The sequence below is a fragment of the Podarcis pityusensis genome, assembly GCF_964106645.2.
Source record: "Podarcis pityusensis genome assembly, chromosome: 5".
Classification (NCBI taxonomy): Eukaryota; Metazoa; Chordata; class Lepidosauria; order Squamata; family Lacertidae; genus Podarcis; species Podarcis pityusensis.
The window spans coordinates 32,212,487-32,500,844 of record NC_138032.1 but is presented as its reverse complement, the minus strand read 5'-3'; the positions used below and the strand labels follow the sequence as shown (position 1 = coordinate 32,500,844).

General features: G+C 42.0%; 1 protein-coding gene across 3 annotated transcripts; it reads right to left on the bottom strand.

The window, feature by feature from the left end:
- Nucleotides 1-97,979: 97,979 nt before the first annotated feature.
- SPSB4 (splA/ryanodine receptor domain and SOCS box containing 4) lies at nt 97,980-264,998 on the bottom strand. Of its 3 annotated transcripts, none has more exons than XM_081007001.1 (3): nt 264,683-264,998; nt 143,952-144,812; nt 97,980-99,491 (listed from the first exon to the last, which is right to left on the bottom strand). In XM_081007001.1, exons 2-3 carry the CDS (start codon nt 144,643-144,645, stop codon nt 99,364-99,366), a joined length of 822 nt encoding a protein of 273 aa, XP_080863127.1. In that variant the 5' UTR covers nt 144,646-144,812; nt 264,683-264,998; the 3' UTR covers nt 97,980-99,363. The 3 variants fall into 3 exon arrangements, with proteins under 3 accessions (XP_080863127.1, XP_080863126.1, XP_080863128.1); XM_081007000.1 differs by lacking the exon at nt 264,683-264,998 and adding an exon at nt 165,333-166,213; XM_081007002.1 differs by lacking the exon at nt 264,683-264,998 and adding an exon at nt 150,511-150,568.
- Between the last annotated feature and the right edge of the window lie 23,360 nt (nt 264,999-288,358).

Genomic DNA, 288,358 nt, shown 5'->3' with positions numbered 1-288,358 from the left:
CTAATAAAAATTAAAGGGTTCAATGGAGAGCAAAAATAAAAGAGCACAAGTCAAAGAAAAGGACATTCATTAATGTAACAGAAAAGGGAGTGGAGAAAGCACTGATGATAAATGGCAAGGAGAATTGTGAGAAACTCATCGGGGAAATTGCTAAAGGCAGCAAGCTGTTCAAATATGAGAAAGAAAAAAGCCAGAATTGTACAGAAAGTTTGATCAAAACTCAGAAGAAGAATGCTGGGGGCTATTTTTCTGTTCTGAAAAGCTTCCCTTGCCTTCTTCCTTGCTAATATCCTTGCAGGAGTTCATGCCAGGACTTTGGATTCCTGGAAAATGACAAGCAATAAAGGCTCAGGTGCCTTTGAACTTGTGCCAAGCAGAGTGCCTTTTCATTACCACTGAGGTAGCCCTCTTTGAGCTGAGGTTAAGGCTGGAAGACATTATTTGCCTTGAGACACACCACCTCTCCTTTTTACATCAACAAAATACACTTCAAAAAGCAATTCACGCAGTGTCAATATGGTTATCATTTACCATCCACGATATGGGAGGAACATTGACATATTTGCAAGGAAAAAAAGAGGAAATAAAGGAAATGGTTTCAAAGTCTCTGATAGCAGTAAAAAAAAATGATTCCAGGAAGCAGGTGATTCTGCTTCTAGCCAGATGACCTTTGAGCTACTGTCATCCTGGCTATGAAAGTTGATCAGTTAGTCTCAGAAAAATAGTGTGTCTTAGCAGCATTTTGTATTCAGCTTTACAGCTGGCTGCACATGACAAGACTTCGTATGTCTACATGTACATCTTTTCTGAAAGTAGATAAATTGAGTTGCTAAGCAAAAACTAAATGCATATGACAAACACCTGCAAACTTGTTCATGGGCTCTTCTGAAGCGATGGACCAGGGTCATTCTTCTGTAAATGCACATGATCCAGTCAGTTTGTCACATACTGGAAGCGTAATGCTACATAATACACCCAGTTGTCTAGTAGAATTTTCTAGATAGCATTCTTTTATATTTATCCCTACACAAATAGTAATTTTAAAAAGCTTAGGTTATGATGCATAAAATATTGTTTATATAGCCAGTACATACCAATATACCGTATATGGTAATAACACATGAAAAGGGTACAGAGGCCATGGACACTGACCCCCTATTCTCCCATGTGTGCTGTCCCCACCTATTCCATCCCAACTTTCTCAAATTTAGCAGGAAGGTCTGAAGGTGGCTTCTGAGAACATTAACCTTAACATACTTAGAAATCTCCCTACTGTTGAAAATATTGACTATACCAGGTTCCCGATCATGGAGAAGCTACTAAGACCTTTTCACTAGGACAGGAAGGTTGGACTGGAGCATGTGGAACTGGTGTGCAGGGGGACAGTGAGGTGTAGGGAGCATGCACAGGAATAACAACTGGATAAGGTTTTGAATAGCACCTGGATAAGAATGCAGATACTATCACCCAATGGTTGCATTCACATGGCAGTTTATTCCATTTCCCTAATGTTTCCCTAACTTTTAATTTCCACATTATATGTGAGCTTTCACGCTATGTAAAAGACACTTCCAAAAATCTAGCAGAATATTGTGGAAGTCTGACACTCATTTCTGTGTTGCTTCCAGAAAAAAATCAGTTTACAACCTAACTAAGCCAGGAAAATGTGGCAGTTTAAAGTGATGAAATTTGGGGTGGTATACAGTTCTGTCCTGCTGCTTTGATGGGTGAGTCATGGACATTGTCCAATGACATTTGTTGTTGTGTCTCATTATGCCCACTAGTGTGAATGAAATTTATTGCGACAAGCAATTTAGTGCAATATTCCCCACATCTGAATGCAGCCCTAGATTGCATTTCATTGTGAACAGAACTGCAGCTTTACAGCACAATCTTATACATACTTATCTACTCGAGTTCAATGGGATTTACAGGACTGCAGCCTCAGTTGAGATTGATTGTTCCTCTTGTTGCTGAGACTCAATGACTTGGTTTACATCAATGAGCCCCTAGTCTGTAAAACCAGTATTATGCATTTTGGACACCTTGTGTAAAAAAAAATGGCCTTGGAGAGATGGCCACCCTAATTTTTTTACATTTAAAGATATTTAATCTGACACATGATGAGTGAGTTTTTCATAACAAGGAAGAGAGAGATATGAAGAAAAATGATCAAGATAAATTAATTTTGTCTATGATTCATTAGGAGGACATCTGTGTGCAAGTCTTGTCGGGGAATAGCTAAAAGAGCAGATGCTTCAGTTATCTGCCAGTGATGAGTATTCCCCTCAAGGTGGAAGTCACTGCTATTCGAGGCCTGCTATCCATATGTTATTGCATCACATCTTCTCAATCATTTTCCTATTCCCTATGATGCAGTTGCTTCTTCTCTGGGAATCACGAGCCTCCTGTTTGTTTTGTTTTTCCATTCACTGTGGAAGATGAGGCATTTGGAAATGAAAAACAGAAGTGTCAGCAGAAGGAACATAGTTGTTATTATTATTATCATTAAGAGTAGTAGTGGTAGAAGTGGTAGCATTAGTACTATTGCATTTAGATTGTGGAAATAACCAGACTACAACTTTGCGGTCTTACTCTGTTGTACATTTGTGTGCAGAACTGGAGGAATGGCAATCACACAATGTATGTGGTTTATGGAAATGAGGGACTGGGAACCTGTGGTCTGTCTGATGCTTTTGGACTCCAGCTCCCATCAGCCCTAGCAACCATGCCCTCCAAAATGATCTCCTTCCAAAATGATCTCAGCAGCATCCTTAAGGCTCCGTTCTTTGAATGTCCAAAATGTGAGAAAATGTCAGAGATGCCACTGCTTTTCGTGTTCAGACCCAGAAAACTCCCCCCCCCCAAATAAATTCACACATGACTCAAATTTTGGTTTGGTTTTTGGCAGAATTTAGGCCACAACTTTATTGATTACAGAAAGTGACTGGTTGCATAGGCTCTGGTTTGACTAGCTCTCTGCCATGCAGGTAGCGCTGACCCAGGGTTCCAGCATAGGTCAGCCAAGGTAAAACCTGGATAAGCGGAAAGCCAGGAATGGGCTAACTCCGCCACCCAAGTGTCCCCTTGGACTCAGGCACGGGCACAACCCCCTCTCAGGGGTTGACCAAACCATTGAGTCCCTGGATTCCTTTAACGGAATGACCTTCACATAGGGATGGCGAGAGCATTCTCCCATCTCTGTCACCTGAACCAGAGCCTATCCACAACCTTACAAATTGTGACGATTTGCTACGCGGCAGGCAAAACCCAAATGGCAACAGCCTATCAGCCAAGTGGGGAGAATTCCTGCCGTGACCCTGTCCCAATGACAGACAACATACGAAGGCATAGCAAGGTCAAGCACAAGCCCTAAAAGTAGGGAGAGGTGGGCGGGTGTTCCGAATGCACGAGCCGAAAGAGGAAGCTCTGGGTCATGTGCATGGGCATAAATAGGTCCCTCGAACTGTTTGGACTGCATCCCATTGGCCAGATTGCACCCAGCTTTGAGGGACCTACCAATCGGGTGTTGTGGCTGACCAATCGTACCCACCCACAACACAGGGTGTTGGTTTTCTGGGTCTCACTGCAACATGTGCCCTCTTTAAGGGAGGACCCGATTTTTAAATGTTTAGCAGATATTTTTCATGTTTTGTTTTTTTAATGTTCTCAATTGTTTTAATAATGGATTGAATGTGTTTTTATTGTAATGTTTATTGTGTTGTGTTATTACTTTGCTTACAGAGCTGCCATGTCCTCCCATGTCCTCTCCTAAGACCCTTCCTAGTAGTCCTTAACATGGAGAATTAGGCTATACAGGGCCAGTGCTTCCCATTTTGCCACTTGAGGCAAATTGAGAAGTGCTCCCCTACCATGGCTGCCACTGCCTGCATCACCAACACTGATTTTGTGAAACCTCGTGTACTCTGCAAGATCTCTCATGATTCTGGTGAGATCTCACCCATAATTGGCTTGATCTTTGCTGAAATTGGCACCAATGCTGGCGCTGCTTCTCTGCCAATGGCAAAGGCAGCAGGGCAGGTGGCTGTACCAGTCCTGAAACTATCAATGGCTACTAACCCGGAAGGCTTAGTACTACATGCATTGCGGGAGGCAGTATGCTGGAAACCATAGGAGGAGAGTGTGATGTCTGATGTCGCACTCAGGTCATGCTTCTGGGTTTCACAGAGGCATCTGATTGGCCACTATGAGAACAGGATGCTGGACTAGATTTGCCCCTGGCATGACTGTCATGGTATTTATGGAGAATGAAGGGGAGGAGGAGAGACAGGCAGAGGAAGGGGGGCAGGAAGTGGCGGTGGAGGAAAGAACCGCACTGCAAGTCTCAACACCGCACAGGAAGTTCTGGCACAGACAGTGAAGCAATGCCTGTTCCGTCTGCCAAGGAAAGGAGAGTGTTAAAGGGGAGGGGACAGAGACATCACATGAAAATTCCACGTCTTTTCTGTTGGAGAAGGGGCGGGCGTAAGGCACTCCAAGAATCTGAGCTGGAGGATTTGGATGCATGACTGTAACATGCTGCTTGTACATATGCAAAATAAAGACTGTATATATGTATGTCTGAGTGAGCAGAGGCATTTTTTGCGGAGAGCGTTCACAAGCCATCACAATGACCCAGTAGGCTTTCCTCATATTAAAAAGCCCAGTAAGCTTTCCTCATATTAAAAGCCTGTTTGGTGCATCCCTCCCCATGTGACTCTTAACCTAAGCCCAAAGGAAGGAGATTATAGCATGTAATGTAAAGTAACATCAGCTAAGTTTTATTAAAGTCTTGGGAAAGTCTGGACATTTTTTGTGAGCATAATGTGAATTTTCAGGAGAATGATGAAACTATATCAAGCAATTACAAATAATAATCACTTTCTGCTATACAGCTATATTATTAATTTTAAAAAAGCTTTTGGGCCCATCTAGAAATAAAGTTGCCCTTATCCTAGTGTAACTAATATTATTTTAACCTGAACTTAGTTTGATGCCTTGAGGTTGTGAATGGGAAGCTTGTAAAAAATAGTAAAAAAGAGGTTTCATTACAGAGCTCAACATAGGAACCTAAAAGCGGATGCCAGGTGCCAAATATGAATGTGAAGAAGTGCCCGAAAAATGAGACTGAGGAAATAGGCTGGCAAGGAAAATCATGCAAATAGAAAATGTTTGAAGATCCTGCAGGGCCCTTTATTGTAAGTCAAGTGAAAAATCTTCAGATCAATATAAGCGTGAACCAGAAGTCAATGTATGACTTGAGAACAGCAAGAACACATTGTGAGCGGGGGGGGGGGGGGAGCAATAAATGTAGCAATAGCATTTTGCATTAATTGAAATCTCTGGACTCAGGTCTCTGGCAGAAGAGAACATGAATGCATTATTCAGGTTTAGAAGTAATAGAGAGATAAATGTCAATATATCTTAAAGGCACAGAGTTCAATCTAAGTAAGTGACGGAAAGTGAATATGAAAGTTTTCGGCTTGGTTTTACATAAAATGAGTCAGTGGCTAAACTCTAAAGGAGCACAATGCTTCTTAATGCAGAATAGCTCGTTTTTCTTTGCATGGCATGTAGAAGATACGCACAGCCTGCACACTTAATCAAAAGCCACTGTTGAATCCTGGGAAGTTCTCTAATGAATATCAGTCACACAACTGGTGGAGGGTGTATTCATATAGATGCACTGAGCCAAAAAGCACTAGGGCAGCACACAGGTGTTATTTTGTATTAAGACTCCAGAGTCTGATTAGAAGTTCTTTGATCTGAGCCAATTTTGTCCCACTGACTTAAATTGAAGTGCTCTGAGAGGTGGAGTATCTGTTTGTCGGACACCCTCCCCCCCCACACATAAATTAAATACAGTACAGCAAATTCACTTGGATTTTCTGCAGAGCAACAGTGGAATCAAATTTAGATTCTCATTCTCATTAATACATAAATTTCCACAGGAGCCCAATAAACTTGTGAAGCTCTTAGCAAGATCAATATTGAAACATCGTCATAAAAATGGACAAAAATGTTTTATTGGGTAAAGGAGAATTTATTTCCCCAAAAATATTGCACCAGACACAGAAACACACTATGTAACAAGAGCTATCACTAGTTTTTCTCTCTCTCTAATGCATTCAGGTCTTAACACTGCATTTCTGCCTTTTATGTCTGTCATATGTATGACATAAAAAATGCCCCATTATTGTTAGGTGAGGCAGCTGCCTCCCATTGTGAATATTGGTTGCTTGATAGAAAGTGTTCTGTGCTTTTCACTCAAATTCAGTAAAGAATTGTAATTTTAATGCTGCTTGTTCATCAGGGATGCAGTAGTGTAGGAGATGATGATGTGACCATCAAAGTTGATGGAACACAACAAACGTCCCTCTAGTCCAGGAATCTCTCTCAATTAGGAGAGAAATGAACCCATCCAAATTTAGGGCCTCAGATTGCCTCTTTACACTCTTCAGGTGATATTCAGGGCCTTACTGTTTCCAGTTTCTAGTGGCAGATCTGCCTTGGCAGCTAAGCCTACTGTGAAGAAAAAACAAAACCACATAACTTTAGAATTGATTCCTAATCAGAATATAACCAGAGAAGTGAAAATAGAACATTTAGAAAATTATTTCATCTTATTCAAAAGCCTGTTGCTCAATGGTAGGGTATATGGGTTGCATGCAGAAGTCACAGGGTCAAATCCTGGCATCTCCAGTTAGAAATATCTGGGAGCAGGTGACAAGAAATACCCCTGCCTGAGATCCTGTGCTATACAGTATAAACAAAAAGTTTGAGATGGTATATGGCAGTTTCTTACGTTCCTAACATCACAATAAGTTGTCATACCTATCTATAACCAGTGGTGCAATTATGGCAGGACTTTGTGGCAGAAGTCCAAGACCCCACTCTACAGAATGAACAGAAGCTTTCTCAACAGCAGCAGACTACGTTTTGAAGTAACACACATTCTAATCTACAGAGAGTGTAGAAGGTAAGATCAGGAATTCAGAGTCAAAAATTCTCTATACAGTGGTACCTCGGGTTAAGTACTTAATTCGTTCTGGAGGTCTGTACTTAACTTGAAATTGTTCTTAACCTGAAGCACCACTTTAGCTAATGGGGCCTCCTGCTGCTGCTGGAGCACGATTTCTGTTCTTATCCTGAAGCAAAGTTATTAACCTGAGGTAATATTTCTGGGTTAGCGGAATCTGTAACCTGAAGCGTATGTAACCTGAAGCATATGTAATCCGAGGTACCACTGTATAGAATCATAGAATCAATTGTAGAGTTAGAAAGGACTCTGAGGGTCATCTAGACCAATTCCCCGCAATGCAGGAATCTCAGCTAAACCATACATGACAGATGGCCCTCCAACCTGTCCTTAAAAACCTCCAGGGAAGGAGAGTCCACCACCTCTCATGGAAGCCTGTTCTACTGTTATATGCCATTATGCCCTATTGGAATCTGTATAACAGACTACAACATTGCCTGTAACAAGCTTTCCCCTAGGTTCAGCTGGAACATTTGAAGAGCATCCTATTCACCACACACCATCACATGATGCCCTCCCACATGGAAGAACTTTCCAGCTGTTTCTGCATGGTAGTTGTACTACAAAGCATCCTGGAAAGCCCAAGAAAAGAAGATATATATTGTTGGTGAATATATATAAATATTAGAATTGTAAATCATAGTTAATTAGACACAGCAGTTTTCCAGAAAGCAAACGAACTTTCTTCAACTCCATAGTTGGGCATAATTTAAAAACACACACCCAAAACCCCTATTTATGGAGTTTCCGTCGCTGTAAAACAGTCCTGGGAACTTGATGACAACCAGGTAAGTGTTTAGTTAGAATATTTTTCACTTGTAATCTGAGCATCTTGGTCTAGAAATCACTGCAGGACAATAAACGCCGAGCCCAGCTCCAACACACCATCTCCACAGATACATTTAGAAGTAGAAGAGCATTTTAAAGGCACAGTGAGCAAATATTGATTTCCTTTAAGTTCTTTTATGTCCCTTTCTTTTAATCACAAAAGCAGTTACCTCCTGCGCATCTTTAGTGCACTTCCTCATGTTATTCAAAGTAGACTCCAAAGCGGGACTCATCTGCGGTAATATTTTTGCCAGCTGCTTCTTGAATGTAGGAAACGTTTAACTAGCACTGGCCCCCGTCTTCAAATGGTGCTAATGTTTCTGGAACAGCTGTGTCACATTCCACCTACAACTGGTATATAAATTAGATGTCGAATGCTTGTCCCCCAGGTGATCATAAGCAGTCAATGCCCTGACAGTACATCAAGGTTCTGTAACTTTTTTTTTTTTTACAGCCATGCTTGCCATGCTTACTGAAAGTCTATTATTCTTATCAGGGCTGGAAATGCTATTCAGGGGGAAAGATGAAATTTAATGATATTTTTTCCCAAGCTGAAATAAGAAGTTGGGCTGTTTTCTGCTTCTGAGATCAAAATGGCAGAGCCAGTTGTTCAATTGTTAGTAAAACAACAGTTTTCAAAACTGGAAGAATGAATGTGAAATCGCAGTTGATGCAAGCAGTGTGTAAGCTCTGGCCTTAAGGATGCAGTCTTCAGATTTTATTCAGGTCCATCATCAGTCTTCAAGCTCATATATGAACCAAGAGAAAAACTATCTATCTATCTATCTATCTATCTATCTATCTATCTATCTATCTATCTATTTATTTCATCCATAGCCCAGCTTTCTTTCATCAGGGATTATCCATAAGAAACTCAGGTCTCCCATCGAGATAGCACCCAGACTCCAACCTTCTTAGTTTCAGCCAGGTGGTTACTTTCTGTGCAATTAGACCTAATATACAACTAGAACGGATTCAGAGAAACCTGCCCAGCCATGTGGGAAGTGTGGATATTCATCTGGTTTTCTGGAACTTGCCCTTTGGGTAAGCAGGATGTACAGTCCATACTGGACACCATAAAATAGAAGTTTTGCTTACCAGAAGAAGTCAAGCATCCAAACCACAGCCACTACAATGAATTTCCAAGAGAAGAACATTTCCTATTATGCAAACCAAGCTTTCTCCAAATCTCTTCATCCTTCTGCTGAAGAAAAAAAAAGAATGTTCATGAATGTTCACAGGGAGACTAATGCACCAGCAAGTTAATTTCCTTTTCCCTCAATTATTGTGTGATCTTGGACACTTATGATTTCCCATCTACCAATGCCTTGGCTCAGAACAGTTTGCTTTGAATGGACTTTAGAGAAATGTGCCTACGTGGGCTTATTTAGGCTAAGTTGTATGGGGTATGATGTATTTGTGCTGGTGTCAGACTTGAAGGCAGCTTGGTCTCTTCCAGTTGTAATATCCTAATTCTAAACACTGTTTAGATTCTGGAGCCAAATCTTGGCTGAAGTTCAGTCTTTCTGAAAGATCCAAGTTAAAAGATGCTACATAGTCAGAACTCACTACAAGCTCAACAACTCCCCTTCCAAAATGTATCTTTGCCTTCACTGTGATAAATAAATCAAATTACTGTTATTAAATTATTTTCTTCATTAGCTATTTGTTATCTTCTTCATTTAACTCTCTCTTTTGCCTCAATTATTTGATTACACAGCAAAATAACTTCCTTGGTTTTTTTATGTTCTGTGGGTGTGGGAAGAAATAGCCTCTCCACTTCTTTCTCGGGAGAAGCTTTTGAGAGCAGATGAACTTTCTTGCTGTGTGGCACATATGATTATTTCATATGCAAATGTTTGCCTGGACAATATGCTCAAAATCTTTCAGTTTCTATATTCCAGGCATTTTGAAAAAAGATCTTCTCCAGTTTTCATACATTTTCCCAGTCCTGGACTTTCTGGCAGAACATTGATTGTGCCTTAGCAGCGGGAGAGTGGCTGGCCTTCTAGGCCTCACACATGACTGCAAATTGCACTGTCTAGTCTGCTCCTGAGGCTTGAAAAGTGGGCTCTGCCTGCTCGCCTCACCTCAGTCTTGGCAGACTGGCAGCATATCAGCCAGCAAGTAGGCTGGTTGATTAATGGATCTATGATCAATACCTATGCCAAGCCTATTGTTCTCTAATCAATAAAACTGTGTGAGGAGGAATTAAAGAACCTTTTAATAAGGGTGAAAGAGGAGAGCGCAAAATATGGTCTGAAGCTCAACATCAAAAAAACGAAGATCATGGCTACTGGGCCCATCACCTCCTGGCAAATAGAAGGGGAAGAAATGGAGGCAGTGAGAGATTTTACTTTCTTGGCCTCCATGATCACTGCAGATGGTGACAGCAGTCACGAAATTAAAAGATGCCTGCTTCTTGGGAGAAAGGCGATGGCAAACCTAGACAGCATCTTAAAAAGCATAGGCATCATCTTGCCAACAAAGGTCTGTATAGTTAAAGCTATGGTTTTCCCAGTAGTGATGTATGGAAGTGAGAGCTGGACCATAAAGAAGGCTGATCGCCGAAGAATTGATGCTTTTGAATTATGGTGCTGGAGGAGACTCTTGAGAGTCTCATGGACTGCAAGAAGATAAAACCTCTTCATTCTTAAGGAAATCAGCCCTGAGTGCTCACTGGAAAGACAGATTGTGAAGCTGAGGCTCCAGTACTTTGGCCACCTCATGAGAAGAGAAAACTCCCTGGTAAAGACCCTGATGTTGGGAAAGATTGAGGGCACAAGGAGAAGGGGACGACCGAGGACAATATGGTTGGACAGTGTTCTCGAAGATACAAACATGAGTTTGACCAAACTGCGGGGGGCAGTGAAAGACAGGAGGCCTGGCGTGCTCTGGTCCATGGGGTCACGAAGAGTCGGACACGACTAAACAACTAAACAACAATTTAATCCAACACATGCCTTGTTGTCACTATGCACCCAGGGCTCCAGCACCCAGACCCATAATTGAAGGATAAAATGGCTTGCTCTCTGTACTGAAAATCTCACTTTAGGAGAGTTTTGGTGAAAGCGTGGGAGAGCTTTCTGAAATCATATATTGGGCGTGGGACGGGGGGGGGTACCATTCTATAAGGTGTCTGAAGTCCCTGCCCCGATGCCTTTTCTTTTATTTCACAATAAAAACACCATAGCTGCTTTGAGAGGTGGCAGAGTAGCCTGGGAACATTCAATTTTTAATAGAACGTCCCACTGGGGTGCTACATCACGATGTATTCTCTTTTCCAGGGTCATTCCTTGGGAGAAAGGTTGGCTCCCCCCTCCCCTCATTCCCATTACTTAATTAACATTACACACATGAACATAGTTATTGACTTTAAATTTCATGATGGGAGCTTGTCTGAAGACTGAGTTCCCATCATGAAATTTTAAGTCAATAATTATTTGAAAACATTTCTGATTAAAAGAACAAGTGCATTTTCACATCCATTCTTTAGCACATGCAAAGAAATAGATTTGCTGGTATTTGTAGAACAGCAGGGTGCCTATCACTAGATAATCTGCAACCTATCAAATGTTTCACATTATCATTATTCATGAACTCGCTAATCAAACTCCATCGCTGATATGAAATATTTAATTGGCTGAAAATTTATTAATACCTCATCATGAAATCTTAATAGTGACCTTTTGCTGATGCAATAGCTACTGTAAGTTCTTCACGCATCCAACCACTTTCCTTTTCCCCTTGACAGATTTTGATGTCACTGTCTTAGTTGCAGTAATGGAATATCAGTACCATAAAGGTGACAGAGACTGAAAATTATGGTACGCACTTCCACTTACCCGTTTCAGAGGAACAAAGTACAGCTGACAACCTGAAAAACATGTCAAGAAGGATTTTTATTTTTTTATTTTTTTCGCACTGTGGTCTTTCCCACTGGAAAAGAGGAGGTCAGCGTGATTAACTCTCAACAACAAGTCTCCAGCATTTACTCCAGCTTAATGACCTGCCAAATGCAAGATTCAGGAGGCACACAGGGCTGAACTGTGAAATGGCTAAAAGTGCAATTAACTAAAGCAATGGTAACAACATGTGCGGGAGTCTGGTGAATTGCAACAGGAGTACAATAAAATGAGGGTAGTTTGTCAAAAGAAAAGCATGAAGGCTGAGCATCGTAAAGTTTGTCACCGCATGGCAAACATTCTGCTCATTGCAATTGTTGCTATTCCTTTTAACGTTATATAAACCTAAGCACATCTATCTACCTCTTTTCCCCTCCCGCCTGCCCTCGTTTCTCATGCATGCCCACATACATATGCCCACAATTCCTTTCCTGTTTTCATATTTTAAACATGACTTCTTTTCATCACATCCAGTGATGAACAGTGGATTTCTCTGGAAACCCACAATATGATACCAATGTGATACCAAATAAGGAGGCATGACTAACTTCCCAACCTCTCTCACACAGAGATTTTTGTGACTGGAAAAAATATTACATATTTTATATCTCATGAGATGTACTGTGAGAAAGACTTTTTGACATGTGATAAACATTTAATTATATTTTAAAATACTTTTTGAAAATAAATGTTCAGGGGGAGAGCACATTATTAGTATCAACATAAGAGCCCTGCCGGATCAGGCCCATGGTCCATCTAGTCTAGCATCTTGTTCCCACATTGGTCAGTCAACCAGATGTCTATAGGAAGCCCGCAAGTAAGACATCAACGTAACAACACTCTCCCCTCTCCTGAATTCTCCCCAAATTTAGCTTTGCCCCTTCCTTCCTTCCTTCCCTTTCTTTTCCCCTCCCTCTATGACTTCAACATTTTCATTTAGGACTCTAGCAGAATCCATTCACTGAGCAGCATAACAAACATCAGCACTTTTATCAAAATCTAACAAAAAGACAGACAGAATTTCACAGGCATCCTTTACTCTTCAGCCTCAAGTTTGCTCCTCGTTTTTCATTTTACAAAAATCCCAAAGCAGTTCACAACAGTGGACTAAAACACTTCGATAAAGCAAAACAATCAGTACAGAAGGCTATTGACTCAACACAGAGAAACTCCTGAGTGAAAACATACATTTTTGATAGGTGATGGAAATAAATCAGCATTACTACCTGCTGTATTACAGGGGACAGTTAAGCACCACTGTGGAGAATGCCTTCCTCCGTGTTACCACAAAGTGAAACTACACATGACACAATGTGGCCAACAAGACATTCTTCAAAGATTGTAGTGATCTAACAAGTCTACCTTCATTCTTATATATATCCCATAATATTCCTGTCTTGTCTTTGTTGCTCTGCTGTTCTCAGAGAGTCACCCTTTGCCCCACCTCAGAAGTTTTCTTTTCTTGGTCTCTGGTTCCATCTCCAGCCTTTGCTTTCATGACTTCTCCCTGGAAAAGGCAGGAAACTTGTCACCAACTCCACCATCCCCTTCTGAATCGAGGAGACAATGAGGTGGAATGCCAAACATTGACAATACCCCACTCCCCACTGTTGTTGGGGTGGGACAGGCCATAATGAGCGCTCACACCTTACACTGTGGGCGCCCTTTGCGGGATCATGCATGGCGCCTGGGGACCTACTGGATGATTGGGCTGGCCTGCTTCTCAGTGCTATTCTTTGGAGGGTCCTGCCAAACCTCAGTCATTAAGCACTGCTGGAGGTGGGGCCAGTCGCATAAATAGGAGGCAGAGCCGGCAGCGGTCAGGCAGTCGACTCAGGAGCTTCGCCCACCCAACCCTCCCTTAGTTTAATGTTCTTTCTGCAGGTTAACCTTTTTATTCATGTTTAGCGGTCACTTCTACGGTCTTTTGACTTGTTGTTGTTGAAGAGGTGGAAAGAAATTTTCCTGCATTGGCAGGTTCAATTCATCACAACTTGGGCAGTTTAAGGCCTTGGGCGGAATCCTTTAGTCTTTTCTTTCCTAAAATGGGGGGGGGGCATGAAGTGGTAACTCACCCCCCCCACCTGCAGCAGTGAATCCAGGGTCCCCTCTTAAAGGGGTTGTAAATGGGTGTCTCTGGCCATACACTGAAAGGTTGTCAGTGAACTACCCTGTGTGTGGGGATATAGGGTGGGATGCCTGCGTACAGATGCATCTTGCAGTGCACCTCCCATATCCCATTCACCCTGAGGAGCCCCAGTTCCCCCAGCTGGGGGGCTGGGAGGGATACACGCCCAGTGCCTAAGCCAAGCTCTTCCTACATTTGAAATTTTAATAAAGTTGTGGCCAAAATTTTAATTCCATAACATGTGTCATGGGTCATTATTCATTCTGGTGGTCCCTGGGGGCCAGGGGGTGGGGCTCTGCCTGGTCACGCAAAGGATTCTGCCAACGACAAGGTATCATAATGCATAGCAGATACTTACATTTCTGCAACGAAATTTCTAATGAGAGTCAGAGATGTAATATCGCTGACAAATTGAAAGTGGTGTAGGTAAAAGAACAAAAACAGCTCTTTCAAATTTCTTGGACATTCCATTTTTCTTCTTCTTGGTAGCACATCTTTAATTTTTCTTCTTTGCTTCTTCCAATACATAGCATGGCATTTCTGAGTACTGTGTAAGAACATTTCTTAAACTCTAAATTATGTTACACTTCGCTTCCTTTTGTCACCAGTGCCTTCCTTAATTGCTAGGCTAAATATGTGCTAAAATTGTGCATTGTGAATGAAGCCACTATCTAATTGAAGCAATTAGCACTCTCTTCCAAAAGCACAATCATACAGAAGAGTGGGGTGAAGTGTGTTGCACCACAGATGTCACACCAGTAGAACATTCTGACCTGTACTGGTCTGGGGTGTCATTGCAGCATAGCAACACTTATAGCAGCCATCAACAGCAAATGAGTTGTTGGTCCATGCTGCAAAACCAAGATATGACACATAAAAGGCTGCAACAGGGAAAACTGGTTTTCTTTGATAGATGTCTTACATGCATTTTTGAGCAACTACAAAGCAATCTACATCAATGAAAAATATTGCATACATACTCAGATACTGTTGCAGCTTCCCTTATTTATATTGGATTTGGCACATAGTGGGAAAGCTATTGCAATGGCACATATCTTTATGACTGGTGTTCCCAAATATTTGCATACTGGAAAATAGCTGGTTTCTTATTTTTCCTGTTTCATTTTGTGTAAGTCAAAAGCTTATATACACCATCACCTCCAGAAGTTGAGCCTATCAAAGTTAAGCCCTGGAACCAATTTTGAATTGGTTTTACAAGGAAGCTACACCTGTGTGTACCATTAAAGAAGTACTCAGAAATGTTTTGTCACATTAGATTCAGCACCCTTCTTTATATGAACTAAGCCATGAAATACATCCTGAAAGATGTATTGGGTGACTTGTCTATTTTATACGTCAGAGGAAGTATTTATGTTGCACTTTATGTTGTAGCTCCAACATCCACATGTCTTTGCAGAATCCACATGTGGATTCCTGTACTGCATATGGTCAATGCATGAACATGCAGGGGCATGGCATGTTGCACAGCTATTTGTGAATATGAAGAGAACAGTGGACATTTGCCTATAAGGACTAAGGACAAATACAAGAAAAGTCCATGAATGGTACAGCAAGGAAGATGTGACCTCTAGGAGAGGTGAAACGGCAGCAATGGAAACATTACCCAGAGTGGACATTTATGTGGCATCAGTTAAAGCTAAAAGACAGCAATGCCGGACTACATAATGAGAGAATCTGCTTTCTTGTCACATTGAACTATTGTTATTAGAATGAATTTAGACCAACAGGCTTGTTTCATGCAAGACTTGAACCAGAACATGACAGAAAGAGTGCTCTATCTCCTACAAGGCATGGGATTCCCCTTAGAATCACTGCATCTATAATTTAAGGAAGACTTTCCTATGGTTTAAGAACATTAAGACTACCTTCCAAATTCATTTGCAGCACTGCAGTCATAAAGGCAGAACACATTTCTCAAAAACTTTAAAGGCTCAATAAGCACTATTCTTGGGCCATCAATATTCACTCTCTCTTCTTGAAGGCTTTCCTACAAATCTCAGTGCTCTCTGGTTGCTTGAATTATGGAATACCTGCTCAATGAAATTGATACATTTGAAGCAGTCATCCTATTTGCATGAAAAAATACATAGCACATGTTTTATTGTATTCAAAAGGCAGAGGACTGGTGAAGGGAACAGCATCCATTAATTACTGTGGTTTCTGTTCTGCACAAACCATCTTTTCCTCTTTCAACACATTAAAATAATATTATTGAACTGGTAAATAAAATTATTATGCTTGCAAACGTTAAGTAGTTACAAATAGTGATTGATTTATTTTTACATCCATTGCTTTAGGAATTGTTTATTCCCATATATAACTTGGGTAGGGTTCTATTCCCACAGCTACAGCCACAGACAGTATGCTGACTAGTTTCTCTAATTTGGGGATCCAATAAATGTTAGTGTTTACCTGGCAATTCCTGACAAATGCACCAATGTTAATTGGGTTCTTCAATCAAGGTTCAGATTTTCTCATTAGCAACCCTGTGAGACAGAGTGGAAACCACAACTATTAATAAAGACCACAGACTCAAGATTGTAACTGAAACAAATCAGTTGGTTAATTGGTGTACAATGCTTCACTCAAGGCTTATTATTATCTTCATTTAGAATAACACGATGTTATGAAATCTGGGTGAATCATAGGGAAACAGAAGCATGCATGCACATAAAGAGTGGAAATATATCTAAATAACACCCACTGTTGTGTTACACCATGTCCATTGGTGTGAATGAAATTTAGCAACATGATGGTTCACAACTCCATAATGCAACAGGTAATGTAAAGGGAACATTTGAAACTGGGACAGAGGCACTAGGAAAACTAATGCTATAATCCCCACATTTGAATACACCTGTCTTGATTGTGTGAGTTCATTTAATCAGCCCATGGCCTGAGTGGGTTGATGGACAAACAACCTAGTTTCATCTTAGTTACTTATTCTAATGTGAACATGGTTGTTCTTATATAGCATTCTAACTCTGTGGAGTTGTGCAAGGTGGAAAGAAAGGGTAAGAAAATGTTCAGAAGTTTTCTCTGATTCTTCTGCACATTGAGTATGCCAACAACACCATGAACATCAAAAACTTCATTACCTTGGAATGATTACACAGTGAACATTACAGTACCAGTAATTGGTGTTGATAGATACTTGGGATCATCTCCAGATTCAATCCAATCTCTTCTGTTTACCATTCATTCCATAAAGGGGGCTGGATTTGTGCACAATTAATGAAATTGAACTGTATTTGTTTAATCAACATAAACACTTGTGACAGGAGCCCTTAACTCCATTGATATCCCTGACAGATTCTGTAGAGCTTCCCATAATCCTAATCACATAGTCTATCAGTCACAAGTATCTGTTCCACGGTGTTGTCAGCAAAAATGCCAGGGAAGGTGATATACCAGACACAATAAATTGCATGGATGACAAGGTACGTTTCAGCATATAGTTTTTTATTAATTTCATAAAGTCCTTGGAGTAACCCATTCAACTGGCCATATTTGAGAGCATTTGTCCTGTTGGACACTACACTGAGGAATTTTGTGCAATTCAGCTCTGTATAAGTTTTTCCTCTTTGCTGAACTCTTTTTAGAAAGAGACAAAACGTCAGAGCTGCAGGATTTTGCTATTGTTTAGAACTGTGCACTTATTTTTTTCTATGCCACAGCATGGTTTAAAATACATTGGATATACAATGGGTTGGGCAGATGAACTTCATGGTGATGATGTTTCTAATTGATAATAGAATTTTCATTCAATAATGTAAAGATGAGAAAGGAGAACCAAACAGACACCTAACAGCAGAATGAATAACAGAATCTTGGTCAACCCAAGAGTCCATTGACTCATTTGGAATCTTTGTTGTATGCACTGGATCCATTCATTGCCCATATGCTCATAGTTCTACATAGCCACCTTTGGTCTGCTTCATTTTTTCCTAATTAACCTGCCACTATGGTCTAAGAACAGTATTGGTAGGTTTATTAGGGGTATAACTGGTTTTTGCACATTTGGTCAGTTAAGAATGCAATAAATTTAATCTCTACTACTGCTAACAAACCCCATCAGGACTATGCCCTGTGTATCCCATCTTCTACACTGTATTTGAGAAAAATGATTGCTTTCTACCCACAGATAAGATTCCCATTGTTACAACTGCAAAAGCTCATTTCTAGTACAGTATTGGCCGGTTTAGGTAAAAGATGAGTGCAATTTACCAATGACACAACAATAAATTATGTTTTAATAAAGCTTTATAGACCTGCGGCTGTTCTTTGCACTGAATCCTTTAGACAATAACATACAATTGAGGCAATGTGAAAAACAGACCAGGTAATGCTTATTTAGAGGTTATCAAATATACAGCATCCTCTTGGCAGACTGATGGGATAGGCTTCTCTGATTTATTTTGTGTGAGGCACTAACCTTGCTGGAGTGTGAAACCCAATTAGTCTTCAAATCTTGGAATATAATATATGCTTAATGACTTTTGAGCATCTCCATGGCATCTTAGTGATAAGCTCAGATAGTTAGAATACTGGCACTTCTTCAACCCAATGCTCTGTTTTGCTAGCAAACCTCACCATGATCTGTAAAATTGAGAAATCTAAGCACAAACCATGATACCTGCATATTGACAAAAATGACTGATATATTGAAGCTAGTAACAACTGGGAAATAAAGAACTCTGTGGAGCACTTGAATAGATTTGTCCTAATTCTGCATGATGAAAAGGAAGCACATTCCTTGGGAGGTGATGGAGATGTTGGAAGAATAGGAAGCCCGACCCCTACGCTTCGTTTTTCTATGTTTGAAATGCTCCTGGTGTGCAAGATGGGGGCAAAAAAGTAAAGCCTGTTGTTGTTGTTGTTAAAATTAAAATTTATAACCTGCCCTCTCTCCCAAAAGGAGTCGAGTAACGTACAAATGAGAAAACAAATTAAAAATATCTAAAAACATCTAAAACCTGTTCTCTTTGCATACATACATTTGGTGCCATAGGAAAGAAAAGTTTCGCTGCGATGTAACTTTTTTTGCTGGCATGTGTGTTTGTTTGTGTGTTAATATTGCAACAATATTGAAAAGACTGATTGCATGGTTCTCTCCACTTCTCAAGGCTTTCCTCCCTTCCTCCTTTCTTGTTGCCAGTTGTGTAGAATAATCCCAAGCAGCTGGTCCTACCCACAGGATTGCTGAATTCATTCATCATCACATGAGATGGCCCCCATACCAAAAGCATAAGTGGCACTCCACAAAGAGCAAATGTATTGATTGAATGGGATTAGGAAACACCCATGGCACCAGCATGGGATTGCACCATGAAGCATTTCCCACACTGTTGACTTCATGTGAAGGCGGAGATAGAAACTCCCATATAAAGAACAGTCATGCTGTGACAGTGTCAAAAGCTGCTGGGGCAACCCCAGCAACCCACAGATGTACACTGATGACCACGTGGTAAGCCACCAAGGCCATTGGTTGCCCCTGACCTAGAAGGCTTCATTCAAGGTTAAGCTGGGACCCTGTTTGAGTGGCAACAGCAGTGAGGGTTTCAGTCATTCCAGTGGTGCCTGTCTTCTGATTCCTGGTTTCTGGCTGTTGACTCGTTCAACCTCCTGGCTTTCATATCACAGCTGCCTACAGCCCAACACTGGTAAGTTGCCACTTTAGGACTTATACATTTAAGATGTCCCTCAAGTAGGAAATGCATTTATTCAAACTGGAGTGCCAAACTCTAAATTTCTAGGGATAAGCAGAACCCATCTAGACTTCTTTTCTCATTGCTTCAACTTTCTACAAAGTTCTAGTAGAAAGCAGAATTTACCAACTGCTCTGTCAAAACTTGGGTAGGTTCTATAATTACTTCCAGGATCCATTCCAAGCATTCCAATTCAGTTAAGTCCTATTCAGAATAGACCCAGTGAACTAAGTTAGTAATGTCTATTAACTTCAATAGGTCTACTATGATTAGGGCTAGTGTTGAATACCATCCATAGACATTGAATGGTCTACGGATATTTCAAGCTTCTAAATAAGAAGGCAGAGGGCCTTCTCAGTGGCAGTGCCCTCCCTGTGGAACGCCCTCAGATGTCAAGGAGCTAACGAACTACACAACTTTTAGAAGACACCTGAAGGCAGCCCTGTATCAGGAAGTTCTTAATGTGTGAAGTTTTATTATGCTTTTATATTCCACCGGAAGCCACCCAGAGTGGCTGGGGCAAGCCAGCCAGATGGGTGGGGTATAAATAATAAAATTATTTTTAATAACTATTATTGATGTGACATGCTGGCTCTGGATGCAATTAGGACACATGAGGTGGGATTTACCATTCCCTGGAAAAGGCATTCCCTGGACTACTTCTATGGGTCAGATTCAACGAAACAGTTGTGCCAGCAGAAGTCAACACAAGTCCCACTTGCATAATAGGGCTTCCCCTCCTCTCAGTGCCCCCATGCAATTGCAAATCAGCTCAGGGGACCAGAAGAACCCCCAGAACTATGATCAAGGGGAGCTGAGATTATTCCACCAGGCAAGCAGATTCACACAGTTTTAGAACGTGGAGCTGCTTTTGCCCCAGTGTTTATTCTTCTGCATGACTGCAGAGTATCCTACTTCAGTGAAAGGCTGAGTCAAGACTGGGTAACTCTATTAAAAAAAAATTATCACACAAAACCTGACATGGTCACTCACTAGTACATTGCAGGTGATGATTTATTATCCCAGTCATATGAACATGAAAGGGATTTTCCCCTCCCCTCCACTGTCTGCAATTGCTTTGGAAACACTTGCAGTCAGAAAACATTGGGGAATTGCCGAAACTGTGACAGAATGAGAGGAACATAAGGTGGTTTTCCATGACAAATGATATCCTCTTAGTGCTAACTAAAACAGAGGAATGCACATCTCACTTGATGGAGCAAAATTACATTAATACATTATGACAGTCTGGGTATGTGCACGTCCCTGGGTTCCAGTTCTGGTTTAATAGGGTACTAAATAAAAGAAATTTCCAATGGCTAACAAAATAGCAAATAATCAGGTGACAAGTTTAATAAAAGTCTATGAATATATGGCATGAAGGTCAGGCAAAATCAGCCTAGCACTTCAAAGATGTGAGCCTCTTCATGAATCGGAAGCACATTCTGCAATTCTCATAATGGGTATGAAGATTAGACAATCAAAATGGCACTAAATATGAAACTAAATTATTTATTTAACAAAGAGTACTGCTTAAAGTCCCTTGAAATTAATTTTAAGAGTTCATTCAAATATTAAATGGGATGAGGAAAAAGGTACTTAAAAGAGCATTCTTGGAGATGTGTAAAGCTAATATTGGCTTGGAGCTTTCAAAAGCAGAATTATCTGGCTTTTTTTTAAAAAAAATAGCCATTGTAATGGGATTAGTTTCTTAAATCTACTACCTGCTTGCTTTGAAAAACAACAGTTAACCAAAGTTTTTCCCTCAGATATTCTTTGCATCAGTTCTACTGTCTAGTCTAAAATCTCTGTATAGATCCCCTGTAGTTTCTTCTTATTCCCACTGTGCTGATTTCCGTCAAAATAGTACTCTCTGTATCAGGATTTAAAAATGTTCTCTTTTTTTAACAGTGAAAACCAATTTCCTACTATCCTTTGAAACTCATACAAATGGTGTCTATTGCCATGGGCATCTAGGAATTTCAGTGGCTCTGTGGAGTCAGATTAACTATGCAAATCTATCCATGTCTGCTAAGAAATAAGTACATAAGAGTCCGCTGGCTCAGGCCAATGCCACATTTAGCCCAGTTTTCTATTCTCACAGTAGCCAACCAGATTCCCATGAAAAACCTGCAAGCAGGTCCTGAGAATAATAGCACCCTCCCCTTCTGTGGTTTTTAGAAACTGGTATTCAGAAGAAAATACAGTAACCTCCATCATGGCTAGTAGACACTGATGGACTTCATGAATTTGTCTAATTCTTTTTTAAAGCTATCCAAGTTGATGGCCATTATTGCCACCTTTGGGAGTGAGTTTCCAAAAAAGTACTTTGTCTGTACCAATATTCAGCTTCATGTTTACAAGCTCTAGTGTTATGAGAAAGGGAGGAAATCATTTCTCTCCCTGCTTTCCCCATGCCATGCATAATTTTATAAATTTCTATCATGTCAGCTCCTGCTCACCTTCGTGCTAAATTTAAAAAAAGTCCCAAATGCTGATCATTTTGGTTTTTTAAAAAATAATTTTTATTCATTTTCCAAACAAGTTTTACAATCAACAAATTGTTTTACACTCATGCTTCAATTTTTGACTTCCCTCAGTTTCTCTGTCAATCTTTCGAAAAATTTCTATTTATTGACGCATTTCTAAACATGATATTGCCTTTTCCCACTCCTTTTCCTCTTACTCTCTTTTTTGCAGTATTTCTTACTATTTCACAGAGTCTCTTCAAAACCAACAAGCGTTGTCTGTACATCACATATATTTTTCAGATATTCTGTAAATTTCCCCCAGTCCTCGATAAACTTTTGGTCTTTCTGGTATCGAATCTTCCCAGTCAATTTGTCCAATTCTGCATATTCGGTCAATTTCCTTCTCCATTCTTCTACTGTTGGAATTTCTTCCTGTTTCCATCTTTGGGCCAGAAGTATCCTTGCGGCAGTCACTGCATATTGAAACAGTTTACAGTCTCTCTTATTAATTTCGTTTCCTACCATTCCTAATAGAAAGGCTTCTGGTTTTTTAACGAACGTATATTTCAACATCTTTTTCAATTCATTGTATATCATTTCCCAGAAGTCTTTCGCCTTTTTACACTCCCACCACATATGATAGAAAGTACCTTCTTTTTCTTTACATTTCCAACACTTATTGCATGTTTTATACATTTTGGCCAGTTTAACTGGCGTTATATACCATCTGTAAAACATTTTCATTACATTTTCTTTCAACGCAGTACATGCCGTAAATTTTAACCTTTCATTCCATAATTTCATCCAATCATCATACTGTATATTGTAACTAAAGTCTCTTGCCCAGTGTATCATTACTACTTTTACCTCTTCATCTTTTGTATGCCACTCCAGCAACACTTTATACATTTTAGACAGGTTTTTATACTCATTATTCAATACCTCCACTTGGAATTTTGATTCTTTACCTTCATACCCACACATTTTACAATCTTTTTAAAACATTTCATTAATCTGAAAGTCGTGTAACCAGTCGTAAACAAATTCTTTCACCTCTTCATAAGTTTTCATTTTCCATTTCTCCCCCTCTCTTGTTACCAATTCTCCATATGTTATCCACCTCCCCCTCATATTAATTTTTTTCACACTCATCACTTCTAATGGTGAAATCCAATGGGGGAGTCTAGGTTCCAACAAGTTTTTATACCTCTCCCACACCTCTATCAGTGATCTTCGGAAGATGTGGTTTTCAAAACCTTTGTGAATTTTTTTCTTCTCATACCATAGGTAAGCATGCCAACCAAATCTGTTGTCAAATCCTTCTAAACCTAGCAGCTCTCCATTCTCTAATTTAATCCATTCCTTTATCCAACAGAGGCATGATGATTCATAATATAATTTCAAATCTGGCAGGGCGAAGCCACCTCTCTCTTTTGCATCTGTTAATAACTTAAACTGAATGCTGATCATTTTGATTGCCCTTTTCTGAACCTTTTCCAATCCTGCACAATATTCCAGATGTGGCCTCACCACAGACTTAAATAATGGCATCATGATATCAGCAGTTTTATTTTCAGTTCCTTTCCTTAGGATCACTAGCATGGAACTTGTCTTTTCCACTCCTGCCAACTCCAGATGGGTTCACATTTTCATCAAGTTATCAATTACAACACCAAGGTCTCACTTCTGGTCAGTCACTGCCAATTATGAGAGTATAATCTAAAATCAAGACTTTGCATCAACATGCATCATTTTACACTTGTTGCATCCCATCCACAATGCCACATATCGTAGGTGACTATACAGACAGTTGAATGCTATCCCATTGGCAATGGGATAGTGTCTTCCATGGCATCTGAAGGCAGAAGGTTAGTTTAGGGCAGGCAGGCAGTTTGTGATCTACTGGTAGATCGCTACATGTCTGTGGTAGATCACTGGTAGATCACTGGCTCCCCCCAAAGAAGCTCAACAACTTGGGCTCCCCTAAAAAAAGCTCAACAACATTGCACTGAACTCTAAAAAGGGGGTAGATCACTGCCAGTTTTTAACTCTATGAGTAGATCACAGTCTCTTGGGAGTTGGACACCCCGGTCTAGGGGAATGCTGCCCCCCCCCCCAGCATCTGCCACCTGGGGAATTTTCTCACTTTGCCTAATGGCTCTGTAACAGAATTCTCAGCATCCTAAGCACTAGGATACTTTGGTGGCAGCCTTAACAGTTATACTAGTCTAAAAGTATTAAAGTCCCTTTACAGCTCTCCATTGCTCTCTTCATCAGTACCAATGAACACCATACAAAGTGTTCTCAACTTCTTACCCTACACCTCATGCAAGTTTGAAAGAAACCATACTTCTGAAAAACTTGGTGCTATATGATAACTTCACCCCCCCACCCACCCACTTACTTGAAGTGTATGCAGAGATTTTTCAGGGGTGGGGGTGGCATTATATCATCCTGCATGATATAGTATGCTATAAAACTATTCAGACACTCATGAGGGCTGTAATTGAACATACGCTAGTTGTCTATGTGCTTACTAAAACATTTATAGACAAGCATTAAAAATGTTATAGACATATTATGGCCTTATAAATTAGAAGCTCTGCTGGAATGAAGTAGTTTAACAATGGTGCTTTGCAACAGACATGCAAAAAACAGCAGTTTTACTGGCATGACATGTTAGGAACAGCCTATTTGTTCAATGAGTCATCCATTCACTCATGTAAAACCCTCCTGTTCCAATGAAACCATCTATCCAGTACAATGCCTCTGACTTGTCTGGACTGAGCTTCAGCTTCTTGGCCCTGTTCCAGTCCATTATAGATTCCAGACACTGACTGAGCATGTTCACAGACTCACCTAAGTTAGATGAAAAAGGGAAAGAGGTGGCTGTCACCAGCATACTGATGTCATTGTACTCCAAATGCCTAGATGACCTCACTTAGCAGCTTCAAACAGATGTCACACAACAGAACTCAGAAGTATGGCACAGAGCAATTGTTTCCCAGCATTCCTGTATGTCAAGATAGGACAGAATCATTGAGGCAATCCTTGTAATGCTCCCATCCCAGATATCTAGTCTAGAAAGGGACCATGGTCAATGCTATCAAAAGCCAGTGTGAGGTCTAAGGGAAACTTCCTTGCTCTTCATCCCAGTAGAGGCTATCCATCAAGGGCAACCAAGTCCCTTTTTGGTGCTGAAGCCAGTCCTTACACTAGATTGAAGTGCATCCAGCTAATTGGTACAATGCAGAGAGTTGGGAATAACACAGCCCAGCCTGCTCGAGCAATTTGGCTCAAAAGTAATATGTGCCACCAACTGTTAGAACTATCTTCCAGGTGCACAGTGGACTCGTAAGCTTTCTGTTAACTCCTCAGCAGATAGGGTGCAAACAGGAGAGATTCAGCGAAGAAGAATTCTATTCTAGCCTGCATGCATCTTAAAACTAGTTGAAAGCAAACAGCTTTATCCCATGTTCTGTTTTGCAGTGTTGGCAGTGGCACAAAGGAAAATGTGGAGATTTAGAAGTGGTGTTAATGTGTAGGTTACAAGAATCCCAACTGCCCTACTCTTCATGTCTCTTGTCATCCCTGAAGCTGCTCTAAATCTCTTTGCACTAGAGCTGTTTCCAGCCCTACTCCCAGCTCCATCTGCTTCATCCAGATTGCCCTCCCCAATTGGTGCCAGTACAATATTGATCTGTTGAAATGCTTTGTTATTAACTGTAGCTGTTAATGTGTTTTTAAAGTCAAGTGTCATGGAGCTGTAATGATTCTGACCCACCCGTCAGGGACAGGCTGCTGATATTGCACCGCCAACATACCTGTTTTCTCCAGAGCTGATAATGGCAGCATAAGAATAGGCTGCCAGCTTTGAAGAAGAAAAAATTAGAGCATTAGCTGCCTAGAGGAAAGCATAAATTGGCTGGTACAAGGCAACTTGAGCAATGGCCAAACAGCTTTACAATATGAGCAAGAAGGAAAAACATCCTAACTGAGATTTTGCATGCCTTCACTTTAGTTCAAAGGAGAATTTTTATGGCTGAGTTGTAAACCTTTTAAAGGATGGGATTTCTAATGAAATTGTGAAAAGCTTAACTATAGCAGCAAAAAATGCATAGCTATAATACAATTTAATGGCATATTCAAAATCCTATAATGGGCTTGCCAGTGAGACTCATTTAGCTTTTTCACAGTCTGTAAACCTTTTGCTTGAGAGAAATGAGCCTATTTTCATAAATGTATGTCTGGAGAAATACATAAGAATGTATTTCATCTCTCCCCACCATGATTGACTAGGCCACCTCTGATATATTTGTTCCAATGTTTTGCGGCTATTGAAATGCTACGCAAGCAAGCATAATGGGATTGCTTCCATGCCTAGAACCTCAGAATGTCCTATAGCCTCATCTATATTTTTCTAGAAAGGCTTGTGGGGCAATAAAATCTTGATGACGGAGGAGGAGGAGGAGGAGGAGGAGGAAGAAGAAGAAGAAGAAGAAGAAGAAGAAGAAGCAGCAGCAGCAGCAGCAGCAGCTACATTAGGGCTCATCCACACTGCTTGTCCCATGTCTAGAAAGCACAGGTCCAAAAGGTTTTCTGCTTGTTCTGTGCTTTCTGGGCACAGGTTTGAGTGCTCTTCCATTTGTCAATCTGCAGAAAATCCAACTGATGTTTTCTCCAATTCAGTAGTAAAGAGGTTTTCCCAGGACAAAGTGGTGAGGCAAGCAGAAATATGGACAAGCCTTTACATTGAACTATAGACTTCAAGGCAGCCAATACAGCAACCTTACTTAAGTGAGCAGGTCAATGTCTTCAGGTCAGTGCTTTGATGTGGAGAAGAGAAGACTCCCTGGAAAAGACCCTGGTGTTGGGAAAGATTGAGGGCACAAGGAGAAGGGGATGACAGAGGATGAGATGGTTGGACAGTGTTTTTGAAGCTACCAGCATGAGTTTGACCAAACTGCAGGAGGCAGTGGAAGACAGGAGTGTCTGGCGGGCTCTGGTCCATGGGGTCACAAAGAGTCGGACACGACTAAATGACTAAAAAACAACAACACTGAGGATTGTACATGTGCCACATTGAGTTCCGTGGAAGAATAGTAGGATAGAGATATCACAAATAAATAGGTGATAGGGTTTATTTACTTAGACTCCTTATATCCTGCTTTATAGTCCTGAGACACTCTCAAAGTAGCCAATAAAAGATCATCACAATAAAAATCACTTGTCTGGATGGAGGATAGAGAGGGATGTATGTGTGTAGAAACTATTCTACTGTACAAGGGTAAAATTTATGGTTGTTGCTCTGCTCACTTTTGTCTCTAGCCCTGCCTAGCCCTGACATGTGGCCCTCAGCAGGTTGCCCAGATGAGAATGAGGCCCCTGGGCTAAAAAATAAATAAAAAGAAATGCCCAGCCCTTTCAAGTTCAAAGCAGGAGCAGCCAGAGCAATACAAAAGACTGTTACTGTAAAACCTTGTAGCAGTGATAGTGGTATAACCAGACTTTATTTGGGAGAAGAAAGATCTGACCTACACAAGTAGCTCAGTCAGTAAGAGAATGAGACTCTTAATCTCATGGTCATTAGTTCAAGCCCTGCATTGGGCAAAAGATACCTGCATTGCAGGGAGTTGGACTAGATGACCCTCTGATCCCTTCCAAATCTGCAATTCTATGATTTTAGACAAGCCCAGCTTCTGCAACCTTTATGTAATACCTAGTGAACCTCTGGTGACTGAAATTCTGCCACAACTTATGGGTAAAGCAACTTACCAACTATATAGGTAGAAATGAAGCCTTGCAAAAAAAGGGGGGGGTTGAAATCTTTGCCTCTGAGCTCCAACCTAGAAGAATTATGCCATCAAGTAGAGCTTTTGGTGCTTAAGTTCTGCTCTGGTAAGCTCTTCTAAGCAGGGTGTGAAATAGAAACTTGAAATTAATGGTCCATAATGAGAGAGAAAGAGAGAGCTGCCAGCCTACTGCAAAGCAATCCTGACACACACACTTGGGTAGTTACAGTCCCCTATGGCACATGACAGCTAGAGTCAGTGAGGGTGACAAATATGACAGTACTACACATTATAAATATGGCATTTATTTTTTAAAAATGCACCGCCTATCAAACTATTTGATTTAATAGTGATCTATCCTGCTACTGGCAACTTTGATCCATTATCATTAACCAAAGGTTTGACAGAAAAGTGCCTTGATTTAGTAGAGAATTATCTGATAAGGGAATATGTTAGATCACACAGACTTGGCACTGATCTACTGCAGGTCCACAGTGCACTGACTCAGCAAGTGACTTTTTTTTATCAAGAGTAACTCCAACTTTTAAAAATGAGCTTCCTTCAATGTCACGTCACATATGCCAGCTTTGCTTCATTTCACTTTTTAAAGGGTAATTGCTTGGGAAAGGTGCCATAATGAAAGCACTATGATCTAAATATATCTGCAGAACAGATCAATGAGAGTTGAGGGGGGGAGGGGTTCCTTCCCAGGACTGACTCTTTGGGAAGGCGGCAGGTGGCAGGTGGCAGAATTTGAACAGGGCTAGCAGGCAGCAGTGTCTCGGCTTAACTATATTTACTTATTACAATTATATATAAAATGCGATCTTGAGTATGCAACAAAGTATTTAAAAATGAAATCTGTGAGATCCAACATAGCGTTTGTGCAGGAAATTTAGGAACCGGTATTGCACAACAGTAGCACATGTTATTTGCTGTCGCAGTTATAATAATCACAGTTGCACAAGGGGGTTGCACAAAAACATACATTGGAATCAGCTATTGCAAATGCTCAGAAGAAAGTACTAGAGGACTATGCATCACTCAATAGCACAGTATAATGTACACAAATGACTTAAATATGTGGCTTGTGGGTACTACCTATTGTTGCTCTGTGACAAAGTTCTCTGTTTTGAAGAAGGCCAAGGTGCATACATTGGGTAGAATTGCCATTTGGGTTTTGCACAAAATGTTTTGGACCCACCTTCACCCTTGTCGTGTTGTGTCATTTGCAAGACTTACTTCCTGCCAAGCGGTCGAAAAGCAAAATGCCTTCTTGCCATTCACACCATTAATTATATTTTAAATGAGCTTGCTATTCACTTGTCTGTTTACTTGTTTGCTTTAAAAATATTGATATTCTTCTCTGTCCTTTTATAGTTTAAGAGTAACTAACAAGAGCAATTATAAAATACAAGGAACAACAAAGAAAAATCAACCAGAATCACAAGCCAGAAAGGAAAAAGGGAAAGAAGAGCAACTACAAAGAGCATCTGTATAAAAACTGTGTAAGAAATGCAGAAGGATTATACATCAGTTGTGGCAAGGGCACACAGTAGAGACCGGCCTCTAAAGGTCACACGATTTCTTAAACAGGGAAAGTCTCAATGGTGTGGCAAAAGGCCAATGAGGGGACAGAACAAATCTCCCTAGACAGAGAGCTCCAACATCTGAATGCAGCAACAGAAAAAGCAATTTCTCTTGTTTCAACCAAACTCGTTTAGAACCAACAGCATGGCCTCTACAGATGATCTTAATGAAACAATGATATCTGGCCTGAAGGGTTCAACACTGATCTTAAGCAGTGCAGGATCATATGTGAGGCGATGGTCCTTCAGGTATCCGAGTTAAAAACAAAATAGGGTTTCAAAGGTCAGGACCAGCCTTTTGATCGGGGCATTGAAACTACTAGCCTCTAATCTGCCAGTAGTGTTGCAAGGTGTGGAGCATCCCAGACTCTGAGATTTCAGGTCCAAACCTAGAAGTCTCAGCCTTTGTATTATAAAAAATACATTGCCTAGTAAATTAATACAGCAGGGTGGATCAGAAAGGAAGGAAGGATGGATAAAAGTCTGCAGTGCATAGAAATATAATTCATTCATTCATTTCCCTTCTCTTCAGAGGCATACCTAGGGTCCCTTGCATCTTTGGCAAGTAGCTGTATCAAAGCCCCTGCCCCCCCCAAAGATCCCACATTTGATCTTGCCACATGGTGCCACTCACAGATATGTCTTACCAGTGCTATTTTTTCTAGAACTCAAGCACGCTAACAAGAGCAGAGAAGCTTTGGTAGCTTTTCAGCACAGGCTCCAAGGTAAGAACAGTCCCTCAAAAACATCTCCTTAGAAATCAAAAAGTTTGTGCAGTTCCCAAAAGTTGCTTTGCTGGTCAGTGGGTACACAATGGCTTCTCTCTGGTCCTCTCTGGAGACTTTGGACCAGGTGCCATCTGGGCCACTTCCTGAGGGTCATTTGTCACAGGCCAGTGCTGTTGTTTCAACAGTAATATGTTCCTGATGACCAGCTCAAGGCAACAGTCCAGCCACTGCATTGACACATCAGTGATGGTTTCATTAGGAAAGTATAATAAAGATGGTGGTCTCATTGGAGTCCCTTGTCCAAATGCCACTACCAAGAAACATGCAGTAGGAGTCTTCTCCACTATCCCATCCAAAAGGCTTGCTTGTAACCTGCTTTTTATTCTTTAGGACTTAAAGATTTTATTATTATTGTTATTCTCCCAGATGTGAAGCCAGTGGCTTTTTAAAAGTTTTTTAAGGACTCTGTTTATATTTAATTTTACTGCTTCATTTCTGCTGTGCTGTGCTTTGCATTATAATTGCTGTTCGCTGCTTTTATCGCATTTCACACTGCAATTTTTTTATTGTTCTATTGTATTTTAACCATTTTTATTTACACTGCCCACAGAACTCTGCTTATGGGGTGGCATAAAAACATAGTAAGTAAATAAAAAGAGAAAAGAAATGTGTAACAATAAGGATTTTTAATGACACAATCTTTTGTACTTTTGGCTGGAAATGCCACCATCAGCACAATTACTATTTGTTTTTTTTATGGCAGGTTTTTCCTGATATTTAAATCAAACTCTGCCCCTGCCCCAGTCTTTGATTCAGTTCAGTTTTATAGTTTTAGTTATAAGCCATAACAACACCCAGCACAGTACAAAATGCAAGGTATATTAGAATTGAATGTGTGTGGCTGCCCTTCCCACAATTTATACACCTTCCAGTTTTGCAGAGTAGGGATTGTGCATAGAGTTCCGACATGCACTTGGTTATGCATAGCTGAGTTTCCTATGTATAAATGGATACAGAAACATGTAAAGGTCAGATAGCAGCTACAATCCTAATTCCCCTCTCCATTCATTTACACATTGGATTATCATCCACAAAGAGCGGTAGAAAAACTTGCCTTCTCGTTTAAAATAATGAGAATTTCCATTGAAGATTTGTAAGGGCACCTGAAACAGGGTGAATTTTTGCAGTATCCCTTCTGTTGGTAAATTCGCAACACAAATACACACTACATTCTCTGAGTTACTTAACTAAAGGATGACAGACATCCCTAAGATAAGGGAAGTGGCTTAGAGAACAACCATATGGCAAGATCAGCCAAGGTGAGCCGCGTAAGGATACAGCAGATCTTATGCTGGAGATTTCCAGTCCTACACTGGCATAATATGTTCATTTACTCAGACTGAATGTTCTGGCTATAAAATTGGAGTTTGGCTCCAGGAAACATAACAGATAGATACAAACGGGCAGTGTTCTGGTTGTAGGAAAGTCTTGGAGAGATGCATGAACTTCCCAAATGCTAAAGCAGGAGATGCAGTTTTGGTATTCTATTTCTGACAGCATACGTCTCAGGATGGGTCCTGGGCTGCAGCTTTAAGAGGTGTGACTAGGTGCTGTCCTTTAGGGCTAATGAGGTAAGGAAGGTCAGATTTAACATTATAAAAATAAATGTGGGATATTCCTTACAGTGAGGGACACTTGGACAGCCTGCGTTCTATCAATAACCAAATTGCCACGGTAAATCAGTCCCTAGGCCGTATAACTGTCATTTTAATGGAAGGGAAATGCACAAACACAATATTGTTTCGGTTGATTCATTGGAAGTCGGCAAGCTGCAGCCTCTCCTTGAGAGAAATAGGACAAAAATGTTTAGTGCATTGAGGTGGGTCAGCCACCACAGTATACTAAAACTCTCTAGTTCTTGCTCAGATGAAAACTAGATTGTGAAGTGTTTTGTTTTTTAAAAAAGATGCCTCCTTGACACTAATATTGTGACTTTTGGTCTCTTGTGCAGCAACTTCTTGGGATGGAGGAATCCACAACCGAGGGCTGCCATTACTATTACTACTACTACTACTACCACTTTTACTATTATTAAAGGTAAAGGGACCCCTGACCATTAGGTCCAGTCGTGACCGACTCTGGGGTTGCAGTGCTCATCTCGCTTTACTGGCCGAGGGAGCCGGCATACAGCTTCCGGGTCATGTGGCCAGCATGACTAAGCTGCTTCTGACGAACCAAAGCAGCGCATGGAAACGCCATTTACCTTCCCGCCGGAGCGGTACCTATTTATCTACTTGCACTTCATGCTTTTGAACTGCTAGGTGGGCAGGAGCAGGGACCGAGGAACAGGAGCTCACCCCGCTGCGGGGATTCGAACCACCGGCCTTCTGATCGGCAAGCCCTAGGCTCTGTGGTTTTATTAGCAGTGCTTTTTTTCTGGGGGGGACGCAGGGGTACGCATACACCTAAACATTTTGTGAATCTCAGTTTGGCCTCATTAAGGGGCAGTATTTCAATATGAGTAGGAAAATGAGAGTGCTGTACCCCTAAAAGCACTGATTATTACCCACTCATGGCACCTACCATGGGTTTCTTGGCATGTCCCAAAATGACATAATATATGGATTATTTGTGGGGGGGGGGCACAAAATGGTGTTGCAGTGGCTGCTGTCACCACCAAAAAAAGGATAAGCCCCCCCCCCAAAAAAAATGAATGGGCACAAACAGGTTCTAAATGGGACTCCCATTTGTACTATGAGTTCCTATTCCTCATTAATTTCTGGTATAACCCTTATGTTTTAGAAAATTGCCTTCAGACCTTTGGTCTATCTAGCTCAGGGATAGCGAACATGGTCACTTCCAGATGCCATTGGACTACAATTCCCATAAGTATTGAGTGGGAGTGCATTGAACATGTTTACAGTCATCCCCACGATCAAGAGCCCTGTGAGTTCCCAATCACCAGGGACTCAGCAACATTCATCACAATATGTTTTGAATGTGTTATAAACATCCAACACAAGATGGTGCCAGAGAGCAAAAAAAATATGTGTTTATATGGATTTTTACAAAGGCTCCCCCTCCCTTTTGTCGTAACAATTTAATTTCTGACTTATTTATAGAGTTTTTAACCTGCCCTGGAGGACTGCAATTGTGCTGAGCTGGATGTGATTAAAATACTCTTGCAGATCTTCTCAATGAGTGGGAAGAAACAGGCAGAGTACAGGACCCTGCATACTTTCCATGGATGCAGTTCAAGCAGCTCTGAATAGAGCTATAAAATGTACAGGATTAGGTGAATGAGGGATTTCATATTATTAGCTGTATGTCTATCACAGTCATGGGCAAATATGATTTGTCCTATTTGTTCTTCTTCAGAAGTTTCCATGCCTAGCAGTTAGGTATAGACTCAGAATCTTTCCTGCATGCTAGAATGGTCATAAATCGAATATTTAAAAAACCAAACATAAAGTTTACGCTGAGGGTTTTCAGGAAATGCTTGCTTGATCTCCAGAGATAAAAGAACACTTAGTCTTCCAGAGCTTTGAAATATCCTTTTCTACTTCTATTGTAGATCACAGCTGGTGATACAGACCCACACATCGTCACAGCGCTTCGTCAGAGGTCACTGCTGTTTTCTCACTAACTAGAAAACTAGCCTCAGGCTGCAGTGATTTTAATAAGCCTATCAACAATTTGATGTGTACCATTAATAGTAAGTCTACTAATTATCACACCCTGTTCCACATGTAAAAAATGATTAAACATATCCAAAAGGGCCAAAAACTTGTGGGTATGAGGAACAGAACAGAATCGAGTAAATAAATAGCCTTTGAAATTTAATCAGTCTTCCAGATTGCAATAGAAATAACTTTGGGAAACATAGTCCAGAAATAGTCTGTGGTAACCCCCACATTTTGCTTTCTTTTGGGGCCATCTGATAAGATGAGGGAGGTCTGGTATAAAGGGAGGATGTCTTCTGCTAGAATCTTATTTTGCTGTTGCTGTGAACTTCTTTCCTCTCTATACAGTGGTACCTCGGGTTGCACACGCTTCAGGTTACAGACTCCGCTAACCCAGAAATAGTACCTCGGGTTAAGAACTTTGCTTCAGGATGAGAACAGAAATCGCACGGCGGCGGAGCAGGGGGAGCGGGAGGCCCCATTAGCTAAAATGGTACCTCAGGTTAAGAACAGTTTCAGGTTAAGAACGGACCTCCAGAACGGACCTCCAGGCATATGTCCAAACGTCCACTGAAACATCTACAACAGATCCATATCAGCCTATCACACCCTACACTGGCTCCCGGCACATTACCAAGCCAAGCTATTAGCATACAAAGTCATAAAGAGTCTGGAACCAGGTGACCTGAAATATCATCTTGACCTTCATCCACCAGCCAGACCACGTGATCATGTGGAAGAGCCCTCCTGACTGCCTCACAGATAATCTCATATTCATTTATTTTCCATGCAGACCAGGGCTTTTAAGATAGTGGCACAATGAATTTGGAAGGCTGTCCCTATGGAAATCAGTCAGGTGCCTACAATCCTGCTATTTTGTCACCTGCTCAAAATGAATTTGTTTTGCCAAGCTTTTGTAGAGAATTAATCCAATTCACGGTTGGTCATTTGTTCTGCATTTTATGATTCTATGGTTTTATGTTGTTATTGCACACACCGCTTTGATAGTGTTTCTTTTTTTAATGAGTTGGCAGTTTATAAATAGTCTCATTGAATAAGTAAGTATTGAAAATGATACTCACCTAACCCCATTCCTCTACACACATATATGGAGCTGTGTACATTTTCATCTGTTTATCACACGCTGATCAGTAGAAACGTGTTAAAAACGTAAAGTTTGCAGCAGCTTGAAGTTGCTACAAGCTCTATGAAGTGCACATCATTTTTTAAGACCAAAGTGTTCCTGTGAACACAATTTAACAATTTTTAATGCTGAGCTTATAACACAGTTTGCCATTTAACGTAAAAACCTACTAAGGAAAACACAGGTGCTTGAATGCCTTTATTTGCATGTGACTGTTTCACTTCATTGTATTGTGTTTTTAATTCCCAGTGAGACCCTGTAATTCAGGGGTCAGCAAACTTTTTCAGCAGGGGGCCAGTCCACTGTCCCTCAGACCTTGTGGGGGGCCGGACTATATTTTTTTGGGGGGTGGAATGAACAAATTCCTGTGCCCCACAAATAACCCAGAGATGCATTTTAAATAAAAGGACACATTCTACTCATGTAAAAACACGCTGATTCCCAGACCCTCCGTGGGCTGGATTTAGTAGGCGATTGGGCCGGATCTGGCCCCCAGGCCTTAGTTTGCCTACCCATGCTGTAATTCCTTGATTGGTGTGCATTTCCTTTACATATAAATAAACCTGTACAATCCTTTTGATTATAAGTCCATGAGGACATGTTTCCACCAGAGTCTCTCTGCTGCAATTTGCCACATCTTATTTTGGATTGTCACTAATAGGCCTTGAGAGGCTTTCTCTTTAGTACATTCTGTGCGCTCCCTGTTTATACATCAGTTTAATTTCTTTCTTTCTTTCTTTCTTTCTTTCTTTCTTTCTTTCTTTCTTTCTATTGTGCTAATGTGATTTGGAATGGGATCCATCTGGTGAGTTTGTCCCTGGCTCAGTGAAATGCTTGTCCAGAGAGAGAGTGTGCAATTTTTATGTCATTCAAACAAGAGATTTCAATGTGATGAAGTAGTCTTGGAAATGCATGCATATTTCTTGCAAACTTGACTGTGTGCATCTCAACAAAGCCTGATTTTGTATAATCATGATGGAATCTCCAAGCCCAGTAAAATCCAAAGTCCACTCCTCCCATGTTTATTTACTACAACTGCTGCTAGACTAAATGTGGTAGCTCTTCCCACATTCATCCTCACAATATGATATAAATAATTATTTCAATCCTATTTCTAAACCTCCCAGGTTGGGATTGCTTGTGGGCTGGCGTTAACACATTTGGTATAGGATTTAAATGAAGCTCTCAGCCAGTGGCGGAGGAAGCCTCTCTGATACCCGGGGTGGGGCGTCGAGGGGTGGGGCGAACCGCCCAGTGGCGCATGCACAGTGCACGTATGGACTGTGCACGCACGGCAGCCCATATGGACGCCGCTCAAGCAGCACCCATACTGACGGCGCATGCGCCCTCGGCCGCTCGACAGCTTGAATATTTAAATTTTAATAAACATTTAATCATACGTACATTCTTTCTTTCTGCTTTCCCCTTCAAACACTGACACATAATATAAAGCCCGTACAACAAGCAACCTGCCAAACTAATTACAGCTCACCAACCAAACAAATGGGCTACTTATAGGAATGACTGCAAACTTTTTAAAATTTAATGTGTCAAAAGTTGTGTAGGTTTGGCATAATAGGATTTTAAACATGTTGTTCACTGTCTAGAAGACCCCCAGTAGTTAGAGCTGCAGAAGAGTTTACAGTTGTACCTTGGATCCCGAATGCCTTGGCTCCTGAACAAATCTGCTCCCGAATGATCGAAACCCAGAAGTGAGTGTTCCGGTTTTTTAATGATTTTTGGAAGCCAAATGTCCAGTGTGGCTTCCACGGTTTCTGATTGGCTGCAGGATGCTTCTGCAGCCAATTGGAAGCCATGTTTTGGTTTCCGAATGTTTTGGAAAGTTGAACAGACTTCCAGAACAGATTCCTTTCAACTTCCAAGGTACAACTCTACAGCTGGGGGGAAGGCAGCAGGCCATATTGTCACACACAGCCCGGGTAGCACCTGTGGTGGACTGCCCCCCACCCCTCACGCCCCTGCTCTCAGGATAGTCAGCATAACAAAATTCAACCCCATTTTGAAAGTGGGCTAGTATCGACTGTTGTAAACACAAGTTCTCTTTCCTACTGGCACATGGTTTAAAAAGGTGCCTGGGTCATATGGTGGAGCCCAGTGGTGTTTGGTTGATTTGGCAGTAGAGCCACCTATTTACCTAAGATGTATAACTAAAGCATGATAAGGAGGCCTTTCTCTGCCTTACTGACCCAAAGCAAAGGCAAACAATATTTTGAGACAGCAGACTTGTTGTGCAAGCCCCCCACATTCAGCTATAACTGTGCAACTTGAATTGACAGTCTGAAAGCTCCCCTGGATGTTTATATCTCTTGGTGCAAGCCCATTTAGATGTAGACTGCATTTAGTATCTCACTGAGAGAAGCATAGGATTTAGTGAAACCAAAACTATTTGTTTTGATTAAATTTCCTAATGTACATGCCTCACGCACTAAATATATTATGTGCCTTACCGCCACCCACATTCTCTACTAGGTGTCCAGGCCTGTTTTATTAAAAATGCAATTTAATATGATGAATTGGTCATTGACCTATTCAAATGATGAAAGAGGGACAACTTGTCCCTGAGCTTTTAATTATGCTTGGAGTAATACATCATGTATCATCTTATGTAATACCGCCATCTGTTGTTCACGAAAGGAAAAGGTTAGCGTTTGTGAGGCCCTTAAACAGATATTAAGGAACACATGAAACATTAATTCGTAGAACCAATGTAACTTCAGATAGAATTGCTTGCCTCCTCCCTGTGCATTCTTAATAATTAATAATAATAGTAATAGTAATAGCTCTAGAATCTTTTAAAAAAGCAAAACTCAAGAAACTCAAGTGCTAGGCTACAACCAACCAATGAAAATAAAATCCTGCTAAAATTAAGATTTGCAAATTAAGATTTGCAAACCAAACATAGGTCATTATCAGAAGGCAAGAGTAGTACAACATATAAAACACTGTTGTCTCTGTAGTAGTGGCATGAGAGAAGGCCATGAGTCCAACAGAGTATTGCCTGGTTGTGGTCAGGGGGGAGACAAAACAGACATCTTATTCAGCTTCATATTCATTTAATCAAAGACCCCATCTGCACTATAAATTTTTAACAGTCATAGCTTCCCACAAATAAGCTTGGGAGCTGCAGTTTAAGACTGCTGAGAGTTGTTAGGAGACCTCTATTCCTTCTCACAAAGCTGCTGTTCCCAGAGTGGTTTAAGAGCCATTCCCTCTCCCCTGGGAACTCCGGTGCCCTTTTTCAAGACTATTGGGACCACTGCTTCCCACAAGGATGCACTAACCACACCCTGGATTCACTCAGTCATACTCCCTCAGCAAGCTTTAATAATTCAAGAGAAACAACAGTGGAGTAAACATGTGGTTGGCTAACATCACCACAAGCACATTGTCTGTTCTCCAGTGGGTTCTGAAGGGTCTAATACTCCTTTGCCTGGAGTAATGTCTGCAGGCCTTGGAGAAAATGTTGGGGTAGACCAGGCATAGGCAAACTTGGCCCTCCAGATGTTTTGGGACTACAATTCCCATCATCCCTGACCACTGGTCCTGTTAGCTAGGGATGATGGGAGTTGTGGTCCCAAAATATCTGGAGGGCTGAGTTTGCCTATGCCTGGCGTAGACTGGTGTACCACCCCTGGTGTACCACCCCTGCAGACAGGCAGGCTTTAAGCCCAAACTTCTCCAGGACATTGTCTGATTATGACAGAGGGATGGTACACACACATACATACATACATACATACACACACAATTTCCAGACCACACCTTCCTCAATCTGGAGCAAATACCAAATGAAGAATATATGCTGCCCTATGTGTCAGACCAATGGTGTGGATAGGACAGCATGGATGTTGAAATCACCCAAAAATATCATTCTACACGTTCCTTCAGCACATCACTCGAAACCACTACCAGTTCCACTGGGCAGCAGGGTGGACAGTACAGCAGTAGTAAACCCCATAGTCTACTGCTATGAACAGTGGAAAGCACACAGGACCCATCCAGACATGCACTCACACCCAGGGAAGTTCAGCTTTCTGCCAACTTCAAGCTCTCATTCTGAGGACATCTGGCCAAACACTTCACTGCACAGGCTCTCACCCTCTGCTGGATACATTCGTGCATTGTTCTCTCCCTACCACCCAGCCTTTTCTCAACTGAAATAAAAAATGGAAGGAAGGAGCCCCCTCACCATCGGGACCCCTCAAGGGCATTGATAGCTGGCTGGAATCCTAAATAGCAGCATTTTCTGCACTACATTTTGTTAAAGGTCTCACTTATCATAATAATAATCAGATTGTGTCGGTTAATACTGCTTGTTACAATAAATGTCTCTGGTTTTAGCAAAGCTAACTGTTTAATCACAAATTCCTCTGTTGTCAGGAGCAGCAGATGCTGCTCTGAATACTCGCTTTTTCACCGATCTGCCAATCCTTTTAGGGGATGTAGGATCTATCCAAGATACTGCTAAGAGGCTAAATATTAATAGGATTTCTTGATGTAACACAAGGAGACCAATGAGGCAGAAAGCAACTTTCTGAAGATAATACAGTGGTGCCTCGCAAGACGAAATTAATTCGTTCCACGAGTTTTTTCGTCTAGCGAATTTTTCGTCTTGCGAAGCATGAAATCCCATAGGAATGCATTGAAATTCAATTAATGCGTTCCTATGGTCAAAAAAAGTCCAAACAAAGCCAAATTTGGTACAACAAGAGTTTATTAAGTGCTCTTTAAAGTCACACATACTGTAAAGAGCATTTCAAAAATTGAAGGAACAATAAATTAAGTTTCTAAACGTGACAGAAAAACATTTAAAAATCAACAAAGTGTACAGTACATTTTCTAAGACTCTGGGGGACAACTCGAAGAAGGTTCCTCTTCCACTCTTTGCTTCTTGCTGAAGAACCCCCTCCCCAGCCACCCACCACACAGAAATTCAAATCCAGATTTTTTAAAAAAAAACAGCAGAGTGGCCCAATGGTCACAGAAAATCATAAAAATGCAGGGGGAAAAACACACAAGCTTCCAGATTCTTGCAAACCCCTCCCCAACACCAAGTCCTTGAATTCCAAACATCTCAACCCAAAATCCAAACCCCCCCCAAAAAAGTTTTAAAAGTTTAACTTACCAAATGGCTGCAAAAGAAATTTTGGAAAAGCTTCAAAAATCACCAAAGTCTTCAAAAACCTCAAAAAAGGCTACCACACCTCGTTCTATGAGTTGCTCCTCGAAGTCAAGTCGCAACTGTATTAACGGTGTTAAGAAAAAGGAAACAAACTTGCAAGACGTTTTCGTTTTTTGTCTTGCGAAGCAAGCCCATAGGGAAATTCGTCTTGCGAAGCAGCTCAAAAAACGCAAAACCCTTTCGTCTAGCAAGTTTTTCGTCTTGCGAGGCATTCGTCTTGCGGGGCACCACTGTACAAATGTTTGTGCATGAAACAAAACCCTACATATGGACTATATGGAATTGGCGGAAATGACTGGCAGAATCCGTGACCAGGGAGAAGAGTCGGTGGAGGAAGACTGGAAGAAATTCAAAGACTATCTTCAGAAACACTGCAAAATTAAGGAATGTTAGAGTGATGTTGGATTGAAAATAAGTGGTTTCCAGCTGTACAGGTTAAAGTTAAGGATAGATTAAGATTAAAGATTAAGATTAAAGATGTTTAAAGAAATGGAAATTTGATAATAAAAGGGAAAATTTAAAGCTATATGACATTAAGAGCAAGGATTAGGTTTAAAAAAAATTGAAGTTATATATTTTAACATTTGATTAAATTAAAGATTGGGATTAAAAAAGTGGAAAAGAAACTGCTGGACAAATAATGTGAATTGGAATACAAAAGAGGGAGGTATGAGGAAGTCCAGAAAATAAGTAATTTAAAATTGGAAATGGAAAAGAGAGTTTGTTTTTAATTGTTATGTTTTGTGTTTTTATTGTTAAGTTTTGTATTGTTTTTTGTGTGTGTTGTTTTTCTTTTTTCTTTGTTTAAAACCTTAATAAAAAATTATTTTAAAAAAAACAAAATAAAACCCTACAGATGTAATTACTTCTTTAGCAGATTCTAATTTCTACTAAAAAAAAATTTTTTTTTTTAAGTGAGGTGGATTATGAACCAGTAAATCAAGCAACATATAAAGATGAGAGACTGAAGGCATTTCCAGACCAGTGGGTGGGTAGTATTTAGGGCTGGGCAATATCAGCTTTTCAAGATTGCAGTGTATCGCGAACCAAACATCGCGGTTTGGCGATATACCGCAATGTTGAAGAAACAAGATGCGAGACACCAGGTGAAACTGCCCCAGCTCTCACCTCGAGAGCAGAGGTGGTTTCACTCAGGCTCACAGGCTGGGGCAATGCAGCTCGTTTGCGCCACTCAGCTGGGGGGAGGGAAGGTTCCCCCCCCCAGCTAAGATAGCCCTGGTGCATAGATCCTACAAGAAACCCCCATCTGGAAACACCCTGCGGAAAAATATGTACAAGACCTATTATCCCGGCTCGTCATCATACCTTTGAATTGCCCTTGCATGTCATAGTTTCTCTTTAAGATGGAGGATAGTTTAATAGGCTAGCAGCAAAATATTAAAAAGTTGGTGACCTTAAACACCGTTAGGATAAGGGTAGATAGACAGAGCTCGCCTCTTATTGAAAAGCTCTGCTTTTCCTTAAAAAAACCCACACACTTTGGAATGCTGTTAGAAATAGAAGAATCCTGCATCAGTCCTCTAGAGGGGTCGTCCACAGGGAGCTATTCTGCCACGAATGCTTCTGCGTGCTGCCCTTGATGCATCATTAATGCTAAAAGATGAGTTACATGCCCACATAAAATGCACAGCTTATGGTTTTACTGTCTGAAAGGTAAGTTGATTTTGTTCAGTTGACGATACATCCAGAAAACAAGTTCACCAGCTACAATCCATAAATCATTAAAGATTTTCTGTGCTTCGAGACCCCCCCCCCCGAAAAGTAGGTCACCTCTGGTTCCCTACCATATTGTAAAATAGCAGAGAATGTGTGCATGTGTATGTGTCCGCTAAGTTTCTCTCCTCTTACCATTTGCAACGTTCTTCGACACATAATCAGCTTAGTACAAAATAAGAAGGTTCCTGGTAATTTTTACCCCTCAAAAATTGCCTTCCCAGGGAGAGAGCTAATAATTGGCACGTAAAATACATGTATAGCACAAAAAAGTTCATAATCCTTATTTTACACCTCAACAATATGATGTTTCACAAATATTGTTATTATAAATGCAAACCTATACAATGTTTCAATTGTATCCATCAAATCACATTGTTATATCTATTTGATTGGTGGTCTACAGTCATGCAGCTTTTGAGGGATGGTTCTGTTTACTTCTTCCATCAACCTTTCATTTCATTTCATTTCATTTCACTTATTGTTTATATTCAGCTTTTTCCTCCCTGGAGAAGCCCAAAGGAACTCAAAGTACCTCATGGTGAATCCATGTTAACGAGCCTGTGGAGTGAACTTTTTGTGTTGTTGAGTTTTTTTAGTTAACTTAAAGGCAAATGAACTTTCAATCAAAATTTCATACACACACACAAACACACCTGAAGGCTACTGCCTATTAGCATTTTGAGAAATCTAGGTTGTGTAGTCGTGTTACTGAAATGTTCCTAATTTTCCCTGTAAGACTCATTCAGCACACCAATTTGATGCTTGTGGTCTAAATCTTATGCCTTCAGTAGGCATATGTGAGGGAAAATGTTTTGAAGATGTCTTCCACATTGATTTGAACAAGAGAACCATTAAAGCAATTATTGCTTGCTGAATGAAAGTGAAGATTTAATGTACTTATTTATCACCCCAGGATGATCGATCAATCAATATACAATAAACACTGCAGTTAGGTGAAATTGTGTGTTTTGTTGTCTGGCCACAGTGCATTGCAAGGTAATAGGTAAAGGTAAAGAATCCCTAGACTGTTAAGTCCAGTCAAAGGTGACTATGGGGTGTGGCACTTATCTCGCTTCAAGCTGAGGGAGCCGGTGTTTGTCCACAGATAGCTTTCCAAGTCATGTGACCAGCATGACTAAACCACTTCTGACACAATGGGACTCTGTGACGATCAACTTTGCCTCCAATAACTTCAACAACCTCCATATTAAACAATAAGTCTTTCCCTCTTTGTCCACAGAAGGCTTTCTCCACTGCAATCGTATACTGAGATAATATTCCATAGTTCTTTTCTTGTTATGCATTCATTAATTTGCATCCAGTTCTGTGTCTTCCATTCCCATTTCCAGATGTATTTGCCATGGTTTTCCATCTTGATTTTTTTTTGGGGGGGGAACACCCCTTCCCTTTACGCATCTTCCATTCTTTTTCCATGAAAAGCGCCAGAGTTTTGATAGCTTTTTCTTCTGAGATGAACAATAATTTAAAATTTAAAGAAGCTAAAATCCCTGGTTAAGGAGCTGCTTTGCATGCCGAAGGTCCCAGTAGGGCTGGGAGAAAATTCTGTCTGAAATAATGGACAGCTTCTACTAGTAGAAGGAGCCTTGAAGCTGCCCATCAACATCTAGCAGCACATGGTTAGCACACTGAGCAGACCAGTCATCTTGTTAGTTGTCCTCACTGTGGTGAGATGCATATTTCTACTTAAATTATAATCCTTATTTATAAATGTGCATCTATACATGTACATCACAATATGCAAATTTAATGCAACATTGTGTTCTCTTTTGTACTTTTTTCTGGTGATGAGAATCCTCTTTTTTGGTCACCCTAGTGGTTACCAAGTTCTGGAAGGAAAGCAGGGACTCCAGGCTGGGTAAAAAATATAGTTACATCTGGAATTTATTCATACTGACCCACACTGACGTTTGTTTAAACACTTCCAGGAGCCAGACAAGTCTGGAATAAGCTTGAGAAGAGCTGCATAAACTCAAAATAGAAAACATTTTCATCTCATTGGCTGGTTTGTGTGGAGAGAAATCAGTTATTTTCCATGACCTAAATGATGTGTTTTTAAATAGTTTTCATTCCTCACTCTAGGGTTCTTTTTGACACTTTAACACCTTTAGAATGTGCCATTTTAGATCTTGTGGGAGGCGGAAAGCAGTTACTGGGATTAGGGTTTATGGTGAATGGAAACACAGCTAAGGCTTTGAATAATGAAATGTTTTACAATCTAAAAGTAATACAAAAAAAGTTGGGAGTCAAGTGAAGTGTCACTTTCTTTTGATTAAACTTCTCAAAGCTAAATCTATTCAGCTTCTCAAAAGTATGGAAAATTAAGATATCCATGGAGAAATGCAAGCTTTCAAACAGGAAATAGGATAGAAACATCAGTGCAGTCTTATTTCTATTTTAAATGTGTGCGAGTCTGTCTTGCAGTGTATATTTTTCTTGTATTTTTATTTTCAATGCAAAAAGGTCACTCACCATAAACTTGCTGTAAGCAAAGAAGCACATTTCATTATCTAAGTACAGCCAATATTATTTCAGATTACATCAGTTCACAAAAACCTTTGCAAATATATATGAAGCAATGATTTATTGCTTCAGAAACAAACTGTGAAGCACATAATAAATCCTGGTCTATGGATTAATGAACATCAGGGTCTAATACTGAAAAATATTCCTCACCTACCTACCTCAATTGCTTTTAGCTCTTCTGGTGGTGATCAGGTGAGGAGGGAGAGAAGGAATGAGACCACCCTCAAGATTGTTGATGCCATGCCTGGCTTCACAGCCCTTTGCAGACCAAACTTCTGCAACAGGGAACCTGCTGTATAGACTCCCTACATAATTTAGAACCCAAATTATACAGGGCCGACCCTGTTCATACACAATCCGGTGCATCAATAGGGGTAAGCTCCTGGTTGCACCCATCAAACAGGATGGTGAGATGGGGTTGGGCCCTTTTATCTCCTCCTCTTTCCCCCCAGTACTGGATTGGATGGGTATTGGATGAATTCAGCACACAAATGCATCATGTTTTCTGGAAAGCAGTACATAGTGTTGCATCCAATGATACCTTTGCCACAGCATAAAGCACTTCTGCTTGCTCAAGTCACGCCACCATGTGTGCATGCACATTCAGGTGGGGGGGGGCTTTAGTCCATCCAGGCCTTGCCCCCACCAACCATCAAGGTTTGGGTTGATGTCTTGGTGGGGCTGCTCAGATGTGCATCCATGACCTTTGATGGCTCCCGATCCAGAGCCTCACAACTGTACCCAACCAGACAGGCAATGGCAAGCCTCTGTGTACACTCTCTATACAGATAGTAATTTGTGCAGCATGAAGCACAAAACTGACTCCTTTTGGAGACAAAACATTGTCCAGACCCATAAGTTTGATTCAAACTTTACTTGCAGAACTTTATTCAAAACAGAACAAAAAGCAGTAAATGATATATCCGAACAGTTCCATAAGATCATGTGCATGTCCAGCACAGGCTTATCTTCTTGGATATAAAATAACATTTAATCAGAGCAGACTGACATCTCTCTCACACACAGGCTTCATTAGCCTGCATTCCAGCACCAAGGCTGTTGAGCTCCTGGAAAGCATCTTATCACATCTTTCTCCCATGGAACAAAAGATCAAACACCAACTCCCCAATATGGTGATTTGCAATTCAATAGCCTCCCATGTGATCTAAGGTTAAACACCACATGACAGTGTGGTAGTTACAGCAACAGTTAATTATCAACCCTTCTAGGAGCTCAGAGAGCTTAATATAACCCCATGGAAAATGTGAAAGCCTTCAGTAATACACATTCAGGCATACTCCATTTCAGTCTGAATTAAACAATGATGCAATGATACTCTCTGCATGTCCCATGCTCACATCTGTGGCTGGACATGACTCCTACCTAAAGATGCCACTTATTGAACCTAGGACTTTCTGCATATAAAGCAGAGCTTTTCTACTGAACTACAGCAGACTAATCTCAATGGGGCTACAGCTGTGGGTTTTCTTGGGGCCTCTGGTGTAAAAGTTAAAAGTTTTGTTATATAGCTCACTGAAAGGTTGATGTGAGATCACAGATTATTATTTTCTCTCTTTTTTAAAAAAAAAGTGGAGAAAATTAATTCCCATTTCAGTGGTCATTGCTCTCATCTTGGTAGCATTTGTTAAGAAAGGATGTTTCACTTTTAATTTGACTCAAGCTATATCTCTATTGTTTTATAATTACATTTCTAGCTGAGGTTTCATCCTGCTATTTGGATGGCCTAAATTACCCACATTTCATTTTTTATGGTACCCAAGTTACAAAATTGGAATGTTCCTTCACATGTGATTAGTTTGAGTAATTGTCAAGAGTTTGCCAAACAGCCTTGTCCACTGAGACATGGGTTGTTAAAACGAGCCAGACTGTGAATCTTAAAGGAGAGTTTGTGTAAGAGATAAAGACCTGGAATTAACTGGTAGTGTTTTCATGTGTAATTAGAAAATGCATTGCTCTCCAATTAAGAAAATTAATTAAAACCAACCAGATGGTAATCAAGGCATATTGTATTATAATTGTATCTGGCACCTGTATTGCTTTTATGTCCTATACGTGTATTGATGCACTGTTGTGTTTGACTCAGAAAATATAGCTGCAGGAGAATTTATCTACAATGTACTCAGCCCAATATATTCACAGCACAATCCACTCACAGTCAAAAGCCCACTTCAGAATGTGCTTGTGTAGGTAGAAACGGCTTCAAATCGCTCAGAGCACTCTTGACGAGCATCACATGGCAATGAGAGGGCCAGTGTTATGGAAACAGTACACAATAGTGCCCCCAACATTGTGCTAAAGGTAGGTGATGCAGTAAACTGAAGTGTGTCATGTGCATGTCAGATTTCCCACAATACAGCAACCAGATTACTGCCCGGGGTTCCATCTAGAACTCATAATTCCTGTTTTTAAACAGCTACATTAGTTGCCAGTTTGTTTCCAGGCTTAATTCAAGATGCTCGTGTTAGTTTTTAAACAACGTAGGCTCCAAATATCTGAAACACTGCCTCCTTCCCTTCAAACCCTCTCAAGAACTGCAGGTGGAGCCAGGGCCAGATTTAGGTTTGATGAGGCCCTCAGCTACTGAAGGTAACAGGGCCCTTTATATGTCCAGCTGTCCTTTGTCAACAACAAATTGTCACTGTTTTTTGTGTTGAATATATGCTATATGGTAATTTATGGACCTAACAGGTATCTAAAGCTGTTTGAACATAACAAAATAAGTATTTTATCAAAGCAATTGTTGAACTGAAATACAATTAAGAAAAAGTATAGTGAAATAATTATTAACCTCTAACTGTACAGTGGTACCTCGCAAGACGAATGCCTCTCAAGACGAAAAACTCTCAAGACGAAAGAGTTTTTCGTTTTTTGAGTTGCTTCGCGAGATGAATTTCCCTATGGGCTTGCTTCGCAAGATGGAAACGTCTTGCAAGTTTGTTTCCTTTTTCTTAAAACCATTACAGTAATACAGGGTGCATTGCTTGAAGAGGCGCAGTTGCGACTTGACTTCGGGGAGCAACTCATAGCACGCGGTGTGGTAGCCTTTTTTGAGGTTTTTGAAGATTTTTTTGAAAAAATTGAAACCGTGCTTCGCAAGACGAAAAAACTCGCAAGACGAAAAAACTCACAGAACGAATTAACGAATTAACTACTGTATGTAGTTTTATTTTGTTTGTTTTTTATCTTATATTTTGGGAATGTTCATCCAGGTTGTTTTTTCCTTTAAAAATTTTTGGGAGGCCCAAGAGAGTGGGGCCCTAAGCTATAGCTTGTTTAGCTTATACGTAAATCCAGCACTGAATGGAGCCCTCTATCACCCTCAAAAGTTTGGATACAGGGGTTGTGGCAGCCTGGGAGAGGGAATTATCTGTGACAGCCCTTAAGCCGTTGAACTCCCCACAAAGATGCATCTGGCAATTTCTTTATGTACATAGCTTTTTTATGAATGCTGAAGATGAACTTGAGGGAGATATTTTTAGGACCCAGCCTACTTTTATAATTACAGGTTGTTTAAAATTATTTGTAATGTTGCACTTTAAATTGTTGCAGCCTGCCCTGGGGGTTCTTGTTGTTGTGTAAGGAGCCAGGAATGCAAGGTACCTTCAACTGAGAATTAAGGATGAGGGAGAAATTCTGTTCATTCTGGATTTAATGTGAACCTATCTAATCCACACTTCCTGAAAAGAATGAACTGAAACACTTCTCCAAATGTTACAATGCAGTTGTCCAACGGAATAATGTGTAATGTCTCTAAATTATGCAATCCAGGTCTCCAGCTAAGACATGTGTACAAAGATATGTGGACGATGGGAAAGTTTTGCATAAACATGCTTATATTATTGAATGTAACACCCCAAAATTGAGTATATTAAGAAAACTGCATGTAAAAATGTGTGTATTATGCGAAATTGCTTACAAATTGTGTGCATCAGGAGAAATAAATACTATAATGCTGATTAAAATTCACACACACACACACACACACACACACACATATATATATATAAAACAACTGATTCTGAAATATGGAGAACCAAATAGAAAAGTGGAAGAATGGGGAACTGAGAAAAACAAAACTGACACACCTCTCCACCCCTATAGACACTCAAAATGTTGCTTATTTCAAAAATGATTTCAAAATGTTACTTATTTCCTAGAACATAAAACAAATTTGATGGCCAAACGCATAAGATCAACTTACTGCCTAGAATATTACAGAAACTGTTTCCTGGGAAATGTGTGAATTGACCCCAGGTTATCCAAATGTGCCCAGATAATACGTTATGATCTTCACAGCAGCCATTCATTGGACATAGCAGATGTCTGCTGCTTGCAAATGAGCAGTGCTCTGTATGAACTCAATTATTATTTAATCCATTGACAGTGGCATAATGAAGACACAAACTGGTTTAAAAAGACTGATGACCGTATGTCAGATACAACACACCCACACACCACTCTAGTCTTCATCAGCCAAGTGTCAGTGCAGTTCAAGAACACGTTCTGGCCATGCAAAAGGACCTGGTGAAAGCTCAGAGCAAGGTGAGTGAGGTATAGGGTCTGGGGAGAGTGGTGAGTCCTAGACAAGAGTTCTGAAGGATGAATAAGGTATGCCCCCCCCCGATCCAGAGGGAAAGGCAAAGGTATATGAAAATTCATTTCCTTGCTCTTGTCACTGCTTGCTCACTCAGAGGTGGCAGATGAACATATCGTGATGGCAAGGAAGAGGAGCCACATCCTACGGGACCGCCTCTTCTGGTATATCCCACGGAGAACCTTACGGTCTGCTAACAACAACATCTTGAAGATCCTGGGCCCCAGGGAAATTAGACTGGCCTCAACTTGAGCCAGAGCCTTTTTGGCCACGACCCCAGCCTGATGGAATGCTCTCCCACAAGAGACCAGGGCCCTGCGGGATTTGACTTCTTTCCGCAGGGCCTGCAAGACGGAGCTGTTCCACCAGGCCTTTGGGCAGGATGCAGTTTGACTCACTTTCCTTTGTATAAAACAAGCCTGAAGAAGGCCCCCAACCCGCTCACAGGTCCTTGTATGATCAGTGGAAACAGTTGGTCCTGGCAAGTATTAACCACACTCAATTCCACCCTAATAATTGCCACCTGCCCGGATTTATGATGTTAGCCATGCTAAGCCCGGCCTCGGCTGGGGAGGGGGGGATACAAATAATGTATTATTATTATTATTATTATTATTATTATTATTACTACTACTACTACTACTACTATTTATTATCCCAGGGCCTCCAGGGCTGACAATGGGAGCCTCACTGGGTGGGTGGTCCTCAGCAATTGTGTAACAATATGCCCGTTGAGATGCCAGCCCTGAACATAGGAACAATTGGTTGTATCCAATGCAATGCCAAGTTAAAGTGGTATATTTGAGCTGGTGGGATGTTGTTGCTTGAGGGGAAACACATGTACAGTGGTACCTCGAGTTACGTACGCTTCAAGTTACAGACTCCGCTAACCCAGAAATCGTACCTCGGGTTAAAAACTTTGCTTCAGGATGAGAACAGAAATTGCGTGGCGGCGGCGTGGCAGCAGCGGGAGGCCCCATTAGCTAAAGTGGTGCTTCAGGTTAAGAACAGTTTCAGGTTAAGAAAGGACCTCCAGAACAAACTAAGTATGTAACCAGAGGTACCACTGTACATCATTGAACAAGATTTCTCAAGAAGACTCGGCTGTTTTGCAAGGGAAAATGCAAGCACATTAACAAAGATTGCAACAGACTGCACAACAAGAACCCAATATTCCACTGGAGAACTGGAAGGGTAACCTTTAAACTCACATCTGCTAGTGCAAGGGCTAGCACAGGATGCTGGATCTGTCCAGTTGGATTGGATCCAGACTAAGACAGTCCCACTGAAATCTCTGGGATTTTAATTACCCGTGAGCAACTTGGCCATTTGGACTAAAGCAGGGTGGCCCAACTTTCCATACCTAGTAGGCCACAAGAGTACTTCCCACCCTGCCTTGTCACGTGGGGCTGGAGGAACAAGGCCAAAATTTGATGCCCCCTTCCCGGCCCTCATGCTGCCTTCCCAAAGCTAGCATAACAAGGCACCAGGTTTTGGGAAGGTGGTGGGAGACTCTGGCAGGGTCTTAGAGCCATCCCACTTCCTTCCCAAAGCTGGAAAAGCTCTAACTGGGCTTTTGGAAAGAGGTGGGAGGACTCTAGGGTCCTATCAGAGCCTGCATGCCTCCTTCCCAAAGCCCAACGCCCGCTGGAAAGGCAGCCCAAGGGCTAGGGGGCAGCATCAACTGTTCCCGAAAGCCTTGAGGGCGACATGCATGTTAGACCACCCTGGTCTAAAGTATGACTAACTTAGTCTGGATCTAGTCCAATGTTTCTACTACAAATTATGGAGCAGAATAGGACAGGGAATTGTGAAAGGGCTTTTACGGGGTTTTTCTCTTTTTTTTTTTTTTTTAAAAAAAAATCATTTAAAGGTTAAGTCAAAGTTCCTGAACATCAGCACAACTTTGGAAACATTGAAGGATTGAAGTTGGCCCTGGAATGATTTTATAATAATAAGGTGCCCATCTTTTCTTTAAATGGCTGGCAGTTTATCACATTTAGTAAAGATTACAAAAAATTTTATAACACATATTTTGCAGGATGCCACAGGGATAATGGATGCTTTCAATATGAAGCAGGGTCAGAAAATAATAAGCCTTTTGACAATAATAAATCTATAGTCCCAGCATTGCCATCTTCGATACTAACAAATAAAATGAACAGGGCTTTTAAATAAAAATGGAAATGGCAAATAGACTACAAGGTTTGCACCTGCCTGCTCCTTCAATCTCACCACCTTGGCTAACCCCCCACCTCCCAGCAGAATCTCTACTGTCTGGCAAAACAGTTTGCCTGATCGGATTTTAAATGGCCTGTATTTTAATGTTTTCTCCATTCTGCTTGGCAACATTCCTGTTTCTCACTAACTATGTAGTTTGGAAACTTTTGATAGAAAATAAATTATTCTGCACAATAATCCCATTATAAGGGCATTGCAAGTTGATAGATGCATACACATTCTAGCACAGGGCTATACTGGTTTGTGATTATTTGCAAAGATAGTGAGATACTTCAAATCTTTGATGGGGCTTTTCATTATTAAGACATCTGCAGTTTCCAGGGTCATTTTTTTATTATTTGCATTCCTTTCTCTTTTTTTCTGCAATAGTTATTTTCTATCAAAGCCTAGCCTGCAAAAATTAACCACACAGAGCAAGCTGTGGTATTCAACTAACCTATACTCAGAGTAGACCCAATATAATCAAGGGGCCTAATTGTGGCCCTCATTTGATCCAATGCAATGTGTCCTGACGGATTTTTGGGCAGAGAGATTGTGATGCTTTGGCACACGTGAACTTGGCTACCCACACTCATTTCTGAACCTAGCTACCTCCTTCCCCACTTTTATTGCTGCTGAGGCATAGAGTTAGGATTACAGAGATATAGATCATTTATATGAGGGATAGTGTAGAATGGGTTCATAATTGTTGCTTGATTGTACTGCAAATTTTAAAGGGAATAACATTTTTTAAAACAAAAAACAAACACTTCGTTTGTTTTATTATTTTTGTACCAAACTTGGTTTGAGGTTATTTTCTCTTCTCTGCACTTGGAATATTACACATATAAATCCAAGTGTGTGACAGTGATAAGGATATATTCCAGTGTTTATAACCCTTATTTTGGTTTTCCGATCTCAGTTCTTCACATCCTTAGTGGAATGTTATTGCTGTTTTTGGCAGTGTGATATACTAGAATGGGTTAATCTTTTCCCCTTTCCTATGATTTAAGCTTTTACGACCAATATACCTTGATATACAGCAAACTCCCAAACTTCTTCAATTTCACTGTGCTATCTCTGTGACAAAAAAGCCAGTGCAGAGATAAATTAAATGAGGCTGTCAGCACTTTGGAGTTTCTTTAAATAAAATCCTAAAGGAAGCATCTCTTGAAGGGTGTGGGGGAAAGTGAGAGGGGGTGGAAAACTAGCCCTGAATGAGAAACTAATTTTCAGATGCATGGTTAAAATCATTTACAGGCAAACTGATGATCCAAATGTTCCTGTGGTACAATCCTTACTGAACAGGAAAAAAGCCAGAAATGCCAGTGAATCGCTTCTCTGAGGACTGCAGCCAAGTGCTATTATACATTTCTTTGCCCCCCCCCCCCCTTTCCTCACAGTATGAAAACAGTCTGCTGACTGAAGAGAATTCTCCTAATTGCTTTAGGAAGCTGATGAAAGATACAAGCCTGCTCTGTTAAAAATGCAAAACAGTAACTTAACCATGTCAAGCAGAAGTGAGAGTCGGTTCACAAAGTTGAAGCTGCTACTTTATCTGTCACCCCAGTGGACGCCTCACAGAAATATAAAATTGAGTGGACGGGGTAACATCCAGTGAAGGCATGCATGATGGAAATTAGCACTATGCTGAACTCTGTGCTCCAGTTTCACAAAATATTTCTTTTCCTGTGAAAAATGGCTCTGTTTTTCCACCTCTATTTCTTTATAATTTCAGTGGCTGCAGGATTGAGCCCCTTCCTTCCTTCCTTCCTTCCTTCCTTCCTTCCTTCCTTTCATTTTTTCCAACACTTTGCAGCCTCCCCAGCTGCCTGGGCTTCCTGATCGCAAACATCCCTATGCAAACAATTGCCTTTGTTTAAACTGAAGTGTGGGAAACTAGTGTTTCCACTAGTTTTTCACTGATTCGTTTAAAAGTAAAAATATTTCACTTAAAAATAAAACCAACAATGAACAGTAGTTAGGAACACCTTTGTGCTGACCACAGTGGAGGGGTAACTGAGGCCTGGGCAGCCAACACACTCTTCCAGGCCTTACTGTCTGGCCACTGGGATATCCAAGGCCACACCTACTTCCCAGGCCACTCCTCTTGCCACTCCTGCTTCACATCCTTGAGTACTTTTGCCTGGCTGGTAGGCATTCAGAGTAGTTTTGTTTTCAGAAAGTGAACCCAGATTGAAACCATTGGAAGACTTAAGGAGCCAAGTTACGGACTGGTTACAGTATTGTCAGGGAACTGCCATCAGTGCCAGAGAGAGAGACCAAAATCCAGAGGGATTCCGGAGAGCGTCCCGGGAGTGGGAGAGGCAGCCCATCTTCTGGGGAAGAGAATCAGTGTAGCACCAGTGGAGAAGGGGGGCAGATGGGGGAAGCGGCGAGGCGGTCCCATGACTCCTTGCCGGGGACCAGCGGGGAGAGTAGAGGTCCTCCGCTGCCTACGCCCTCCTTGCGCAGAAGGCTTTCGCGCAGAGAGAGTAGGAGGAGACTAGGCGTCAAAGAGCTTCTTTGCTGGAAGAAGTTTAAGAAACGCCCACTGACGGATTCTGCCAGCGATTGAGACAGCCACGGGTGAGTGGCTGTCCGGACAGGAAAGGTTCACTCAGGCAACCCAGCCAGGTGTTTGCACCGGCTTACGCACGAGCAACCCCTAGAACCACTACAAGTATCACCAATTACATGATATGTTAAAACCAGACAAGAAAAATGGGCTTTTAGACCAAAGCTCACAATTAGAGATTTATTACAGAAGAAAGATAATTTTTTTGTCAAAAATGTATGTGTGGAGTGGTGGGCTGGCCCCATTCCAGTTGTGGTACCACCATGGTCATTCATTCATTCATTCATTGCATTAACATTTCCTGCTCCGTCATTCATCATCAAGGCTACCAATTCAAAACACAACAGGAATGGTTATCTGCTGGATCTCAATCTCATATTTTAATCAGTGGCCAGGAACTCCAAAATCCACGGTTGAGTAGTGTTTTTTACTAGTACCAATCACAAGGTCACAAAATTGTAGCAAGCTTTCAAGTTCTCTGAATCTTTCCATGAGACAAGCTATTACACAAGATATGCAACATCTTGCCTGACAGAGTTCTGGAGAATTCAAAAGTGTGGCATGTTTTTTTGACATTTTGGTTGCTCCAAATGAAGTCATTGTCCATAAAGTCTTATAGACCAACATGGCTACCATTGCTATTTATGCTTTAAGAAATCACACTTTATCTTGCTGCATAAATAAGATGTTCAGATATTCACATGCATAAGTCAACTTTCAAAATAAAAGGCCCGGAAGTACTCACTAAACCCCTACTCCACTTGCTTGAGTTCTCTACCCTGAGCACCATCTTCTGCATTCAACACATTCCTTCACTCATTTCTGACGGTATGGTTCCCAATCCAAGGGTCTTCTCTGCATTGCAGTGTCTGTGCTTCTGGCACAATACAGAAACAAAGATGCACAAAGAACACAACATTCCAGTTCTGAAACATCTTGGCCGGCTGCTAGTCAGTTTCCAAGTACTCTGCTGTCATTTTTTAAAACTGATAATATATAAAAATAATAAATACAGGCATAATGTTGTAGCACCTTTTGCAAATAAAAAAATCGGCAATGATGCTAACAAGAATGCTGGAAAGCAGCATATAGAATGCTTTCCATGAACCCATTTTCATCTGTCACTGAAATTGCTTGGGAACAAATTTATTATTTTTTTTATAAGATATTTATTAAAGTTTCAGAAATAAAAAAAGAAGTTACAATAGTAATAATAAGAAAAAGAAGAAGAGAAAAAAAAGAAAGAAGAGAATACAAAATACAAAAAAGTAAAAACAATTAAAAACAAATCAATCTTTCCATATCTTGTCTTTCATTCACTTGTTTCCCTGACCTCCTCACACCTCCCCTTTTTGTTTTCCAGTTCAGTAAGTTAATTCAGCAAATCCTTTCCCTCTTTGTTTTTATCTTAGTCCTTTGTCTTAATATATAATAACTGTATATTCTCATCTGTTAGCAATCCATTTTTACATACTCCTTGTAACATTGCTACTAAAAACCCCTTAGCTTCATTCCAACATCATTCTAACATTCATTAATTTTACAATATTTCTGTAGATAGTCTTTAAATTTCTTCCAATCTTCTTCCACCGACTCTTCTCCCTGGTCTCGGATTCTGCCAGTCATTTCCGCCAGTTCCATATAGTCCATCACCTTCATCTGCCATTCTTCCAGGGTGGGTAGATCTTGTGTCTTCCGGGAACAAATTTATTCTTCTTTCTTTTTTACATGTTGCGCTTTTAATAGTTTGGCATTTTACAAATTATTATTATGCACATGTGCATATGCACTTGCCAACGTGAGCTCAGTGCTTGCCCATAAAAAAGTAAAAGGTAAAGGGACCCCTGACAATTAAGTCCAGTTGCAAACGATTTTGGGGTTGCAGCGCTCATCTCGCTTTACAGGCCGAGGGAGATGGCGTTTGTCTGCTTCCGCAGACAGTTTTTCCAGGTCATGTGGCCAGCATGACTAAGCCGCTTCTGGTGAAACCAGAGCAATGCACAGAAATGCAGTTTACCTTCCTGCCGGAGTGGTACCTATTTATCTATTTGCACTGTGTGCTTTCAAACTGCTAGGTTGGCAGGAGCTGGGACCGAGCAACAAGAGCTCACCCCATCGCGGGGATCTGAACCACCGACCTTTCGATCGGCAAACCCAAGCGGCACAGTAGTTTAACCCACAGTGCCACCCGTGTCCCTCATAAAAAGGTACACTGCAGTAAAATCATTGTTGGCATCTGCTTTAATGCTAAGTTAGGACAAATATATAATATTGAAGCATCATAAGTAACAATTCAGTCAATCAAAGCACAATTCTGTGCTGGTGATTAGTTTAAAGCTTTGGTCCTGGGTACTTTAAGGACTGCATTCCCCCACTGTTAATACTGTGCATTAACAGTGCAATTCTATACATGTCTGCTCAATATTAAGTCCTATTGAGTTCCATAGAACTAACTCCTAGGTAAATATGAATAGGATTGCAGCTGAAAGTAAGTCACTTGGAACTCAAGGGAATGTACTTGTTATTGCAGATATTAATATTGTGCAGCATGAAGCAGCTGGATGCATGAAAACTTGCTACTTTTGGAATAAAACATTGTCCAGACCCGAAAGTATTATTTCAAACTTTACTAACCAGGACTTCTTAAAAAAAAAAAAAACAGATGCAAAACATTCATCCAAATAATTCCCTAAGACATATGCCTGCCCAACCATCTTCTTAGAAATAAGATACAGTGGTACCTCAGGTTACATACGCTTCAGGTTACACACTCTGCTAACCCAGAAATAGTGCTTCAGGTTAAGAACTTTGCTTCAGGTTAAGAACAGAAATCGGGCTCTGGCAGCGTGGCGGCAGCAGAAGGCCCCATTAGCTAAAGTAGTGCTTCAGGTTAAGAACAGTTTCAGGTTAAGAACGGACCTCCGGAATGAATTAAGTACTTAACCTGAGGTACCACTGTAGCTTACAATCAGAGCTGACAAACATAGCTCTCTCTCACACAGGCTCCATTAACCTGCATTCCAGCCCAAGGCAGTTGAGCTCCTGGAGTGGGAGTAATTTGCACAACCTTCTCCCATGGAACCTAGAAACAAAGAAAACAGCCACCATTCTTCTAAGGTGGAGAATGATCACATGATCTAAGGTTAAACATTCATGTGAGGACTACCAGAGAACAACAACAGTTAATTAGAGCTCAGAGAGAGCTGTTTCTGGCTTAGTATACTCCAATGGAATTTTCCAGTGTTAAACTCTTAGCAGCGTACATGCATTCTCCATTTCAGTGTGAATTAAACAATTATACTTAAGACGTGCGATTTCAGGATTGTTTTCTAAGACTGGAAGACCTTCTCCAGAAGAGTTCACTGTCAAAACTTAGGAGACAATTGGGGAGAGGCCCATTCTGACTACAGTGCTCCTTAGCGGATATGCAGGAGTTGCTTGTTAAACAAGGCAATAGGGAAAGGCCTCTCTGAAGATACAGATTTCAAAAATCAGTGCTCCAGGGCCGTAATGCCTGCTAAATTGCTGAGCTGATATTATCTAATTGTTTGAATTAATTCAATACAAAAGCTGCAGAGGCATTCACAGTGACTTAGCACACTGGAGTCTCTTCCGCTGACTGATTCCATCAGCGATACAAATATAGATAGCAATGGTTAGATACAGCTGTCATTTCAACTTGCCTTGCCTGCAGATTGTAGCAGATATGAGTGAGCAAGATTCTGATTCAGTCCCTAACTATTCTTGCCTCCCTGCTGTAAATGAAGCAGTGGGTCCCCATCAGCACGGCTGCATGCTTCATTTGGCACAAAAAAAAATCTATTCCTCCTTGGCAATATGTTGAAATGGCAAGGAAAGGTCAAGCTTCCCTTATGCTTTATTATATTTGTTTGTCTAACAAGCAGCTAGGAGCAGCATCTGTTGTTCTTACATTGCCATCTGGTGAGCAAATCTTGCAAAGCAGGCAGGTGCAATCACAGGCTGAAGTTTAAATGCAGCCAAGAGACTGAAATGTAAATGCAATGGCAAAACAGAAAGGAATCTCCATTGGAGCAGAAGGAAAAGTCACAGGTTCTGCAGAATATCATAAGAAGTGTGAAACAGCTGCAAAGGCCTAGCCAAGGAGCTACTGTAATGGGGCTAACAAAGTTTGTGGTGTACTGCAGCCACAAGATTTGTCCTGCCAGTGTGGTGTAGTGGTTAAGAGTGGTAGACTCATAATCTGGTGAACTGGGTTTGATTCCCCACGCCTCCACATGCAGCTGCTGGGTGACCTTGGGCTAGTCACACTTCTCTGAAGTCTCTTCGTCTCACTCACCTCACAGAGTGTTTGTTGTGGGGGAGGAAGGGAAAGGAGAATGTTAGCCGCTTTGAGACTCCTTCAAGTAGTGATAAAGCGGGATATCAAATCCAAACTCTTCTTAGTAGCTGTAGTGTTTGAATCATAGAATCATATAATCATAGAGTTGGAAGAGACCACAAGGGCCATCGAGTCCAACCCCCTGCCAAGCAGGAAACACCATCAGAGCACTCCTGACATATGGTTGTCAAGCCTCTGCTTAAAGACCTCCAAAGAAGGAGACTCCACCACACTCCTTGGCAGCAAATTCCACTGTCGAACAGCTCTTACTGTCAGGAAGTTCTTCCTAATGTTTAGGTGGAATCTTCTTTCTTGTAGCTTGGATCCATTGCTCCATGTCCGCTTCTCTGGAGCAGCAGAAAACAACCTTTCTCCCTCCTCTATGTGACATCCTTTTATATATTTGAACATGGCTATCATATCACCCCTTAACCTCCTCTTCTCCAGGCTAAACATGCCCAGCTCCCTTAGCCGTTCCTCATAAGGCATCGTTTCCAGGCCTTTGACCATTTTGGTTGCCCTCCTCTGGACACGTTCCAGTTTGTCAGTGTCCTTCTTGAACTGTGGTGCCCAGAACTGGACACAGTACTCAGGTGAGGTCTGACCAGAGCAGAATACAGTGGCACTATTATTTCCCTTGATCTAGATACTATACTCCTATTGATGCAGCCCAGAATTGCATTGGCTTTTTTAGCTGCCGCGTCACACTGTTGGCTCATGTCAAGTTTGTGGTCAACCAAGACTCCTAGATCCTTTTCACATGTACTGCTCTCAAGCCAGGTGTCCCCCATCTTGTATTTGTGCCTCTCATTTTTTTTGCCCAAGTGCAATACTTTACATTTCTCCCTGTTAAAATTCATCTTGTTTGTTTTGGCCCAGTTCTCTAATCTGTCAAGGTCGTTTTGAAGTGTGATCCTGTCCTCTGGGGTGTTAGCCACCCCTCCCAGTTTGGCGTCATCTGCAAATTTGATCAGGATGCCCTTGAGTCCATCATCCAAGTCATTGATAAAGATGTTGAATAAGACCGGGCCCAAGACAGAACCCTGTGGCACCCCATTAGTCACTCTTCTCCAGGATGAAGAGGAACCATTGATGAGCACCCTTTGGGTTTGGTCAGTCAGCCAGTTACAAATCCACTGAGTGGTAGCATAGTCAAGACCGCATTTTACCAGCTTCTTTACAAGAATATCATGGGGCACCTTGTCAAATGCCTTGCTGAAATCAAGGTAGGCTACATCCACTGCGTTCCCTTCATCTACCAGGCTTGTAATTCTGTCAAAAACCGAGATCAGGTTAGTCTGACATGACTTATTTTACAGAAATCCATGCTGACTATTGGTGATCACAGCATTCCTTTCTAGGTGCTCACAGACTGTTTGCTTAATGATCTGCTCCAGAATCTTCCCTGGTATTGATGTCAGACTGACTGGGCGGTAATTATTTGGGTCCTCTCTTTTCCCCTTTTTGAAAATAGGGACAACATTTGCCCTCCTCCAGTCTGCCGGGACTTTGCCTGTTCTCCAGGAATTCTCAAAGATGACTGCCAGTGGTTCTGAGATCACATCTGCCAGTTCTTTTAATACTCTGGGATGCAGTTCATCTGGCCCTGGAGACTTGAATACATCTAAACTAGCCAAGTATTCTTGTACTATCTCCTTAGTTATTCTGGGCTGTGTTTCCTTTGCTGAATCATTTGCTCCAAATTCTTCAGGTCGGGCATTGTTTTCTTTATCGGAGAAGACTGAGGCAAAGAAGGCATTGAGGAGTTCAGCCCTTTCTGTGTCCCCTGTTTGCATTTCACCATCTTCTTCTCTGAGTGACCCCACTGTTTCTTTGTTCTTCCTTTTGCTACGAACATACCCATAAAAGCCTTTTTTGTTGCTTTTAACCTCTCTCGCAAGCCTGAGTTCATTCTGTGCTTTAGCTTTTCTGACTTTGTGTCTACACGTGCTGGCTATTTGTTTGAATTCCTCTTTGGTGATTTCCCCCCTTTTCCCTCTCCCTCTTAACAAACTCCCAGCCATCATGAGCTCCCTTTCCTTTTAGTGTTACTGTCCATGGGATCTCACCCAGCACTTCCCTAAGTTTTATGAAGTCGGCTTTCTTAAAGTCAAGAAATTGAGTCCTAGTATGCTTGGCTGCTCCTTTCCGCTGTATAGTAAACTTCAGAAGAGCATGATCACTCGCGCCTAATGATCCTTCTACTTCTACCCCACTAACCAGGTCATCAACATTGGTTAGGACCAGATCTAAAATGGCTGTTCCTCTTGTTGCTTCTCCCACTTTCTGGACAATGAAGTTGTCTGCAAGGCCAGTGAGGAATCTGTTTGACCTTATGCTCTTGGCTGAGTTTGACATCCAACAAATATCCGGGTAATTGAAGTCCCCCATTCCTACTATCTCCCTTCCTTTTGCATGCTTGGCCATCTGTTCCAGGAAGGCATCATCTATGTCCTCCGTTTGGCTTGGGGATCTATAGTAAACTCCCACAATGAGGTCACTGTTATTCTTCTCTCCCTTAATTTTGACCCAAATGCTCTCACTTTGGCTTTGAGGTTCTAAATCTTGGATCTCTTCACAGGTATACACATCCCTGACATATAACGCCACTCCTCCTCCTTTCTTGTCTGGTCTGTTTCTCTGAAATAGATTGTATCCCCCATTACATTCCAATCGTGGGACTTATCCCACCAGGTTTCAGTGATGCCTATTATGTCATATTTAGTTTGCTGTACCAAGAGCTCAAGCTCATCTTGTTTATTTCCCATGCTTTGCGCATTAGTGTACAGACATTGAAGTCCATTAATCATTCCCCCGTGTCTCTTATTTAAGGATTTTTTCCTCCCACCACTAGGTCTGCATGCTGTTTGCTCCATTTGGTCTATGACATTTGGATGATCATCTTCATCAATTGATAGACTCCTACCTTCAGGAGCACTGTCTCCCTGTTTGGAAGCATCCCAACAAATCTCTCATCCCATTGTGGCTCCTCCAAAGAGCCAAGATGAAATCTGTTCCTTTGAGGACAAGCTCATTCTTTCATTCCTCACGGAGTGTTCTTCAACTTCCAGCACTTGGCCTGAGCACCCCTTAACCAGAGGCTCATCTTGGCACAATCCAAACACTACATCTGGAACATTATAGCTAAAGGGTCACCTTTGTCTTCAAACCCAAACAGCACACTTTCCCACAATATATAACTGCGCAGTATATAAATTTAATAAACAATAATAATAATTTTGGATCCACTCTGTGTCATTCCAATTCAATTTGTCATCCATGTCTGAATCAAAACTGTTAAATCAGAAGCCAGTGACTATTGAGAATCTAAAACCCTTGCTTCTAAATATATATATGGATGGCTTTTTTCAGATAAAACTCAGTAGAACTTAGTTCCAGCATTTCTCAGATGGGTGCCATTGCCATTATGAGAGAACAAGGGAGGCATTGATTGTGGGTTCTAGCACCTCTTTTTCTAGAAAAGCAACACTCTGTGTGTGACACACACACACACACACACACACACACACACACACACACCTTTTCACACAAGTGGATGAAATTTAGAAATAAAGTTGCTCCTCAGTGGTTGATGAAGCCTGTCAAATTTCAGGCAGATCCAGCAGGCAGCATGGGAGTGAGAGGGGTTTTTCAGAGAACATTTAAACTTTTTTTCTGCAAGAATTGGATTCAAACTGCAGGAGCAATTTCCCCTTCTGAGAGAACGAAACTGGTCACATTTCAGGAAGATAGGTGCAGCAGTTCTCTCCTGCAAGGGCAGACTTTAATGCTTTGAGGTTGGAAAACAGAAATCACGTCACCGTCTCTAGTGTTTGTGGGGGGGGGGGGCGATTCATTCGAAAACTGGGCTCCTCAACTTGCATGAGCAAGTAGCATTTTCTGCTGAGACAAAGACCACCACTGAACGCCCTAGCTGTGACTGGATGAGTTACTGAGATGTCATGGAATGCCTAATTCTCAGAGGCACCAGCTTGTGTAGGAGATTGGGGTGGCCGATAAATGTGTGTGTTGCGTCACAGGAGCCAATTTCCTTTTAAAGCTGCATCAGAAGCAGAAAAAATTGAAAGGTTTACTGCCTTAACTAGGGTTGCCATATTTCAAAAAGTTATTGAGCTTACATCCCAAGAGGGCGTTGTTCCCCCCCCCCATAGCCACAGCAGCTGTGCATTCAAAAAGAAAATCAAACATTGCATACCCTCCATCATTTTTGTCTCCAGAATTGGGATATCAGGAAGGGCTCTGGCACTTGTCAGCTGGGTTGCACCTGAGACCAAATCAATAACAGTATTTATTTTTAAAGTGCTTAGTTTCGCTGTGTACATTATATTTGTTGTTTCTTTACTGAGTATGCAACCCTAGTTATCAATTTCCCAATATAACTCTGTGTTTCTGAAATGAACACTAGATGGTGCTTTAAGCCATGCTTTCATTTTTTAAAAGTGACCATTCAGTTTTGAAGCTCCTGCTGGCTTCAGCGATTCAGAGAGAAACTTGGGGTATATAAAGGAACTTGTTGACCACACACAATTTCCTTCTGCACACTGTGCATGGTCTCTTCCCATAACTAGTGAGCAGTTTTATCACTGTCCCATGTCAAGCAAAGTCTTTCTGTGAACCATCACCCCCCTGCTTCTCTTACAAAGTCTGAATTACATCTATAGGGTTTAGAATTCATTGCCTAGCTGAAAAAGATACCTAGCTTCCAAAATTTGAAGGCGCAAGATAGGCAGATAGTTTTTATAGGAAGTGATCAAGGGTTCGTCCAAGAATAGTGAGAAATGTACATTTTCCTTCTAAAATTACATATTTATGATTGCTGTGAAAATTGCAATTAAATGCCCTCATGCAAATTCATCAGCATTTTAGTGTGAATTTCTCCTATTGCACACATTTTTGAACACATTTTGCTCAATATACACATTTCTGCAACCAATTTCCTCTAACATTTATTAATTATTTAACATATATTTTGTAGGGTGTTTTCACTAATATATGCATGTCTGTGCACACCCTAATAGTCACATATGTGCACACAATTCTTGGCTAGAGATCTGCATGAAAAATTTGAAGAAGTGCAAATCTTGAAGGATTGCCAATGCAAATTGAACCAAAATTCTCCCCCTTCCCAAGGCCACCTGTTGATCTGACCTTGCTCTGCCCTGTGTAGCAGCCATCAATCAGCACAACCCAGGAACAGCGCTGTGTAACAAACAGGTATGGTGAAAAGTCTACTAGTTCCACCAGCAGCCCACTAATGTTGAAGTAATACTTGACTCCTTACTACTTTATCCATTCCACAAAACAAAACTAGAAAGTTCAGACCCTGAAACAGCACTGTAGTGGCTAGCCGTGAGGCCTCCTATGGGTTAGTAAGACTGACCAGGCATGTAGAACAAGTTCATGCTTGGTCATCGCTAACCAAACTGGGCAAGGCCTTGTAGCTACTGATGAACTTCTTGTGGCAAGATCCTGACTAAAACAAGCAAAGAAGGAACTGCCAGGTTACATTCCTCTGAAACATTTTTATGTTGTACGAATGCCTAGAAGAATCAGCTGATCCAAATCACAGCTTAGGCTTAGCTATATTGGTTCCATTTTTATGTTTTGCATTGTTCCGAATCTATGCACCTGCTATACTCTGAATCTTAATCATCATTTCCCTAAATTTTATCAAGATGAAACCAAAATCATCTTAGTAGCCTGTTAAAATGACCACAAACTGACTCAGATCATAGTTACACCTTTTATAGCTCTTCAGGAATCATACGTACTGGATTCTCTGCCACCTTTGATGCCCCCACTTGCTAATCACTTGGTCACCCAACAGGTAATTGTTATGTATTCAGTGGTCTGTGTTTGCCTGAGCTTGAGTCTGGACTAAAGATTCTGAGCCCCTGTGGTTTGATTGGATATATGATATTCAATCACCGAACATTTCAAGATTTGGGCCACTGCCACTGGCCCTTAAACTCTGAGTTATGATACACAGCTTGGGAGTTTAGACAGCCAATCATGTTGAGAGTAGGAGGGGCTCAGAAATGTATGTAAGCAGTTGCTTTGCCCCTGTTGTCCAGTTCTGTTAGTTCAATAACGGTTCTTGCTGTTATCACTGTGTCTTGCTTTGTGGGAACCTACCTACACTCCAGTAACACTTCACGGCACCATGCATCACACTATCCAAATATGTAACACACCCCTCATACTGAGAAAGCCAATGACTTATAGGACTATGCCTCCCTATGAAGCTGCTTGCTATTACATTGATTTTGTTTTTCCTGACAAGGTGTAAACATCTCTATATATCCAACCCAATGCTTTGATTTTTAAGCATGATGGGGCAGATTAATGACTTTGAAGAAAAAAAAAAATTGGCATGAGGAATAAAGTAGCTTTTATGCATCAATATATTATGAGTGCAAAGGAGCCAGAAACCTGCCTTCACCGGGGGATATATAGGGACATAAGAATTACTGTTGCGTCAGATCATATCAGCATCTACCTAATCTTAGCCATTGATTTGTACTAGGCACTTCAAAAGAAGATGCAGTTATGGATCAGACCTCCCATTTGGCAAGGCCTCCTAAGCCCAGCAGCCAGTGAGTGTGCTATAACTTGATTTGAGGAGGTAGGGTTTCTCTTTGTACTTCCTTTATTCTTTCAGATATCTTTGTGAATAGCTGTGATTTCAAAGCTTCCATGCAGGCATATTGGGGCTTTCTGTTTTTCTTAAAGCAAAAGAACTCTCTCTCTCTCTCTCTCTCCATGTTGGGAAATCACCATGTATCAACAGAACATAAAGCCTCTGTTCCAGCCTAAGTTTTGGTGCCAGAATATATGGGTTTTGCAACTATTCAAGTGACTCCTTAACCAAAAAACATGTTCCTTGTAACTTTACATTAACTGCATGGATTTAATAGAGCTAAATATGCATGCATTAATTTTTTACATTTCTTTCTTTTTCACAGTTCTTGGGGAGGATTCCTTTATATTTTATAAGAGCCTAGCCTGATTTTATTACCTCTTGTTGCATGGAGTTAAGGCTGCATGCTGCCTAATTGTAGACAAGAGAATTGCTCGAATTTACATTTCTTTTCTTTTGACTTTTAAATTATCCTCACCTTACACTTTAGCTATGTGCTGTTAGACAAACCCAAGTTAAAGTTAGACTAGTCCTTCAATAATTTGAGGAATAAAGAACTATGACCTCTTAGTTTCCCCCCCCCCCCTTTAGCAGATTTATTTTTTCTCCCTATAGCAGATAAAGCAAGTTTTTTCTATCTTTTAAACTTACAGAAACATTGCAAAGTAAACATTGTATTCCTTGGGGTAAGGAATTCTCCCACTTGTCCCTCTGTAGTCCTTTGTTACTGTTACCTATGTACACTATAAAGAACTCTGAAGAGCTCTTGACTGTTTGCACTTAGCATGATTTGAAACATTTCTTGACACAAGGGGAAAGCCTCCCTGCAGGCATTAGAGGGGCCATCGTGCTAAATTCATTCAGAGTTTACGCAAGAAAACAGTTCAAAAATAGGTCTGCCACGTCTCATTCAGATACACAAAACCTTTCCAGTGCTCGACAGCTTAGGTAAGCCATACCCCTTTCCCTCTTGCCATCTCAGAAGTACATCTCACAGTGAACAGCCAGATGCCTGTGGGAAGCCTATGATCAGGACATGAGCACAACAGAACTCTCCTCACTTTTGATCCCCAGCAGCTGATATACAGAGGAATGCTGGCTCCAACCATGGAGGTAGAGCATGGCCATCATAGCTCATAGCCAATTATGCATTTGCTTTATTGGGCTTTGCTTCATCCATTGACAGATAGGCAATATTGCTAATGGAAAACACAGATTTTGGACATGTAGAAATGGTTGATGATAAAGGGTTGTGTACATTCTTAAGGCTGTATTAGGTTTACAAGGCAACGCTATACATTTCTGCCCAAAAGTAAGTTCAGCTACATTCAGTGGGGCTTACAGGTTTGCCTCCTTATTTTACTACTTGTCTATGATCTTATTTTCAGCTGGATATGTCCATATTTATTCAGTTACACATTACCAGAGGTTGCTCCAGAATCTGGCAGAGCCACTAGCAGGAAGATCTCCCACCTTCCATGATGGAATCCTGGCAAAGCAGTACATATCTATTCCATTCTTGACACACACAAAACCCCTTTTTGACGCAGAACTGAGTGCTTCCACTTATCCCTAGTCATTATTAATTCACTTTGTCTTTTCATTCTTTTATCAAGGAAGCTGCCAGCTCTTGTTGCTTTGAACATCTTGATCTCTCTAAGCTCCCTTCTTTCCATCCATCTCCTGCTATGAAAATTCCTATAATGACTACTGTAACAACCCTCTTTCTGCTTTTGCAAGTTTTCATTTCATCTCCTCCCTCTGCTGTCTGCCTCACTCTGCTGCTCAGCGTGTTCATTCTGCTTCTTGTGTAATTATATCACTCTTCCTTTCTTCTTTCTTCCTCTCCACTCTTCTGTTTTCTCAGTAAATGTTTACATTCTGTTGCTCCAGGGGATCTTTTCTCTTTTTACAAAGCACATGTTTCTCTTGTACTGAATCCCAAATCCAACTTCTCCAGTTTCTCCAGCTTCTCTCATTTGGTCTGGTTCCTTTCTTTAGAACTGTCTTCCTTCAACATTTGGACAACTCCATATCTTTCTCTTTAACAAAGTTCTACAACTTTGTAGGACATGTACCATCCTAGCTAGTTTCATCTCGAGCCCCTTCCCCATTGTTATTTTCATATCTTAAGTTAATTCTGAGCAAGGATTTGCCTTTAGGAGAATATTTTTTAACTGGCTAATTACTAATATTAAGAAGAGAGCTCAAGAGTTTTGTTTTGCAAATCCTTATGATCTCTTGAAGCAGTATTGCAGCTGTAGCTAACATGATGCCCTCCAGATTTGACTATTAAGGCCCATCATCCCTGACAATTGGTCAGAATGGATGGGGCTGATGGGAGTTGCAGTTCAATAACATAAGGAATGGACCATGTTGTCTACTCCTGCAGTATTGTAATTTTAAACAGGAAGCAATTTCCTATTCTAGGGAAAGAGGATAACTAGAGAAATCAACAGACAGAAGAAATTGATATGATTTATACATACACACAAATGAATACACCAGACAGGAGCCAACTCCTAGGGGCTGAGGGGCCTTTGCCCCCCAATAAAATATTTATAGGGGACGGGCCCCCCAAAAGTTGATAAGCATTGCTATTAAAATAATGTGTGTGCACCACGTCAGGTGATCAGTAATGTGGCGTGGGGCTTACCTGCCCCCAATATTTTATTCAAGTTGACACCCCTGCCACCAGAATATGATATGGTGGCTAACAGCATAATGAAAGCCCTGTTCATGAGACATATTCATATATAAGAACGTATGGACAGGGAGAAGTGTGGTTATGCCTGTTAGTTTACCCTTCCACATGTCCATCCACAGGTCTGAACAGAGCTTACTCATGAACAACTGCACATGCGACTGGGCTCCCTACCTTTTGCTGGGTCGCTGCTCACACAGATATGTGCGTATAACTTTTAGTTATGTAGGCTGTTAGGTTCTTTGGCTGAATGTAGAGATGCTGGAGATGGGGGCCAGCAACCGTGACCCACAGAAGTCTAGTGATAAATGAATTCATGGAGGCTAAAATATATAATGTTTGTACAGCATGTATACTCAGGAGTACCAAGTCCAGTGAGATTTACGTAATTACATAGACTGGCTAAATTAGTGTTCCAGACATGACAAAGAGTTAAGATTTCTAGATACCAAAGTGACTGTGCCCTAGAACAGTTGGTTCTGAAACTGAATGTCAAAGAGCCCAAGTGGGGAGAATGCTGTTGTGCTCATGTCATGTTGTTGTTTAGTCGTTTAGTCATGTCCGGCTCTTCATGACCCCATGGACCAGAGCACGCCAGGCACTCCTGTCTTCCACTGCCTCCCGCAGTTTGGTCAAACTCATGCTGGTAGCTTCGAGAACACTATCCAACCATCTCATCCTCTGTCGTCCCCTTCTCCTTGTGCCCTCCATCTTTCCCAGCATCAGGGTCTTTTCCAGGGAGTCTTCTCTTCTCATGAGGTGGCCAAAGTATTGGAGCCTCAGCTTCACGATCTGTCCTTCCAGTGAGCACTCAGGGCTGATTTCCTTAAGAATGGATAGGTTTGTTCTTCTTGCAGTCCATGGGACTCTCAAGAGTCTCCTCCAGCACCATAATTCAAAAGCATCAATTCTTCAGCAATCAGCCTTCTTTATGGTCCAGCTCTCACTTCCATACAACACTACTATGCTCATGTCATACTTGTGGGCTTCTCATAGGCATCTGGTTAGCCACTGTGAGAACAGGATGCTGGACTAGATGGGCCATTGGCCTGACCCAGCAGGATTCTTCTTATGTTCTGAAGTTCTCACTCTCTAGCAAGGGTGCTCAGGATTGCAGCCTTTGTCAAAATAGTGTGCTAACCCCCATGCCAAATTAACACATGAAGCTTTTTGCAGACACAGTGTGCTACAGAGCCCTACTGATCCCTAACAGTAAATTGTAAACACATTTCTATCAGGAATGCAGTATCTCAGCGAACACAAGTCTTTACTAATGAATAAAGAGGCATTGTTCCACTAATTCATTTGTAAAAAGTTAAGCATGTTAATATGCTAGTCTAAATCGTAGCACTATTTCTTTCCATGCACTGGTACGTTCTTATTTATTATACTGTACATCCAGTGCACGTACTATGGAAACTAGAACTCACATATTATTAGCATTTAAATAGCTTAATATCTAGTTAAATGCTTGTATAAAAGTATGTTCTACCTGGCCTATATTTTGTTTTTGTTTGTTTTTCCAGTATGCAGCTGCCAATGAACAATGCACTAAATTATTTAAAGGGGTATCGCAGAGAGTCTGTTAACTTATTAAAATGGTTCAGAAATATATATTAGCATATAAAAGATTAATTGGAAGCTTGCATTTCTAGAGCCCAACTCTACTGATGTTTAAATAAATGTTGGCATTTGTGATTCTGTGCCTGGTAGTTCCTTGGATAAAACTGACAGTAGTCATGAACTTGAAGGTATTAGCTCTGGAAACACTCTTGCTGGGTCTGTTAACTGTATTTATTTAGCTTTAGTTTCTTTCATTCTGGATGGATATAGTCACAGATGCAGCCACATGCAGTCTTGTTTTGCTGCATGCGACTGTATCAGACACAGCCACCAGTCTTACTATATAATAAAAATGTAAGAGAGTCATCATTTGAAAATGCAAGCAGTGATGGGTGGGGAGAAAGAAACGTATTCCTCTCCTTACCCCTGCCTCCCTGTCTCCACTGCTATTAGAGGCACAAGAAAGAAACTTACATTTTAAATTCCAGGCTTATTTCTCAGGCTTCCCTGAGTGCAGTGGGCATTTGGGAACCCTGCAAGAGGAAAAATGTGGGGAGAGGGTTTGGTGAGTGGAGCAAGGGTACAGCCCAAGTATAATAAAAACAAAGGAGTGTTGTCATGCTGCAGTTTGTTTGGCCACAGATGGGTTCAGTGTAATCAAGTTGCAGAGGGACAGCTAGAACAGTCTGCAATAATTTGTGTAGCCTGTTCTCAAAGACAGTCACTGAACTAGCACTGGCCTATGGCAGTGTGACAAACTATACTCTATTGAGTTTTGCTATGCAGTGGTACCTTGGTTCTCAAACACCTTGGTACTCAAACAACTTGGAACCCAAACACTGCAAACCCGGATGTAAGTGTTTTGGTTTGCGAACTTTTTTCGGAAGCTGGATGTGCTCCATTTTGAACGTTACACTTCCAATTTGAGTGCCACACTTCCATTTTGAGTGTTACACTGAGGTCTGTCTGTTTTTGCTATTTATTTTGCATTTTTGTTTTTGTGGCTCTTTTTTGTTTTGTTTTTGTGACTGTGTGGAACCCAGTTCAGCTACTGATTGATTGGTTGTGTGACTGCAGTACATTGCTTTATTGCTTTCATTTTATGGATCAATGGTCTCGTTAGATAGTAAAATTCATGTTAAATTGCTGTTCTGGGGTTGTTTTTTAAAGTCTGGCACGGATTAAGCCATTTTGCATTACTTTCTATGGGAAAGCGCACCTTGGTTTTGGAATGGATTTCTGGAATGGATTAAGTTTGGGAACTAAGGTACCACTGTACTTCATGACTTGTAGTTTAATCCAACTCGTAACTTTGCACCAGGAAAGGGCTTTTGATGCAGTGCACACCTCCATTAATGGAATAGGTGGAGACCATTTTTGCCAACTTAACCTTCCATCCTGCAGAGCCGTCCCCCATCCATGCCACCTCTCATCCTGTTTTGGAGGGTCTTCCAACCTCTGGAGCCTATTCACTTCTCCGACTCTCTGGATGTTGGAGACTGCAAAGGAGAGAGGAAATTGGCAGAAGTCACCTGCCCTCTTCCATTTGTAGAGGCATCTGCAGGATCAGAAGTCCTTCAGCGAGCACAAGGGCACAACTGGATTCCACCCAAGCCTATATATAGACAAGACTTTGGGGATGCATGAATAATGGAATATTACTAAGCACACGTCTCATAATTATGTCTTAACTTTCCTAGGTTACAGAGATGTGCCTGTATTTCCTATTTCTCCTTTCATCCACATATTTTTCAAAATGTGAGCAAGGAAATGTGTCATTGCAAGAGATGATGCGCAGTGACCAGGAGCAGGGCAAGAGTCTTCCCTCAAGGCAAAATCAATTTTGGTACAAATTCTGCCCTCAAAACTTCTAAGGCTCAAAGTACTTTCTACACCCTTACAGCACAAAGGGATAACGAAGACAAATAAAAAGTGGAGAGTGTCTTCTTTTGAGGCATGTTTAACTTGGGTGTAAATTCTGGAGAACAAAGTGTGCACAACTTGCATTAGGTGTGAATACCAAGCATGTGTGCCATTGAACATGTTCCCTTTGAAGATACATGTTAGCGCAACATATTTTAAGGCAAAGAGCATAACTGACTCAATGCATTTGTATCTTGTGTACATCTGGTTCAGGCTAAGTTCCTTTTCAATTGTCCTACTGCATCTGCCAAAGTCTCTGAAAGGAGAGAATTTAGCCCATCTGTAAAGCAAGCCCATCTTTACATTCTCTTACTTCTCTCTCCGACAGCTGGAGAAACATTATTCAAGTACAGCGTCTGTATGGAGTGTGTTATGTTGTGGTTACAGCGGATAGGCTATAGTGTGGGAAATGTAATACTTCATATATTCTCACCCCATCGGGCTTGACAGTGTTTTGACTGATCTTGGAGTTCAGTCTGGAAAAGATTTCCATACTTGCTGCAAATATTTCAACACATGACTTTCTTACTAGAACACGGACTGTTCAATGTGTCTTCATTATGGCCTAGAAGGTAACATGTTGCTTTTAGTAACGAAGGCTTCAAACCAAATATGCAATGGGAATTTTCACAACGGCACTCAAATATACTATTGTCCATTGGGCTATAAAGGCAAATGTGTAAATCTCAACATAGATCCTATGCCATATCTGCAGAAAGGAAGAGGGATACCCCACAGTGTGAAAAAAAATGAAAAGCATCTGGTGTACAAGAAGGTAATACCAACCTTGTGTTTTTTTAATATGAAATCATTATTGAAGCCTTAAGGTAGCATCCTTTAATAATATTTTCATCTGAGAATAGTGTAGTTTGACTTATTAGGAAGCACACACATTCTACCTTTAAAACATATTCAAAACACATTCATTCCCACAAAGAATTCTGGGCACTGTACAGTGGTACCTCGGGTTAAGTACTTAATTTGTTCTGTAGGTCCGTTCTTAACCTGAAACTGTTCTTAACCTGAAGCACCACTTTAGCTAATGGGGCCTCCTGCTGCCGCCGCGCTGCCAAAACACGATTTCTGTTCTCATCCTGAAGCAAAGTTCTTAACCTGAAGCACTATTTCTGGGTTAGCGGAGTCTGTGACCTGAAGCGTATGTAATCCGAGGTACCACTGTAGTTTATTACAATCCCCAGCAACAAACCACAGTGCCCAGAATTATTTGAGGGAAAGAATGTGCTTTGAATGTCCTCTTAAGGCACAGTATAGACAGAACCTCAGTTCTGTAGTCAAACTTCAGAAACAACTTTTGAGTAAGAACAAAACTACATTGTAATCTACACTCCTCAGGTATCGGCTTGGCATTGCGTCATTTTTGCACCCAGCAGCTCTAGCCTTTTGCATCTTTCCTATCTAAGTATCTGACAAAGTGGAGACTGTAGAAGAAGAAACAATTGTTTTAGTATAGGGTTTATGTAAGTAAGGAGAACACTTCCCACAGTGAGAGCAATAAGCCATCTAAACTCAAGAGTGTGGGATGGGTGAATGTAGGCAGACATCTCTACTTAGTGAAGCAGTCAGATGTCACCTTCACCATATGCCCAGTTTTAATTAAGCCCGTATTTACTGCATGGGGTTGACAACTTTGTGGTAGCTGACTTAAACATGAATTGAATTACAAACTAGGAGTTGACTTGTATCCTGATCAGTCGGTGGGGCAGGATATTTGGGAACTGGGGAGTGAGGAGGAATAAGACAAGTGTGAATGTGGAGAGGGAAAAAGAGGCAGATATTGTATAATCACTACAGAAAAGAAGCCTGATGGATCTGAGGCAAGGAAAAGAAATATCAGAAGTAGCAGAACTGAGTTTACTAGCAAGAACTTTAGATATGGTAAGGTGGAATCATAGAATCAAAGAAATGTAGAATTGTAGAATGGAAAGGGATGCTGAGGGTCATCTAGTTCAACTCCCTGCAATGCAGGAAACTGAACTAATGAATCTGAAGGCAGCCCTGTTTAGGGAAGCTTTTAATGTTTAATAGACTATTGTATTTGACTATTCTGTTGAAAGCCACCCAGAGTGGCTGGGGAAACCCAGCCAGATGGCCATTCAACCTCTGTTTTAAAACCTTCAAGGAAGGAGAGTCCACACCTTCTGAGGGAGTCCATTCCACTGTTGAACAGCTCTTACTGTCAGAAAGTTCTTCTTGATGTTTAGTCAGAATCACCTTTCTTGTAACTTGAATCCATTGGTTCAAGTCCTACGCTCCAGAGCAAAGAAAATAAGCTTGCTCTGTCTTCCATATGACAGCCATTTAGATATCTGAAGATGGCTATCATATCTTCTCTCAGCCTCCTTTACCAGGCCAAACATACCCAACTCCCTCAACCCTTCCTCATAAGGCTTGGTTTCCAGATCCTTGAACATATTGGGCCCTCTCCTCTGTACACATTTCAGCTTGTCAATATCCTTCTTAAATTGTGGTGCCCCAAACTGGACACAGTATTCTACTTATGTTCTGACCAATACAGAACAGAGTGGTACTATTACTTCCCTTGAACTGAACACTGTACTTCTGTTTGGTATATACTTCTTTATACTTCCCAACTCCTGCTTGAGCACCATTCCTGTTTGTGAATGTGCATGTCCATCTTAAAATCTTTACAAGAAAATTTGTGTAACTAACTTCAGTGCTTGAAGGTTATACTAATCAATACCATGCCATTTCAGTTAGTAGAAACAGCATACTGCAATGTATATAGCCTTAATTTAGAAACCTTGACATATTTCCAAAGTGAGATGCTTCAACGAGATAAGTTTTAAATTTATTCTAGCACACAAAGTTCATTCAGTGAATGTGATAAACCTTAGATGTGCAACTCACAGTCTCCTTCTTCAGTTGAATGAATCATGGACTTACCAAGCGGGGGGGGGGGAGAAATATCCTTTATTTACTTAGTATTCACAGAAGTAGGGTGTCCTGAGCATTTCAGTCCCTCGCAATCCTTCCAGTGTGGTGTAGCCAGTGTGGTGTAGTGGTTAAGAGCGGTAGTCTCGTAATCTGGGGAACCGGGTTCACGTCTCCGCTCCTCCACATGCAGCTGCTGCGTGACCTTGGGCCAGTCACACTTCTTTGAAGTCTCTCAGCCCCACTCACCTCACAGAGTGTTTGTTGTGGGGGAGGAAGGGAAAGGAGAATGTTAGCCGCTTTGAGACTCCTTAAAGGGAGTGAAAGGCGGGATATCAAATCCAAACTCTTCTTCTTCTTCTTCTTCTTCTTCTTCTTCTTCTTCTTCTTCTTCCAGAATTTGACATTGACAAAGATTAGAGAACTGGGCCAAAACAAACAAGATGAATTTTAACAGGGAGAAATGTAAAGTATTGCACTTGGGCAAAAAAAATGAGAGGCACAAATACAAGATGGGGGACACCTGGCTTGAGAGCAGTACATGTGAAAAGGATCTAGGAGTCTTGGTTGACCACAAACTTGACATGAGCCAACAGTGTGACGCGGCAGCTAAAAAAGCCAATGCAATTCTGGGCTGCATCAATAGGAGTATAGCATCTAGATCAAGGGAAGTAATAGTGCCACTGTATTCTGCTCTGGTCAGACCTCACCTGGAGTACTGTGTCCAGTTCTGGGCACCACAGTTCAAGAAGGACATTGACAAACTGGAACGTGTCCAGAGGAGGGCAACCAAAATGGTCAAAGGCCAGGAAACGATGCCTTATGAGGAACGGCTAAGGGAGCTGGGCATGTTTAGCCTGGAGAAGAGGAGGTTAAGGGGTGATATGATAGCCATGTTCAAATATATAAAAGGATGTCACATAGAGGAGGGAGAAAGGTTGTTTTCTGCTGCTCCAGAGAAGCGGACACGGAGCAATGGATCCAAACTACAAGAAAGAAGATTCCACCTAAACATTAGGAAGAACTTCCTGACAGTAAGAGCTGTTTGACAGTGGAATTTGCTGCCAAGGAGTGTGGTGGAGTCTCCTTCTTTGCAGGTCTTTAAGCAGAGGCTTGACAACCATATGTCAGGAGTGCTCTGATGGTGTTTCCTGCTTGGCAGGGGGTTGGACTCGATGGCCCTTGTGGTCTCTTCCAACTCTATGATTCTATGATTCTAAGAGAATGGCAGGAATTCTAAACAGTGTATATAGATCATTTCTTTAATGCTGCCTGGCATTATTCTAATATGAACTAAGAAGTAGCACCATTTTCCCAATTAACCTTGTATCTTTGTTGTTGTTGCCATCCATCTGTCTCGAGAGGCCATGGAGTGCACCTCCAGGGGGAAGTCAAACTGTTGCATTAGCAGCACTGAAGTGACCTCCCCGGGGCATAAGCCTAGGCAGTGTGTCTGAAGGTCCTCAGCTGCCCAGACAACCAGACCCCCCTCTTGGCCTTGCTGATGTGGCCCAAAGGAAAGCAGAGCAATACAGTTGGCACCAACTTAGCTGCAGGAGTTGCTGGAAGGAGACATACAAGGTATCATCCAACTGTCTTAGGGACCCCACTCCAGATTTGTGTAGGGTTTATGGCCTTTTCTTCTTCCAAAGATGTCCCACAAGACATCTTTATGATGAGAGTTTTCCTTTCCCAGATTGACAAGTTCCATCTACCCCTCACTTGCAGAAACAGCCTTCTTGACAGTTGGCCCCACTACTGGTCTCATCTGCTCAATCTGCCAGAGCCTAGCTTTGCATGCAGGGGAAGTCCCTAACTCATTGAGGGTTTGAGACCATTGGCTACCCTTACCTGGTTAGCTGGCCAGTTGAAGCTGTTCCCAGGGTGCGACTGTCACATGCTAACAGCTTCTAGGAGCCACAGGTGAGAACTGACTGCAGGGTGGGGACCAAAGGTGGATAAACTACTGCAGAAGGATCATGATGTGTTCCTCTCCAGGGGTACTACCACTCTGATAACACTCAATACACCCCAACCCTGCATCACTACAAAACTAAAACACAGCAGTTCTGGTATTCACAGATGAAGCAGAAAGGGGAAAGTGCAAGAAACTGCTGTTGGTCACACTGTGGAACAGCTCTGATAAGGCATTAAGAACGTTGGGGCCAAGATGTTCCCTACTAGAAAACATTGCTACATTTGTGGGAAGCACTTTACAGCAACTTCTCAGAACCGTAGGAAGGAGCAGGAGACAAAAGTTTTGTGAGAAGGCCACGCACCAGCACGAATCCAAATAAATACATATTTATAAACCACCAGAAATAATCAGTTCAAGCACAATCTGCAATTAGTGTGAAAAGGCAAACCCCACACTCACTCTCTAATAATAGTGCCATTTGAGGAAACGTGCAATCAGCTGCAAATTCATTCTTACAAATGTCAAATCAAACAGCGACTCTTCCACTATAAATTCTAAGTGCGGAAAGGCCCTCAGTGCCACTTTTTGTCACTTTTCCTTGTCCCATTGTTTTGTAAATGTATCTTCATGGAACGTCTTGCTTCTGGTCTGATATTAACGCACTGAACCAAGAACAGGAAGAGTCCCTGCTGCAGACATACTGCTAGTGATTGAGAAGTACATGTGTTCCAATAATTGCATTGTTAAAATTTGATAAAACAGCTGTCCACTTCTTTCACATTTTTTTAGTTCAATAGTTTATTGGAAATAAGGTCATAATTTGAAAGGGATGGTATATGTGAAGAGAGCTGGAAATCACAATTTCTTCCTTAAGACAGGCTAATCCTTTGCACCTGTTTTCCTGGATCATTTTCAAATTTGTTTCAGTTGTTCATTAAGCCTGGAAGATTTGTTAGAATGAGGACAGAGAGATGGTTTCCCTAACTGAGTTCCTGTTCCAGTACTATCAAAGGCTTAAATTCCACAAAGTTCTCCGAGTGATTGATGAAAAGCCAAAAACTAGACTGGACATTTATTTCAGATCAGGTTTTCGTTTTACCCATATTTCTTAAGGCCATGACCAACACAACTCTTATTTGTTCTTTTCCATTAGTTATTCCTCTGTCAAAGGTATCTGTGCTTCAGACATAGCTTATATATTATCTCAATGATCTGTACAAATCCCATACATTTTTTTTCTGAAAGTGGCTGCCATCCGCCTTGTAAAAATAAAGAGAACAATCTGTGATATTACAAGTTAAAAAGTTATTATGTATTATCGCAAATAAGAAGCTTCTTTTCTCTCTCAAGAGGCGCCACATGTGATCATTCCATTACACCAGGTTTCAGCTTTTGGGAATGTTAGCAAAAGCATTCTTCTTAGTAACAAGAGAAACCAAGATGTGAAGAACACCATTTAATACATTGGATGATTGGAAAAATGATGCGTTCCAGACTGGAAGAATACATTTTAAAATTTGCATTACGATATGTATCATAGAACGGGGTGGAAAAAGCATAGGCTGGGGCCCAGTGATAGATCTCTGAATGATGTGAAAGAAATCAGCAAGGATTTCTGAAACCCACTTGTTCAACCACAAAGTGCTCCACCAGATGACTTGTTTATTAGGCATTTATCCTTATTTGCTTGCACAAAAGTTCCATGGAGGTTAGACTACAGCCACACCATTGAGCGTTCATTCCGATTTGTTTGCGGTGAAGTTATATGACAATAAGCATTCATGGTGCTTGCATGATGTTTGTACATTCATCCCACACTTCACAGTGCATTTCCCCACTATTTTCTAACTGTGAAAAGTTTCTATTTGTGTTTTTAAAAAATAAATTTGTTGCACTAGAACAACAGAGCATTTTTATCCACCTTAATTGTACAACCTTACATTTCTGGTATGTGTGTGTCCCAGCCACTCTGGGCGGCTTCCAACATATATAAAAACATAACAAAACATCAAGCATTAAAAACTTCCTGATACAGGGCTGCTTTCAGATGTCTTCTAAAAGTTGCATAGTTTGTTTTTTATCTGCTTGACATCTGATGGGAGGGCATTCCACAGGGAGGGCCAAGAAGGCCCTTTGCCTGGTTCCCTATAACTTTACTTCTAGCAGTCAGGGAATCACAAGAAGGTCCTCAGAGTTGGACCTCAGTGTCCGGGCTGAAAGATGGGGGTGGAGATGCTCCTTTAGGTATACTTTCTGGGATGTGGGTTGTTTATTACTTACCGGTATTTTATTTTATTGTTTTCACTAAATAAATACAGAATCATAGAATCATAGAATCATAGAATCATAGAATAGAATCATAGAATCATAGAATCTTAGAATCATAACACATATTTTAAATACAAACATTTTCAGGTTGCTGAAACATTAGCTCAAAGTCCACAATCTTAAAAGTCATTGGGATCAGTGACCTTCATGCCTTTGGGGTGAGGGCATAATGTGGATGGAAGAACACTGAGGTTTGATCCAGGCATGTGAGAGCTCTCAACATGCACCTATTTCATGCTGAGATGTTTGAAGGAAAGCAAAGCAAAAGAAGCATCTAATCTTGCAGGCTCTGACATTATAGCACAGAAGGGCCCCAGCAGCTTTCATCTGCTTCATTTCACAGTACCCCTTGGAGTTCTCAAACTTTAAAATGGTAGCATAGCACAACCATGGAAAGCCATGGAAAAGAGTTCCAATTTTTAATGACGTCTTTGTCCCCAATCCTACCAAAATCAAAATAGATTCTGCTTTCTGAAATTATTCAGAAAAATGGGGTCATCCCAAAGTTGATCACTTGTTGGATCAATATACGATCAGTCCTTCTGCTTCTCTAAATGATCTTGAGCTTTCTCATTATTGCACATTGTACTCCCACTCAGCCACCATTAAATGCTGGAATGAGTAACCAGCATACAGCAAGGGAGCACTTCAAACACTGAAGTATTGTACCTTTCATGTGGTACTCTTCTATTCTAGCTTATGGTGTCATTTTCTCCCAATACTGCCAGGTATAAGTCCTAATGGTTTCAATGATTTTTCTATAATAGCCTCCACCATATTTTTAGTGTGTGTGGTGGCTGCTGCCTTTAGCACATTTATCACCTTTATTATCCTGCCCTCGTAGTTATTGGCTGCAATCCTGCTGCATGCAGTTAGGGTGTTTAAATCCCAAGGAGATTTCAGCAGCCAAATCACAGGCAAAACTGTAGCCTTTGTCTCTTTCTTAAATAAAGTTTGCTTTATTGTGCTGTTGTCCAGCTAATGTCCAGCATGCAAGCTTCCCATAAGCATGATCTGACAGGCCAATTTGAGAGCAGGATGCTAGACTAGAAGGGCCATTGGCCTGATCCAGCATGCTCACTTTACGTCCATATGTTTTATATGCAGGCATGTCCAACAGGTAGATCATGATCTACTGGTAGATCGCGGTGTGTTCCTGGTAGATCCTGGTTGATCTCTGGCCCCTCAGCAATCCGCTTCCCCCCAACAACTTTGGTCCATCCAACGACAATGGGTAGATCGCTGCCAGGTTTTTTTATATTGTTGCAAATTAAAGACTTTAGAAATTCCTTATCATCCTATCTTGAAATATAGAATACAATGCCCTCTGTTCTTTGGTTTACCTTATCTCAGCTTTCACCAATCAGCCAGCACTACCCTACCCTACCAGAGCTGGACCATAAAGAAGGCTGATTGCTGAAGAATTGATGCTTTTGAATTATGGTGCTAGAGGAGACTCTTGAGAGTCCCATGGACTGCAAGAAGATCAAACCTATCCATTCTGAAGGAAATCAGCCCTGAGTGCTCACTGGAAGGACAGATCCTGAAGCTGAGACTCCAATACTTTGGCCACCTCATGAGAAGAGAAGACTCCCTGGAAAAGACCCTGGTGTTGGGAAAGATGGAGGGCACAAGGAGAAGGGGACGACAGAGGACGAGATGGTTGGACAGTGTTCTCGAAGCTACTAACATGAGTTTGTCCAAACTGTGGGAGGCAGTGGAAAACAGGAGTGCCTGGCGTGCTCTGGTCCATGGGGTCACGAAGAGTTGGACACGACTAAACGACTAAACAACCACAACCACCCTACTGACTGGGACTGATGGGAATTGTAGTCCAAAACAGCCAGAGAGCAATAGGTTGGGGAAGAGTGTCTTATCTCTTCAGTAGCATACCATACAAATTGCTGATATATACAGTACATAGTTGAATATCTATATAATCACAACAGGCATAAATTAATACCCTTTCTTTATTAATTCAGAGTGTTGTTGAACAAAAGGCCAAAGGCAGGATGTTGATAGCAGGGCCAAATAAAACAGTTCACACTTACAACGAACCTTTATGGGGGTGAGGTGGGCTATGTTACAGACACAAATGACAGAAGCAGGTGACGAGTCTTTCAGATTTCATCCATTCGCCTATGGAATGGCGTTGTTGCCAGAATGTCCCAGGCTGTAATCACAATAAGCTAAGTGGGATCAATTCAGATGCACCTCAAATTATTTAAGACTAACTCATCTTACGTATGAAGTGCAGCTGGGAAAGCCACTATGCAATGCAGTCAGAATTATGAAGGATGACTATATTATAAATTGAACAGAGGTAGTATCTCGGATAGGATGTCAAGGCTTTAGAAGATCAATACTTTTACTTTAGAAAAGTCTGCACCATATGCATTTTTTATGCAGCTGCTTCTAACGTATTACAGTTGACATTTATCATGGGGGGGCGGAGGGGATTCAAGCATATTCTCTAAACTCAATATTACTTGCAAAGGTGTTAATTGGTATCTGTCTAATTTGATTTTTTTTTCCTCGGTGCTCCCAGTTATGTATATTCTTTTTTCTTCTTCTTTTTTAAAGAGAACTGACTTAGTTCCATAGGTTTTCACACAGATATTGCTACCAGAATAAAAGTCTCTACCAGGAAAAAGGTCACAAACACAAATGGATGCCAAGTTTCTCATTTCTACCAGCCAGGCCTCCTGATGGGACTATCAATATTCCAGGAATAAGTTTATTGAAGAACTGTTCATACTGAATGTTTTCTGTATTTTTAATTGCTAATTTTTTTATATAAAAAAAATACTGCCCGTGCATGATGTACATTAAACTGCAACTCATCTCACAGTTTGGGTTTCTAATGTTTCATCAAGAGCCGTTGGTAATTGGGGTGCAAAAATGTTTTGGGGATTACATTCCATACATATTTCATGATAGAACAGGCTGCATTTTTGAAAGCTACAGACTTTCTCTGATTGCACATAAATATTTTTTATATTCTCCAGACTGGATTCAGATAGTGGCAATACCAGCCAGACAAAAGTATTTAATTACAATGGAGTTTCTTTTGGGATTCACATTTAGGGAGTCTGAATGTCTGTGGCATTTCTCTGTTTTGGCAGGATACGGAGGTTTTTCATACCTACCATCACCTGATCACCAGCAACCCAAAATAATACTCAGTGACCTCTTCAAATCAGCGGAACTGGCTGTCTGCCCTGCTGTCTGCCCTACTCCTGTTGCTCTAATGGAAGCAGGGTAAGCACATTGGGTCAAGAGACACAAATCCACTCAGTCAAAACAAACATCTGGGCATTGCTCCAGGCTGGCTTTTGCCTATCTAGAAGCAACACTGTTCTGAAGGAGGTGTTGAAGGGACAAAAAATGGTGATGTGGGATGCACTGTTGTCAGTTCTTCCTGCACACATACAAAAAGTCACATTGAAGAACATTCAGAACCTCAAAATAATGTGTTCAGCGAACCCAGGAGGAGTAGACCACAAAACCTCAGAAACTGCCTGACTAAAAAATTGCTGGATGCAGTATGCTCTGACATATTTATTTATTTTATTAAATTTATATACTACCCTTCATCTGTAGATCTCAGGGCTCTTCACAACATACAGAATACACAAAATACATAATAAAAACAAGAACTCCCCCACAAACCAATAACCCCCCCTCCCAATAAATTGTGTTCTCCCCACAGTATGCTCTTGAATAATAGCAACTACTACTATTACATAAAATAAGTTGGATTCTGACAAAGTTCCTCAGTCCAAAGGAGGTTCCCTCATCAACTCACCTCCCCTTCTGCAGCTCCTGTGTCAACTTCATGCTCTCCTGAAGGGCTCCACAGCCCTCCAGAGCAGATTTTCAAGCAACATGGGAGTCTGAACACAAAGGTTAAAAGGCTATATATATATATATATATATATCCCACCCTCCTTCTGTTAGTGATCAAAGCAGAACTATGGATTATGGATCAAACATGACAGCAGCAGCAGCAGCAGCAACATTGTCCTTTGATGTCCCCAAAGCTCAGGATACATTACAGAATAAATTGAGGATAAAAGTTAATGCTACAAAATTGAAAGGCTATGTAGCACATATCCAACTGAATAGAAAATTTAAACCCACAGGTGCCAGCCTGTTCTGCACACATTTTCCTGCATTCTTATCAGATTCCCACATTGCCTCACATATCATGAACCATTAGCAGACTTCAGCTTACAGAACAGGATTTCCTTCTCTATGGTTTCTTGTGCACCTTGAAAACCCAGCCCTGAGTAGTGGAGAACCATTAGCAATAATGTTTGATACAGAAGGGATGGAGCGTAGGAAGCTTCCTTATACGAAGTCAAGAACAACGATCCATCTAGTGGAGTACTGACTAAACTGCCTTACAGCAACTCTCCAGGGTTTCAGACATAGGATATTCCCACTTTATTTGGAGATGTTGAGGACAGGGGTTGTGGGTGGGTAAAGGAATCTATAGAAATCTAGGGCTTTCCATGTCTCAGTGGAAGTCCTTTTCTGCAGAATACAGGTGGGATCTAAGCCATTATATCACTCCCTACAGACTAAGACTAAAAGCTCCACAATCAATAGTCACAAACATCCTAAGCTAAACAATCAACACGTAACTTGGAATCTGCCCCACAGAGTTCCTACAAAGTATGAGAAGCAGCTTGATAGTAGAGTCGGGTTTTCTTTTCCTCCTGTAGTTTCCTTGTCTGGTAAATAATAGCTTGGGGTTATGATAGCTTACAGTTTCTACAAGGAAATTAAAGTTGCTAGGTCATTTGCTTCTAGTTTCCAAGGACTGTACAACACTGAGAAGTATCTTATTATGAAATCATCTGAATGCCAGTTACTTTACTGGTGTCTGTAAACAAGACTTTTCTCAGACTTTAAAATGTATGTTGAAAATGTGGAAGGATGTGAGTCACAATCTATTATTTTTATGTCTGTGTGCAAACAACAGAACAACCTGTTCCTGTACCACACAGAGGGGGAAATCCTAACAGAAGAGAAAAGCTCTTAGTTTTCCCAGAAACAGCTCCAGAACTTGGAAGTGAGTTTATTTGGTATACTAGGATGAGCATTCTACTTCCAATAAATTTGTTTTTATAATAATTTTTTATTAAAGTTTAAAACAACAAAAAACAAAAAAACAAAAAAACACACACACAAAACAATACAAAACTTAACAATAGAAACACAAAACACAACAATTAAAAGCAAACTCTCTTTTCCATTTCCAATTTTACATTACTTATTTTCTAGACTTCCTCAAACCTCCCTCCTTTGTATTCCAGTCCACATTATTTGTCCAGCAGTTTCTTTTCCACTTTTTTAATCCCAATCTTTAATTTAATAAAATGTTAAAATATATAACTTCAACTTTTTTAAACCTAATCCTTGATCTTAATATCATATAACTTTAAAGTTTCCCCTTTTAAAATCAAATTTCCCTTTCTTTAAACTTCTTTAATCTTAATCGTTAATCTTAATCTATCCTTAACTTTAACCTGTGCAGCTGGAAACCACTTATTTTCAGTCCAACATCACTCTAACATTCCTTAATTTTGCAGTGTTTCTGAAGATAGTCTTTGAATTTCTTCCAATCTTCCTCCATCGACTCTTCTCCCTGGTCACGGATTCTACCAGTCATTTCCGCCAATTCCATATAGTCCATAAGTTTCATCTGCCATTCCTCCAGCGTGGGAAGTTCTTGTGTCTTCCAATACTTTGCGATGAGTATTCTTGCTGCTGTTGTTGCATACATAAAGAAAGTTCTATCCTTTTTTAACACCATTTGGCCGACTATGCCCAGGAGAAAGGCCTCTGGTTTCTTAGGAAAGGTATACTTAAACACCTTCTGACAAATTCTTAGTATTGGGTTCTAACAATTCTGTTTCTAATTTGGATCTTTCCACCTGGAAGCCAATTTTCCTGTCCGTACTTCCAATAAATTTGAGACCATAATTATTATTATGGCATTTATTCTCAGAGAGCTTCAGCATTTGTTCTATCTAGCTTCATCAGGCTCTAAAGCTTGATACATCCTGAGTCGTTTGGTCTGGTATTGCATTGACCAGAGGTCAATGTAGTTCTCCTGAGGAGGGGCAAATATTTACATCAAAGGGTAAGAATACAATAACACTCCTACTTGTTCAGGCCAAGGAACCATCTAGTCCAACACTGTGTTCTCACAGTGGCCAGGCAGAGGTCCACAAGCAGGGAAACCCACAAGCAGGCTTATGTTCAACAGCATTCACCCCACCTATTTGCAACAACTGGAAAAAAGAGGCATACTGCCTCTGACAGTAGCTGGTAATAATAATAAATAATAAAATTTTATTTATATCCCGCCCTCCCCAGCTGAAGCCAGGCTCAGAGCGGCTAACAACAATAAAAGTAACACAGCATTCTAAAATCAATTCAAAATCAAATTAATGGCAACCACTGGGCTAGAGTTCTGTGAGGATTACCAAAGGAGGGGGTCAGGCTGTGCCTTGGCCAAAGGCCTGGTAGAACAGCTCTGTCTTGCAAGCCCTGCGGAAAGATGTCTAGTCCCTCAGGGCCCTAGTCTCTTGTGACAGAGTGTTCCACCAGATGGTAGCCATAGATAGTCTCTGCCTTTGCCTAATCCTCGTTTAAAGCCAACCATGTTGGTTGTCATTGTTACATTTTGTGGGAGCAAATTTCACACTTCATCAACCAATGCACTGCTTTGAATCTTTTGCTTCATTGGATCTCCCCAAGTTCTAGCATCATGAGGAACAAAAACTTCCGTATCCACAATCTCCACAACCTTATATACCTCTAGCATGTCACTTCTCACAATCAGTAGTGCTAGTAAAGGGACGCAGGTGGCGCTGTGGTCTAAACCACTGAGCCTCTTGGACTTGCTGATCAGGAGGTTGGCTGTTCAAATCCACACAACAGGGTGAGCTCCTGTTGCTCTGTGCTAGCATCTGCCAACTGAGCAGTTCTAAAGCACACCAGTGCAAGTAGATAAATGGGTACCACCGTGGCAGGAAGGTAAATGGTGTTTCCGTGTGCTCTGGCACTCATCACGGTGTCCCATTGCACCAGAAGTGGTTCAGTCATGCTGGTCACATGACCCGGAAAGCTGTCTGTGGACAAATGCCAGCTCCCTTGGCCTGAAAGCGAGATGAGCACTGCATGCCATAGTCACTTTTGACTGGACTTAACTGTCCAGGGGTCCTTTCCATTTTAGTGATAGTCATTGGAAGAAACCTTAACTTGAACTACCCTCAAAAACCAGCACTTTATGGTACTTCTGGTAGGTAAGTGGACTTGCCAAAGTGCTGTGATAAGTATAGGAATAGAAGCCAAACACCTCTTTCTGTCTCATCCTTAGGTTTAAGAATCTCTGAGAGCTTCCTTTCTCCTACCTTTCAGCATAATGAGAAAGCTATTGCAACAACAGAAATATCAATAGTGCACAAAGAGCTAAGAAACCTACCATTCCCTTCCTATAGTTCTGATGTTAAGAATGAAGCAAATCCCTGTCACAGCCACTTGTTTTTTAAGTGCTTGTTTTTAAGTGGTTGCCGATATACCAAAGAAAAATTGCCCATAAAGTCCCCCTAGTGCAGCTGCATAAAGCAAGAGGTGGATGAGGCTCTCTTAAGTTGCAAAAGAAAACCCCATGGCCAGAATGAATCAATGCAAATAAGCATTGTTAGCAAGGGCTGATCCAACAGGTAGTGAAAACAGAAAAATGTATAATGCTTTGTGGAGTTCAAAGTTTACAAAATCTGACTGAGGCGCGTGTAGCACAGTGCTTTGAGGCTGTTAAGTGCCAGAGAGGCTCCATTATTGAATATTTTGAGAGAGCCACTGTGCTTACACATTAATCATCTCATTGAGTCAATACATAACGCTGCACCTTCTTTTGCTGAGTGATAAAGTGGTTCCTATACCTCTTGCCTGCCTTTGTGGCTAGAAAGGGTCGCTTCTATTCCTGGCTGCTAATTTTGCTGTTTATGTATCTCTTCCCATTGCCTCTCCACCTATGAGGGGAATACTGTGGCCGTAATCATAATTGAATAGTGACTTATGCATGCAGCCCAAAAAGATCCTGGGCTTGCATTTCTGAAAGAGCCATTTCCAGGTGGGACTAGGAATATCCCCTGAAGAGTGGCTGCCAGTCAGTGCGGACAATATTGTGCTAGATGGACGATTGATCTGATCTGGTATATGGCAGTTTCCTATGTGCTGTTCTAAAATCATCTTCAAGACTTCCAAAACATTTTTCTCTCTGGTATCAATCAATAGCTAGCTGAGAACAAAACAAAATGGTTTCCCTCAACTTGTGGGTGAAAACTGGGGAGTCTGAATTGCCAAGTGACATACAGCAGTATTTTGCTTTCCCTAGGATATTTAGAGACAAAGAGGTCATGCAAGCTCATATTTCAGGCACTGAGAAGCGAGCACAGTGAGGAGATTTCTTTGCTTGTTTTGTCAGAATGAGAGCAAAGGGCTGGAATCAGTCAGTCAAGAGCATATTTAGTAGAAAGTGGCAAGATGACAAAAAGTGTTTTGACATCAGGGTTCAATTTGAGGCAGGGTTCATCAGAACTAAGCCCTCTACTCTGGTTTCAGTGCCATGCTAATTGCACAGAATGCTTTTCTGTGACCACTGAGGGACCACAACTGCTCCTTCACATCTGGAACTAGGAGAAAGGCTCTTCAGGGGGGAAAGGCCCATCTTGCACACAGGCTTCAGCCCCAGCATCTGTTTCACAAATTAAGTTTTATGTGGCACTTAAGACTCACAGTTTGTCAGTTGCGATGCAATGCCAAGCCACAGCATGCCCATACTGTGGTTTGTAAATTAGCTTCAATCCACGGTTTCTGATTCTAATCAGCAGCCAATCAGAAACCATGATTATAGACATATATTATTGTAGCAAAACAGAGCTCACCCACGTTGGGGGCCTATGGGCACATTTGCACACTGGAGAAACTGTCATGGGCATCACACGTACTGTGACAAAGCACATACCACAACCTATTTTACCGGTTACGACAGAATGATTCTTTAAACCTAATTTCAGCTGAGGGATGGGACCCTGTGGGTGCCATGGAAGACCTCTAGGTGTGCATGTACACCTGTGGGTGCTGTGCTGGTGACCTTTACAGTAGAACTCGCTGAAGCAAAAGCATGTCTTGGCGTGATGGCAAAGGAGCTGAAAAGTTCACAAGGGCAAGGAAGAGCAGGAAGACAGAGACATAATTCCTCTGATTCAACAAGCACTTTTCATTACTGAACTTCCCTTGGAAATGACAGTTACATCATGTTAATGGTTGCATTTGAAAACCTAATGTTTTATTTGTATTTGAACTTAACATGAATCTGAAGCATTGAGATATTAACTGGACCGCATTATAAGGCACACAGTAGAAAATAAAATAGAAACTGACTGAACCCAGATGGTGGTTAACTGATGGTGATTTGATCCCCTTTCATTCCCTCTTCCTGGGTGGACATGTGTGTGGAGGGGGGCGGTTGTGTGCAGCTTTAGGAGGGAAAGACAGGGTGTGGCAACAGTGGATTCCTTACTTCTGCTGCTGAGCCAATTGAAAGTTAAATCAGAGAATATTTAGGCAGTCACCTCCTTGCCCTCTTGTCACAGTGCTTGGCAACAGAATGCATCAGTACCAATTCAAGGCTCGTTGTAATGTCAGATGCAGGCCAACAGGAAAGGATGGTGGGAAATTAGCTGTGGGCCTTACCTCAGTGGCTCTGTGGCATCTGTTTTTCAAGTGTTTGTTATTTTGGTTATAGGCCTTGGTGTGAGAGAAATGCACTCATTTATCATTAGGGCACTTTTCAGGGTGTCTACAATCCCCACTCAAAGGTCCATATAGTTAAAGCTATGGTTTTCCCAGTAGTGCTGTATGGAAGTGAGAGCTGGACCATAAAGAAGGCTGATCACCGAAGAATTGATGCTTTTGAAGTATGGTGCTGGAGGAGACTCTTGAGAGTCCCATGGACTGCAAGAAGACCAAAGCTATCCATTCTGAAGGAAATCAGCCCTGAGTGCTCACTGGAGGACAGATCCTGAAGCTGAGGCTCCAATACTTTGGCCACCTCATGAGAAGAGAAGACTCCCTGGAAAAGACCCTGATGTTGGGAAAGATGGAGGGCACAAGGAGAAGGGGGCGACAGAGGACAAGATGGTTGGACAGTGTTCTTGAAGCTACCAGCATGAGTTTGACCAAAATATGGGGGGGTAGTGGAAGACAGGAGTGCCTGGTGTGCTCTGGTCCATGGGGTCACGAAGAGTCGGACATGACTAAATGACTAAACAACAACACAATCCCCACTACATGCCCTACATTTAAAGCACCAATAATCCTGGGAACAGTAGTTTGTTAAGAGTGCTAGGAAGTTGTTTGTGAAGGGTAAACTACACTTCCCAAGGTTAAAGGGGCAGGTGAGTGCTTTAAATGTATTGTGTGTATGTGGCCACAGAGAGAACTTGAGTAGTCTGTCCCTTTCCCTCAGATATAGCATAGATGGCAATTCTGAAGAAAAGGCCAATACAGAGGAAAGCTAAGATTCCGAATTCTTCACCTTATCCTACCTTTTACACTTGTGTGACATAATCATAAAATGCACTCAACAAGCGCCCCTTACACCCTGCCGCAACATCCTTGTGTCTTTGACATATCTCTGTGGGATTTATAATGAAACCCAGGCCATGTGCCTTTAAGCAATTCATAATTTATCTCAGTAGTGTTTTCACTTGCCAGCTGGATTTCCCGGGGAAGATTAAAGCCCTTTCCTATTAAAACACACATTCATTTCTGCCAGGTGTTTGAATGGCAATGCGTGTGTTTTCCAAGTGTGTGTGTCATAGAGCAGATTTCATTTACTCTGGAAGAATGTGAATTTCAGATGAAACCTGACATGGGAGTAATATTTCTACCTTTATGTATTTCCATTTCATTCCCCTCAAGCCCCCATGCCACCCTTTTGATGAAGAAAGCATTTGATCCAGGCAGATCATGGAACAGATGTTAACCCCAGTGACGGCTTCTATGACAAAGGCTCACAACAGCTATTTGAAACAGACAGTAGAATTCATTGTACTTAATAAAAACATCAAACACATTAGATCACTCTTCCCTTTTCTTTTTAGCAGCGTAGACATAGTAACACAATAGGCTTGTCAGTCTTTTTTGTCTAGAGAAAAGTTCCCGCTTCAGGCAGATACTTCTTGTAAATGTGATACACTTTTAACGTCGGTAAAAAAGGAACAACCCAACAGATACTGCTGATCAAATTGAGCCTACATAGGAAAACCCTTATCTCTAAATGCATGGGGAGTAGGTATATAATGCCATGAAATTTACTTCAGCATGTATCAGTCTCCACAGCTGAAACACAGCAATTAATACAATTGCTTCACTGCCTATACCCAGATAAAGTAAAAAAAAAGCGTCAGTTTCCTGTCATATGTCTTCCTAGTTCTCCTTTAAAGGGGCTTTTACTCTTCTTCGTACATGCTACTATGTGTCCCCCCTCTACATATGTACTGTATATTACACCCAAACAACATGTGTTGGAATCTTTAACCCATGGCATAAAACGTTTTTAATGGTTGATGTTTTTAATATTTTGTTGTGAGTCACCCAGAGTGGCTGGGGCAACCCAGTCAGATGGATGGCATATCAAACAACAATAATTACTTCTGAGAAACCATTACAAATCTAGCACATTTCAAAGCTCTGTCATTCAGAGGCCTATATTTTAATGTTCCAGATGCTGAGTTCTTAACTGTGACACAGGTGTAGGCATCAACAAACATGAATAATGTTGCTCCATACATGTACATTTCCTACGAATAAGATAAAAATGTAGGCCTTGGAATGATGGGGCTTTGAAATGTATTCCTATTGGCTGAGGAAGGCAGACAGTCATATATGATCGGTTATACTGGTAGGCAAAGGTGGTCCATCATTGACATGTGATCAAAATGGTTCTCTTAGCACCATGATAGGGCCTGCCTCTATAGGGAGAGGACTGTGCACCATGCATGTCCCATATTCCTACTGGTTGGGGTAATGCAAGGGCTACTCCCAGGATAGCTCAAAACACTGGGGAAATTTTAATGTGAGACTATAGTTTCTGGGGACTGTTCCCTAAGGACCATATGCATGGCATAGACTCAAAAGCCTATTCCTTAGGATCAGGGATAAAAGGAAAGGAATATAGAGGGTTTACACTCCAAAACAATATTTTCTGTCATTGGGGCCCAACAACTCTTAGGGAAATAGAAAGTCAGGACCACTTGAAACCAGTTCCTTCTGTTTGGGAACAATGATGTGGTCACATACAGACGTTGCACAGTGTCATGAACTAGTAGGACAACAGGAGAAAGAGGATCCTGGCTAGGGGTGAAGCTGGGACTGGAACACACCAGGGCAAGCAGGGAATAGGGAATGAGAGGTCAATGAAGGAAATACTCACAGGGTGATGGAGGATAGCGACGGGATGGGGTCAGGGCACAGGAACCAGAGCAGCAGGACCCACAACCAGAGCCAGAGAAGCCCCTGTCTCCACAAACACAGTGGGCTCTGAGATGTAGGGAGGCTGAGGCAGGCAAGAGCCCATAGCCCAGATCACGAGCTGGCCAAGTGAGGCTCGTTAGCTCTGGGAGAAGGGTGTGATTCCTCAACTGGAGTAGGCTTGGGGCAGGTGAAGGTCACTTGCCTCATCAAGCCCAGATGCTGCAATCAGCATGCAAAGTATAAAAGGGCAGCAGAGCTGAGGTGCTGTGTCTGCTCAATTGCCCATGTTGATGGACCATCAGCACCCCAAAATAGTCTTTCTGGGGAGGGGAGAAGCCTAAAAGCAGGTAGTGAAAAGGGGGGTGGGGCTGGTAGTCCCTGACCCAGATTGGATCAGCAATTATTTGGTTAAATCTATAGAGGGCATAGGGCAATGTTGGAGAATTTGTAGCCCTCCGCATGTTGTTGGACTCCAACTCCTATCAGCCTCAGCCAGCATGGCCAATTGTCAGGACTGATGGGAGCTGTCATCCATCAACATCTGGATGGCTACAGTTTTCCACCCTTGACATAGAAGATGAGATAACTGAGTAAGATGAAGCAGAGTGTGAGTAAAATTGAGAAGCTTAGGAGGGGAAAACTAACACCAAACATTAGGGGAACCAAATCAGGTAAGAGGAGCCAAAATGTAAAAAAATCAAGCTGGCATGGTTGATAGCTGTTTTGAGAGTGAGGAGTGAGAGAGGAAAGAGAGATCAAAATAAATATATTTTATATGTTAAAGTGAAGGTTGATCTTCCTCAGGGGATTGCCGTGCCCTTGCATGAATAGGTACAAAAATAAAGTAAATGGTGTTGGGAATGGGAAGCAAAGGACCACAAACAGAAGGCTGAACATCAATTCTAGCTGCCAATTCCTTTTAAAGGATCAGTTTTTAAAGCTTTTATTAATATTATACAATTTTGCAGTGCAGTCAATCTGGAGTCCCAAGTAAATTTATTAATCTGACATTAAAATTTCCTTACAACTTGGTATATCTGCACAGCCATTAATATTTTTCTCAACTGCATTTATAGCACTGTATGCATAAAAGCTTATGACCATCTAATTCCATATCTAAAATTCACTGGAACTGTTCACATCACATTATAATTAGCAACTTCTACGATCGCTGTTGCTGGTTTTACATCAGCAATAGTTTTTGTGTGTTGAGAAATCCAGGCAAATGAGCTGAAAGCTCATATCTGTGGTTTGCTTCTGCATCATAACCAGCAAAATGTCAATGCTAATGTTTACAAGAATGTACAATCAGGAAAAAAAATGTGTTTAAACAATATTGTCAGTGATAGAGTAGGTTAGGAAATTTAGGCTTAGTAAAAAGCAATTTCAAAATATAAAGGTCATCTGCACACTTTTCTAAAAGTACCACTTCATATATTAACCTTACAGCTTTGGGGCTCCATTTTGAAGCTGCATCCATCTACAGCAGGGATGGCCAATGTGGTGCCCTCCAGATACAGTGGTACCTCAGGTTAAGAACTTAATTCGTTCCGGAGGTCCGTTCTTAACATGAAACTGTTCTTAACCTGAAGCACCACTTTAGCTAATGGGGCTTCCCGCTGCCGCGCGATTTCTGTTCTCATCCTGAAGCAAAGTTCTTAACCCAAGGTAATATTTCTGAGTTAGCAGAGTCTGTAACCTGAAGCGTCTGTAACCTGAGGTACCACTGTACTGTGGAACTACAAGAGCCATTGTTCCTGGCTGTGGCTGATGGGAATTATAGTCAAACAAGCCCAACATCTGATGGGCTCTCTATTGGCTACCAATAACCTGCATATTACATTTAAACAGAAACAGGATGCAGCTTATGTGAGGCACACTACTGCTGCAGTTTCTTCTCATGAACGACAACACATGGTATTGTTGCTTGGATTATATGAATTAGCTGAACTAACTACACTGAGCAGACTCTCTTCTGATGGGGGGGACTCTCCTTCCTTGGAGGTTTTTAGGCAAAGGTTGGGTGGCTATCTGTCATGGATGCTTTATTTGAGATTCCTGCATTGCAGGGACTGGACTAAATGGCTCTCAAGGTCCTTTCCAACTATACAATTCTAAGTTAAGATCTTGCATGGACTTCTTCTCCCTTTCCATACTCAGAACAAACGTGTAAAGCTGTTCTGGGCTTTGCCACAGTCTCTTGTTTCTGCAGCTCTAGCCTTAGCTATCTGGTGCCTTTGGAAACTGCCTTCCAGAATTTGCACATGGCACTACTTCTCTCTTTCATCAAATCCCTCCATCAAGCCTACCTTTTTTGTTGTAATGATGTAGCTTGACCCACAGATGGGGAATCTTGGGCCAAATGTGGTCCTCCAGGCCTCTCTATGCTCTTGGGGCTCCCCTAAGGCCACACATCCTTCTGAGCCACACCCCTCACCAGCCCTGCTTTGTACCTTCCTCACTACTGGCATTTGGCCCCTGGAAGGTTGAGTGGCCCTCAGGTTCTTCACTACTGGCTTCACTTCTTCAACTTCATCTCAAACTGAAACAAATCTTGGCTGCATTTGCTCATACTTCTTACTTTGGCTCTGCCTTTCCTTGCAAACGGCAAGATGGCAGCTGAACCCCATGGAAATGTCAAATCTCAGCAGTGCACTTATTAAATTAATGGACAGTATTTAAGGAGAGCTTGCTATTGATTTGGCTTGTTTCTGCCAATGATAATGTACATTAATTTATACCACAAAAATGCCATTAACTTGCCCATTAAGCATAAAGCAGTACATCTGTGGAGGAAAAGGTACAAAACAGAATACCTAAACAAAAATGGATAGATAGGAAACACAGTAAACAAAAGAAAATAATGACAAAGCATAAATCTTAAGTCCAAAAATAGTATTAGGTAGTTTTCCTTCAAAGCAGGAAAGAACATTTTATTGCTGCTTGCCCCACAAACAAACCACTTACCTTCTTTTTTAAAAGAAGTTGACTGGCGACTTCATTTTTATGCTCTCCGAATCATTCATGGCAAGTAAATATTAACACAAGTTTAAAGTACCGTATTTTTCGTTCTATAGGGTGCACCGGCCCATAGGACGCACCTCGTTTTTTTGGGGGGGAAATGAATAAAAAAAATTATTCCCCCCCCCCGCGGCTGCCGCCCCAAGCCTCGCGTGCTTCGGACTGCAGGCTACCGCCCCAAGCCTCGCGCGCTCGGCGGGACCTCCTGCCGGGCGAGCAAGGCTTGCAGACACTCCCCCGAAGCACGGGGAGCCCTCCGGAGGGCTCCCCGTGCTTCGGGCGACAGGCTGCCGCCCCAAGCCTCGCGCGCTCGGTGGGACCTCCTGCCGGGTGCGCAAGGCTTGCAGACAGTTGCCCGAAGCACAGGGAGCCCTCCGGAGGGCTCCCCGTGCTTCGGGCGACAGGCTGCCGCCCCAAGCCTCGCACGCTCAGTGGGACCTCCTGCCGGGCGCGCAAGGCTTGCAGACAGTTGCCCGAAGCACAGGGAGCCCTCCGGACGGCTCCCCGTGCTTCGGGCGACAGGCTGCCGCCCCAAGCCTCGCGCGCTCAGTGGGACCTCCTGCCGGGCGCGCAAGGCTTGCAGACACTCCCCCGAAGCACGGGGAGCCCTCCGGAGGGCTCCCCGTGCTTCGGGCGACAGGCTGCCGCTCCAAGCCTCGCGGGCTCGGCGGGACCTCCTGCCGGGCGAGCAAGGCTTGCAGACACTCCCCCGAAGCACGGGGAGCCCTCCGGAGGGCTCCCCGTGCTTCGGGCGACAGGCTGCCGCCCCAAGCCTCGCGCGCTCGGCGGGACCTCCTGCCGGGCGCGCAAGGCTTGCAGACACTCGTCCGAAGCACAGGGAGCCCTCCGGAGGGCTCCCCGTGCTTCGGGCGACAGGCTGCCGCCCCAAGCCTCGCGCGCTCGGTGGGACCTCCTGCCGGGCGCGCAAGGCTTGCAGACACTCGCCCGAAGCACGGGGAGCCCTCCAGAGGGCTCCCCGTGCTTCGGGCGACAGGCTGCCGCCCCAAGCCTCGCGCGCTCGGCGGGACCTCCTGCCGGGCGCGCAAGGCTTGCAGACACTCCCCCGAAGCACGGGGAGCCCTCCGGAGGGCTCCCCGTGCTTCGGGCGACAGGCTGCTGCCCCAAGCCTTGCGCGCTCGGCGGGACCTCCTGCCGGGCGCGCAAGGCTTGCGGACACTCGCCGGGGCTGCAGGCTGCTGCCTGCAAGCCTTGTGAGCCCGCGGGAACTCCCACCGGGCTTGCAAGGCTTGCGGATAGTTTCCTGAAGCCTGGAGAGCGAGAGGGGTCGGTGCGCACCGATGCCTCTCGCTCTCCAGGCTTCAGCGAAAGCCTGCATTCGCTCCATAGGACGCACACACATTTCCCCTTCATTTTTGGAGGGGAAAAAGTGCGTCCTATGGAGCGAAAAATACGGTAATGACTATACAGTACCTTTGATACTCTAAGGCAGTGTTTTTCAACCAGTGTGCCGTGAGATGTTGCCTGGTGTGCCGTGGGAAAAATTGAAAAATTCGAAAGATTAAAATAAAAAATTCAAATTTCCGCCCACTAGGTGGGCGCTGGACTGTGTCCTGGGTATGGGGGGGTGGGGTTTTTGACCCCACCCTCGGCCAGCAGCGGCGCCGATTGGCGTTCCTCAGGGGGACACCCTCCACTTTTCTGATGTCCGGGCTGTGATTGGTCCAGACTCCAGCCTGGACCTATCACAGTAGGACATCATCTTCCGACTTCCTTCCCGCCCGAGCACAGTGTGCGCAGCAGCGGAGAGAAGAAGACGTCGCGACTCGAGTCACCAGGAGGACCGGAGAAGTTGTCATTTTATTTCTCTTCAGTCTCCACTGAATGCCTTGACTGGGTTAGGGACCCTTATAGCTCAGCATCAGTTGGTGGAAAGGACATGACATTACAGGAGCAGGAGGAACTAACTGAACTGAGACAAAATCGTGGTTTCAAGCTAAGATTTGCTGATCTACCTTTGGACAGTTTTTGGTTGGATACTGCCAAGGAGTTCCCCCTTCTGGCAAACAAAGCTATTTTGACATTGCTCCCATTTTCCACTACATATCTGTGTGAGATGAGCTTTTCAAGCATGATTGCTATAAAACTAAATACAGAGAGAGACTGAGAGCTGTTGACGAAGAGCTACGTGTGTGTCTTTCTTCGATTCCAGACAGAATATCAGCTTTGTGTTCAGCCAAACAGGCCCAGGTTGCGCACTGAATAAAGTATTTTATAATTTTTCATATTTCTGTTTACTTACTATTTCATAATAAAGTAATTATATATATATATATTTTAAAATAATATTTATTATTTTTCCAAAAACACTAAAAGAAAAAAGAAGAAAAAAAGAAAAAGAAAAACAATACAATACAACACATCAAATTAACAAAACAAGATTAAGACAATAAAATAAATCAAATAATTTCATTATCCCATCTTTCATTCACTTATTTCCACGACCTCCTCACACCTCCCTTTTTGTATTCCACTTCTGTTAATTATTTCAGCAATTCCTTTCCATCCTCCTCTGTTTTCAATCCTATAATTATCTAAACTCATTCTAACCTTATTTTTTCCCTTTAATACTCTATTAACCTATCTGTACTTAATTCCTCATATTATTTCTACTAAAGCCATATAACTTCAACATTTTTCTAACATTCATTAATTTTGCAATATTTCTGTAGATAATCTTTAAACTTTTTCCAGTCTTCTTCCACCAACTCCTCTCCCTGGTCTCGGATTCTGCCAGTCATTTCCGCCAGTTCCATGTAGTCCATCAACTTCATCTGCCATTCTTCCCGGGTGGGCAAATCTTGTGTCTTCCAATACTTCGCGATGAGTATTCTTGCTGCTGTTGTTGCGTACATAAAAAAGGTTCTATCCTTCTTTGGAAGCATAATAAAGTAATTATAAAATACTTTCTTTGTGTTTATTTGATTCCTATTCAAGAGAATTACTTTATATATAGTCAATATAGGCACAGAGTTAAATTTTTTAACATTTTCTAATGGTGGTGTGCCTCGTGATTTTTTTCATGAAACAAGTGTGCCTTTGCCCCAAAAAGGTTGAAAAACACTGCTCTAAGGTGGCTAACATACACAGGTAAGTGTTTGATGATTCATTATATATTCATTTTGCTAATTGCCTTATGCAGGGCAGTGTCTAGGCGTCTTACAATCAAGTTGGGGGGAAACCACATAACAGCCACCCATAATTAAACATTGTAACTATAGAAAAACAGGAGCATTCTTAAATAAAATAAAAAAACCCACTCAGAAATGTTGTGAGCATCTGATGACATACTCTCAGGAAGTAAATATTAATGTAATGTCTACTGGTAGAATTATGTGTGAAGTTCAGCAAGCAAATTGCCCAAAGAGCAATGTGAAGAGCAGATAACTTTTCTGAACTTACCAAGATGAGGTCTCCAAACTGGAACTGGAATCAAAGGATGGCCTTCCTGTGGGAAAAGGCTGGCAGAAGGTCTCATTATGGGGAAAGTGATTAGCTTAATATAGTGTTCCGAGGAAATGCTACAGAAAAGGTGCTTCCTGTCTCAGTGACAAGACCAGTTTGGCATGATGAGCAGACTGATCCTGTCTCCTGGCCTGATGGTGGTACTATATAAATTGGAAACAATGCTATCTGGACACCTGGGAGACAACCAGCATCCTTTGTTGAATGTCACCTGCCATCCTACCTTATGGAGTGGGAGCTGCATTGTGAAGAGTGTCCCGGATGTGAACGGCTGACATGGAGAAACAGGCTAAAGGGTGAAATAAGGTATTGAACTGAGAAGGACAGAAGTGATGAGAGGCATGACTGTAGGTATCGTAGAAACAGTACAGCCCCAGCATACTAGGACAAATTTGATGTGGCTCAGTTTCTATAAAACAAGGTACTCCATAATACAGACCATTCTGTTTCTGACTTTTCCATTGGTTTGAAAAATATTGTTGCAGAAATAACAAACGGTAGGGAAGGTAAAATACTGCCTTGGTGGTTTGTGAGTACAACTCAGTTGTATTGCTTCTACTTTGTACAAGTTACTTGAGAGTGAGGAAGGAAAAGAGACACGCACCAGCAGCAATTTGGACAGTAGACTTTATTAGAAACTTTTTTCTTCATTCTTCGGTAAATTCACATTAAAATATGCTGAAGGCAGCTCAGTCTGAACATTCGCCAACCTGCCTTTACAACAACTTCCAGTTATAAACTAGATAACTGATCAGGCAGAGAACTTTGAACAAAGTAGGAAATGCAAAAAAGAAAGCAGTGTCTTTAAAAAAATAAGTTGTCCTGACAAATGAATACATATTGCAAGCAGTGGAGAAGATGACAAAAAAGCCATCCTCTGGGGAGACAACTTAAAATTGGATACTCTGTACAGAGCGTTGAACAGATATGCAAAATACTGTGTCAAATACATATTAAAAGAAAACCCAGTATTTGGAATTCATGAAGTACAAATGATTTTTAAAAATCCAACTTAAAAAGTGACATATTTTGAAAGCCGAGGGAGGGGGTTGCTGTTGAAAACACTGAATTGTCAGCCCAATCGGCAACCAAGTTACGCTAGAAAACACCGATTTGAGGAAATTCCGCCCTACTGAAGCAACAGAACGAAAACCAGCTGAAATGTGCTAGCTTAACTGATTTTCAGATTGAGCAGATTTTCTTCAGAAAAGATCAACTACCTTTAAAACCAAGACACAGCTGTTTTATGACATAATTTAAAATATGGTGGGTTGGGTACCAAGAGCATGTTTTTCTGAAAAGGCAGAGCACCTAAAAGTAAAGGCCACAATCTAGCAGTTCCAATGCAGCTCATATGCTCCGTGCGCACAAAGATTCCTAACTCCCTTCTACAGAGTTTGTGGGAATCTAGTGTGTAGTCCAGAGCACTTTCCTTCACAAATGAGAAGAGGCAACCTCTATGTGTAAGGAACTTACTTTGGATCAAAACAGATGTCTACAGAAAATGTGATTCCTTGGCATATCTTACGAGTTAAATCTCTGTGATGTTGTTATTCTGGTTTTCAGAAACCTCCAAACAGGTTATTGGGGGTTTTTTTTGGTAGCACACGTTTAATCTGTACAAAGGGAGTTTCTAGCCCCCTTTGCTCTAGGGCTGCTTTTGGGGATTAGATCTTCATCTGCTGCATAGCCAGCGCCAGACCTAAGTCAACATACAGAGCATCTCTTTGGATGTGACCTGTGAAGACAAGCAAGCTTTGGATTCTGCGTAACAAGGCTGCTAACAGTGTAGGCAACAATAATTTCACTGAAAGATCTAAACCAACTCAAAGAGTTTTCACATTCCTTAGTAGTCTCCAAAATGTTCTGCCACGGTTGATTAAAAAAAAAAAGAAACGTTTAAAAATAATAATTAAATAACACTCAAAATATCCACCACGAAGATTTATATTCTGATGTAAACAATTTCTACCATTTAGAGGTCTAGAATTCGTATTACTGATATTGTAAATAATTTTTCAAAGACTGAGGCAAAGGTAGAGTTTCTATATCATGCAGGCGTTCTCTGCCCAGAGCAAAGCGGATTGATCTTCGGCACAGGTCCATGAGAGGCAGGGGTTCCGCTGAAAAATGAAACAGAAGATACAGTATCAATGTATTTTCCCCCTTCTCTTTTGTCATTAATTGCACTCATCTTTTTTATAATAGCTTTCCCGACTCAAAATGAAGAAGTTAATCAACTAACATTTCAGTGGAATATTCAGTGCAGACCTTCAAAACATGCATGGAACACTTGAATTTAATGCAAAGCTATACTTTAGCACAGCCTTCATGAAGTGTGGTGTAGTGGTTAGGGGTGGTAGTCTCGTAATCTGGTGAAATGGGTTCGATTCCCTGCTCCTCTGTCACACTTCTCTGAAGTCTCTCAGCCTCCCTCACCTCACAGAGTGTTTGTTGTGGGGGAGGAAGGGAAAGGAGAATGTTAGCCGCTTTGAGACTCCTTAGGGTAGTGATAAAGCGGGATATCAAATCCAAACTCTTCTTCTTCCTTCATTTGTTGGGGTCTACAACTCCCAACAGTCTCAGCCAGCACAGTAAAAGCTGCCTTAGCAGTAGAACAGCAATATATACCTCAGTCAACATGATACAAAGCAGCACTGGTGGTACATTTGCTATTTGTTTCACCATACATATAACTGCACATATTTGGAAGTTCAGATTCTAAAATAATGACTCAACAGGTCCACTATCAGAAGGGTTTTCACAGAAACTCAAGATCCTTTAATTAGATTTAGAACACGATACTCTTCACAGCTGGGTTAAAGGCACACCATTATTTCATTTAATTGTTAAGGAAGAGAAAAGAATGTTGGCTATCCTTGTTCTAAGGCAGTGCTTCTAAAACTAGGGTCTCTAACTGTTGTTGGACTACAACTCCCATCAGCCCTGACCAATTGTTCTGCTTGCTAGGGATGATGGGAGTTGTAGTCCAAAACTGCTGGAGACCCAAGCTAGAGAAACGCTATTCGAAAGGAAACCTTTGAGAACATGTCTTTTCTTTCTAGGAGTTGGGAGTAAACAGAACTAGGGGATTCCCTTTCTTCTTCCATGGTAATAAACAAGCTTTGTTAATTTCACTAGAAAGCCAGTTTGCATTTAACAGCTTTATGCAAATACATACAATATAATATTCACACCCACCCATGGTCATTTAATGGGCATGCAATGGGACATTAAAGAAAACAGATTCAACTACACTTAAAAGGGGAGATAACATGTAGGAAAGCTTTAGTATAATTTCACTATCTTGGGTGACGGGGGGAACTATGACCATAGCTCTGTCAGACACTCTACAAGTCCAAGCACACTGGGACAACTATACACTTAAAATGTCCACACAAAGGTCTTTCCCTTTCACTGGAGCTACTAAATCAGAACTTACATCTGTAACAACCCTTTGCTGATTGCTGCCCCAGAAATCTTGGACTCAGTGGCAACGCTGAAACCATGATTAAAGATGCAGAGTGGTCAAAATTCCTGGTGGTCTCAGAATGCTAGGAAACCACCATTTCTCAAAGACTAGCAAACACATGTAAGCAAAAGCAATTTGATGTTCAACGAAGGCCTTCCAGAAACAAAAATATAAGCAAATGCTAAAAATGGGAGGGTGAGGGAATCAGTGAATTATTGCAGCAGCTGCTAGCTTTCAACCTTCAAACACTGTTTTCTAAGTAGATATTTTAAAATGTTTTCTTCCTCACCCCACCCCCGCTTCATTCTTAAGAAAAACACACACACACACACACACACACACACACACAAAAGTTACTGTATTGGCAATAATTAGGTTCACAGTTTTAATGGGATGATTGATATTGTTGGCAGTTAAACACATGGGGGGGCTGGGGGGTTGGGGGAATGGACAAGATGAAAGCATTTCTATAGCCATGTAATGGCTGTGAGTTATTTAATTGTTTTGAGCAGATGTACACAGAATTGTACATTTCTCACAGAGATACCCTCTTTCATGTTGTTGTTTTTTTTCCGGAGGGGGGACGACTGAATATAGTGGATAGCTGCTTTTCAACATATTGTTTCATGAATATTTTATTCCGTAATTTTGAATTTTACTTTACTTGCAAATCGCTTTGGGTCTCCTTTTGGCTGTGAGAAGCAATAAATAAAGGCAAAAGCTAATAATAAAACTGAAAAGAAAACAGCCTAAACTCCACTGAATGCAACCTGTGCATCTGGGATCAGACAGCTCAGCTAGGGCACAGGATTTTCAAATATTTCACTAAAACCTGTGGCAGAGTTATGTCTTTTAAGACTACCTGTCAATACTAACCCCCTAAACAGGAAATAAAACTTTTTTAAAATTCTGAACTTTTTCTATACACTAGCTGTTTCTCCATTTTAAAAAAGGGAAAGACCTTTCGTTCATGCATTTGCTATGTTTACTTTTCCTATCCACCCCCCTTCTGAATCAACCTGAAATGCTACTAGCTCGCTAGCCACATTTCTTTGTAATCCCTCCATCAGCTTTCAGTTTTCAGCCATATCAAATTAATTCCTGGTCATGACCCGAACTCATGAATGATCATCCTCCATCTAGATTGCTCTCCCATTTTAATCCCCCCTTTTTTTAACCACCACCACCCGGCACTGGTCTCTTCCTTAGTTAGACTTTAGTTACTAAAAGAGCTGAATATCTGGTAATCTCAAAGCTCAAAGTTGGTCTTCCATTTCTATCACTTGTGTTAGCATGCGTCAAACAGGAATCTTCAAAAAATGCTTGCTGTACAGTTGCATACCACTGTCATTTTAACAGCAGGCGGTGCCTTCCAGGTGTTTTAGACTACAACTACAATCTCTCACACACACGTTGTAGTCCAAAACATGGTACCTTGGAGGGTACCAAGTTGGTCAAGGCTATTACAACCCAAAAAACTAGAGGAGAAGGAGACTCATGACTTGATCCAAATCTCTGGTGTACCAAAAATTCTAACATAAATTCTGTACCAATTGCTCTTATGGAAATGATAAAAAGCATTGTCAGTGTGTTTGCCATTTAATAAGGTAAGGATACTCCAAAGATACTCTCTGTTTACTGTTAGGAAAACACAACCAGATAATACCTAAAATGATGGGGCAGATTTTGTGTGTGGTGAAAAATAAAGAATATGCACAATATAAATGCAAACTCATGCCATTCTTGGTTTCAAAGTATGTGTTGTTGTTTTTTAAAGAAGACTGAAAACATAATTTGTGCAATTGTACTAATTACACACATTGCACAATTTAAAAAAGGAAAATGCGGGATTGAAAATATTTTAAGTTCTTTTAAAGTTTTTTTAATGTTGAGTGTTTTCATACAGAATCATGAGTCCTTGCATTCTGCTTTTTGAATAACAAGAGCCCAGATGTAACCCATCAAACACTGAAATATGAGCTTCTGCGCGCGCTCTCTCTCTCTCTCTCTCTCTCTCGCACACACACACCTCTCTTCACCAGGTACATACTTTCCCCTCCAATTTATCCACATATGAGCAGCTGGAAGCCATTATGTCGTCGTCTTTTTTAAAAAACAAACAAAATCCCCAAACCTATGGGCAACAGATGGCACAATTATCTGTTATCAGCTAAGAATGATTAAAAATAAAAAAAAAAATTTAGTGACTTCAGAAGTTGTTTTTTTAGGAGAAATGATTTTTTACTTTTTCTCACCTTCCTTTATTCAATTTAATTAAAGTAAAGAAAAATGGCTGGCATTTCAACAATGCATCTGAAGAAATAGGATTCTGCCTATGAAACTTCATGTCGCAAGAAAGCCAGAAAGTATAGGATGGTACCATGGTATTCCTTCAGCCAAATCTTGACATCCAGATTCACCCCTGATTCACACCCTGTGCTCTCAAATAGGACAAAAGAGAGAGTGCCCAAGTGACATACTTTGACCAAGAAGATGTCTCATGATTACATTCATCAGAGAACTCCTGCACAAGCTAATAGGAGTCTGTCTAGGTCAGGAAGCACAATTTCACACACAAATATCATCTGGATCAGTAGTGTCATCCAGGGAACAAATTTATCCTATGGTAAAATAAGCCTGCAAGTGAAACCATTCAGTAGAGGTCGCACTTTGCCATTTACTTTTAGGACATATCTGGATGTCTGGCAAATATATCTAAATAAACATGGGCTCTCATGAAGGAGCCCCTGGGTCAAGGAGGCTAAGCAGATTTGGGGGCCCCAAATCCACATGATGATTTATTTCAGTTTAATATTTACTGCATGTTTGCCATAAATTGTCATGGAAATAAGTACAAGAACCATTGCATGGAGATCTTCCTTTAAGATTTTTGCTTGACATGTTGCCCTTGGGACTTTTCCTGCAGTCAATATCCTGACCAAATCACACCCCTCACTGACTCTGCTTTGCACTCTAACTTGCTGGAATATACCCTAAACTCTGATAATAGTATAGTCAGTCAGAAAATTCTTGCCACCACAGGAAAGGGTTCATTCCCTTTCATGTACAATGCATATGAGTGGCTAGAAAAGAAAAGATGATATAGATTCTGCAAGTCCAGTGCATTAGAATACCTCATTTATTTTAGAAGCAGAATTGGCCCACGGCCCATCTAATTAGTTTCATTAACGTTCCTGCCAAAAATACCATCTTAATTCTGTATAATATGGTCTTTACCCAACTGTAAAGAAAGATGATACATCAATGTGAGAATTAATTCAAGAGATCAGTCTAGGAGATTAATACTTGGATGAAGTGAGACTGATATTGTACAGTATGGGCACGTGTCAACAGGAGATTTAAAACAGGCATACAGTAAAGGATGGAACTCAAGAAGGGTTTGAAACCATCCAGTAACGTAACGGGAATCAGCGACAGAACTGTTTTCAAGCTGGTTTCACATTTCCCCCTCCCAGTTAAATTACAAGTTTCCCTTATGGGGAGCTTCCAGACAACTTGCGTACTGAGCATTCATGCTGATTTGGGGGTGGGCGGGCAGCAGGGATAGATGAATTTGCACCAAAGCAAGTGTTATCTCATACTTCCCACTGCATTTTCCTGTCAATTTCCTTATCGCATGAAGTCCGGTCATTTGGTGAAGTGAGTTTGTGCGAGATCTCCAAATCAGTTTTAAGTGTGCAGCCTGAATTTGCCAATACAGTGGTAACTCGGTTTACGAACTTAATCCGTTCCTGAAGTCTGTTCTTAAACCAAATTCATTCTTAAACCGAGGCGCGCGTTCCCTAATGAGGCCTCCCACCACTGGTGCCCTTCCACTGTTCGGTTTCCATTTGTAGACTGAGGTGAAGTTCGCAAACTGGAATGCTACTTCCGGTTTTATGGAGTTCGTAAACCAAATCATTCATAAACAGGATTGTTCTTAAACCGAGGTACTACTGTATGTGACTGAATCCCACCTCCAAGATATGGGCAGTCTAGAAGTGGCTTTTTTCTCTGCCAACTTCCCATCTCCATCCATAGCTTTGGAAGTCTGTGTAAGTGTAACTTTGAATGCATGGAACAAAGAATGAAATATAGAACTTTATTGATTAGCCCTCCAGTCAAATCAAATTCTATGCACAGAACAAATGCATGTATTTCTGGAGATTTTCTTTTTTTCAGAAGTGCAATGATAAAAAGCAGCACTGGAATAACAATTATGCTAAGTGTGTTACAGAGCAGAGCAAGTTCTTCCTGCAGTGTCAGATTGATTCTCCATTTCACAGAAGAGTGTTGCTCCTTTCTGGTATCTGAGCAAAGCAGAGTCCACTTGAAGGAGGCTTACGGATAATGAGTCCAGCCGGAGAAGCAAAATTAATTGTTCTATTTATTCTTCAGTGCAATGCTGAAAGTAGCCCAAAGTAGCACATTTGATTTCCAAACAGAGTTTCTAAAAAAGATGGATGGGAATAGTACAAAAAAACAAGTTTAAAGGGAAAGTCAGAAGAGGCAAATCTCTATGGAAAGACTGAGGGTTATTTAAAACCACAATAGAAACTCAGCTAAAATATATACCACAGATCAGAAAAGGTAGCACCTAGCCAAAGCCAATGCCAGTGTGGTTATAAAGCACAAAGAAGCTATTGGAGGCAAGAAAGTTTCGTTCAGCAGAATGAAGTTTTGCTCAAATGTAAACCCACCCTCCCTCTCTCTCTCTCAGTGCGCACGAGCACACACACACACAACACACACACACACAGAGTAGAGTATGGGGAACATCATTAGAAACAGACACAACAGCAATAAAATTATAAACCAGAAGCAGAAAACCAGCTAGGGAGATGAACAGACCATTGGACAACAAAGGCTGAGCAATAAGGTGGTCAAGTCTGTGGGTGACACCCCAAACAAAATGGACATTATGAAGTGCTCCCAAAGAACCCCTCCAAACTGTGTTAAAGGACAATCAACTGTAGCGCCAGGCAGGTATTTTCCGTCTCACTGAATTATAGTATTTGTGAGCGGTGACAAAAAGACAGTATCTCCAAAGGGTTAGGAGGCATGCGAGAAATCAGAGAATTTTGGGATACAGCTGGGTTTACAGATGAGAACACTAAGGGTAATTCTCTCCCCCCCCCTTAGAATAAAGTCTCAATAGTTGTGATCAGTGGCTGGCAAGTCTCTCCATCACTGCAGCCCTCTGACTTTCTTCCAGTCGCATTGCCCTTCCTGTGCCAGATCAGCACTAGTGTTGTTTCCAGGGTGACCTGGCACAGAAGGAGGAATGAGTCCAGAAGGAGCTGAGTACAGAAAGATGTGGAGAGGTTCACTGGCAACTGATTGTGGTTGCATTTAAAAAAAAACCTGGGTAAAAGTCCTACCTTTGAACACCTTGGCTGTAAAGAAAAACAAGCCAACTCCCTCCCACCCCAAAGATTTCTTCAAAATATGCACAGCCATGCAGAAAATAACAAGAAATTTCCTCTCCATTTCATGCATGGGGGGTGTTTACTGAAAATAAGCACACCCTTAATAAAATGGCGGTAGAACATGAAACTATTAATCTCAGGGTTGAGAGTTTGAGCCCCACATTGGGCAAAAGATTCCTGCACTGCAGGGGTTTGGACTAGATGACCCTTGTGGTCTCTTCCAAGTCTATGATTTCATGAAATCTATAAAGTGATCAAGTGTTCAATGACACACCCTGGGGTTCGAACAAATAAACAAAATCCTTGACTTTGGAGCAAAACGGATATTTACAGAAAATTTGATTCCTTGGCATATCTGCTAGTTAAATCCCTTCACTATACATTGAAGGGTCTGAGCTGGTGGTGACAAACCAGGATCCATGCTTTGGATCATTGGGGAAGGGATCAGAAATAAATTTGCCAATAACATGGTGCACTGTTTTGTATAATCTACGGTGGAACTACACTTGAAACAATATATAGTTCTGGAAATAGTCCACCTGGAAAAAGGATTGAACAACCCTACCATGGAGAAAAGGTCACATTTGGGACTTTTCCATGTTTAGTAACATGGCAAGGGCTGACACAACAGAGATTTATAAACTTACGCATAGTGCACTAGAACCAAGGGCAGACCCACAAAGAGTCGTCCACATTTTTCACATGACAAGATCCTTTTTCTTCAAAAGGGATGTTCACACTAACTCGTGTGTTGAAAACCCCTTAAGCAGCATTGATAAGATGGACTTGAGAAAATAAATCATCTCTTGTCTGAAGCATATCCTCTTAGACAGCCTTCACTAAGGCTTCATCTGGAACCTCTAGATGTTGTAGGACTACAGGAATGATGGAAGTGCCAGAATGGTGAAGGCTGCTCTTAAAGATAGCATCCTAGTAGCAATTCCGAACAAAAATCCAATGCAGGAATGTCCCAAGTTCAGAATCTTAAAACTGCCTCTCATATCACTGTAGCAGAAACTCTCTTCGAAACCAAAATTAAAGTTTTATTATTGTGACCAAATCATTCCTTGTCACGGCGATGAAATGTGCAAGGTTATAGCTGCTTTTAAAACTTACAAGTTCTATGCTTGCTTACTGAAGAGTCAGTCCCATGGTGTTCACGTATTTTGTTCCCAAGGGTAGATATGCACAGGATTGCGGTTTTAGCATCCAATAAAACTTTCCATTACACTGTAGAAAAACTGCCCTACTAGGTAAAGGTAAAGGTAAAGGTAAAGGGACCCCTGACCATTAGGTCCAGTCGTGACCAACTCTGGGGTTGCGGCGCTCATCCCACTTTACTGGCCGAGGGAGCTTCCGGGTACAGCTTCTGGGTCATGTGGCCAGCATGACTAAGTTGCTTCTGGCGAACCAGAGCAGTGCACGGAAATGCCGTTTACCTTCCTGCCGGAGCAGTACCTATTTATCTACTTGCACTTTGACGTGTTTTCGAACTGCTAGGGGGGCAGGAGCAGGGACTGAGCAACGGGAGCTCACCCCGTCGCAGGGATTCAAACCGCCGGCCTTCTGATCATCAAGTCCTAGGCTCTGTGGTTTAACCCACAGCGCCACCTGCGTCCCTGCCCTACTGGGTAGGATAATAGAAAGATCTGCTTTGAGTGCTACAAAGGTTTACATGTGATCCCTCCTGCACACCCACCAAAGCAGATTCTCATGATGCATTGAACATCACATGTGACATTTGACTTAAGAGCAAGCTTCCTCAACCTCAGCCCTCCAGATGTTTTGGAGCTAAGGATCATGGGAGTTGTAGGCCAAAAACATCTGGAGGGCCGAGGTTGAGAAATCCAGCTTAAGAGAATCCCTGCCTCCTGGTATGTGCACATATATCCATGTCATAACCATGGAGAGCGGGGTTCATTAAATTCTCAGATAGGATTAACAAATAAAAGAAACATGCTGCTGTTTTTAAAAGTATTTGATTGTTGAGCATTGCACTGCATAACCTTTCCTTAACCCTTTCAGTTAAAGACTATCACTGCACACATGTTCACATATGGGTGGCTGGAGTGATGAAACCAGCAATGGCCCTTGTGTTCCAAAAACACTTTAAAAGTTTCACATATTGTTGAAGGCTTACAAAGCAACACAAGGATTTTAAATAATCAAGTTAGTCAAGTTACAGTGGCAAAAAGTAACAATGAAGGCTGCTTAGGTGTTGCATAATGACTTACATTTTTGTTTAAGGGTTTTATTGCTCCTTTGTGAAAGGGCTGTTTGACACAGCTGTCAGTCTGTCAGCCGTTAATATCAACACATGGTCACAAACATGTTCAGGTTAAATGCTACAATCACTTCATGTGGTGTTAACAACAGCCAGCATGACTGCATTCTGTGAACTTCCAAATAAATTTCTACTTTCACATAATCACAGAATTGTAGAGGGTCATCTATTGCAACCCCGTGCAGTGCATGAATCTCAACTAAAGCATCCATGACAGATGTCCTCTCTACATTCACCAAACATTTTTTGAAACTTTACTCCTCCCTCTTTCTCATCCTGTCTCTTCCATTCTCTTCCTGACCTTACCAGATTAAGCACGCTTTTCTTTCTTGATGAGACATTTTTTCTCTCTGTGGGAAGCAGGTCTGCAGACTGACTGGCTGGTTGGCTGAGTGCCTGCTCAGTGCAGCAGAGAAGAGAGAAAGATTCTCTATTACAACCGCTGATTTTTCAGGAGAGTCCTGCAACCTAAAAAAACCCCACCAAAGTGGCCCAGTTGACACAGAGCACTAAACCATGGCTTAGTGTTGTGTGCATGAACTGGGAAAAGCTACAGAAAAACTTGAGTCTGTGCCCTCTTCCCTTTCCCTCCTAGCAGTTTTTAGTGTTGCTTTCACCAAATCATGGCTTGTTTCCTACAAACCAGATTTTGTGGCTTATAACCAACTCTGGTTAATTTCAAATCTTCAAGACAAAGATGATAAAGATGGCTTGTGCTAAACCCTGTTCTTTGGTTTGCATGGAACAACTCTGGATTGTGTGCCTAAGTCCTCCTCTCGTACTACTGCAGAAGGAAGAGGGAGAGGGGTGTTTGCAAGCCCACGTCTCAGGATACAGTGGTACCTCAGGTTACAGATGCTACAGGTTAAAGACTCCGCTAACCCAGAAATAGTACTTCGGGTGAAGAACTTTGCTTCAAGATGAGAACAGAAATCACATGGCAGTGGCACGGCAACAGCGCGAGGCCCTATTAGCTAAAGTGGTACCTCAGGTTAAGAACAGTTTCAGGTTAAGAACGGACCTCCAGAACGAATTAAGTTCTTAACCCGAGGTACCACTGTACTCTAACTTATACAGGCAGTGCTAAACCAATTTACAGAATCTGGTGCCCTCTAGATGCTTTTGGCTGCAACTCCCATCATCCCTGACTATTGGTAGTGGTGGCTGGGGTTGATTGGAGTTATATTCTAAAACATTTGGAGGGCGCCAGATTTTTGACCTGGGTCAGCTCCTACAATATGTGCAAGAAAGTTAGAGGTGAACTTCTGCCACTTGCCCTGTCACCCTTTCCATTCACCTCTGTGACTTACATAGTGACTTTCCCCCATTACATCTGCAGTATAGATTTTTTTACTAGCTATGCCAGTACAAAATGCACCGGACGCTTTAATGTACACATTGATCACCCCTAAATTATAAAAGGTAATGAGATTCCAGGCTTAAAAAAAAAACGACGGGCCGGTTGGCTAAATACATTTATAAAAAGCCAACATAGTTTCTTTTCAGACTTATTTAACGTCAACTTGATTTTCCATAATGTTCCAATTATCTCTTGGTTTCGAGAACAGCCTGACAACAGCGGTTAAGTGCAAACTTATACAGCTAATTCACTACCGCATTATCAGAACTATCAGGTTTACACCTTCCAGGTTGAGATGCACTTTGAATTATTCATTGGGCTCTCCCCTTGATCCTGAAAAAGGTCACACTTTTTCATACAATTTACTTTATTGATGTACTTTCTACATACAAAAGCAGGACCATGCATTATTAATCACTGCCCTTCATATGCCTGATAACATCAATTAAATGCGGGTTTCCTAGTCCCTCCCTTTCATGAGGCTCTAAACAATAAAAGCTGACCCATGGCAATAAATTGACACAACCACTTAAAGGACAAGTTGTAGACATCTTTATCATCTAGACCAGCTTCTCCCAACCTTGGGTCTCCAGGTGTCATTGAGCTACAACTCCCAATGCTCAAGGCATACTCACACAACCAATCCTGTTTTCATTCCTAACAGATTTATTTATTTATTTGCAGATTTATAATCCACACTTCCATAAAAAATACATCAAAGCAGTATACAACGTACAAAAATAAGATCACTAAAAAGCACCCATAAAAGCATCGTTAGAAACATCAATAAAACATTGATATATGCTGATAGTTTAAGAAGAGAAAATTAGTATTGCAGAGGCTTGTCTAAACATTATAGTTTTCAAAAGACATCTGAAAGAAGGGAGACATAGTTCCCACTGAACCACTATTTGTTGGTTAGCGAAGGCCAACCCAACCTTAGGGCTCGGGGGAAACCACCAAAAGTGCCCCCTCAGAAGATCTCTGTGATCAATGTGCAGCATAAATAATCAGGTGGTCCTTTCGACATCAAACAAAGTTGTTTTCAAAACACACCATCAGATACACAAAGGGAAAAGCAATGTTAAAATTTGCCACCTGATTCCATAGATGGGCAGAAATGTCTTGCGATCAATGCACACCAACAGATGGTTGCTTATAGACCTGAACTAGTAAATCTACAAGCACTAATTGGTTTAGGATTGACTCTGGCCCCCAGTGTCAAGGAATGAAAACATGATAAAATCAATCACACATCAGTGCCAAAGATGTAAAATAACCAGTGTGTTACCCTTCCCCCCACTAATCAGTTTGCATGTACCTGCTATTAAAGTTTAGAGAAATGTAGGAGTGGTCCCTTGAAACTTTTCTGGAGTGTCTTCACACACACTTCACAGAATGTTAAATGCTTCACTTGTACCAAGGCTCTTTATTCATAATGAAAGGGCACAGCAGAGACACAAGAGCATTAATCTGCAGATAACTTCCTTCTGCTTCCTTTATTAGAACTCAAGAGGAATAAACACAAGCTATGGGTAATTTATTTAATTCGATTCTCTCTTCTTTCTTTATTACCTAGGGTCCTCCCCCCCCCCCCACTTCCCTGTAGCTTGTGTTCATTCTTCTTGATTTCTCAGCACTATATAACATATTTGGCCTGAACAGGAGATATGCAGTTCCCTCTTCCAAGCAAGGAAGACAGTCAGCTGGTGTTAATGCTTCATCATGGTTTGCTTAGGATCAGCACACTGGCACCTTAGCATGCCAATTAATAAGCCCTATGCTTATGAACCATTCCTTCAGCCAGCACGGACAAGATGCTTCATAATATAACCTCATATTTGGCACCTCTCTCTTTCACGTCTATCAGTATTTTCTATTTTATTCTCGGTTTCCCCCCTTGCCAGATATACTGTATTTTTTGCTCTATAAGACTCACTTTTTCCCTCCTAAAAAGTAAGGGGAATGTGTGTGCGTCTTATGGAGCGAATGCAGGCTGCGTGGCTATCCCAGAAGCCAGACCAGCAAGAGGGGTCACTGCTTTCACTGCGCAGCGACCCCCCTTGCTGTTCTGGCTTCTGAAATTCAGAATATTTTTTTTCTTGTTTTCCTCCTCCAAAAACTAGGTGCGTCTTATGGTCTGGTGCGTCTTATAGAACGAAAAATACGGTATTTAGAAATATCTTTTTGCCATTTGTTGAAGCAATCTGTCTTGCAGATCACTGGTATTGCTTGAAACAAAAATAACATTCATGATAATACATTCATCTTTATGGTCAACACTCTGCCCAGCAACGAAAGTTTCATTCTACGCCACATTTGCAAATTTCTTTTAATAATCCCAGGTTTTCAAATAATTATCTTTATATAAATTCATATTCTTTGCTATTAATCATACACCTAAATACTTAACCTTCTTTCCAATCTTTAGAACTGATATATTTTGTAACTGATTTTTACTCTCATCATTCATGTTTTTTACCAGGAGCTTGGTTTTATCTTTATTAATTTTAAGACCTGCTATTTCTCCAAACAAATTTCGGAACTGACTCTATTGGTTCTTCTACAGAGATCACCAAGTCATCTTCAAATGCTTTTAATTTGTATTGTCTCTGTCCCACCCTTATTCCATTAATCTCTTGATTGCATCTTATTCTTTGTGCCAAAACTTCTAAAACTAATATAAACAATAAAGGTGACACAGAGAGAGGAATGTTTGTTCTGCCATGAAAGAAGGCAGAGATTTGGAGTAAGCTTAAAAAGAAACAGCTAAAATATTACAAAAGACACAAGGAAGAATGCCACTCAAGACAAAATGGTGCCGTTTCTAAGCAAAATACAGTGCCGCATATGATGGTCACAGTTTATGGCAGATCCTTTAACCTAGGAGGGTCTATTTACAACATATAACTAGAGCAGAGCCAAAATGGTTAAGTTTCAAGCCAATATCTGCATGTACAATGAAGAACCTACAGATAATAATTCCCTCCCTCCCGAAAAAGTGTTCCCTGCTGCACATACAAGTTCTGAATCCTAATTACGGCTTATATAAAAAGCCTCCGAAGGCTGATTTTTACAAGCACACAAATCACAGTCCAGGGAAACAGCTGACTCTCAGGGGCAAGAAAGCTATGCATTTCCCAAGCTCATCTAAGTTCATATTAGCAAAGTTCCCCGATCCAACTGAGCAAAACATTCCCTTCCTTCTCCCTTGCAACTGGTAGGACTTTCACTCTAGACCTACCTCAGACACCCTACCCACAAGTCCATTCGCACTGGCTTTCTCACAGTCTATGTATGATGGAAAGTGGAGCCAACGTGAACTGGATTTCAGATTCCTCAAGGAAGCTGTGTCTCCTAGTTTGTTTAAAAGCTTTTCTATCACAAACTGTAGATTCTTTTGAGATTTCTGATGGAAGCAACCTTTGAAAACAAATTGCTCCACATTTGAAAGGCTTCTTAAAAAATACCAAAATACTGCATACCTGAAGATCTTAATACAATTACCAGTAATGATAGTTGGGCTCTTTACTACACCCATTTTTGCTGAGATTCGCAAAATACTGTGGAAATACTGCACTGGAACCAAATTTAACTGTTTTTAGACATGGAATGTTTTGCACATTTTTGCTTTATAGCTACAATTGTTTTTATAATTAAGTTATTGCTGCAATGTGGTCTGGGATCTTATCTTCATCATTTTTGTTTCTTGGAGGGGACATAAGTCATCTGCTCCAAGCAATTTACCTGCTCCTTCTGCCTCTCAAGGCTGCAGTCTCCTATGTTTGTCTTTCTCTGCCATTGATCAGCAATATTACCATTACAAATTATGAGTTGTTCCTTAATGAAGTAAAGTATCACAGAAAGTTGGATGAGTCCAGCTAACTCTTAAGGTTGGAGGGGTGGGGAGAGAAAACTGGTTTGGAAATACATTGAGAGCAAATTGTGTGTTTCTTTCTCTTTTGATAAATGTAAAGATAAATGTAAACTCAGTAAAGAGAATGAATGAATGGTTTTATTAAGGATAGAAGGAAAGGAAGAAGGCAAACGGAAAAAAAGAGGTTGAAAATAAATGGAGCTTTGTGGCCGAAACCTCTCTGAACCTTAACTTACTACTTACAGCAAGACATTCTGGTCTCCTCAAGAGTAAAGTTGCCAGGCTGGTGGTCAGTAAGGGACCTGATGAATCCCTGATGGGAAGGACAAAGGTTGTATATCACAGTCCATTTTTAAGGACTCTCTCACCAATGTTGGGCTGAGTGACAGATGCCTTTATCTACAAACCCTTCCTGCTTCTGTATCTGAATTAACCCTCCTGAAGGCCTTGCACAACCAACTCCTGTCACAAACCTGTCAAGACTCTCACTGCACTCCCTGGGTTCTCTGCTGCTTATGGACCGACCAGGAAAGATCAGGATATAAGACTGAACATCACAGCAGGCTGTATAATTTTTGTGCTGTTGAATGCCATCATTTCATCACACAGTTATACTGCAACAAACAAAAAACTTATCCATGATGACACACACAGCAATGCACTTACAGACCATCATCCCTGAGTGGTCAACAGGCAGTAATTTATGGCCACTGTCCGCCTCACCCAGGGAAAAATATACATTTCCTTTCAAAAGCACATATGTTTAAAAATCCAATACCTGAAGACATTCAGCGTCTCATACTGCGCAATCTCTATCAATTGCCAAGGGTATGAAAGTAAAAAGCAAGTCATTAAAAAGAAGGTGACCTTTATGCTAGAGTGGATTCCATTAAAGCTGTTTTCACAAGACGAGGGAAACCTTTAAGTTGCTACCGGATGAACGTTCAGAGTTTTGATTGAAAGTAAATTTGTTCATTTAAAGCAATGTGTCAGTAGCAGAAATCCACAGGAAATCCAAGCACTTCATTTCGACAACACGCAAAGAGCTAAGAAAAGATCCGCACTATACAAATAAACAAGCCCCAGTCTCTTCACTTCACAACACAACTCTTCTCTTTCCACCCACACATGATTTTAGAACTGGAAGTGAAATAAGTGAAAGCAGATACCGTATTTTTCCCTGTATAAGACGGTGCTTTTTGCTTAAAAAGGGTGGGGGCAAAAATTGGGTGTTGTCTTATACACAGATAGTGAATGCAGAGGGGGGACGTGCGATTAATGGCAGCAGCAAGCAGGAGATTGGCAACGGCGACTGGGCGTGTGATTGGCGGCTGCAGCAAGGCCTGCTGGCGATTGGCTGTGGCTGTGGTGATTGGCAGCAGTGGCAAGTGGGCAGTGGGCTGTTGGTGGCGGCGAGCGGGCAGACAATTGGCGGTTGCGGAGACGTGTGCGATTGGCTGTGGCAAGCGATCGACAGTGGTGGGCAGGTGGGTGAGGGACTGGCAGAAGTGACCTCCCCCCCCCCCAAAAAAGCTAAGCAACTTAATTTCTTAATTTTGGGTTAAAAAAAATAGGGGTCGTCTTATACACAGAAAAATATGGTATATTTTGTCATGAAATAGGTTGAAGGCCGTTAAAAAGAATACTGCAGGGCTTCACAAAAGGCTATTAAGCAGAGTGCTTTACCATCTAATTTGATCTAAATCTTCATGTAGGCTTTCAAAAGGAGTTTCTAGCACAAGGGTTGTTTAAACGGCCCACAAGCCCCCCCAGAACCGAGCCACCCACTCGGTGAGTCCCTACATGCTGTGCTAAACCGGTGCAGAGTGGAGCGGGGACTCGCTTCCATGGCGCCGGAAATCGCATCTGGACAGATGCAGACACTGGGAATTGCATCTGCACAGACGTTAACTGGCCCACTGAGCAATCTCCGCGGGAGTAAACTGGCCCAGGCGAGGTAAACCTTGCCAACTCCTGTTCTGGCATCTCCTTTTTGTTGTAAGGCTTATCTCATAGCTCTACATAGTATATTGCAATTGAGTTACTTTGCACTTTTAAAACTAGAAATCTATCCCAGCTCAGAGTACACACGCCTCCTTCCCTGCAGTTTGGAAAACTACAATGACGAGAAATTTAATTTTTCCTGGGACATGTCGATGTCCATCCTCAGATTTCATGGGGTGCTGCCATTGCACTATTCACTATGGCAGGAATTGATACCTTGCATGGCATCAGGATCTGAATTTCAGAACTGGCATGACAGAGAGTTTAGTGAATGATCCAGACTCTGGCCAATGAGTGGCAGGACTTTGAGGAGCAGCAGAGCATGGCAGCTGCGGCTTCAAGGTGGAGGGGGGCATGGCAGTAGTGGGACTGGCTCGGGGTCCAGCTGATTCCAGGGAGGCTTAGCTCGTCCCAAACATGCCTATTGAATGGTCTCATTTTAAGGGCTACTTTGTTCTGCTTCCTTGTCATGTTCTTGTTGTTTATTAATGCTTTTTTAACTTGATGTATTTAGACAGTCAACCTCCTTGGAATGTTAAGAAAATAATTTGAAATAAGAAATAATACATCTCTTCTATACTTTGCGCATCGTCAAACATTTAGGGTTATATTCAACACAGTGCTATGCAGCTCATTTTGTCCCCAGCAGGAGATCTCTTTGCAGAATGGAACAATCCCCACCTCTCATCCTGCCACATGCCCCCCAACATCTCTTCTGGGGGTTCACCAAACTCTCCAGAGCAGATTTGGGAACAGTGCAGGGTTCACGCAGGGACAGGGGCGAGGAGACCCCTAGTACATTACATTAGCCCTTCTTTTCAGCTGGGTTACATACTGCCCACCACAGAACTGTGATTGCTTTACGGTACTTGAATGCACCATGGCAGGCCTCGAGAAAACGTAGAGGTTGACTTCCCCAAATATTTATGTTTCATGCAACTGGGAAGCCCCCTGAATCTGCAGAAATAAGGAGTAGGAGATGGTTGTTGCACTGATATTTCAGCAGATAGGACGTGCATGTTCTTACACTCCCATTTAGGAATAGGCCTTTAGGGCATAAACACAGGTTCTGGATAGTTCCCTTTGGTATTATGTACCAGGTTATAAATCTAAATAAATTTCAAAAAATGATGATGAACAGTCATGGTAGAACAAGTGAAGACAGAAAGGGAGGGAGGGAGGGGGGGTCATAAACTTCCTATGAGGAACTTGTCAAGTCCATACTTTTCCATTATTAAATAATTCCATTTAGAAGGGTAGTAGAATAAGACAATCAATCATTTCTCTTAGCCATCGTTAAGCATTTGAACTGTTCTTTATCCTTCCAACATCCTTGAAGAAAGGCAGTGGGGTGGGGCATGAGGGAAGACAGGTCTGAGCAGAATTGATTGTCACCCATGGTTGAATTTTGTTGAATTTTGCATATATATAAAAAAGAAACATTGCAACATCAACAATTCTAATGCACAGGAAGGAAATGGACCACAAAAACTGGAGGCATATTTTGTCAATCAACAGCAATTAGAATGCAGCAAGCTAGCTGGCCAGGCTACCATCTCAACTCCCTCTGTGCACATGGGGTGACTGAATACCTAAAATCTAGGACTAGAAAAGGCCTACCTCAAAGTTCTACTTACAAGTTAAACCAACACATTGGGGGGGTGTGTGTGGGGGGAAACAGGGCTGTGCTGTGTAGCTCTTGCCTTTGCATCTATGCACACAGCGGAAATAGTTGCTGGCCTTTGAGAACAGGTGTACTTGTAAAGGCCCCCCTTCCAGCAGACATTTGTGCTGTGTGTACATGCCAGCGAGAAGCACTACCAAGCATGCTCAGCATGACTGGTGGTGGTGCTACTCAGCATGGCCCCCTGCCCCCTCAACATGCTCATTAAATAGAACACTTGTATAGGGCTACTGTGTCAAATTAATCACGTTAGTTAAACAGCTTATTGTATAAAGTAGTAGCATTAGCTTTCAGAACAGGACCATTAAGACAATGGGGTTTCAGTCTCTGAAACAAGCTACGCAGAGTAACTGTGTCAGTCTTCTGCAGTAAAAACACAATTGTGCCCTGCAACTTCTATCAAGAAGTACAGCTGTGGTTCAATTAGCACTGATCTATTTTGCTATCTCCTAGGAGATATAATGAGGTTAAGATAAAACCAAGTAGTTTCTCATTTACCTGATGCTCTCTGACAGTTATCTATACAACATTTCTACTGTTTTACAATCTAAAGTTTGTTCTGGATATTGATGCTGCAAAATGTAACAGAGGCTAGCTAGGTCAATCTCTGGTTAGGATAGGATTTAAGCTGTCTATTATGCCACATCAACATTACTCACCAGAAATCCTGTTTTTAAAACTGAAGATGATTGCATTTTCTCTTAACAGACCACATCTGCAGTGCTTTAATTTCCCAGGTGTCATCTTGCACCTAGAAGGTGCCACATAGTATATATATTTTATTTGACTAAGATATAGTATTTTTTTCTTATTTAATTGATTTATGCCAATGGTGATTACTAATGGCCAAGGAACAAAAATCACCCTATTTGGTATATTTTTCAGTCAATGTTCCATTTGTCAAGCACTACAATTCACCTTTGAATTTCCCACTCTATTTGCCTTTCACAGAGCTTGAACACTCTTCTGTGTTTCTCTTTGTTGTTGTTTAGTTGTTTAGTCGTGTCCGACTCTTCGTGACCCCATGGACCAGAGCACGCCAGGCACTTCTGTCTTCCACTGCCTCCTGCAGTTTAGTCAAACTCATGCTGGTAGCTTCGAGAACACTATCCAACCATCTCGTCCTCTGTTGTCCCCTTCTCCTTGTGCCCTCCATCTTTCCCAACATCAGGGTCTTTTCCAGGGAGTCTTCTCTTCTCATGAGGTGGCCAAAGTATTGGAGTCTCTTAATGCCTGTCATTAACACACTTGTTTGGGGCTATTTTCAAGATTCTCTTCAGAGGTCCTGCTCTAAGTATACTTGCTAAATGAAGTGAGGTAGGAAGGAAGAGGACCTTTTTGTAATGGCATCCCAGTTATGAACAGCCTTCTTAAGAGTGGTTCACCTGGAGCCATCTTTTGGGTCTTTATAGCACAAGTTGACTACCTTTTTGCCCACCCAGAACTTTTAAATAACTTATGGACTTACATTTAGTTTTAAATAGCTGTGTTTTACTTATCATTTTGTATTTTATTTCAATAACATTTGTTTTGTGAGCCACCCAAAGAAATTATGTTATGGGGTGACCAGATAGTCATCAAAAAGAAATCAAGATTTTATACTTTGCATCCATGGTTTCTTTGGTAATTTTTCTAAATTAACATACTAGTTTTTCAATACTTTCTGGTAAGTGGATCCTTCCAGGCTTCTTAAACCAGGTTTATTATTATTTTTTCAGTCACCAGTATGTTAGATAAATTTCAGTAACTTTCAAATACCCCTCTATTCCTGAATATTAAAAGTCCAAGATGATCATTAAATACATAAACACACATACAAGTCCCTTTTGACATCATATCCAGCCCTACAAAGCCAAAATCTAGTGCTAGTGGTGAGGTGAAATTTTACAAGTGTGTGTCCCTCCGCATACAGAACATAAGCCTTCTTTGTGCTAGGCTATAAAAAAAATGGGTGGACATTTTAAGGCACTCAACAAAATTGCAAATACTGATGACGAGTACACAGTTTCACACAGTAGTAGAGAATTGTGCCTTTGGGGGTGAAGTCAAACTGTTGGAGGGTTACAGTACCTGCTGTGGCTACAGAAACCAATACAGGAGAGACATATTTTGTTGCATCTGTTACTTCTGTAGTAAAAACACAATTGTCCCCTGCATCTGTTCAAGTAAATGCAATTGGATTTTGGGATCATTCGAATGGCTGTAATTAGTTTCCATTTTTGGAGATGGGAAAATATTCCTGAGATGAGTGTGAGCAGTGTACACACAGACACTTCGGCTTTCCCAGATGGATCATCCAATTCAAAGTCAGACCACTGATCCTTCTAGCTCAGCATTTCTACCCTGACTAGTAGTGGCTAGCCAGGTCTCCAAGCCTTATCTGGAGATGATGCCAAGGACTCAATCTGCAACCTTCTGCTTGCCAAGCATGGGCTTCACCACTGAGCCACACCTCCTCCCCATGATATGTGCTAAAGGCCTCCAAGCATACAAAAGACTCACAGGCACTGTTGGTGTCCTTTATATTTTTCTTTGTACAAATCCAGATTGCACCGCAATTTGGGGGTACAATGGGCACTGACTCTTTCCTACTACAGCTTCCACACTGCTCCCAAAAGACACTACTGAAGAGTTTCAGCACTTCTTAGAGAGGTTTCTGTTACAGCTCAAAGGTATAGATAACTCTTAAGTTATGAGTCTTTTTGGATCCAACCCCAAAGCTACTAATACACTCTTGTCTACTACTCGTACTAGGAAAAAAATGTATATAGTAACAATGCATCAGATAGAATATACATGTAATAAATTAGCTATCTTTCCTCAAAGGAGCTCATGGATGCTGTACGTGGTCCTCCTCCCACCCATCCCAGCTTTAAGCAAATTAAGTTTAAATTGGGTGAGTGGCCAAAGGTCACCCCGCACACTTCATGGCCAAGTAAGATTTGAACCCAGTCCTAGTCAAGCCAGGCTTCCTCAACCTTGGCCCTCCAGATGTTTTGAGACTACAATTCCCTTCATCCCTGACCACTGGTCCTGCTAGCTAGGAATCATGGGAGTTGTAGGCCAAAAACATCTGGAGGGCCGAGGTTGAGGAAGCCTGCTCTAAGCACTCCACCTCCTTTGCTCTCTGCATCAAAGTGCTACCTTCAGAAAATGCTTCCAAACACATTACTTTATATTAGGTTGGTCCACTGGGCCATCTCACTTAGCAGGTGTACCTGTTGTATTGTCAGGGGTTTGGACCATGTTGCCTACCACTAGTTTACAGACTGGCAGAGTAACGTAAGCAAAAAGAACAATAAACAGGCCCCAGAATGCTTGCATGGCATGGCAATTTATTTGCTTTGGCTTGAAAGGAAAAGGAAAGCTGCTGGAGTCTTGAGTGTCATTCATGCAGGAATATATAAGAAGGGTACCATCTCCATCAATATTCAGTATCTTTTCACCTGGACCATCCGTATTAAATTTTGCTCTCAGGCTGAGCTTAAGTAGCTAATTGGCACTGGGTCTGTAACCAGAGTCTTGAGAGCATCAAGCAAAACAGGCAACTTCGGCAGAAAGCTGGAGGTTTGCTTCTGACAAGACAGCACCCACTCATTGCTCCGACAGCTCAAGGACACTCCATTACAGGGACAGCACTTCAAACACAACAACTGTCAGTTCAATTGCATAACCACAAGTGATGCAGGTTTACAATCTACTTTCCCTGTCTGCTCGGGATTTTAATCATTCCACACATGTCAGTGCATTAGACACATTTCATGGATGGTTCTTTCACAAAATTGGAAAGGAGGGCTTTATTACTTTTACTGTAGTTAAAAGAAGGATTTATATAAAAAAAAGATTAGGCAGCAGACACCTTGGCCTGAAGAGTTCAATGGATGATGTCTGTGGCAGCCGGCCGGGTCTGGGCTAAAAGACTATATTATCCCTACCCAAGCAGCACATTAGAAGCAAAAGCAGCACATAGAAAGAAATCGGCACCTTTTCTTGCCTCATCGCCAGAGCTTTACCTCTGGCCAGCCTCTAAGCTCTGACATGAGAGAACAAGAAGGGGGACAGGAATGTCACCAATCATAGGAACACATGACACTGCCTTATGCACAGTCCATCTAGCTCAATATTGTTTATGCTGTGTGGTGTAGTGGTTAAGAGCAGTGGACTTGTAATCTGGTGAACCGGGTTCGATTCCCCGCTCCTCCACATGCAACTACTGGGTTAGTCACACTTGGGCTAGTCACACTTCTCTGAAGTCTCTCAGCCTCACTCACCTCACAGAGTGTTTGTTGTGGAGGAGGAAAGGAAAGGAGATTGTTAGCCGCTTTGAGACTCCTTAGGGTAGTGATAAAGCGGGATATCAAATCCAAACTCTTCTTCTTCTTCTGACTGGAGAGGCGGCTGCCAGGGTTTCACGCAGGGGGCAATTCGCTTCCCTACCTGGAGATGCCAGGAATCGAACGTGGGACCTTTTGCCTGACGTGTCAATGACCTATCCGTGAGCTACAGTCCTTCCCCATGACAGAAGAAACACAAACTACATAACCAAAGGCCCAGTTCAAATGTGCATTCTGACATGGCACCCTCTGGATACACAACTGTTCCAACCTCACATGTTGCTGGTGCTTACCTCCTAGCATACCATGGGAAAAACATGCCTCATAATACAATTTCAAAGAGAAAGTGTATTTGAGTGTCTCTTGTTTTGGAGGAATTTAATACAATATATCAGGTCTTGGGGCTGAATGTAGCCTCCTAGAGTCTCTGTTCAACCCCTGGATTCTCTCCAGGCTGTGGTTCTTCTTTGACCCTGCTCTGCATTCCTTTCAAACACCTTTACCTGGATGGATGTGCCCTTGAACCAGGATAGTGTCTACTGCTTTCCTGTATGTAGAGATATATGCATAGAAACACCTGGATTTTGTATGGCAGCTTACTATAAGAACCATGTCTATTGCTCTGCCTGCTTTTTGCCTCTGGTCTGACCCACAACTGGCACTTTGGCCCCAAAAGATTGTTCCTGAAGGAAATGTTGCATTCGTGTAGGGAAAAAGGATCCCCACTACAGCTTTAAACAACACTTTGACATGATCAATGTCAGTTTTTAGAATAAGTTCCCAACATCTCCCTTTGCGTCTTCTGTGAACATTTAATCACCTGTAAACACCAAAAGTTGTGTCTGCAGTTTTCAACACTACCACATGCATTTGATGTTACATAGATAATTAAAAGTCACATCCTACTACATTTGATTAAAATACAAACTGGAGCAAATACAGTAAGCCAGATCTCAAAATGCTTGCGCTCATGGACATCCAATGAAGTTAAGCGCTGAAAGATTCACACAGCGTATAGGTGGAACTTGTTCCCACAGGAAGCACCGATTAGGGAAGCTTTAAAAGGGTTTATAGACAAATTCATGGAGGACAAAGCTATGTTCTACATTCATAGTCAGAGGCATTATGCCTCTGAACACCAGGGAGTAGCAGGTGGGCAGAGTGCTACTACACCCAAGTCCAGCTAAGCCACTGTGAGAACAAGATTATTATTATTATATATTTATACCTCTGCCTTTTTCCCTGACAGGAACTCAATGCAGCTTACCAATAAAATAAAAACATAGAAAAAAATCTTTAAAAACAATTAAACATTAATAGAATTAAAACACACAAACACCTACGAAGAGCATACAGATAATTGCAATAAAAACAGCATGGCACCAGCCCTTTCATTAAAAGTAGTTGGTTCCCCAAAGCCTGTTGGAATAAGGAGGTCTTCACCTGCCAGCGAAATGACAAGGAGGAAGCAAGTCAAACTTTTCTAGGGAGTGAGTTCCAAAGGCTGGGATGCTGGTGAGATGAGCCATTCGCCTGGTACAACAGGCTCATCTTATGGTCTGCCCCCACAAATATCAGTAAAGTTTATTATCTTAACAGTCCACCTACTCATATCCTTTTAGGAAGAATTTTGTTATCTATTTACTACCGGGGTCTGATCTTTTCTATCCAGGAATTGCCCATTATTCAATTATCTCTTGATCCAGCTGCTTCAACAGCTGTGTGTTTACTTCTCAGACAGAGAGGACACTTATTCAAACAATTAAGATACAGAACAAGGCTTCTGTCAGCACTCAGATTAGCCCTTAAGTGGACTGGTAGGGAGCGACAGATAGTGCTGCTTTTCAGAGGGTACTGGAAACCAAAAGGTTACTTTAGTTTATGCCAAGAACTGGAGACCAATAGGCCACGTCCACAGTGCATTCTTTGATAAATTGTTGCACCTAATCCTTGCACATTATGCATTCACATGTGGCAGTGTACAGCTTTTGCTTTTGCACGTGAACAGGGAGGAGCTAAAATTACCCAGGCTAAAATTACCCAGGCAAAACATGTAAAGCACTTTTATGTCATTTTATCACTCATGGCTTCCCCAAATAATCCAGGGAAATATGGCTTCTTAAGAGTGCTGAGAGCTGTTAGGAGATTCCCAGAGTTCCTTGGGAAGTGTAATTTATTGTTAAGCTACTCTGGGAACTGCAGCTCTTTGAGGGGTCTCCTAACAAGTCTAAGGACACTCAACAAACTACAGTTCCAGAGATTCTTCAGGAGAAGGTATGCCTGTGAAACGTGGTAATGCATGGTGCAACGTGGCCTAAAAGTAAGAACCCACCCTTAAGGGTTCATATCGGCATTTTAACATATGGGGCTAAATGATATCGAGCGTCAGAACAACTTGGCCACAATAAGGAAATTTTGCCCATGGTGTGACTATTTTCCACTCTCTGGCACGCTATCTGTATAACCTAGCAATTCTAAAATATAGACGTGCTTTTATTCTCACAAGATTGAATGTATTGCCCTCGGCTGTACTTGAGGGACAATTCCAACAGATTCCACATGAAAAACGCTTATGTCCCTGTGGAGATGGCAGTACCGAATCGGTGGCGCATGTCCTTCTGGCCTGCACTCTTTATAAAGACTTGAAGAATGAGGTTATCACCCCTCTTTTCCTGTCCATTCTGGGTCGCCCAACCACTACCACAGATCAAGATGAGCAGGTGACAGCAAAGGTTGCAAGGTTTTTAGCTTGGGCAATTAGAATAAGATCCACTATTTGACTACTGATTCAAAACCCTAAAATCTATTTTATATAATTGACCTTTTTTATTTTTATTCTTTGTATATCGTATTGTTGTTTTATTGCTATGGCTGATGGCTGACACAAATAAAGATAGATTCATTCATTCATTCATTCATTCATTCATTCATATAGGGGTGCAATAAACAATAACTGGAACTTTGGCATTGTGTCTATGAAGTCAGACATTCCCTGTGCACACATGCATGTAATATTTTACTGTGAGGTGTAGGTGTTATCTTTACTGCTGATGCAAACTACTGTTGATGGGTTACCTCACCGCAAAACGTGACTGTTTATGTGTTGGGAACAGGGTGGCGCCACTGTGTTTGCTAGCTTGAAGTTTCCTGACTTTGGGATTTCATCTATCTGAGCACTGTAGGCTGCACAAAATGAACAAGTATCCTGGGGGCATAGGAAATAGTTACCCGCCCCCACAAAAAACCTCACATATACCACAGAAACAATTATACTGGGCAAAACCCAATGCAAAAATAAAATACGTCTTTCTGATAAATTCAAGATTTAATAATGAACTCAAAATAGCAGGCTCTAGCAGACTATTTTCCTCCTTAACTTTCCGAGTTCTCTAACCAATGACTTCATCAGTAAACACTTTGCTCAGGAGCACTACTAAATCTCTAGAACACCTATGTGAGGAATGTGTGATGTAGGGAGCAGGAAAGAGAAGGAATGCAGACCAAAAAAGAAACCCTAGAATTGTGCTCAGCTTTCCACTTACTAATAGAAGAATTGCCAATAGTTTTATAGAGTTAAAGCCCAACAGTAGCCAGATATTCTTAAATAGTTTTGTTAGAGCCACAAGGACACAGAACATAATCAAAAGAACCACCAGGCCAAAAAAGATTAAAAAGTATGAATTTGCTGCATGGAATTCCCGCACATGTTTTTTTAAAAAATCTCAAAACACACACAGAGAGAGACCAAACCTTGAAAGTGAGGAAACAGTCATATAGCATTGGTTACTTGCTAAGCAAAGACATGTTCTACTAAAATGCCAAGAAAAAAATAAATGAAGAGAAGAGAGTAAAGGGGGAAGGAGATTGAAGATAAAAGGTTTCATTATCTGACTTCAGGGAGTGTAAAAGCATTGCAATTCTACACTGTTATATAAATTGTTACTTGCTGAAGTAACATTATTTATGGCATTTAAATCCTGCCCTTTCCCGTATCTCAAAGAGACAAACACAAAAACGGTTCCATTTTATTCTAGTAACTCAGTGAATTGAAGTTAGGTCAAAAGACAAGAGAAAATACAGTGGTACCTTGGGTTACAGACACTTCAGGTTACAGACTCCGCTAACCCAGAAATAGTACCTCGGGTTAAGAACTTTGCTTCAGGATGAGAACAGAAATCGCGAAGCAGCAGCGAGAGGCCCCATTAGCTAAAGTGGTACCTCAGGTTAAGAACAGTTTCAGGTTAAGAACGGACCTCCAAAACGAATTAAGTTCTTAACCCGAGGTACCACTTTAACCTAGTGCAGAAGCCGCACTATGTATGGCAAAGTCGAAACTGCAGCTTCCGGAACCTGGTTTGGCCTGATACAACCACAGAGCTCTGGGCACACCTGACTTCATTACTCTGCAGAAAAGATTGACAGGGACATGGGGAGGAAGACTACCAGCCAGTGGCAATGCACTTGCCATGGTGGTTGTGAAGGCAAAAACACGGAAGCCAGAGCCTGGGTCAGTCACATATTTTAAAATGAGGTGTTCACTTTTTGGAGTCCGCCACACTCTTCTAGAGTACAGCAAAATGTTCACACTGGGCTGGACGATGAATTCCTGAACTAAAACTAGTCTATAATGTGAATATCTGGGAGGTGCCCATTTGATGGTCCTGCACCATCCTGAAATTAAACATGCTGTGGCACAAAAAAGGGTGAGATCTCCTGGCTCTGGAATGCCCTCTCCTCCCAAATCAGATTGGTGGCCAATTCTTTTCCACTTTCAGCACCAATTAAAGAGTTATTTATTTATCCAAGCCCTGGGGTGATTCATTTGCCTCTACTGTCTGCTGCTCTTAAGTTTATTTTACTGTGGTGTTATTTTATATTTTTACAGGCTGCTGATGTCTTACTTGGTGCTTTATTGTTGGCAATGTATTTTAATGCTGATCCACTGCAACCTGCATTGTGTAATGAATAGAGGGATAAAAACAGTTTGAATAAATAAACAGTCACAGGGGCAAGCCAGTCAAAGCCAGTATCACCTTTGAGGCAACTTCACTAACTTCCAGCTTGTTCCTGGAAAAATCAAAATGCTACTTTAGACCAGTGCTTCCCAACCTTTTTCTGACCGTGATTCCCTTTCTGTGCCTCCCCATGGATGTAGCCAATGGGTGGGGGCAGGAGGCAGCTGCCCCCCAATAAGTAAAAATCAGCAGAAATCAATACAAATATGAGGTTCTGTCCCACCCTAACAAAAATCCTGGCTATGCACATGCCCCGTCCTCTGTGCTATCAGTAGAAAGGTAGCTATTTAAATGTTTTGTTTGTAAATGGAACATGTTTTATCGATAATTTTTATAAATTATACAAGATACAATTACATGAAATGATACATAATGAAATATTGTTGAAGCTGAAAAACTTAAGAAGCGTGGAGCTGGAAGGTACCCCAAGGGGGTGTTAGAATTCCTGCTCCATGATTGCAGTCATGGGATTGTTGTCTTTCACATGACGGTATATGTTTTGACTCCACAAAGTGGGAAGTGATGGAGACAGGATGTTTGTGTTACTGTGTTCCGTGAAGTGGGACTATTGTTGTTTGGTTTTTTCTCTTTGCTGTCTGATGCTAGAGAGAGAGGGAGCCATGTTGCAGTGCTCCGTGTGTGTTTATACGTAAATAAAGTAGATTAGCCAAAATGCTGAGTTGCTGAGGTCTGTTACACATGATGCGCAAACTCTGAGGATCCCTAAGTGTGCTGGTGTCTGTTGGCATCGGTTGCTGTGATGTTTGGGCTGAAAAAAGCTTATGAAGCTCCCAAACGATCGACCAGGAGGGAACATGCCAGTCGGGCATGTGTCTCTGCCAGGGTCCTACTCGAGTGTAGGCTGATCTCCTGACAGGGTCATCTTTCTAATGCAACCCCCTGCAACGTAGGAAACTCAGCTAAAGCATCCATGTCAGATGGCCACTCAACCTCTCTTTATGAGTTTGATGCAAAATATTTGTACACCTTGATACAGCTGGAATAGTCCCCAGGTTTATTGTTTTCTTTCAGGCTAGTACTTTGAGTTATCATTTGTGATGTCAGCAGTTATTTCAGACCAATTACTGGAATCGGATCTTTCCAGACAGGATATATTTACAACAGTGTCTATAGTGCCTTACAATAAACTGACGGATGATTCATGCTATTTTTCTTAGTTGAAGTCATCAGAAGTAATCTGGAGCCACAGTGACAGCATAACTAGATGTAATTCTGTGCAATCTGCCACTTTACATGGGACTAAGGATTCAAAATATAATTTGCTTTGATTTTTTAAAAAAATGTTTTGCTGATGGTAAAGATCAGAACACAAATGGCAAAATATTTCACTGCAGCTTCTTTTGGTAGATAAGTTTCTTAAGATTTCAAATGAAAATCCTGTAAGAAGAGCCAACTTCATGTGGAGAACAGACATGTGTCTTTCTTTAAACGAACAAATAAATATTTCTCCTACCGATTCGGGATACAATCAGAGACAGTACCATTTTATTGCCATTAACAGCCTACTATTAATTAGATTCTGTATGACTATTTTAATGTGTTAATAGCTTGCTGCGGAGTGGAGGCAGTGCTAGATGTGCTCCAACTGTGAACGCTAGCAACAATCCAGAGCATACGTATTTAGCGGATAAAAATTGAACCATTATTTATATTCCAATTACTAGTCAGGAGGAATCCGCACAACACAGATCAAGGGAAGGCCTTGCATTGCCCCAGGTTCAGTCCCTGACATTTGCAGGAAGGACTGAGAAATATCTGCATGAAACCCACTTTCAGCCAGTACTGAGCTAGAGGGTCTGACTCTGTCTAAAGCATCTTCCAATGACCCCAAGGAAGAGATTATCACCAGGAAAATCCTACTTGTGTGAACCTAGCCACATTTTGATGTAACAAAGCATGTCAGCCTGAATGCTTAATATATGTTTATGAGATATTCTTATTCTTATTCTTATTATTTACATGTACTTCTCAATTCCAAAAATATTTCCAAGGAACTAACTCCAAATGCTTATAAAACAGAGTCATCATCAAAGGGCTTTAATTAGGACCGATGTTAAACCTGAATTATTGCAAATCTCTTGCGACCCGAGCCTTAAACTCTTGCTTTTTGCTGCTCTCCTTGAGCAGCAGAAATCAATTCTTCAAGAGCCGCACACTGCATTATTGATGTGGATATGGCAAACAATATCCATAATCCCATTAGCTGACCTCTAAAAGAAATGTTAGCAAGTATGTGATATTTAAGGGGGGTGGGAAGAGAATGTGAAGCTCTTCCCTAAACTCATGCCTAGTTGGACAGCTCAAGGCTTATTCTGGCACATGGCCTATAAAAACAGCTGTCAGTCAGGTGCTCATGTATTATTCAGGAACTCCATGGGCTTTGTGGGCCTAAACCTCTCTTGTCTCTTGTTGTGAGCATTATCTAGTCAACCATGCAAGGCATTCAGGTTACTACGCAACGTGAGTTACAAGAAATAAAAAGAATAAAAATGTATTGGAGCCTCAGCTTCAGGATCTGTCCTTCCAGTGTATTGGAGCCTCAGCTTCAGGATCTGTCCTTCCAGTGAGCACTCAGGGCTGATTTCCTTAAGAATGGATAGGTTTGATCTTCTTGCAGTCCATGGGACTCTCAAGAGTCTCCTCCAGCACCATAATTCAAAAGCATCAATTCATTGTTAGCAAGTCATTGTTAGCAACATGCTAATGATAACTTAATGGGCAGACATGGCAATTCTAAGAATGCACATGCGGTTGAGATATTTATTTTGCACAGGACACTAAATATTCTGAAATGTGAATGAAAATCCTAGGTCAGCTAGTGTGTCTGTTGGGACTCCTTTCCTTCATTAGCAACATTCATACACAGAATATTGAAGCCGGGGGCGGGGGGGGGGGGTCACAGGTGTCAGATCATTGGAAGCTGGGCAAGCACAGATTGGCACTTGCCCAGAATGGGGAGGCAGCTGAAAATGAATATCTGAGTGTCAAATGGGACACTTCTCACAGACAAGTGCCCCCAAATTGTAGCGGGGCTATGATGATTTAAACTTGTACAACAACCGTGCATCCTTAAACTGGAAGAGAGGCTCCAATACTTTGGCCACCTCATGAGAAGAGAAGACTCCCTGGAAAAGACCCTGATGTTGATAAAGATGGAGGGCACAAGGAGAAGGGGACGACAGAGGATGAGATGGTTGGATAGTGTTCTCAAAGCTACCAGCATGAGTTTGACCAAACTGCGAGAGGCAGTGGAAGACAGGAGTGCCTGGCGTGCTCTGGTCCATGGAGTCACGAAGAGTTGGATACGACTAAACGACTAAACAACAACAACAACAATGACTTCCAGAACTCTGGAGATGCCTGGATGATGCCCCAGTCACAAATTTTCGTATGCCCCTGGGCAGCACAAAACTCCTGCCTCCGTCAATAAAGTGCAGGTGTGTACAATATACCTGAAGGAACGTCTCCACCCCCGAGGTCCTCCTCTGAAGGTCTTCTGGCAGTTTCCTCTCTGCAAGAAGTGAAGGTACAAGGAACCAGGCAGAGGGCCTTCTCAGCAGTGGCACCCTCCCTGTGGAATGCCCTCCCATCAGATGTCAAGGAGATAAAGAACTACACAACTTAGACATCTGAAGGCAGCCCTATATTAGGTAATTTTTAATGTCTGACATTTTATCATGTTTTGATATGCACTGTAAGCCGCCTAGAGTGGCTGGGGAAACCTAGCCAGATGGGTGGGCTGTTGTTGTTGTTGTTGTTGTTGTTGTTGTTGTTGTTGTTGTTAAAGAGAGATCATTTCCCAACAGGGCAAAGCCAGTGGCCAGAAGATGACCCAAGAATTCCTCAGGCACTGAATCTTTCAGATGCATTTTCATTGTTCAAAGCTGCTTTGAGAGAATCTTTTATGAGAGGCAAGTTATCAAAATTTCTATGTTTCTATGATTCCATATAACAACCCTCTATATAGAGGTGGGTGCTAAAATGTTCACAACATGGATTTCATCTGAGAACTTCTTTTAAAAAAGGAAAGAAATGGAAGGTATTTCATTTTTCAACAACTGAAAACAGGAGGCATGCATGCTATAAAACCAAAGTCAATTTTGTTTAGCTTGGCCGTATCCCAACCTAAACTTTTGGGCTTTAAGCAAGGGGGGAGCTATACGATTTCCCTGCCCCTTCAACCCCCCACAGTTGTTGTTTTTTAAAGAATACTGGGCTACTTAATTTTATGAGCAGCTCTGCCACACTAGAATAAACAAGTCTGAAAAACATTCCCACAAAAAGGTTTTTCACATAAACACGCACATAAGAAAAGGGTGGGGGAGAAATCAAACCAATGGGGATTGGAATATATACAATTGAGTAATCCAGGGAGCTAAAAACTCACATGCCAGCTGCTGAGCATGTACGCCTTAGAATAAAATTTCCATTTCCACAAGCTCTTTGCTGCTAAGTAAGGTTTCAATGGACATGGATTCTGTTTCCTAATGAGCAAATCCCACACAAACAGACTCTGCACAACTTAGAAAAGAATAAACAATGAACTTTTTGCCAGTCTTTTGGATTCCCATCAGCAAAGATGAGCATCACCGATAGCAAAACTTCCTTTGGTTTTGCAGTCTATGTGGTCAGTACTAATGCACTATAATAATGGATTGGTGGTCAAAGTCGTTAGCTAGAAACTAAAAATGCAGGACAAGAAATAAATCAGGATTGCAATTTTTTTCTTTTCTTCTGAAAGCATTTTTGGAATGCATTGCACAGAAACTCAAGGTAAACCCCAACATATAGCTACAGAAAACAGGAGTGTGTGTGTGTGTGTCCAGTAAGTAGGTTTGCTTGCAAAGGAAGTCTAGCCTGCGTGTTCAAAGTTACACAGGCTCCAGTGACAAGTTACAGAATAAGATCTAACAAACTACACTAAGGGTGTGGGAACTAATTAAGCCATTTGGGGCTAACTATGCCCACCTCGTGTGACATCTGGCGCAGGGATCTGTTATCTCAGAATTAAAAACTAACATTGGGGATAAAAGATCTATAGTGGTACCTCAGGTTAAGAACTTAATTCGTTCTGGAGGTCCGTTCTTAACATGAAACTGTTCTTAACCTGAGGTACCACTTTAGCTAATGGGGCCTCCCGCTGCCGCCACGCCCCGGAGCACGATTTCTGTTCTCATCCTGAAGCAAAGTTCTTAACCCGAGGTACTAATTCTGGGTTAGCGGAGTCTGTAACCTGAAACATCTGTAGAAGCGTCTGTAACCTGAGGTACCACTGTATTCTCTCTGATCTTAGCTCTATGCACCAGAATGCTAAGACAGGAGATAAGCTTATACAGCTGTCTTTTACCAAAGAAGAGAATGTGCAAGCACATACATAGTGCTAAACTGCTCTTTCAGCTCTGTGTATCTTTAAAGGGGAACCACCCTTCCCTCATGATGGAGGAAGTGGGTTGGGAGAGGGTTTCTCAGGCAACAGGGTACCACTGCACCCATAAGGTGCCATGCTAATGACCCCAGAGTTGGATTAGTAATTATTTTCATTTGTTGATAATAACCCTGGGAAAGTTGTTTGGACAAGAGACTTTGGAGATCCTCTGCCAGTCATTACAAAATGGACCAATGATCACATGTATTGAAAGGCAGCGTCAGAATATTCAATCTCCACATCAAGTGTAGGTGTTCCTTGTTAAATGTTCATGCTGCAAGAAACCAAGAACATTGTTTTGTATACTTGCTGCTGCAAACCAGCAAGGTTACCCTTCTAAACTTTCTAGCAGAGGTTGCAAAGATACACCTTTTGTGCATCATGTGGCTTGCTTATACAGTACCGGCTCCAATTTATTGCAAAATAAGCTCCTGTAAGAGTAAGTCAAAGCAGAGACTCCGTTTTTCTTCCCCCAAAGGGATACTGTTTACACACTTTGAAAACAAAACACAAATAATAGAGATGTTTTATGGGCCCTTGAACAAGGACAACATAGCATTTCCCCCCATTCCTCATGGTACACTCAGCCTTGCAAGACAACATCTAAGAGCAGGTGCAAAGTGTGTTCTGTATCCAACTCTTCTCCCCAGCTAGAACATTAGCCTGCCACTGCCCAAAAACATTTTTCAATATTCTATACAGAATGTTCCTGTATGCAATTACTTTTAATGACAAACTGCGACAGTCCAGAGAAGTACTTATGCTCTCCTACTTCCCCGAGAAACGAGATATTATGTTCAAGTTAGCATTTGTAAAGAAGATTTACCACCTGCCTTTCAGACAGGGAAAAAAATGGGACTAGTAAAGGGGGGGGCAGATAGCTACCTTTATAAAAATCTATTGTCTTGGTAGCATCGCCAACCTTGGGGGGGAGGGCGCCTGTGGGCACATTTGCAAAATCAGAGAAACTGTCAGGAGCAACACACATAACCACACAACGAAGCACACGCACATTCTTAGTATTAAAGAGCCAATCTGAACTGTCACATTATACTAAAACAATAGTTTGCTTCTTACTGAATATCCTCCCTTTCTATCCATCTGCATTTGGCACTGACATATGCAAACCTCCCCATTTAAAGTATCAATCCCTTTCAGACGTAAGTACGGCAATGATGGGGCACGTCAAAGATGATAAAGGTAAGTGATTGGAACTGGCGTTTTGTCCTGGAAACATCTGCTATCACAAGTGTGATGTTTATGAGGGAACAAAATGGTTGGAGAGAGCATTAACTTGCTTGTTCTTACATACAGCTATCAATTATGAGGCCTTTTCACAAGAGATACAAGGAGGAAAGGGGTTTTGTCCAGAACGGGGACTTTGTTATTATTGTTGACATGGGACAGAAAAGTGGAAGAGTGCCAACTTTAAAAATCAGTTGCCCATTGTGGCTGGTTTTGAGTGCACATTTACATTTCAGTAATGAGAAATGCAACACAGTACACAGATCCAAGTGACACTTGTGAAAAACACCATGATTTGAAGCAGTATACAACAACAGTTCAGCTGTAACATTACCCACACCCACAATTAGAAAATGTGAAAGCACCACACCCATGGCTGTTATGGTATCTGCCCTGTTCTTAAATCTTGGGATAATTATTCCTGTCTCTAAGTATTTCTCATCTACAAAATATAAGCCATCAACTGGATGCCTTTCCTGAGTCATGCATTAGAACTCCTTGTCTGTAGCCATTAGGGAAGGGCCATTGCTCAGCTGTAGAGCATCTTCTTCGCATGCAGAACAGCTGAGGTTCAATCCTCCCGCCTCTCCAGGTAGGGATGGGAGAATTTCCTGCCTGAAATGATGCACAACCGCTGCCAGTCGCTGCTGACAAGACTGGGCTTGATAGTCCAATGGTCTGATATAATATAAGGCAGATTCCTATGTTGCTATGTACAAACTCTCAAGAAGTGCAACAGGTTATCCCCATGATTCTACATTATTTGCATATCCCCTTGTCCCAGGGTACTGTTTTTAACCTCGCTCCACAGCTAGTGAACTCTGGGGTTGTAATTTACACAAAACGGGGGGGGGGGGGGGGAGAGAGATTTCATAAACAGGAACCCTCTGCTCATTCTGCTATACAATCCTTAGGAGAAAGCAGCGTTATATCTGGATCAGTTCTCTGTGCTCCTCTAAAATTCAGTGGGTCAACCTTATTTCTCTCTGAAGCACTGAAACGTATCACTGAAACTGGAGCACTACCAGCAGCCATATGGATTATACCACAATCAGACTTCTGAATAAGCAATTTCACTTTACAGTGGCTTTGGGGAACAGAAATCCAGTACTTTTTTAAAAAAAACACCCCAAAACTCCCATGTCCTATATAAATTAACATGTTCTTAAACCAAGTCACTAAAATATAACAAGATTGAGTTCAGATTCAGGGAAATAAAAACACCGAGGCTGTCTAAATAAAATACTGACATGCATTCCTAAAGCTCAATTAAGTGAAAGACAACTTCTCTACATGACTACTTATCCCTCAGATACAGCCAACTCAGTACGGTCAGGGTAAATAAGAGAGTAATTTAATGCATTTGAAACTGTGAGAAAGACTGACATCTATATTCAGTCAGCGGCGGAGGAAGCGCTGCACGCCCAGTGGTGAGTACCACCCGCATTTTGTCACCCCCCCCCCAGTGGTGACACCCAGAGTGGCCCACACCCACCACATACCCCTTCCCCTGACCCCGTATTCAGATCTATCTTAAATTAGTAAGGTAAAGGTAAAGGACCATTAAGTACAGTCAAAGGTCTATGGGGTGCAGTGCTCATCTTGCTTTCAGGCCGAGGGAGCCAGCGTTTGTTGACAGACAGCTTTCTGGGTCACGTGGCAAGCATGACTAAACCGTTTCTAGTGCACGGAACACCATGACGAGTGATGAGTGCCAGAGTGCATGGAAAAGCTGTTTACCTTCCTGCTGCAGTGATACCTATTTATCTACTTGCACTAGCATACTTTCGAACTGCTAGGTTGGCAGAAGCTGGGACAGAGCAATGGGAGCTCACCCAGTCACGGGGATTCAAACCACCGACCTTCTGATCAACAAGCCCAAGAGACTCAGTGGTTTAGACCACAGCGCCACCCATTCCCTTCCCTTCTTTTACCTTTTAGTAAAGATAGAGAGAGGTCTGTCATTGGGCAATAAATGCTGCCGCCTGGCTAAAGTGTTGTGTGTTAGTCAAAACAAGGTTAAAAAAGGCCAGGATTCTAAGATATATTTTTGCATGCAGTGAAGAGCATTACATCCAAATTCCACTTCAACAGTTCCTACTGAAGAGCCAATACACTTTTTTAAACTGCATAACAGCTTGCCATTTCAACAGTGGGAGCTGCTGAAGTGAAAACAGAAGTGAAGCTCTAGGCAATGCAAACGGTGTGCAAAACGCACACATAGGTTCTTCTGAAAACCAGCCAAGAAAATATTTCCTAAACACACAATGAATGGAATCCAAATATCCACTTTAGGCAAGCCCAAGGGTTTGGCACATGATATATTTTGCCTTTCAAACCCACATGCCATATGAAAAATGCTTTTGAAAAACTCTCCATCAACCTACCCAATTTAAAGAGTGGTTTGCCACTTGACAAAGGAGACTACAATATTCATTAGCCATTCCCTTATAAAAAGCCTAGGTGCTCAGGGAAAGCTCCTGATGACATTCCAATACACAAGCTAATAGAATCCATAATTACAAATATTTGTGGTGTTTACAAGGACTCCACTTGTATTAATTTTGCATTGTGTAGTTTTTGAATTTGATGGCCCCAAGAGTGCATTTTCCCAAGCTGATTACAGGCTCTTTTACAGAGCGATACCAATTGAGGCCACTCAAACAAAAACAAAAACAGAAGACCATATAAGTTAGGAAAGATATTGAGCAGTACATAGTCTACATCAACTTGCAAGTCTGCTGAATCTACACAGAGGAAGAGGCCAATTTATTTTCCTTTTCCAAGATGCTTAGCCAAGAATGTGAAGAATTTAGAATGAACTGAACCAGCAAAATGTGTAGAGATGGTGTTATTAGACATTTATAGTTACTTTACAAATATGCTAGCAGCAGACGGCAGGACCCTTCAACTTTCACAAACAGACATGAGTACTTGGAGCCAAGAAACAGCATAAAACTGTATGGCATATTTTAGAGGGCACACAAACACAAGCTTGTTCAAATGACAGACAAAATCTCTTTGACACGAACAAGGAAATAATTTTCAATTGCACTCTCTCCTCAAAATGAAACTCTTGTCCATTAAAAAGTTTGAGGGAGGAGAAAGATGGATGTAGGAAAGTTCTTTACATCATTACTGTAGTTATTACAAATAAATACCCGTATTTTTCGCTCTATAACACGCACCGGACCATAACACGCACGTAGTTTTTAGAGGAGGAAAACAAGAAAAAAAATATTCTAAATGAAACAGTGGATGTATGATTTTTGTGGTTCATGCTGTGGCCACAGACATGTGATCTGACAGTGAGTCTGGAGTAGCCCAATGCAAAAATCCTGAGGATCCATGTGGATCCATGCTTTGTAACCACGTTTTTGCACCACTGCGGCCCTAGGCAACAGTGGGTGCGTGATTTTTTTGGTGCAAGATGTAGCCATGAACATGCTATGTGATCTGATGGTGAATTTGGGGTGACCCAGTGCAAAAATCCTGAGGATCCATGTGGATCCGTGCTTTGTAACCACGTTTTAAGTGGGGAGGGAAGGAAAAGCACTCAAGGGACAAGGAGCATGTGTGGGGTGGGTGGAGAAGGATGCTGCTAATAATGAAGGAGAGGGGTATAAGGGGAGAAGGCTCCACTCCTCTCCCACTTTGCTCCTTAAAAGCAAGCAGGCTCTGCTTTTCTTCCTCCTCCCCGCTCATCCCCGGCTTAGCGAGCTGAAAAACCTTGCTGCTATGTAGTGAGCTGAGTGGGGGGGAGAGAGGGACAGAGAGCCTGCTTGCTTTAAAGGAACCAACCGGACAGGACTCCTCTCCTCTCCCGCTTTGCTCTTTTAAAGCAGCAGGCTCTCTGTCCCTCTCTCCTCCCCACTCAGCGGCTCTTCTCCCGCTTTGCTGCTTCAAAGCGAGCCACTGAGGAGGGAAGGAAGGGGAACCATGGATCCTCTGCTCACGACTGCAGCAGATCCCCCCGCCACCCGTAGGCATTCCCTCCATAACACGCACAGACATTTCCCCTTACTTTCTAGGAGGAAAAAAGTGAGTGTTATGGTGCAAAAAATACGGTAATAAAGAACAAGAACATTCAAGAACATACTCGGGTCACAAAAATCCCTTATAACACACTTTCCCCCTTTAGAATAATACTGAAACGGCCATGAAAAAGAAGCACGTTTTGAGAATTATGCAAAGCAGTGAAAACTAAGGTAACTTTTGTAATCTGGCATGGTGAAAAAATAGGTTGCAAGCAGCAGCATAACAGAGGAGCTGACCTTCAATAAAGTCTTTGCAAAGGCTGCCCCAATAAGCCCCTGCAAATATGTGAAAGTGTTATCTAACTGTTTGCTTCCCACTGAAGCATCCCCATCCATTCACTCATTTCATATACAGTGGTACCTCGGGTTACATACGCTTCAGGTTACATACGCTTCAGGTTACAGACTCCGCTAACCCAGAAATAGTACCTCGAGTTAAGAACTTTGTTTCAGGATAAGAACAGAAATCGTGCTCCGGCGGTACGGCAGCAGCAGGAGGCCCTATTAGGTAAAGTGGTGCTTCAGGTTAAGAACAGTTTCAGGTTAAGAACGGACCTCCGGAACGAATTAAGTACTTAACCTGAGGTACCACTGTAAAACCTAACAAATATAGACCAAAGTGGTGAGCACAATGGCCATTTACATTTTTCCGCAAACTGGAAAGCTGGGGTGCGACAGGGAGAGGTGGGGCAGGAAGGTGATGAGCTTGGGATTGCGTGGGCACCCTAACAGAAACCTCTCTGCCCTGTCTCCGCTTTGCACTGCCCTGTCTCTGCTTTGCAGCAATGCCACTGTTAGGAGAGCTATGCCATGGTCTCGGTATGGCTGCTTCTCTGTCTACAAACCTGCAAGAGAGGGCCTTCTCGGTGGCGGCTCCCAAACTTTGGAACTAGAGAATTTAAACTGGCTTGCTTTCATGTTGCCCTGTTTGCTGGTGAGGACTTTCTTGTTCCAACAGGATTTTGGGAACTGACTGCTTTTAAGGAAAGGGCTAGTGCAGGCTTTCTCAGCCTTGGCCCTCCAGATGTTTTGAGACTACAATTCCCATCATCCCTGACCACTGGTCCTGCTAGCTAGGGATCATGGGAGTTGTAGGCTAAAAAACATCTGGAGGGCCAAGGTTGAGGAAGCCTAGGCTATTTCTACGATGTTTTTGTTGTAATGATCTGTGTGTTTTAGTACACATATATCATAATTCTATTAATGCTCATTTGTTTTTAATGATTGCTTCCTCTCACCTATGTTTTTAAGCTGTTTCTATTTTAGCTGTAAGTCACCATGGGTCTCTGTCAGGGGGAAAAGGCAGGGTATAAGTAAATATAATACTCATGAAATTCACATTCAAGGGGGGGAAATTTGAACAATTTTTCATAATTGGCTAATGTGTACTTTTTCTTCCCAATAGGAATGTTTCCCATCGCTCATTCATCAAGCATTCTTTGGTGAGGGCACAATCCAAACTCCTGCTTGGGAGCAGTGGGCATCAAGCCCTTGAGCTACTTGTGCCAGCCAGGAAGGGGAGGGTGGGGCAGTAACTGCACTATTCTTTTTAAGTCCTAACTCCTTTCTGCTCTTTGCTTCACCTAACAGAAGTCACTGCAGGCAACAGAAAGGACCTTTTTCTTAAAGTGCAACATCTTTCATTCTTTAGCTTGGGTATATTAAAACCAGTGGGAGTTATATCATAGGATTTATGTGAGATGTGAAGATCACTGGTGGCTTACAACTAGCAATAGATGGGGGCAAACTGCGATCCAGTTCACATTTAAAGGCAAACCTTTAAAAAATATATTTGAGTTAACAGTGATCTGTCAGTAGGCTTCATGGTTCCCCACTGGTCTCTGAAGCTCACACAGTCAAGGCACTTAGACAGGTTTCCTTAATTACTTTTTCTAGGAATCATTTCTTTCCCTCCAGAGAGTGAACGTGTGGCTCTAGTATGTTGGATTGTTGCGCAAGTATTGCAGCGATACTGCAGAACCTAAGATTTGCCCAGAGAAGCAGACTGGGTGCTGTACAAGTTGAGAAGACTTCTGGGAGTAGCAGATATATTGTTGAAAGAAAGGGGTTTTTTACGTGAGAATATCTACATGGTTTTCATAAGAACAATAAAGCATTTAAAAAGAATATTCAGCAACATATTACTGGGGCATGGTGTTACTAGTATGCTGCTGATGCTGTTCATACCCAGCTCTATTTTGTAGTATCTGAATCAGGAGAGGCCATGCATGTCCTAAACTGGTGTCCAAATGGACTTATGAGCTTGGTGACAGCTAGTAAACCGTGGCTGAATCCTGACAAGATGGATGGGAATTGGGTGTGCCTGGGAATTAGATGTGTACCAGCTTTTGGATGGATATCCTATGAAACCACAGGTGAGTGGTCTGGAGGTGCTCCTAGATTAATCCCCATTATTAGAGGCCCCATGTGGCCAGACAGCCCTATGAACTTCACCAACTACAGCATGAAGCTACTAACATGAGTTTGACCAAACTGCAGGAAGCAGTGGAAGACAGGAGTGCCTGGGGTGCTCTGGTCCATGGGGTCATGAAGAGTCAGATACAACAACAACAACAACAACTAATAATAATAATAATAATTTATTATTTATATCCCGCCCATCTGGCTGGGTTTCCCCAGCCACTGTGGGTGGCTTCCAACAAAATATTAAAATACAGTAGTCCATCAAAGATTAAAAGCTTCCCTAAACAGGGCTGCCTTCAGATGTCTTCTAAAAGTCTGGTAGATGTTGTTCTCTTTGATATCTGGTAGGAGGGCATTCCACAGGGTGGGCGCCACTACTGAGAAGGCCCTCTGCCTGGTTCCCTGTAACTTGGCTTCTCGCAGTGAGAGAACCGCCAGAAGGCCCTCGGCGATGGACCTCAGTGTTGGGGAAGCATGATGGGGGCGGAGACGCTCCTTCAGGTATACTGAGCCGAGGCCGTTTAGGGCTTTAAAGGTCAGCACCAACACTTTGAATTGTGCTCGGAAACGTACTGAAAGCCAATGTAGGTCTTTGTTATGTGGTGTTATGTGGTCTCGGTGGCCACTCCCAGTCACCAATCTAGCTGCCGCATTCTGGATTAGTTGTAGTTTCTGGGTCACCTTCAAAGGTAGCCCCACATAGAGCGCATTGCAGTAGTCCAAGCGAGAGATAACCAGAGCATGCACCACTCTGGCAAGGCAGTCCATGGGCAGAGAGGGTCTCAGCCTGCGTGCCAGATGGAGCTGGTAAACAGCTGTCTTGGACACAGAATTGACCTGCGCCTCCATGGACAGCTGCGAGTCCAAAATGACTCCCAGGATGTGCACCTGGTCCTTCAGGGGCACAGTTACCCCATTCAGGACCAGGGAGTCCTCCACACCTGCCCGCCTCCTGTCCCCCCAAAACATTACTTCTGTCTTGTCAGGATTCAACCTCAATCTGTTAGCCACCATCCATCCTCCAACCGCCTCCAGACACTCACACAGGACCTTCACTGCCTTCTCTGGTTCTGATTTGAAAGAGAGCTGGAGCTGGGTATCATCTGCATACTGATGAACTCCCAGCCCAAACCGCCTGATGATCTCTCCCAGCAGCTGCATGTAGATTTTGAAAAGCATGGGGGAGAGGACGGAACCCTGAGGCACCCCACAAGTGAGGACCCAGGGGTCTGAACACTCATCCCCCACCACCACTTTCTGAACACGGCCCAGGAGGAAGGAGCAGAACCACTGTATAACAGTGCCCCCAGCTCCCAGCCCCTCTAGACGGTCCATAAGGATGTTATGGTTGATGGTATCAAAAGCCGCTGAGAGATCCAGCAGAAGTAGGAAACAGCTCTCACCTTTGTCCCTAGCCTGACGGAGATCTTCGACTAGTGTGACCAAGAGAGTTTCAGTCCCATGATGAGGCCTGAATCCCGATTGGAAGGGATCCAAACGACTAAACAACAACAACAGCATCTGAAGGGGCACAACATTCCCATCCCTAGTCTAGATTTCGGCCAATGGTTTCATTCATATATATACACAGTGAATCAAGTTCAAAGTTTCTTAGTTAAGTAAATTATTACACTGGTGCCTCGGAACTCGAACGTAATCCATCCCGGAAGACCGTTCGACTTCCAAATGTCCAAGTTCCAAGGCATGGCTTCCAATTGGCCATCAGCTTGGTTTTTGCACAGTGGAAGCCGCATTGGATGTTTGTGTTTCGAGGAACATTCGAAAACCGGAGCACTGACTTCCAGGTTTTTGACATTTGAGAATGGAGCTGTTTGAGTTACGAGGTAACACTGTATAGAGAAAAGACTGCAATCATGCTGTTACATAATATACTCATGGAAGTTTTGGTAGATAAGCCCTTTGCAGGCAGAGGGGTAAAATCCTGTTTTGTCTGTGAAGTTGTTCCTATTTTTAGCTATCTGAACACAGCCTTGCTCAGGGCCATTTCTATTTGCTTACGGTTCGTTTTCTATTCAGCCAACTTCTGTCAACTTCCAAAAGAATTACAAAGCATTTTCTGTACAGATAATATTTCCCAGGTTAACCTCAATTGCTATAAAACTTTGAGGTCCTTTTATCTTCCTTTTAAGATGTTAGAAGTTTCACTGAAAATACAGCTACAGTGTGCTGGCAAGAGTTCAGTTGATAAAAACTCCTAATGGGAAGGGGCTATTTTAAAAATATAGTTATAAAGGTGAAAGTTAAAAGGTCCAAGCCTTTGTGATTTTTTTTTAAGAGGTAGCACACAAAAACAGAGAAAGTTCATAAGGAGAATAATTTAGACATCCTTTTTGAGGCTAAAAGGAAAGCAAGTGGAGCTAAGAAAGATGCAGCCAACAGTATTTGTACCTTTTCAGACGATGCTCCTTTTTGCTCACTGGTTTTATTTAGTGAGCCAGATCCCCCTATCTGCAAACTCATGGGATAAATTTAAAATGAACTTAAAAGCTTAGCCTTGCAAGGTGTTTTGTTTTTTTTTAAAGGTGTGTTAGTCAACCTTCATGGTGTAGAACTTGAACCCTCTTTATATATAGAAATATACACATGGAAAAGGCCTCAACATACAACACTGGCAAAACTCCATGTGGCAATCCATTTTTGCAAGCCACTGCCTGCTGATCCTTAGAGCAGGAGTTAGACCTCACTTTGACAGAACAGAATAAAGTCGAAGGCCATTGATGCTTCAAATCCAGACTGGGAAGCAGCAGATTGAGAAATCTAGATCAGCCTGAGTTCTCCTCCGCTATTTTGGCATCACAGTGATAGCTGCATCAGGCAAAAAGTTTTATTTGTTTCTATACCACCAAACATAAAAAAGTTGAAAAAACTCAATGTGATCACCAACATAAAATCACCAAGGAAAAGAACAGTATAACTTGCAATTCAAATGAATCATGAACTTAAGCAGACCACCCCTCAGGGATAACTTGAGTGAACAAATGAGCATTAAGCAGGCTCTGAATCACCAGGACTGTAGATATTTATTGAGAGTGCATTCCAAGGGCAGGTCTTGTTACACTAAAGGTGTTGTTTTTAGCAAACGTTAGATGAACCTTATGAGAATGCAGCAGTACTGAAATTGTCTCTCCCAACTACAACTCCCATCATCCCCAATGGTCAGTGGTGGCCAGTGGACAGGGATGATAGGAGTTGTAGTGAAGCAGCACCTGGAGGGCACCACATTGGCCATCCCTGATTTAATGTATGAAGCACCAGCTGTAAGTGTAACACTGTACAAACACAGGTGCAATCCTATCCAAGAGGAGGGTCACAACCCATCTATCTTCAGCTGTACTCCAGAGCTATAAATGCAAAATCTTTGCTCCTGCCTAGTGAATGGGAAAGCTGCTTCTATATAACACAAAGTGTTTTTACAGAGATCTCAAAAACTGGACAAATCAGAACCCAGTTTTCAAGCCTGACTTTGAAGAATATAGTTTTGCAAGGCATTCCATCATCAATTCAACAAGAACCCAGTCTGCAAACATTAAAAAACCTAATACTCTATAATTAAAACTTCCACTGCTAATCTACATTTTTGCATACTTCTAAAAAAGAAGCTTAAAACCACAAAAGCATAAAATAATACTCACACATTAATTCCACAGAGTTTCTAGCCTGAAAAAAATTGTTGGGGAAGGAGGACAGAACTGCGGCAACATGAGGTAGGTGCTACAGTCATTTTAGATATTTGTGAGCCCAGCACACTCATCTTACTACAGCTGCAAATTACAGATATCAGCAGCACCATCACCCAGATGACCTTATTTCACCAGGAAGGTTACAGGACAGGCAGGTGCAACTTCTCCCCGACTGCACATTTAGTATGGAAGAAAACTGTTAAACTGGCAAAGCTAGAAACATGTTTAGGTGTTTGTGAAAAAGAAATCAGAAGTGTGGTGGAACACTTACGATCAAGTCCGTTGATGTATCTCATTGTGATTTCACAGTGCCCCCATACTGCACTGACTATAGGATAGAGTTTTTTCCCTTTTAGTCCCCTGAAGGCCACTCCAAGGTACTGTCCATCCACAATGAAGCTAAGCGTCCCTTCATCCATATCCAAAACCACCAGTAAGGAGTCTGGGAGTACAAAAGACTCGTCTGGTTCCAAAAATACGGGATATGTCACCCCAGGCTGATTTTTGCAGTTGTGATAAAGTTTGTTGCGCCCAAGGTCCCAGCCCCATGACTCATTATTGCTACCAACCAACGACGTATATCCTACAGAATGCAAAGGTGCTTCTGCCGTTGACACTCCAACCACAGCGTGTGTTCCTCGCTGCCTGGCGGGCCAGTGGATCTGCCAAACATGTAGGCCCCTCGTATACCCAACTTTGCCTCGGATGCAGTCTGTGCTTTGGGCTACTGGATGTCTGTGAAATGTCAGTTTGTCATCTTCCTTCACAAATATATTTAAGGATCGGTCTTCATTGTTCCAAGCATGCTTGTACTGGACCTCCAAATGGGCCGGGGGCATATCCAGCAACATATCCAATCTCGCAGGCTTGCAGAAATCTGGGCCCCTCAGTTCCCTTTTGACAGGTCTGTAAGGGGGTTCCCGAACATCGACAGACTTTATGCTCCCTGAGATTTTTTGGCCCATTGCTTGGCTGCAGATTGCTTGGCTGCAGGGAACGAAGGGTGGATCTGGTCCCAGTGTTAACTCATGAAAACACTTTCAAGCTGAGCCAGTGGACCCTGTGCATGTAGACTGAATTTACTCTTGCCTTCTGGACCCGTCTAGAGCCAATGTTTTCTGAGAATACACTCCTAGGGGGGAGAAAAAGTAGAGAGAGTCTCCAGTTAAAAAGCAGTCAACTTATAACCCACATATGTATTCTTGAAAATTTCTATGATTGGTGCCAAGTTATTTTAAAATGAAGAACTGACAATTCTCGGCTTCATGGGCTTTGTACAACAGCGGCCACTAGCCAGACTGTCAGCAGGATATATTGAGCCTGCAGTGTTCCAAATACAGACAGCAATTTCCGTCTTTTCATAATAGACACAGACATTCCACACCTTTTGCCCTTCCACCCATATAGTCTAGTCAGCGCTGTCACATTGTACAAGAGCTTTTCTCTTCATTATCAGGTATGCATGAGACCATCCATTTTCACTTGTGCTTCTTTATAGTGCTTCAAAAAGAAATTCTTTCGGCAAGCTTTTTACCTCTAGCATTTCTCTTTTCTAAATCTGCCTTTCTAATCCGAATACCTTGTAAAGGAACCCAGACTAGCATAGCTGGAAGGTATCCCTGGATGATAGCAAACAGCTGTGAAACTTGATACTTCACCTTTTAAAAAAAAGCCATGCCCCTTAAATAAATATATACGGCAAAACTTGTTTTACGATTTGTGATGGGCTTCTGAAAAGGAAGCTGGAGAGATTTAACAAATGCTTATGGTTCTGAAACATCTTTTGACCAGCCCATCCTGTGGATTGTTTGGTTTGAAAATACAAATGGAGGTGTTAAGTGGTACTGCGACTATGCTGAAAAGCCTGAGCAGGATACTGCCTGCAAATGTATTTATTTAGGCTACATACCACGCCAAAAATCCATGGGTCTTTGACATGAGGTATTTCACATCCAACATGCTTTTCGATGGTGCATTACATTAACCATCTTGTTGAAAAAGAGACACTGAATATTCACTTTTATTTGTGCTAGGGAGCCACAATGAGCCACAAGTTGTGTGCTAAGACAGCTCTGTGTGTGTTTAAGGACACCCTCTCAAAAGGTTGCAACGTCTACACAGCTCAAAAGAAAGCTACATGTTTTAAGTTTCCAGACTTCAAGTGATGTATATTCACACAACAGCAATTCTGAATGCCCAATAGTAAAACACCAGAAGTCAATTTCACCAAGGCTGCACATAAACAATGCCAAAATCCCATCTAGACAGGAAAGAATATTCCCAACACAGAAGACTGGTTTACAAACTGTATAATGTCATGTGTTAAAAGACTGTGTACTTAATTGTAGCTAGGCAAATTCTTGGCTAGGTTACTGGAAGATTGCTGAATTATAATATGCAAGTGTGCAAAGTCCCCATGCATGAAGTCTTCATAGCAACTTAAACAGACCATTTTTATTAAAACAAGCAGTAAAGTCATTAAATGTGCGGTCATACCTCACATTTACAGCCGCTTCAGGTTGCGTTTTTTCAGGTTGTGGAGCGCCGAAACCCGGAAGTACCAGAACGGGTTACTTCCGGGTTTCAGTGGTCGCGCATGCGCAGAAGCGCCAAATCGCAACTCGCGCATGCGCAGACGCGGGTTGCAAACGTGCATTCCACACAGATCATGTTCACAACCAGAGTGTCCACTGTATTTAAGTGTTCACACACACACACACACATACATTACATTCAGTATCTCATCACAATTTGATGTTGTATCTTGTTCAAGAAACTGATAGCTGGTGAGTTAAGGGAGATGGCCATCTAATTTTGAAAAAATCATTATCTTTGGTGACCTTGACTGGACTGAGTTGAATGCCTTCAATAACTACTTCTAAATATGATTTCAGAGCATCTCAAAGTATATTGAAAAGTACTATAGCAGTCTTTCAGGAATCCAAGAAATTTTCAACCTGCATCTGAGGTAAAGGAGGGCTGAGCATCACCTGACAGAAGGCCCCATAAGCATCTTCAAAAAGGCAGCATCCTTCAGAGTATAATTCCATAAAATGTAAGGAGCTGCTGCAAGGAGTGAAAACATTTCCCCAGTACACATACAGAACCACTTCATGCATACATAGCCCTCTTAGATAGATCCATGTATGGAAATTATTGGGGATTGCCAAAAAGTTACAACAAAATATTTGGGGGGCAGACTTTACTGTATATAGCCATTGGCTTTCAACCAGGTAGCAAGCATCATTAGATATTGATGGTAAAGGTAAAGGTAAAGGTACCCCTGACCATTAGGTCCAGTCGCAGACGACTCTGGGGTTGTGTGCTCATCTCACTCTATAGGCCGAGGGAGCCAGCGTTTGTCTGCAGACAGCTTCTGGGTCATGTGGCCAGTATGACTAAGCCGCTTGTGGCGAAACCAGAGCAGCACACGGAAACGGCGTTTACCTTCCTGCAGAAGCGGTATCTATTTATCTACTTGCACTTGACGTGCTTTCAAACTGCTAGGTGGGCCAGAGCTGGGACCAAACAACAGGAGCTCACCCCATTGAGGGGATTTGAACCGCTGAGCTTCTGATCGGCAAGCCCTAGGCTCTGTGGTTTAGACCACAGCGCCACCCGCGTCCCCCGATATTGATAGTACACACCTCTAAAGTTAGAGAACTCTCAACTGCTCTTGTGTCTCTTCTTTCTCCTATAAGCCACTATGTGTCTAAGAGTGACTGATCTTTTTTAAAGCAGTTCTTTCTTTCAAAGCTTTTCATGGTGGAGAAAACACATCTTTGGGCCACAGAAAGTGGCAGCAATCTCAGCACGTTTCCTAACCCGTTCTCTAGTGCTCACACTGCAAAAACAATCTTCTCCAGGACTCTAGACAATGAAAGTGAAGGTAAGGCTAGAAAATGCTTGCAACTAGAAACGCCTTCACACATGAACACACAAAGAGGTTAGTAGATATAGAATTCCTTGCAAACCTTCATACCGCCTATAGTCTCTGGAGGGGAACAACTGGCATAGCAGATTATAGCTTCTTAACAAGATTGCCAATATGCGATGCTGATGGAAGGATACAAGCAGCTAACTCTGCCACACACACAAAGCCTTGCACATTTATAATTCTCCTTCTATTATGGGAAAGAGGGAAAGAGGCTATGTGATTCCTCCAAGTTAGTTTCAATGGCATGACCTCAAACAAATACAAATTCTTCCCAATAAACTGAAGCGGGAATGGAAGAGAGTATGCCCAGAAATCAATATTCAGTTTTCCTCCATTGTGGGATGCAATTCATAGTACCAAAGGTAAGCCAAAGGGCAAGCCTGCCTGACTAACAGCATTGTGATCAGCTCCCTTCCTGACCTTTTGCAATACAGAATGCAAAAAAAAAATTCGATATACACAATAAGGAATATTTACACATGGTGCATGTTAAACAATCTCCTTGCAAATTGCAAAAGAACACTTTAAAAGTTATCCTATATTACATGCCAAGATCATGCCTTTACTGGTTGTTGTTTTTAAGCCATGATAATTTGCTCAAGACACATCCAAATTCTCATTTCTCTGCCAAAACATTTTATGTTTCTGGTTAACTTTTGGCATTTACAGAAGCCGTGTACTACTGGCCACCTCACATAAACTGAACACAGTGGCAAATGAACAGGGCACTAACACTCTGGTTAGCTCTGCTGAAAGGAACTGATTCATTGCAGAAGCCTGTGAATGTTTACTCAGAAGTCAGCCTCTCTGTGATCAACAAGATGAACTGCTGGGTAATCACGTATAGGACTGCAGCCTTACTCTTTTGAGAAAAAAACCCATTAACTCCTGTAGGAGGCAGAAATATTTCTGTAATGGTTTCACAAGCATCCCCCACATAGCTGGGAAATGGTCAGATTAAAAGCACGGCATGCACCCAGCAGTGAGCAAGCCAAAGCCAAGCCGGAAAAAGAGTGTCAGTTTCACTTTCCAGCACTCTCAGTGGAGCTGCCAAGACATTAAAGAATGTTATTCTCAGCACTAACAGTTAAATTGAAATCTTACCCGAAAAATTAAGTTGGGGAGATGCTATTTCACCGTTTAAAAAAAAATGCAGCCTGATACTGGGACAAGATAAGCATGTCAGACTTCCTGCAACACACAACGCTACTGAAAACATCCGGAAAACATTTGCAGATCTAGTTATGATCATTTCTAAACATCAAATTAGATACACTCTTTGATTTGCAGCAAATAAAACCATACAGAGATATTGAATGGATAGCAGAATGATTCCATATAGAGATACCAGGGGTTTGAACATGTTATGTTTTTCTTACTATTTTTACTTGTCCAGGCACCTGGTTTTCCTTTTTCAATGAAACAAACAACACCCTCCCTGTTTACACACACGAATCCCTCACTACTACAGTCTTGTAAATAACTGTTTTAGAGAAGAAATGATGCTTCCACCCACTCGCCCAATATGCCCACAACTCTTACCCAGCCTGGTCCCACTAGTGCTCTCCAGATGTTTTGGAGTATAATCCCACCACCACAACCAGAGCACCTAACGGTCACAAATGATGGGAGCTGCAAGTCCAAAACTTCTGGAGGACTCCTTGCATAAAAGCCTCCCTACAAAAAGAGAACCTCACAGTGGAATCTCTTGCTCAGAGTAGACCTAAGCATACACAGAATCACAGAACTGTAGGAGTTGGGAGGGACCACGAGGGCCATCAAGTTCAACCCCCTGCAATGCAGGAACCTTTTGCCCAATGGGGCAGGTAAAGGAGGTAAAGGACCCATGGGCGGTTAAGTCCTGTCAAAGGCGACTATGGCATTGTGACGCTCATCTCACTTTCAGGCCGAGGGAGCTGGCATTTGTCTACAGACAGCTTTCTGGGTCATGTGGCCAGCAGGACTAAACCGCTTCTGGCACAACGGGACACCGTGACAGAAACCAGAGCGCATGGAAACGCTGTTTACCTTCCCACCACAGCGGTAACTATTTATCTACTTGCACTGGCTTGCTTTTGAACTGCTAAGTTGGCAGGAGCTGGGACAGAGCAACAGGAGCTCATCCTGTTGCGGGGATTCGAACTGCCAACCTTCTGATCGGCAAGCCCAAGAGCCTCAGTGGTTTAGACCACAGCGTCACCCATGTCCCTTGTGCCCAACAGGGCACTCAGAGCCATGATCCTGAGATTAAAGAGTCTTATGCTCTACTAACTGAGCTATCCCAGCTATCTAACATGGCACAGGGAAACTCTTCCTTGACCCAAGAAGGAACCCTTTTATCATCCCTTACTCAACCCTGCATCCTCTGATCACCACCCTTCCCAAAGCCTATCAACTTGATACTTCTGTAGAAAGGTCCGCCCGCCCCCCCCCCCCCCGGCACACCTTCTGGAGGCTACATACATATGCCAGTTCAGGGGCAGCTCCCATTGTTCATACAAGTGACATTATTGGTGCAAACCAATTTTCACAGCATTTCTATCTTTCAGGTCTTCTTAAAGGAGTAGCGGACATGGTATCCTTCCCATTCTGCACATTCAGATAGAGAAGAAGAGAGGCGATGAATTAAAGGCAGTCAAAAGGGTGGGAGGCGGGGAAGAGTTCAAACAAGAACGGATGCGCCATGCAGAGAATTCAGCAGGGCGGTACTACCGAAGCCACCAGAGCACAATTCATCTCTGCCAACACACTTTATTCCTCTCCGACACAGAACTGTCACGTTGCAGGACTGTGGCTGCTTTTAGAAGCGATGGCTTTTAGTCTGGAATGAGTCACTTCTGAATGTTAAGAGTGAAAATGCAAGGGGCCCTTCTCTTTAAAGAAAACAACGAACCTTCGGTCTGGTCAAACTGCACCGGCGACAGCCTCTGATGATGACTTTGAAGCAGCAACAGGCTGGTATGAGGGAGGAATTTCTTCAGGTATGCTTCTGGGAAGACATGCCTCTTTCAAATCCCTTCGGGAAGTCACAAGGAGAACATGAGGACCACAGTTCTCTCTTGTTGTTGCTTCCCCAATGACTGACATTCAAAGGCAATTAGTAGCCACTGATAGCTTTACCTTCCATAAATTTGTCTAAAGCTCTCTTTCAAGCCATCCAAGATGATGATCATCGCTTGTGCCAGCAAATTCCATAAGTTAACTATGTGCTGTATGAAGAACTGCTTCCTTTTGTTTGTCCTGAATCGCTGCCAATCAGCTTCATGTGGATGACCTTGAGTCCAAGTGTTATACGGGTGGGTGGGTGAAACCTCTCTCTTCACTCTCTCCTCATAAGCAGATCTCCCCACCAACCCCAAAAACAGAACTAATACTATTGCACCTCGCACCATTTCGAAATTATGCGCAATGCTAAAGCGAAACCAAAAATCTGTACAACTCAAAATAGTGGGGAAATGAACCACAAAGGGCTGGGGGATACACAAGACACAGCACACCAGTAATATAAACTACCAGAAATATTTCAGGAACTGACATTATTACTGAGACATCTGGAATGTTAATTTAAGTCAGGTGTAACTAATCTGCTCCGAGAACAGACACAAGAAAAAGGTCACAACCTCGCCTTGTAAAGACAAATAAGTTTTTCTTAGAAAGCAAATGCTGTAGCGTCCAAACACTCGATTGAACCGTCAGACATATGGAGATGGCCTGAAGGGATCGTATGTATAAATATGTAACAATGATACATGAAAAGTGTAATTATGAGCATTGCAAAATTATCACCTCAACCGTATGACCTCTCAACAAACTAATGATTCCTTTGTGATTTCATAAATTAAGCCTCAATGCTCCATATCCAAATTTGGCAGCAGAACTGTTTGGCAACAGGTTAGGATGCAGAAGAAGCCCAATTAATTAGTCATTGTTTGGCTACAGCTGGGTTAAAACTCTTGTTGCCACAGGCTACCTTTTCCTAAATTCCTGTTGCCCAACAGTATACTGGCATTACCGTGTTTTTCTACACAAATGGAAGCTCCCAGATCCCTGTCACAATGACCTTTATCTCATCTTCTTGTAAAAGTTTCATATTAAAGCAAAAAACTTAACTAACAGCCCTTTAGTTTCCCCATTTGTTAGTACCTTTTCCAGTTTTGTTTTCTCCAGTTGTAAGTTTCCCAACCATGTATGTTGGTCCGAGTGCTTTTGGTAAAATACTCTTCAAGTATTGTATTGGCGGATATTGAAAACATTCTGTGTCTAGACAATGCTTGCTCATTTATAATAAAGGGGCTGAATCAGTCCACTTTACTTCCCAGTTTTGAAAAATATGAGTATACGCTTCTATACTGTCTTGTTATGGTATGATATTAAAAATGGAAGTTTGTGTACTTGCAAGGTCTAGAATCATAGTTCTGTTTTCCTATAATGATACCTACATATTTTGGAGAGCAACTAGCTCCTATCTCCTGAAAATGAAAGCTATAAGTCTGACTCAGTTATCCTCAATAATATTTTGCCATGTACAGTGGCAGAGGATACAGTTATGGGTTTGTTGTTGTTTTTTAATTACTATTATGTCTTTGGCTTTTTAAAACACTTTCGCACCTCAACTTCCAAGTCTCACACACAGGGGCATGCAGATTCTGGTAGATTTTACCCTTTAGTAAAGGCAATACCCTCAGCAAAAATGGAAAGCAGAAACTGGTGAATAATACGCTTTCATTAAAGAGTGATACTCTTAACATTGAAGAGAGCTGCCAATTGTATGAGAGAGATTAAGGGATTGCACATTGTTCCCTGAGGAAGAGGTTTGCTAGTATAATTTGGAGGAAGTATTATAATTCAGCCAAGCACTCAAAATGAGGTTGATTAGTTTGCCAATGACAAAAGGCAAGAATACACCCCACTGAGACCTGGCATTCTTAACTTTCCAAGTTCTACCATCATCTGTTGATTATGTGACAATAGCTTTCAGCACAATGGCTAAAAAAGACTTTGGTGGTAAAGGGGGCTGGAGTAGAGATCTCTTTATGCTATGGGGCAATACTCTTAAGAGAATTTCAATTATAAGAATGTGAATGGAGTCTGAATGGATTCTACACATTAGTTGCTGCTGAGGATTTACAGCTTAGTATCATGTTTCTCTGAAGATTCATGCTCTTGATTTGTTTCTACTGCAGTCCTGCAAAAAGACTCAAAAACCACAAACATTAAAGAGCACAACTAAAAGCCACAGTAGCGCCTTAACACAATCTAACAGAATTTTCTTTGGCAAACTATTTTTTCAGAAGAACAAACTGTACCACTTAAGACAAATTAAGGTTTCTGAGGGTCACAAGATAAAGCATTATCTATCTATCTATCCATCCATCTATCTATCATCTCCCACCTGGCCTCTCACTAAACTGAAGGGCGAGACAAAATCATTTACGACCACAATAATCCCACAGTATAGAGTTATCCTCAATGAATTCAGTGGGACTTACTTCTGAGTAGCCAAGCATAAGAGCAGACATCAAATATTTGGATTTGACTACAAATTTATATGAGTAAATTAATATGAACCCTTGAAAGTTGTTAACAATTTATTCAGCAGCTGCCTATTTAGGAAGGCCCCTATGAGACCTGTAACAGACTGGTTAGTCCTTAAAGGAAAAGGTACCCCCCCCCCCGACCGTTGGGTCCAATCGCGGACGACTCTGGGGTTGCGGCACTCATCTTGCTTTACTGGCCAAGGGAGCCGACGTTTGTCTGCAGACAGTTTTTCCAGGTCATGTGGCCAGCATGACTAAGCCGCTTCTGGCGGAAATACCGTTTACCTTCCCACCGGAGCGGTACCTATTTATCTACTTGCACTTTGTCGGGCTTTCGAACTGCTAGGTTGGCAGGAGCAGGGACCAAGCAATGGGAGCTCATCCCGTCACGGGGATTCAAACCGCCGACCTCCTGATCGACAAGCCCGAGGCTCTGTGGTTTAGACCACAGCACCATCTGCATCCTTAGGCTGGTTCAAATGCAGTGCTAATAATACCACCAGGTTGATCCAAATATATATTGGCCTATTTCTACCTCTCTCTTTTTTTAATGGTGACCCAAACCATTCGTTGTGTGAGAATGTTCCTCACAACTGTGAGTGGAGTAGATAGAATTCCACAGGATGTGTGTGAAACGATCCAGTGATCCTCAGGCATGCACCTCCAGATGATGGATATGTGAGGCACCATTTAGGTCCCCAGGCATCTTCACTTGGTTGCACTTGGCCAATAGCCGGGTGTAAAATGTGCCTGGCACCTGGGTAATTTTGAACACTGGTTATGGAACAACTTGCCTCATGAAGTATGATTGGACCATTCCACCATTTCAGTCTGTTATTAAAGACCCTTTGAAGGGTTATTGTGAAGAGGAAGGCAGAGACCAGACAATCTGCCTTGCATTATTTGGGGAAAGCATGCAATACAAATATTAAGATTCTATTTATCCGCAAAGTTCATATGCAATTTATGTGGCCAAAATTTTACTTGCTTCTATAGAACTCCTACAAAGTTCCTAGACAAGGTTTGATAGATAACAGAGTACACTAATAATACATTGAATAAGACATGAACATTTTTAAATAGCTGCTGGAGAAGCCAAGCGTGTCTTGTAATATGAAGTGCCACCACATATTTAAACCTCTGTAATTTAAAACAGAACATTTGGAAGTGATGCACATAAAACTTTCTATTTCATACAGAGCAGCTTTATTTCATTAAAAAGGTGCAAGTGTCTGTGTGGAAATGTGGAAAGTTTAAGCACAGGGGATATCTATTAGGATTAGAAAGTTAACTGATTTAGCCACAGGCCACAACAAAATATTTAAGCAAACAGAAAGCACAACAAATTAAACAGATGTAAGTTGTTCAATTTATCAGCAAATAAACCATGCCCATATTTACAAACTCCGCTCTTACTAGAACTTCCAGGAAATAAAAAAAAGTGTAATTGTGATAAAGCACTTAGCCCTTCTATCATAATCAAGAGTATTTTGTCTCTAGTTATGTTATGTTTCTTAGAAAGAACAGTACAACTGGAGGACATCTGAGTATATGGAACATTCTAGGAGGACATGAGATTTTCCTGAAGCCTACACAAAATGAGATTTTTGGTACACCAGAAGGGACCTGGAACGTCCACAACTGTTTGGTGATAGGTCACTGCAGCTATCACATTCTACTTCTCTGATATGACTTCCTCCTTCACCGCTTTTGCTAGGAGAAGAAAGATTTTGACCGTCAAGGCCTTTCCCATTATGTTGGACCTAGAGTGCAAAATTCAGGCATATTATGAGAACTCTGAAGGGCATATACAACTGCATAGGTTTTCAAAATACATGTCAGTGAAGCAGGACTGGATTTGTATTTGCATATAGTTTACTGAGTAGACACTATAGTAAATTTAATACCCACAATAATTATCTATTGACAAATACTTGGAAAACACTAGTATACTGTAGACAGGGCCCAAATTTTGGCAGCCTTAGCAGCTATCTATAATTTGTGGTCACCCCAACTACACACACACATGCAAATTTATCCCAGGCTCCCGTTACACAGAAAAGAGATGGTGAGCCTGTGTCTCTTCCAATGTCACTGGACATCATCCCCAGCAAATGTTCAGTGATAATGGGAGTTTCAGTCCAGCAACATTTGGAAGGCCACAAATCCTGCATCCCTGATGGAGGATGCTGTGGGAGTTTTGAGTTGGTCTTTCATTTCATGTTAGGCTTTGAAAAACCCCAGAAGCAGTGAAGTTAGTTCTTATTCCTTCTAATGGTCTAAAGTCCAATGATGTGAGAAAGTGACTGTGTCTCACAAGTTCTCTATGGATTCCAGAAAAGCTAAGAGGAACAAAGTCTGTCTCTCTTGTTGGGCATGAAAGACCCAGTCCCTCCAACTTCTCTAACTGCAGGGGAAAGGTCTTTCACTTTGTACTAGCATCCAGGGCAGGTAACTGCTGAAAAGATTTGTTGCAAAATTTCTACCCCAATGTTTCTTTATAAATTCAAAGCAACTTGAGAAAATGACCAACACAACAATCAGCATAATAATAAAAATAATAAACCAATACTAAACTATACTAGAATGTTGGTGAAAAGCCTAAAAGCACACACATGAAGCTTAAAAGAGAGGGAACCAACCACAACTTTCTAGGGAGGGAGTAAAAGACATGTAAAAGACATTGTTGGTCCCAGAATCTAGCTCAGTGAACAGATGTGGGCAGAATGGTATCACATTTTGCCTAAGGAATCCCACTGCAGGGTTAGTTCCCTGGAAAGACTCGGTGGTGGTCTTCTTGTGGTGAACTAAATAAATTCAGACATGCATAGGATTGAGTGTACAAGACTACAATCTTAGGCTGAAATCCTACACACACTTACCTGAATTGCACTGATGGTGGCAGAAACTACAGGCACAAATACAGACTTCTGTGAAGGTGTTTTCATCCAAAGGCTCTTAAGGCCAATTTAAAACATAACTCAGCCCTGATGTAGACTACTAAAAGGGGAGAAAAATGTTTCCACAGAGCAGCAATCTGTGCAAAAGGAGTAACATTTATAATGAGCTTATCATATAAACCAGACCAACAATGGGGAGTCTATCTCACAGACACACCACCTGGCAGGATCTGGTATGCATTCGCATTCCATATGATTCAGATAGATGATCCAATAAACCTAATTACAATCATTATCTCCAGTCACACCCTACATAAGCTTCCAACACATCAGCTCTGAGATAACGGGCAGCCTTGTGGGAGTACCCTCTGAACTGGTCCTAGTCTGGAAGTTCCAAGTCAGCAGCCTTAGTACAACTTCGAAGTGGATTGTAAAGATATCTAGCCAACAGCCCTCTCCTACGATTGGCTTAAGATGAGCACCACAATACTCCTGAGTCTCTGAACCATCATTTTCCACTGGTACTGGACTTGGTTCAGTTTGTTTTCCAATCCTCTCTGTGCTTCCCATTTGTATTCTCATCCCTTGTGTTTTGAGAACTTTATTCCATGCTTTGACAAAGGAGAGATGTGTACACTCAGGGTCATGATAGTCTGTTTGTTGGAGTTTTCTAAGGGGAGGAGGGTATTCCTGAAGAGTGAGAGAGACAAAGAGAGACAAAGAGAAGGTGTCTATTGTGTGGACGTGGTTTCAGTTAAAAATCATGGTTTTGCAGTGCACTCTTTTGCACAGGCATAGGCAAACTCGGCCCTCCAGATGTTTTGAGACTACAATTCCCATCATCCCTGACCACTGGGCCCATTAGCTAGGGATGATGGGAGTTGTAGTCCCAAAACATCTAGAGGGCTGCCTGCTTTTGAAGATGGAGTTGCAATGCTGGCTTTGTGCAAATAATAATAATAATAATAATAATAATAATAATAATAATAATTTATTATTTATACCCCACCCATCTGGCCGGGCCTCCCCAGCCACTCTGGGTGGCTTCCATAGAAACCAAAAATACACTAAAATACCACACGTTAAAAACTTCCCTGAACAGGGCTGCCTTAAGATGTCTTCTGAATGTCAGGTAGTTGTTTATTGCTTTGACATCTGCTGGAAGGGCATTCCACAGGGCAGGCGCCACTACCGAGAAGGCCCTCTGCCTGGTTCCCTGTAGCTTTGCTTCTTGCAATGAGGGAAGGCCCTCGGCGCTGGACCTCAGCGTCCGGGCAGAATGATGGGGGTGGAGACGCTCCTTCAGGTATACTGGACCGAGGCCGTTTAGGGCTTTAAAGGTCAGCACCAACACTTTGAATTGTGCTCGGAAACGTACTGGGAGCCAATGTAGGTCTTTCAAGATCGGTGTTATATGGTCTCGGCGGTTGCTCCCAGTCACCAGTCTAGCTGCCGCATTCTGGATTAGTTGTAGTTTCCGGGTCACCTTCAAAGGTAGCCCCACGTAGAGCGCATTGCAGTAGTCCAAGCGGGAGATAACTAGAGCATGCACCACTCTGGCGAGACAGTCCGCGGGCAGGTAGGGTCTCAGCCTGCGTACCAGGTGGAGCTGGTAGACAGCTGCCCTGGATACAGAATTGACCTGTGCCTCCATGGACAGCTGTGAGTCCAAAATGACTCCCAGGCTGCGCACCTGGTCCTTCAGGGGCACAGTTACCCCATTCAGGACCAGGAAATCCTCCACACATGCCCCCCAAAAACAGTACTTCTGTCTTGTTGGGATTCAACCTCAATCTGTTAGCCGCCATCCATCCTCCAACCGCCTCCAGACACTCACACAGGACCTTCACCGCCTTCACTGGTTCTGATTTAAAAGAGAGGTAGAGCTGGGTATCATCTGCATACTGATGAACACCCAGCCCAAACCTCCTGATGATCTCTCCCAGTGGCTGCATGTAAATGTTGAAAAGCATGGGGGAGAGGACAGAACCCTGAGGCACCCCACAAGTGAGAGCCCAGGGGTCTGAACACTCATCCCCCACCACCACTTTCTGAACACGGCCCAGGAGGAAGGAGCGGAACCACTGTATGACAGTGCCCCCAGCTCCCAGCCCCTCTAGACGGTCCAGAAGGATGTTATGGTCGATGGTATCAAACGCCGCTGAGAGATCCAGGAGAACTGGGGAACAGCTCTCACCTTTGTCCCTAGCCCGCCGGAGATCATCAACCAGTGCAACCAAGGCAGTTTCAGTCCCATGATGAGGCCTGAATCCTGACTGGAAGGGATCCAAATGGTCCGCTTCTTCCAGGCGTGCCTGGAGTTGTTCAGCAACCACTCGCTCAATCACCTTGCCCAAGAATGGAAGATTTGAGACTGGGCAATAGTTGGCCATTGTGGCCGCATCTAAAGATGGTTTTTTAAGAAGCGGTTTAATAACCGCCTCTTTCAGCGGTTCTGGGAAGGCTCCCTCACGGAGGGAAGCATTCAACACCCCACGAAGCCCATCGCCCAGTCCTTCCCGGCTAGCTTTTATAAGCCAGGATGGGCAAGGATCCAGGAGACAGGTGGTTGGTTTCACTCGTCCAAGCAGCCTGTCCACATCCTCAGAGGTAACAGATTGGAACTGATCCCACACAACTTGACTAGACAAAACTCTAGCACTCTCCCGCCCCAGCCCTGCTCCCACAGTGGAGTCTACTTCTTCCTGAATCTGAGCGATTTTATCTGCAAAAAACTTTGCAAAATCATTGCATGACCAGCACTGTCCTTTCTACTTCTCCATTCACAGAGCTAAGGATGTTAGCTCTGTGATCCTACCATTCAGGTAGGTAGCTGTGTTGGTCTACCTATCTGAAGAAGTGTGCATGCACACGAAAGCTTATTCCCAGAACAAACCTAGTTGGTCTCCAAGGTGCTACTGGACATTTTTAAAATTTATTTCAATCTTTTGCACAGTTCATCTGCATCACCCAGATACCTTGCAGTGGCATAAAACACTGTCACCTTACACCCAAGACACTTGGCTGCTATCCTATACAGGTTAGCCACTCCTTGACAGTGGATATTGCCAGGTTTTTAGTGATAAATAATGCTTTGAATGAATTCACAACAGCATCAAATTGAAAACTAAATAACTCTGGGTGTCCCGTCTAAGCATACTGCAATTTAGACTTTGCAAAAATCCACAACAAAGAGATTGCTGTCAGACTGAACTGCAAAGTTGAAGGCTATATTATGCCTCTCATCTACTAAGAGATGCCTTTTCAACTGTGATAGGGATGGAATGGGAAAATACAGTAAAGAAAGAGCAAAGAGTTCTGTATTCCGAATTGAAATCGTAGTAAGTGTGTGACCTGCCACACACTAAATTGCCCTTGCCTCCTGATTGCCCGATGTACCCAGAATTCAATCCAGTGCCTCATTCTGAATGAAGCCCCTATTTGAACTGGTTATAAAAGAGGATTGCTGTAAATGCAGTGTCATTCTTTGGTTTCCTGCCAAGCAGTGTTCCAGAGTCTGTTCAGCTGGCAGACAATCCTCTTTGCACAATGTGTCATCTGAAGTCAGCTTTTACAATACTGGGGAAAACAACCTTCATATTGCTCTCCACTCTTATTGCTCCACTTTAAAAAAAAAAAGGAATTATTTGTTGTATATCATTCTGCTATCTACTTAAGATAAGCAAAGGAAAACTCTGCCTGGCAGGCTTCACTACTTACTACTATCAGCAACCCAGTACCTAAGTCAGGAACCTATTTCTCTGAAGTTGCTAAAATAATGTTGACACAAAACACTGATAACAAACAAACAAAATACACAAACCCCTTTGGGTAAAAGTCTCTATCCCACTCTGCTCTTTCCCAGAGGCGGCTGTCTCCCCAATCTCCAGAAATGAGAACTGCTTATACAGTGTCTCTCTGTCTTATCAGGATGAAGTCATAGTTTACATACCCTCATCTAGCCTGTCAACAACCCCAGGCTAGATCCAGCACATCTACAGATTCTCCTGAGTCAGAAGGAATGGCTAGCTGAGTATCATTGGCTTTCACACTTCAAATACTCATAAATGGAATCCTGTGGCACCCTAAGCACAAAAGCTATGGGGCGAGTCCTTCAATGCTACTCTCTGCTAGGAATTCTCTTTATTGAAGCACCATAACACTGTGCCACCAATCCTTCGAATTACTTCAGGAAGGTGTCATGGCCCATGGTATCAAAGCTGCCAAGAGGTCAAGGAGAATCAAAGGGCTAGTATTTTTTCTGTCTGATAAAGGTCATCACAGAGGGCAACCAAAGCTGAAACTGGGCCAGAGGCCAGATTGAAATGGGTCAAGATAATTCACTTTATCCAGATGTGCCTGCAGTTACCTGGCTACCACACTCTGGATTACTTTGCCCAGAAAAATAATCTACAAGGTGGAGGCTGTCCAATATCTCAAGGTCCATGGAGGGCCTCTTCAGAAGGGGTCATGGCATCACCTCTTTCAAAGCCTTTGACACAATCTTCTCCCACAAGGCATTAACAATTCCTTGGGCCCAGCCAGATAATTATTGGCTAGCTTGTACCCACCACCATGAGATATTGTCCTAGACTTTTAACTTACACTTACATTCTTGAAAAAAACATCAAATGTCTTTATGGTAAACTACCCTTCTAGTAACCTTTCAGACAATCTTCCCTACCATCAACAGCTCTACCAACAAACATTTTAAACAAGTATTAGTACAATGTCTTTCTTCCAGCAAACACACACCATGTCTTAGGGGAAAAGGACAGTGTGGTTTCTACTCAGTGTAACCCTATACATGTCTACTCAGAAGTAAATCCCATTGCGTTCAGTTAGAATTTTTCCCAGGTAATGCAGAAAAGAGGGAAACTTCTTTAAAAGGTAACCTAGCATGGCATGATTCTAAAAACAATAAAACATGGAAGATCAGAGGGCAAGGGGCAGAATAGATTGAATGTAAATTCAATGAAGGAGGGGGGGAAGGTGAATGAGAACACTAAAATGGGAGCAAAAACAAGTGGAACATGCTGAACTCTAAACTCTACCCCCACGCTACACTAATAGTATAGCAAAAGCTGAAAATGCACAGTTGTTGCATCAAAGAGGAAAACGAAACATAGAAGTTAGGACACACATCAAGATTTGAGGAAAACAGAGACTCATGAAAGGACAAGCAGATGGTGATTGACTTCTGCAGGCACATAAGAGTAATTGAAAATGCAAGTCATAGACACAAAGAGGGTGGCAGACAACAAGCAAAGTATTGGCCACACATCCTTGGAGCAGATGGTTTGTGCTGGAATAATCCCATGCCAGCAAACAATGAGAAAAGCATGTGTGCCCAAGAAACAAGAGATGACAAGCGGTTGTCTGGACTGGTTAAGCCAGGACTGCAGGGCAGAGGGAGCAGTGGGGGAGAGACCTAGCTGGCAAATCCTGCTGCCAAGATGTATCCAAAAGGGCACCTTTAAAGTTAAATTCACAGGAGCCAAAGCTGGCATGAAGAATGTGCAAACTCAACATCTCAGCTGCTTTAAATGCCAATAAGCCATGTCATCTTCAACTTCTAACCTGGAGTCCTCTAGGTGTTTTTGACAACAATACCCATCAACCCCAGCTAGCATCTGCAAAGTACCAGGTTGGGGAAGGCTGATTCAGATAATCGAATTGCTTGCTGTATACTGACATCCTTCATTTTTGCAGCCCTTGTATTAAATACATTGCGGCCTTGTTCCTGTCCAATAATCATAATGAAATAAGGTTTGCTTCTTGATTACAAAATGAGGCCATAGATCCCCATGGAACAGCAGCCACTGCTAATTCTATGCTCTGCTGGCCTAAGGCCTGGATTTGCAAGTTCCACAGTATCAGAGAATTCCAACATAAGCCAATGCAACACCAGCTATACTCCCTCCTCACTTCAAACACATGAAAAGCATTTTCTCCTCAGAAGTTGAATGGAAGCTGGGGGATCTTACCATCATCTTTCATAATGAAATGTACAGTACAGCTTAGGAGTTGTGCTAAAGTGATGTGTCTGTCATGAACGAAGATTGCAAATAAGGAATGTCAGAAGAACAGCAAAATTAGCTGGTGGCAACTCTGTGGTGTTCACATGTTGACACTGATCCCAGGTACATGTTGTCTCTAAACACAAGCATTTGTGTGAACAATACAGGTACACAGACTATACATTCATTGAATATTACATGTGACTATGTACATGTAATATAAATTCAGTTCAACTGTGTAAACAGGTACACAGGCTGTACACTTGTTGAATGTAACATGCAAGCACGCCTACTTTTTCAAAGCCAAAAGAGAAAGGACAGTAACAATTACCGGTAATAGGTACCAACTGCAAACAGCTTATTAGGCAAGCTCAACAGTTTGCAAGTTTTTAGGTTTGTTTACAAAAGACAAGTAAAATAAAGTTGTTAAATTAGGTCACTCTTTAGGGCAGGCATGGCCAAACTCGGTCCTCCAGCTGTTTTGGGACTACAGTTCCCATCATCCCTGACCACTAGTCCTGTTAACTAGGGATGATGGGAGCTGTAGTCCCCAAACAGCTGGAGGGCGAAGTTTGGCCATGCCTGCTTTAGGGCATAGCCCTCCAGATGTTGCTGGACTACAACTCCCAACATTCCTGAGCATTAGCCCTCCTAGCTAGGGATGATGGGAGTTGAAGTACAACAACATCTAGGGTCATAGATTCCTCTCCCCCAACCTCTATGATATCAGAAAATTTTCCAGTGCAATCTGAAAGATTCCCAGTACAAATGGCCCTAATGTGCATGGGAACATTTTCCAAATATTCCTGTTGGCAAAGAATCCCAATTCAGAAGTTTCTGGAAAACCTACATCACTGCCCATGAACATCAAAGATAAATCCCAGATCAGCTTAGACAGGTGGTGAACCTATTGTGGCTGTCAATAGCAACCTTACAGGTCAGGGATGTAAGTGGGGAAAAAGTGCTTTAATATGGAGACAGGCCATGAACAGGAGAATTAACTCTTGCTCCTCCAAAGAATAACAAATCCAGCAGATGAAACACCAGCAAAAACAGGACACAAAGGGAGTTAGACACTGACCTACACAAAGTGGGACAAAACAGTATCTAGGGAAGAAAGGGAGACAGAAATAGTCGCCTGCTCTTGAACATGGAAAATCCATTACACCAAGCTCACACTGCCCCTGTGCCACAAGAAGTCGGCAGAGTTAATAAGGAATGCCATGGACCAGCAGGACACAGTTTTCACTCAGTAAGCATTATGCTACAAGATGATATTTCTTTTAAGGTAAACCAAAACCTGCATTTTAATACTTTCCTCTGAAGTCTAAACTACTCACCTCCTCATCCACCCAAATACCCATTATCTACACTGCAATTATCCAGAACCTGTGCCCTTTTGCATGTAATTTGGTATCCACTTACTTGTAAGATATTAAGGCTGCTGCTTATCTGGAAATTATGCATGCGCCCCAAGCAACAGAGATGTTCTGTTATTATCTTCAACTTTACATTGCTATGCAAACAATCTCACCAGGATTCATGTAGGAGACCTATTATTATCCCAAGTAGCAAGAAACTATTAAATAATGAGATTCATTGGGAGAAATTGTCCAGGGAGAGCACAGGCAACCACTCCCGAGTCCATTGTTTCCCATAAACAGTTAATGCAGGGCTGTGGTTTTTCGTTTCACAGCTCCTAGTCCATCCACTGTTGTCCCTCCTCAGCAGTGTCAGAGAAAGTCAGAGTGCCTCACATGCATTAATAAATTAAGCCTCAGTGCTCTTGCGAGAGGAGGGGAGGAGTATTATTTTTCCCCTAAGTGCAAGTGGTGAAACTGAGCAAAGAGAGGTTGCCCTAGGTCAAACAACGAGACACTGGCAGGCACAAATGGAAGAATGGCTTCCATTCTTGCATTTTAAACCCCACAAGCCTATTTCTCATGAAAGCCATGACAATTACGTTGACCAGCAGCAATCCTCTCCCCCTCAGTGTATACTCACACAACTTCCTGCTGCCATTAGCAAAAAGTAAATAAACGAAATTGCATCACAAGCTACAGGCTGTCTGAGCTACGATGATCTATTACCCCTCCACACACATACACACACAAAGATGAAAACAGTTGCAAGGCTGAAAAATAGTCCTTTGGGAGCAGCCAGTCTCTTCTCTCCGGATAAGTCATTTCACAATGCAGTGTTATCTCGTTATGAATGGATTCTGTCACCGAGGGCAGGCAAGCACTGTTTAAAGGGAGGGAGGGGGGAGCCTAGGCTGATTGGTGCTAAGGATTGCAGCTTGTAATCAAATGGGAGATTAAAACAGTTGCTCATCTGTGGACAAAGAACTTTTCAGGTGGGATGTTTCTCTCTCTCACACAGCCCCCCACAAAAAAATTATTTGCTATCCTAAAGGTACAGGTACTAAAATCAGAATATTATTCTGTTTCCCCACCACCACCACCACCACCCTCTTCCTTTTTCTAGAAAGAATGAGATTTGGTGTCTGAGAAATTCAATAGGGGTCTTATGTGAAACCTCACACAATATAGCATGAGATGTGGGGCGTTCTGAATGGAATTTCAGCAATTCTGCAGAACATCTCTGGGAAAGGCATGAGCAGAACTGATGCCTTTCAGAACCCTCCAGTTCCTACAAATCTAAAAAGTCACCCTTCCCCTCCCCACCCCGCTCCCGCCAGAAAAAAAGAGCAAGCTTAGCTTTGATTCGTGAGAGAAAAACTCCTGCCTCACTTTTGCTAAGGACAACTGCACAGATCTCGCTCAGGACTCTTTCACAATCGCTCGTTTGAGAAGTTGCTAACAAAACCTTCAGCGACTGCCTGTCACAAACCACTTGGCCAGGGACAATAAGGCGCTTATTTATCCGAAAAACCGTTTGCTTAGCTCGCTGCTACAAGACTGGACAGACCAAAGATTTTTTTAATGGGAAAAAATAGCCTACGCTAGTCATTCGCAAAGCAGATCCACTGAAATCAATGGGCACGTTTAAATCCATTGATTTCAATGAGTTTACTCTTGAGCATGGCCAGCGTTGGCTATGATCACATACGCCAAAGCAAGGGCTGGAAAAGTTCTGAACTGCTCCCTTAGCCTTTCCCGAGTCTCAAAAACGAGCCTTTTCTTGTTCCAGCATCACCCCTTGTAACTAACTGGAGCTGAACAGAGCCGTGGCTATTTTGGAGTCTGGCTGTGCGTAAAGCAGCCTCGGGGAGCGGCCCCTCTTCCGAAAACTTACCTCCAAGGGACCAGAAAAGCATCTCTGGCTGGATCCCGGGTTATTACTTTTCCCTCTCTCTCTCTCTTGTCTTTTCGGATGTTCGAGACAAAATCCAGGAATGCTGGTGGAGAGGAGAGGAGAGCGCGCGAGCCTCTAGGAAGGCAACAGACAACAACAGCACGAGATCTTCTTGGGACTTCCCGAGAGCATTTCCCTGAAAAGTGGCGGAGGCACCAAACGGATCCAGGCAGGTTAATATTCCGCGCACCACCCCCTACAAAGCGGAGGGGGGGCTGCGGAGACTTTGGAGAGAAGTTGGAGGCGACTCGCGCCAAGGCCCCGCTTCCCGCGCTCCACGCGCCCGCCGGAGACGACAGAGGCGCAGACAGGAAACTCCCCGCTGGAAACTCTTCCCCAGAAGGAAGAGTGGCCTGGGAGCGAGCCGGTCCTGGTGCTTCTCCGGCCCGCCCGCCCGCCCGCCTCGCGGCTGCTCCTTCAAAGGCTGCCGTCGCTTTTGTGCCTCCGCTTTCTCCTCTGCCCCCCTCCTCCTCCTCCTCCCTCTCCTCCTCCCTCCTTCATGACACAGACAGCCCAGATGGGAAGAGCCTGCCGCTGAAGCCAGGCCGGTGCCCCATCCTGAAAGCTGATCCTGCTGATCTCATCACCGAAGGCTACTAATCCAATGGCCAGGGAATTAAGAACAGATGGTGACGCCCCTTCTCTCTCTCTCCTCTCTCTTTTTTTCTAACCTCCCCCCACCCCACCGCAAAAAACACGACCATTTAGCCTACAGGCAGAGAAGCAAGCAAGCGCGCACACACGCGCGCGCGCCCCAGACACCCGAGTCCACACCAACAGGCTGCAAAAGGGCAGCGGATCTCCTCGCCAACGGTGGCACAGGCTGCGTTTCCTGCCTGCGCGCCACACCAGAGTTCCCTGGCCGGCGTTTTACACCAGGCGGGGAAGCTGCATTATTTAACCCCTTGCGCATAATCGGCGCGAGTCAACCTCTGGAAAGGTGGGGGGTGGGGTGGTTTTTGCAATTTTAGGCGCATGGGAGAGTTCTTACAAGAATGTGGCTTGTCTATTATGTCACTAGCCATTCAAGGTTTTTTTGTTTTAGAACATCCAGTTTTGTTTTGTCTTCTGAATGGGGTGTTTAGCAGAGTTATTTATTCTCTGGCTTTAGGGGACACTGAGGTGTGGTGAAGAAGGAGCAGATGCATGTATTACCGTTGTATTTTTACTGCCAGGGCGGGGAAGAGCTGCGTGTGGGATTTTCTGCCTCATGTGCCAAAAGAACCAAGCTGGGTACTACGCACCCTTTTGACATTTACCGCTCTGGCTTGGGCTGGCTTGAGCTGACCGAGAGTACTCCTTTTTTGTCTGTGCTTTATGAAAGAGCATAAATGCTATTTTTCACTCTTGCTGGACATAATGGGAGCTCAACAAGTGGAACAGCTGTTCTTTCTTAATTTGCATTCATTTAAATTGGGTCCGTCCTTTTAGTTTTTAAGTTTCAGGGGTTCAAAACACCTCTTTTCATGAGAGTGCTTCCCTTGCAAATAGATATTACAATTGTATCAGCAGTGATATAGTATTCCCTCCCCTTAAAAATGTGATTTTATTTTTATTTGTCTTTCACCACCACCTTTAAGAGTCTCTTAAATCCAGTCTATCTCTAAGGCAGTTTGGTTTGAAATAGCAGTGCTATTTCTTAATTTATTTACTATTTGTATGTATTAGCTATGTCATAATATACATTTTCTAGGCAAGTGTGTTTCTACTATAGCAATTGTGTGGAGCAGCTAATCGAAAAGGATTCATACCCTTGCAATATTGTCATGCTCAATGCTCTCATAGGCTTCCATAAATCAATAGGTACTCTGCTAAAGTTCAGTTTTCATTTACTTCAGTCATCTCCATTTCAGATCAACATATAGTTCAGCATACTGTTAAACCTAAAATACCATGTGTTGTTTCCAGTGCTGTGCAAGAGGTGTTCTCCTTGCACAATAGGCTTTCCCCTTCCCCTTCCTCTCCTCTTCCCATGCAAATATGCTCCAGAGGGTTTCCAAATGCTGAGGGTGCACAGGAGGACAGCAGAGGTGGAAGAAGTCTTGTTACAGAAATGGAAGTCTAACCCTAACCCCATGCAATCAAGACAAATGAGTTATTTATTCACTCTACCTTTATCCCACCTTTCTTTTACTGAACTCAGTGCAATGTTCATACATTTCCCAGGCATTCTCCCATCCAGGCACAGACCAGAACCTGATTAGCTTAAACAAGATTGCTGCACAAACCCTGACACAATTGACTACATGGCCAATATAATATATAGTGTCTGGATGACTTCATTGCGGCCACTGGAATTTGGCTAGAGCAGCTTTTCTTGTGTATAGAATGTATATATTGAAATAAGTACTGTAAGATTTCCTTCATTGCAATGGGTTGGTGTTTCCCAACCTGGAGTCTCCAGCTGTTTTTAGAGTACAACACCCATCATTGCTAGCCTCTAGTCTTGCTAGCTAGGGATGATGGGAGTTGTAGTTTGCTCAGACTCATGTTAGTAGCTTTGAGAACACTGTCCAACCATCTCGTCCTCTGTCGTCCCCTTCTCCTTGTGCCCTCCATCTTTCCCAGCATCAGGGTCTTTTCCAGGGAGTCTTCTCTTCTCATGAGGTGGCCAAAGTATTGGAGCCTCAGCTTCAGGATCTGTCCTTCCAGTGAGCACTCAGGGCTGATTTCCTTCAGAATGGATAGGTTTGATCTTCTTGCAGTCCATGGGACTCTCAAAAAATAAGTGATTTGCTAGTACAAGTTAGAATTATTATTTTTTCTTTAAAAAAATGAGCCCTAATGAAACACTGTTTAACTTCTATGTTATAACATAATGCGGTAAATAGAAAGCTTTCCTGCAGCCCCCCAACCAGCATATTATCATCTGCCAAAAAAAGCACATACTTTTGTCGAGGTTTATCCCCAGCATGTTAAAAATAGCAACTGTCTGTGCTACAACCATTATTTCATTACTGAAGATGGTATATGCTTCACTTAAAGTGGAAAGCTGCTATGACAGCGTATATAAAATCCAAACACTTCCTCTGACAACTTACATAACTCTCCTTAAAAGAGGATCAGTGATACTCTCGGTAGCATTATCCGTTTTCAACTTCTTCAGAACCTGACCTTTCTCACACAGAAACACTGCCAAAGCGACTGATTTTGAAAGAGATGTGGTATATGTGTATAAAGGGAAGAAAGAAATGTGTGTGTCTTTCTCTGTGTGTGTGTCGCTAAGCGATTTTTGTGAGAGTATATGTTCAAAAGAAAAAATCACTGGCAGGACAAGTAGGCAAAAGAAGCCACTCCCCAAGATTGTCCTCAGAGGCTCTGTTCTTGGGCAGACCACTAAAGTTCATCAAGTAGGTAGATACTAGAAATAGGGACTTTTCAGTGGTGGCTCTGTACTTGTGGAGTTCCTGCCCAAGAATTTAACTTGCCCCCCTGGTGGCTTTTAAATGGTCCCTAAAGGATTTTTCATTCCAGCAAGCTTTTTATTGATTCTGAAAACCTCAAGGGAGATTGGACCATGAAGTCACAGAATTACAGTTCATCCAAATGCCCAGTGCTATCACTTGTGGCTTGGTTTTGATCACAATACATGTCTAAATTAGTTTACAAATGCCAAGGTATCTGTTATTGTCAACAACAACTGTTTCAGGAATGGCTGCTGTTAATAATGTAAATTACCTTACTGCATTGCATTTCCCTCTGATCTTGTTGTTCATAACTCCCTCCATCCACTGTATATACATAGTTACATAGTCAGGATAACACTTCATACACCTGATGAAGGGAAATGTAATCCACAAAAGTTCATTGCACCCACATCAGGTCTTCTCTAGAGGAACAGCCAGCTCCTTCAGAGCTCCAAAAAGCACAACTTTATCCTTTTCTTATTTTGATGTAGTCTACTGCTGCCGCTTCCTTTAATTTATTTTTTGCACAGACTTTGGCTTGTCCTCCCCATCAGAATAAGCATGAATCATCTCCACCTATCACAGTTTGGGTCATCTTAGCTACCATTGAGATGGATATCCAGAACAATATGGGTTATCAACACTACTTTGTCAAGCCTCAAGAGGTATTGCCTCAGGGAAACTGACACTGATAGCTCTGCTCACAGAATTCTGACAGGAAATGCATACCAATATGGACATTCACGCAAGATACATTCACAAGAGAGCCAGGATTGGCTGACACGCTCCTGCCAAGTGGATACTTGGTAGCAAACTTGGTTTTATTGCTGTGTAATGCATGGAACGGGCCACAGAAACATGAGTACACAAACATCCCATATGCACTTAACGCACATGGATGTACCTAAAAACATTGTGTGTACATGAGCATGAGTGTGTGCACACTCTTTAGGAAAAGCCAGTTCTCCATTTGTGTTCCTGAAACCATATTTCTCCCATATATCACATTAAACTACATTTCCCAGGATCCTTTGGGAGGAGTCATGTGCTTTAATCGTAGGGCATGAATATGGCCTAAGTGACGGCAGCTTCAGATTTTTGTCTTAGTCTTTTGAAGAAACTGAGAAAAGAATGGTAGGTAATCTCTTGCTTTTATGGTTCATTGCTTCTCTGAATACATTGCAAATATAGGTACCATAAAAGCAGTACAGGCCATGATAACTTAATTAATGTCGGCCAGATTCATTCTCGTTTTCTAGGAAGAGCTGTCTTGCTTTCAGGTCTGTAGCCAAGTTCATAATGTGTAATCTTTCGAGAAATGATTTGTGATTATTATTTTTAAAAAATCCAGTTGCCTTATAAACAGTCATTGTGTGAAAAATCAGACTATGATATCAACAGGCCTGCAAGCCTTGGCACAAAATAAGCTCTTTTGAGCCCCAGCAATGAAGCAAACACAAACCAAATATTTGTTTTCCTGACTGTTTACAGGAAACATTCCAAAGTAAAAGAAAAATGCCTTCACAATTCCTTTTACGTTTTGCTCCTGCCTCACTCTCATCAAAGTTGCAGTCCTTAAGGTTATGTCAGGTTCAGCTAACATAAATTGATTTCTCCGTGGATCAAGGATGCTAATATAAAACTATTTCTCCATGTAAGTGGGGAAAGCATTTTTGCAACTCCTGTTTCATCCATTCTGTACACAGCTTAGCAGAAAAGATGGGCTCCCTTTCCTCCAACACAGTGGAAGTATAATATCACTGAGTTCAGGCAAATGAAGAGCTCCCAGAAAAGTAGATTGAATCAGTATTCAATGGATCCATACATTCTGTATTTTTTTTCTTTTTTCTTTTTAAAAAAAAACTATTGAAAAGAGTGGCTCAAGAGTCCAAAAAGTGATGGCATGTATTTTGCAAAACCTTTTGAGCCTATGCACAACACCACGGTAAACTGAGAGGCCTGTGAAGGCACCTGTAGCAGAGATGGAAAGTATGTAGCCCTCCAGATGTTGTTGGATTCCCAAATTCCATCACCTTCAGCCAGCATGACCAATGGTTTGCCATTCCTAACCAAGGACATGCACACACACAAACAACATGATTGCAGTGAAGAGGAGAGAGTACAGAGGGGCAGCCTGGCTGGTTTTAAGCAGAGGTTGGGTGGCCATCTGTCATAGATGCTTTAGTTGAGATTCCTGCATTGCAGGGGGTTGGACTAGATGACCCTCAAGGTCCCTTCCAACTCTATGGTTCTATGAGTCCCTCACACTGATGGAATCTGTGGAGAAATGGCAGTGGTTGTGTCCTTATAAATATCTGTTGTTTTCTTCCATGGCCAGTAGGATCATGAAAACCCTTGCCCAAAAGATGCTTGAATCTTTTAAGAATTGTATTGCAGAAGGAACTGAGTTATTTATTTAGAAGTACCAAGATAAAATCGTTCCCTCAAATCCCACAGCTAACATTTTCTCAGGCCTACATGGAGAATGTCACTTACCAGGAGACTTAGTACTACTCTGCTACCATATAGTGGTAAAAGCAGACGAAGGTGCTCTGCTTTAAGTTAGTCAGGATTTGCGAGACCCATTTCCTAAGATCTGAATCAGTGTCACTCCCAAGAAAATTGGCTGGGTGTCAATTTCACTCATGATATCTGATCCAGAAAAATGGGGAGCTAATCAGCCATGTGCATTTGGACAGCAGAACTCATATTAAAAGACTTCCACCCAAGCTTCCAGATTCAGTAGACATTTTTCCACTATGCTGGGTCATGTAAAAGTGAACTCTTTAATTAGCATATTGAATAAGCCACAGTTCACATCACTTCACTAAAATTTTATTTCCTTCATTAAGCACCGTCTCCTGTGCTACATAAACAGAAACACAAATGCCTGCAACAATTCATCATTATATCCCCCCAGCCACTCACAGCTCTGTATAGCACCTAACTAGGAGCAAGTTAAAAAAACGACTGCATTCTCCCTTGCTTACTCATATTTCTTACGCTTCCTGCAAGGAGCTCAGAACAGCTTATGCATCACTTTGTTTTATTTATTTATTTGCTTGAGAAGATTATCAGTTGCTGTTTAGTACAAAACTCCCAAGACAGCATACAATTTAAAATAACAAATACAAGAAAGCACAGTAAAAAAAGAAAGCAATATGAAATCTTAGAAGCAGCCTCCATAAAGCCTGTGAACTCAATAAAATCAGAAAAAGCCAGAAAATAAGAATGGAACCCTGCGAAGGAAGATCCAACACATTGAAATACCTGAGCAAAAAAGAGTCTCCTCTCACAGGCTGAGAGCTTCTAGGAGCCACCGGTGAGAGTTAAGTATTGGGCGGGGACCAAAGGTGGGCAAACTACCCCAGATGGACATGATGTGCCCCTCACCAGAGGTAGTAAGGTAAAGGTAAAGGACCAGTCAATGGCGACTATGGGGTTGCAGCGCTCATCTCACTTTCAGGCCGAGGGAGCTGGCGTTTGTCCACAAACAGCTTTCTGGTTCATGTGGTCTGCATGACTAAACCGCTTCTGGTGCAATGGGACACCATGACAGAAGCCAGAGCGCACAGAAATGCTGTTTACTTTCCCACCGGAGTGGTACCTATTTATCTACTTGCACTGATGTGCTTTCAAACTGCTAGGTTGGCAGGACCTGGGGCAGAGCAACGGGAGCTCACCCCGTCTTGGGAATTTGAACCGCCGACCTTCTGATCGGCAAGCCCAAGAGGCTACAGCACCACCCGTGTCCCTACCAGAGGTAGTAACCCTCCCCTAATACCTCACAAACCTGAACAGTCTTATATAACAGACTGAAAATGATAGAGTGGTCCAATTGTACTTCATGGGGCAAGATGTTCCATAATCAAGGTGTAGCCATGACAGGGCCTCCTTCTTGTCCCACTCAAACAAGGTTCTTTGGAAGGGGGCAGGATAATATGGAAAGAGAGCCTAAGTATTCTGTGTCTTAAGCCATTTAGGGATTCAAGAGTAAGAACCAGCTTTAGTTCCATGGACATTTTCATTGTAGCAGAGGCATATTACTGGAGTCAGGTTACATATTTCAGCTGCTTCATCTTAAAACATTCAGTTAGTATTTTGCCATATATATATTGTGTGTGTCTGTGCGTGCGCACACACATATTGCAAGACTCTGCAAATAATCCCCCTGAGGGCTTTGTTCAGTGTGGCCCAGATCCAAGATTACTCAGCTTCCCACAAGCCCGTCCACTGACCTTGGTTTATTTATTTAATTATCTTCCTGCCAAAATATCATGCAAACAAAAGTGCTGCTATATCTGAGTTTGATTAATATGGTTTGATTCCCCCCCCCCCTGCATAATTATCATGATGTATACTGGGACAGAGTCAAAAATTAAGAGAACAAAGTTTTATGATTAGCAAATCAATCTTCTCTGGCACTGTTTTTGCTCGCCTAAACCAAATGATACACAAAGACTTTGAGCGACCATGATAGCTGATTTAAAATATCAGGGAATACATTTACATAAATAGTCTTGAAGATTGATTCCTGCAAATGTACTGCCAGTAAAACAAACAATCAAAATACAATATATCTGGAATAGCAAATAAGGCCTACAGAGTTATTTTATTTCACTTCCTATCCTACTAAATTGTATTTCCTGAACCACAGATTATTACATTATTACAAGTTTTGTGTGTGTGTGAGAGAGAGAGAGACAGAGAGACAGAGAGACAGAGAGGTCAACAAAAGGCTTTCAATTATGCTTAATAATCTCCTTGAGTCTTTAGTTTAAATTAGTTGCTTTACTGAGTTTTGCACAAATATGGATGTTTTGGCCAATGTGCCCACTTGCTTTTTAAAACTTGAAAGTGCCCATTTAGTTTTAAAGCCTGGAAAACACTGTATCACCTATTACTGAATTTGAATATACAAGGGCTGTGTGGCTGCTGAAAACCATTTGGGGGCTAGGAACACAAAAGGCTGCTAGTAAGGGTGCAAATACAAAGGATCCTTGGGGATATGGACGTGTGCACCACACAAAGGCTGCCCGCTGTCTTTTGTCGTGTGTGCTATTCCTCCCCCCCTAGCAAAAGAGGGTGGGGGAGAACACAGGATCATCTAACAGAGAGCTGAACATCAGGAAGTCCTCCTCAGATGGCAGCCATCAGTTTTAGCTGGGACAGATGGTGAACAAAGGTGAAACACACACAATACACATGGGCCAACTAAGCAAGCCTTTCTACCCTTGAATTAAGCATTTGTTTCTGAAGATTTGACAAGTAAAATGTAGCTTTTGCAGATACAGAATTGGCAAGCCAAGTTGCCAGTTCTTTACAGGACTGCAATCCCTTTCTGACATTAAAGCAGTGTGTCCCAAACGTTTTAACGCAGACCCTCCAAGTGCCCCTATTTCTGATTTGATCCCAGAATGTCCCACTTTTCTTTACGATGTTCCTATTTTCATTGGAGAAATGTTGGAGGGTATGGGGTTATCTGCCCCACAAGCTGTCTGAAGGCAATCCTGTATAGGGAAGGTGGTTTTTAAAAAATGTTTAAATATGTTTTTATATATGTTGGAGCCTGCCCAGAGTGGTTGGGGAAACCAAGTAAGATGTGTGGGGTATAAATAGTAAAATTATCATTATGGAATGGGGCGTCCCTATTTTCATCAGAGAAATGTTGGAGGGTATGTTGAAGTGGGTGGGACCCTCCTGTAAATGGAGGCTGTGCACTATTAAATTAGCCAGCTGGGGCTGATGGGAGTTGTGGTCCAAATCATCTGGAGGGCACCAGGCTGGGAAAGGCTGCTAGTATCTTCTTTACAGAACAGAACTATAACAAACCAAAGTGTCTGGGGGGATTTCCAAAAGGGGGCGCTTTGTCCTGGATCTTAGGCAAGTCTATCCAAAAATCGCGTTTTTTTTGTAAAACAACAACAACAGGTTTTTGCTTTTTGAAATATGGCAATCCTACTGTTTGTAAATCTTTGAAGTGATTTATCCATCCAGAAACTCGAGGCAAATGATCAGGACGTTTTATTGGCCCCCAAAAGCTAAAGCTCTGAACTACTCAAGGAACGTTCCCTGCGCCCCAGAATTTCCTTTCTCCTGTATTTCTGAATGCTAGAACATGTTATCTGCTCCCATTGTTTGGCTTTCCTTTCATCAAAGTTTCTTAGTGATCAACTGGAATTTTCTACTATCAAACATTTGAATTTATTTTGAAGGATGAGGCAATTCAAGTAAAACAACAACAAACCCATAAAGGACCTTTCATAGAAATTTGTGACGGGACTGTTTTGACCCTTTTCTGAGTTGTGTTTTGTTTGGTGGGGGTGTTCAGTGGGAACAGAGAGTTTTGCTGTCTTCTCGCTGAAATTTATCTGCTTATCATGATTCTGAAAATGGAATTTGGCAGAGGAAATAGGCACAGTTGACTGATTTATCATTCAGAGCACTAAAACAATAAATAATCTATATTTTGAAAGTGTTTTTTTAATCCCTAAATCATTCATGATCACAACAACCCTGTAATATCTCCCTTGACATATGGGACTTATTTTGCACGTACCCCAGATTTGAACACATTTACTGGAAATTCAGTCATACTGACATTTAATGGAATCTGCTTCTAAGCCAGTTAAGCACCAGAGCTTGAAAGCGTATAGCTCAAAGTTATCCAGTAAGTCTATAGCTAACTTACAGTTTTCTATCAGTTTAATTACATTGACTATGTGTGCAGACAGACAAATAAATACACTCAGATTTTATTCAAACATTTGGAAAGAGTGCAGGGTAAGTCCTTATGGGACTGTGCAATCTCAGCATGCCTGTGGGGTCAAAGTTTAATGTCACTCCCATGTCAAAATCCCCTTAAAAACTGGAAAGCCAGTGTATCATTACAGCGGTATTTTTCAGAAGATGGCCCTGTTTGAAGGTTACTGTGTTCCTTTTCTTTTTGCCAGTGTACATCTAACTTTTGCTCATGAGTTGAAAAGGCAAATCCGTGGTGTTGCCCAAACCTGCAATTACTCAGTTTGGAATAGGGGTTTGCCACAGAAATAGCATAGATCTGTGTTCCAAACCAGTTGCCATACTCCGGTTATTGCTCTTGAGCATGGATTGTAAGCTGAGCTATGTAAAAAGTTCTCTCCACACTAATTACCTTTCTCAGTGCTGCAATAGCTGTTTTAGTGGTGTCTCCATCCTGGCAGGGTGTGGAAATAGCTCAATTTCCTCAGCCCAATTCTAAATTGAGATTCACCCATCATCATCACTAATTTCAAGAACTCAAAACATAACACATGAGGGATCCCCTCCCCCCCCCCCACCTCTGGTGCTACCTCAAGTTTGGGCATTCTGAGGCAGAAAGCTGTGATTAAAAATTAGTTATATATAAATAGACTGCTGCACTACCATTGCTACCTTTGGTAAACCTTCAAACCTTTTGAGCCCTGCCCTCTCTCCAGTTGTCCTTTAAATGCCCCCTATCCCAGCCCCAAGCCAAAAGTTATGCAATGACAACGATGGGCTCAGAGCCACAAAAGTGATGTGTGCCTTTGAACATACATATGCTCAGATTCAGAGCCTTTTGGGGGTGGGTAATGGAGTCTATTGTCTGATTCCATCCACTGTAGAAGAAAGCTGGTGTATGAATATACATTGGCTCTTTATGGATTAGCCCATCTGCCTTCTGAAATGAGAAAAGAGGTAGCACAGCCATAGCAGCTGCTTACACAGGGCAAAGGAGATTGAAGAGGGCAAGACTTGCCCCCCCCCCCCCGACAGTGAGCACCAGATGAGGATCATATAGCCTGTCTAGATTATCTCCACTAGGGAATATTTTTTTAAACAAGGTTCTTTGGTGGTGGTGGTGGTGGTGGTGGTGGTGGTGGTGGTGGTTGTTGTTGTTGTTGTTGTTGTTGTTGTTGTTGTTGTTGTTGTTGCTGCTGCTGCTGCTGCTGCTGCTGTGTATGATACTTTTGTTTTGTAAGCCACCTAGAGGATTTCATTGATGAGCAGTGGTGTAAATCTAAACCTTCCTCCTCCTGTGGTCAGCATATTGAGAAGCAGAAAGAACTATCTGCATCTTCTTCTTTGGTGATCACTCATAGCTAAGTAAGATTGTCTTCCATAAACACGGTTTTAGCAGTGGGTCTGTAACTGACTGTGGAGGCCAGTTCTGGATCCACATGTCCTTCCACAGTGGGGACATACGGTAGGTTTCCGGACGGGAGTTGATCATGGTGAGGGTTTGCCAAGCATACCTTCCTCTTAGCATGTTTCTCCCTGAGTTCGAGCGTCTTCAAAGTCCATTACATCTTTGGTAAAGGCTGTTCTCCAGTTGGAGCGTTCGCAGGCCAGTGTTTCCCAGTTGTCGGTGTTTATACTACATTTTTTTTAGATTTGCCTTGAAAGAGTCTTTAAACCTCTTTTGTTGCCCACCAGCATTACGCTTTCTATTTTTAAGTTCAGAATAGAGTAGTTGCTTTGGAAGTCGATAATCAGGCATCCGCACATGACCAGTCCAACGATGTTGAAGAATGTGCATACTGGGATGGTGGCATAGATGTGACAAACAGGAAGGTGATGATGCGGGGGCAGGGGGCATACAGACTGGGTGCTGTGCAAATCTCATCTCTGGATCAGATTTTGGGGCGCGCAAGAGGAGAAGAGGAAGGAGAAGCCCCATTTCTCATGGACACCGATGTCTGCTGTGTTGAATCGTACCCTGTGCCATGTTACTTAATGGATATTGTGGCTTTGTTTTGAAAAGCAGGTCTGTGCTGTATGTAGGACTACATTTGTACATTATTTTGAAGTTGCAGCGAGTGTAAAATGCAGCTGCTAAAATGCTTATGTAATCTGTGAGCTGGATACAATAAAGACCTCTAAAACTATACCTGTTTACCCAAACTTTCCTGGACCCTGATTTTTACTTTTCATTTCGGTTTGCTTTGTACACCATTCTGTTTTCTTTTCACACGTACAGCTACATTTTGTTTTCCTCTCGTTTTCAAGAATGGTTGTCATATTTTTGTTGCTTTTATGTAAACACTTAGAGGGTTTCATTGTATCAGGAGCAGTATAAAAAGTTACAAATGAAAAAAAATAAGTGTGAAGTGTAAAAAGAATGGGAAGTTTTGCTTTTAACTTTAAGGAAAACAGGCTTACACTTTTTGAATGCAACTGGCATGAATTGCAACACTTGCTTTTAAAAGAACTGTTTTATTCCAGGCTCAGCTATTAGTTAGGGAAGCCTGTGGAAAAGCTGACAAAGGTATTTTGTAATACTTCGGTATTTAGTTTGGTTCTGGCTCATTTTATAATTGTGCTAAAAGCCCTATTTTGTGGAAGGGGGTTGCATGCTGGTTAAATGATGGAAGACTCAAATGCCATGCGGAAAGGGGGCGATACAGTAAGCAAGCAACTTCTGGGAAGCTGGAGAAGCTGAAATTTCACAGATAGCTTAGAATATAATGGGATCACTTTTCTGAACTCTTGCAAAAACTGTTCTTAGGTTCAGACAGGCAGCTGCCTCTTATAGGCACGTGCAAGAACCCTGACCTTACTTTGTTCTCTGTACATGCTGGTTTCACTGGAAATTATGCTCTCTCTAGTTTAATTAACCTGCCGTATTTCCTCCAGCCCCCTTCTCTAGTAGAAGTCAAATGGATAGAGAACAGAAAGGGCTGTGTCCCTGATGAATCTGCTCTTTTGCAATAATTCCCTAGCCAGTAGACACATGGGAGTAGCTGCTAAGACATTTGTATCTTTGCAAGGAATATGTTACAGCCATATCCTAAATGTGTGTCTGCACCAGCTGTTTTTCCTGGGTTTGTTCAAGCTCATAGGAGAACAGCTGGTATGGGTTGAACCTTGCCCTGCCTACATCATATCATATTCTGAACTGGGTTTTATTTATTTTATTTATTACATTTTTGTACTACCTATATCTTCCCAGGATCTCAAGGTTCTGTCCCAGGTTAACCAGCCATTCATGAACAAGGCGCTAACTTCCTTTCTGGGATGCGGGTGCTGCTGTGGTCTAAACCACTGAGCCTAGGGCTTGCCGATCGGAAAGTTGGCAGTTCAAATCTCCGCAACAGGGTGAGCTCCCATTGCTCGGTTCCAGCTCCTGCCCACCTAGCAGTTCGAAAGCACGTCAAAGTGCAAGTAGATAAGTAAGTACCGGCGGGAAGGTAAACGGCGTTTCCGTGGGCTGCTCTGGTTTTGCCAGAAAGCGGCTTAGTCAGGCTGGCCACATGACCTGGAAAAACTGTCTGCGGACAAACGTCGGCTCCCTCAGCCAGTAAAGCGAGATGAGCGCCGCAATCCCAGAGTTGTTCGTGACTGGACTTAACTGTCAGGGGTCCTTTACCTTTTTAAACTTCTTTCCAATGTGTCTCTCAGGGTGTAAAGACTTTAATGATGTGATTGGCTGCATTCATGATGTGATTAGCAATCTCTCTCTCTCTCTCTCTCTCTCTCTCTCCCTCTCCCTCTCCCTCTCTTTGTGTGTGTGTGTGTGTGTGTGTGTGTGTGTGTGTGTGAAATGAATAATAGGCACAGTGGGGAGTGGGTGTGCGCAGGGAAGGGAGTTTTAAGCCTGAAATCTCCAGGAAACCCCTCCTCCCCTCAAGAGACAATTTGATTCAAGTTACAAGAAAGGAGATTCTGTTTGACATTGAAACAGACTCCCTCTGGAGGTGGTGGTCTCTCTCCTTCATTGGAGGTTTTTAAACAGAGGTTGGAAGGCCATCTCTCATGGATGCTTTAGTTGAGATTCCTGCATTTCAGGGGGTTGGACTAGATGACCCTCAGGATTCCTTCCAACTCTACAATTCTACGATTCTATAAATTAACAGAATTTTCCAAATTGTTGATTAATCTAAAAATATGCGAAGTATTTCAATCTAAGAATTAGGGTCTTCTGATGGAAATAGTATCCCAAAATAGAAATAAAAAACAAAATGGGCAAACTTATTCCCAAACTAACCAAAGAAGGTCTGGAGTTGTACATGGCACAATAATTACACAATCCTATTGTAATGGTTCTAGGGGTTGCTCGTGCGTAAATCGGCGCCACACCTGGCTGGGTTGCCTGAGTGAACCCTTTCTGTCCGGACAGCCACTCGCCCGTGGCTGTCTCAATCGCTGGCAGAATCCGTCAGTGGGCGTTTCTTGAACTTCTTCCAGCAAAGAAGTTCTTTGACGCCTAGTCTCCGCCTACTCTCCCTGCACGGAAGCCTTCTGCGCAGGGAGGGTGTGGGCAGCGGAGGACCCGTGCTCTCCCCGCTGGTCCCTGGCGAGGAGTCATGGAGCCACCTCGCCGATTCCCCCATCTGCCCCCCTTCTCCACTGGTGCTACGCTTATTTCCTTCCCCAGAAGATGTGCTGCTTCTCTCCCTCCCAGGACGCTCTCCGGAATCCCTCTGGAGCCCTCCCTCTCCCCCTGGCTCCGATGGCAGTTCCCTGACACCTATGTATGTTTTACTCAGAAGTCAGTGCCGTTGTGTCTTCCTTGAAGGAAAGTGTGCATAGGACTTGCAATTAAGGAAAAGTTTGATGCAGTTATTATACTAAAAGTGCTGGAGATACTAAGAAGGTGAAGCAAATCTTGTGCATATTGTGAAAATGTAAAATTATAAATAACTTTTGGGCAGAAGTTATGAGAACCATACGAGAAACAGAGGATGATAGGTTTGCAGTTTTATTCAAGTGGTTTTTTAAAATGATACTGCAGGCTGTGTCAGAAAGAAAAATAGGAGCATAGTGGAAAAAATATGCTATGGGCAGCAAAAATTCTTATTACTAAACACTGGGGTGGGGAAAATAGAAATAAACTCTCTTGGGAAGAATTCTTTAAGAGTTTGGAATGTCATGTTTACGTATAAAATTACTGAAATATCACATCTGAGACTGGATATATAAAATAGCAATCAGGCATCTACAGAAATGTGGCAGCTATTCAAAGTTTATTAGAACTGTATAAATATGACATGGGAGATTTGTGTGGTGTGGCAGTTAGTGTTGGACTAGGACCAGGGAGATTCAGGTTCAAATTCCAATCAGCCACAAAGATGACTGAGATCTCAGCCAGTCAAAATCTCTTAGGCTAACCTACCTTACAGGGTTGTTGTGATGATGAAGAGGGTGGAAAAAACAATCCAGCCTGGTCTACCTGAGGAATCATATTCCATGCATTAAACCATAACCACACATCAACAGCTTTTAAGAGAAATCACCTACTGTATCAATTTATAGGTTTAAGTCATACCACTAGAACAAATTTGCCATGTGAGATAGTGGGAAACTACAGTAACTATTTGTTACCTGGAAGCTGTCTGCGGACAAACACCGGCTCCCTTGGCCAATAAAGCGAGATGAGCGCCGCAACCCCAGAGTCGGTCACGACTGGGCCTAATGGTCAGGGGTCCCTTTACCTTTACCTTTAAGGTTTAAAGAAAACATATCTGCTACTCTGTTTCCAACTTTATTTCCTCAACAACAGAAAATTCTGTTGTTGTTTTTAATCTATTTTTGTCCAGTGGCTGAATCTTCTCCAACCAAAATGACAATGACCTGCAGATTCTGGAAAACACACTGGTGTATAGCAGGCAGGTGCCCTGTATTCTGCTTCTTCCTGTGTTACCTTTTACCATATAACCCTTTTACTGCCACAAGCAGAGGGCATCTTAAGGGAGATTGATGTTGACCAGGATTTCAATTTGGTCAACATGGAATGTTGGGAGGCTTGTTTGCAATGGTTTGTAATAGTTTTTTCATATCTTTTATCATGACTGGACATCAGGCAGCTGGTAGGTCCCAAAAGTCTACCCAGGTGAAAAGTCTTCTAGGCAAGTACTCTAGTCTATCAGAACTATTCACACAATATTTTCTACTTCCTCAAATAGATTATCCTGGACAATTTAATGTGTCACAAGCAAAGGAAAAGGTACACTGTCAAGAGTAGTAGTTTTGGAATTATTTACTGTCACAGTTATCTCTTGTTAAATTTGAAATGGCAAAAGGCAAACAATTCTGCTGTACTGTAAATAATACAATTTCCTCCAATGTCTGCCAAAATGTGAAAAAGACAGCAGAACATTTTCTATCATTGAATTTATTCAGGTACTCTGGTCTGTCACTCTTGCGAATATGAGTAGTTTGTCTTTTTTTAGTCCAGATTTCATCTGTATTAACTCCTCCATCATTTAGGAAGTTTTGCCTGGAATTAATTCAGACAAGAAGAGACCACTTGCCTTTGGATCCTATTCTGCATGCTCAGGAACCTCACCTTGACCATATACTTGACAATGATGCTTGCCCCACCCCCAGTCCTGTTGTCCAGAATGTGGAAGGTGACAGGGAATGGCCTCTAGAGGGAGGCATTTTAACAAGGACCAAACTTAGCAAATGTCAGGCAAGAGCTGGGGAACTCTGTGGCCCTCCAGAGGTTGTTTGACTCCAAATCCCACTGGCCTAGGTTGCATGACCCATGTACAAAAATAATGGCAGTTTTAGTCCACCAACATCTGGAGGGCCATAGGTTCCCACCCCTGCTTTAGACCATAAGATAACAGCTAATAGCAGAATAAATAAAGAGATGATAATAACAGAATGCCAATTAATTTATGCTATTGCTTTCACAGGTTCATCAGCAACCCTTCACTCTTATTCACAGAATGAGGTCATTTTACTATTAAAACACTTGGACCAGGAAGTGAAATTTTTAAGCATTTGAAACTGATTCAAGCATTTTAATTAGTCTAGATTGATCTAGTGTGGCTGTGTGCTCATCCAACTCTTCTGGGCTGTATTTCTAGGCACAGATATCTCAGTGTCCAATTGCTTTTTCCCTTTTTCCCGCTTTCCTTGTGAAAACCCACTCTTTACCGCTGAATCGGAACAAACAGCAATCTGCAGAAAACTCCAATTGCCTTTTGTTCTGCTCAGTGTTAAAGAGAGGGTTTTCCTGGGGAAAGCGGGGGGGGGAGGGGGAGAGCAGTCAGACACAGAGCTTTAAAGCGTGGACCTGTGTCTAAGAAGCAAAGGGCAAAACATAAGTGTGGATGAACCCTATGTCTCAGAAGGGAATTTCATCACCACAAATACAAACTAGTTAAATATCACAGCTTCCTTAAAGGAGCAGCACAATTTGCTGTTTTGTGCCCAGGCTAAAAACACCCAGTGACAACCTCTGGCCTTCCACACAAACCAGCTGTTCTCAGGTGTCTTTTGGGAAGATGCAACAAGTGTATTGAGGTACAGGCACTGAAAGTTTTTACTGTAGTCAATAGGTCTTCATTCCACCAGGTTTTGTTTGATTTTGCAGATCACTTAAATCTTCAATTCACTCTTCCAATGTGTAAACAAATGAGGAGTTTGTGTAAATTCATAGCTTGCTGTTTTAAGATAACCAATCATGTTATCAGATCTAGAAAAAGGAGCAGAATGTGAGATTGGCCAGTATGAAATGAATTATTGTTACACCAACTTTAGTGTTCTAAATTCAGGAAACCTATCTGTTGGAGGTTATTGCAATTTCTTACTAAATTATATTTTCTAAAAGGCTATCTTTGGGGCACGTTAGTCAGACAAGGTCAAATACGTGTGGCTGCAGTTTTCTCCTTTTATAAAATATCCTATCGTAATAAATACAAACTGCTGGATTTGTAGTTGAGTGCTTGCTTCAGAATTCAGTGGTTCAAAGGCACACAGCCTTCAGTCCACTTGCTTCTTACATACAGGAGGCACATGATAATTCCCCCAGAAAAGTATAGCCTGTCACATTTTATTACTCGAAATATTGAAAAGCAGATAAGTATCCCACTTAAAAGAGACAGTGCTTAATCTGTAATCACTTCAAAGACCTTTCTAATGACTTGGCACAAGCTCATCTCTCTTCAGTTTAACTCCAGCTTTGATGTTCTCACTAATCTTCATCTAACCCTCAGCTCAGAAAAACATAATCACACATGAGTTCTTATGAATATGGCAAGCACCCCGGACATAGAATACGTCAAGATCAACCTGGCAGCCAAGCATATTAGAAGGTTAAAATAGAACGTGGGCTTGAATTCTTAGTGGTCCTACAGATAGGACAACCATTTGTGACTATCCTAAACAGAAGATTTTGCTCCGTGATGGCTCCAGGAGACCAACCATGCCGCAGAATTTTCAGACATTTGGAAGATGAGCTTTCTCAGCCTGCTTCAGCTTCAGCTTCATTGACCTGTGGGTCAGAGGTTCCTCATGCCTGCCCTATATACATTTTGGGCATATGCTCTGTATATATCTAACCTTGATTGACCTTCCTATTAGTTTCTCCCATTTTCCTACTAATTGGTGCATGCACTGCATATTGTCTCCATGGCAACCAGCCCTTGACTGGTTATGCCACGTTCCTTAAACCGTACTCGTCAATTGGGCCTCCTTGACCTAGTCATTATCTCATTCCAAGACTGTATTTCCTCCTCACAACTATATTTTGACATTGGCAGAACATGGGTCTGTCCAGCTAAATTAATACTGTATGAACATTTGCGGCATGGGTCAAAAAGCTTTATGCAAGGTGGCTTAAATAGCTCACACATTTTGTAATTAGCAGAATACACATGACAGGAGTTAAGATGCAAATAATTCATAGTCATCTTTATAATTGGGAATCCATTCAGAGGGAAATAAAGGGCAAGTTAATGGTACCAAATTGTTTCTAACAGAGCAATCCTAACTATAGGAAGCAGACGTTAAATTCTGTAGACTGAGCCAGGGTGAAGAACTTAACACTGGCATAGGCAGGAAAGTCAAAGATCTGCCAAATCAAATTATCTCATCCTGGCAGATCTTGGGTTTGGATTGCTCTGCTAACATTTCTAGCAAAGATGCTATCGTAATAGTCACGTTTCATGAAGCAAACCTACATGGTTGCTATATTGTAGAAATGGGTAATAAGAAGTCAGGAAAGACTGATTTGAACTACACTGACAACAATGTGGTTTATTAAACTGATACAAACTACTCACATCTATGAATAGCTACATGTTTGATGGTTGGTGATCTGTGTATGAAAATAGTTCATAATAATAGTCATTTAGATAGACAGAAAGGTTTCTGTCTGCCATACCTTTGAACGAGGGGATTTTCAAGGCACTGTTAACTTGCCTCCATGTTCAGGTTTCATTTGTGTTCTAGAGCAGGCATGGGCAACCAATTGCTCTCCACATGTTGTTAGAAATCTGGCCATTGGATAGACACCCCCACCCCAGGATTGCTTATGCTATTTTAATATGTTTTGTGCTTTAATAGGCTAGAAGCCTAATGGAAATGGTGTCTGAAGGGTTCAATGGGCCAACTCAAGGGGGATACAGTTGTAAGTCATGTGTACAGGACATTTATCAACAGGGTGCAATGCTACCACTGAAGTACTCAACTCACAAGGTTGAGTAAGATCTTTATATTTCACTCACTTCAGAAGAGACATTGGGTTTTATTGATTTGGGAGAACATCATCAAATAGTTTTTAAAGCATTATTCATCATGCAATTCTAAAAACCACAACTACTTAAGCTTCTGCCTGTATAATTGTGAACCATAGTCAACTTCCATTATTTCAGCAAAACTCCAATTTAGTAAAAAAACACACAAAAACCCCTACTTCATTTCCTCAAAGTTGAAGGCCAGTGGAAATGCACTAACAATAATGCAGGGTTAATCCTGTTCCTAAAGTGCATTGCTTTAGTACTTGCCAGGGAGATGGGAATATCAACCCCAGCTGCTCTGGGAGAAAACCTTCAAGTTTTGACTGAAATACATTGTTCTGATCATTATTTAAAGTACAACAAAAATCAAGAAAAGGTCTCTCCTAATCAGAAGAATGAGAAAACCAGAAGGTTGTTACTAGATTGCCTTAGCCTGCTTTGACAAGACACACAAATTGCTTTTACATTTCATGTATCAGCTAAAAGTCACAGCCACCTGCATTGTTGTTGTTGTTTAGTCGTTTAGTCGTGTCCGACTCTTCGTGACCCCATGGACCAGAGCACGCCAGGCACTTCTGTCTTCTACTGCCTCCCGCAGTTTGGTCAGGCTCATGTTTGTAGCTTCGAGAACACTGTCCAACCATCTCGTCCTCTGCCGTCCCCTTCTCCTTGTGCCCTCCATCTTTCCCACCTGCATTATGCTTGCCTAAATATTACTATTTGCATAGTCTTAGAAATATTGTATTGTTACATACCCTAATTTTTGAGTGGCGTAAAATTCCAGAGGTTCCAGGTGCTTACACAGGATTTGGTTTCCCTGGAATGAGGGACAGCGGAGACTGTGGTGTCTTTATGATATATGGTTTACTTACACATATATACATGATGAGCCTAAAAAGGAGAGGCTCACAGCTTGAACTGTTGGTTTTTAGTATTTTGGTTAAAGAATAAATGGGGAAATCCTTGGCTGCCTAGATCCAGATTTGAGGCAAGTACTCTTTGGTGAGAGAGCCCTGGCAGAGATTTAAAATCACAAAACATTCAGCAAAATAAAGTGTGGAAATATAGGCTATTAGACCTTTAAAATATACCCATCTAAGTTGCTTCCAAAGTTTCCCACTTCCCTTAGCATAGAGATCACACATGTGATAAGTTAAAAATTGTTTACTTACTAACTCTTCACAGGTCAGATTCATGTGCTTTTCCATGGAGCAGTGAGAAAGACAGGCAGTACAACTTAGTTTCAAAAAGTGGTAAAAATTATTTGTATAGAAACACAAAGATAGCTTGCTAAAGCCATGCAGTCTGGGCTTGGAGCAGCCAGCCAGACATCCTTCCTGGTAGGGTTACATGCTGGGAAATAAGGGAGAGAATAACGAGTTGGACAAGCCTTCCTTCCAAGCTAAGCCTGACAGGACAGCTTACTTTATGGTCTTAACCCCTTCATTCATTAATTAGACTTAAGCATGTTGGTTATATGAGGCTGAATTTATCCCACATTCATACTCCCAACAGGTCTTGCTTCTCCCATAGTTACAACCTTGGATTCCAGCAGAAGGCATGCATGACTCTGATTCCTAGCTTCTGCCTGCAGTTTCTGCTCTCAGCTCCCACACATAACACCGGCCCTCGCTTTTGTCTTTTACCTACCAGCCAGGTGAGGGAGGGAGCCCACCCATTTGGTCTCTGGCACAGAGCAACCCTGTGTGTGTGTTGCATTTCCCTCCCTCCTTCCATGAAAATGGGTGTCAAGCTTCAGTTATCTGGAGGTGAAGAATTGTATGCATGAAATCCCATTCCAATATTTCAGCATTCAGCAGGTATTACAAACAAACTTCCAAGTGGAATGCCAGTTAGTTTAAATAACTAAGCACCTCAGGTCACCCACCCAATGATAGGTAGCTGTGTTCATTATTTCTACAAATAGTAATTCCACTTAGGATTCTCTGAATCTAAGCCAAGTGACTTCAAAGAGTCTCATACTTTGTTTCCGAAAGCTCTGATAAGTGTATCAATCAGCTTCAATGTTTTACATGTAATGGTTTTAACCTGACATTTTCCCTATTTTTCTGCAAATATCTAAATGGAGCCCAAAAATAACGAGCTGAGGAGAGTTCTCACAACTCCATTTGCTATGAAAACATATGTTGCAGAAGGAAACTTGAGTCTTGCAACAAGAGCAACAAAAATTAGAAGCAGTTTTTTCGTAGAAGTGAGTCATATATACCACATGTAGCCACTTACAACTAGGATGCTCAACATGAAGTTGATGTGTTTAATCCTACCAATTAAACACAGCTGTAACTTTGGAGGCAGATTCTGTTTATTTCTCCACACCTGCCTAAGACCTGTCAAACAGGCTTTGCGGTTTTAAAATCTGCTGGTTCTTCCAGCTTATTCCCCTGATAATTTGTTATTTTTGAGGATGAAAATTTTCTGCTGTTAAGGGAGGCGATGAAGAGAAAAATAACTGTGCTCTCCTTTTTATACCCTCTCCATGAACGGAGCCAATTCTTCTGCCTGATAACTTCTGACTAGTAACGTTTTATGCATTCAATTAGATATTTCCATGGGCGGATGGGCGGGAGGAACACAGCCATCTTAATGACAGAACAATTTAAACAACGGGGTTATCTTTTAATTACTCTAAAACGCTAGCCAAGGAAATCACTAGGAAATAACTAAGACCAAGTCTAAGGAATGAGTAGTGCTTGTTTGTTTATATCTGGATTTTCCTCCAAGGGGAAATCAATACATTTATATCTGGATTTTTTTCCAAGAGGTTCAGGCTGGTGTACATGCTCCAGGCCCATTTTATACTTCAGGGTGAGAGAGTGGTCATCCAATGAGCTTCAGGATTGAGTGGAAATTTGAACCCAGATGTCCCCAGTCCCAGTCTAGTACACTAACCACTATTGACATGGAGCTCCAGTCTGCTCCATCAATGAGAAAGCAGATGAAGTTGCTGTGCTACCCAACCAGTTCTTCCATTTATCGTTTCTCCTAATAACCTCCCCTGCTTGCTGTGGCAATAGAAGGTCCATAGAAGTTAAAGCACTAGAATAGGTGAAGAAATGGAAATTGTATGGAAAATGTCACACCTGTTTCCTCTGCTTTGGGAAATCATGAGTATACTATGTGATAGAACATTACTAGAAGACTTCTGGTCATGAAGGCTAGATGGCAAGGGACATAAGTAACCCCCAGTCAACCAGTTATTAGAGAGCAGATGTTTGATCTACAAAAACACATAGCAGCATAAAGCATAATTTACAAACAGCTCATTCACCCACCTTCATCTAGTTAGTGGCTGCTTCTCACATTTCTTTGATTGCTTTTCTCACATTTTCTTGATTAACTACTTAAACTGGATTTATGGAGTGACCTGGGGCTTGCTCAGGATTGAATACCTACCCCATCTGGGATCCGTGCATGCTACAGGTAAACTGAGGTGCACAGGAATCATAGGGTTACATCCAGCTGGCAGCAACACTAGAGGACTTAAGAAGAGTTCAAAACCCTGAGAGATTCAGATCTATAGTTGGAGCTTAATACATGCAGATGGCCACCTCCTTCCCTGCTGAAGTCAGGGAACGTGTACAAGTAGCTACCTTGCATATGGAACATTTTCCTAATTCAAACAAGCAACATAATAATACATTGGATATTCATCGGAATATCTCATTTGGTCAGTCCCCATTCTAACATATTACTTGAAATCACAAGCCTGTCACAGCTACAAGAGCTAGCCCTTTTCTTTTGTAAAGGTCCTACAAGGCTTGTTGCAGTGGGGTCAGTCAAGGATTGGCCTGTCCTGCGAATAAAAAGGATAAAAGAGTTGGGCAAATTAAGCTTCCTACAGAAGAAAATAAAATAATTCAGAAACAAAAGGAGGGTTGAGGATTATATTTTTTTTTACATATTTAATTGCTCCTTGCTGTCATGCTAATCGCAAAAGCTTTTAAATGAACCCCAAGAAACTAATTTAGCTCATCATCACAGAGATTGCATTATTGGCTTACATCTTTTAAACCATTCAGAATTAGTCGTGCTTTTCAAAGGAAAGGCTCTAGGTTCTTGTTGCGTGCTGCAAATACTCCATAAAAACGAGGGATACTGCAAATGCCTTGTGTTCTTTGCTGTGGATGTGAAAACTGCATCACTGTAGTAGGGAAGGCCTCATCTGCACTATAGCAGGCATAGGCAAACTCGGCCCTCCAGATATTTTGGGACTACAACTGCCATCATCCCTGACCACTGGTCCTGTTAGCTAGGGATGATGGGAGTTGTAGTCCCAAAACATCTGGAGGGCCAAGTTTGCCTATGCCTGCACTATAGTGTTGCAGGTTTGGCGTGGTAGGGGTGGGGTGGGGTGGGGGTCAAGTCTGCATGATGTCCCTTCCAATTTGAGGGTCCTGTACCTAGTAAGGGTTAAAAGCTGATGGATTCTAATGCTAACTAAGCAGTTGTAAGATAATGGCCTTAGCTTGCCACTTATGTACTTTCATTAGTATAACCAAAGAAGTTGATCTGTGCTAGGTGGGTGTTCCTCCTCATCTCACCTAGCTGGTAGTTAGAAGGAGAACAGCAGTTTTTCTGTGACATGAGCCAAAGGCAGACTACAGGCTGAAAAGCTGAGACAGACTCACACTTGATTTGGTTGGATCCAAAGCTGGGAGAAGCAAGATCTGTTTGGGTGTTCCAAAGATACAAAGTTCTGGGTAAGCTCCTGGATCCCCTGGAATCTTTCACAGCTGGAGGATTGGGGTGGTGTGTAACAATACAGTGGTACCTTGGGTTACAGACGCTTCAGGTTACAGACTCCGCTAACCCAGAAATAGTAGCTCGGGTTAAGAACTTTACTTCAGGATGAGAACAGAAATTGCGCACTGGTGGTTTGGCGACAGCAGGAGGCCCCATTAGCTAAAGTGGTACCTCAGGTTAATAACAATTTCATGTTAAGAACGGACCTCCAGAATGAATTAAGTTCTTAATCCGAGGTACCACTGAACATTTAAAGTGATATTGTATTACTTTAAACGGTTATGGCTTCTGCCAAAGAATCTTGGGCAATACAGTCAGAGACCCCTATTCCCCTCAGAGAGCTACAATTCCCAGAGTTCCCTGGGAAGAGGGATGGATTGGTAAAATACTCTGAGATGACCAGTGTTGTTGGTCATCTCTGTTGCTGGGCGGGGGGGGGGGAATCAGCTGGCTTATGTGTGCCACAATTCCCATAAGTATCAGAAATAGTTTCATGAAAATAGAATGAGTCACAAAGCTCCATCAACATGCATGGCAAATGTGGAAAAATGAAATTCAAACAGAACTCAAAAAGACCTAAGTTCTATGAAAATGCAGGCTCAGCCTGGACTACAAATGAAGTTAACTAATTGTTCCAAAAAGAACTGCAGGACCAGTTTACATAGCTTTGGCTATTTCCCCAAATAACTATATCTAGTTGACGGGGCTTCTGAATCTAAACAGACCTACTTTCCCAGGACATGCTCCTTGCTGTTCCTTCTCCACTCACAGCCAAACAATCTGGGGGATAAGAGTTCTCTGACAGTGCTTCACCAGCCCAACTGGCTTTGTGCCAGCCACTGCTGAAGACAAGACACTTCCTCTGCAGCCAGTATGGAAACTGATGAGGCTAAGGAAGCACAGAGTGCTCTGCTGCGCCTCCTAATAATCCTCTGCCACTGCTTCACAAGCCTGGTCAGCTCCTAGACATAAAAAGGTAAAGGGACCCCTGACCATAGGTCCAGTCGTGACCGACTCTGGGGTTGCGACACTCAGCTCGCTTTATTGGCCGAGGGAGCCGGTGTACAACTTCTGGGTCATGTGGCCAGCATGACTAAGCCGCTTCTGGTGAACCAGAGCAGCACACGGAAATGCTGTTTACCTTCCTGGCGGAGCGGTACCTATTTATCTACTTGCACTTTTGACATGCTTTTGAACTGCTAGATTGGCAGGAGCAGGGCCCGAGCAACGGGAGCTCACCCCGTTGCGGAGATTCAAACCGCTGACCTTCTGATAGGCAAATCCTAGGCTCTGTGGTTTAACCCACAGCGCCACCATAATCCTCTGCCACTGCTTCACAAGCCTGGTCAGCTCCTAGACATACTGTACTGCTAACCCCACACATGGGACTATGCATTCCCCTCTTCTCTGAAGCTCAGTTGTTTCCCAATTAGCTGAGCAGAGAGAAGAAAATCACCAGGATTGGCAGTGACACAGCTAGGCACCAAATGATTCCTTAAACCAGGGTTACAGTCACCAAAATGGAATGCCTAGTTGCCAGTTTGGGGGCCAGGTGGCTTGAAAGACATATTTTTCAATATGACATTTTGGTTCCTGAAATTCATTCTGACTGTGCAGATAGAGTTCTACAGGATGTGTTGCTAGTGTGTGAAAACAGTCAAGATCTAAGGATTCCCCAGGCATGCACCTCCTTGGGCATCTTCCCTTGGTCACAAGCGGCTGATAACCAGGGGCAAAACGTGCCTGGTGGATTTGGAATGCTGCAGGTGCATATGGCTGTGCATGTGTGTATTTGTGTGAGAGACAGCCGCCCTCTTCTTACTGATCAGGGGCTCTGCAGCCCACCCCCCTCTGCCCTCTGCATTGCAGGAGGCTGCAGTAGATGGCCTTTGGGATCTCTTCCTGATCTGCAGAAGTTGCATGTGGTGCGCATGAGAGAAAGAGTGAGGGTGCGGTTGACCATGCTCATTGCCAGCACTGGACTACCCACCTGGCTTTTGGCCCCACCCACTGCCAGCATATCACGCCTTATCCCAGTAGACAATGTTAGGCTTGATGGACAAAGAGTCCATTATATGTATCACACCAGCAATTAGTACAGCTGAACCTTTCGTCTACTGCACCTGCCCAGTTTTCACCAGTGTATGGCTAGAGAACTCAAACTTTCCTTGACACCAGCTTTCCCTTTCTGTTCCTATGACCTCATCCTACACATACATCTACACACCACATTTCCCAACAGACATCTGAGTGTTTATTCACTAATCTCATGCCAGGATGTCTTCCATTACTCATGCACTAGTCGTCTCAAAACATTTCAAGCAATTTACCAGCAAGACTCGTTTGATGTTCTCATGCAAATTGCACAATTGCAGATAAATTTGGAGCGTTCCAGTCACACAGAAAAAAGAGTATATGCCAACATTTATGTAAAATGTTGTTTTACCTTCAAACATTTCCTCTCTACGTTTTGTCTCAATAGCCCTAACTGTTACTATGACTGCAAAAACAAACCATGCAAACTCAACGTAGGCTGAAAAAGCTTGCAAATTAAACCATTGACGAAACTCTTCAAGTAAACAGGAAATCGTTCTTGCAAACAAGTCTCTATAACTGTGGGTGGGGAGCTTCAGTCCCCAAGTGAGGTAGGGGCAAAATGCAGCCCATCACCCTTTGTTTTCTGGGCCTTCAAAGGTTATGGTTTCACACACAACCTCAAGTGTTTTTGCCTTGCTGAAGGTGTTGCTGAACTCCAGTAATGGCTACTGCTTATCTGGAAGGAAAATTGACATGACATTCTTTTAATCTGACCACTTTTGCCTCTGGTCCAGCCCATCACTGGCAAGTGACCCCTGGAAAGGCTGCCAATATAAGAGGGCACCTCTCCGTCTGAACAAGCTTCCCCACCCCTGATCCCCCCCTGAACATGCAGCCGCTCCTTTTAAAGAATCCAGTGTATTTTAAGAGACTAACAAAGTGAGTTATTTTATATTTCTTGCCCGTAAGAACTTGGGGCTGTTGCAACAGTTCTACAGAGATGTGTTAGATCCCTGTTATGGGAGTTTTCATAACAATGTTTCACAACTAAACTCACAGCCAGATAATACTGAGCTGAGTACAGCTGGTGCCACTTTTTATTTTATCTCTGTGTTTGTTAAATTTATATCCTGCCCTTCCTCCCAAAGGAGCTGATGGCTTTAGGCTTTGAGCCCATTCCTGAGCCAGCAGCTGGCAGCAGCCCCACTCCTGAAAGGAGTTTGGAACACGGGTAAGCTACACCTGCATAACTTACCCTAGTGCAAATCACACTCACTTCCGAGTTCAGATTGCTCTGCCCATCACTTCATCGGCTGTTTGCGAGAAATGGCTCAAAGGTTCGAAATTGCTTTCAGTTCCTCAAAACACATTTCTGTCCAAGGTAATGACAAGCAAACTGTCTATTGGTATAATTAAAAATCCAAATTGAGGTGAGGTAATTTATTCTTTGCTTTAAAAACATTGACTTAACATGAGGCTATCTCCACAATGCACTCATCCTGGGTGCTCATGATGTAACTTGCTGATAAGAATCTCAGCACTGCATCTTTCCTTGCAGAAAGGAAAGATACTGTGAAAGGTTTCCACAAAGAAGGTAGGTTTTTATCACATCTACCAGTGTACTTTGCAATTGCTTCAGGTTCTGATTAGAAGAGGTGGATATATATTCAGCCAATGCACATTTTTTAAAAATGAGATTAGCATTTTGCTAACTATTCATCATTGGCACAAAATGTGCTTGGCTTCTATGCAATATATTACGACGTCAAACCCTTTCATGACCAATGTTCTCTGTATGCCTTTTGTAAATACATTGCACTGTGCAGAGGTAGACAGTATGCAAAAGCCCATTAGGCTTTGGCATGGGGTGTTTGGAGAGGAGCACTATCTCTGGTGGGGAACACTTCATGCTCCTTCTGGATAGGTCATCCACCATTGGTCGCCCACTGTAAGTCACCTTCATAGATTTGATGAAGGCCTTTGACCTTGTCAGTCTGAAAGAGCTCTTCACACCGCTCAATGAGATAGGATTCCTACCTAAGCTTCACAAGATGATGTTGTCCTTCCACAAGAAGATGCGCAGCACCATCCAATATGACAGCTCATCGTCAGATACCTTCCCTATAAAGAGCTGTGTGAAACAGAGCTGTGTTCTTGCCCTAACTCTCTTTGGCATATTCGTCTCCCTCTTGCTCTCATATGCCTTCAGCTCAACTGAAGACAGTGTGCATATATTCTGTAGGTAGCCCTGTATCGAGAATTTCAGGAGGACTTTGGTTATCACATGGCAGGACAGACTTTCACACAAAGATGTGCTCTCCCAAGCCCACATACCCAGCCTGTTCACACTCCTGGCTCACCAACATCTATGTTGGCTTGGTCATGTACACAGCATGGAAGATCTCCAGGGACATTCTCTACCCGGAGTTGGCTTCAGCCACTAGGCCTGTTGGCAGACCAACTCAGAGTTACAAAGATGTCTGCAAACATGACACGAATGCTGGCAACATTAACCCTGCTATGTGGGAATACCGTGCAGATGACCACAGGCCCTTGGAGACAAGCAGTCAGGTCATATATCCATAGCAGTGACAAGAGGAGCAATGACTGCTGGGAGGAGTGCAGAGAGAAGAAACACCATGGCGCATCTTGTCGCACCAGCGCCAGAGGAGGAAAAAACTTAAACACGTAGCAGAGTTTCCAAAAAATAGACCAGAGGCAATTGTACTACATCTAGCAGAGCTTTACTGGTACTGAAGGCAAATGAGCATAAATGATCACAAATCCAGTACAAATCAGAATTGGCACAGTCCATAAAAATCCAGTTGCAGCACTTACAATAAAACTTACAAACTTATAGTAAGACTTAACCTTAACACTAAGCATACAGAAACAGAACACTAGAACAAAAAGATATAGAAGAGAAAGTGAGGGAGACCCAGGCTCCTCCTGGTCTTACTATTATAGTCAGTATGACCTTGACAGAAAGAACAACAAAACCAGTTTAAACCAGCTGTACTCAGCTTCCCAGCAGAAATATAACCCAAACGAAAAAACCTTCCTGTTTCTTTCACACAGGAAGAAAACCTTTCACAAAAGAGAAGAAACATTCTAGAACCCTCTTGAACTAATCAGAATAGGAAAAATCTCTACACATGAGATCAATACTTTCTGCACTAAGAAATGCAGCACAACCGGATGCCTTCATCTGTCTGAGCTGCAACAAAACATGCCTCTCCTGTTTCGGTCTCTACAGCCACAGCAGGCACCGTAACTCTCCAATGGTTTGACATCACCCCCAAAGCTACACTCCTCCATTGTCTCCCGAGACAGATGGACGCCAACATTACGCTTTGGCATGGCAGTGGAAGAAATTCTGTGTTGGTTAAAAAAGAAGTAAGTCAACACAGAGAGGCCTGAAAAGAGCCATGCAGGTTGTTCTTGCATGTACACATCAACCATCAACACACTTTAAATGCCTATTCAAGCAAATGTCTGAAGATGGCTGTTATCTTCTCAGTAACTAAAAGAAGAGCAAAGGCTAAGGGGTTGTCGGCAAGTGAAGTCACATTTGAGAGTAGATCCACTGAAGTTAATTGACCTCAGTTTATTTAATGAATTACAGAATGTATCCCACTTAATCATAAAACCATCTAAATGATTAGTCATGTTAGTTACAGTCATTATTTCCAATGGGCCTCCCTCTAAGTAGGATCAAGAATGGATACAACCCAAAGTTCCTGGGTTGTTGTTTTTACCAATAAACACACGTTATTATGTTCCCATTGCAGAAGATTGCTCACGCTTTCGTAAAGAGTGAGACTTTGTTATTCACATTCTTAGTCCAAGTTCCCCCTGATGTACGCAAACTGAATATGCTCATCGACAAGCAACAGATGTTGTCGTGGATGCAATGCAAGAACAACTTAATCCTCATTGGGATGAATGGGAAGGAAAGCATGTGTCTTTAACACAAATCCTGTTTGTACTGATCAAACAATGGTTGTGGAAATATTTCTGCAGCACTCCACACTTTGTTACATGCTATATAGATAGACTAGTCAGTCATGAATGTCAGGGGATTTATGCATTCATATCTCTCTCTTTTTTTTCTTCAGAAGCCAGTGGAAGCACAGGAAATTAAACTGGAACCCTCTAATCTCATGAAAGCTCTCTCCAAGTCACTTGGGGATGGCACTTATGAATTTTTCATTGTGGCTCTGTGGCGGGGTTGTCAATCAAAGATCAGCTGAGAACCTTTCCCAAGAAAGCTTGCTGCAAGGACACAAGTAAACATCGTATCAGACAGTTCTCTCTACCTGAAGAAAGTGAATACTGGAAGCAGACCAGACGTTTGGCGAAGACACTGGCACTACAGAGCGTTACCAAAGGCTGTGTTCTGTAATGGTTCTCCATTACATGGTCATTTTGTAATAATGTCAGCATCATACAAAAGTGCCTTTCTGGTAGCAATTGCACAGATAATTGAAATCCTCACCATACTTTGTAATCAAACTCCCTTTGAAAGCCAATGGGTTCTTCTCAAAAGCACAATCATCTCTAAAATGTCTGTATTTTTCCAGCATATACTTTTTATTTCACCCATTTTGCAGTTCTTAAAGATATGATTGAAGGAAATTGATTTTCAATACCTCCCAGATCTTAAATCAAGCAACTGTTGATCCTTTCGGGTGCTGATATGCTGACATCTTCCAGTGATACACTAAAGGTGCCAACTCTATATGCAATTACCTGGGATTAAGTCTCACTGAGCACAGTAAAACTTATCACAGAATCATAATACTGTAGTTGGAAGGGACCCCAATGGTCATTTAGTCCAACCCCCTGCAATGCAGGAATCTCAACTGAAGCATCCATGACAGATGGCCATCCAACCTCTGCTTAAAAACTCCCAGTGTTTGTATCCTTATGTATAGGATTGTCCTGGAATTTTTATTTTTAATGATAGAGATGTTTAGTTTGAGTCCATTATATTGTATGTAAATGATATCCAGAATGGAACTGTGAGTAGGACCTTGCTGAATGCAAATGTCTAAAATGAATTATTCTTGCACACTAACTCCAGTGGATGCATTTATTGTTAAAGGAACAGGAAAGGCTTGCTTATGTGTAGGAACTCAATATTCTGGATCGAATTTCAACTCTACTACCACATTTGGGGTGCTTGCTATCTTCTACATGGCATTTTCTTCAAACACTTTATGAAAATCTCTTCAATTTACTTCAGCATGGCTTTTACCTGACCCGATACCTGAAGTTCTGACTCAGCAGATCTTAATCACTGTTGAAATTTGGTTGTTTTTGGCTTATAAGATTCAGAGGGCAGCAAAAATCTCTTTTTAAGAGAATAACTTCATGCTTTACATTTTGCAACCTCTGACTCAGATAAAATTCTCTTAGCATTAGCTTGGCATTATGTGGCTCTTCATACATAGCAGAGGTAAAATGATGTTTCATTGCACCCTGATAGTTTCTGAAATTATTCAGAGTCTTTCCACTGACCTTTGACTGAACCGAACACATCAATAATGGTAATTGACCATGGAGGTTAGAAATCCATTCAATATTTGATTATCAGGAATTCTTATTTACTGCTGATTGCCATCTATTTGTCTCCAAAAGGGAAGCTGCCTAGACCTATGGAAATTCTCACCTTGCATACTGATGAAGGATGACTGCTAATTCAGCTGTAGGGGCTTTTCAAAGCTGAAAAGGAGACATTCCTTTTAAATAAAATTAGGCCATTAAGATGATGGTACCTGACACTTACCTAGGAATTACTCTCATTGAAGTCAGTGGGACTTGCTTCTGAGTAGAAATGCCTGGAAGTGCACTGTAAAGATGCTACCTTTAAGTCCATTGTGTACAACGTAGGGCTTGTCCCCACCAGTTTACTGTGTGTCTACAGGTAAACAACTGCACTCCCATTTAATAGGCATAGTCCACATGACGTCACCCTCAAACAACACCAGACTTGATTCTTTCCCCCTGTATTTGGGGCAGCGGTGGAGCAAACCGATCATGAGCCTGGGGCGACGTGCGTGCCCTGCACCCAGAGGCGGGGGGAACTGGGGCAGGACGCTCCACAGGGCCTCCAGGGAGTCTGCCTGCCTCCTTCCACTCAGCTGCCCTACAGCTAAGGAGGAGGTGGCGGGCAGCTTGGGGCAGCACAGAGCCTGCGGGCGCCCAAGCCACCGCATCACTCCCAGGAGAGACGCATGACTTGGGCGCGCTGCAGACCCCGCAGTGAGTGCTGCCCGGCATTTTGTCACCCCACTCAGTGGTGACACCCGGGGAGGCCCGCCCCCACCGCACCCCCTTCCTTTACCCCTGTACAGGGATAATCTGATAAATTGGGGGGGGGGGTGCTCCAAACTGCTCCACTCAGGGTTGCAGATACCAGTAACTTGTTTCAGTGTTTTTGAGTGGGTGGCTCAATTGTCACTTTCTGTTACCCTAATTTCCATGCCCACTACTTCCTCAAAGCTTTCATTTATTTTCCAGTATGCTCCTGAACAGAGGATTTTTATTTTTTGCTTTTGATTCCTCAAATTGGCCCAAACCAGAAAACTGTAGAATCAAACCACACAGAGACACAAAGCAGATATATTCTGCAGCGATCTGAAAAGTGTGCACTGAGAATTTACATTTGCTTTCATTTCATTTCTGGCTGTGCTCCTAACTATGTCCAGCACATTCTTGAATAGAGGAATGTAGCCTAATTTTATTCTTTTGATTCATTAGATTTGTGCAGAAGCGGAAATCTGCACAAGCAAAGAACTTCTAAAATGCCTATACCAGATATTATACAGCGATCTCTGAAAAGTGTGTGCTGAGAGGTTACAAATGCTTTTGTTTCTTTTCAAGCCCTGCTCAGTACTTTCTCTCTTTCTTTCTTTCCCTCAAATTTGCACAAAAACTGCACAAGCAAATTTGCAATTGCCCAACAGTGTGCTTTTACATACTTCCCGGGAGCATTTTTTTAAAGATGTGCAAGCAGCTATCTGCATGCATGCATGCCCTGTCAGTACTTAATCAGCATGATAGAATAAACAAATTATAAGGAGGAGACAAACACAAAAGGGAATGCCTACTGCTATGAATGGGATAGACTGTAGTTTGTCCTTATATACAAATTCAAATATGTGTGGGGTGCATGCCCCCAGTCTAATTCAAATGGAGAAAAAGTGGATTAACAGATAAATACTCTTTCTTTCACCTGCAAAAGTAGTTCCTCTCCGTTCTCTTGACCTCTCTTCTTAGCTAAAACAGAAGGTAATGACATGCCCACAAATTCCAGTTATTGATTGAAAACCACAGAGTTACTCTCCTGTAGCTACAAATGCATGCATGATTGTTATGTATTACAGGGAGGCCAGCAATCAAAGAGTACTCGGGTTTTTTTTAAAAAAAATCATTAAAAACCTTTATCCTTTCTATTAATTCTTAAGATGTCTAATGTTGCAAAGAAGTGAGGTTGGCCTTTGGAATAAATTGACCAAGCTTTTCTCCCCTTTCCTGTCCTTATTTTTTTCACTTTTGAAGAAGATAAGGAACTTGGTAAGATAAAAATAAATCAAGCTGCAGCTGATTTTGTGAGCGGATGGACTCTACCTGTTTCTTTTAGATACAGTGGTACCTCGGGTTAAGAACTTAATTCGTTCTGGAGGTCCGTTCTTAACATGAAACTGTTCTTAACCTGAGGTACCACTTTAGCTAATGGGGCCTCCCGCTGCTGCCACCGCGCAATTTCTGTTCTCATCCTGAAGCAAAGTTCTTAACCCATGGTACTATTTCTGGGTTAGTGGAGTCTGTAACCTGAAGCATCTGTAACCCAAGGTACCACTGTATTTTAGCATGTAAAACTGTAGCCATCATCCCCACTCCTATTCTGACATTCTATTTGTACCTCACTAGACATGCTGCAAATTTCAAACAGACAAATGAAGTGTTATTAATGAAAACCCCAGAATGAAATCTGTCCAGTAGCCCTGGAAGACGGCTGCTGGGCTAGAAGGATCATTTGCCTTTTGCACAGCTCATTTCACACTGACCTCAACCTCATGGCAGAGGCTGTTAGCTTTTATAAAACCTTTGGTCAGCCTCATCAGGCCCCAGGAACCAAAACTGAAACAAAATTGGAAAAATTAACGTATGTCCCTTCCCCTCCCTCCCTTCCCCACCCCCCAAAATATATATGGTGGAAAATGCAACATTTAAAATCGAAGCTGCATCTATTATTCATGTCCGCTTTCATCAGTCACTCCCTCCTTTACAGAAAGTAGGTGCTCAGACAAAACACCTTTTAATGCAAAACACCTTCTTGCGAATCTGTGCTGCAAACAACTGCCACGAATTCTTTACAAATGTAGTCAACCAGTTTGGTGTTGCAGCTTCTCTTACTATGGGAAGGAACTGCAAACATAGGCTTTATCCTCCAAGCAGGGTCTGATTCCATCAGGCTCACAATCAGATGATTGCTGAGGGTTTGCACAGAGCCAGGCATTGCACTTTGCAAGCCCTGTTTGTCAAAACTGGCAAAAGCACGGTATCTTTGCTCTCAAGGTTTGATTTCAAATCCCATGGGCAAAACATGGCTCATCTGATATCATTGTGATGTTGAGAGCTTGGACAGGTGGGCAACCAGTGGGGCTGGGGGAGATCCAGAGGGCTGGGTCCATTTCCTTTCCTCTACCCCACACATCCCGAAACTCGGCCCTCCAGCTGTTTAGGGACTACAATTCCCATCATCCCTGACCACTGGTCCTGTTAGCTAGGGATGATGGGACTTGTAGTCCTAAAACATCTGGAAGGCCAAGTTTGGGGATGCCTGCTCTACCCTGTACACTCTGTGCAGAAGACAAGCCAGTCTACCATACTTTTTGTCCAAGTCAAACAAACTGTTTATTATGACTCATGAGACACTTACCGTTTCAAAACATTACCTGCTTCACCTCCTTCACAGATGGTAAGAGATGCTGCACTGAATTTCATTAAACAAGCCATTGGATACTTTCCCTCGTAATAGTTTCCTGGAGTAATTCCATTCAAATCCGTAGTAACCATTGTACTATTTTTATTAATTCTATTTAATTGTATTTGTATCCCACCTTCTTCTCCAAGGAGCTCAGGCTGGTGGACATGGTTCTCCCTCTCCTCAGTTAATCTCCACAACAACCCTGTGAGGTAGGTTTGGCTGAGAGGCAGTTACTGGCCCAAGGTGACCCAGTGAACTTCATAGTCAACTGGGGATTTGAATCCTGGTCTCCCAGGTCCTAGTCTGACACTCCAGTCACTACACCACACTGCCTCTCCTAGTCAGTCAGACTATTTGATAGCCATCCTCTCTTGTCTGCTCATTGTCCCTACTCTTATTCTCTGTAGCACCATTTCTGCCCTTATTACATGAGTACAAAGGCAACCCTGCACTCCTTTGCAGCAAATAATGGAATGCAGAGGAGACTATGTCAGAGAAGACACCCCTTCACTATTCCTGTCCAGGAGGGGGGAGGGAATAATAATTATTCCAAATCCCCAATCAATCTGCAGTGTTCCTTTTTTCTCTCATCTCCTTGGGATGTTCTGAGTGTTACTGGATTTTTCAGCCATAGGATCTACAAGAAGCATTGACGAGGGGAAAACGTAGACCAATAGCAACACTTTATGTGGTAGTAGCCCATTACAGTGCATTGTACAGCTGTCCACAATCATTGATTTTTCCAGGACGGTGTTAATCACCTCTTAAAATTCATACGCACGAACACAAACCCAGTTAGGGGACATTGATGCTAAGGGGACATCCCTATTCAGCCAACACACATACACAACCTTCCCCTTTTCTTTACCAGATTTGCTTAAGAAGTGATGTAGGTCCCCCCTTTACTGCATGTATACAAAATTGACAGGTTTTTCTCCTTGCATTTCATAGAGAAACTGCTGACAGGCTCTCCTTCTAGCAATATGAACCGCAGACAAATGAAAGATGAAAGCACTCACTAAAAATCAGTGTCAATGTGTCTTAATCTGGATCTTACACAGTAGTGGTGGGATTTGAACTTTTTAAATTTTTGATGCCCTCTGAATATTATAGGCCAGAAACAATATGAGCATTGTTCAGTTTACATTCCCAGAGTACAGGAAAAGCTATTTGAGGTTGCCTTTCCTTCCACAAAGATACAGAAGGTTTAGTTTATTAAAGGGTAAGAAATTTTATATTTAAGAGAAATGAAACCATTCCTTCACTAGCCTCAAAAATGTGCCTGATGTGGAAGATTTGATGTAGTCACATTTAAACAGCATTAATTTTATTTATCCATTTATTATTTTAATATTTATAAACCCAGTTTTGTAAAAATACAACAGGGCCATGTACACCATACAAAAGTTACAGCAATGATAAAAACATCAATAAAACATCAGTTTAAAACAACATAAATACTGGTTGGTTAAAAAATAAAAATCTGCACATTTCAAAAGCCTGTCCAAACAACATTTTTAGGTGATGTCTAAAAGAAGACAGCGATGATTCCTGCCAAATCCCTACTGGCTGAGATTTCCACAGGGCAGGGTCTGCCGCACTAAAGGTTTGGTCCTTAGTAGAGGCCGATCAAACCTCAGGGGTGTGTGGAAGCACAATAAATGGCCTGTCCGAGGATCTCAGTGACTGAGGTGGCGCATAAGGTGCCAGGTGGTCTTTAAGGTACTTTGGGCCCCAAGTTATTTAGGGCCTTGTGGTTTACAGAAAAACCTTGAACCCTGCCCAGCAGCAGCAAATTGGCAATCATAAAATCACAGAATTGTAGAGCTGGACAGGAACACAAGGGTTATGTACTCCAACCCACTGCAATGAAGGGATCTTTTCGTCCAACATGGGGCTTGAACCCACAACCACAAAATTAAGAGTCTCATGCTGTACCGACAGATGGATCTATCCATGCAGATCCCTCAGCAGAGGTGAAACATGTCGCAAGTGGCCTGTTGCTGTGAGTACCGTAGTTGCTGCTTTCTGTGCTAGCTGCATCTTCTGGACCCAGATACAAGGGCAGCCACTCATAAGCTGTTTTACAGTAATCACAGTTTCAGTTGACCAGTGCATGGACCACTATGGTCAGGCTACTGTGGTCCAGGAATGATAACAGCTGCTGCACTAGCCAGATCTGGTAAAAAGCAGTCCTAGCCACAGAGGTCACTTGGGCCTCTAGGGCCAGAGTGGACCAAGGAGTACCCCAAGACAGCAGACTTACTCTTTCAGAGGGAGTGCTGCTCTTTCCACTACAGGCAATTAATCTATCTCCCAAGAATGGGAATCATCCACTCTGTCTTACCAGGATTCAAGCTCAGTTTCTTGGTCCTCATTCAGGTACCTGTTCCAGGGCTTGCACAGCCACTCCTGACTCAGATGTAATGGAGAATGAGATTTGGCATCATCAGTGTATTGGTGACACTTCAGAACTATTAACACCCTCTCCCAACTGCTTTCATATATATGTTTGAACAGCACTGGAGAAAGGAAAGTCCCACTCTCCCAAAACTACTTTAAAGCATTACCTTGTCTTTACCCAGTTTCAGATGGCTTACATAAAATTAAAACAAATACTTCGATAAAAATAGCTTCATCAACAGACCAACCATCAAGACCAACCACAGAACAATGGAAAACAATGGAAAATCAACAGTATCTAAGATCAGTAATCAAAAGCGTTCTAGAAAAGAAAGGAACACTTCAGAGCTTTGGGGCAGCTGACCTGATTTAGCAGAGGAAATTTTATTTATTTATTTTCTATTCTTGCATTCCACTTTTTGTCAAACATGATCTTAGTAACACAAGCCCTAGAAGAGCATAGACCAGAGGCAGTGATGGAGCCATAGCCCTTTCTGTATACCAGAAGACTAAACAAGTAGACAATCTTCAAGCTGTTGACAACCTGAATAAACTGGCAATGCAAAAACACATTTTTCAATGTGACATGTGGCAAAATTGGCCTTAAACTAATGTCTTAAGAAAATTACTTGAGATCAGTTAAGTGATATATGTCATGAATAAGAACAATGGAGGACAGAATTGATGTAAGTGTGCCCTCAAAGTCATGAATAGCACCAGTGTGGTGCTATATGAAACTATACATCCCAGTCATTCATAAATTCATGAACTTAATTTTCTGCATTACCAATGAATATGTTGTGTGCAGAGAGCATTCTTCAGCACCAACAGGGGAGCCACTCTTTTGCAGAAGTCCATGTGTGCACTTGAGTCCTTGTGCCATGGTGACAGACAAAATAATTATTTAGACATCTTATTATAAGGCTGTTTCATACAATAAGCTTTGATACTTGTATACTATGTAGAACTAAACAATGCATGCAAGTCACATCAGCTGTGAAGGCTGCACATAAGTCTACAAGTATTACAAGTCTAACTGGCTATCAGTATTTATGGGTTCTATTCATGTGTGCTGATAAAGACTAAGAGAGCACAGATACACAATCTATGGCCTGATAGCAATGTCCATCCTGAAAAGGCCATTTCCCTGAATCTTAGCCACTGACTCTTCTGGGTGAGAGTAAAGCTTTCCTTGGAAAAGACTGGTGCGTGTTGCCTATTCCTCACTTGATGCCACCACATTATGTCCAATATCTTACTTCCACATGCTATTCTTAAAATCTTTTACATCTGAAAGTTTTCCATGCCTCAACCTCTATCCAAGAGTAATATTCATTTAGAGAAAACCAATCTGTTCACATTTTTTATGCAATGCAAACATATATTTAATTTCTGGAAAAATGTTTTTGATTTAGGTTTTAGGACCATTTCAGCTGAAAAGTTATTAATCCTGAGTGTATGGTTAAGTACCACTTGAACAAACTGCACTTTCAGTATGAGACACGGAGCTTGTCTAAAAAGCTACAGTTGAAGTTGTCCCATCTTCCCAGGTTCTACTTACAGCTCCTTCATGTTTCCCAAAAGACCTGTACTTCCCACAAATGTACCCATTTTGACTTCCTTTTCTGAGTTTCCTCCCTCTACCACCCTTTTAGACCTCTCTCCTTTCTACAGCAAGATGCTGGCATCTACTGCTCTCCTAATAGCGACCTTTTTCATTTCTCAGCTTCAGCAGAAGTCTAGCAGCTTTCTGAAACCGTGACAGCATAGACAAAGTGTCAACTACCAGCCAAATAGATTTCTCACCCCGGTTAGATAGAGGCACCAGTTTGGGCCATCAAATATTAAGGCTAAACCGGTCAATCATCAGCAATATAAACACAGGAAAAGTGAGGGAGGGGTTGACCATATATTAGGAACTCATTTATCCAAATGTAAGACAGATCTTGAGGATGGCAGCTATACTGGAAGAGACACACCTTTGGGGTCTGCAAGGCTTTGAGGATGCCTGGTTTCCCATGGATATTTGGTCCATTTGGTCAACCAATGTGAGAACAGGACACTGGCCTGATCCAGAAGGCTCTCCTGATGTTCTGATGAGCAGGCATTACAACTGCAGTGAGATGGGCAGTGCAAATTTTTCCCCTGTTACTTTAAGGTATAATATCATTGCAGCTGGAAATAATTTGCATCTATTTTTATACACAAAGGGTTTACTCCATATTTGTGTCTTCTAGAAAACACACACAAAAGAACCCCTCCCTTGGTTCACACATCTATCCATTCATCTGCTGGAAAGAGTCAAACACATTCCAGATCACCTATTAAAATCTAATGGAGTCTTCTAAAAATAGCCCTTTCCTTGAGGCATTTCATTAGTAGCAGCTGGAAGATTAAAACAATATACTTTACAACTGGTTCTGAACTTTTATTAAGACTTAAATGTCTGATCTACTATTTATAGCTACACATATTCCAACAGTAGTCTTATGGACTCATTATATTGTCTTTAAAAAAACCTGTTTCCAAACAGAGGTCATCCTTTCAATAATCGTTTTAAAGGCAAACGTAAGATCTTAGCCTCTTGCTGAAGTCTTATACTTAAAAAGAATATTGCAGTAGTATCTATGAATAGCTAAAAATTTATGGAATCTCTCATACTTTATCTAAAAATATCACACACTTCATTTCTGTTTGGACTGACTAAAAAGCAGAGGCTATTGTAACATGCAAGATTTAACAAGAGATACAGGCAGCATAAGACAAAAAAACAAGGTCTTCATTTTTCCATCACTTGATCCAAGATAAAAATAGAACACACTAAAATTAAATTAGTCTATGCTCCTTTATCTGGTCTTAATGTTTAAAGTATTTCCCTCAATGGGTCTAAATAGGCCAGAAAGCCAATATTTTTGTCCTCCCTCTAGCGTTTTTTCATAGGCAATATATTATTTGACAACAGTGGACAAAATGGAACTCGAGCCAAAGAATATATTGCCTTTTAAAAAGTGTTAGAATTTTAAGACTTTCTTCCAAATTAGTATAAAGAGTTTCAACAGGAGGCCAAAGTGTTTTTCAGGTCATTCTGAGAATTCTAAATATAGCAACAGTTGCTGGTCCACTGGAAGTCATTATCAGAGTTCTATGTACAGCAACATTTGGTGAAAACAAGATGAAAGTGGGTGTTTAGGCTCTGGAAATATGTAAATTTACTACCGGTAAGTGCTTTTGTCAGAGCTGCTTGAGACAACGGCTGGGTTCAGACATAACTAAACTATAGTTGGTTTAGCTTAACTCAAGTTTGGTTTTATATCCAATACTATCACACACAAAAACACACTAATTGTTTTTTTGTTTTTCACCAACAAACCACAATCTGAAACCATGGATTGAAGTTGGCTTGAAAAACTCTGCTTGGTTTGTATCAGTATCCGGGCTCTGTATCATGGCTCACTCCTGGTTGACGTGTCACTCTGTCCTTACCACTTACCCAGCCACAGAGACACAAGGGAAGAGAGGCTTGAAAATGAAATGATCCAGCCACCTAAGAAGTTCTCACTGGTACTTCCATAGTCTTCCCTATCCTTGCTTTTGCTGCTTGGCAACAGCTTCTTTTCTAGATCTACACTGGCCTCCAGCTACTTAGCTCTGCAGGAGTAGCCTTGTGACAAAAGCAAAAAAAATTAAGGGATCATGGGTGCTTTTACCTATAACAATGACTATGTTAAATGCACACTTTCACTCTTAGCAAACTACATGAACAGTTCAACCAGTGCAATTACGCAGTTTGATCACTAAATTGTTTCTGCAACAACTTGCCCTTTCTATCCCACAAGACCCAGGTTATCGCTAACACCTATTCTTCTGCTTAATATCTAGTAAAATTTTGGCCCTGAAAAAAACCACATCCATCTGCCTTTAATAAAAGAGCAGTCACAGCTGGAAGGACTTGGGTTCAGGAGGTTTTAAAAGAAAGAGTTAATGAAGAGATGCTTTAGGACTCTGTTTTAAAAACAACAAGGAAGCTTTCCAAGGTGGGAAGTGTTTGTGTGTCCCAACCCATTTATGCAACTTGTCAAAGGCAAGAGAATTGGTATACATGGCTTCAGTATATCAGCTGGGAATTCACATAAAAGGGGTCAGACAAAATGACATTAGGCAATACAAGCCATCACCTGCAAAGGATTCTGAATTTCTTTAGCAAACCATGGTTGAAATAAACAATAACTTTAATGTTCCATTCGAACACAGTACAGGCTGCTTGTGCATCAATGTGACCAATAAATATCTGTGACCAATAGCTATTTTTCTTATTCTTGGCCACCAGAGATTTAAAGGAAGCTTCTCTTAATTAGCTTTTATTAGGTTAATCATTCCAGTACAATGGTCTGCTACTTCACAAGAAACATTCTTTTTTAAAAACAAACATTTACTGTTTTCCAAGTTCAAACCGCAGCTTTTAGTATTCCTTAAGCAATGCAATATTTTATTTTGCAATCTGATACAAAATATTTCTCTATTTTGTGAGGCCATTGGTCATACTGAGAGGGGCTGATGAGAATTGTAGTCCAAAACATCTGAAGGGCACCAGGATGTACAAGCCGCAGTATTGGAAACAAAGCTACCATGCTGTTCCACAGGTCTCTTGCATTGAGCATAGCTCAGTGGTAACGCATATGGTTTGTATGCAGAAAGTTGTGGGTTCAAACCCCAGCATCCCCAGGTCAGACTATGAGAACATCTGTCCGAAACCTTAGAGAGCCACTATTATGTAGCATAGAAAACCCGTGGCCCTCCAAAGGATGCTGAACTACAGCTCCCATCATTCCTAACCATTGGTCATGCTGGCTAGAGCTGAAGTACAGCAACACTTGCAGAGCCACAAGTCCCCCATGTGTGATACAGGCACTGCTAAGTTAGATGTACCCATGGCATGACTTGGTATGTTTCTTAATGGGTTTTGTACAAGAAGCTTGACTAGTGGTCTGTCTCCAAAGACTATGCATTTTCTCAAAAGCTTCGTTTATGAAAAATGAACTATTTTTAGCTTCACAAATGCACACGGTGTGAACACACAGCTTTCTATGCTAATGTCAAAGAAAATCATGCATGGAAATCAAGTCCTAGCATAATCCTAGAAGTGCTCCCCCAGTAGATAAAATGGCAGATGCACGGCTCATTACAAAGGAAATGTTCAACAACTAATTCAGACAAGCTATTTATGGCAACTCTGCATTCATCTTTTAAAGAACAATGCAAAGGCATACAAATTAGCTTGTGCAATTTGTCAAAGGCTGCAGAGAATCTGGGGCACAGGGCAAAGTAATTTGGGGTTCTCGTTTCAAACTTTTCTACCTGCTGGGATGTTCATTGTGACCCAAGAGAACAGATGTTTACCTTGTTTTCTCTAGCTCTGTTTTATAGAAAACTCCATGTCACTCGTGATTGTTTGAAAGTCACAAGGCTGGTGGAAACACTGGACAATGGAATGGGTGTGTTGCCCATTGTGGGGTACCTCCTGAGGCATCCACCTCACCCTGGCTCATGGATGGGCTGGCTCTGTCCCTGCCCACACACAGATAAAAAAACCAAGATCACTTGGTTAGGTGCAAGCCAATAAACATTCCCAATTCCCCCCCAACTGCAACCTTTGAAAGCAGTTTCCATGTATACCAGGTGAGTGTGTAGTTTTCTGCTATAGAGCAATTTTATACCCAGCAAGTATGGTAGATGTCAGGCAGTCTGTTCACTTGCTTGTCTAGTGAAATTGTCAACAGTCCACAACTTTCACCCTAAAATCCTTCTATCAAGCACCACTCATAATTCTGTAGTAAGAAAGGAATAGTTACAAGAAGCAAAGGGATTAAAAGCATCATATTGTTAGTGTCAGTAAGTCACAAGCTGATTGGCTGTTCTTGCAGTCTATCAATCTTGGGTGGAAGAACGTCAAACCATAAAATCTGTTGCTTGTGAAACTAGTTCCACTTCAAAGGGTCATTCTGCCAGTATATAGCTAGCCTTAAGAAAAATATTATTTTGATTACAATGTCAATATCATAATGGTTCAATTTTTTCCATTCAGTGAGCATTGAAATGAAAAAAGGCTACAGAGTTATTGAGTGTTTTTCTTCTTCAAGATAAGTTTTATAATCAACATTTTTTTTAAAAAAAAAGGAAGTTGCACGAGGCTCACTGAAAAGTCAATTTGCATATAAACTGTTTGATTAACTAATCTGGAGGAACACAAATTGTGTAAAACACTAATTAACCCTGCTAAATTGGGAACCAGACAGACATGAAAATTTTCTTCATAAAATAAAGTAAAATACATAAATCTCTTAAGTCATATTTATTAGGAGGAAATACTGTACACAAAGCACACCAGAACAAGCTACTGGCTCAATAGCCACAATATTGACAACTACACTATCTAAAACAGAAAGCCTGGTTAACATTATTATCACTTGTGTTATAATTCCTTAACTGTATCCTAGCCCTCTTTAGATCAGGGGTGGGGAATCTGTGCCTACCCCCGGGTATTGCTGGACTACAAATCTGTCCACCTGGGTCCTGCCCGAAAACTCTAACCACTGCACCACACTGGCTCTCATTCCATGTGAAACAAAGAATGCTGGCGATAACATGAAGGTTTATGCACAGTTTCTGAAGGGTGAAGCCATTGTCACTAGAACTAATGGCACTGAATTTATTGCAAAGCAGGTTCACCATCACTCATCTTGTCTTGCATACCAGAAGGGAGCCAAAAAACCTCAGCCCAACAACAAACAGCATGAAAGGCAAAAAATACTGTCTCTTTGCATGACAGTAAGGTGGTACATTCCACAGAATGTTTCTATTTTTATTGACGAGAAAAACTGCCAAGAAGGAAGAATTTATCTGCTAAAAAATATTTATATTCATATCCAGTACATGTTTTCTGTAATAGAAAATGGAAAGCCTGGAAATGCAGATAAAGAAGGCATATTGACATAGGCCAAATTCACACATAACGCTAAGTTAATCCAAGGTTTATTCTTGACTAAAGCTTGTAGTTAAGGAGAAAAGAGTTTAACCACAAGCCTGGGGTCAGATGAGCCACATGAGCCAAACTTTGGCTTAATTGCCAAGCCAAGTTGGGTTTCCATAGCAGTGACCAGAGGGGAAATGGCTGCTGGGAGGAGCACAGAAACAAGAAACACCATGGTGCATCTGCAGCAGCAACACTGAGCGCCTTCATCTGCCCCAGCTGCAACGAAACATGAATCTCCTGCTTTAGTCTCCACAACCACAACAAGTACTGCAACCTTCCAACAGCTTGACCTAACCCCCAAAGAAGCACTTCTCCATTGTCTCCTGAGACAGACAGATGCCAACAATACTGACCAAAAAGGACTGGGCAGGGACTAAGTGGGTGCTGGCTCCTCTGTGGTCTGCAGTCTCAGTAAACTGTAGTTTGGCTTTCCAGGTCATGTGAACCAAGGCTGTATATTGTCTTCCTGCTTATTTAATTTACATGCAGAATTCATCATGTGAAAGGCTGCACTGGATGAATCCCAAGCTGGAATTAAGATTGCCAGAAGAAGTATCAACAACCTCAGATATGCAGATGACACAACTTTGATGGCAGAAAGTGAGGAGGAATTAAAGAACCTCTTAATGAGGGTGAAAGAGGAGAGAACAAAATATGGTCTGAAGCTCAGCATCAAAAAATCTAAGATCATGGCCACTGGTCCCATCACCTGGCAAATAGAAGGGGAAGAAATGGAGACAGTGAGAGATTTTACTTTCTTGGGCTCCATGATCACTGCAGATGGTGACAGCAGTCACGAAATTAAAAGACGCCTGCTTCTTGGGAGAAAAGCAATGACAAACCTAGACAGCATTTTAAAAAGCAGAGACATCACCTTGCCGACAAAGGTCCATACAGTTAAAGCTATGGTTTTCCCAGTAGTGATGTATGGAAGTGAGAGCTGGACCATAAACAAGGCTGATCGCTGAAGAATTGATGCTTTTGAATTATGGTGCTGGAGGAGACTCTTGAGAGTCCCATGGACTGCAAGAAGATCAAACCTATCCATTCTTAAGGAAATCAACCCTGAGTGCTCACTGGAAGGACAGATCCTGAAGCTGAGGCTCCAATACTTTGGCCACCTCATGAGAAGAGAAGACTCCCTGGAAAAGACTTTGATGTTGGGAAAGATTGAGGGCACAAGAAGTAGGGGATGACAGAGGGCAAGATGGTTGGACAGTGTTCTCGAAGCTACTAACATGAGTTTGACCAAACTGCAGGAGGCAGTGGAAGACAGGAGTGCCTGGCATGCTCTGGTCCATAGGGTCATGAAGAGTTGGACACGGCTAAACGGCTAAACGACTAAACAACGACAAATTTCTAGTGAAATAGATAAGTGCTTATCTGGATAGTGGTTATCTAGTGAAATAGATAAGTCTATTTCTGTGAAGCCTGAATTCCTTGAGCACCCCTACGTTATCGAAGGAATTGTTGGTGAAAATGTGTTTATAGATGCGCCATTCTGCAGGAGTCTTAGTACAGAAATCTCCTATGAGAAGAAGCTCAGTTGTGAAAGAAGCATTCGCTTAACAGAAGGCTGCAAGCATTCAAGCACTGGATGCAGCTTTTGCTCTGAGCAAGGAGACATTAAATGTGTTGACAGATGCTGATTTCCAGTTCCTGAAACATATTCTTGAAGGAAAGGCTGGTGCTCCAGATTTATTGAAACCACTCTTTATATGCTTGCTTGCAGGGCTTTATTCAAGGAGAGGAAAGGATAAGATAACCAAAAAGATAGTTAAATCATTCTCTTGTTATATGTTATATTCAGGTACTACTGAGAGTCTGAATCCAGCAAAACATCTTTAGCTCAGGATGGCTATAAATGGCATGATTAGAAGGCCACTGATGTTCTAAACTAGGAACAGGGAACCTGTGACCTTCTTCCCCAGAAGCTGAACTACAGCTCCCGTAATCCCTGATCATCAGCCATGTTGATTGAGGCTGAAGGGGATTGAAGTTCAACAACATCTGGAGGGTCACAGGGGTTAACTATAGTACAACTGAGAAGTGGGACATCCTGGGCATTTTCATCAGCAAGTCAAATGTGGCCGATCTTGTAAGCAATAAGGTGAATTCCTATGACCTCTTTTGTGTGTTCACTGAATGTGTGAGGGGTTGGAATGGTTAACACACTGGCTGGCAATATTCCTGGCAATCATGGGTGGTATTCAATTAAGTTTTAATCAGAGTAGGACCCACATTGAAATTTACAGGCCTAACGTAGGTTGTTTTCATTAAATTCAATGGATGTACTCTGAGTAAAACTTAGTTGAATACCACCCCATGTATTCAGTCACAATGTGAAGTGAGAAAAGGGCCCTAAGTGTATACAGCCGTAAGCATGTAGCATCCCTTCACTGACATGGGAACCTTGAATGGCCAAGCCTTCCCAACTGGATAGAGGATCTGCAAGGCACCAACGCTGGATATGCAGTTGCCTATTCTACTCCTCCATGGATATGTGAAGGGGTTTATATGAACATCATTATCATATGTCTAGCTTATGTAAATTGCTAAAGTTAATAGCTGTAAAGCAACTCAACTAAACACACTTAAAAGAAGATGGTGTGCATTTGATACTATGATGTCACCAGCAGTTCAGATTAAAGAAATACTGAAGTGGGTGGGGTGGAATTCAAAAACATTCACTGGCCAACTACCCCAGCAGAAGTTCTGGTCCCTACTTCAGATCATTATCTCTGGCTGTAGTTCCACCAAGCAAGTTTCATTGTTCCTGCATTAGAAGTTAACACATCTGAACCACATGACAATCGCATATGATCTTGCAACTACAAAACTGGCTTTGACACCTTAAGAAGAACCCCATACAGTCTGATCATCCAGTTTCGATGATTTCACATCCAGAGAAATAATCTCTTTATTTTACAATTCATATAGGGTGCTTTATTCTGTGCAAAGCATTTCACACACATTCTAGAGCAGCTGTCTTGTGGCACCCTTGCTTCCAAGGAAAAGCTTTGCTTTGGCATAACTATAAAACTACACAAGATAAGCTCTGAAGATTGAGAAAGAACTGCAAGTGCCATCCTTATTCAATATTCATATCCTAGAGAGGAGCAGAAATTGAGGGGCTTGTTATTCTCTGTGTTTTCTTCATGCAGGGAGTCCCCTCAGGCACTCTTTGTTCTTCATGCTTCTGTGGCTGGGAGCCTGATTAGTGGCCAAAGGCTAGTTTATGCTGATGCCTGTTTATTTGTACTAAATCTATTCTTTGCCCTGAAGAAACCTTACTTTACCATACACACCTTGTCAGCTGTGGAAAGAATATGCACACTTTTTGACTCAGGAGTTGGTTAGAGGAGTCAATGGGAAGCAATGTCAAAAAGGTACTTTAGTCAGCTTTGCCTCTTTTCTTTCTCCTTTTAAAATTTGTATTTATTTATCATAGCATGTAAGAAACTGTTGTATCAGCCAATAAACAGGAGCCATAAGCCTGCGCAAAAGTGGCAAACTGTTCATTCTGTTGAGAAAATTACAATAGACAACCCGGCATCTGTTTAGAAGTGTGAAAAGCAGATAGAAAAGTAATCCAGTAGGGCTTTTCAAAAGTTTCCGTGAGTTTAAGAGGTGGCCTTGTCATGTGATCTTCCTGAAATAAATGGTTACCATACTGCAGGCATGTCCAACTTTCAAGAGACTGAGATCTACCAAAGTTAAGCTTTTTTTAGGGAGCCAAAGTTGTTGAGCTTTATTTAGGAAGCCATGCTGCATGAAAATGCAATGGGTTTGGGTCAACTCTGGCTGTTTTGCCTCTTTCCAAAGGTGAGGTTGCAACCCAACAGTAGAGCAGCTGATTTGTATGCAGAAGGTCTCAGCTTCAACTCCCCAGGAGTGGCCGTTCCAGTGGGGTGTGCCTCTCAGCTGTACTCCTGACAGCGGCATCTCTGCCACTTTACCAGAATAGGGCAGGGATGACCGCAAAGTCAGGGCTGCTCTGGTACACTGGCAGGAGTATTAGATTGCTCTGCCAGTACATAGCCCCAACCAAGCTGCTACCTTGCCCTGCCCTGTCCCTGCCCTGTTTGTGTAAGTAGAAGTGACACTGATGTTGGGAGGACAGTCACGCAGCTCTGCCCTACTTTCTGGCTGCTCCATTATCTCCTATTAGGGCTGAGAAATATCATTGCCTGAAACCAGTGCTTTTTCTTCTGGGGGTACGCAGGGGTACGCATACTTTGTGAATCTAAGTTTGGCCTCATTGAGGGGCAGTATTTCAATATGAGTAGGAAAATGAGAGTAGCCCTAAACATTTTTTTTTAGGAAGAAGCACTGCCTGAAACCCTGGAGAGCTGTTGTAAGTCACTACAAAATATATTACTAAGCAAGGTGGACCCAATGGGTTGAATATGGCACAAGGCAGCTTCCCACCTCCATTCTTGTACCTTTCCCTGACATAACCTAACACATACTTTCACCACTTAGATACCTCACATGTAATATTTACACATATTTTCAAAAAGTAAATACCAGGATGAATTAAGTTGTTGAGCTTCTTTTTTTAAGGAAACCACCGAGATTGTGGTAAACATATGACAGCCCTATGTTAAATACTCTTCAAGAATATTTATTTTGCTAATCAGCAATTTTCAAATCACATAGGCCATATAACGTTGAATCGTGTTAGCCAACTTGCTTTGAGTGCAATCCTATGCCTACCTTGATGGGTAGTAAGTCCCATTGATCTCAGTGAGGCTTACTTGTGAGTAGGCTTGAATAAGAGTCCACTAGAGAAGTTAGTTTGACAGCATGGAACCTTATAATGGAACATTACAATTTCTGTGAGACTAGGAAAGTGAAAGTAATCGTGCATAGCATTTCACTCAATCTTGACAGATGGTCCTTTTATTTTGCTTTAGTTGTATTCCACCGCACATCTCCCATTCTGCACTAAAGCAAATATGTTGTTCAATGCTGGTTCAATGGAATAACCCAACAGCATTTTCATTGAGAACAGATTAGTATCTCATGTAGTTTCCTGGATTAGAATCCTCAAAACTAGGAATTAATAATAGTAATGATGGCACAAACTAAAATGTCCACCATAAACAATGTTCTAATTACTTTGTTTATAGGGGCAGAGGGGGACTCTTAACTTGCTGACTTTCACAATGCCTAGTCATGCAAATGGGAATTGACAACTCAGTCTATTATTACATGGTCACACTATGAGTAATGAACACATTGTCAAAAATGTGGTTCATTATTCCTATCACATATGCATATTGCACTTCTTATATACATTTCTGGTTATCAAATAATACATAAAATGATAATGCCACACAGCTCATGTCAATGAAATGATCAGATTGTGAGACAAAGAAGCCTTGTGCTTTCAAAACGTGAGATAAATTAGACAAGTCCTGCAAAATTCCTTTAAGCTACTTCATGAAAACGGTTTAGACTGCAATCCTGTGTATAATTTCTTAGGAAGGAGCTGCTTTCAACTCAGGTTTGAACTGTACAAAATATAATTATGGACAAAAAATGTGGAAAATGTTACACCAGAATGCAAAATCCACAGACCAGATGTAGCCAACAAGGTGCCATGCAGATGTTGCTGGACTACAACTCCTATCAGCCCTGATCATTGACCACATCAGTTGGGGCTGGTAGGAATTGTAGCCCAACATCTGGCTGGCATCACATTAGATATCACTGCCATGGACTATGTGGGAAAGAATACTGGATTTCTTTACAACAGGGGTGGAGAACCTGTGGACTTCCAGATGTTGCTGGCGACGAACTCCCCATCACCTTTGATTATTGGCCATGCTAGCTGGGGCTGTCCAAAAATACCCTTGAAGCTCACAGGTTGCCGATTCCAGTTACTACCCATGGATCTTTTCAGTCAGCCCTGGGGATTTCTCCTTGTAACGTAGCATTTTTCATAAGCTGTTCTCTACAAGAGTAATTTGAAAGCACTTTGCTGGATAAAAATAATAGATTGGAGCCAGATCTTAATAAGAGCAAAGTACAGGAACGGCACAGGAATTTCTCAATGCCAGAAATAGCTCCCACATTTTGAAATGGTAAATTCTATTGCTTGACGTAGTCCAGTTTACATGATCATTCCCAGGCCTCACCCCCAATTCTGTCAGTTTCTTCAGTGGATCTGCACAAAACAGGAAGAGAAGCCCCTGTATAGACATGGCATACATGTAATTTGGTACACAATGGCTACACCATACCCCTGCTGTCAGAGGCAGTATGTCTCTGAATACCAGTTGTTGGAAACAGTAAGTGAGGAGACTGCTTTTGTGCTCAAGTTCTACTTCCCATGGGTATCTGGTTGGCCACTGTGAGAACAGGATGCTGGACTAGATGGGCCATTGACCTGTTCCAGCACGGTTCTTAAGTTCTTATACCGTATTTTTCGCCCTATAGGACGCACTTTTTCCCCTTCAAAAATGAAGGGGAAATGTGTGTGCGTCCTATGGGGCGAATGCAGGCTTTCGCTGAAGCCTGGAGAGCGAGAGGCATCGGTGCGCACCAACCCCTCTCGCTCTCCAGGCTTCAGGAAGCTATCCGCAAGCCTCCCGCGCCCGGCGGGAGGTCCCGCTGGGCGCGCGAGGTCCCGCCGGGCGCGCGAGGCTTGGGGCGGCAGCCTGCATCGCGAAGCACGGGGTGCCCACCGGAGGACGCCCCGTGCTTCGGGAAGGTGTCCGCAAGCCTCCCGCGCCCGTCGGGAGGTCCCGCCGGGCTCACAAGGCTTGCAGGCAGCAGCCTGTTCTGGGGGCTGGGGTCGGGGGAAGCTCGGGCTTCCCCTGCGCCAGCCCCACGCCTGGGGGGGGGGATAATTTTTTTTCCTTTATTTCCCCCCCCAAAAAAACTAGGTGCGTCTTATGGGGCGGTGCGTCCTATGGGGCAAAAAATACGGTATTTCATTGTTACTGGTTTGATACAAACCTAATAATAAGCGGCTCAGGACTGCAGTAACTCAAGGACCACATATAAACTGACCCAGGCTCTGTGTTCGTCATCTGAGGTCCTTCTTCATGTGCCTCTTCCACAAGAATGGGCCTTTTCTGTGGTGGCTCCTCATTTGTGGAATGCTCTTCCCAGGGAGGTTTGGCTGGCACCTTCATTATATATCTTTAGGCCCAGGCGAAAACATTCCTCTCCAACCAGGCCTTTGGCCGATTAATATTCTCCAGCCTTTTAAATGTATTTGTGTGACAAGAGGTTATTATTTGATTGTTTCTGTTTTAACTGTTTGTTTGTACTTTTATCTCGTTTTTTTATCTTGTGAACTGCCCTGAGATCCTTTGATGAAGGGCAGTCTATAAATCTAATAAAGAAAACAAAGAAAGAAAATAGTTGGGTTCAGCAGTTTTGTATGGTCTGTGCACCACACTCGAAATAGGAAAGAGAAGGATGAATTAAAATGTATGGTGCGGAAGCTGAGCTGCAGTCAAATCCACGCTTTGCGTTATCTTCTGCTGATCAGCATTCACAATCAAGCAGATATCTCAAAAAGTGAGCTTGTAGGAAATAGAGAAAGTGTTTAGCTCCTATCAAGACAGTAAATCAGAAAATGACATTCTAGCCAGGCATCTGTGGCTCTTCTTTCCGTTTGATATCTGAGACTCTATTTCAATACCTAATTTCTTCCTTACCAAGGCTGGATCTAGACACATCAAAGAAGTATTTCAGTTAAATGCGTTGTAAATTTAAACAGGGGAAACAGTTAGAGAAAAATGGGACTCCACAGTGCCTTCTGGTGGCACAATGTTATATCACATATACAATGCATATAAATCGCTTTTTCTTTACCAATCTAACTGAGTCCCCAGAGATATCATACTGAGATTTGACAGCTCAGTATAAAAAGACATGTAATTTCATGTACGTTATATCTTGTGGAATCAAATCAGTTGCCAGCACTTCACATTAATTTTTCTGAAAAAAAGTCTTTTGGGTTCAGCTTCTTGCTCACATTAAGCTGTCCGCTAAAGTAAAGTAATAAATTACCAGTTTCAATTGACAGTGGACTCCACAAAATATTTGTGTAAGAAGTGCACTGGGGGAGGGGGATATCTACCTACGCACCTATCTATCATCTATCTATCTATCATCTATCTATCTATCTATCTAGTCTTACATTTCTACAGTTAAAACTGTATATAATGATTCCCAAGGAAATTGATACCAGTATTGATTTCTCCTTTCTTATGCTCTGAGCAATGTCATGCTATCATTTATACAATTCTATACATAATTCAGGTTTTATAACTGGATGGGAAATCATTGCTTTTTTCCTGGGAGTACTCGAGTGTATGCAGTACCGGTACCTTTCTCTCTCATATATATATATATATATATATATATATATATATATACACACACACACACGCACTGGGAAAGGTTACTACTGTATATGAGACTGATATTTATTTTAAAAAGACTGTAGAAAATGTAAATAAGGAACACTTTTTGTTATATTTTTAAAACATATATTTTTAAACTGTATTATGTGGCCCAGATTTCAGTAAACTGTATTATGTAGTCCAGATTTCAGTAATCAAACACAGTGAATTTTTTGTAGGAACCTTAGCTGAGTATTTTCTTAGATGTGGATGAAAGAGAATTGACTCAATCCAATGATCTACAGGATTCCAGCATGCCCATAAATCTCCACTCAAGACTTCAAGTTGTCCATCAGAGCAGCAGTAAAAGGCAGCCCCATAGCCTCTAGGTGTTGGGTTCACCAACCATCGTCACTCACTGGGCTAGATTGACTAATGGTCTGACTCTGTATAACACAACTTCATATGTCACTAAGTGTGTTCAATTGCCCTTATACCTCTAGTTTCTTGGTAGAGATCTATAATTGTCAGTTCTAGCAATCTTTGTGATGGTCAGCCATATATTGCACAATTCTTCTAGATCAGGGTGGTCCAACTTTTCATACCAAGTAACAGTACTTGGGCACAGAAGCCATGGGCTGCACACTGCCTTATCACAGCGGGGGGGGGGGGGGATTTGATGCTCACCCCTGCACCTTCACATTGTCTTCCCAAAGCCAGCTAAGTGAGAACCTGGGCTTTGGGATTGAAGCAGAAGGCTCTGGAAGGGTTCTATAGCCCTCCCACCTCCTTCCCAAAGCTGGGAAAACAATAACTAAGATTTGGGAAGGAGGCGAGAGGACTCTAGGACCCTGTCAAACTCTTCCTTCCCAAAGCCCAGAGCCTCACTTACCTGGCTTTGGGAAGGCAGCAAGTGGGCTGGGGCATCATATGTTGCTGAGGGAGGTCAAATTAGGCCATATGTTGGACCACCCTGTTCTAGATAAATGACACGATACCATAAGCATGCAAACATTTTGGGCAATTGGAATCTTACTGAGGCAAAGACAAAACCTTTAATAAATATGTTTTGATAAGGGAGAATTGGCATGAGATGCCCTAATTTCAGTTTTTACCTTGCCTATCCTCACAGACTCAAACTGACTTCTGATCATATTAATATGTAATATACTGCTTTGAAAAACCCCTGAGCAAACTTTCCTATTCTCTGCACGTTTCTTAGCATAGTCTGTAATCCACATTTTGTACAAAACCACAAGAATTAATGCCAGGCTTCCAGTGCATCATGCATTTTTCAAATCCTCCTGTAGTATTTGACTAGTTGGCATGACTAATTGCATGCATCTGTCTCCTTCTGCAAGTATGAATTCTTTTCTACCCCTTTAATTTTTTAAAAACTTCCCATTTAAGTATGACTGAGGACACCACCATATGCTGTGGGCAATGAAATATTCATTATCATCCAAAACAAGGAGAGGAATGTCAAATTTGGGCATAACTAACTAAGGGAATCCTGTAATGGTGAGGAGTCTGATCTTGCCTCGGAGTTGAATCCAAAAGGTTCCTCAAGAGTTGGATCCTTGTCATATCTCATTTGCAACCCATTGATTCCATATCATCACGCATTAGAGACTGAAGAATCATCTCACAAGGTAGAAGAAGTTAGAGCTAAACAGTCATGTCACCATATTTCTTTGAACAAGAGTCTCAATGAATTTAGGAACATTCAAATTGGCCGTTGTTCCCAAGAACTCTCGGTCACACAATTTAGTTTATTCACTCACCCAGTAGCAAAGACTAGCAACTTATAGTTGGCATGTGAGGACTATGGGTTGGTGAGTGAAGACTAGCAGCTCCAGATGTTCTGCTTGTGCAACAGAAAGCACTCTCTTTCCTCCCAGTCCCCAGTCCTCCTAAATCTGTCCAATCCTTGGAGCAGTTTAGGGGAGGACACAGGGTGTGTGTATGGGGAGGACGGGAAAGTCCCATTATACAAGCAGAAATCCTTACACTGCCAGGATGTGTTAGCTGAATGCTACCCACTAAAACATACCTCCTTCTCATATATGAACTGTGCCAGTCTAGAATGTAGCCTCAAATGGCTGGGGGCTGTTGCTGTGCTGAAAATTTCACAACCACCACCATTCTCCAACAATTAATGAGAAAAGAAATGGCATTCAAAAATCATCAAAGGCGAGAGAAAAATTCCATGAAATTCTCGTGTGTGGCATGGGGGAATGCAGATTGCATGTTGATGGGCACATGTGAGTGTCCTTTGTTTAACTTTGCAAATCTTCTCACCAATGATCTGTACTCTGCAGCCTTCTTGAGTGCCTGCTATTTCATCAACCCCAGGATAAGATATCCACCCATAGAGATGATCTTTGCAAGATAGATAGATATGACCACACTGAAATCTAGTCAATTGCCCCTTCAAAAAATGGAAGAATCCCTCATTACAGCTCCAAACATCTTGTTCAGATTTCATCTAACTATTCATTATACATTTATTAAGCAGGAATTCACTACTTGGCTTTTGGGTATTTGTTTTATGTTCTATGAGGAATTAAATGTTGCACAATCCTCTGCAGGTGCACTAGCTAAATTTCATTAAGCAGGTTACACAAAGTAGTTCTAAAAGAATCTGAATCCGTGATACAATGAAACCTGATTCATCAGTGTGAAAAGTATTGGAGGGATACCCGGCCTTAGTCTGCTGATGAGCTGACACAGAGCTGAGATGTAGGAGCTGGAAGGGGCAGTATAAGGATGCTGTGAAAGATAAAAGAGCTGTGTCTGAGAGCGTCCTCTCTTAGTCCCAGCTGGAAGCAGCAGGAGGAGAGGGACAGAACCAAAGGAGAAGGAACACAGATAAAAGAAGGAAAAAGCAAAAGCAAAAAAGAGAGGAACACTAGGGAAGACGAAAGCGGTGGCAGAGCTCTAACAGGGCAGGCCATACCATTAAGCAGGGCTGCCAGAAAAGTTTTATTGGAAGGAGGAAAAGGAAAAAGAACTAAGTGGTCTTAAGGGCCCAACCTGCAGTAACAAGTCAGTGGGAAAGGGAGAAAGGACTGATAGAAGCAGACACCGTGTAGGGAGAAAGGGAAGTAAGACATGGGGTTGTCCAGATTTCCAAATAATAGCATAATAGAAGTGTCTGTGATTAAAAAAAGTATTGAAGTAAGGTTCCCACCAGGCAGTTCTCTGAAGACAAATGGTCACCTGGGATTCTCATGACTCTTGGAACCTCAGGCAGGTAAGAAATGACAACCAGCTGAGCAGTAGAGGGGGACATCATTGTAAGTGACGAAAGTAGGCTTGGAGAAGAAGGGGTCAGGTTTAAGGAGACACAGGTGGGTTATATAAGGATGTCTTACAGACAACATCCAACCGATGCATTAGAGGTTTACCACCACTGCAACACAGCTCAACCCCTGAGTGGTTTGATAACTGAGGTAAGATAAGAACTAAGGGCATCTAAGCTCGTAGTCTTAACCAGTAGACTTACAGTAGCCAAAAATATGAAGATCTACAGCTGTCTATATATCTGAGGATGATGAATAATGTTGACAGGTGTCAACTGTTGCTATTCTCTTTTGCAGACACCCCTTTTTGAAAAACCCTTTTGCTCCCTCTTGCACAATGAGTGGCTGAATTATGCCCACAACATACCTCTGCTATTTGCAGCCTCTTTACATGCAGAGTACACTCTCACCAAGACAACTCCGCATTTCAATTGTAGAAGCTGTCAGCTCTGCAAAACTGACAAATGCAGGCTGAAAAGACAAGAAGCTGAAATAAAAGCACTGAACCATATCAGCCTGAGAAGAGATGAAAGGCTGAAGTTTCAAAATGATTTACTTAATAAACCCAAACACTGATTTCAGCCATGAACCTGAAAAAACTTAATAAATGTTGCATGGAGGCCACAGACAATTTCTTGTGCAGTTTAGAATAATAATAAAAAAACATGAATTGCCTGGGGGGGGGGGGAATAAAAACATTATCCCATAAGAAGGAGCTCAAGATCCAGGGGAAAAGCAAACTAAATTAAAGAGTTATTCAGATGACATTTGCAGAGTCCTGTCCCACTTGCTGCTCACATTGACCTGGTAGTGACCTCATAATAGTTTTGGAGAATGAATCTGGAGCTGCTTCTATAGTCCCAAGTGGAAGTGGTGAACAGGCACACCAGCTGCACCCTTTCTGGAGAAAGAAAGACCTGGTCACAGCTCTTCATCCCTTACTTGAATTGAGACTGGATTACTGTAACACGTTCTGTAACCCTGCCTTTGAAAAGCATCTGGAATCTTCAGAGAGTTCAAAAAGCAGTGTCATAACTCTTAACTGGAGCCAGTTTTATGGAGTACATTATTCCTCTTTCATGCTAGTTTCCACTTCATTTCTATATGCAATTCAAAGAGCTGCTTACTACCTCTAAAGCTTTCAACAGTTAGGACTGGTATGCTTAAAAGCTCTCACACACACCCTCCTCTATGATCCTGCCCATCCACTGGGATCAGCAGGAAGAACATTTTCCATGTCCAGCAGTGGACAGCAGGGTGGGGCAACAGCCTGACCTCCTGGCAGCTGAGTAGCTGCTGACTATTGACAAAGTAAGTAGGGGAGGAAAGGCAGAGTGGAGGTCAGCGCTGTGCAAATGCACCGGTGGAGCCAATATGGTGTTCAGGTGGTGCAAGTGCATAGCATAACCTTCTTTCCACCTTGCCCTTCTTAGTCATCCTCCCAGTAAGCAGAAACATGACTATCAGCTACTGTGCATGTATGCAAGCAAACTCATATATTGTACTACTGCCTAAAAAGGGATGCATCTTAGTAGACCTCCATGTAAACATTGCCTTAGGTTCACCATCTAAAGTTGATGAGAATGTGGAAAAGGTCTTCCCTATGCGGTGGTGACCATCACTACATATTCTGGAAGGAAATACCATAGTTTAACTATGCATTTTGTGATGTTCTGCCTTTTGTCCCTCCTGAATCTCTCACTGTTCAACATCACTGGACAACCTCCGTTATGAGGGTGGAAGAAAACCTCTTTGTCCACTTTTCCAAACCACCCATATCATGCTCTGCACAACCACATTATTTTACTTGCCCTTTTCTGTTCACTTGCCTTAGTTTTGTGAGGTGTCCACTCTGCAAAAATAGGTTACTTTTGATTATCCCACAGTTGTGGTCTGAACTGTGTTGATCTGTAGGGTTTTGATATCAGCTGAAGACATTACTTGATGTCAGGAGATATATAAGCAGGTACAAGAGGTGTACAAATCTCTTGCCACAAAGCAATAGCATCTAAACATGATATCAGACACCTACAGGTCAACACAAACCAGAACACAACTGTGTGACAATCAGAGAGCAGGAAATAGCCTCAGAAAAATAGAGTGCTTTCTGGCAGCTCCACCTCCTGAACCCTGAGCTTCCAAACTGTGTTGGGGAGTTAATTTGGCAGGTGAATGAACTTGCAACAAACCCTCTGTTGCAAAACACCACCCACCACTGGCAGAATATGACATTTCCTCTGCACAACATTTTTTGTTGTTAGAAGTCTATGGGGAAATGTGTTTCCCAAATATTTTTCTCTGAGCAATGTTTAAAAGGAATAGTTCCATGCATCTCTTTGAAAAACTGCTGGGATTTCCCTTCACTATTCCAGTGCATATTCATTCATTTGATTCCTTTGACATTATGTTGTGTTTTTTTTTATTTTTTTTATCAAATTCTGCCCCCTGAAATATATTCAACACTTGATGTTTGGCTAAAATTGGTTGCAGAAGCAGCAATTTCTACCTGTGCTGAGCCTGAACAGACATAAGAGTAGTTGAGGGCAACAGAGGAAGTGATTGGCTAATCACCAGTGCTTAAGAGGCAATTACCAGGCCTGAAAACATTTGCACTGGGTCATCAATCTACTGCCAGCTGTGATAAGTTGTCTGGATGTTAAGACCACCACATTTGTCTTTCTAAAAAAAAAAAAAAATCAAATCCAACAGATGTCCACTGCAACTCTGATTTTGAAGACTCCATGTCCTAGATTGCTCAGTTTATGAGATGAATGAATTATGTCTCTTGAAACAGCATTGCAGGCATTCAGGGAGCTTATAACCACCTCACTAATTTCTAGTCTCCCCCACTAAGGCAGCAGCTGCTAAAAGCATATTGAAAATGGGAGCTGGTGAGCTGCTCAGTCTCACAGTGCTCTGATTATAGAAATCTTTAAGGAAGAAAGGAATGTTGGAGAATTACATCATTTTTACCTTTATAATTAGTAGCAAATATATACATACATTTTATACATAAATATAAAGTGCAACAATGCACATGTGCATTACAAATAAACATACATAACATTAAAAGCATCCATAGACAGACTTACAGTTCCTCTGAGATGAGAATGAAAAATAGATGAGATATTTTATTTATATTCTTGATTTAGGTCAGGAAAATAGGTAAGTCCCCTTCTCCCACCTCCCTATTCCGAACCTTTTACAAGTGACAGATGTAAAAACTCTTTTTCAACGCAATCCTACTCGGAAATAAGTCTCATCGAGTTCAATGGGATTCACTTCCAGGTAGGAAAGTATAAAATTACATCTTGAATGTCAAGTTTCTATGTAGTAGCTTCTGTTCAAAGCTATCACAGCCATTTATCTATTAAATTTAATAAACTTTATACCCTGCTTGATTGTAAAAAACAAACCAACCAACAAACCCTCAAAGTGGTACATCCAGCACAGGAGAGGAGGAGAGACTGGACAATATATGGGTATTGTCCTACTAATGGAGATTAGCTGAGCTTCATAGAATGACTGCCGAGTGGATGACCAGTGATGGCATAAGTGGTGCAAGAACTATAGTTCTAAACATTAACATGAACCAGCCCAAAAATACAGTCCATGCTGCTTCATAGATACAGCTGTATGTGGGGCTTCCCTTGCACTGCTTGATCCGGAAGCTGCCATTATTGCAGAATGTTGTGGTGTGATCGTGTACAGGAGTAGGATCCTGTCAACACATAACATCTCTGCTCAGAGACCTGCACTGGTTGCCCATTTGCTACTGTGCCATGCTAAAGGAAAAATGAGAAACAAAGAAACAAAAATTGACATATCCTGCCCACTTTCCTTCAAACACCCCCAGCGTCCTTCCTGAAACTTAAGTGCCAATAGTAGCAGATTATCTGAAAAGTATTCTTCAGGCACACAAATGTTAATTTTAGGGCTGCAACAGCACCCAGAAATATCGGACAGCTCCCTGGGGTAAATGGATTCAGTGGTGTAGCTAGGCAATTTCAGACCCTAAACTTAATAGTCTTATGGGGAGCATGCAAGGCTTTCAGATGGCCATCCATATTACTTCAGCTATGAAGTACACAATTAATATTTCTCTTCTCTCCTCTCCCTGCTTCCCAGCCTTCCCACCATTCCGTGCTTTACAACTGCTTCTACATTTCTGATGTGTTAAAGCAAAAAGCAAAGAGAAATACTCTGAGCATACGCAGTGTTTCACCAAGCACATTTCAATCATGACTGGGGGGGGGGGTGGAGTGGTGAAGGATAAGCCCCATTTTGTTGCAGAAAATGGACTCCAATTCCCCTCAGCCCCAGCTAACATGGCCAATCATCAGGAGTGATGTGAGTTATTGTCTAGCAACATCTGGAGGGCTACAGGTTCCCCACATTTTTACTGTTTCAAAGTAAAAATAATAATACAATGAGCACCAGTAATCATGTATCTGCCCAGGCAACCAGACTATAAATTTGAGAAGGATGAGAAGCCCCAGTGAGCCCCAACATGTCCGTGCTAGCCCAGCTGCTGATACAGGCCTGTTTGCCACTCCTACAATCAAATGATATTCCCTGGGTAGTCATTTGGAGGGGCTTGTGCTGTGGCCCCAATGTCCAGCCCTAGCTGCTGCAGACCAACGTTCAGCCCCTTCATCACTGGTCTACTCCCAGTCCGAGCTATGTCAAACACCAGAGAGTACTACCTGCAACAAGTGATGAGTCAGTGCTGCATTGAGACAGCTCCATGGATCTCATGGTAGCCATTGAGCTGGCCCAACCAAACTGAAATCCTTGGGAATAATTCAGATGGAAATTCCCAGGTGTCAAAAAGGTTATTTATGTATGCCACTACTGCGGCCCATGTTTTGTTAGCCCCAAAATGGAAAACGAGTGAGGTCCCAACTAAAGAAGAATGGCAACTTAAACCGACGGAATATGCGCAGCTTGCGGACCTAGCATGTAGAGTAAGAGAACAAGAAGAACATACGTTTAAAGAAGATTGGAAAATGTTTATTGAATACATGGGGGGGGGGGGAATTGTGTACACTTGAAAATGTCGGCAGCCTTAAGATAAATTCGACAGTGTAAATAGGTTTTGGTGGATGTAATAAAAGAATACTGAATGGTTTAGTTTATGCAAAATGTGCAGGGATTTATGTTATGCAAATTGAACCATGGAAGAGAAGAAGGGAAGTCACTGATATTTTAAGGTTGTTTAAATGAATATTCTAAAATGTAAAACAGAAAATTTAATAAAAATTATAGGAAAGAAAGAAAGAAACTGAAATCCTGAGGGTCTACGGTCCTTTGGTCTCAAACCAACTTTGCCAGCTCTCTCTGTGTGTGTATATAAGAGAGAGAAAGCACATGTAGAAAGTTCAAACTGGACCCAGCTTTTTTTGTAAAGTAAAATGTCTAATGTCCCACATTGGGACATTTCTTAATATTATAATCTAACTGTGTTGGCTTTCCTTCATTTTTTTGACACTCTCTTCTGGCAGCAACAAAGGCCAGTTTGTCCAGGCTAAATCCAGGCTAAATCACAGGTGTTTCTTCTTTAAAATCATTTTCAGTCTTTTCTGTCTGTGTTTCTAAACAGTAATACTGTTCCTTCAGAATAGTAATAGGATAGCCCCATTTTAACCTTATTATTTTGCTTTCGGATAAAGTTGCTCACTTTTTAACTCCTGTCAGAATTTTTATGTTCAACCATAAAGAAAGGAACAGCCGTAAAGCCTCAAAAGTGGGCAACGTTCTGTCACGGAAATCACCAGTGAGATTACTCAGAATTGAATGTATAGTTTCCTCCAGTTAAAATAATGTTAACACCACAGAATTTTACAGCTTTAAGGATCACAACTTTAATTTCATAATGGAGCCTATTTTCTTTGCCATTGACCAGAAAATTTTTGTTTTTCAAAGCATATAGTTCATGAGGGTTGAGGTAACGTGGTACTTATAAGTCAGTCTATACATACATGTGAGCACTTAGCTCTCAGCAAAAATCCAAAAAGAAAATAAATATGCTTCTATTATCTGAGTCAACAATATAGTCTTGTTTCTTGGACCCTTATCAACCGTAACAGACCCTGTGATCAATAGGCAAGCCCTTTATAGTGGTTCTATCACCAGTGGCTGACTTGGGGCTCTCACATTTTATTAGAGACCTGTGCAGTGCTGAAATGTTGTGCCCCCCCATCCTCTCATGATTCATTTGACACCATTGCTATGCCCCCCCATGGCACCGGCGGCCAGTGTCTTGGGGTCCTGGGAAGCCAAGGAGGATGGCTACCAAATGCTTCAGATCGATATACTCATTGATTTTGTTTTTAAGGGAAGTGATTCCCATGAGAATTTCACTGAATTTTTCTCTTTCCTATGATCATTTTCAAATGCAAGTTCTTTTCTTGTTAATTGATGGATAATGACTGGGGGACTGAGGGGGTACTAGCTGAAACAACAGCTTTCATCCCAGTTCCAAGTTCCAACCTTCCTGACCTGGGCCAATGGACAGGTATATAAAGACAGTAGCAGATGATCGCATGCTGGGGCAGTGGTGCTCACCTGATCTTCCAACAAATGATTCACTGCAGTGTGGTGGGGACGGGAGATCAGCAAATGGGGTAGTGGTTTCTCTACCAACCAAGCTAGTATATTCACCCCGCCTCTGCCCCACAGTCCATCCATTGTGCAGTAAAATACATTGCTCAAATTGTGATCTATCTTTCTTTCTTTTTAAAAAAGAGTTCTGACTGACATTATTCCTTAACTGGTATTGGACTGAGAATCTGGCATACCTTAAACACAAATGCCATCTAATTGACACGTGTGATCTCACTGAGCTGATGTAAACCTGGAGGCTTGCCAATGAGTATGAATAGATGTAAACCGTTGGATGATGCTGTTCAGCATGGTGTTCGTGCACAGTTCCAAAGTCCTGGCTAGACATGATATCACAGGCTAACTCCCTGGCACTGTTAGCCCACACCCAGGTGATGGGCACCAGTCTCCCTTCATGCTTACTAATGTTTTGAAACCACTTGCACAGCATCTGGAAAGCACCCAAGACCAGACCCCTCAAGCGGTATTCAAGCCCTAGTCGCCAAAGTGATGCACTGCACTAAAAAACAATTAAAAAAAGCTGACCAAACCAAGGCAACTTTGGGGTAGTTGCTGTCCCTCAGCCTCAGCCTCACTTTGCTTTGTTTGTCTATTTGTGGTTGTCGAAAGTGCTTCACGAAAACAGCAAAAGCTATCAAAGTGGTGTACATAAAACAAAACAAAAAGAGAGAATATAAAATACAAAAAGATTGTGAACTCAGTGCACCGAAGGGCATAAAACCGCTTCTACAGTTATATGTTTCAGGGAAAGCCACCTTAAACAAAACTGCTGCTGAATGGTTGTTGTGAGTATTTCTACAAGGGCCAACATTGATGCCGAAATCCATCATCACCTGAGCTCTGTGAGTGTGGCTTTCTCCTGAGTGAGGTGCAGAGTGTTTGAGGACTGGGACATTCGCAGGGAAACAAAAATGCTTGTTTACAAAGCTATTGTACTACCAACCTTACTGTATGCTTGTGAAACATGGACCACTTATAAATGCCATCTCCAACTCCTCGAAAGATTCCATCAATGGTGTCTCCCAAAAAATTTACACATCACTTGGGAAGACAGGCAAGCTAATGCCAGTGTACTGGAGGAAGTAAAGATCACCAGTGTTGAAGTGTTGAATGATTCTTCTACATCAACTTTGTTGGACTGGTCATGTTGTGTGGATGCCTGGTTATCATCTTCCAAAGCAACTACTCTATTCCAAACTTTAAAATGGAAAGCATAATGCTGGTGGTCAACAAAAGAAGTTTAAAGACTGTCTTAAGGCAAATCTTAAAAAATGTAGTATAAACACCAACAATTGGGAAACACTTGCCTGCAAGTGCTCCAATTGGAGAACAGCCTTTACCAAAAGCGTCATGGGCTTTGAAGACACTCGAACTCAGGACGCAAGGGAGAAACATGCTAAGAGGAAGGCATGCTTGGCAAATCCACACCATGATCAACTCCCACCCAGAAACCAATGTCCCCACTGTGGAAGGACATGTGGATTCAGAATTGGCCTCGACAGTCACTTATGAACTCATTGTTAAAACCGTGTTTATGGAAGACAATCTTACTTGGCTACGAGTGATCGCCAAAGAAGAAAAAGAAAGTGGGTGGGTGTATGGAGATGGGAAGAAACTAGGAATGCCACTCTGAGAGATTTGAAAGGACAGCTAGTCAACATCAGAGGACAGACGGATGGATGTGTCATAACAAAGACTACATGCTGGGTCTGGTACATGGTTCTGCTGGGTTTCATAGAGCTCAGTAGGTAGCTACAACCCTATACACCTTGTTTGCAAGGGAGAAAAGGAACCTGGTAAGGTGGCAACGTGGTTCAGTAGCATTTTCCAAGCGAAGGAGGGCACATCACCCCATTAACTTATGCCATTAACTCATTGACCTGTCAAGCACAGCAGGTCAATGGCAGGGACTGCCAGGGTTTCAGATAGGGGCTCCTGCCCTGGTCCATCTGAACATGCTAGTAACTGAACCTCTTGCTTGCAAGGCACATACTCTACTTGCCCTCATCAAAGCCTAGCAACTCACGCCAGTGTTTGCACAGCTGCACTGGAAGATCACACTTTTAGCATTTGTTATGGAGTATCAGTCTGTAGTGTGTGTCTGCACCCGTTTCGCCGATCTTGATGGTAAAAATGAAAACAAACTTTGCCAGATAAGTGTAAATACCCAGGGAGGACTGGAGAAAAATATCTGAAAGGTGGGAATCCTTAAAAACAAACAAACTGGTTTGAATAGATAAAAACATATTTATTCTAAACTAGGGATGCTAAACTATGTCCTGACTTACCCTGAGGGAGACTCTGCTGGGGACTTCAAGAGTTTTAAGCAATCTGTTTCCCAAATGGCATTTTCACCTACCTTGTAAAAATAACGAGAGCTACTTTGAAACTAGTATTATGCAGTCTATAAAAAGCTTACTGCACAGCAATAAAAGCTAAAAAAAATATGTACTAATATCAGAAGCTTTTATTTAATCATATGTGACATTATAAAAGTACAAATCCCAAAGTGGGAAAATTATTATCTGTATCATTTAGATTGGCTTTCCACTCTGCATTTTGCACATAACCACTCTTAGTCACAGATGAATAAAAAGAAATCAGAAATTGTCATGGGAGGGGGATTGAATGTTTTAATCTCATTTTAAAATATTCATTTTCATTTCTGTCCCACTTAGAAGGCTTTTTATGTGTGTCACCCTTAAGACAACCAGCTGAACAAGACCATTAGGATTAGGATTATTATTAAATTTATATGCCACTTAATGCCAAAATAGGTTTCTAGGTGGTTGTCCTTATTAGAACTTGGTACCAGGTGAATTGTTCCTTTGTGCAACCGAGTTACACAAACCATTAAAGTATATGTAAAGGTTCAACTCTGGGGTTGCGGCACTCATCTCGCTTTATTGGCCGAGGGAACCGGCGTGCAGTTTCTAGGTCATGTGGCCAGCATGACTAAGCCGCTTCTGGTGAACCAGAGCAGCGCACAGAAATGCTGTTTACCTTCCCACCGGAGCGGTATCTATTTATCTACTTGCACTTTGATGTGCTTTCAAACTGCTAGGTTGGCAGGAGCAGGGACCGAGCAACGGGAGCTCACCCCGTCGCAGGGATTACAGCAATTAAAAACAGGGAACAAGTGAAGAAATCTTAGGAATTCCTGTGTGCATCTTTAAAAGCCAGTTGAATGCCAATACAGAAGAGGCAGCTTTTATTTCAGCAGGGAGTATATTCCATAACAACAGTGCTACCACTGAAGCAAACCACATCTGCATTACCATAAGCTTATAATCATCAGATAGCGACAAGGCTAACCAGGCTCCATTTGCTGATCTTAATGCCCTTACCAGGAAAGGGAAGTACGTCTTTCAGGAAAGCTGGTCCAGAGTTGTTTACAGCTTTATATGTCATGAACAAGACCTTAATTTTGGTTCAATGGCTAATAGGCAGCCGGTGCAGGTTCCTCAGCGCTGGGACCACATGCGTCTGGTATGAGGCACCATTCACAATCCGAGCCACAACATTCTGAACCCATCTCAGTCTCCAGACCAGTCATAAGTGAAGTCCTACACAGAGCACATTACAGTATTCTAAAAAGCGGAGCCTCTTTCTAGTCACATTCTCTACATTATGCATACTTTTAATATCATTAGCAAAAGAGCCCTACTGGAGCAGACTGAAGGTCTGTCTATTCAATAATGGGTTTTAAAAATTTTTAATAACAGGCATGTGGGGTGTTCGTGTCTGATTGTCATTAGCAAGTAGGAAAGTGAAAGGGGAGGGCTGCTTTTCCTCCTAATGCTAATTGCACATGGAGTTGATCTTTACCAAGATGATCGCTGGGCAGCAAAGGCTTAAATCTCCCCTCCCCTGCCATGTACAGTCAAACCTCGGTTGTCGAACGTGATCTGTTCCGGAAGCCTGTTCAGCTTCCAAAATGTTTGACAACCGAGGCATGGCTTCCAATTGGTTGCAAGAGCCTCCTGCACTCAAGCGGAAGCCGTGTCAGATGTTCAGCTTCCGAAAAACATTTGAAAACTGAAGCATTTGCTTCCCGGTTTTCGGCATCTGGGAGCCGAAACGTTCCAAAACTGAGGCATTCGGGAGCCGAGGTTTGACTGTACAGTGGTACCTCAGGTTAAGAACTTAATTCGTTCTGGAGGTCCGTTCTTAACCTGAAATTGTTCTTAACCTGAGGTACCACTTTAGCTAATGGGGCCTTCCGCTGCCACCGCGCGATTTCTGTTCTCATCCTGAAGCAAAGTTCTTAACCCAAGGTACTATTTCTGGGTTAGTGGAGTCTGTAACCTGAAGCGTCTGTAACCTGAGGTACAACTGTACTGCACTGTTGCTGCCAATCTACCTACCATGTGGATCTGATTTAAAGCAACAGCAACCTTAGGGTAGATTTTACTGACTGAACAAATGTCCCAAGGAAGCCCACAAGTAAGGATGGAGGGCACTATCCGTTTCCTGCTATTGCTGCCCAGTATTCAGTGACAAACCACTTCTGTAAAAACAGTTCATTGCGACTAATAGCCAGTGACAGACCTGTTCTCCATTATTCTTCCCTAATCCCCTCCTAAAGCTATATAAGTGAGCATCCATTATCACATCCAGTAAATACTCAACTTTTTAAAGACAAAGGTATTGTGTTTATAAGATCAAGTCAATGCTTTTGGCGGGGTTAGATGTTTGTCAAATGAGTAAGTTAATGGAGTATGCCCTTTCTACATACCTAAATATGATCAAGGGCTAATCTCTCCCCACCACATTGACGTTCCATAAATCCTGTCCGTTTACAAAATGTCTGTTCAGCTGAAAATTGTGGCTGTGAAAGAACCCATTATAGAGAGGCTGAACTGTGCATATTAATCTCTGTTCCCTATGAGCGATCCTAAATAAACTGGAATTTGGAATGGGGATTGCTTCCTTCTGAAAATGAGCTCCCACTCCACTGCTAACAATAAAGGGAGACTCCACAATGTAAAGTGGCAGGAGGACACGCATCTGGAGGAAGCAATATAGATTTCTGGCCATCAGCCCAGCCATCCTGTTCTCCTGAGGAAAGAGGAGGGCAAAATGGTTCATAAGATTACACCTGTCCTGAAAGGCTGAAACATCTGCTCAGCTCATTAGTTATTGGATTAGTTCTGCATCAGGAAGCCATCCTGTGGTACCCATCATAATAAAATGTAATTGTTGGTTGTAAGGCTTTCCTTGAACCAATTCCAAATTCCAAATTGGATTTTTCTCTTTTGGCTTTTCAGCTGGATAAAGTGATCAGTGATCAGAATTTGTGTCCCTGCATCTGCTAGCAATGCCTGCTCACACTTTCCACAGACGGCGAGGTTTTCATGCGTTCACACAGTGACTACAGTAATCAGTGAAGATATATGTCTCTGATCACACAAGGCCTGTAGGTGGATGCATGAGCAGAGCTAAAACCACCTGCTATTCTCAGCACATGCCAATGCATGTTTACAGGGGCAACTTCCTCATTCAGGTGTTGTGGGGCTTGTCAAGGGGACCTCATATGCTGGGTCCAGAGGCTGTGAAGGGCTGGGCTGCTGGGCAGCTCCTCACTCTACCTGCTGAAAACTCCAGGCAGATGGAGCTACTTCTGGTGGTATCGTCACCAGTGCAGCCAACATTTACCCTGGGGAGGGGCCAGCTGTAAGATGTCTTTCCCAGCCTTCACTATGGGGTCCCAGGGCAGGTTACAACCATTTGAAAATACAAAATTAAAAGTGGTTAAAACAGGTTGCAATCAAGAGCACAGGATGGGTGTGTGTTTGTGTGTGTATCTATCATCTCCAAATATATATGGCTACAGGTACTTCTTTCTTGGCCAGGTATGCGTGGAAGGTCCAGGATTTATTTCATCCAATCAAATGACCTTGCTAACTTTAATGTCAGAACTTCTGCAAGGCCTTTTCAGCATAGCCCATACCCCCCACCCTAACTCCCATGTATCCCCATTATGCAAAGTGACATGCATTTATTTAAATCAGATTCTAAGTTCTGTGTCGTCTCAAAATACATCTAAAAAAACAAACAAACCCCACTGATGATATACTTGGCTGAAGGCAGTTATGTGCACTGAGCAATCTTAATGCACCCGCTTCAAGAGCTTGTTCTAATATAATCTACAGTTCACTCCAACCTGTCAACCGTTTAAACTGCAGCAATTTTACAGCAGTGTATTAGATGAGATTATTTCAACAAGGAAAGCAGCTGTTTCCTCAGGAACTCTTTCTAATTCAAAGTTATGACAAACTTGATTGCAGATAAGTCACAGCACAGTTTTAATGTAGAATCCATCTGTGACAGAACATATGCACAAATAAGATTCTGCAAACAACCTTCTAGTATTTACCATCAAGGACAGTTTTATAGCTATTTATAAAACTAAGTCTAGTGAAGATATAACCAAAGACAACCTCTACACAGCAGTCCGCATTGACAAATCTTCTGCTAAATCTTCCTGAAGTCCCAGAACTATTGTGAGTGCAACATTTAAAATCCCAAACACCCGTTCCTTTACAAAGGCTTGTTTAAACAACTGGTCAGTGTTGCAAAAAGCATAGAATACATTTGATTACATGCAGCTATTACCAATTGCAATTTTCACATCAAACATTTCTAGGAAAACCAAATTAATGGCAAATGTTGGCTGAATGACCCTGTTCCACAACTTCTGAAATGTCTGTTTGGGTTTCAGGCCAACAGCTTACATGGTACCTCGGGTTACAGACGCTAACCCAGAAATAGTACCTCGGGTTAAGAACTTTGCTTCAGGATGAGAACAGAAATTGCGCGGCGGCGGCAGCGGGAGGCCCCATTAGCTAAAGTGGTAACCTAGGTTAAAAACAGTTTCAGGTTAAGAACGGACCTCCAGAATGAATTAAGTTCTTAACCCGAGGTACCACTGTATTAAATTAAAACACTACCATAGAAATAAATTAACATATACTGCAGCAGAGGCAGAGTTATCAAGATGAGAGGCAAAACACAGAGGCAGAACTCCTTTTGGGGGGACACTGTGACTGAAGGAAGGGTAAGCAGGCAATTGCTGCAGATTGCTCCTTCAACCTGTACCTATCTGCAAACCTGCTGCCTCTCAACCTTGCTAGGGTGGAAGCCTCCATTGTATTGTAGTTGCTTGTGTGAATTAAAGTAATCATTCCATTCAGGACAGGCACCTCAGCACCCAATCCAGTAAGATCCATAGAGTATGAATGATGACTCCTGGGGAGCTAGACCGCACACAGGGCTGAGGAAAGCTAACTTAGGAGCACTGCAAGGAAGTTCAATAAGGCTTCAAGGTGAAAGAAAAGAATAAACCTTTAACTTTAGTTTGTGGGTGTTTATTTTTAAGTATTGACAAAGCACCCAGTGCAAATACCATCTCTATTTGTAACAGGGTCTAAGATAAACTAAAAATTCAGTTTTCTCAAAAGTCTACTTCTGCATACCTTCCTTCAGAGCCTGGATCAATCCTGTTATAACACCAGCGTTTCCTGCTCAATCAACCAATGTACAATTTAAAAAATTAATGAACACATTACTCTTTATCTAGGTCACAATGATAAAAGCAATTCACCCTTGCAATGATTCTGAAACTGTTGACCTAGAATGAGCATGTTTTCTATTGCCTGGTATAAAATATTATTTTATGATGCACATCAGAAAAATTGCCTGCTCTGACCTGTGTGGGGTGGAGGAATCACCGATGATATCAAGCAAGAGTAATCAGAAACTGCAGGGAACAAAGGAGACAGATATACACTAAGGTAATATGTCCTGGATGGAGTAGTTAATACTAGGAAACACCTGGCAGGAAAGTTCTGGAAGGGCAGCTGAAGGACTAAAGGCAAGAACTGAAGCGCTGGTGCTCCTACAGCACCTTATCATGCTTCCAAGTGTCATGGAGGGAACTTGTTGATTAATTTGTAAAGCAGTCCTTGGTTTACAAATAGCCACACAAAATACATATATTCAAAATGCTAAAGGAAGCCTGGGATGATCATAATTTTCAACTTCCTGTGCAGTTAATAGTTATTTATTTCATTTATTAATCACTTTCCATAGTGACTTACATTGCAATAAAAGCACATACAAATTGTTACATATACAACATTAATAAAAACAATTGCATATATAAAAACAGAAGGATGTTAAGAATGCCCGCACACACACACACACACACACACACACACACACAGTGAGAACTGGCCCTTTATCTCCATGGAACTCTGCAAGCAGAATGGATTTATTGACGTGAGAACTAGTTTTACACTCTCCAAAATTCAGTTTGCAACTGTCACCTCTTTGCCTTAATGGCCACATTTTTAAAGAACCTCCAGCAAATGCTAGAGGCAGGAAATCAATATTGTTAAGAAAACATCTTGACTTTTGAGGCCAGAAGTCTTAGAGGGCGAAAGGACCTTTAAATCAGGGCAGGAAATGATAAGAGTTCCCTGCGGTTTTTTAGCCAGTCAGATGCTTTGACGTAATATTTCAATAAACTGAACAGCACAGCCACAACACATCTAACATAAAGTGTATCCTTAAGAATCCATGGCTCCATCTGCACTAGCATGAAGTTAACTTTTCTATTCAGCTCCCAGCTATATGCAAATAAGAAAGGACATGCATGGGGCAGTGGGGGAAAGAGACTCTTATAGCTCCTCTAGAGACTAATGCATATATTTCAGCTCTGCAGGCATGTATTCGATGTGCATTGTATTTTCACAAATTTACTGTACTTTACACATAAGAACAATCTGTTGGATCAAACCAGTGGCCCATCTAGTCCCGCTTTCTATTGTCACAGTGGCTGACCAGATGCCTATGGGAAGTCCGTAAGTCAGACCTGATCACAACAGCACTCTCTCCTCCTGAGGTTTCCAGTAACTGATATTCAGAGCCATATCACCTCCTACAGTGGAGAGGTTAAAGGTAAAAGCGACTATGGGGTTATGGCGCTCATCTCGCTTCAGGCCAAGGGAACCGGCGTTTCTCCGCAGACAGTTTTCCGGGTCATGTGGCCAGCATGACTAAACAGCTTCTGGAGCAACAGAACACCATGACAGAAACCAGAGCGCACGGAAACACCGTTTACCTTCCCGCCAGAGCGGTACCTATTTATCTACTTGCACTGCTGTGTTTTCAAACTGCTAGGTTGGAAGGAGCTGGGACAGAGCAACGGGAGCTCACCCTGTCATAGGGATTTGAACCACCGACCTTCGGATCAGTAAGCCCAAGAGGCTCAGTGGTTTAGACGACAGCGGAGAGAGAGCATAGCCATCAGGGTTAGAAGCCACTGATAGTTTATCTTCCTCAAATTTCTCTAATCCTTTTTTAAAGGCATCCAAATTGATGTCCTTCACTGCCTCTTGTGGGAGTGAAACTGCCACCTATTTCTCCCCTTGCCCAATAAAGACATGAACTTGTCTAAATAGCTCCATTTAGTGCTTTCCTCACATGATGGAGAGGGGAGAGCAAGCTTCCCACCCCGTGTCTCATGTCTGCTCCTGAACCACTGCCCTCCACAGGTTGGAGTGAAAATGTAATGCAGAATTGTAATGTAAACATAGCAGCCACAGGGTGGCAGGTGGGAAAGGAAATGGCATCAAGAAAGACCTAGGCCAGCAAGTGCCTTGGCCACCTCCTGAATAATGCAGAGTGAGGTTAACCCTCCACTGTAGTCATGCTGAAAATGCTGTTGCTCCATTGAAGCTGCTGTTTAGTACCAATGGATCCTTTCCTCTTAATGCAAACATCCTTTTTATCAGGACAGAGGGTTAAACTTCCCCTCCACACCCCCTGAGGTCCTGATCCTTCGACCCATTACTATTTACATTACAAAAATGTGCATCTAGTGAGTGGTGTCTCTTAGGGAAAATTCTGTGGGCCTGATAGAGATGCCTGGAGGGCCACATTTGGTCCCAAGCCCTGAGGTTCTAGCCCTGTCCTAAATAAGCAATTCTTCATCTTCACTGTCATTTTGATATCATCCACTCTGTTGCTGAATAATCTACTTAACTAGTTACTGACAACTGTTAACCAACCAGCATAATGAAAAAGAACTTAACACAAGCTATGTGGCCATTTGTTCACCGTCTTATTGCTGGTCAATATACTCAGCTGCTTTTATTGGATTCCCTGCACTGGTTTTATTGGTTTCCTCTAAAAATTCACCAACATAGACGTGAGTGTTATTATTTGCAAAAACTGAACAAAACCAGTTCCAATTCTTTTCAGCGCTCACAGCACACTTCACCCACTTCCTTCCTTGGAAAGAAATTTCATGCTCAAGTGCTCTCCAATTCTCCCTGTTTCTTGGTTGCCCATAACAATTCTGGCTGTCCACAGATGGCAACATAAACAATATATATAGGAGATCATTTTTATGGGGTGTTTCAGTTCCAGACAGGGGAAAGGAAGAGAGTGAAAGTCTTCCCTCAATAAGTACCTAGAGACTACAGTTGGTTTGGAAATATTTTGTGATTCACTGAGTTTCTACAGTAGCAGATGTTACTAAAAGCAGTTTAATTAAGGAAATGTAGCTACTTGTGGAATTGTGCACAAAATACGACTTTCAATATTATTCCACAGTTGTAGCGCCTAACTTCAAAGCCGGTAAACCAGGGGTCAGCAAACTTTTTCAGCAGTCCACTGTCCCTCAGTGCTTGTGGGGGGCCGGACTATATTTTTTTGGGGGGGGAATGAACGAATTCCTGTGCCCCACAAATAACCCAGAGATGCATTTTAAATAAAAGGACACATTTTACTCATGTAAAAACATGCTGATTCCCAGACCGTCCGCAGGCCAGATTTAGAAGGCAATTGGGCCGGATCCAGCCCCTGGGCCTTAGTTTGCCTACCCATGAGGTAAACTAAAACAATGAACAAAGCATGTATTTGTATCAAGAGCTTTTGAACAGTTTTGTAAGCAGTTATCATACTTTATTAAAGCACACAATTTTCAGCCCAGTTCAGTTAATTCAACTGTGTGTGTCTCCCTTTTTTTGCCCCTCCCTCTCTCTCACCACACCCATGCCTTGTTTTCTGGTACACCACTCTAACTTACCTGAGCACATTGTAGCATTAAAAAAAAGACTGGGGAGCAGCAAAATGACTTATCATGTTGTCCAAATCAAGCCATCTTCTATGTCTTTCTATATGTTTATGGGTTTGGATGGCTCTTGAAATATTGTCACCAAACTCAGCATGAGGGTTCCTGAGGGAAAGGTGATGGTCTCTGTCAAAAATGTGAGTGTTGGGCACCATTTTGAATCAAGGTGCCAGGCCAAAACATAACTTCACCCTATTTATGATGTAATGGATCAAATCCACACAAATTTGGATAGATCTGAAGATACTGTCACCTGGTTCAATTTGGATACCTTTTGAGATGGTGTTGCTCAACTCAGCATGAGGATTCCCAAGGCTAAGGCCGTGGTCCTTTATGTTTGGCTATCAAGTGCTATTTAAATCAAGATGGTGGACAAAAACATGGCCTTGGAAGCCAATTTGGCACGATGAGCCCTAAAACTCACAAACTGCACTATCCATTTAAAAATCACACTTGTTTTGGTTTCTTATAATACCCAGGCATCACTGGGCACTTTCTGTATAATAAGCAATGGTGGAGTACTTGCATTGTATTGAGTAAGTGATTTCTAAAATATGTAACAGAAATGAGGAACAACTGCCTGATGGGACGCCAACAGAGGAACTCAGTACATGTGTGAAAACTAGCAATTTTCACTCCACAGAGTGGAGAGGTGGGAATGGATGCTCTCATGTTCATTTTCCAGATTGCTTCAATATGTGCTATAAAGACAGCTAGGCAATAGGCCTCAGCATGTGTAAGAATTGCTTGTCTTTTCTGTGAGCAACAAGAACAATCTAGCTTTGTTAATAGATGGTATTCCCAGATCATATTTTTCCCCAATGGATCTCCCTTCTTCTAAGTAGCTGCTTGTGGAATGTCTTACTAAAGGGGGAATCTTATGAAAAATGCCTGCACATATAGAAAGTAAACCTTTCTCTTTCTTTCTTTCTCTTTCTTTCTTTCTTTCTTTCTTTCTCTTTATTACGACAAGACTCATCAATAAAATCCATTTTGTTTAATTGCTGTACAACTTTTGCAATGGTGTGCTTACTAACATATTAATAATATTTGGAGGAACTGGGGGGGGGGGGCATCAGAGCCAAGTCTCACAAGGAGAAAATAAACATGCCAAGATGGGAAATGTAAAAATGCAACTGAAGATGGATGAGAATTGAAACTGTTTGTGCGAAACGCAAGTCTGCCTGATAGGATACAGTGAGGCCTCAAAGATGCTAACCATATGTTCAGGGGGTGGGGGGAATCCTTCCAAGATTTTGTAGATCAGCTACTGCCATGGTGAAGAGCTGATTCTTTTATAGGGTGTCCTTGATAACATCTTTCCCTGATCACAGTGATAGGTGTAGTTTTTTTTAAAAAAGCACACTTCCAAAATGTTGGGGATCGCAGCCATTATTGTTCACAGTACACAGAGTCTTGATTTACTGAATTAAGATAGAGAATTGAAGCTATGCAGCACAATGCTATGCACAGGCATCCGGAGGAGGGGGCTGCAAGGGCAGCAGTTGCCCCCTCCCCAGATAAACCACAAACCCAAGTTTTCCGGATTTCATTTTAAAACAAAGAGTGAGTTTCTAGCATTTGCAGAACCTAAAGATGTGAAGAAAAATGTGAAGACACTATTCTCATTTCTTTGTGATAAACTAGCCTGCTGCTGCTTGCAATGTTTTATTGCCTGACCCCACCAAAACACACCCACACACCTACATTCTGTGGGCACTCATCATGCTGTGCCTATTACTCAGAAGAAATTGAAGGGGCCTCGCTACTAGGGTAAATCTGCATAGAATTGCAGTCTTTAACATGTGCTGTCCAGGGAATATATATGACATGACTGCAGCTAGGTGTCAGGTATACACATGGCAATCTATCCAAGTTTTGCTCAGGTCCAGTTTGAGGAGGGAAAGATTCTTAGTCTGAAGAATATAAGCCTCCTAAATCAGCGATTTTCTCAGCTTTGCCAGCATCTTGTCACCTTCCCTTTGTTATGAAAGTTTTAAAATATTGAATAAATGGGTTCAAAAAAATGAAGGAATTAATCAGAAATGATTTCCCCCTAAAGCACAACACTTTTCATCTCGCACCCATCCACGACTTAAAACACATTTTAAGTATTGTTTAGAGTGTGAAATAGTTTATTGATGCACGATTCATAGTACATTTATTGTTTTCCTCAGAACTTAAACCTGAATACCAGGAGAAGAGGGGACCGTTTCAGCAATTTTCATAGTGCAGAAAAGAAAACACAGGTGTTGACATAAAACTGAGGTGCTTGCCATTGCTTATGTAACACCATTTTTGATACAGAACATAATTTGGTGCTTGCCACTGTTCATACACCACAGAGGACTTTATGCTAGATTTGAAATACCTCTCAGCTTCGTCAGGTTGTCATTTACCATCTTCAAAATAGACACAGTACAAATCTCCCTCTAATCATGGATTCTGAGAAACATGTTTCTCTGTGTGGGTGTCTTTGTGCCTGCTATTTTGAAAACGTACAACATTCCGAATATCTTCAGAGGTCTTAATGTTTGAGATAATTTGATTTTTGTGCATATGTTTGTAAAATGTGCAATAATAAATGAAAGAACCACAGGAATAATCTTAACACTTGCAAATGAGCAGTAAGTTAATTCCCTTGGGGGGAATTTGGTTTAGTTTAGGAATTCAAAAAAACATGAATCCACTGATTTCATAACAACTGCTCAACATGTCTGAGACCTCATTTTTCTGTGAGGTCCAACATGTGTTCACCTTCTCCGCAGTTACAGGTTCACATACACACATAAATTCTGCATGTATCCATTTGACATAGTTGAACATTTATACAGTTTCACTCTGATCAGATTTCCCTGTGGATTGTGTGTCATTTCCCCCACCTATTTTCTTGTTAATCGTCACTCCTTGCCGGCTCCTATTTTCTTTCTGCCAGCCTGTGTCTATAATGTTCTTGCAGGTAGAATTGTGGCAGTGCTATGTGTTGAGTTTTCACCGAAACCTTACTTGAAAGTTAATGCTATGCAACACACAAATTAGTATTCATTTCCTCCCCCATTTAAAAACCTTCATTTGACCTATTTCACCAGGGACTGACAGCACGTCCCCATTCTCCAAAAAGGAAATTAGTGGATGGATGTGGAAACTGGTGTGCGAGGCTTAGAGAGACAATAGCAGTACTTGTATGCACAACATCATCTTGCTAAATCTTTTGAGAACTGGGCACAAAGACTGCGAGCGAGAGGATGAAACTGAAATTATCTCCGCAACTCAATCTGGAGAGCCCCATCTCTTATCAATTTCACTTCTTCGGTGAAGTGGCTTCAGACTGACTCAAAGAGGTGAAGGGAAAGCCTTAATAATTGCTCTTGCAGTCTTTTATACACAACTCTTGGAACTTAAGCAAGATGTTGTGCATTATCACAAAGCCAACAAAAACCAGTGCTAAGACTGAGGACTTTCCTCTCACCTCTCTGCAGTGGAAGCCTCTTCAATCTAGAGGGTGAAGACAACAATTTATTGTCAATGTCACTGTCATAGCAGATGGAGTTCAGACTGACAACAGAGGGAAGGGGGGGGAAGCTTTTGTACTTTCACTATTGCTCTTTGCAGTCTTTGTACACATTTAAGTTAAGCAAGAATATGGACATTAGCCAGTTCACAGCTGTAATGAATACCAACAAGTGGCAATCCAGCAGCAGCAAGGCGTATCAGCAAGGCACTCTACCCCTGTAGCTCTTTAGCCTGGCAACAGTCTAATTTGTCAGCGCCTAAATGATATTGAGCATCAGAACAACTTGGCTACAATAAGGAAATTTTGCCCATGGTATGACTATTTTCCACCTTCCTATTTCGACTCTCTGACACCCTATCTGTATAACCTAGCAATTCCAAAATATAGACGCGCTTTTACCCTTGCAAGACTGAATGTATTGCCCTTGGATGTACTTGAGGGACAATTCCAACAGATTCCACACAAAAAATGCTTACGTCCCTGTGGAGATGGCAGTACCGAATCAGTGGTGCATGCCCTTCTGGCTTGCACTCTTTATAAAGATTTGAGGAATGAGATTATCACCCCTCTTTTATTGTCCATTCTGGGATGCCCAACCACTGCCACAGTGTCCTCTCTCTTGGCAGATCAAGATGAGCAGGTGACAGCAAAGGTTGCAAGGTTTTTAGCTGGGGCAATCAGAATAAGATCCACTATTTGACTATTGGTTCAAAAACCTAAAATGTATTTTATATAATTGACTTTTTATTTCTACTCTTTGTATATCGTATCGTTGTTTTATTGCTGTGGCCATTGGCTGACGCAAATAAAGATTCATTCATTCTTTAGCCTGGAGGACTAACTTCATGCATATACATATACAGTACCACAGTAAATACAGTATGAATGGCAATGGACACCGATGTATTTAATAATTACCACAGATCCCACCATCTAGAGATACTCTAGAGCAGGGCAAAAGGTGTTTACTACCTACTGCTAGATATTTGGGTGATCTGAAGTAGATTAACCTGGACTTCTGACCGCCAACAGTGTACTCCCACACATAAAATTATATTGCTGAAATGAAGAAAGCTGCAACTAGACAGGAGTGCACAGCAATTTAGGACTTCCGGGGAGGCGCCTCCGGCAATGGCTGGACTCCTCTGATCGGGAGGAATCAGCTCTGTGGAAATCTGGGTCTGGCCGCCACAGCGAAAGTGGAGACCCGTTAAAAATCACAGGCGGGAGAAGTCTGTGAGCGTGGGATTCGGCGGGCACCCTTTGCGCCTCCCCCACTCGCAGGGAAACCCGGTTTCGGGGATCCAGAGCGACGTGGGGTGAGCGGCGCGGTGCTTCGAATCATCTGCTTCTTCCACGGAGCGAAGCTGCATAGCTGTTGTCGGAGAGCGCTGACTTTTTCCTGTGGACAATTTGACTCTAAAGTAACTACCCATGAGTAGAGCTTAATTGGGAAAATTGGAATTTTTTTTAAAAACGTCTAATTTGGCATCGAAACGGGGAAGGTTCAATACAGAAAGTCCGCCTTCCCCTTTTGTAAATAGACTGAAGCAATTGAGGCTGCAAGCTGAAGTCTTGGAAAGCCTTTTGTAAAAGACTAAATTTCCATAAGTAAAGAATATAAACCCCCCCCCCTTGGACGCAGGAGAAGAGGGGGGAGGGAAGTTGTCAACTGAGTTTGCCTGCGGAAGAGACCAAGAGAGGTAAAACACCGCCGCTCGGACCCTGGGAACGGGCTGCTAGAAGGTCCGACATTTTGGTGAGACGTTTATTGACAGTGCTTGGATCGTGTTGACAGCTAGCATAAGAGAAGATACATTGTTTCTACTGTTTCCAGCAGTGAAAGTAACTGAAAATTGAAATTAGTTTTGGGTCGTTTGAACTGTGCTTTAAGAGGATATTACTTATCAATACAAATAGAAACTGTTTCCCACTAGTGGAAGTTCTTGAAACTGGCGGCTACATAAGATCTGGGCTGGGAAATTTCCAGTTGTAAGATAAAAACCGTGAGACTGTGAGTTGACCTTGAATCTATTGAGTGTTATGGCAGATGCGAAAGACGGAATGTCGCCAGAAGAGGCCTTAGTGATTGTACTAGTGAAAATAAATGATTCACTGGAACAGCTTCACAAGAAAATGGATGTGATAAATATGAAAGTGGATGCTGCAAATATTAAAAATGATTTAATGGTAAGTCTAAATAACCTGGGACAAAAGGTGAACATCAATACAGAAACCACCCAGAAATTGATACAGGAATCTATCCTGATACGGCAAACTGTGGATGAAGTTAAGGAGAAAACCCTCGCTGCTGAAGTTAAAGTAATTCAACTGGAGAGAGAGAGAGTCCCATCCATACAAGGATGATTTGATGAATACGAGCTGACACTTGATATGACTGAACTTAAAGAGAAACAGATGAAATTGAGGACCAGAGCCCTACCCAAGGAAAAGGAAACCTTGATAGAGTTTCAGGAGGAGATAGGACTAACATTGGTTGAGAAAGAGAGGTATTGGGGGGTTAGTATGACCACCAGAAATGTGAATTTATTCAAGGGCAACTGTGAAGGACATTGGCTTGAAGAGAAGGAGGATTTGGAAATAGGGCTAAATTGGAAGTTGCTATTGTTGGGCCGAGTTGCTGTGGTGGGGACGAGGGTTGCGGTGAGGTCGGGGATGTTGCTTTTGTTTCAAACTTTGCAAGTTTTGGATGGGAGGGATTGTTTCAGGAGGTGGCAGAGGGATGTCTCTAGATCTGTATGGCAGGGCAGGAAGCCTCGAGTAAAATTTAAGATATTAACGGATGCTAAAGAAGGAGGTGGACTTGCCCTACCAGACCCCTAAATTTTGTTGTGAATCATCTGCTTTTTGCTGGCTGAGAGAATCGGCAGAATCCGAGACCAGGGAGAAGAGCTGGTGGAAGAAGACTGGAAGTTTAAAGACTATTTATAGAAATATTGCAAAATTAATGAATGTTAGAACAAAGTGGGAATGAAGTTATATGGCTTTAGCAGAAATGTTATAAGGAATTAAGTATAAATAGATTAATTGAGCATTAAAAGGAATAAAATAAGGTTAGAATGTGTTAAGATAATTTTAGGATAGAAAACAGAGGAAGATGGAAAGGAATTGCTGAAATAATTAATTGATGTGGAATACAAAAAGGGAGGTGAGAGGAAGTCGTGGAAATAAGCGAATGAAAGATATGACATTGAAATTGTTTAAAATGGTCTTTGTTTTGTTTTACTTGTCTTGCATTGTATTGTGTTGTTTTTTGTTTGTTGTTTCTTTTTGCTTCTTTGCTTTGTTCAACTTTTTTTTTGTAACTTTTAAACTCTTAATAAATATTATTTTTTTTTAAAAAAAAAAAGGAGTGCACAGCAATTTAATAGAGATGAAACACATATGCCAGGTGAATAAAGAATAATAAATGGGTCAATGTAAAAATCAAGAAAAGTAATAAAATTTTAATTTTTATAGTAGCTAAAAAAATAAGCAGTTACTTTGTAATAAGAAAGGAAGGCGCTTGTTATCAAAAACACAATTCTTCCTTATTTTACTACATTTTAAAACAATTATATCACAACTCAACAGGAAAGGGGTAATTCAGCTTTTATACTAACACTGATTAAAATGGCAGATTTGGAGAACTGGTATGGAGCCAAGATTCTAGCAGTCTAACTTCCTCCACTGAGAAATGTGAACAATTCTATTGAGAGACTATAGAAGGACTCAGTTACCACCTGAAACTCATTCATGAGGCCAGTGTCCGACTGTTCCTGCTTTCTTATTCTGGACCTTCAGGTGGATACAGACTCTACCTCTCAGTCCCTATTGTACATGCTACAAACTATTGCCTATTCTCCAGATTCCCAATGGCTCAAACAGTACAGATAACATGTCTTCACAAAGTGTAGTCCAGAGATGGGGAACCAAGTGTTGTTGAACTTCAACTCCTATCAGCCTCAGCCAGCAAGGCCAGTAGCCGGGGATGTAAACCTGGGGCTGAAATGCTCCCTTCTGGCTTCTAGTACTATGATATTTGTAAGCCTACAGGACATCTTTTTTTCCTGAAAACCATTGATTTAGCCTGATTTTACTGCCATTTTTTAAAAATACAATAGCAAGTAGCAGCGCCTCAGCAAAATGAAAATTATAGGTACAGTCTTGACAAATTTAAGTACCCTGGAGTCCCACTAGAATCAGCTTTAAGCACAAAGCTGATTTCAATGGAACTCTAGTGCACTTAACCTTCTCCAGATAAAACTGGCACAGGACTCTCTCCCACCCACCGTCACCTGATCTGACACTTCAGATGTGTTTGGGAACAGGGAATACAAGTTGGAGGCCCACCTGAATAAAATGTCTCTGCTTTAAATTTTAGAAGCTTGAGCCTGCTTTGGTGGAGTTTGGGAGAACCTATGTAATTATTATAATAGGCTATATTCCAAATGAAAATGAGGAATTAGATCATTATCCATTATTCCCTGTTTAGGGAAGTTTTAAATGTTGATTGCATTATTATTATTATTATTATTATTATTATTATTATTCTGTTGGGAGCCACCCAGAGTAGCTGGGGAAACCCAGCCAGATGGGTGGGATATAAATTATTATTATTATTATTATTATTATTATTATTATTATTATTACAATGAAGAAAACAAGAGAAGCCAATAAAAAATACCATCATTTGTGTTTGCTTCAGATTTCCTCCAACCCTTCATGTTTCATTGCCCTCAGTGATAGTTATTTCATTGGCAGTAGGAAAAATACACGGGTAATTTCACAAACAAGAAGCCAGTTTATGACAAATCAAAATTAATAGGTGTAATTTAAAGGAGACTGAACACATGTACAAGACACTGAAAAACCACCCAACTTTCCTTGGATTATCAACTGAGTGCTTTTCATGATCCAAAATAAAGCCACTCATCCCCTGGTAGAAGGGGAAGTTTCCAAGATGGAACAAATGTCCTATCCAAAGCTCTGTCAGCTCACTGCAGCCAGGGTGGGAAGTGGGGGAAGCTTTCCCCTTTTTCTTTCAGAAGCTTTTAACTATACTAATTCCAGTGATTGGTGAAGGCTCCTCATGGGTGGGATGTACCTGAAGAACAAGAAGCCTTCAGTTCTTACACTAGGATCAACAACACGTCCCCCAAATCATACATTATCTGGACCGCCATTCAGCTTTCCACAAGATACTACACGGTGTACAGCAGCATGAGAGCCATCCTGCCAGCGCGACACCCTCTATGATGGCAAAGGAGCTCTTATGCCACTTCCAACAGCCCTGAACTTGGCCTTTGGATAGCTGTAGGATTGCTCTGTCCATCAAGGTCTTATTTTATCCTGAACTCCATGCTTGTAGATGGCTCATGCATTTTGGTGCCAACAATGAGTGTGTTTGCAAAACAAGCTGCAGTGACTCTCCCCATAATTTTATTTTTTATATTTTTTTATCACAGGTCCTTACATCTTCAAGTGCAACACTGTCCAATCATGTCAGATCGTAAAAGAACTGAATATTAATCAACAGCAGCAACAAGGCTGCAAAGTCAGCAATAAAACTACTTTTATGCCACGCAGTGCAGTCAAATATTATCATCTGCAATGGAAACCTAATGAATATTTCATGTAGCATAGCTTGAAAATCTGAAGAGCTTATTTTCATTAAGCTCTTGATTTGACACCTGTCTCTTTAAAAGGGCTGTGAATTTTATCTGAGGTAATCAGAAGCTTGACTAATACTAGTATAAATATATTTATTGCATATATAAACTTCTGCAGAAAGCAGTCTTCCTGGATGTGCCCTTTCACGTGATGGGACTTTCCCTTTAAATGTGCAAATCAAATACTAGATGCTACAAATTACAAAGATGCTGCCAAAATCAGCTGCCTTGAAAACTCATTCTCACCCCTGATAATGTCAAGTAATCAAAAAGATATGATATCACTGTGTTCCAAATTCTATGACTCCTCTAGCAGCATCCAAAGAAATACAGTATGGGTGAGGAGGGAAACTCAGAATGTGGCAAAATCATATTCTGAGCTTTCGATGACTAGGCATTTCAGAGGAAAGAGTAGAATAGACATTAATGTATGTCATACTTCCACAAAGGAACTTGTGTTCAAGGCGGGTCAGCAAACAAAACAGCATTAAAAATTGATTGGTTTGGGTACATTTCAGTAACAATACATAATATATACATTTCAACAGAGTCTCAATACAATTGAATAAAAACATTGTGTGTGTGTGTGTGGTTAAAACCAAACCAGAATCTCTGCATAGATATATACAGTGGTACCTCGGCTTAAAAACACTTCAGGTTACAGACTCCACTAACCCAGAAGTAGTATCTCAGGTTAAGAACTTTACCTCAGTATGAGAACAGAAATTGTGCGCTGGTGGCGCGGTGGCAGCGGGAAACCCCATTAACTAAAGTGGTGCTTCAGGTTAAGAACAGTTTCAGGTTAAGTACGGACCTCCGGAACGAATAAAGTTCGTAACCAGAGGTACCACTGTACTAAAATCTAATTACGCACAAAAAACACCATCAACAATCACCCCATCAATGTGAGTTGTAAAACAAACCCACCCACAAACCAAGGCCTTACATCAAGGTGCCCACCCCTTACATCTATCTGGAGTAATATTGCACAACATGCCCTGCCCCAAGTGTTCTCAAAATATTACTCCATTAACCCTTCCTCTCCAGGGCCAAATGTAAATCACAATCTATTTATTGGCAGCCAGGGTTTCTCTCTTCCCGTACAGATGAGGAGATGACTCCTGGGCTATGGTTTATAGCAGTATCCACATGGCATTCATAATATCTACTTTCATCCTGTGGGATAGTCACATGATCAGTGGGCTCATTGTGGCTTCCACCACCAATGTGGTGGCAATGTGAATAATCACTTGCAACCCACCCTTTGTCACCTTTTACAGAAGTCTACCCAGTATTAAAACATCAAACATTAAAAACTTCCCCAAACAAGGCTGCCTTCAGATGTCTTCTAAAAGTCAGATAGTTGTTTATTTCCTTGACATCTGATGGGAGGGTGTTCCACAGGGCGGGCACCACTACCGAGAAGGCCCTCTGCCTAGTTCCTGTAGCTTCACTTCTCGCAGTGAGGGAACCGTCAGAAGGTCCTCAGAGCTGAACGATGGGGGTGGAGATGCTCCGGTATGGGAAGAAAGCTGGCTTCTTATTGTAAGGAAGGCTAGCTGTGGGGGGATGTGGGTCTTGGTGAAATACAAAGGTTGAAAAGGGATGTGGGGAATAGGGTTGGTGAGGAATGTGAGCAGGGGCAGCAGTTCCTCCTCAAGCAGACCCTTATTTTTTTGCTCAGGCCTCACTTTCGACATATACACATTTTTACTTATCAGTGGGTTTCTTGCATACATTTTTGAAGTACCGGTAAGTCAAGAGTCCCTTCAAGTGGGGCTTTAGTCCATGTCTTTCTACAACTCTAAGTATATGTAAGAGACCACAGAGAGCTTTATTTGATTTGGGGTGCAAAGGAATTGCCCCATTGTCATGTTAGAGCTAGAATTTGGACAGCACTGCTAGATCAGGGATGACAAGAAAGAAAGATGTTAAATAGTCAGGTCAAAGCACTGATGAAAAAAATCCTCATTAATTCAATTTCAGTACCATACTCTAATCAGCAGGGAGGTTGCCTTACAACTGCAATTTGTACCGTATTTAAACTTCCTTTTGTTGAAGCTTTAAGAAGCACTGTCAACCAGTTTCTCTCTTCCCGGCACAAACCAAATCTAAAGAGACATGAATAAAACTCAGAAGACTCAAGTAAGTACTGAGGATTATGGAACTAACTTATTGAGAGGCTACATCGACTAGATTAAAACCAGAGACATAGTTCTACAACTGATTCCCCCAACCCACCAACCCAGCTATGAACTAGTAATAGATTTCTATAAATAAATGCACCCCACAAGTTGGGTGTGCTGTCACATTTTTTTTCCGTAGCCTTTTCTTGCAATTATGGTATTAGCCCAAACTCCATTTGCTGGCTTTCAGTCATATCAACCTGAAATCATAGAGATTATTTCTCAGTAGAGACAGTTCTTTTTCAGAGAAGTAAAAAGAGACTTCCACCGCCTGCCTCCACCCTCTTCTCTACCCTTGACACTTCCCTTTCCTGTATTGCGTCTTCCTTTCAGTGCTAGGGAAAGAGAGAACTGTGGGGGCTTTCTTCCCACTTGGACAGCATGATGGCACCACTCTAGAGCAAACAAACAGTCACCTTTCGAGTCACCTTTCTCTATTCCCAATATTTTATTCCTTTTAGACTCATCAAACAACTGGGGACATGTGGCAAAAGTACAGAGAGCTGATACGATAGAAGCAAGTGGGAGAGAGCAGCCCACCCTATCTCAAGGACAATTCCAAGGATAATTCCAGCTTCAAGTGACAGTGTTAAGTTGTGGGTGAACATATCAGACAACACAGCGATTCTTCAGACAGCTCTTGTTTATTCACAGGCCAGAACAGAACTGAACTGAAGGGTTCAGTCAACCTGCTTATATAGAGCTCAACTACAACGAAACAGTAACAACTTTCTGTAACTATCCAATCCCTGAACGTCACTTTCAATTCCTTATTTGCATATGTGGACCTGAGTGAAAACTATCTACAGTATCCCCCTGCTGGCCCAGGGTGAGAACTTCAGTACATAACAGACAGAGTTGGGAAAGAGGCAACTCTTTCCTTGTCCTCCACAGTCCTGTTGAGCTTCATCAAGCAAACATGTTATGATTAGATGAGGGGTGGCCAATACAGTTCTATCCAGGTGTTGTTGAACTATAATTCTCATCAGTCCCATCCAAGAATGGCCAGGAGTCAGGGATGATGTGAGTTGTAATCCAACAACATCTGGAAGACACCACTAAAACAGACCAGCTTTCTTCATAGATAGACAGACAGATACATCACAGAGCAGTGAAGCATTAAGTACTGCACAGTTATTTCAAGGACTACTGGCCTTTCAGAAAACTAAAGCTATTGGATAGAAATCAAAACTTCAAGGCAATAAAACAGAACGAGACCCCTTTGTCTTAAGCATGAAAGTATACTGCTACAACTAGTAAAGCCCCACTGGACTTAATAAAGAACTGCCTTTGGCATATGCTAAATATTCTTTTGACACCCGCCATATATACAACAACAAAGCTGACCTTACCTCAAGTAATCTATGACCAGAGATTCCATAGTTAGGAATTAAAAGTCTGCTTTATAACATAAACCAAAAGACTGACAGCAGGAAATTGTGCCTTTGGGTTAAAGTTCTCTAAAATATACATCAGAAACTTGCAATTAATACGAAAAAGAGGCAAGCAGAATAGACCAGAACAGGTGCTTAGATTACTAGAAAGAAATGCCTACTCAAGAGCTTCTGTTCTAAGGCTAGTGGCAAAACCCGCCAATAATGGCTTGAGGACAAGAAATAAAAATGAAAGTACTGTCCAGCCTCATTATCCTTCTAGCTTTGGGGAAGCCAGACAGACCACTTGGGTTTCGTGCTATTGGAGGTCTATGATTAGGGTTATAAAAATCAGCACATTTATCCATTCTCTGGGATAGACATGGGAGGCAAGGAAATGAGCAAGCTGCTTTGACCTCTGGGGTGGGATAAACAGCTAGAAGCTCACCCTTTCTTCCCCAGAAAATGGCAAGATGTCGGCTGAAAAGGGCAAGGTGCCTTGTCTAAAGTCTCTGCATAAGTAGGTTGGTTGACAGTGCCCAGTTTCTTCCCTTTTCTGGGGCCTGTGTTACCAAGGAGTGGTGGTGGTAGCAACTACTGAATAGTAGGAAAACAAGGAAAGGGCGTAAGAGGCTTTCCTGAGCCCCCTTCTCCACAGGGAATGACCTATCAACACAGAATACATGCATACATCGAAGGGGTTTCTATGGGTTTTGGTTTTTGCTTCTGCTTTGGTGTATAAGTGCTCAAAATAAATCTCACCCTCAACATTTCCAAAGATACAAGCAAGAATAATGCAGAATTTGGTGCTGTGGTAGCCTATGTCTTTGGGGGAATGAGCAGTATATCATTTCCCCACTGGGTCCATTCATGGTACACAGGCAGCTTGGGTAAATTCAAAATTAACAAGTATATTGAAAGAAATTGGATGGTTCATTTGATTTCTCAGAAAATCCCCAATGCAGCAGTATCTTCAAATGTGAACTCCTTTCAGAAGTCCCTTGTTTACCTGAGGCAAAAAAAATGAGTCAAAATGAAGTAATTAAATATAGATTTTTTTCATCTCAGAAAGCTAAAAAGCTAACACCATGTTGCTGGGGGGAGGGGTGGAATATAAGAGTGTTCACAGCTCCCAATACCTGTTACAGGCAAAATAAGCCAGCAGAAGGTATATCTGTAACACTGACTATAAAAATTCAGCTACTAGAGCTAAATTCTCCTTTGTGGCTGGATGATACACAAGCGTGAAAGCGTTCTGTGTTGAAGAGTATATTTGACATCTGGATTACATGAGGATAGGAGCAATGAAAGTGTCTTTTCTGCTTCAATAGCTGGGACAGGCACCAAAAAAATCACGCCTGAAACTTTCTCACAGGAATTTAAACAATGCCAGCGTCCAAGGTTTTGAACTCGTTATGCCAAAGGGCCGAGAGACAGATGGATCGGTGACATTTTAAGGTTGGATAACTCACGAAGTTCTAAAGCACAAAAGCATTAGCATAACAACTGAAAGCAGATAGCCTGCAATTTCTACAGGTTTGCAATATTAATTTCTCTCTCATGCAGTTAATGAGATATTGGCTACTAAAGTTGCATCCAGTATGAGTAGAAAGGTGGGGGCACAATGCTCTTTCATGGCTACCATTCATTAGAGAAGAATGGAAGAACATAAGATGGGTATGCTAGATCAGACCATCTAGTATAGCATCCATTGTTAGAAACTCAGATATATAAACTAGGCACCAGATATATAAGCTAGGCTCTTTAAACCAAGATTACAGGTGCCAAAATAGAATGTCTAGTTGCCATTTCGGGGTAAGACAGCTGGAAAGTCTTATTTTTCAAATGATGGACTGACTGTGATTGATTTTCATTTAAACATCTGGCTAGTTCAAATGACAACCATGAGCTAGGATAAGAACTTTAAGAACATAAAGAAGAAAAGTCATTTGATCCAGGGACAGTCCACATATTGGCCTATTCTGATCTCTTTTTCTTAATGGTAACTGCTCCTGCTCAGGCTGCACAAAAAACGTGTTTTGGCTCCTGAAATTCATTCTGATTGTGCAGATAAAATAAAACTGATAGAATACTACAGGATGTGGTATTAGTGTGTGAAAACAGTCCAGATCCAATGATTCCCCAGGCATGCACATCCAGATGGTGATGTCAGGTGCCATCCTGGCACCCAGGCATCTTCACTTGGTCACAAGTGGCTGATAGCCAGGTACAAAATGCGCCTGGCTAATTTTGAACACTGACAGCATCCTGTTCCCGGCAGTCTGCTCACCTGCATTTCCCACCAAGAGATATTCAGAGGCACCTGCACTGTGGGAGATACAGAATATGGAATATGCTTACACAAGGAAACATTGTTTATGGGGTTACCCTATGGCTGATTCACACCACTGAGCTTTATGCATCAGATCATGTAACTTTTTCTTTACAGCTGACCCCATGTACACATTATTTTTTCTTTACAGGTATGGCTGTGTGTTCTTATACACATGGTGGAAGGGCACTGGAGGCGGGAGGCCTCATTAGGGAAAGCGTGCCTTGGTTTAAGAACGGTTTTGGTTTAAGAACAGACTTCTGGAACAGATTAAGTTCATAAACCGAGGTATTTGGGTACAATAAGGTTGGTTGATTCAGATTCTTCTGCTATCCAGAACTGCCATATATTATTTGTTTGTCCTATGTGTGTGTCCAGAGTGACTGGGGAAACCCAGTCTGATGGGCAAGGTATAAATAATAAATTATTACTATAAATTATTATATGTATTTTTTCCAGGGGAAGTTTCCCTGAGGCAAAAGAACAAGGGGGGAAACCGGACAATTTTTGGACCTGCCCTATTGAGTCTTAACATTAATCACTAATCTTCATTATTTTCCATTGTGATGTTCTGCTAAAGAAAGCCCACTCACATTTGTTATGCTTTACAAGTGCGGTGAAGAATTTGAAAATAAGCTTCTATTCAAATGTGTTCCTTGCACAATAACTTGAACTACAGAACAACTCTATTTAACAATTGAGAAAGAGAAACAAACATCTTAGGGCTGCAATCAGAAATTGGTTTAGATCCAATGTGCATAAATATTATGGCAGAAAAAAGGGGAAGAGAGAAATGCATTTGTTTAAATCAAATGGACCAAATCAATACCTACTCCACATCTACTTCTTGAGGATCAATCATGTCAAGGATAAATCTACAATTCAGGCAAAGCAGCATTTAGTTTTAATCTAACTTAGTCTCATTAACTTTGTAAGCTTTGGCCCCATTGACTTTTTGTGTTCTTAGAGTAAATGACAAAACACACTTTCTTACGCCAGAATGTTCTTGTAAAGCATCTTTGTTTATGTCCATGTGGTCCTTTAATGTGTTGATTTTTCATCAGGTGATTTAATACAAAAACAATGGAGCAAATTAAGTTCCTTTCAAGGAGCTTCACTAACCTGACTGGGACCAAGTAAGAAGCACAGAATTTTCAAAACACTCTACTCTTTATTGTTAAACTCCTACACATATTGTCTATCCTTAATATATACCATAAGACGCACCTAGTTTTTGGAGGGGGAAAACAAGAAAAAAAATATTCTGAATCCCAGAAGCCAGAACAGCAAGAGGGATCTGGCTTCTGGGATAGCCTCTTGTCCTGGTTTATGGGATAGCTGCACACAGCCTCTCTCGGGCAGCAGGATAAAGGCTCCCCCTGCCCAGAAGAGGCTGCGCTAAGGCAGAAGCCAGGACAGCAAGAGGGATCACTGCGCGGCGATCCCTCTTTCTGTCGTGCCTTATGGGATAGCCGCGTGCAGCCTTTCCTGGGCAGCGGGAGAAAGGCTCCCCCAAGAGCCTCACTCCCTTTAAAGAGCTGCACACACGCTCCACACGGCTCTTTAAAGGGAGCGCTGAGGAGAGCCTCCCGCCTGCATTCGCTCCATAAGACGCACACACATTTCCCCTTACTTTTTAGGAGAGGAAAAGTGTGTCTTATAGAGCGAAAAATACGGTACTTTGAAGCTTCAAAGCATATACATTTCAGTAATCCTTGAGTGTCAGCCAGGTGCAAAAAAGTGGCATCCAGACTTTTTGAAGTGTTTGCAAATGAAGAATCTTTAGGCATAAAATGCACCTGGCTCCCTGCTAATTTCGAACCCTGTGTGGAATTGCTCTCCCATCAGATGTGAAGGAGATAAAGAACTACAGAAATTTTAGAAGACATCTGAAGGCAGTCCTGTATCGGGTAGTTTTTAATTTCTGTATCATGTTTTTATATGTACTGGAAGACGCCTAGAGTGAAGAAGGTTGTTGTTGTTGTTGTTGTTGTTGTTGTTGTTGTTGTTATAAAAATGGTTGTAAACTGTCACGAAGAAGTTTGGTCAGCAGTGAAGTCCATAGTTAGTGAAGTGTAGGTAGGTTCCCACAAGGGAAGACACAGTGATAACAGCAAGAACCTTTACTGAACTAACAGAACTGGACAACAGGGGCAAAGCAACTGCTTATATATATTTCTGAAGGCCTGGGCCACTCCCACTCCCAACGTAATTGGCTGTCTAAACTTCCACGCTGTGAATCACAACTCAAGAGTTGAAGGGCCAATGGCAGAGGCCCAAATCCTGAAACGTTCTGTGATTGGAAATCATGTATCGAATCAGAACACAGGGGCTCAGAATCCTTAGTCCAGACTCAAGCTCAGGCAGACACAGACCACTGAATACAGGGAATGTACCATGGTAAGCCTGCTCTCCCTTGTCCAGTTCTAATCATGTGGTAGAACTGAATGTTCAAAATGGAGCAATTAAATCCTTGGATGTGAAACCAAGGTTCTGTACTAATATGTAGACCAATATTGATTCTTCTGGGAGCTCCTAATACACATACACTGAAGATTACCTCTGAAGCAAAAGTTCAATTCAGATAGCAAAAGATATCAAAATCTCCCCCTTGATTTGAAAATCAGGAGCACCCTGGATATTTTTACAATCCCTCCTTCTCTGTCATCTTCCCTGTTATGCATAATTACCTTCTGCCTCTGAATGTTTTGTGAGTTTTTGTATCTGGATCAGGCTATCTGTGATTTAGTACTGCAAGCTAAGAATTGCCTGCAAACCATCAATGGAAGCCAGCTCTGGAAGAAGGTTGCAAATCATGGTTTGGAAGGCTTTGACTCACGTCCAAAATACACAGCAGCTCACCTATGATGGCATGGAAGAACAGAACACTGCATTGGCATTAACATCATCTAAATAACTAACTTCCACCAGCAAGTATTCCCTTGAGCAATTATGAGCCTACTGCAGGCAGTTTACATAGCACTTTGGTCCAACTATTTTCAGACTCGATTAGCATCACAGCATAACATTAGTGACACAACATTAGTAACATTCATTTCATAAGGAACAAATCGTTATACAACATGTAGTGTAATTAATGTTAGAAATAAAAATAAATGCCAGGAGGAACCAACAGTTGGGAGTGAGAATGTTGAAAGGGAATGTTCTCAAAAACTATGAACCCCATACTCTAATTTTACAGAAGCCATAAAGCATTTTTAAATGCTAAAAATGATTCATTCAAAACTATATAAAGAGAACAAGAAAAGGCAGGAAATAATTAGTGAATGCACTATACAGAGCCAAAAATGAAAATAAGTACACAATAAATACAAAATTAAAAAAGAAAAATATGGATATGGATTATGGCAATATTAAACTAGATTTAAAAATCACAACATATCAAGGCATGTTCTTAAAAATAAGCTTGCATTAAAGTATTTCTTCTTGCTTCAGCAGAATCCCATCAAACTCAATGGAGTTACTCCAGAGTAATTAATTGGCGTACATTGTGTTAATGAGATATATTTTTTCCTGCTCAGAAATTGCTAATACTTGTACAATATTGGTGCAATTTGCTAGTGATGGTTTCAAGGGTGCTTAGATTCTGCAGCTGAATATATATTCAGTTCAACAGTGCCTTACAAGCTCATATTAACATAAGATACATTGTGTTTTCTTTTCTGAGGACACAAAAAGTAAAGCAAATGGAGCCAATGTAATACAGTGGGCAGAAAAGGACTTAGAGCTGAGCTATATATCCAACACCATGAAACTTACTGAATGATGACTGTGAGTCAATTACTCTCTTTCAGACTAACCTATCTCACAAGTCAGATCCCTTGCAGTTTATTTGTACCTCCCAAGTCTCTCCCAGATAATGGATAAAATGGAGGCATATACTGTATGCTGCTTTGACCTCCCTGAAGGAAGGTGGGCTTGAAATGGAATACACAGTAATTCTTAGTAAATGAACAATATTCTTTAGTAACTGTGCAAGATGATAATAATTACCGGTAAATGGAAGCCAGTTCATACAACAGGTTGAAACTTAGAAAGCCTCCCAAAAGCAGGCTGATTCAGAACAAGGTGAGCCACAAACTCAATAGCTCAATTCAAAACATATCTTTCTATGAAGGGAATGTACCATGGTAAGCTCTACCCACAGTTAACTAACAAACTAGGATCTGAAACTACAGTTTGATACTGGTGGGTTTGAACTAACACTGGACAGAACAAGCCAAGTTTCCAACATTCAAAGGTTATGAGATATTGCAGTGTGTTCATACCAGAAACTTAACTTCCTTTCCTCTGCTGCAAAGGCAGAGATAATGAGTGAAAGTTATAAGAATGCACCAAATTGTCCTCATGGTTTAGTATTACTATGGTTTAGTATTATGAGTCTATGCTTTTCCATTCATCTGAAACAGATCAATGTGTGTTGGAGCATTACTTTACTACCCCATATGCCCCAAATCGTCACTATGCAAATAAATTCTTACACGGAACTAAAGCTTCAATCCTAAACACATTAAAAGACAGTAAGGGAGCAATGTTACAAGAAGGTGGGCTAAAGCAAGACCAGAGTAAATTAAGCCGGCATAAAGTACACCAGATCCAATTTCTATTCAGGAGCAGGGTTGTTGATGGCTGAGGCAGCCTAAACCTAAACAAGCCTTTGAAAAAGTTTTGCTGGCTTAGTTTCTGCCTGTTTGCCAGGTCACATGACTGAACTGAATCGGTTTTGGATCCCCCCTCTGGCCCCACCCCTGCCACGCCCCTTTTTCAGGTTTACACTGGCTTAAGGTCCACAAGGCTGAGCTCAGACAGCTGGGATGGGAATAATAAACCCAGGTATCTCTAATTGAGCCAAATATGGGGAGTTAACAGGATCCTGCTGACCCAGCTGCAGCTCCACTGGATCCAGATCCTAATTCCACTTATCCCAGAAGATCTTGTAGCAAGGTCAGCTTTCATGAAGGTAAACCTTTACAACAGGTACTTGGCTTCTCTGTGATATAGGTCTGCTTTCATAGATCACTACTATTATGATGACTGGAAAGATAGCAGTTTACCATCTGAACCCACCCCATGTAAGAAGAGCCTTACAACTTAATTGCAATTTATTCATGTAGGTGAACAACTTCAACAGAATTCAGTAATAGGTGCGAAAATGATTGCAGCCTCAGCAGGTCAACCCAATTATCTTGTCTTTGATGATGGGCATTCGTAAACATCACACAGGAACTGTGCAAAACTCTACCCAGATTTCTAGTCATCTTCTGTTCTGGTCTTCTAGGAATTACGCTGTGCAGTCCTATGCATCTTTACTCAGAAGTAAGCCCCTCTATGTTCAATGGGGCTTCCCCCCTTGTAAGTTGTTAAAGATTGGAGCCAAACCAGGATGGGGTTTTTTGTTTTTTAAAAAAACTTATATCCCAAAGTTGCTTACAACAATAAAATATCTGTGTATCTGAAGAAGTGTGCATGCACACGAAAGCTTATACCAAGAACTAACTTAGTTGGTCTTTAAGGTGCTACAGGAAGGAATTTTTTTATTTCAACAATAAAATATACATTAAAATGAAACCCAATCCTCAAAACGCATTAAAGCACCATCAAAAGAAACAACCAACATCATAAACTCAGAAAAAAATCAAAAATCAATAAAAGCAGCAACTCGAAAAACCAAGTGAGCACATGGTAAAAGGAAAATTGGCCTAAACATATTCATAATGGGTGGTAGTCAATGAAATTTTATTCAGAGTAGACCTATTGACATTAGAATACAACTAAAGGTAAAGGCAGCACTGTATTGAGTAGTTTTTAATGTCTGATATTTTATTATGTTTTAATATGTACTAGAAGCTGCCCAGGGTAACTGAGGAAACCCACCCAGATGGGCGAGATATAAATAATAAAATTGTTGTTCAATTAAGTCCATTAATTTCAGTGGGTCTACTCAAAAGGTCTTCAGCTAAAGGTCTTCCTAGAATATCACATTACCTGTATGGCCAAACACCTAAAACATATTAAGTGTCAACGTTTGGTGAATTTCAACCAGGAAAGCATTCCACAGAGCAGGGTAAGAAAACAGAATACAAAGATGTATTTTGGTACATCAACCATAACTTTCATTACTACATGAATTTCTCTAGTTCTTTTATATAGCAATCTCTATAAAAGGCATATAAAAAGACATTTACCTATTTGTTCTCCTTGTTCTTGCGAATCACACATACTATCTCACTGATTAAGCTGGTATTTATCACATTTTCCAGAACTCCAACATTTCATTTCAGAAAAGGATAAATTATCCTTGCAGAAATTACCTTTCAAATGAACAACTTTTTATAGTTTCTCAAAAGCGGTCTCCGTCTCTGAATGTCCTAGGAGTAATAAAGATAAGCTGTGTCCTTCACATGCAGAAAGCCCTATCTCTTCAGTGAAGCTCACTTGTTTTGATATTCTAATAACTATAAATCATATCTTTAAAAACCACCAAAAACCAAATGAACTATAAATGGAAATTAATTAAAAGTGTAGTTAAGTGCAACAGCACACAAATCTCAGCAATTGGTATTCAGAGGTAGTGGAACATAGTCATTGGGGTGAGTAGTTATTGCTATTATTATTATTATTATTACCACCCTTAGGTAATCTTGTCTAATCCTCTTTTAAAGCCATCCAAGTTGGTGTCCATCTCTTCAATTTGAGGGAGTTAAACTCCATAGTTTAACTATTCAATGAGTGAAGAAGTGTTTCCTTTTGTCTGTTCTGAATCATCTAATGTTTGGCTTCATTGGATGACCCAAATTCTGATGCTATGTGGGGATGGATAGTTTCCACACTTTTGTCAAACTACGTACAATCTTGACACCTCTACCCATTTTAAAAAATGAAAAAGCCCAAATTGTTGTAGCCTTCCCTCAAAGTTGACTAACCCCCCTGATCATCTGGGTTGTCTTTTCCCAAACCAGTAGCCAGTCTTAGTGGCTGATCTTAGGGACAGGATACATATTTTTCATAGAAAAGCAGCAATTTCACCTTTGAGTTATTTGAGAGCCCTCAAGTTGATGCCATCTGGGATCGGTGATTTGTCAGTAAGACCTAGAACTTCTCACCACAATCTGCCTCAGCTCCTCAGACTACCTTCCTGAGAAAGTTATTTCAGACACTGGAATCTGCCCTTCATCTTCGAATCTGAAGACAGTTGCAAAGAATTAACTCAGCTTCTCTGCAATCTCCTTTTCCTCCTTTAGCACACCTTTCACTTTCTTGTCATCCAAACATCCATCAACGTCCTTGATTATTCTCCTATTTCCAATATATTTAAAGATTTTTTTTGCTAATGGTCTTTATGCTTTCAGCAATGTGCTCCTTGAATCTTTTTATTTGTTTGTTTTTGCACCTGTGAGCACACATGGGGTCTTCCTTGATGCTCACAGAGTCCCCTCCCTCCATCAAAATTGCTCTTCAAAGGAGTATTCAGTTATAGCCAATTGAATAGGTTGCAGTGTGTGCTTGGTTGCAGTGGGTGTGGTGGCCATTATAGCTTCTGTCCTTAGCAGATATGCCCACAGGCCAAAAGAGAATGCTGATTCCTGCCTTACTATCTCCTTGCACTGCATTTCTTGGGTTCTGTTTTTTTGTTCTCCCCATTTGGACAATACTTCCATTTTTGGAAAGAAGTCTTCTTGCCTCTAATAGCTTCTTTGACACATTAAATTAACTATCCTTCCTGATCTGCAGCATACATTTGAGGGGAGCTTTTATTATTGTGAAAGAGAACGTATTACTGAATAATTTCATCGTATAATTCTGAATTGCCTGGTGCATTCATCATGATCACAGTTCTTGCACCTCAACTGGATACACCTTTGATCAAATTCCTGCAAGCTACCTTACTCCAGAATGTTGCTGACTTTCCCCCAGTTAGATGGGGGAAGAAATATGGAGAAAGGAACGATAAACGGAGATTAGAACAGATACTATAGAAAATACATTGTGTGGATTTAAGCAACTGGTATGAGATACTTTGGATATTTGTGGTCAAATGGTTGAGAACTTAATGGACCATGGAAGCATCTAGTAAAATTAGGAAGAACAGATTGTCAGAAAATGTTCCATCTGTTGAGTGGCTAGCCTACTCAACCTGAATGGCACATGTTTGACCTATGACATTCAGCAAGTAGATTTCCTTCCTGCAACCAACAATAAAATCATGGTATCTTACAGTAATAACTCTAAATTCCTCACATGCAGTCAATGCAGAGCTACTCTTTCCCACCTAGTCACAAGTATTTAAAAATAAAAAAGGGTATTAATGCTGCATTTCAATTAATAGCTCTCATTTGCAAGCCCTGCATGGTGCTTTGAAGTCCCAACTTCAGAACTTCAAAGCACCCTGTCACCTGACATTATTGTGACATCAGGTGATGGACGGGTGGGCAGCCTCACCCACGGTGCTATGTTCCAATAAAGATCTGCCTGCAGTGCCAAAAACAGGTTCCGCACCCCTGATTTACAACAAAGCAGCTCCACTAACAGCTGAAACCTAATGAAAGAATATGTGCCAATGTTTCCATTTTCAACTTCAAAGGGAAAATCATTCATGCTTTCCATTCACTCAGACCCTTACTAATAAGCAAGACCCAGTCATTCATCTATCGTATAAAAGCCTGAGATGGCCAGCAGTAATTCCTTTCATATTATACCCATTTCTAGAGGGTTAGCCAACAATCTGGGATAGTCTGCAGCAGCAAAAGCAGTGAATGGTCTTGGGCACCTGATGTCATCATAAATTGATCGATTGACTATAAATCTATTGGCTTTCACGTTGTGGGACCTACAGCAAAACTTTTCCTTTCTGTGTCTTAAATGTGCCCAGCACAATGGCCTCCCCCTGCGTCTAAGCCAGGAGCCAAAGTAAACAAGGAAATCCAAAGTAAGGGATGTAAGGAAAGAAAACTCAAAGAGCAGCAGTTCGCGGTACCCCCCCCCCCCAAAAAAAACCCCTTGGAGATCAACAGGTTCATACTGTGACATGAGGGGTGGGGACCCCCACTGGAAACAAAGCTGCATTTCAGTCACAAGGTGCTTTTCGACTGAGATTTGGCTTTCTTTTGACAGCCACGACACCCCCCCCCAAAAAAAAAGAACTTCCGAAATCCACAGCTATATAGGTAGGTTGTGCGTGTTTCGTAAAGCGGGGAGAGAAGAAACGCAGGCAAAATGCCATTTTCAACCCAATACGCGCTCGAGAAGCAGACAACCGCGCCATCCCCTCGATAAGGTAGGTGCGCAAGGAGAAAGCGAAACCTCCAAGCAGCGCGGCGTTGCGCCTTGGATTAAGGCAGAGGGAAACTGCCTCCTGGTCCTTGCCTCCTCCCTCCAAACTTTCCCGGGCAGTGGGGATCCGGCCTCCCCTCCGTCTCCACTTCCCAGGGGGTCGAACCTTTCCATCCAGGCGCCCCTTGATTCAGCTGCGCCCCCCATGCCACACCGGGGGTCGAGGAGGAAGAAGGAAGTGGTTGCCTGCCCATCCCAAACCTCCCTGCCCGGTTCCCGGGAAAAGAAGATCTTAGCACAGAGAGAGAGAGGCTGGTAAAGCTAGGCGAGGAGCGAAGAGACGCCGTGCCTGGGAATGGGAATCACTCACCGCGCGCCCGCTTGCCCTGAACCCGGCGGGAGCAGCGCCCTTTGGAGCAGCCGAGAGAGCCCTCTGGAGCTCGGCGGGGAACTTCATCAGCTGCCCTTCCTCGGAGCCGGGGAGTCTTTTGCTGCCGGCGCCGCCGGTTCCCCTTTGGCGCGCCGCTCTCCGCGCTGGCTCGTAGGCTCCACCAGTCATAAACAGCAGCAGCGGCAGCCTCCGCCGGGGAGAAGGAGGGCGCACGGAGGACCAGGGCGATGCCACTGCTGCTGCTGCTGCTGCTCTGCTCCACCCTGCTCGGCAGCTGAGCTGGGACCGTCACCCAGCAGCCAGGGTGGAAGCAGGAGGCGCTGCGAGGCTGCACCAGGGGCGCCCACAGGGTCCTAGCGCTAGGATGGCGCATCTCCGAATGGGTGTGTGGGTGGGGGATGGAGGGAAAGGTCGCACGCGCACATACATTGTCAGAGAATCATAGAACTGGAGAGTGGGGAGGGAGCCCGAGGGTCATCTAGTCCAACCCCCGGCAGTGCAGCAATCTCAACAAATCATACATGACAGATGCTTAAAACCTCCAAGGAAGGAGAGTCCAACACCTCCTGAGGGGGTCTGTTCCACTGTCGAACGGCTCTTACTGTCAGAAAGTTCTTCCTGATGTTTGCTGGTACAGTGGTACCTCGGGTTAAGAACTTAATTTGTTCCGGAGGTCTGTTCTTAACCTGAAGCTGTTCTTAACCTGAAGCACCACTTTAGCTAATGGGGTCTCCCGCTGCTGCCGTGCCGCCGGAGCACAATTTCTGTTCTCATCCTGAAGCGAAGTTCTTAACCTGAGGTACTATTTCTGGATTAGCGGAGTCTGTAACCTGAAGCGTATGTAACCAGAAGCACCACTGTAATGGCCTTTCTTGTAACTTGAAGCTACTGGTTCAGGTCCTAGCCTCCAGAGCAGGAGACAACGAATTTGCTGCACCCTCCATGTGACAGCCCTTTAGATAATTGAAGATTCCTATCACCTGTTTCCTAGGCTAAACATACCCAACTCCCTCATAAAGCTTGGTTTCCAGACCCTTTATCATCCTCCTCTGCACACATTCCAGCTTGTCAATATCCTTCTTTACTTGTGGTACACAGAACCATGGGCGTAGCCTGGATTTTTGGGGGGGGGCAGCCAAAGTTGTTGAGCCCCCCTGCCCCTCCACCACAACCATGCACAGAACTGGATACAGGTGTGCTATGACCAAGACAGAATAAAGCAGGACTATTACTTCCCTTGATAGGCACACTATATTTCTGTTGATGCAGCCTAAACTAAGATGAAACTTTTTTTGTTGCTGCATCACACTGTTTACTGATGTTAAGACCCCTAGATCCTTTTCACATTTCACCGTTGTCTTACATTAGTGCAGCTAGTTCTTCCTGCCTAAGTGCAGAACCTTAAAAGGTAAAGGTACTCCTCCCCGTACGGGCCAGTCGTGTCCGACTCTAGGGTTGTGCGCGCATCTCACTTAAGAGGCCGGGGGCCAGCGCTGTCCGAAGACACTTCCGGGTCACATGGCCAGCGTGACAAGCTGCATCTGGCGAGCCAGCGCAGCACACGGAAACGCCGTTTACCTTCCCGCTATAAAGTGGTCCCTATTTATCTACTTGCACTTAAGAGTGCTTTCAAACTGCTAGGTGGGCAGGCGCTGGGACCGAGCAACGGGAGCGCACCCCGCCGCAGGGATTCGAACCGCTGACCTGGCGATCGGCAAGTCCTAGGCGCTGAGGTTTTACCCACAGCGCCACCCGCGTCCCCCTAAGTGCAGAACCTTACATTAGTCCTTATTGAAATTCATTTTCTTAGTTTGTTCCCAGTTCTCCAATCTGTTAAGGTAATCTTGCATCCCAATTTTTTCTTTGGCAGCATTGACTACTTGTCCCTGTTTGATGTCATCTGCAAATTTGATGAGTATTCTCTTGATACCTTCATCCAAGTCATTTATAAGGATGTTGAAGGAACTGTGAGCACTTTTGGGGTTTCATACCTGCTGTGTACAGTGGTACCTTTGTTGTCAAATGGTTTGGCTCCCGAACTAATTGGCTCCTGAACGTTGCAAACCCAGAAGTGAGAGTTCTGGTTTGCGAACATTTTTCGGAAGCTGAATATCCAGTGTGGCTTCTGCAGCTTCCGACTGAGTGCAGGAAGCTCCTGCAGCCAATCAGAAGCCGTGCCTTGGTTTTTGATTGGTTTTGGGAGTCGAACGGACTTCCGGAATGGATTAAGTTTGAGAACCAAGGTAAAAAAATGTAAAGTACCCCTGACAGTTAAGTCCAGTGGCGAACGACTCTGGTGTTGTGGCACTCATCTCACTTTACTGGCTGAGGGAGCTGACATTTGTCCGCAGACAGTTTTTCTGGGTCATGTGGCCAGCATGACTAAGCCGCTTTCTGGCAAAACCAGAGCAGCGCACGGAAACGCCATTTACCGTATTTTTCGTCCCATAGGATGCTCCGTCCCATAGGACGCACCTACTTTTTTGGGAGGGAAATAAAGGAAATTTTTTTTCCTTTATTCCCCCCCCCCCAAACCAGGTCGGGGAACAGTGGGATGGCGGCGCTGCGCCTCCCCGCTGTCCCCCGAGCTTGTGGGGCTGGCCGATGTCTGCCCGGCGCGAGGGGTGCTCTGCTTCAGGGCGCCCCACGCGCCGGGCGGCAGGCTGCGGACACCTGCGCGAAGCACGGGGCGTCCTCCGGAGGGCGCCCCGTGCTCCGCGCTGCAGGCTGCCACCCGCAAGCCTTGTGCTCCCGGGGGGAGTTCCCCCCGGTGCACAAGGCTTGCTGACACCAGCGCGAAGCACGGGGCGTCATTCGAAGGGCGCCCCGTGCTCCGCGCTGCAGGCTGCCGCCCGCAAGCCTTGCGTGCCCGGGGGGGAGTTCCCCCGGGCGCGCAAGGCTTGCGGACACCTGCGTGGAGCACAGGGCGTCCTCCGGAGGGCGCCCCGTGCTCCGCGCTGCAGACTGCCACCCGCAAGCCTTGCGCTCCCAGGGGGAGTTCCCCCGGGCGCGCAAGGCTTGCGGACACCTGCGTGAAGCACAGGGCGTCCTCCGGAGGGCGCCCCGTGCTCCGCGCTGCAGGCTGCCACCTGCAAGCCTTGCAAGCCCGGGGAACTCCCCCTGGGTGCGCAAGGCTTGCGGATAGCTTCCTGGAGCCTGGAGAGCGAGAGGTGTCGGTGCGCACCGACGCCTCTCGCTCTCCAGGATTCAGCGAAAGCCTGCATTCGCCCCATAGGACACACACACATTTCCCCTCCATTTTTGGAGGTGGAAAAGTGCATCCTATAGGGCGAAAAATACGATACCTTCCTGCCCGAGTGGTACCTATTTATCTACTTGCACTTTGATGTGCTTTCAAACTGCTAGGTTGGCAGGAGCTGGGACCAAGCAATGAGAGCTCACCCTGTTGCAGGGATTCAAACTGCTGACTTTCTGACTGGCAAGCCCAAGGCTCAGTGGTTTACACTACAGCGCCACCCACGTCAATTGTATTTATTTGTATTTACATTGTATTTATTTGAAGACAATGGCATATCAGAAGCTGAGGCTTTGCCACAATAGAACAGAACCTATCTGAAAAGGAAGCTTTCTAGGTTTGTTGTTGTTTGTTTGTTGTTTATCACATTTATGTCTCACTTTTCCTCCATGGAGCTTAAGGTGGCGCACATGGTTCATTTCATCCCCATTTTGTCCTCACAACAAACCTGTGAGGCAGGTTAAGCTGAGAAGCAGGCAGTGGCCGGCCCAACGTCACCCAGTGAGAACTTCGTGGCCGAGTGGGTATTTGAACCCAGGTCTCCTATGTCCTAGTCTGGCACTCTAACTGCCATGCCACACTGGTGGCTTTGAGCCAGTCATATCCTTTCATCCTTTCACCACCCTGAGCAACCTGATGTCTGAAAACTTGATAAAATATGTGCTGAATAAATGATCTGTTCAGACATGCAACATGGACAGCGCAGGTGCAAAGGGAGTCAGGATCCAGCTGCAGCTGTTCTGCCCCACTCACTGAGTCTAACCTTCACACGTGCCTGAACTCTATCCACAGAAGACGAGGGGCAGAGCCTATTGTCACCAGTATGCCCATACTTGTGTGCGAACACAAATGTTTCTGGGACACAAGTTGAAAGGGCTAGAGAGGCCTACAGACATAGCACCAATGCATGTAAGCACAAGCCATGTGGACCTTAGCCTTAATTTTTGTAGAGGGCAGATTGTAGATACATAGGGTGGCTGTTGTCATATGTGTGTGCTAGCTTTGGCGTCGAGGGGGATATTTCATTACACATATATTTTAATGATCAAATATCTTATTCAAACCCAACTGAAAATAAAAGCTCCAAAAAGCTGTTGACTTCTAGCTGAACTCCAGTCCACAAAAGCCTATCAGGATTTTGTATAGTTTTTGTTTTTATTATTTCACATTTATAACCACCCTTCCTCCCCAAAGGGAGCCCAGGGCAATGCGCCTTAATAAAATTACATAAAAGCAATTTAAAACAGCACTAGGCGATACAGCAAGACAGCAGTTAAAACCATCAGTGTAAAAACTTCACAAAACTATTAGTCACAAGCCGGTATAAACAAGAAATGGTTACATTTAATGTAGCACAAATTTAAAGTTAAAATTTATGCAGAATAAATGTAGTGACCATTCACAAGAGTGGTAACTAGTGACCTGTAATTGGTAGGAATAGTTTTGCAATTGAGTGCTAGTTAAAGTAGGGCTGAGAATTTAATCAAGGTAAATGTTAAAATGTAAGCCAGGCCAGTTTCCTGATCAGGAGATGAGCTATTTAGAGAACAAGGGGAAGCCATTAGGAAAGACAACTGGGGGGGGGGTGGCACTTGCCAAATGGCAAATGGGAGAGGCCCCTCTCTCAACTCAGAGTTAGTAGACAAAGTCAGAGTTTGAAGTAGAGTTTTTAGAGTCGAATTTGTGTGATGTGACCTGGAGAAAAAGGTGGCAGCCAGTTAAGGCCAACAAGCTGGAAAGAGGGTCAGAGCATGATAGTTTTGAATCCAGAGCTGCATCTATGGGAGAAGCAAACCTTTTTGGGGTGATTATGCTGTGAGCCCCACCATTGTAGGTTCAGGTTGTATATACCCTATTGGCTTGAATATAAGCCTCACTTTTTCCCCAAATTCTGACCGTGAAAAGGTAAAGTGTGGCTTATATTCGTGACCTCATGGTATGCAGCCAGGAGTGCGGAGCAAACAGTGCCAGAAGCGCAGCGAAGCAGCACCTGCCCCATGTATAGTCCCCCATGCTTTCCCCCAAGGCCGGGAAGGGAGAGAGCGAGGATGGGGAAAGGCCGTCGGCAGTGGAGCGTGGCTCCCCCCCCCCCAGTATGCAGCCAGGAGCAGCGAGGAATGGAGCGGCTTATATTCGGGTCTTTTTTTCTCTCCCCCCCCCCCATTTTAAAGGTGTGGCTTATATTCGGGTGCGGCTTATATTTGGGCCAATACAGTGGTACTTCAGTTACAGACGCTTCAGGTTACAGATGCTTCAGGTTACAGTCTCTGCTAACCCAGAAATAGTACCTCAGGTTAAGAACTTTGCTTCAGGATGAGAACAGAAATTGCATGGTGGCGCAGCGGTGGGAGGCCCCATTAGCTAAAGTGGTGCTTCAGGTTAAGAACAGACCTCCAGAACAAATTAAGTTCTTAACCCGAGGTACCACTGTACAGTATGTGTAAATAAACCATATATCATAAAGGCACAACAGCCCCATTCCCAAAAGGGCACAAGAACCCTGGGTAAGTGTGCCTGGAACCCCTGCAATCAGAGATTGGGCTGGCATGCAACAATATGTCCTTTTAATGTCTAACATCCTTCAATCCGCAATGACACCATTAGAAATAAAAAGCCTTTCACATTTGGAAAGTAGGAGGATCATGCTTTCCTGATGGTGCAAACCTGCTATTTCTAGTCCTGGTGAATCATGATGGAGCAGACTTTACATGTGTCACTGATCAAAGCCATAGTATTTCCTGTCCTGAACCTCACCCCTTAGGAGGAAAATCACAGATGGAAAAAGGGAAGGCAATTTTATTTCTTTGCAATTACAATGTAATGGCTCTGGTTGGAAAGTTTCTACAGCTTATGATGTGTCATATGGTATTCTAGGGGACATGTCTGAGATGGCAGGATGTGATTACTGCTATGTCAAATAGGAGAGCACTTTATCATAAGAGAAAACCACTGTCCACTGAATGCCTGGAAAATGCAAGGACAAGATTTATAGCAGTGGGCACACCCCTCTGATACCAAATCATGTGTATGCATGGATAATCAGAAAGGGTGGGTTTCTAGTGATTGATTTATTATTTAATTTCTATACTACTTGATATATTTAAAAATATCTCTAATCGGTGTACAGTGGTACCTCGGGTTACATACACTTCAGGTTACAGACTCCGCTAACCCAGAAATATTACCTCGGGTTAAGAACTTTGCTTCAGGATGAGAACAGAAATTGGGCTCTGGCGGTGCGGCGGCAGCAGGAAGCCCCATTAGCTAAAGTGGTGCTTCAGGTTAAGAACAGTTTCAGGTTAAGAACAGACCTCCGGAACGAATTAAGTACTTAACCTGAGGTACCACTGTACAGAAAACCGAAGCAACAACAGGCAACTTAAATAAAATATTTCAAAAATACACAGTTATGCATATTTGAAATGTTACATTAATACGAAGTTACAACTATCTAGAAATCCATATCAGTTTATTTTCCTTCTGCCACACCTACCCTCTCAGGCTCTGTGTTCTTGCCCAGGGTCCAAACAAACTCCCAGCTCACCCACAGAAGTCTCATAACACGAAGAGTTTCTGGAAACAACGGCCACCCCTCTGGTCTCCCACTCTAGACTTGCTTTTTATGGACATGCCCAAGGTGGATAATACTTCCTCAGGCTGCCCCTTGCCTCTTTGGTGCCTCCTGCCTCTCGCCTTCCATTCTGCTCAATTTGCTACATTCTAGCAGTGATGCCCTGCGGTGCCCCCTAGGCTCAGCGCCCAGTGCGGTGGAACCAGTCGCACTGCCCTAAAGCCACCTCTGATGCCCACCAGCACAGCTCAGCAGAAAGCCCTGAAATAGGATGTTCCAAAGGTGGGGCTGGGGCTGGGGCTGAGCCGACTCAGGATCTATGGGATCCTGTGCAGCTCTTACAACCAGCATCGGGTACCAGCCAGCATCTGCCTGCCCTCCACTTTCTGCCGCTACCACCACAAATGGCCAGACTGAGTATTTGGCCATAGATCCACCACTGTGCAAAGCCTTGGCATTAGCTCTGCCTGAGTGCATGTGCAACATGGTATGCCAGTTACTACACTACAGATGCAGGGCTCCTCTTGTTTGGTCCTAACGGTTGGCACCCCAATTAGGGAATACTCCCATCAGGGCAGCTTACATGGCAACCACTTTGATGTCATTGCAGCATCAGGAATAGACCTTTTTATTCTGCCAGGCAATCTTGAGTTTTATTTCCAGCGTTTGGTTTTTACGCTGCTTGTTTTCCTACCATTTGAGTTTTTGTCATTTTGTTGCATTTATTGTGGGTTGTTTTTCGCTGTGTTTTTTATTTTTTCCTGTCCTTGTTGTAAGGCAATTTTCCAGGAAGGTGCTGTATAACTATCTTAAACAAACAAACAAGCAAACAAACAAACAAACAATGTCTCCATGGATCTAACTGCTCTTATTATAGAATAGCTTCAGCTTAAGCACACATTTAGCAACATGACTGAGATGCACAGGCATGCACACACACACTTTTTCAGGGATTGAAGCCCTTTCAGAGAGATGAATTCACACAGAATGAATCCTGTGTATGTTGGCGAGAGAAAACAGACGTAAGCTTCATATATCCCAGACCTTTGTGCATTCATTAAAATGTCTGTAAAGATGGTCCTAACCTTCACACATACATGCCGGGACTCTCTGGAGACATTCCAAACAGAATAGATCAGGATAGATCCTGCTGCAATGAAACAGTGTTACACCAATGTCCACAGCGGCAGATTTACAGGTATTTGTCGTATTTTGCAGAATCAGGGGCTTCTGTGACTGATGGGCCCCCATGTTATTAGTATGCATTGTTAACTGAGAAGATACATTTGAAATGTGACTGTAAATAACAAATCATCATTGTTGAATTCTAGTGTTTTAGTCCATTGCATTGTTTCCACTCCTCATTTCTCCTACACCTGGATTAAAGTCAGCGGAGGTTGGTATATTAGGGCAGGGGTTGCCAGCTGGGTTCCTGTGAAGTCCTTCATTGGTGTCCCTCAACAGGGAAGCCAGACTGAGCTTTCATTAAAAAGGAAAAAATAAGTCTCTAGCCCTTCTAGAAAGGAAGTTATGAAGCATAATGTGTAAGTAAGTACCTTTCTAAGCCATTTCTGTTAAATGAGCCATCCTGGCTGCTCCCACTCATCAGTGATTTTAACCAATGAATGATGCCAGAGCTGTGATTGATAAATAAGTTGTGTGGACACCAAGAAACAGGAATCCTAGGAGTTATAACAGGACTGGATTTATAATGGTGCAATTGGAGCAACTGCACCAGGACCCATGCCAGCAGGGCCCCCAGATGCTGAGCTTTCATTTTTTTAAACAAGTAAATCTCTAAGCTTTCTAGAAGAAAAGTTATGGAGCATAACTTCAAAGCTGGGGGTCACCAACCCAATGCAAGCAGATAGACAAGTATAATGCTTCTTCTAGCTCTGCATTATGGAGCACTTGCTGGAATTGGAAGGACCTGCCTACTTCGGACTCCTATTATGATCATCATCATCATTCTTACACTTAATTTATTACTTGCCTTCTATACTTCTGACTCAAGGCAATTTACACATAACATAATTAAGATCAGTTAAAAACACAAAACAACAATACAGTTTAAATCATATTAGATGGAGAGGAGAAGAAAGGTAGGACAGTTACTACACCTCTGGGTTTTTGGAGAATGTTGGTGTGAACTTGAGCTGAACATGCGAGAATCTCTACTAGCTACGATTGTTATGTTCTGCCTCCACTGATGGAGGCAGGATGCTTCTGAAAGCCAGTTGTTTGGAATCACAAGCTGTTGCACTCATGTCTTGCTTATGGACTTCCCACTGGCTCCTGGTAAGCCACTGAGAGAATAGGATGCTGAATAGGACCTTTGGCCTGATCCAAAAAGACTATTCTTCATTTCTTACATTTCAGTGCACATGTATGCCCATTAACAGCATTTTAAAAAGGCGGCCTCAGAATCTTCCCAAACTAAAGGCAATGTCTTGCCAGAAGATAAAGAGTACATCCGTACTAAGCAGGAAATGTTGAAGAACACACATGGTTAGTATTGCAATGCTGTCTATATTGACCTCAGCTCAACTGTAATTTAAAGTGGCTCAGTTGGAATACTCTCCAATTTCTTAACCGGGTTGATTGTTAATCAATGAAAACTCTGCTTAGTTGCTCAAAAAAACCCTGTAAATCCCATTGCTGTCATGTTTCCTTTTAGGGCTAGGTAGGCCGAGGGATTTAGTTGCCTGAAGCAAGATGAAGGTGACCAGACTGGTGGTTGAATTTTACCTGAGCACTGGCAATGGGACAGTGTCTTTCACCACACCTGAAGGCAGCAGACAAGCTTAGTGGATGCTACAGGGTAAACTCAGCTGTTCCTGTTACAGATGGGTAGCCGTGTTGGTCTGCCATAGTTGAAATAAAAAAATTCCTACCTGTAGCACCTTAAAGACCAACTAAGTTAGTTCTTGGTATAAGCTTTCGTGTGCATGCACACTTCTTCAGATACACTGAAACAGAAGTTACCAGATCCTTCTATATATTGGGAAGGTGGGGAGGGGTATTACTTAGAAGGGTGGTGGGAATCGGAGATTGGCAGATAGCTGAGATGAGCCTGTTGACGACTCTTAACGACTGTAATAGGTCTTACAGGAAAAGGCAAGGGGTGAGAAGGTGAGAAATGGCTTAGTCATGTATAATGAGATAAGAATCCGATGTCTCTGTTCAGACCAGGTTTTTCCATTGTTTTAAGTTTGGTAATGAGTTGTAATTCAGCAGCTTCTCTTTCCAGTCTATTTCTGAAATTCCTTTGTAGTAAAACAGCTACTTTGAGATCTTGTATAGAATGTCCTGGGAGATTGAAGTGTTCTCCTACTGGTTTCTCTGTTTTGTGATTCTTGATGTCAGATTTATGTCCGTTTATTCTTTGGCGTAAGGTTTGGCCTGTTTGTCCAATATATCCTTCAGCTCTCTATATTGGACAAACAGGCCAAACCTTACGCCAAAGAATAAACGGACATAAATCTGACATCAAGAATCACAAAACAGAGAAACCAGTAGGAGAACACTTCAATCTCCCAGGACATTCTATACAAGATCTCAAAGTAGCTGTTTTACTACAAAGGAATTTCAGAAATAGACTGGAAAGAGAAGCTGCTGAATTACAACTCATTACCAAACTTAAAACAATGGAGAAACCTGGTCTGAACAGAGACATCGGATTCTTATCTCATTATACATGACTAAGCCATTTCTCACCTTCTCACCCCTTGCCTTTTCCTGTAAGACCTATTACAGTCGTTAAGAGTCGTCAACAGGCTCATCTCAGCTATCTGCCAATCTCCGATTCCCACCACCCTTCTAAGTAATACCCCTCCCCACCTTCCCAATATATAGAAGGATCTGGTAACTTCTGTTTCAGTGTATCTGAAGAAGTGTGCATGCACACGAAAGCTTATACCAAGAACTAACTCAGCTGTTCCTGAATATCTCCATCTCCACCCTACCTGTGACCCAAGACAACGACTCCACTCCGCTGAGTAGCAGAGCCAGTCCTGTTTCTTTTCTAGGTTGAAGGGGAAGGAATGATTGTTGTGTCCTAGTCAAAGGATTTAATCCATTTAGTCTTCTGTTAACCCATAGCTTGCAGGACATCACATATAATTTAGGAATAAGACCTTGAACTAGCCTCAGGAAATAGCAAGGAATATGCTATGGTACAAACAATGTTTAGAGCTGGTTTTTAAATGAATCTGTTTCTCATTTGATTCTCCCACAATGTTAATGAAAATGCATTTACTGTGCTAATGTTAAGCCACAGAAGAATTGCTCAAAGTCCTAGAAAATGGAACAGAATAATGCACAGTAAATGTCTAATCAAAGCTGTAGGTTCGCTTTAAGAGGTACGCCGCATCTGAAGACTGAAAATATGGTCCTGGTTCATTAAAGAACTAAACATGAGCATGAATGTATGTTAAAATCCTATTAAGCTAAATGGGATTTTTAAAAAGCCAATTCTTAAATACTTTTTCTGGGTAGAATATTTTTGTGACTTGAAGTTCTGATTTATCCCTGATATGACCTAGTTTTAAAATGTTAATAAACCTGGTCTAAAAACAGGCACTCATTTTCTTCATGAGCCTAAGTTATTATGGGCAATAAATCTAATATGACACACTCATGCACTGTCTAGTAATAGATCTGAAACCAGGAAATTACATTTCCTATAGTAAAACACAGTCTCATATGGTACTGCCCATTATATTTTTGTTGTAGATCAGGAATCAGACCATGAAATAGTCCAGAAATATATGTGTGTACGTACGTAGGTACACAAACACACACATGTGACACAGATGGTCTACTATATAAACTTTGCTAGATTATATGGGCTACTACATTAGTATGATAGATGTTTGCTCCTTTCTTCAGAACAGATTAAGGTTAAAGGTAAAGGTAAAGGTAAAGGACCCCTGGATGGTTTAGTCCAGTCAAAGGCGACTATGGGGTGTAGCACTCAGCTCACTTCAGGCCAAGGGAGCCGGTGTTTGTCCACAGACAGCTTTCTGGGTCCTGTGGCCAGCATGACTAAACCACTTCTGGCACAACAGAACACCATGACAGAAGCCAGAGCACATGGAAACGCCGTTTACCTTCCTGCCTATTTATCTACTTGCACTGTTATGCTTTCGAACTGCTAGGTTGGCAGAAGCTGGGACAGAGCAACAGGAGCTCACTCCGTCGTGGGGATTTGAACTGCTAACCTTCCGATTGGCAAGCCCAAGAGGCTCAGTGGTTTAGACCACAGCGCCACCCACTCCCTCAGTACAGAGTAGTAGGCAGGATATCCGCACCTTTTAAATACATCTCAGGGTTAAAACTGATAATAATGCCAGTTATCTAAGCCAGCAGTGAGTTCACTGAAGTCTACTCTGCAGATATCATGATTCACACTTGATATCCAACACCTCTAGCTAATGCTAAAGATTCATTAAGAAAGCTTCAGCCTTTCATGTATCATTGACCATTAAATTTGCTATTTCATATGCTTCAGATGTATTTTTCTGGCAAGGTTTGAAACATTTAAGGATGATTTCACTTTACACTTCTGAAATGATCTTCTTTAAAACTTTGCAGATTGTCTATGCAATTAATGTTGAAGAATGCTTTTATTACAGCAAACTCAATGCTTCCGCAGTGGGCATTTCCTAGGGAATAGCCATGCTTTGTCCTCCCAACCTTTTATGGGGCATCTGCGTGATATCATGAAAAAAATTCTGATTCCATATTTTCCCAGTTCAGCTTCATTCCCCCCAAGGGGTGTTAATGCAATGAACCCCTCCATCATATGCTCAGGTTGTAAATAAACCATATATCCTAAAGGCACCACAGTCTCCAATGACCCTCAATCCAAAGGAAGCACAAGCCTGGAAGCCCTGGAATCTCACACCACTCAGAGACTGGTGGCATACAACAAAGTGATGTGTCAGTGGGACTCAGCAGATTTAGGAAGGATAGGAATCCCCAGCTTTAAGTCATGAGGGGTAGGCTGTGCATTATCATAAGTTTTCTTTTTTCTTATTATTGCTTTATTGATTGTAAAAAAAAGAAAAAACAGTCAACAAAGGGAAAAAACAAAGGATAATATAAATTACCAAAAAAAAAAAAAAAATCATTTCTGACAACACAACTTCTATTATGACTTCCAGTCACCCCATCGAGAGTCCCAGGTTTCTTTTGAGTAGTGCACTTTTCATTATCACTCCAAACTTCTCCCACATTTTTATTTTAATAAGGTTTTCTATGTTCATACAGGGGTCATTCTAAGCCTGCCAGAGAATTCACATTTTTACAATGCTCTTTAAGATATTTTCTGTAAATTTCCCACTCTCTAATAAATGTTTGTTCTGTATTATCTCTAATTCTTTCTGTCATCCTTGCTAAATCTGTGTATTCTACTAATTTCGTCTGCCAATCCACTTTGGTCAGGATGGAATCTCCTTTCCATTTTTTGGCTATTAAGATTCTTGCTGCAACTGTTGTGTATAAGAAAATCTTCCTCACATTTTTTGGAATGTCTATACCTATTATGCCTGCCAACCTAGCAGTTCGAAAGCACCCCCGGGTGCAAGTAGATAAATAGGGACTGCTTACTAGCTTTTTTGTGCTTTTACTCTTTTATCATCTTATTGTCTTATTGTTTTTAAGTTCTACACCACCTTGAGATGGATTGTAATAGGTGGTTAGGAAGTAATTCATAAATTAAATGAATTATATTCATAATAATTAGCAATTAATAACAAGGAAAATATGAAATTAAGGCTTCAACATTATACACACCTAGAAGAAAATTTCATTGAGCTCAATAGGACTTACTTATTGGTAGACATTTGTAGAATTTTTCTGTAAAAGGGGGAATTTGGGTATAAGCACCATTTGTTTGGCTACATAGCAATTCTCTATTATAACCTTTTAACAACAACTAAAAAAAACCCCACCTGCCTCTAAATTTGGTAAATCTACTATGCTTTTGCTCCACATTAGATGGAAATTATGAATTTTTTATGTCGACAGATTAGTGCTTTAGCTGTCATAGCTGACTAAAAGAATCAACCAATTCCAAGATTGCTTATTATAATCCGGTGCTAAGAAGACAAGTCTTCCAAATGCAATGGCTTCATCCTTCCTTATCCAACAGCTTTTGAATATAAATAAAAACGTAATCCTAATATTAGACCAGTTACTAGCAAATGTCAGGACTTGTACATTTCTTACTGCCTGCTCTACATGGGGTCAGTTTTGCGCTTGTTAAGATGCAAACATTTAAACCATTTTGAAAGGCCTGCAATAAAATTTGAAGTATTAAAACATGAATCAACAGCTTGGTTTCCTATCTTTGCAGTTGCTCAGTTATATGTCTTATATACTAGATATGAGGGATTATGCTTTTTGAAGTCTTCCACTGTTCACTGCCCTGTCAATTTAGATTGCAACGTGATAGTTTCAACTTGAATTGTCAGGGAGAGATCATTAAATTATTTCCTGATGTATTTAATGAATTGTTTAATGAATATGCAAATATCAGTCATGAAGATTAAATCATGTTTCTATATTCACAGTGTAATGCAAAAGAATAAATTATTGAACAAAGGAGGTGAAGTCAGTCATCTATAAATCCATATAGAAAGAAAAGGAATTCTCGATCTCTTGCCGGATTCTAGTTCCACACTGGCCTGTGTTCACACAACACAGTAAGTCAAACTATGAATGAGCTACAAGGCTGCAGCTTGTGGTTAGTGAGAAGGATGCTTAACTACAAGTTCAGGTTCAAATGACATGCTAAGCCAAACCTTGGCTTAGCTCAGGGTAGCAAAGGAGTGAACAGGACCAGGGAGGTGCCAAGTGGTTGCAAGTTCTGCACATTCGCACAGTCCCACAAGTCATAGTTTGGCTAAACCATGTCATGCAAACCAGGCAGTTCTCCATGCTGACCATGTCCTGGTTTCCACAAAATTCTAAGCCATGGTTTATAACCAAGGTTTAATTTGATCATTTGAACCCAGCCCAGCTTATTAACCAAGGTTGAGTAACCAAAAACAAACTCATAAGCCATGGTTTGTTGTTGGTTTTTATCAACTTTTAGTGCTGGGTGCAAGTGAGGCCAGTATACACTGCTTGAGCCATTAACACCATTTCCTCAGGAACAAGAGGTCATCATGTATAAACCTTGCCCTGGTACAGAGTAGGCATCTATCTTTAAAAGCCAGTTCCTCAGGGATGAAGAACCCTTGGCCATCAATAAGTTGTTGACTACATATTCCATCACTGATCATGCTGGCTGGGGCTGAGGGGAGCTAAGAATCCAACAATATCTGGATGGCCACATGTTCACTACCCCTGCAATCTACCCTTCAAAAATACTGTATGTATGCTAATCTAATGCACCATGGAATCTAATGTGCACCTCAATTTTCAAAACCTTGACACCAAAAAAGTATTTGCTGGTGAATGTGTTTTTCAAGTTTGCTGTCGAATCTAATGTGCCATCAAATCTAATGCACACCCTAATTTTAGCGACATAATTTGGCCAAAAAAGGTATGCATTATATCTAGCAAAGATTCTGCATATTCCTAAACTGCTTGTTCTATTTCAGAGCTTTTTATTCTAATCTCCCATTTTGTGGTTTAAACACCATTGTGTCTTCTATTATCAGTGGACTGCGCACCCATCTTTCCTGCGGACCTTTAAATATTTAAATATTTAAATATTAAATATTTATTTATTAAATAAATAATATTTATTTAAATATTTATTTATTATTTGTTGCATTTATATCCCACCTTTTTCTTCATAGAGCTCAAGGTAGCATAGTTCTCTCACAGCTCATTTAATCCCCACAACAACCCTGAGAGGTAGGGACTGGCCCAAATCACCCAGTGAGCTCCATGGCCAAGTGGGGAATCTCCCAGATCCTAGTCTAAACAACAACACCACACACTACCTGTTTAAAAATGCCCATCTGCTAATGCTTTCCCCACTAGGATTTACTTTCTAGACACTTTATAATAACTATAGCTGTCATCTAAATCATTCCCAACTTCTTAACATCTTTCTTAATATCGAAGAGAAATCTCTGTAGGAGAACATTCCTGCAGAGTTTTTAGTAACATTTTGACCTCATTCCCAAGATGAAGCCAATTTAAAAACCAAAATAAAATCTGGAGGCAGAACTGTAAGCAGATGAAGCAATCATTTTAGGGCCCATATGCACTATACCAGGCATGTCCAAAGTCTGTTTCAGGGGCCTAATCCGGCCCCTGTGGCTGTTTATTTCCTGGGGTAAAATCCTAAAAAAACCATCAAGAACTTCAATCCTAAAAAAACCTCAAGAATTTCAATCCTAAAAAAAGCTCAAGAACTTCAGTACTAAATAAGGTCAACAACTTTGGTTGGCCCTTTGGTCTGCTCTCACGGCCCTTCACTTCATTAAATCTGGCCCTCTTTGAAAAAAGTTTGGACACTACTGCACTACACATTAAAAGCAGGCATAGCTATGGGGACTTTCATGATTAGCTTCTACACCATTGTATGATGCTTCGAGAATTTGTGGATCAAATCACTCCCAGGGCTACAGTTTCCAGAGTTGTTTAACCACCCATTTGCCTTTACCAGGAATTCTTGAATTATAGCTCTCTGAGGGAGCTCCTAACAGCTTTCAGAACCCTTAAAAAACTATAACTCCCAGAATACTTTGGGAGAACTCATGGCTGTTTAAAAGGGCACCATGGGATCTTTCCAGATACGATCCTCCCATTTTTTCTCGCAAGAGAATGGCGACCATTTTGGGTGCCATGATCTTGCGTGATTTCTCAAGAAAAAAAGCACTTGGGGGGGCATGCCCTCCAAAATAATGTGTTTTGGGATGCCATGCAAGATTGCAGCCCCCTCCCAGGTGTTCTTTGGTGGGAATACTGATGCAAAATTGTACGATATATTGGTGCCCAAACTGGCCGGTGTTCTCTCACGAGAAAAAATAGGATGCCTCGGGTTTTCCGGGACAGTTGCGAGGTATGGTGTGGTGTGAATGTGGCTTTACTTCTGTGCAATAGGCTACATTCCAGCCACACCAAAAGCCAGAGACTTCTCTACACCCACCCGCCCATCCCTCCAGTCTCCATCCAGGCAAGCAAGAAACATTGATTCTCACAGTTCAATAACACTTTGTCGTGTTCTTCACTTTTGGTCCCTCACTCCTGGTTTAGAATATAAGTCTGCACGGGCACGTTTCATTTGAATGTGCCCTAAAAATAAGCAGTTCAGAATGCATCAAATGTCTACACCACTTTCACCAAACTCAGACGATTGCCTCTGTTCTCACCTTTACTGAAGCAATTTCTTGGGAATATAATAGAAATCTGAAAGGAAGAACAGATGGGATTCTGTCTGCTCTGTCATATTCCTAAGATGCTGCGATTGTTGCTCTGGAGAACACCGCCTTTGCAGATGATAATGATGCAGTCTGCAATTTAACACAATAAACTTTATTCTGATGAGAGCATCTCAGGTCTGTTTTCTCAGAAGGGAATTAGAACATTTTATTCAGGAGGTTTTTGGGCACACTTGTGTGTGTTTTAAAGAGTTGCAGTGAGGAATGAAGCAGGTAGGAGAATTAATGTATCTTAAATAAAGCACTGTAAAGCAACTCAAGACTATTAATAGGGAAGCTGTTGCTATTCATTCATTCATTCATTCATTCATTCATTCCTACACCACTTTATGCCAAAATAAACTGGCCATGACAAGGCTAACCAGGCTCCCTTTGTAGATTGCTCCTAACGCCTTTACTAGGCATTGAATGGGAAGCCAGTCTTTCAGGTAACCTAGTCCAGAGTTGTTTAAGGCTTTAACACTGGCTCAGTGGCTAATAGGTAGGCAATGCTGGTTGTTCTCAGCACTGGTGCCCAATAAGAGGCACAATTCACCACCTAGGCCACCTCCTTCTGCATGTAACAATTCTATCAACATTCAATCTTTATGATTTCCTAAAATGACAAATCAAGCTTTGCAGTGAATTCCAACCTGGAATATCACAATAAAAACTAGATTCACATTGTGTCAGGCTTCGGGGAATCTGCTTCCTCCCCTCTTTGGCAAGTAGATAAGCAGAGCAAAGGAAAAGGAGTCTTCTTAACAGTTAGAAACTTTAATGATCACAGCAAGAGAACAAAGAATTCCTTCCTAGAAATGGAGGTGCTCCCAATTAAGGGTTCCACCTACTTCTTCCCTAGTCACCCATGTCACTACCGTGTCTTGTAACCTGTTCTTGTAACCACCATGCTTTCTGTGCTGATGCCTTATCAGCTCTTCTTGACCTTCGGCTGAGCGGATGGATGCTTTCCAGAGACAGTGAATCTGTTAACTCTCTGTCTCCCAGTGCAGCTTCTCCTAGCTGTTCCCCATCCAGTATTTCCCAGCTTCTGCCTTTTGAACTATGTCCCTCTACAAACCACTGTTCCAAATCTATACTGTCCTCCTGCTCCTGGGAAGATTCAGGAACCTGATCAGAAGCAGGGGGAGAGGAAGGCTCCCACCATTCCTCCACAGTTCAGCCCTCCTCAGCACGGTTCCTGACACATTGGAAATTATATTAGAAGGATTCAAAGATCTTAGAATTCCGCCTCATGTGCTTTTGCATTTTTAAATTATTTTTTCTCATAAAGCGGGCCTTAATAAAGCTGCAGTAAGCACAAACATTAATAATATATTGGCAGTAATTAGATGCTATGTCATACTGTGCAATTTTCCATGGACTTTTTGAAATATGGGGGGGGGGGCTTGATACTCTTTCTCAGCCTTTTGGCTAAGATCAAGTGTAGTATCTGTTCTTATCAGTTTAATATCTGATATGTCGTCTATTTGAGGACTATATATTAAATGGAATTTTGGAGTTGGGTTTTTTTGGAGCCAGTGTGGTGTAGTGGTTAAGAGCAGTAGACTCGTAATCTGGTGAACCGGGTTCGCTTCCCTGGTCCTCCACATGCAGCTGCTGGGTGCCCTTGGGCTTGTCACACTTCTTTGAAGTCTCTCAGCCTCACTCACCTCATAGAGTGTTTGTTGTGGGGGAGGAAGGGAAAGGAGATTGTTAGCCGCTTTGAGATTGCTTAGGGTAGTGATAAAGCGGGATATCAAATCCAAACTCCTCCTCTTCTTCTTCCCTCCCAGCCTTCTTTTCCCTGCTGGGCAACTCTTCCTCAGCTGGTTAAATCTTCCCCTTCCTGCGATTCCCATGAGGACTGCCCCAATACTACTAGGAAGCTTTTTCCATCAAAACTGAAGGAAAGGGTGCAAAGCTGCAACATTTTCCCCATCTTGCAATTCCCCTTGTGCTGCTCAGCTGACTAGGAAACAGCTGAGTGCTGACTGCAGAAAAAAGGGGCTCCTCTGGATGAAGAACAGGATAAATTCAAATCATCATCATCATCATCATCATTATCATCATCCTCACCATCTTTATCTAGAGCCCCTCATCTTCCTCTTGCTTGGCTGATCAGTGTGAGGGCAGTGGGCCAGAAACAGCGCATGGAGAGTGGATTGCACACTTCTGAACAAGAAATAGATAATTAAATAAATGAATATATTTAAATAAATTAATTTTATATACTACCATTCACCACAAGATCTCAGGGCAGTTCACAGAATAAAATGGCATGTTTCTTGTAGGCTATGCATATTGACCAGATAATGTGCAAAATGCAATTGAGATATGCATATTCCCCAAGGCCTGTAGGAGACTGTACTTAATGGCTGGGGAATAGACAAAAGTCAGCAGTGGAATGCACATCCCCAAGCTTACTGGGGATTATGTATATTGACTGGGAAATCTGCACAATCCCCTTCATGGAAGGATTATGTTCACATTCCCCATAAGGCCTAGTGAATGTGCACAATTATTATGCACTTTAATCGCTCAACTTGCATTAATTCCCCTTCACACAAACACACACACGCAATTTGCTTCAAGTGCCAGTGTTAATCTTCGGCAAGAAAAAATATTTCAAATCCAAGTGTCCATTAATCTTTTTTAAAAAACAAAACAATAAAACTCTGAGGCATTGAAATGCTTATGCTGTCTCCACTTTCCCAAATGATGAAAAGTCCAGGGATACCAGTACAAAGTTTAGTTTCCTTTGGATAAGAGTTTTTTGGTGTAATACCCATGGATGTTTTAGCTACCTTCCATTAAAAACTCCAAGTTGTTGTGTGCCCATGGAAAAAATACCAGGTTCTAGTTGTCTTTTTGTCCTTTCTTCAAACTTGGATACCTATCACATTCTTAAGGTAAGAAGAGACATTTCTAGCCATCAAGGAAATACAATCTGTGTTGTTCAATCCCAGCTACCCATTGTTGAGTCAGGCAAAAATATAGTGATAGCTCCATCGCGGATAATCAAGACTATCAAATACTAATTGTGCATACCAATAATTAATTAATTGCATGGTCTTGTGTGTCAGGAAACCTGCTGGGGCTCTAGTACCTAGCAGAACCCACCATCATGGACCTTCGACTTCCACAGTGGGTGTTGGTGGGTGTTACGAATTGCCCTTAAAGTTTCCCACAATGCCCCAAAGCATTGTGGGAATGTATTATGTTATGATCTTAGAGCCATTGTGTGGAATATAAAATGGCAGCTCGTGGGCATCCGTTGCTACTGCCAGGCAAACCTGTGAGAGTGGGGATGCTCTGACATGAGAGACAGTCACAAAGAGCACCTTGCCCTTCAAATGCACACATGTTCCTAATGAGGTGTTGCATGTGAATATAGGAACTATACTTGAGAGATCTTCGGCATCTAACTGTAACAGATGATAATACTAGACAATACTAGAAGATTCACTGCCCAAACCTGCTATTAATTTCAAAATCAGATTCCGAGTATTTTCCCCCCACCCCTTTCCTTTTCTGTTCCTTAAAATAAATGATAAAATTGTGTAGGAAACTCTCTGCTTTGGTTTCTAAAATGCTAAATTAGAACACACACATTATCCTGACAGGCTAAGGAGTACAATTTAACAATGACTCCTTGGAGAGAGATTGGTTAATTAGAAGGGAGCACAGTTGCTTTCATGCTACCTTGCTCTGTGAGATCATGTAATTTTAGATCTCCCTTGCTAGTAATTTTGAAGAAGATAGGATAAAAATTACATTAAAAAAAATAAAAAAATGTTGGTGTCCAGATGCTAATTTAACTCCTTGCACCATAACAGTTCCTAAACATTTGGTGAGAATCCTCATCTTTCAGCAGATATGTTGTTGTTTTTATTGTTATGCATTTACAATTTCTTCCTGTTCCCCACATTTCTTTGCCCTCTGATTTTAAAGAAACTCATTTTGTACTTGGTGCTAGAGCTCCAATAATGCATTTTAGATACCTAAAACAACAGTTCCTTTATTTGCCCCTCTAAACACCTATTTCTTTTCAGCATTCTAATTGAATTTCCTAAGCACACTTGTGAGAAAGCTGAAGATGGCCATCCTGGTTTTATATGGCAATAAAGATAATTGAGAAAAATGAGGCTGTATGTCTAGCTCAGAACCATATATTCACTGTGAGAGGTGCATTAGGAACATAGAAAGGAACTAACAGGATGAAACTATGAAAAATCAAGGTGATCTATGGTTGGATGAATATCTCTTTACGGTTCCTGAAGTCTACCTAGCCATCGCTCCTTCAGTGAGAGGCTCTCATGTAGGTTAATAAAGCTACACAGCAATATAGACAATCCCACTTGAGATCCATAGTCTGTGACTGTAATGGAAGAGTAGATTATAACTTTTCCAAGTAACTTTTCTTATTAATTATTTTTCTCCATTTATTCAAAGTATGTATAAGCTGCATTTCAGGACCATGCCCTCACAAAGGAACACACACTCAGTGTCATGTGTGAAGAAGCCTCATGAAACAAGCCTTTTGGGTAGAAAGACTGGTTTGAGTCGCGCTTGAATCCCAGCAGTTTTCATTTCCCAAAATGAATTACTACTGCTCCCATAGCCTTATGTTTTCCATCTCCTTCAATTTATGTTTATGAAGATTTTCAAACACCACAGATAGAAAGCGACAAAAGGGCAACCTATAATTATTATGAATGAAAAATTATACTGTCATTATTCATGTGTCCCCGTCGGTTTCAATATGGAAGTGAACAAATGCTAGATTGTGAGTGCATTTTTTCCCCCCGGACAAGAGAAAAGACATAATTTGTCTTAATGGCTATTTTATTTGAAAGGTTTTAATTTTTTCAAATTGCTAAATTAAACGGAACTGAAAGCAAGGCTCACGGAAGGCGCCAAACCTAATGCTATGGATTATGCAGAATGAGTTTCTCCACAGAATAAGAACGTCATCAACTCGGTGATTGTCAGTAAATGCAGCTTTTCTATTAAGGGCTGATTGCTTTTCTTTCCTCTTCTGTTAGCATTTGCATTTGTGCTAATAGGAATGTGAGGAGACAACCTGTGTGTCTCCCATGAATCATCTCCATGGGAAGGAGCCTAGTCTGATAATACTCTCAACCACATTTGGCACTCCTGTGACAGCAACATTCCTGCAAAGTCATTCCTGTAAAGCCAAGTCGGACAGGGAATGACATTTGTCAGATGCCACCAGGTTCAATGCAGGAACCTTGCAGACCAGCCATTGACTCCCCCTGAGCCACCACGGCTGCTGGTTGGAGGAGACAATAGATAGCAGCTTGACGTAGCAACCAATGGGTCAGTCTGGTCTACAGAGGATACAAAGATGCACAGACTTGGTCAAAAGCCGCTGGTGAGCCTACTGATCTCTTCCTGTGCCTTCAGACTTCTGGCTCCCAGTCAGTCTATCACTGGTCTATCAGCTCTTAGCTTGACTTCTACTCAACTTGCCTGCCCCAACATACCATTTGGCTTGAGCATTTGAAAAAAAAGTAGGGATGGAGCAAGCAGCAGTAAGTAAGGGACTAAAAAGCAAAGCCTCCCTCCCAACAAGAGAAAGGATGCAGAGCTGTACACACATTTGCCTGAACCTGCAAACTGTGGACTGGAGGAGGGGCACACAAATCCCTCAGAATCAATTATCTCCAGTTTGAGTCAGGAAGCAAGGGGCTTCTACCTATGTTCATTTAAAGACAAGCAGAAAGCCTCACACAATCAGATATCTGACTTTATGCCTCTCCTTCCTAGAATCATAGAATTGTAGAGTTGGAAGGAATCCCAAGGATCACCCTAAACCAACACCCTGCAATACAGGAATCATAAATAAATCATACACAACAGATGATCATCCAACCTCTGCTCAAAAACCTCCAGTGTAGGAGAGTACACCACCTTCTGTGTCACAGTCCGGTTCACGGGTGATCGAAGTCCCAGCAGGGGACGTCAGGACCAGGGGCAAGATGGCAGGGTGGGAGCAGGAACGGGAGTCCAGAAGCCAGGAGTCAGGAAGCCAAGAGTCCAAGGGTCAGAGAGCCGGGAGTCAAGAAGCTAAGGGTCCGAGGGTCAGGAAGCAAGGAGTCACGAAGTCAGGGGTCCGAGGCTCAAGAAGCAAGGAGTCAAGAAGCCAAGGTTCAAGGATTAGGAAGCAAGAAGCCAAACACAGCAAGGCAGGATGCATGTTGCTGTGGCAAAGAGCCGAAGGGAAATGCTGACCAGCTCTTGCCACCAGGTGCTGTGAGTTACCAATCGGCCTCACCTGTGAGGCCATGCCTTGCCACTTCAGAACAAACTTAGGAAGGCCCCAGTCCTGCAAAGTTCTTTTGGTCACAGGGCCTGGCTCCTGCACGCACACCTGACATTCTGAAGGAGTCCGTTCCACTGTTGATCAGCTCTTACTG

Coding starts and splice junctions, on each gene's coding strand:
- SPSB4 (XM_081007001.1), bottom strand. CDS start 144,645: ATGGGCCAAAAAATCTCAGGGAGCATAAAGTCTGTCGATGTTCGGGAA. Junction 99,492..143,951: donor ATACATCAACGGACTTGATC/GTAAGTGTTCCA, acceptor TTCATTTTTCAG/CGGAACCCCTGCCTCTCATG.